Raw genomic sequence first — 275,235 nt, 5'->3', positions numbered from 1 at the left:
CGTCAGCCTCGGCGCCACCGGCGCCCACGTTGCGCGGCCGCGCCAGCCTGTGAAGCATTTTCCGGTAGGGCCGCGGCTCTGGCGACAGCTCCCACGCCCGAAGAGCCAGGAGGGAAAGCCGTGCCTCGTTGGAAAGCTCTTTGGCAGCCGCTCGCATGGCCCCACAGCCCGTGGGGCTGCGGGCTTTGCGGCGGCCGTCAGCCTCGGCAACACTGCGACCCACGTGGCGCCGCCGCGCCAGCCTGCGAAGCATTTTCCGGTAGGGCCGCGGCTCTGGCCACAGCTCCCACGCTCGAAGAGCCAGGAGGGAAAGCCGTGCCTCGTTGGAAAGCTCTTTGGCCGCCGCTCGCGTGGCCCCACAGCCCGTGGGGCTGCGGGCTTTGCGGCGGCCGTCAGCCTCGGCGCCACCGGCGCCCACCTGGCGACGCCGCGCCCGCCTGCAAAGCATTTTCCGGTAGGGCCGCGGCTCTGGCCACAGCTCCCACGCTCGAAGAGCCAGGAGGGAAAGCCGTGCCTCGTTGGAAAGCTCTTTTGCCGCCGCTCGCGTGGCCCCACAGCCCGGGGGGCTGCGGGCTTTGCGGCGGCCGTCAGCCTCGGCGCCACCGGCGCCGACCTGGGGCCGCCGCGCCAGCCTGCGAAGCATTTTCCGGTAGGGTCGCGGCTCTGGCCACAGCTCCCACGCCCGAAGAGCCAGGAGGGAAAGCCGTGCCTCGTTGGAAAGCTCTTTGGCAGCCACTCGCGTGGCCCCACAGCCCGTGGGGCTGCGGGCATGGCGGCGGCCGTCAGCCTCGGTGCCATTGGCGCCCACGTTGCGCCGCCGCGCCAGCCTGCGAAGCATTTTCCGGTAGGGCCGCGGCTCTGGCCACAGCTCCCACGCCCGATGAGCCAGGAGGGAAAGCCGTGCCTCGTTGGAAAGCTCTTTGGCAGCCGCTCGTGTGGCCCCACAGCCCGTGGGGCTGCGGGCTTTGCGGCGGCCGTCAGCCTCGGCAACACCGGCACCCACGTGGCGCCGCCGCGCCAGCCTGCGAAGCATTTTCCGGTAGGGCCGCAGCTCTGGCCACAGCTCCCACGCCCGAAGAGCCAGGAGGGAAAGCCGTGCCTCATTGGAAAGCTCTTTGGCAGCCACTCGCGTGGCCCCACAGCCCGTGGGGCTGCGGGCTTTGCGGCGGCCGTCAGCCTTGGTGCCATTGGCACCCACGTGGCGCCGCCGCGCCAGCCTGCGAAGCATTTTCTGGTAGGGCCGCGGCTCTGGCCACAGCTCCCACGCCCGAAGAGCCAGGAGGGAAAGCCGTGCCTCGTTGGAAAGCTCTTTGGCCGCCGCTCGCGGGGCCCCACAGCCCGTGGGGCTGCGGGCTTTGCGGCGGCCGTCAGCCTCGGTGCCATTGGCGCCCACGTTGCGCCGCTGCGCCAGCCTGCGAAGCATTTTCCGGTAGGGCCGCGACTCTGGCCACAGGTCCCACGCCCGAAGAGCCAGGAGGGAAAGCCGTGCCTCGTTGGAAAGCTCTTTGGCAGCCGCTCGCGTTGCCCCACAGCCCGTGGGGCTGCGGGCTTTGCGGCGGCCGTCAGCCTCGGCTACACTGGGACCCACGTGGCGCTGCTGCGCCAGCCTGCGAAGCATTTTCCGGTAGGGCCGCGGCTCTGGCCACAGCTCCCACGCCCGAAGAGCCAGGAGGGAAAGCCGTGCCTCGTTGGAAAGCTCTTTGGCAGCCGCTCGCGTGGCCCCACAGCCCGTGGGGCTGCGGGCTTTGCGGCGGCCGTCAGCCTCGGCGCAACCGGCGCCCACCTGGCGCCGCCGCGCCAGCCTGCGAAGCATTTTCCGGTAGGGCCGCGGCTCTGGCCACAGCTCCCACGCCCGAAGAGCCAGGAGGGAAAGCCGTGCCTCGTTGGAAAGCTCTTTGGCAGCCGCTCGCGTGGCCCCACAGCCCGTGGGGCTGCGGGCTTTGCGGCGGCCGTCAGCCTCGGCGCCACCGGCGCCCACGTTGCGCGGCCGCGCCAGCCTGTGAAGCATTTTCCGGTAGGGCCGCGGCTCTGGCGACAGCTCCCACGCCCGAAGAGCCAGGAGGGAAAGCCGTGCCTCGTTGGAAAGCTCTTTGGCAGCCGCTCGCATGGCCCCACAGCCCGTGGGGCTGCGGGCTTTGCGGCGGCCGTCAGCCTCGGCGCCACCGGCGCCCACCTGGCGCCGCCGAGCCAGCCTGCGAAGCATTATACGGTAGGGCCGCGGCTCTGGCGACAGCTCCCACGCCTGAAGAGCCAGGAGGGAAAGCCGTGCCTCGTTGGAAAGCTCTTTGGCAGCCGCTCGCGTGGCCCCACAGCCCGTGGGGCTGCGGGATTTGCGGCGGCCGTCAGCCTCGGCGCCACTGGCGCCCAGGCTGGCGCCGCCGCGCCAGCCTGCGAAGCATTTTCCGGTAGGGCCGCGGCTCTGGCCACAGCTCCCACACCCGAAGAGCCAGGAGGGAAAGCCGTGCCTCGTTGGAAAGCTCTTTGGCAGCCGCTCGCATGGCCCCACAGCCTGTGGGGCTGCGGGCTTTGCGGCGGCCGTCAGCCTCGGTGCCACCGGCGCCCACGTGGCGCCGCTGCGCCAGCCTGCGAAGCATTTTCCGGTAGGGCCGCGGCTCTGGCCACAGCTCCCACGCCCGAAGAGCCAGGAGGGAAAGCCGTGCCTCGTTGGAAAGCTCTTTGGCAGCCGCTCGCGTGGCCCCACAGCCTGTGGGGCTGCGGGCTTTGCGGCGGCTGTCAGCCTCAGCATAACCGGCACCCACCTGGCGCCGCCGCGCCAGCCTGCGAAGCATTTTCCGGTAGGGCCGCGGCTCTGGCCACAGCTCCGACGCCCGAAGAGCCAGGAGGGAAAGCCGTGCCTCGTTGGAAAGCTCTTTGGCAGCCGCTCGCGTGGCCCCTCAGCCCGTGGGGCTGCGGGCTTTGCGGCGGCCGTCAGCCTCGGCGCCACCGGCGCCCACGTGGCGCCGCCGCGCCAGCCTGCGAAGCATTTTCTGGTAGGGCCGCGGCTCTGGCCACAGCTCCCACGCCCGAAGAGCCAGGAGGGAAAGCCGTGCCTCGTTGGAAAGCTCTTTGGCAGCCGCTCGCGTGGTCCCACAGCCCGTGGGGCTGCGGGCTTTGCGGCGGCCGTCAGCCTCGGCGCCACCGGCGCCCACGTGGCGCCTTCGCGCCAGCCTGCGAAGCATTTTCCGGTAGGGCCGCGGCTCTGGCCACAGCTCCCACGCCCGAAGAGCCAGGAGGGAAAGCCGTGCCTCGTTGGAAAGCACTTTGGCAGCCGCTCGCGTGGCCCCACAGCCCGTGGGGCTGCGGGCTTTGCGGCGGCCGTCAGCCTCGGCACCACCGGCGCCCACGTGGCGCCGCCGCACCAGCCTGCGAAGCATTTTCCGGTAGGGCCGCGGCTCTGGCCACAGCTCCCACGCCCGAAGAGCCAGGAGGGAAAGCCGTGCCCCGTTGGAAAGCTCTTTGGCCGATGCTCGCGTGGCCCCACAGCCCGTGGGGCTGCGGGCTTTGCGGCGGCCGTCAGCCTCGGCGCCACCGGCGCCCACCTGGCGCCGCCGCGCCAGCCTGCGAAGCATTTTCCGGTAGGGCCGCGGCTCTAGCCACAGCTCATACGCCCGAAGAGCCAGGAGGGAAAGCCGTGCCTCGTTGGAAAGCTCTTTGGCAGCCGCTCGCGTGGCCCCACAGCCCGTGGGGCTGCGGGCTTTGCGGCGGCCGTCAGCCTCGGCGCCACTGGCGCCCAGGCTGGCGCCGCCACGCCAGCCTGCGAAGCATTTTCCGGTAGGGCCGCGGCTCTGGCCACAGCTCCGACGCCCGAAGAGCCAGGAGGGAAAGCCGTGCCTCGTTGGAAAGCTCTTTGGCAGCCGCTCGCGTGGCCCCTCAGCCCGTGGGGCTGCGGGCTTTGCGGCGGCCGTCAGCCTCGGCGCCACCGGCGCCCACGTGGCGCCGCCGTGCCAGCCTGCGAAGCATTTTCCAGTACGTTATTTCCGGGTGGTCACGTGGGGAGCGGCGTCTGCCGGCCGCGTTTCTGTCGGGCGGGAGGATGGTAGTCGGCCCCCGCTCCCGGGACGGACCCCCCCCAGCTCCCGGGACGGTTCCCCCCCCCCCCGTCGTCCCCCCCCCCGCGTCCCCGGGCTCCCAGGCCGGCCCCGGCCCTGCCCCCCCCGTCCTCCGGCTCGGACCCCCCCGCTCTAGGGACGGTTCCCCCCCAGCGTCCCGTCCCTGGGCTCCCATGCCGGCCCCGGCCCCGGCCCCCCCTCCGCGTCCTCCGCCTCGGACCCCCCCTCCCTTCCCCCCTCGCGTCCCCCCCCATCGGGACGGTTCTGCCCCCGCGTCCCTGGGTTCCCGGGCCGGCCCCCCCCTGCTCCCGGGCCGGCATCCCCCCGCTCCCGGGCCGGCGTCCCCCCGCTCCCGGGCCCGCAGCCCCCCCGGTCCCTGTTCCTTTGCGAGGAGACGGGCCCCGGCCCTCCTCCCCAGCCAAGGCACTGCTGGCAGATGTCCTCCCCCCGTCTTGTTCCCGACAGCGGCGGCCGCCCGTGGCTGCGCTTGGTCGCCTCTCGATGCAGGTGCCAGGAGCATCCGGGTGGGGAAAGCAGCGTCTCCAGGAGCTCCTGCTGCAGGGGGGGCTCCCGCTGGGGCGAGTGGTCGGGGAACTGCTGCCCCTTCTCTTTCTCTCCCGGAGGCCGCGGTTGTCCGCTCCTCCTCGGGGTTGTCGTGGGCTGCCTTTGCCACAGACTTGCCTGGGCTGTCTCCGTTCAGCCCCGTTCTCCCTCCTGGTGTGGGCGACCTGGGACTGGTGGACGTTTACTGGCTTTGAACAGGAGCTGCTGTGGGTGAAGCTTAAGATGCTTGAAAAACGTGAAACAGCTAGAGAACAACATCAAGGTGATTGAGCCAGAAGGTGCTTCCTGCGGCAGGGAAGAGACAGCCAAGCATTTCTGGGTGAGGAAGGGTCCCCTCTGAGTTGTCCTCAGCAGACCAGATTGCTGATATGTACCGCAGGGTCCGTACGCGTATCCATAATCACGGTATGGCCATGGGGAAGGGTTGTGTGCGTGCAAGGCTGCACATCTGGGAAGCTTCATATCGCAAGAGCTGTAAGACACCGCTGTGTTCTCTTAGGTGGAGGATGGTCAAGTGACCAGCGCTGCAGAAGAGGAAGGGACAGAGAAAGAGAGAGGCACCTGAACTGGAAAATTCTGTGGGCAGCGCTGAAAGCAGGAGCTGCGGTGAGTCCCAGGCTTTGGGGCCGTGTCCCACTCGTCAGGAGCCTCCGTTGGCTGCAGTCTTCACAGACCTTCACAAAAGAAGGACGCTTTAGATTGCCACCTAGCTTTATGCCAGAAGTTTTCTTCCTGTCTTGGCAGAATGCCAGCTGCCAGCGTTTCTCCGTGGTCGCCCTTCCTTCTGCCGTGATGGTACAGGACAGACGGAAAGAATCCGGAGTGCTCTGCGAGTACGAGGTGCGTCTGCGATGCGCGTCTGCTTTTTTCCTGAGGTACTTGTAGTGTGGACTCTGAAGTTAACGGGAAGGATGTGCCAGCACTCCTCCTATAGTTTTTCTGTGAAATATTTTAACAAAATCCTTGTCGCTTCCCGCTGTCAGGAAAGAGGGGAGGGTAAGTGACTTCAGATTTGTAAATTCTCAGCGGCACGGACTAAGGTGAGATAAATCTCAAGGTCCATACAGAAACATTTATTAGCTTACCAAAATGGTTAGTATAGATCTTAACAAGCCCACGATAATTGGTTAGGTATATAAAAAATTATGGCAGGTGTTGGGGTGTACATTGTGTTAGTTAACACCAGGTGTAGGACAACTTACGGCAAGCGGTGCTTAAGGTCGTACTTAAGGTCATCACTTCACAGCTCTAACTGTTACTTAACAATTCCAAGAGAAAAGAGAAACTGAGGGACAGAGAGAGGAAAAGACAGAGAAAAAGACAGAGATAAAGAGATCGCGGGTCCTGGTTCCAGCGTCTTTTTCAGGGATTCTTCCCAGGCATAATCTTCTTCTTTCTTGGGAAGAATCTTCCCAGGCACTGTCTATTTCTTTTGTTTCTTTTTTGTTCCCTCGGGGCACTTATTTTCCCCTTTTACGTTTGCTGAATCAGCACGGTCCGCCCTCCTGGCTGAGGACGGGCTCAGCTCAGGTTTCTCCCTTCTCCCCGGTGACGTGTGCCATGATTTGGGTGGAGAGACGAGTGCCATGGTCACACATGTTTAGCGTGATCTCTGTAATCTTCATTAGCACATGCAGGGCGTGCGCTTTCACGTGCGTTTCGCGGATAATGAAGCAAAGGTCACTCATGGGACACAACGGCCTCGAGAACTGAGAACGAGCGAGCTCACGGCACGAGTGGCAGAACCGACCTGTCTTCACAAGACAGTTCTCCCACACTTTCAGCCGCCAGAAGTGTGAGCCTCATCAGCTGTTTGAAGGCCAGGCCTGCGTTATTTATTTCCTTGCGAGTGTTTGAGGCGTTCCACCGAAGGCTTGGAGGGGCTCCTGCCCCTCGGCAGGGAATTTACAGTCCGTCCCTCACAATCCTAAAACCAAAATAAAGTCTGTCCTGGAGCACGTTACGCCTCTGCAAAGCTTACTTCCCTCCATTTATTTTTCTCTTCCTGAAAGCATATTCTTCTCTTTCTGGGTGCTCACTGTCAAACGATACTGTGAAAATAATTCTGTACTAGAAGAGGGAAGGAACTGTTTGTAAGAGTTCGCATGTCCAGAAGAAGCAGGCTTTGCTTTCACGATAAAAACTTTATGCTTTCTCAGTCAATAAGTCTTTAAAATATTTCACAGCGGTACTCGAAAACCTCACTGAGATACTGGCATCTGTCCTAAAGGCGATCGAGGTCAAAGAGGAGACATGGACAAAACGGGACAAACGGGCATCGCCTCTCTGCGTTCTCCAGGCTTTGCCGTGAAGCATCAGCAGCGTTTAACTCGTGACGGCGAATCCTGTGGTTTTGGTTGTGGTTTTGGTGAGTTACGGCTTCAACAATGTCCTTTTTCTGTAACCTCGGGAGGAAGTTCATTTCCTTCCGCAGGCCCAAGTGCCGCGCGTCTCCCCCCAGTTGCTGGCATCGCCGGCCTTTGGGTTCTCGGTTGGAACAGTCGAGATACCATAAAAACGCGTTCCTCTGCGCCTTCAGCACAGCCAAAAGCATTCGCGAATCTGCCGGTCCTTTTTGGTAGCCCTACGGATCGCGGCGCCGGCGATTTGATTCCCCGCCCCCAAAAGTAAAACCATTTGGAGGAGTTTTTTCTCTCACTGATTTTTCTATGTTAAATGAAGCTAAAAAAAAAAAAGTGAGAGTTGTATAATCGACAAACTGACTTGCGTAGTTTAAACTGCAGCCGCCTAAATGGCTGTAGTGTACAATTTATGAGGTGTACCTGGGCAGTTAGGTATTTGTTCGAAATGTTTAAAAGGAGAGACAACTGAATGTTACGCGGTTTTCCCCCCGTTTTTTTGGCAGAGTGCTCTGAAGTACTTTACTTCTGTCTGGCTTTCAGTGCCGCCTTTTCCCGGCAGCCAGTAGTGTCTCTCTCGGGCAGCGCCGCTGCCCCGATGTCCCTCCTCCTTCTCGTGTAGCACACAAAAACCCCCCGTGGTCAAATCATAGCTGTGTATTTTGGAGACGGATAGTTTAATAGTATCAGTTCACAGCTGTGCAAGTTAAATTAGCGCCGAAGGAAAGCCAAGTACTTTCACAGGGTAAGTATTTTCACTGGGTGGATGTAAACTTCATGCACACCTTCTCAGTGAAAGGGAAAGGGCCAGGCGTTTCCCAGCACCAGCCGGAGGGTTCGCCCTTACGCTAAGAACGTGTTCAAAATGGCACTGATTAGTCTTAATCCTGACTTTTAAGAGTTCAGATGGCGCTGGCTTTTGAAGGCTGTGCTGTATTTCGAGCTGAGCTGTTTCCCCAGCTCCTGTCCCGTCCCTCCGTCTGACGGAATTCCTCTGCTCTCTTCTGTGCTGTTTTTTTGGGATGCTGAGCTATAATTGGGGATTTTTGTTTTCCAGGTGCCTCGTCGTAGGCGTCTCGTGCTGCTCGAGAGATGCCCCAGCCCAGGTTTGCAGCCGCTGGCGGAGCCCCCCTGAGGAGAAGGGGCCAGCCCTGGGTCTGGGCGTTTTGAGCCTTTTTTTGGGGTGAATAGAAGGGTGTCTGTGTGTGCGTGTCCTGGGGGGTGATGGTGTCATTTGGGGCACCCCGATGTCACTGGGGCAGCGATGATGCAGCAGAGGAGCAGGTGAGTGGAAGATGGGGGGAGGGGTTACGTGGAGTTGCCCCCCCAAAAGAAGTGGGTCGCGGCCCCAGAATGTCTGAAAATTCTTGGGATGCATTAAAAAATGTGAAAACCTGTAACTATGGGCAGGAGGCGTTGAAATAGGGAATGAGAAATATACATATATATAAATTATGTATGTAAAAGTTCAAAATAAAAACCTCTGTCTCTAAGGATTCTGTGATTCTGTGCTTCTGTGTTATATGAAAGATCCTAGAATATAAAAATACTTAGATGCGTTTATAAAAAGATATTAGTGTCAAACTAGGTGTGTAGGCAGACAGCCTAAATAGATATTCGGTATCAAAAGCGTTAATGTAGGAAACGGGCAACGGAAATTCCCTAAACGCACAGATGTGTGTCAATACCGGGGCGGGTGCTGCCGCCTGGCGGCTGAAGGCGCGTCCTGCAGGTGGGGGGCGGCGCATGCGCAGTGCCCGCGCCTCCCGGCCCCCCTCGGCCCCCGCCGCCGGCGCCGCGTGGGTTCCGCAGCTCGTGCGCAGGCGCGGCTTCGCGGAGGCCCGTCCGGCCGCAGTCTCAAGAGAGCGGCGGCCGGAGGGCGAACCAGGACCGCCGGGACTCTGGCGAGCTCCGCGCCACCTGGAGCGGCATCGGTGCCGCCCGCCCGGCCTCCAGAGCGGCCATCGGCCCCTCCGCATCGGCTCTTACGCATTACCGCGGCCCCGTCAGTGCCCGGCAGTTTTCCGGGTTTCCATCTACGAGACCCCGCGGTCCTCCAGGACCCCGGAAGTGTCCCCTCAGTCCTCCGACGCGCGTCTCCGTGGCACTTCGGTCCTCCAGGACCCCGGAAGTGCCCCCTCAGTCCTCCGACGCGCATCTCTATGGCACTTTAGTCCTCCAGGACCCCGGAAGTGCCCCCTCAGTCCTCCGACGCGCGTCTCTATGGCACTTTAGTCCTCCAGGAGCTCGTAAATGCTCATAAGTCTTCTGGAAATCATATGCTTCCAACACTCTTCCAAAACGATAAAACACGATTATCAGTTAACCACAAAAATATCTGAAGATCGCAAAAATAATGCAACCCCTGCAGAGCTCTCTTCTCCACAGCAACAACTGGACAGAAATCACACAAAAGCGGTAAGAGAATCACCAGAGGTTGGTCCCAAATGGAAATAAAAAGGGGAGGTGCTTCGCCTGCTGGGAACTTAAGGCAGGAGAAGCAAAGCTGCTGCTCCTGCTGCCGCCCGCCTTCACGTCTTCTGAGGGTTGGCCCTGCCCCTTTCCCAGGGGATTGTGGGAAGGGCGGTGGGCGGGGCCTGAGGGCGGTGGGCGGGGCCCGGGGTACATGAGCCCCAGCCCGGGCTCAGGAGCTCATTCTGCTGCTGGGCCCCGTGGGGTTTGGGCTCTGCTGGTCCCTCGCTTTGCTGCAGCTTTGGGACAGGCTCAGCTGTTTGGGCAGGCGTGTTTCGGCATTTAGGGAGGCAGAGGTGAGAAGGCTGAGCTGAGACCTTCGGGAGCAGTAAACATTCAGCTGCCTGTATGGTAGAAAGTTGACTGGTATGCTCCTTTTTTTTTCGGGTCATAACTTTGTGATGAGTGTTTAGGGGGTGCCCAGGTGGTTTAATAGTATGCTTTTCTTTGTTCTAGGAGCACTGCATTTTCCTAGAATTTCTGACTTTATTGAAGATAGAACTGTGGGTTTTTCACCAGTTTTGCAGTATGCTGTGTAAATTGCTGATATTGTTTCTCTTAATTGGGTTGATGATGAGATTATCTTATGGGGGTTAGGGTGAGCGTTTTGTATGCATCTGCATATATGGCACTAGCATTTCTCAAGAAAGCAGCAGGGATGTAAGGCATAGCGTCATTCAGGGTATGGCATGGCTCATCACCTTTCCCCGTTGCCCATGGAGTGCCACAGTGTCCCTAGAGTTTTTGCAGCGGGCAGCAGGCCCCTCATAGATTGTGTCAGGACATTATTTGTTTTGTGGGTCTGATGCAGAGCCCAGAGTCTGTGGGAAGACAGAAGATAGGAGGTGCCTGCCAAACGCAGGGCACAGCTCAGAAGAGCTGCTCCTGAGAAGCAGCCGGCGTAGGGGGTTCAGGGTTGCAAATACAGGATGGGAGCTGTCAGGAAGAAGTGAGGCTCCTTCCCTGACGGTTGAGGAGAAGAGAAGGGGTTTCTAAAGTTTTGGCGCTGGGGGCTGGCTAGGAAAAGGAGGTGGGTTCATCAGTCTCTGTCATATCGGTTTTGCATTTGGATTTGGGTGTCGACAGGGTCTGGTCTGTTCTAGTCTCTTGCATTTGAGGTGAGCTGGACAGTGTGGAGGAGGAGCACGGGACTGGTGATTTTGCAGAAATGCAATGGTAATTTTGTGTTTGTTGGTATCTTAGGTGCCATAAATAATTGTTGCTGCAGCCTCCGACTGGAATCGACGTGAAGCAGGTGAGTGGATTGCCATGGCACCTCTGAGGATGAGGGTGTTGTGGAAGAGGTTGGCATCTACTGTCATGGTGGTCGCTGCTGGAGCTGTGATTTCTTTTTGTTTTGCTGATGAAGAGGAACATGGTGACTGCAGGAACACATCAGTTAGCTGTTTGTTGTGGTTTTTTTTGTCAAGGATGAATTCAGACCACTGGCCCTCTGAAAGCGAAGTAGAGGGACAGGTGCTGGAGGGGGGCCAAGGTTGACAGTTTCAGGGAGGAGTTTTAAAGTCAGGCTAGAGCAGAGGGCTATGCGGGAGCAGTCTCCTCTGAGTAGGTAAAGGGAGTGGGTTACTTTTCAGCACAAAGCTAGTGTGTGCTGGGCAGGGCAGTTCTGGCCTGTGTCTTCGGTTGTGTAGTTTGTGTGCTCTGTCTTCTGTGTCTTGGACTTTCAGACGGCAGGACTTACAGACAGCAGTCTGTAGTGAATATGAGGATCTGTCTAGACCCAGGCAAAGGTTGCTCAGTCGTCTCGAATTGATTAGCTTTCGAGAGGCTGTGTGGACGGGTGTTTCATTAGTGGGCGCTGGCATAAGCGGAGACAAGTTGGAGAGGGTGTTCATGGCTAGTGAAGGGGACAGTATCTCAAAGATGGTAAACCTGCATTGTGTGGGGTGTAATGTTTGCAGGCGTCTCTTCTTTGGATGACAGGCTGTAGTTGGACTTATGTGAACAGGGTTCCTAAGTAGAAACAAGACCTTTGGAATTAAGCTACTGCTCTGCATTAGGGTAATGTTTGATGTTGGTGTGTTGCTTTTTTTTCAGATGCAGAGAGATGAGGTGGCCAGGGATACACAGGGGAGCTGATGGGGGCGCAGGACAAAGGTGGCTGAGCCCGAGGTCTTAAAGGGAAGATGTGACCGGCGGCTCCATGAATACATTTGGCCACTACTTCTTTTTTTCATGTGAATGTGAGGTTACGTAGCCATGTGTGGAAGTGCTGGTCTGAGGTACAACAGAACTGGTGTTGTTTGCAGTCACTTTACTTTTCAGGTAAGTCTCTTCCAATGAAGTGAACTCTCTGAAAATAATGACGTATTTTTCAGGTAGTATCTGCCTTCAGAGCACCAAGAACTTATATTTACAGTTAATGCGAAGGTATGCCGTGCAGAGAGGCTCTTGCTTATACTTATTCCTACAACAGCACAGCCCAGCTAACTTTTGTATATCTGCCCTGTTGGAGGGTTGGAAGCAGAAAAGCGTAGAGGGGTTGCACCCATAGTGAAGAGTAGACGGGACCGGTGACCCGAATCTGACTGATAGGGTATTCCATCCCATCCTCATCACGCTCAGTATAAAAGCGGAGGGATCAAAGGGGTCGGTACCTGTTGTCTGGCCTCTGAAGACTCCTCTGTCTGTTCATTGTCCTTTGACCTCGATCCGTGCATTTATGCAACCAGGTCCGGAGTCTGGTTCCAGTCTGTCACGGAGTCTGGTTCCAGTCTGTCACGGAGTCTGGTTCCGGACTTTGCCAGTGAAGCAGCGGTCATCCTGGGAGCTCTGTATCGGGTTGTGTATGTCCTGTATATATTTAATTGTTTTCTTGTTACTGTTGTCTTTTCTCAGTATTATTTTGCTGTTAAGATTTCATTACAGTTCAGTTTATCTTTCAGTCCCTAAGTCTCTCTCTCTTGTTCTTTTCTGCCTCAGGAGAGAAGTTAAAAGGGAGCACGTGTCACTTGTTTTACTGCATGGCCTAAGGCACAACAGCAATGATGACAGACAGGGCACCGGAGCAGACTCGGCCGAGGAGAGCGGCGGCCCCAAGCCTTGGTTCTTTCTCAGCCACTGCATTACGGGCGGCGCACAAGCCTCTGCTTGCACTCTGTCTGTCAGTCCGATCCAGAACACAGTTCTGGCAGAAGTCGGATAATATGCGTCGTCTTGCTAGAAATGCTGTATGACTCGTTGTGGGGTTTCTTTTACAAGGAAACTAAAGCACATTGAGTCTTGATAAAAATATTGTTATTGTGCTTCATGATCTTCTGGCCTATTTAGGTTAGGATGATGTCTTTCTCTTTATGTCTACGCCCTGCAAAAGTTTAATTAAGTTTACTTACCTACCGGGCCCTGTTGCTGACACAGTTGATGTAGTTGTAATAAAAGAGCACATATTGTCCGTTCCTCTAAGGGTCGCTTTCTCCGTTTTGGTGTTTTGCATGCTGTACTTCTCAGGCCTGTGAGGAAAGGAGCAGCTTTTCCTCTGGCAGGCTCTATGCCTTGTGGAGGTCAGCCAGGCCCTTTCCCAGGTGCTGGTGGGAAGGGCGTTGGGCGGGGCCCGGGGTATATAACCCACAGCCTCTGCTGGGGCAGCTCATTCTGCTGCTGGGCTTCTCCAGGGTCAGAGCTCTGCCTGTCCTTCAGTCGATTGCAGCTTTGGAGGCGGCTCAGCTCCTTGGGTGGAGATGTTATCCCATTTAGAGAATAGCAGGTAAGAAGCTGGAGGTGGCAAGACCTTCAGGACCAGGTGAGGTTTGGCAGCGTGTATAGTAGAGAGCGGCCTCATGTGCCGGTTCTCTTCCTTGTGGTTTTTCAGGTGAGTCGCGTGGTAATGAGTCTTAGGGGGCGGTGAGATAGTTTAAGGGTATGGTTTTCTCTCTTCCAGGCATGGCGCATTTTCCTGGAATCCCTGACTGTATTGAAGACGGAACTTTCTTGTTTGTGTGGTTTTTTTTTTTCCCACTAGCTTTGCTGTATCCCAGGTAAGATGCCAATAGAATTTGTCTCAATCGGGCAGATGATGAGATTACTTTGCAGGGACTGGGTGAGCACCTTGTCTGCAGCTGTAGATGGAGTTTCCACATTTCTCAGGAAAGCAGCAGGGCCATAAAGCATAATGTATTTCAGGATGTGGGGTGCCTTGTCACCTTCCCCCACCGTGCTCAGGGTTTTGCCGTGTCCCTGGAGCCTTTGCGGCTTGTGGCAGGCCCCTGGTATAGGTCAGATCAGGGCTTCACTGACTCTGTGGGTCTGCAGCAGAGCACAGAGTCTGTGGGAAGACAGAAGATAGGAGGTGGTGGTGGGACGCAGGGAGAGGCTGGGAAGAGTGGCTCTTGAGAAGCGTCCAACGCCGGGTGTTCGGGCTGGCAAATAAAGGGTGGGATCTATGGGGAAGAAGTGGGGCTCCTTCCCTGGCAGCTCAGGGAGAAGAGAAGGGGTTTCTAAAGTTTTGGCGCTGGGGGAGGGCTAGAAAAGGGAGCCGGGTTCATGAGTCCTTCTTGGACAGGTTTTGCAGATGGGTTCGGGTGTCGTCGGAGCCTGGTGTGCTCTAGGCTCTCGCATTTGAGGCGAGCCAGATAGTATCGAGGAGGAGCACGGGACTGGTGGTTTGGCAGTAGCGCAGTGGTAATGCTGTGTTTCTTGGTATCTTAGGTGCCGTGAATAACTGTTGCCGCAGCGTCAGACTCTGGAATTGGCGCTGAGCGGGCGAGCAGAATGCCTCGGCGTTCATGAGGCTGAGGGTGTTGTGGAAGAGGTTGGCATCTCCTCTCAGGATGCTTATTGCTGGTGCTGTGGCTGCTTTTGGGATAACTTTTTTTTTTTCTTTTCCTTTTGCAGAGGAAGAGGAGGAAGCTGGTGACCACAGGAACGTACTGGATGGCTGTTTTCTGTGGACTGCCTCAAGGATGGATTCGGACCCCTGGCCCTCCAAAAGCTAAGTTGAGAGACTGGCGCTCGAGAGGGGACGAGGTTGAGAATTGCAAAAAGGTGTCTTTGAAGTTGGCGTAGGGGAGAGGTTTGTCCTGGAGGGCAGTCTCCTTTTAGGCGCGTAAGGGATGCGGCTTACTGTTCGGCATTCCCGGGCAGGGTGGTTCCAGCCTGTGTGTGTTGTTGTCTTTCGTGTGGTCCGTGTTCTGTGTCTTAGACCTTTCTCGGGTCTCGAGGTCATCTTTAAGCTCCAGGAGCACGGCATGGCGCCTCAGGCACCATCCCTAGGGTCTCGAACACCTGCACCTATGGGCATAGCACCATTCGGCTGCTGGTCGTCTTGCGTTAGAAGCTTAAAGCTTGCATCGGTCTTGCGTCTTGGAAGTTTCCGGATGGCCCGCGTCTACAACTGGGACTTCTTCCCTATGTCATTACGTTCTTAGGTCTTGAAGCCAGGCTTCCCCCGCATACATCTTATCAGTCTTGACAGTCCCTTCTTATCACAGATGATGATGTCCTACACTCTGTTTCAGGGGCTTCCATAGAGCCTCTTCACATCACCACCACGGTCTCCAGGTCGTCTTGCCCGACGGTGACTTCCGTCTGGGTGTCATCCTTCTTGCTGAGAGTTTTCTCTCATCCTTGAGGTGCGTTGTTTTTAGCGTTTTGTGTAGTGTTGGTCTGTGCTTGTGTGTGTGTCTGGCTCGGAGCCCCCCTGCCCGGGTGTGTAGAGTCCAGGGCAGGCAGAATAGTGACGAGAGTCTACAGTTAATATGTGGATCTGTGGAGACCGAGGCAAAGGTTGGGTAGTCATCTGGAATTAATTTGCTCTCAGTAGGTTGGGTGCGTGGGTGTTTTATTAGTGGGTGTTGGCATAAGCAGAGCCAAGTCGGAGAGGCTGTTCACAGTCAGTGAAGGATGCAGTATCTCAAAGATGTTCAGGCTGCTTTGTGTGGGGTGTAATGTTTGTGGGCTTTTTCTGTGTTTTTTTTTTTTTTTGATGGCAGGCTGTAGTTGGATCTAATTGAACAGTGTTCCGAAGTAGAAACAAGACCTTTGGAATTAAGCTATCGCTCTGCATCGGGGTAATGTTGGATTTTTTTTTTTCTCTTTTTAGATGCCGAGAGATGAGATGTGCAGGGTGACGTAGGGGAGCCGAGAGGAGCGCTGTACGGAGGTGGCTCGGCATGTGGCATTAGAGGGAAGATGTGACTGGCGCCTCTATGAATACAATTGGGTACTTTTTTTTTCATGTGAATGAAGACAGAAGATAGGAGTTGATGGTGTGGCGGTTTGGCAGAAGCGCAGTGGTAATGTTGTGTTTCTTGGTCTCTTAGGTGCTGTGAATAACTATCACTGCAGCCTCGGACTCCGGAATCGGCGCGGAGCGGGCGAGCAGAACGCCACGGCATTCGGGAGGCTGAGGGTGTCGTCGAAGAGGTTGGCATCTCCTCTCAGGATGCTTATTGCTGGTGCTGTGGTGGCCTCTGGGATTATGTTTTATTTTCCTTTTGCAGAGGAAGAGGAGGAACCTGGTGACTGCGGAAATGTATCGGATGGCTGGTTTTTGCGGACCGCATCGAAGAAGGATTCAGATGCCTGGCCCTCCAAAAGCTAAGTTGACAGTCAGGCGCCAGAGAGGGGCCGAGGTGGACAATTGCAAAATGGGGTCTTTGACGTTAGCGTAGTGGCGAGGGCTGTCCCGGGGCACAGTCATATTTAGGAAGGTAAAGGATGTTGCTTACTGTTCAGTGTGACGCTAGCGTGTCCCGGGCAGGGCGGTTCCAGCCTGTGCGTGTTGTCATGTCGTTCATGTGGTCTGTGTTGTGTATCTTCGCCCCTTCTTGGGTCTCGAGGTCATCTTTGAGCTCCAGGAGCACGACGTGGGGCCCTGGGCGTCATCCTTAGGGTCTCGAATGCTTGGGCCTGTGGGCGTAGCACCATTCATCTGATGCTCTTCTTGCGTTAGCATCTTAAAGCGTGCATCAATCTTGCCTCTCGGAAGTTTCTGGACGGCCCGCTGCCATGTCTGGGAGTTCTTCCCTGCATCGTTACGTTCTTAGGTCTTGAAGCCAGACTTCCTGCATGTCCATCTTAGCGGGCTCAACAGTCCATTCTTATTACGTACCATCACGTTCTACAGTTTGCTTCAGGGGGTTCCGTAGAGCGTCTTCATGTTGACATCATCACGATCCCACAGATTTTCTTGCATGACGGTGACTTTGGTCCCCGTGTCATCTTTCTTGCTGAGAGTTTTCTCTCATCTTTGAGGCGTGTCGTTCGTAGTGTTCCGTGTAGTGTCTGTCCGTAACCGTGAGTGTTTGGCTCGGGGCTGCCCTGCCTGGGCACGTAGTGTCCAGGGTGGGCGGAATCCTGTGGAGAGTCTATATGTAGTACATGAGTCCCAGTAGATCGGGGCAAAGGTGTTAGAGTTATCTCAGGGTAGCCATTGGGAGGCTGTGTAGGCACCTCTTCTGTTTTGTTTGGGAAGAGCAGAGGCATGTTGGGAAGGCAATACAGCAGCAGTGAAGAAGAGTTCACGTGGAAGAGGGTACGGCTGGTTTTGGTGCGGATTTTTTTTTTGTAATTTTCTTTGTGTACGGTTGTATTTGGACCTTAGATGGTATTTGTAAAAAGGTGCAAGACTTTTTGTTGTTATGACTCTATTGCTCTGCCTCAGGGTGATTTCTCTGATGTCGTTCTTGCAGATGCAACAGGACAAGCTTGGCGGGGCAGCGTAGGAGAGGAGAGCAATGTAAGAAGGTGAGTCAGCACGTGGTATTAGAGAGAAGATGTGGCTCTGAGTACTGTATGTATTGGTTCTTTCCAATTTGAAGTTTTGAAGCAATGAATGACATGGGATGTGGGGATGGGGATGAGTCAGTCACTTCAGCCCACCCGCCGCTGCTGACCTTATCACATCTGCCTCAGAGGGAGCAACTTTCAAGTTTTAAAGCAACCCATGTCTGTTGGGTTTTATGGGTGGTTTGCGAGCCTTCAGGTTGCACGCCTCGGGGGAGGATGGGCGGGCAAGGTGAGGGAGTGGGAGATGGGGAATTTGGTAGGGTTTTGGGCAGTATCTCGGCGTGTGTTTCTTCGGTTGGTGTGACACGCAGGGTCAGAGGGGCGATGCTGCACGCCCACTGAGTAGTCCCAGCAAGTGAGGCGGTTGTGGACACGTTGGTGTCTAATAGCCCAGTGCTACATTGCAGCTCAGGGGAGTGTTTGTCTTTGGTTTTGCAGGCGCCGCAGGCATCCGGAGCCGGACGAGCGTTGGAGGTGAGCTGGGTAGCAGAGAGGTAGCGCATGGGGGTGGTGGTTTCCCGTAAGCTCAACAGTAATATTGTGTGTCTTAGGTGTTTTAGGTGCCAGAACCAGAGTGTGCCACAAAGTCCAAACCCGGAATCCATGCGGAGCAGGTGAGCAGAAGGGTACGGCGCGTGTGATGCGGGGGATATTGCAGTACAACTTAGTGTTGACGGACGCGATGGTGCCTGATGGCACCATTTTGTGCAAATTGGGATTACGTTGCTCAGTAACTTCCTTGACTGCCATTTGAGATGGTCTTGTGTCGTACGCTTAAGAATTTGGTTCCGTACTATGTTCTTGTATATTTGAAATAGTATTGCTCCGCCTCACTCAGTATCGGTTTCGCATCGTGTTGCCCCGTCACGCTCTTGCCTGCTCTGTGATCTATTCTGGCATCGTACCACACCGTGTTGCGTGTTTTTTTTTTTTAATCGGTTGTTCTTTGACTGTGTAATGCCTTGTACCGCCCTCTATTGCGTTATGTCTCGTGTTATATTGCCCCGTCGTAGCCTTGACTGCCTTCTGATCTGTTCGGGCCTCGTACCACGCTGTATTGCGGGTTTTTTAATCGGTTGTTCTTCATCTGGCTTTCTAATGCCTTGTACCGCCCTGTATTGTGTAACATCTCGCATTATATTGCCCCGTCGTAGTCTCGACTGCCTTCTGATCTACTCTGGCATCGCACTGCACTGTATTGTGTGGTTTTTAATGGGTTCTTCTTTATTTGACTGTGTAATGCCTTGTACTGCTGTGTATTGTGTTACTTCTCATGTTCTAGTGTGCTGTCGTTGTCTTGACTGCCTTCTGATCTTTTCTGGTATTACAGTTGAACGTATGCTGGGTTTCTTAATCGGATGTTCTTCGTTTGGCTGCATGTTGCCTTGTTACCACCTGGTATGGTGTTGTGTCTTGCATTGTATTGCCCTGTCACTGTCTCGATGGTCATTTTACACGTTCCGTCCTAGGACCGCGCTGTATTGTGAATTCTTTCATGGGTTGTTGTTTCCTTGACTGTGTCGCCTGGTAGGGCCCCGTATCGCGTTACGTCTTGCCTTGTATTGCTCTGTCATTGTGGTGACCGACATCTGATATACTCTACCATTGCGTGGCACTGTACCGTCAAATCTTCCATTGTCTGCTCTGCATTTGATTGCATGTTGCCTTGTACTGCCCTGTGTAAGGTTAGATCTTGCATGGTGTTGCCCTGTCGTTGTCTTGCCAGTTATTTTAGAGTCTCTGGCACTGTATTGTGCAATTTTTAACTGGTTGTTCTGTATTTGACCGCTGTTGCGATGTCACCCCCCCTTTTTCCTCCAGGCTGCTGCTCGAGCTATAACGACCAGCAGGAGTCGCTACGAGTGGCACTTGAACTTTGTGGGATGGCTGTCACCAGAGTCAAGACACTGTGAGTCAGTTAGCTTGCTATAGACCTAGCGGACAGACCAAGAGCCCTTGGAGCTTTCTTGCAAGGCAGTGGCCTGTTTGCCAGCATTTCCCGGGGACACTCGCTTAAGGTTCTGCTCCTGGAGGCTGAGAGAAGCCTTGCCGCAACAGATTCTGGGTAAGTGACTAACAGCATGCCAGACTTTGCCATCTTAGCTGAGCGATACAAAGGGTTTGATCACGCAGATATGATCCTTTAGAGGTGAACCGTTGCCCAAGTCCGGGGCTAGGAATTGGATCCAGCCGCACCTAGACTCCTCTTGGAGAAGGAGTTTAGAAAGCAAGGGGGCCCTTTCTGAGCCTCGTGACTCAAGGGAAGGGTCTCCCAGACAGCTCGTCTGACCCTGGCCCCTAGGCAGTAAATGACCCGGGGTGCGTGGCCGTGCAATCTGGTAAAGTGCCATCACGTGCGCTGCTACCTTTAGTGAATCACTGTTATGTTTGTTTATGTTTCTCTGCCTCTCTCTTAGGAGTGAATTTTATCACTGCACCCGCCACAACTGCATATGGCCTGTGTTACGTCTTGCGTTGTATTGCCCTGTCGTCTTGACGGTCACGTTAGAGAATCTGTCCTAGGTCTGGACTGTAGTGTGATGTGTCTCATGGGTTCTGATGTGGCTGCGTATTGCCTTGTCTGGCCCCGTGTGGTGTTACGTCTTCCGTTGTATTGCTCGGTTGTTGTCTTGATTGTCATCTGATCTATTCTGCCATTGTAGGCCACCATATTGTCACTTCCTTCATCAGCTGTTTTTTGAGCCACGTAAAGGGTTGACGGCACAGACATAATCCTTTAGAGGTGAACCGTTGCCCAAGTCCGGGGCTAGGAATTGGATCCAGCCGCACCTAGACTCCTCTCGGAGAAGGAGTTTAGAAAGCAAGGGGGTCCTTTCCGAGCCTCGTGACTCAAGGGGAGGGTCTCCCAGACAGCTTGTCTGACCCTGGCCCCTAGGCAGGAACTAATCCAGGGTACGTGGCCACGGAACCTGGTAAAGCGCCGTCACGTGCACTGCTGCCTTTGGAGAATCACTGTGTTGATGTTTCTGAATGTTTCTCTACTTTTCTCTTAGGACTGAAGTGAATCGCTCCACCCGCCACAACTGCATATTGCCTTGTCCGGCCCCGTATTGGGTTACGTCTTGCCTTGTATTGCCCTGTCGTTGTCATGATTGCCGCCTGACCCATGGTGTCATAGTAGTGCGCTGCACTGTGAATTTTTTGACTGTCTGTTATTTATTTGACTGATATTGGCTGGCAGTGGCCTGTATTGTGTTGTCTTGCACCGTATTGCCCTGTATTTGCCGTGACTGCCCTCTGAGACTTCCTGAGATTGTAGGGCGTTCTGTTGTGGGTTTTGTAACTGGCTGTTCTTTGTGTGACTGTGTATTGCCTTGTGCTGCCCCGTGTTGTGTTACGGCTCGTGTTGCCTTACTCTGTCGTTGTTTTGACTGTGTTTTGGGACAGTGTCATAGTGCTGCACTGGATTTTGGGTATTTTAACTGTTCTTGACTTGGCTGCGCGTTGCCTTTTACTGCTCTGTATGATGTTAGGTCTTGCACTGTATTGGTCTGTCATTGTCTTGGCTGTTACTTTGGACTGTCTGGGATTGTACTTATTTATTGTGAAAGTTCCATTGGTTGTCTGCTGGGGTGGTGTGGGTGCCCCTTCGTTTTGGCGCCCCAATCATCCATGGAGTTGTTCTGAGTGGTACTTGAAGTTGGGGGATGGTTGGCAACACAGTGGGGACCTAGATATCTTGTTCCTGTGCTGATGTGACTATAAGTCAATTGGCTTACCCCATAAAGAGTGGACAGCCCAAGAGCCTTTTGACTTCTGCATGGCAGGGGCCTCCGTGCCAGGATCTCCCCTTGAGCAGGGACGCTCGATTAAGGTTCTGCTCCTCGAGACTGAGATATGCCTTGCCGCAACAGATTCTCAGTAAGTCACTAATAGCATGCAAAAACCTTGTAGCCTTAGCTCAGTGATATAAAGGGTCGATGGCGCAGATACAATCCTTCAGAGGTGAACCGTTGCCTAAGTCCGGGGCTAGGAATTGGATCCAGCCGCACCTAGACTCCTCTCGGAGAAGGAGTTTAGAAAGCAAGGGGGTCCTTTCTGAGCCTCGTGACTCAAGGGGAGGGTCTCCCAGACAGCTCGTCTGACCCTGGCCCCGAGGCAGTAAATGACCCGGGGTGCGTGGCCGTGCAATCTGGTAAAGTGCCATCACGTGCGCTGCTGCCTTGGGTGAATCACTGTTATGTTTGTTAATGTTTCTCTACCTCTCTCTTAGGAGTGAATTTTGTCACTGCACCCGCCACAACTGCATATGGCCTGTGTTACGTCTTGCGTTGTATTGCCCCGTCGTCTTGACGGTCACGTTAGAGAATCTGTCCTAGGTCTGGACTGTAGTGTGATGTGTCTCATGGGTTCTGATGTGGCTGTGTATTGCCTTGTCCGGCCCCGTGTGGTGTTACGTCTTCCATTGTATTGCTCGGTTGTTGTCTTGATTGTCATCTGATCTGTTCTGCCGTTGTAGGCCACCATATTGTCACTTCCTTCATCAGCTGTTTTTTATGAGCCACGTAAAGGGTTGACGGCACAGACATAATCCTTTAGAGGTGAACCGTTGCCCAAGTCCGGGGCTAGGAATTGGATCCAGCCGCACCTAGACTCCTCTCGGAGAAGGAGTTTAGAAAGCAAGGGGGTCCTTTCCGAGCTAGGAATTGGATCCAGCCGCACCTAGACTCCTCTCTGAGAAGGAGTTTAGAAAGCAAGGGGGTCCTTTCCGAGCCTCGTGACTCAAGGGGAGGGTCTCCCAGACAGCTAGTCTGACCCTGGCCCCTAGGCAGTAAATAATCCGGGGTGCGTGGCCATATGGAATCTGGTAAAGCGCCGTCACGTGCACTGCGGCCTTTGGAGAATCACTGTGTTGATGTTTCTGAATGTTTCACTGCTTCTCTCTTAGAAGCGAAGTTAGCCGCTTGGCCTGCCACAACTGCGTATTGCCTTGTCCGGCCCCGTATGGCGTCACGTTTGGCATTGTGTTGCCCTCTATTTGCCCAGACTGCCATCTGATCTGTTCCGGCGTTGTACTGGTGTGTATTGTGGGTTTTTTAATCGGTTTTGCGTTATTTGAATGCGTATTGCCCTGTCTAGTGTTGTATCTTGCATTGTACTGCCCCGTCATTCCCTTCACTGTCACTTTAGACGTTCTGGGATTGCAGCGATCCGTATTGTGCAGGTTTTATTCGTTGTTCTGTGTTTGACCCATGTATTGCCTTGTTACCACCTTGTATTGTGTTGCGGCTTGCGTTGTATCGCCATGTTGTTGTTCTGAGTGCCACCTGATACGTTTCGGTGTTGTACAGCCCTGCGTTATGTCTTCCATTGTATAGCTCTGTCACTGCCTCGACTGCTGTCTCACACGTTTTGGCATTGCATCGCACGGTATTGTGGGATACTTAATCAGTTATTTATTTGACCGTGTATTTCACTGTACTGCCCTGTATTGCGTTATTTCTTGCCTTGTATTGCTCTGTCATTGTCTTGACTGGCATCTCCACTTATTTTTGTTTTCTCCTGCACTGTACTGCGGTTCTTCTAATCGGTTGGTATTTAGTTGACTGCGTCTTCCGTTCTGCTCTGTCGTGTAATGTTGCATCTTGGATCGTGTCGCCCTATAGTTGTCTTGACTGCCACCCGAGACCGTGTGGGATCGTACTGCACCGTATTGTGGGGTTTTGATCGGTTGTTTATTCTGTATTGCATTGTAGCAACGTGGATTGTGTTACATTGTGCGTTGTGTTGCCATGAAATAGTCTTAACTGTCCTTTTACACTCTCTGGGGTTGTACCGCACCGAACTGAGGGTGTTTTTGATCGGCTGTTCTATATTTGACTACGTGTTGCTTTGTACTGCCCTGTATTTTCCTAAGTCTTGCGTCGTATTGCCCTCTCACCGTGCCGCGAGCCATCTGATGTATTCTGGCGTTGACAGGCGCTGTATTGAGAGCTTCTTAGGCTGTTGTACTCTATTTGACCGTGCATCAATTTTGTGATCGGTTGTTCCCTATTTGACTGTGTATTGGCCTTGTACTGCCCTGTGTAAAGTTACGTCTTGCGTTGTATTGCCCTGTCATAGTATTGCCTGTCATAGTCTGTCACAGCACCAGGATGTGCCCTTGAGCGGGGATGCTTGCTTCAGGTTCTGCTCCTCAAGGCTGAGAGATCCCTTGCCGCAACAGAGTCTCGGTAAGTGACTAATACCACGCTAAACCTCGTAGCCTTAGCTCAGTGATATAAAGGGTTGATGGCGCGGATACAATCCTTTAGAGGTGAACCGTTGCCCAAGTCCAGGGCTAGGAATCGGATCCAGCCGCACTTAGACTGCTCGTCAAGAAGGAGTTTAGAAAGCAAGGGGGTTGTGGCTCAACGGGAGGGTCTCCCTAACAGCTCGTCTGACCCTGGCCCCTGTGCAATAAATTATCCGGGGGACGTGGCCACGGAACCTGGTAAAGGGATGTTACGTTCACTGCTGCCTTTGTCGAATCACTGTGGTGATGTTTCTAAATGTTTCTCTACTTCTCTCAGGACTGAAGTGAATCGCTCCACTCGCCACAACTGCATATTGCCTTGTCCAGCCCCGTGTTGGGTTACCTCTCGCCTTCTATTGCCCTGTCCTTCTTTTGGTTGCCATCTGACCCATGTGAATTCACTGCACTGTGAATTTTTTGACTGTCTGTTATTTATTTGACTGAGTGTTGCCTTGTACTGCCTTGTGTACTGCGACGTAGTGCTTTGTATTGCCCTGTAATTGCCTTGACTGCCCTCCGAGACGTTTTGAGATCGTACGGCAGCGTAGCGCGGGTTTTCTGGTCAGCTGTTCTTTATTTGACTGTGTACTGCCTTGTGCTGCCCTGCGCGGTGTTCTTTCTCGCATTGTCATTGTCTCGACCGACATGTGGGATGGTTTGCCATTGTACTGCAGTGTGGTTTGGGTATTGTAGTTCACTGTTCTTCATTTGACTGCGTATTGCCTTGTACTGACCTGTATAATGTTATGTCTTGCACTGCGTTGCCCTGGCATTGTCTTGACCGACATCTGAGACGGTCTGGCATTGTACTGTACTGTATTGGGAGTCTTGTAATTTGCGCTAATTTATTTGTCTGCGAATCGGGTTGTACTGCCCTGTATACTGTAACGTGTGACGTACCGCCTGTCACTGGCTTAAAGGTGGCTTTAGAGATTCTGTTGCAAGACTGCACTCCGTTGTTAATTTCTCTATTGGTGATTTTGTGAGGGCGTATTGCCTGGCACGGCCCAGTACTGTGCTACGCTTTACGTTGTATCGCTCTGTCATAGTCTTCAATGACATCTGACACTTTCAAACAGACGATGGCACTGTATTGCCAATATTTCCATTGGCTATGCTTAATTTCACCATGTATTGATGTGTAGCGCTCCGTATAATGTTAAGTCGTACACTGTCTTGACTTAATAATAGCAATGCTAGAGGCTGGCGTGGTGCCAAGTGGGAAAGGGGGGTTGTGAGACTCTGAAGGCAGCAGAAAAGCCTGCAGCGCCACGTGGCGCCGCCGTGCCAGCCTGCGAAGCATTTTCCGGTAGGGCCGCGGCTCTGGCCACAGCTCCCACGCCCAAAGAGCCAGGAGGGAAAGCCGTGCCTCGTTGGAAAGCACTTTGGCAGCCGCTCGCATGGCCCCACAGCCCGTGCGGCTGCGGGCTTTGCGGCGGCCGTCAGCCTCGGCGCCACCGGCGCCCACGTGGTGCCGCCGCGCCAGCCTGCGAAGCATTTTCCGGTAGGGCCGCGGCTCTGGCCACAGCTCCCACGCCCGAAGAGCCAGGAGGGAAAGCCGTGCCTCGTTGGAAAGCTCTTTGGCAGCCGCTCGCGTGGCCCCACAGCCCGTGGGGCTGCGGGCTTTGCGGCGGCCGTCAGCCTCGGTGCCATTGGCGCCCACGTTGCGCCGCCGCCGCGCCAGCCTGCGAAGCATTTTCCGGTAGGGCCGCGGCTCTGGCCACAGCTCCCACGCCCGAAGAGCCAGGAGGGAAAGCCGTGCCTCGTTGGAAAGCTCTTTGGCAGCCGCTCGCGTGGCCCCACAGCCCGTAGAGCTGCGGGCTTTGTGGCGTCCGTCAGCCTCGGCGCCACCAGCGCCCACGTGGCGCCGCCGCGCCAGCCTGCGAAGCATTTTCCGGTAGGGCCGCGGCTCTGGCCACAGCTCTCACGCTCGAAGAGCCAGGAGGGAAAGCCGTGCCTCGTTGGAAAGCTCTTTGGCAGCCGCTCGCGTGGCCCCACAGCCCGTAGAGCTGCGGGCTTTGTGGCGTCCGTCAGCCTCGGCGCCACCAGCGCCCACGTGGCGCCGCCGCGCCAGCCTGCGAAGCATTTTCCGGTAGGGCCGCGGCTCTGGCCACAGCTCTCACGCTCGAAGAGCCAGGAGGGAAAGCCGTGCCTCGTTGGAAAGCTCTTTGGCAGCCGCTCGCGTGGCCCCACAGCCCGTGGGGCTGCGGGCTTTGCGGCGGCCGTCAGCCCCAGCGCCACCGGCGCCCACCTGGCGCCGCCTCGCCAGCCTGCGAAGCATTTTCCGGTAGGGCCGCGGCTCTGGCCACAGCTCCCACGCCCGAAGAGCCAGGAGGGAAAGCCGTGCCTCGTTGGAAAGCTCTTCGGCAGCCGCTCGCGTGGCCCCACAGCCCGTGGGGCTGCGGGCTTTGCGGCGGCCGTCAGCCTCGGCGCCACCGGCGCCCACCTGGCGCTGCCGCGCCAGCCTGCAAAGCATTTTCCGGTAGGGCCGCGGCTCTGGTGACAGCTCCCACGCCTGAAGAGCCAGGAGGGAAAGCCATGCCTCGTGGGAAAGCTCTTTGGCAGCCGCTCGCGTGGCCCCACAGCCCGTGGGGCTGTGGGCTTTGCGGCCGCTATCAGCGTCAGCGCCACCGGCGCCCACGTGGCGACGCCGTGCCAGCCTGCGAAGCATTTTCCGGTAGGGCCGCGGCTCTGGCGACAGCTCCCATGCCCGAAGAGCCAGAAGGGAAAGCTGTGCCTTGTTGGAAAGCACTTCGGCAGCCGCTCGCGTGGCCCCACAGCCCGTGCGGCTGCGGGCTTTGCGGCGGCCGTCAGCCTCGGTGCCACCGGCGCCCAGCTGGCGCCGCCGCACCAGCCTGCGAAGCATTTTCCGATAGGGCCGCGGCTCTGGCCACAGCTCCCACGCCCGAAGAGCCAGGAGGGAAAGCCGTGCCTCGTTGGAAAGCTCTTTGGCAGCCGCTCGCGTGGCCCCACAGCCCGTGGGGCTGCGGGCTTTGTGGCGGCCGTCAGCCTCGGCGCCACCGGCGCCCACGTGGCGCCGCCGCGCCAGCCTGCGAAGCATTTTCCTGTAGGGCCGCGGCTCTGGCCACAGCTCCCACGCCCGAAGAGCCAGGAGGGAAAGCCGTGCCTCGTTGGAAAGCTCTTTGGTAGCCGCTCGCGTGGCCCCACAGCCCGTGGGGCTGCAGGCTTTGTGGCGGCCGTCAGCCTCGGCACCACCGGCGCGCAAGTGGCGCCGCCGCGCCAGCTTGCAAAGCATTTTCCGGTAGGGCCGCGGCTCTGGCGACAGCTCCCATGCCCGAAGAGCCAGAAGGGAAAGCCGTGCCTCGTTGGAAAGCTCTCTGGCAGCCGCTCGCGTGGCCCCACAGCCCGTGGGGCTGCGGGCTTTGCGGCGGCCGTCAGCCTCGGCGCCACCGGCGCCCACGTGGCGCCGCCGCGCCAGCCTGCGAAGCATTTTCCGGTAGGGCCGCGGTTCTGGCCACAGCTCTCACGCCCGAAGAGCCAGGAGGGAAAGCCGTGCCTCGTTGGAAAGCTCTTTGGCAGCCGCTCGCGTGGCCCCACAGCCCGTGCGGCTGCGGGCTTTGTGGCGGCCGTCAGCCTCGGCGCCACCGGCGCCCACGTGGCGCCGCCGCGCCAGCCTGCGAAGCATTTTCCTGTAGGGCCGCGGCTCTGGCCACAGCTCCCACGCCCGAAGAGCCAGGAGGGAAAGCCGTGCCTCGTTGGAAAGCTCTTTGGTAGCCGCTCGCGTGGCCCCACAGCCCGTGGGGCTGCAGGCTTTGTGGCGGCCGTCAGCCTCGGCGCCACCGGCGCCCAAGTGGCGCCGCCGCGCCAGCCTGGAAAGCATTTTCCGGTAGGGCCGCGGCTCTGGCGACAGCTCCCATGCCCGAAGAGCCAGAAGGGAAAGCCGTGCCTCGTTGGAAAGCTCTTTGGCAGCCGCTCGCGTGGCCCCACAGCCCGTGGGGCTGCGGGCTTTGCGGCGGCCGTCAGCGTCAGCGCCACCGGCGCCCACCTGGCGCCGCCTCGCTAGCCTGCGAAGCATTTTCCGGTAGGGCCGCTGCTCTGGCCACAGCTCCCACGCCCGAAGAGCCAGGAGGGAAAGCCGTGCCTCGTTGGAAAGCTCTTTGGCAGCCGCTCGCGTGGCCCCACAGCCCGTGGGGCTGCGGGCTTTGCAGCGGCCGTCAGCCTCGGCGCCACCGGCGCCCATGTGGCGCCGCCGCACCAGCCTGCGAAGCATTTTTGGGTACGGCCTCGGCTCTGGCGACAGCTCCCACGCCCGAAGAGCCAGGAGGGAAAGCCGTGCCTCGTTGGAAAGCTCTTTGGCAGCCGCTCGCATGGCCCCACAGCCCGTGGGGTTGCGGGCTTTGCAGCGGCCGTCAGCCTCGGCGCCACCGGCGCCAACGTGGCGCCGCCGCGCCAGCCTGCGAAGCATTTTCCGATAGGGCCGCGGCTCTGGCGACAGCTCTCACGCTCAAAGAGCCAGGAGGGAAAGCCGTGCCTCGTTGGAAAGCTCTTTGGCAGCCGCTCGCGTGGCCCCACAGCCCGTGGGGCTGCGGGCTTTGCGGCGGCCATCAGCCTCAGCGCCACCGGCGCCCACCTGGCGCCGCCTCGCCAGCCTGCGAAGCATTTTCCGGTAGGGCCGCGGCTCTGGCCACAGCTCCCACGCCCGAAGAGCCAGGAGGGAAAGCCGTGCCTCGTTGGAAAGCTCTTTGGCAGCCGCTCGCGTGGCCCCACAGCCCGTGGGGCTGCGGGCTTTGCGGCGGCCGTCAGCCTCGGCGCCACCGGCGCCCACCTGGCGCTGCCGCGCCAGCCTGCAAAGCATTTTCCGGTAGGGCCGCGGCTCTGGTGACAGCTCCCACGCCCGAAGAGCCAGGAGGGAAAGCCGTGCCTCGTTGGAAAGCTCTTTGGCAGCCGCTCGCGTGGCCCCACAGCCCGTGGGGCTGCGGGCTTTGCGGCGGCCGTCAGCCTCGGCGCCACCGGCGCCCACGTGGCGCCGCCGCGCCAGCCTGCGAAGCATTTTCCGGTAGGGCCGCGGCTCTGGCCACAGCTCTCACGCCAGAAGAGCCAGGAGGGAAAGCCGTGCCTCGTTGGAAAGCTCTTTGGCAGCCGCTCGCGTGGCCCCACAGCCCGTGGGGCTGCAGGCTTTGCGGCGGCCGTCAGCCTCGGCGCCACCGGCGCCCACGTGGCGCTGCCTCGCCAGCCTGTGAAGCATTTTCCGGTAGGGCCGCGGCTCTGGCCACAGCTCCCACGCACGAAGACCAAGGAGGGAAAGCCGTGCCTCGTTGGAAAGCTCTTTGGCAGCCGCTCGCGTGGCCCCACAGCCCGTAGAGCTGCGGGCTTTGCGGCGTCCGTCAGCCTCGGCGCCACCGGTGCCCAAATGGCGCCGCCGCGCCAGCCTGCGAAGCATTTTCCGGTAGGGCCGCGGCTCTGGCGACAGCTCCCACGCCCGAAGAGCCAGGAGGGAAAGCCGTGCCTCCTTGGAAAGCTCTTTGGCAGCCGCTCGCGTGGCCCCACAGCCTGTGGGGCTGCGGGGTTTGCAGCGGCCGTCAGCCTCGGCGCCACCGGCGCCCACGTGGCGCTGCCGCGCCAGCCTGCAAAGCATTTTCTGGTAGGGCCGCGGCTCTGGCTACAGCTCCCATACCCGAACAGCCAGGAGGGAAAGCCGTTCCCCGTTGGAAAGCTCTTTGGCAGCCGCTCGCGTGGCCCCACAGCCCGTGGGGCTGCAGGCTTTGTGGCGGCCGTCAGCCTCGGCACCACCGGCGCGCAAGTGGCGCCGCCGCGCCAGCTTGCAAAGCATTTTCCGGTAGGGCCGCGGCTCTGGCGACAGCTCCCATGCCCGAAGAGCCAGAAGGGAAAGCCGTGCCTCGTTGGAAAGCTCTTTGGCAGCCGCTCGCGTGGCCCCACAGCCCGTGGGGCTGCGGGCTTTGCGGCGGCCGTCAGCCTCGGCGCCACCGGCGCCCACGTGGCGCCGCCGCGCCAGCCTGCGAAGCATTTTCCGGTAGGGCCGCGGTTCTGGCCACAGCTCTCACGCCCGAAGAGCCAGGAGGGAAAGCCGTGCCTCGTTGGAAAGCTCTTTGGCAGCCGCTCGCGTGGCCCCACAGCCCGTGCGGCTGCGGGCTTTGTGGCGGCCGTCAGCCTCGGCGCCACCGGCGCCCACCTGGCGCCGCCGCGCCAGCCTGCGAAGCATTTTCCTGTAGGGCCGCGGCTCTGGCCACAGCTCCCACGCCCGAAGAGCCAGGAGGGAAAGCCGTGCCACGTTGGAAAGCTCTTTGTCAGCCGCTCGCGTGGCCCCACAGCCCGTGGGGCTGCAGGCTTTGTGGCGGCCGTCAGCCTCGGCGCCACCGGCGCCCAAGTGGCGCCGCCGCGCCAGCCTGGAAAGCATTTTCCGGTAGGGCCGCGGCTCTGGCGACAGCTCCCATGCCCGAAGAGCCAGAAGGGAAAGCCGTGCCTCGTTGGAAAGCTCTTTGGCAGCCGCTCGCGTGGCCCCACAGCCCGTGGGGCTGTGGGCTTTGCGGCGGCTGTCAGCGTCAGCGCCACCGGCGCCCACCTGGCGCCGCCTCGCCAGCCTGCGAAGCATTTTCGGGTAGGGCCGCTGCTCTGGCCACAGCTCCCACGCCCGAAGAGCCAGGAGGGAAAGCCGTGCCTCGTTGGAAAGCTCTTTGGCAGCCGCTCGCGTGGCCCCACAGCCCGTGGGGCTGCTAGCTTTGCAGCAGCCGTCAGCCTCGGCGCCACCGGCGCCCATGTGGCGCCGCCGCACCAGCCTGCGAAGCATTTTCCGGTAGGGCCTCGGCTCTGGCGACAGCTCGCACGCCCGAAGAGCCAGGAGGGAAAGCCGTGCCTCGTTGGAAAGCTCTTTGGCAGCCGCTCGCATGGCCCCACAGCCCGTGGGGTTGCGGGCTTTGCAGCGGCCGTCAGCCTCGGTGCCACCGGCGCCAACGTGGCGCCGCCGCGCCAGCCTGCGAAGCATTTTCCGATAGGGCCACGGCTCTGGCGACAGCTCTCACGCTCGAAGAGCCAGGAGGGAAAGCCGTGCCTCGTTGGAAAGCTCTTTGGCAGCCGCTCGCGTGGCCCCACAGCCCGTGGGGCTGCGGGCTTTGCGGCGGCCATCAGCCTCAGCGCCACCGGCGCCCACCTGGCGCCGCCTCGCCAGCCTGCGAAGCATTTTCCGGTAGGGCCGCGGCTCTGGCGACAGTTCCCACGCCCGAAGAGTCAGGAGGGAAAGCCGTGCCTCGTTGGAAAGCTCTTTGGCAGCCGCTCGCGTGGCCCCACAGCCCGTGGGGCTGCGGGCTTTGCGGCGGCCGTCAGCCTCGGCGCCACCGGCGCCCACCTGGCCCTGCCGCGCCAGCCTGCAAAGCATTTTCCGGTAGGGCCGCGGCTCTGGCGACAGCTCCCACGCCCGAAGAGCCAGGAGGGAAAGCCGTGCCTCGTTGGAAAGCTCTTTGGCAGCCGCTCGCGTGGCCCCATAGCCCGTGCGGCTGCGGGCTTTGTGGCGGCCGTCAGCCTCGGCGCCACCGGCGCCCACGTGGCGCCGCCGCGCCAGCCTGCGAAGCATTTTCCGGTAGGGCCGCGGCTCTGGCCACAGCTCCCACGCCCGAAGAGCCAGGAGGGAAAGCCGTGCCTCGTTGGAAAGCTCTTTGGTAGCCGCTCGCGTGGCCCCACAGCCCGTGGGGCTGCAGGCTTTGTGGCGGCCGTCAGCCTCGGCGCCACCGGCGCCCAGCTGGCGCCGCCGCGCCAGCCTGCAAAGCATTTTCCGGTAGGGCCGCGGCTCTGGCGACAGCTCCCATGCCCGAAGAGCCAGAAGGGAAAGCCGTGCCTCGTTGGAAAGCTCTTTGGCAGCCGCTCGCGTGGCCCCACAGCCCGTGGGGCTGCGGGCTTTGCGGCGGCCGTCAGCCTCGGCGCCACCGGCGCCCAGGCTGGCGCCGCCGCACCAGCCTGCGAAGCATTTTCCGGTAGGGCCGCGGCTCTGGCCACAGCTCTCACGCCAGAAGAGCCAGGAGGGAAAGCCGTGCCTCGTTGGAAAGCTCTTTGGCAGCCGCTCGCGTGGCCCCACAGCCCGTGGGGCTGCAGGCTTTGCGGCGGCCGTCAGCCTCGGCGCCACCGGCGCCCACGTGGCGCTGCCTCGCCAGCCTGTGAAGCATTTTCCGGTAGGGCCGCGGCTCTGGCCACAGCTCCCACGCACGAAGACCAAGGAGGGAAAGCCGTGCCTCGTTGGAAAGCTCTTTGGCAGCCGCACGCGTGGCCCCACAGCCCGTGGGGCTGCGGGCTTTGCGGCGTCCGTCAGCCTCGGCGCCACCGGTGCCCAAATGGCGCCGCCGCGCCAGCCTGCGAAGCATTTTCCGGTAGGGCCGCGGCTCTGGCGACAGCTCCCACGCCCGAAGAGCCAGGAGGGAAAGCCGTGCCTCGTTGGAAAGCTCTTTGGCAGCCGCTCGCGTGGCCCCACAGCCTGTGGGGCTGCGGGGTTTGCAGCGGCCGTCAGCCTCGGCGCCACCGGCGCCCACGTGGCGCTGCCGCGCCAGCCTGCAAAGCATTTTCTGGTAGGGCCGCGGCTCTGGCTACAGCTCCCACGCCCGAAGAGCCAGGAGGGAAAGCCGTTCCCCGTTGGAAAGCTCTTTGGCAGCCGCTCGCGTGGCCCCACAGCCCGTGGGGCTGCAGGCTTTGTGGCGGCCGTCAGCCTCGGCACCACCGGCGCGCAAGTGGCGCCGCCGCGCCAGCTTGCAAAGCATTTTCCGGTAGGGCCGCGGCTCTGGCGACAGCTCCCATGCCCGAAGAGCCAGAAGGGAAAGCCGTGCCTCGTTGGAAAGCTCTTTGGCAGCCGCTCGCGTGGCCCCACAGCCCGTGGGGCTGCGGGCTTTGCGGCGGCCGTCAGCCTCGGCGCCACCGGCGCCCACGTGGCGCCGCCGCGCCAGCCTGCGAAGCATTTTCCGGTAGGGCCGCGGTTCTGGCCACAGCTCTCACGCCCGAAGAGCCAGGAGGGAAAGCCGTGCCTCGTTGGAAAGCTCTTTGGCAGCCGCTCGCGTGGCCCCACAGCCCGTGCGGCTGCGGGCTTTGTGGCGGCCGTCAGCCTCGGCGCCACCGGCGCCCACCTGGCGCCGCCGCGCCAGCCTGCGAAGCATTTTCCTGTAGGGCCGCGGCTCTGGCCACAGCTCCCACGCCCGAAGAGCCAGGAGGGAAAGCCGTGCCTCGTTGGAAAGCTCTTTGTCAGCCGCTCGCGTGGCCCCACAGCCCGTGGGGCTGCAGGCTTTGTGGCGGCCGTCAGCCTCGGCGCCACCGGCGCCCAAGTGGCGCCGCCGCGCCAGCCTGGAAAGCATTTTCCGGTAGGGCCGCGGCTCTGGCGACAGCTCCCATGCCCGAAGAGCCAGAAGGGAAAGCCGTGCCTCGTTGGAAAGCTCTTTGGCAGCCGCTCGCGTGGCCCCACAGCCCGTGGGGCTGTGGGCTTTGCGGCGGCTGTCAGCGTCAGCGCCACCGGCGCCCACCTGGCGCCGCCTCGCCAGCCTGCGAAGCATTTTCGGGTAGGGCCGCTGCTCTGGCCACAGCTCCCACGCCCGAAGAGCCAGGAGGGAAAGCCGTGCCTCGTTGGAAAGCTCTTTGGCAGCCGCTCGCGTGGCCCCACAGCCCGTGGGGCTGCTAGCTTTGCAGCGGCCGTCAGCCTCGGCGCCACCGGCGCCCATGTGGCGCCGCCGCACCAGCCTGCGAAGCATTTTCCGGTAGGGCCTCGGCTCTGGCGACAGCTCGCACGCCCGAAGAGCCAGGAGGGAAAGCCGTGCCTCGTTGGAAAGCTCTTTGGCAGCCGCTCGCATGGCCCCACAGCCCGTGGGGTTGCGGGCTTTGCAGCGGCCGTCAGCCTCGGTGCCACCGGCGCCAACGTGGCGCCGCCGCGCCAGCCTGCGAAGCATTTTCCGATAGGGCCACGGCTCTGGCGACAGCTCTCACGCTCGAAGAGCCAGGAGGGAAAGCCGTGCCTCGTTGGAAAGCTCTTTGGCAGCCGCTCGCGTGGCCCCACAGCCCGTGGGGCTGCGGGCTTTGCGGCGGCCATCAGCCTCAGCGCCACCGGCGCCCACCTGGCGCCGCCTCGCCAGCCTGCGAAGCATTTTCCGGTAGGGCCGCGGCTCTGGCGACAGTTCCCACGCCCGAAGAGTCAGGAGGGAAAGCCGTGCCTCGTTGGAAAGCTCTTTGGCAGCCGCTCGCGTGGCCCCACAGCCCGTGGGGCTGCGGGCTTTGCGGCGGCCGTCAGCCTCGGCGCCACCGGCGCCCACCTGGCGCTGCCGCGCCAGCCTGCAAAGCATTTTCCGGTAGGGCCGCGGCTCTGGTGACAGCTCCCACGCCCGAAGAGCCAGGAGGGAAAGCCGTGCCTCGTTGGAAAGCTCTTTGGCAGCCGCTCGCGTGGCCCCATAGCCCATGCGGCTGCGGGCTTTGTGGCGGCCGTCAGCCTCGGCGCCACCGGCGCCCACGTGGCGCCGCCGTGCCAGCCTGCGAAGCATTTTCCTGTAGGGCCGCGGCTCTGGCCACAGCTCCCACGCCCGAAGAGCCAGGAGGGAAAGCCGTGCCTCGTTGGAAAGCTCTTTGGTAGCCGCTCGCGTGGCCCCACAGCCCGTGGGGCTGCAGGCTTTGTGGCGGCCGTCAGCCTCGGCGCCACCGGCGCCCAAGTGGCGCCGCCGCGCCAGCCTGCAAAGCATTTTCGGGTAGGGCCGCGGCTCTGGCGACAGCTCCCATGCCCGAAGAGCCAGAAGGGAAAGCCGTGCCTCGTTGGAAAGCTCTTTGGCAGCCGCTCGCGTGGCCCCACAGCCCGTGGGGCTGCGGGCTTTGCGGCGTCCGTCAGCCTCGGCGCCACCGGTGCCCAAATGGCGCCGCTGCGCCAGCCTGCGAAGCATTTTCCGGTAGGGCCGCGGCTCTGGCGACAGCTCCCACGCCCGAAGACCAAGGAGGGAAAGCCGTGCCTCGTTGGAAAGCTCTTTGGCAGCTGCTCGCGTGGCCCCACAGCCCGTGCGGCTGCGGGCTTTGCGGCGGCCGTCAGCCTCAGCGCCACCGGCGCCCACCTGGCGCCGCCTCGCCAGCCTGCGAAGCATTTTCCGGTAGGGCCGTGGCTCTGGCCATATCTCCCACGCCCGAAGAGCCAGGAGGGAAAGCCGTGCCTCGTTGGAAAGCTCTTTGGCAGCCGCTCGCGTGGCCTCACAGCCCGTGGGGCTGCGGGCTTTGCAGCGGCCGTCAGCCTCGGCTCCACTGGCGCCCACCTGGCGCCGCCGCGGCAGCCTGCAAAGCATTTACCGGTAGGGCCGCGGTTCTGGCTACAGCTCCCATACCCGAACAGCCAGGAGGGAAAGCCGTTCCCCGTTGGAAAGCTCTTTGGCAGCCGCTCGCGTGGCCCCACAGCCCGTGGGGCTGCGGGCTTTGCGGCGTCCGTCAGCCTCGGCGCCACCGGTGCCCAAATGGCGCCGCCGCGCCAGCCTGCGAAGCATTTTCTGGTTGGGCCGCAAATCTGGCGACAGCTCCCACGCCCAAAGAGTCAGGAGGGAAAGCCGTGCCTCGTTGGAAAGCTCTTTGGCAGCCGCTCGCGTGGCCCCACAGCCCGTGGGGCTGCGGGCTTTGCGGCGGCCGTCAGCCTCGGCGCCACCGGCGCCCACATGGCGCCGCCACGCCACTCTGCAAAGCATTTTCCGGTAGGGCCGCGGCTCTGGCCACAGTTCCCATACCCGAAGAGCCAGGAGGGAAAGCCGTGCCTCGTTGGAAAGCCCTTTGGCAGCCGCTCGCGTGGCCCCACAGCCCGTGCGGCTGCGGGCTTTGCGGCGGCCGTCAGCCTCGGCGCCACCGGCGCCCAGCTGGCGCCGCCGCGCCAGCCTGCGAAGCATTTTCCGATAGGGCCGCGGCTCTGGCCACAGCTCCCACGCCCGAAGAGCCAGGAGGGAAAGCCGTGCCTCGTTGGAAAGCTCTTTGGCAGCCGCTCGCGTGGCCCCACAGCCCGTGGGGCTGCGGGCTTTGCGGCGGCCGTCAGCCTCGGTGCCACCGGCGCCCAGCTGGCGCCGCCGCACCAGCCTGCGAAGCATTTTCCGATAGGGCCGCGTCTCTGGCCACAGCTCCCACGCCCGAAGACCCAGGAGGGAAAGCCGTGCCTCGTTGGAAAGCTCTTTGGCAGCCGCTCGCGTGGCCTCACAGCCCGTGGGGCTGCGGGCTTTGCAGCGGCCGTCAGCCTCGGCTCCACTGGCGCCCACCTGGCGCCGCCGCGGCAGCCTGCAAAGCATTTTCCGGTAGGGCCGCGGCTCTGGCCACAGCTCCCACGCCCGAAGAGCCAGGAGGGAAAGCCGTGCCTCGTTGGAAAGCTCTTTGGCAGCCGATCGCGTGGCCCCACAGCCCGTGGGGCTGCGGGCTTTCCAGTGGCCGTCAGCCTCGGCGCCACCGGCGCCAACGTGGCGCTGCCGCGCCAGCCTGCGAAGCATTTTCGGGTAGGGCCGCTGCTCTGGCCACAGCTCCCATTTCCGAAGAGCCAGGAGGGAAAGCCGTGCCTCGTTGGAAAGCTATTTGGCAGCCGCTCGCGTGGCCCCACAGCCCGTGGGGCTGCGGGCTTTGCGGCGGCCGTCAGCCTCGGCGCCACCGGCGCCCAGCTGGCGCCGCCGCACCAGCCTGCGAAGCATTTTCCTGTAGGGCCGCGGTTCTGGCCACAGCTCCCACGCCCGAAGAGCCAGGAGGGAAAGCCGTGCCTCGTTGGAAAGCTCTTTGGCAGCCGCTTGCGTGGCCCCACAGCCCGTGGGGCTGCGGGCTTTGCAGCGGCCGTCAGCCTCGGCGCCACCGGCCCCAACGTGGCGCCGCCTCGCCAGCCTGCGAAGCATTTTCCGGTAGGGCCGCGGCTCTGGCGACAACTCCCACGCCCGAAGAGCCAGGAGGGAAAGCCGTGCCTCGTTGGAAAGCTCTTTGGCAGCCGCTCGCGTGGCCCCACAGCCCGTGGGGTTGCGGGCTTTGTGGCGGCAATCAGCCTCGGCGTCACCGGCGCCCACCTGGCGCCGCCGCGCCAGCCTGCGAAGCATTTTCCGGTAGGGCCGCGGCTCTGGCCACAGCTCCCACGCCCGAAGAGCCAGGAAGGAAAGCCGTGCCTCGTTGGAAAGCTCTTTGGCCGCCGCTCGTGTGGCCCCACAGCCCGTGGGGCTGCGGGCTTTGCGGCGGCCGTCAGCCTCGGCGCTACAGGCGCCCACGTGGCGCCGCCGCGCCAGCCTGCGAAGCATTTTCCGGTAGGGCCGCGGCTCTGGCCACAGCTCCCACGCCCGAAGAGCCAGGAGGGAAAGCCGTGCCTCGTTGGAAAGCTCTTTGGCAGCCGCTCGCGTGGCCCCACAGCCCGTGCGGCTGCGGGCTTTGCGGCGGCCGTCAGCCTCGGCGCCACCGGCGCCCACCTGGCGCCGCCTCGCCAGCCTGCGAAGCATTTTCCGGTAGGGCCGCGGCTCTGGCCATATCTCCCACGCCCGAAGAGCCAGGAGGGTAAGCCGTGCCTCGTTGGAAAGTTCTTTGGCAGCCGCTCGCGTGGCCCCACAGCCCGTGGGGCTGCGGGCTTTGCGGCGTCCGTCAGCCTCGGCGCCACCGGTGCCCAAATGGCGCCGCCGCGCCAGCCTGCGAAGCATTTTCCGGTAGGGCCGCAAATCTGGCGACAGCTCCCACGCCCAAAGAGTCAGGAGGGAAAGCCGTGCCTCGTTGGAAAGCTCTTTGGCAGCCGCTCGCGTGGCCCCACAGCCCGTGGGGCTGCGGGCTTTGCGGCGGCCGTCAGCCTCGGCGCCACCGGCGCCCACATGGCGCCGCCGCGCCACTCTGCAAAGCATTTTCCGGTAGGGCCGCGGCTCTGGCCACAGTTCCCATTCCCGAAGAGCCAGGAGGGAAAGCCGTGCCTCGTTGGAAAGCCCTTTGGTAGCCGCTCGCGTGGCCCCACAGCCCGTGCGGCTGCGGGCTTTGCGGCGGCCGTCAGCCTCGGCGCCACCGGCGCCCACGTGGCGCCGCCGCGCCAGCCTGCGAAGCATTTTCCGCTAGGGCCGCAAATCTGGCGACAGCTCCCACGCCCGAAGAGCCAGGAGGGAAAGCCGTGCCTCGTTGGAAAGCTCTTTGGCAGCCGCTCGCGTGGCCCCACAGCCCGTGGGGCTGCGGGCTTTGCGGCGGCCGTCAGCCTCGGCGCCACCGGCGCCCAGCTGGCGCCGCCGCACCAGCCTGCGAAGCATTTTCCGATAGGGCCGCGGCTCTGGCCACAGCTCCCACGCCCGAAGAGCCAGGAGGGAAAGCCGTGCCTCGTTGGAAAGCTCTTTGGCAGCCGCTCACGTGGTCCCACAGCCGGTGGGGCTGCGGGCTTTCCAGCGGCCGTCAGCCTCGGCGTCACCGGCGCCCACCTGGCGCCGCCACGCCAGCCTGCGAAGCATTTTCCGGTAGGGCTGTAACTCTGGCGACAGCTCCCACGCCCGAACAGCGAGGAGGGAAAGCCGTGCCTCGTTGGAAAGCTCTTTGGCAGCCGCTCGCGTGGCCCCACAGCCCGTAGAGCTGCGGGCTTTGCGGCGGCCATCAGCCTGGGCGCCACCAGCGCCCACGTGGCGCCGCCGCGCCAGCCTGCGAAGCATTTTCCGGTAGGGCCGCGGCTCTGGCCACAGCTCCCACGCCCGAAGAGCCAGGAGGGAAAGCCGTGCCTCGTTGGAAAGCTCTTTGGCAGCCGCTCGCGTGGCCCCACAGCCCGTGGGGTTGCGGGCTTTGTGGCGGCAATCAGCCTCGGCGCCACCGGCGCCCACGTGGCGCCAACGCGCCAGGCTGCGAAGCATTTTCTGGTAGGGCCGCGGCTCTGGCTACAGCTCCCATACCCGAACAGCCAGGAGGGAAAGCCGTTCCCCGTTGGAAAGCTCTTTGGCAGCCGCTCGCGTGGCCCCACAGCCCGTGGGGCTGCTGGCTTTGCGGCGTCCGTCAGCCTCGGCGCCACCGGTGCCCAAATGGCGCCGCCGCGCCAGCCTGCGAAGCATTTTCCGGTAGGGCCGCAAATCTGGCGACAGCTCCCACGCCCAAAGAGTCAGGAGGGAAAGCCGTGCCTCGTTGGAAAGCTCTTTGGCAGCCGCTCGCGTGGCCCCACAGCCCGTGGGGCTGCGGGCTTTGCGGCGGCCGTCAGCCTCGGCGCCACCGGCGCCCACATGGCGCCGCCGCGCCACTCTGCAAAGCATTTTCCGGTAGGGCCGCGGCTCTGGCCACAGTTCCCATACTCGAAGAGCCAGGAGGGAAAGCCGTGCCTCGTTGGAAAGCCCTTTGGCAGCCGCTCGCGTGGCCCCACAGCCCGTGCGGCTGCGGGCTTTGCGGCGGCCGTCAGCCTCGGCGCCACCGGCGCCCAGCTGGCGCCGCCGCGCCAGCCTGCGAAGCATTTTCCGCTAGGGCCGCAAATCTGGCGACAGCTCCCACGCCCGAAGAGCCAGGAGGGAAAGCCGTGCCTCGTTGGAAAGCTCTTTGGCAGCCGCTCGCGTGGCCCCACAGCCCGTGGGGCTGCGGGCTTTGCGGCGGCCGTCAGCCTCGGCGCCACCGGCGCCCAGCTGGCGCCGCCGCACCAGCCTGCGAAGCATTTTCCGATAGGGCCGCGGCTCTGGCCACAGCTCCCACGCCCGAAGAGCCAGGAGGGAATACCGTGCCTCGTTGGCAAGCTCTTTGGCAGCCGCTCACGTGGCCCCACAGCCGGTGGGGCTGCGGGCTTTCCAGCGGCCGTCAGCCTCGGCGTCACCGGCGCCCACCTGGCGCCGCCGCGCCAGCCTGCGAAGCATTTTCCGCTAGGGCCGCAAATCTGGCGACAGCTCCCACGCCCGAAGAGCCAGGAGGGAAAGCCGTGCCTCGTTGGAAAGCTCTTTGGCAGCCGCTCGCGTGGCCCCACAGCCCGTAGAGCTGCGGGCTTTGCGGCGGCCGTCAGCCTCGGCGCCACAGGCGCCCACGTGGCGCCGCCGCGCCAGCCTGCGAAGCATTTTCCGGTAGGGCCGCGGCTCTGGTGACAGCTCCCACGCCCGAAGAGCCAGGAGGGAAAGCCGTGCCTCGTTGGAAAGCTCTTTGGCAGCCGCTCGCGTGGCCCCACAGCCCGTGCGGCTGCGGGCTTTGCGGCGGCCGTCAGCCTCAGCGCCACCGGCGCCCACCTGGCGCCGCCGCGCCAGCCTGCGAAGCATTTTCCGGTAGGGCCGCGGCTCTGGCCATATCTCCCACGCCCGAAGAGCCAGGAGGGAAAGCCGTGCCTCGTTGGAAAGCTCTTTGGCAGCCGCTCGCGTGGCCCCAAAGCCCGTGGGGCTGCGGGGTTTGCAGCGGCCGTCAGCCTCGGCGCCACCGGCGCCCACGTGGCGCTGCCGCGCCAGCCTGCGAAGCATTTTCCGGTAGGGCCGCGGCTCTGGCTACAGCTCCCATTTCCGAACAGCCAGGAGGGAAAGCCGTTCCCCGTTGGAAAGCTCTTTGGCAGCCGCTCGCGTGGCCCCACAGCCCGTGGGGCTGCGGGCTTTGCGGCGTCCGTCAGCCTCGGCGCCACCGGTGCCCAAATGGCGCCGCCGCGCCAGCCTGCGAAGCATTTTCCGGTAGGGCCGCAAATCTGTCGACAGCTCCCACGCCCAAAGAGTCAGGAGGGAAAGCCGTGCCTCGTTGGAAAGCTCTTTGGCAGCCGCTCGCGTGGCCCCACAGCCCGTGGGGCTGCGGGCTTTGCGGCGGCCGTCAGCCTCGGCGCCACCGGCGCCCAGCTGGCGCCGCCGCGCCAGCCTGCGAAGCATTTTCCGGTAGGGCCGCGGCTCTGGCCACAGTTCCCATACCCGAAGAGCCAGGAGGGAAAGCCGTGCCTCGTTGGAAAGCCCTTTGGCAGCTGCTCGCGTGGCCCCACAGCCCGTGCGGCTGCGGGCTTTGCGGCGGCCGTCAGCCTTGGCGCCACCGGCGCCCAGCTGGCGCCGCCGCGCCAGCCTGCGAAGCATTTTCCGCTAGGGTCGCAAATCTGGCGACAGCTCCCACGCCCGAAGAGCCAGGAGGGAAAGCCGTGCCTCGTTGGAAAGCTCTTTGGCAGCCGCTCGCGTGGCCCCACAGCCCGTGGGGCTGCGGGCTTTGCCGCGGCCGTCAGCCTCGGTGCCACCGGCGCCCACCTGGCGCCGCCGCACCAGCCTGCGAAGCATTTTCCGATAGGGCCGCGGCTCTGGCCACAGCTCCCACGCCCGAAGAGCCAGGAGGGAAAGCCGTGCCTCGTTGGAAAGCTCTTTGGCAGCCGCTCACGTGGCCCCACAGCCGGTGGGGCTGCGGGCTTTCCAGCGGCCGTCAGCCTCGGCGTCACCGGCGCCCACCTGGCGCCGCCACGCCAGCCTGCGAAGCATTTTCTGGTAGGGCTGTAACTCTGGCGACAGCTCCCACGCCCGAACAGCGAGGAGGGAAAGCCGTGCCTCGTTGGAAAGCTCTTTGGCAGCCGCTCGCGTGGCCCCACAGCCCGTGCGGCTGCGGGCTTTGCGGCGGCCGTCAGCCTCAGCGCCACCGGCGCCCACCTGGCGCCGCCTCGCCAGCCTGCGAAGCATTTTCCGGTAGGGCCGCGGCTCTGGCCATATCTCCCACGCCCGAAGAGCCAGGAGGGAAAGCCGTGCCTCGTTGGAAAGCTCTTTGGCAGCCGCTCGCGTGGCCCCAAAGCCCGTGGGGCTGCGGGGTTTGCAGCGGCCGTCAGCCTCGGCGCCACCGGCGCCCACGTGGCGCTGCCGCGCCAGCCTGCGAAGCATTTTCCGGTAGGGCCGCGGCTCTGGCTACAGCTCCCATACCCGAACAGCCAGGAGGGAAAGCCGTTCCCCGTTGGAAAGCTCTTTGGCAGCGGCTCGCGTGGCCCCACAGCCCGTGGGGCTGCGGGCTTTGCGGCGTCCGTCAGCCTCGGCGCCACCGGTGCCCAAATGGCGCCGCCGCGCCAGCCTGCGAAGCATTTTCCGGTAGGGCCGCAAATCTGGCGACAGCTCCCACGCCCAAAGAGTCAGGAGGGAAAGCCGTGCCTCGTTGGAAAGCTCTTTGGCAGCCGCTCGCGTGGCCCCACAGCCCGTGGGGCTGCGGGCTTTGCGGCGGCCGTCAGCCTCGGCGCCACCGGCGCCCACATGGCGCCGCCGCGCCACTCTGCAAAGCATTTTCCGGTAGGGCCGCGGCTCTGGCCACAGTTCCCATACCCGAAGAGCCAGGAGGGAAAGCCGTGCCTCGTTGGAAAGCTCTTTGGCAGCCGCTCGCGTGGCCCCACAGCCCGTGCGGCTGCGGGCTTTGCGGTGGCCGTCAGCCTCGGCGCCACCGGCGCCCAGCTGGCGCCGCCGCGCCAGCCTGCGAAGCATTTTCCGCTAGGGCCGCAAATCTTGCGACAGCTCCCACGCCCGAAGAGCCAGGAGGGAAAGCCGTGCCTCGTTGGAAAGCTCTTTGGCAGCCGCTCGCGTGGCCCCACAGCCCGTGGGGCTGCGGGCTTTGCGGCGGCCGTCAGCCTCGGCGCCACCGGCGCCCAGCTGGCGCCGCCGCACCAGCCTGCGAAGCATTTTCCGATAGGGCCGCGGCTCTGGCCACAGCTCCCACGCCCGAAGAGCCAGGAGGGAAAGCCGTGCCTCGTTGGAAAGCTCTTTGGCAGCCGCTCGCGTGGCCTCACAGCCCGTGGGGCTGCGGGCTTTGCAGCGGCCGTCAGCCTCGGCGCCACCGGCGCCCACGTGGCGCTGCGGCGCCAGCCTGCGAAGCATTTTCCGGTAGGGCCGCGGCTCTGGCTACAGCTCCCATACCCGAACAGCCAGGAGGGAAAGCCGTTCCCCGTTGGAAAGCTCTTTGGCAGCGGCTCGCGTGGCCCCACAGCCCGTGGGGCTGCGGGCTTTGCGGCGTCCGTCAGCCTCGGCGCCACCGGTGCCCAAATGGCGCCGCCGCGCCAGCCTGCGAAGCATTTTCCGGTAGGGCCGCAAATCTGGCGACAGCTCCCACGCCCAAAGAGTCAGGAGGGAAAGCCGTGCCTCGTTGGAAAGCTCTTTGGCAGCCGCTCGCGTGGCCCCACAGCCCGTGGGGCTGCGGGCTTTGCGGCGGCCGTCAGCCTCGGCGCCACCGGCGCCCACATGGCGCCGCCGCGCCACTCTGCAAAGCATTTTCCGGTAGGGCCGCGGCTCTGGCCACAGTTCCCATACCCGAAGAGCCAGGAGGGAAAGCCGTGCCTCGTTGGAAAGCTCTTTGGCAGCCGCTCGCGTGGCCCCACAGCCCGTGCGGCTGCGGGCTTTGCGGTGGCCGTCAGCCTCGGCGCCACCGGCGCCCAGCTGGCGCCGCCGCGCCAGCCTGCGAAGCATTTTCCGCTAGGGCCGCAAATCTTGCGACAGCTCCCACGCCCGAAGAGCCAGGAGGGAAAGCCGTGCCTCGTTGGAAAGCTCTTTGGCAGCCGCTCGCGTGGCCCCACAGCCCGTGGGGCTGCGGGCTTTGCGGCGGCCGTCAGCCTCGGCGCCACCGGCGCCCAGCTGGCGCCGCCGCACCAGCCTGCGAAGCATTTTCCGATAGGGCCGCGGCTCTGGCCACAGCTCCCACGCCCGAAGAGCCAGGAGGGAAAGCCGTGCCTCGTTGGAAAGCTCTTTGGCAGCCGCTCGCGTGGCCTCACAGCCCGTGGGGCTGCGGGCTTTGCAGCGGCCGTCAGCCTCGGCTCCACCGGCGCCCACCTGGCGCCGCCACGGCAGCCTGCAAAGCATTTTCCGGTAGGGCCGCGGCTCTGGCCACAGCTCCCACGCCCGAAGAGCTAGGAGGGAAAGCCGTGCCTCGTTGGAAAGCTCTTTGGCAGCCGCTCGCGTGGCCCCACAGCCCGTGGGGCTGCGGGCTTTCCAGTGGCCGTCAGCCTCGGCGCCACCGGTGCCCAGCTGGCGCCGCCGCACCAGCCTGCGAAGCATTTTCCGATAGGGCCGCGGCTCTGGCCACAGCTCCCACGCCCGAAGAGCCAGGAGGGAAAGCCGTGCCTCGTTGGAAAGCTCTTTTGTAGCCGCTCGCGTGGCCTCACAGCCCGTGGGGCTGCGGGCTTTGCAGCGGCCGTCAGCCTCGGCTCCACCGGCGCCCACCTGGCGCCGCCGCGCCAGCCTGCGAAGCATTTTCCGGTAGGGCCGCGGCTCTGGCCACAGCTCCCACGCCCGAAGAGCCAGGAGGGAAAGCCGTGCCTCGTTGGAAAGCTCTTTGGCAGCCGCTCGCGTGGCCCCACAGCCCGTGGGGCTGCGGGCTTTCCAGTGGCCGTCAGCCTCGGCGCCACCGGCGCCAACGTGGCGCTGCCGCGCCAGCCTGCGAAGCATTTTTGGGTAGGGCCGCTGCTCTGGCCACAGCTCCCATTTCCGAAGAGCCAGGAGGGAAAGCCGTGCCTCGTTGGAAAGCCCTTTGGCAGCCGCTCGCGTGGCCCCACAGCCCGTGCGGCTGCGGGCTTTGCGGTGGCCGTCAGCCTCGGCGCCACCGGCGCCCAGCTGGCGCCGCCGCGCCAGCCTGCGAAGCATTTTCCGCTAGGGCCGCAAATCTTGCGACAGCTCCCACGCCCGAAGAGCCAGGAGGGAAAGCCGTGCCTCGTTGGAAAGCTCTTTGGCAGCCGCTCGCGTGGCCCCACAGCCCGTGGGGCTGCGGGCTTTGCGGCGGCCGTCAGCCTCGGCGCCACCGGCGCCCAGCTGGCGCCGCCGCACCAGCCTGCGAAGCATTTTCCGATAGGGCCGCGGCTCTGGCCACAGCTCCCACGCCCGAAGAGCCAGGAGGGAAAGCCGTGCCTCGTTGGAAAGCTCTTTGGCAGCCGCTCGCGTGGCCTCACAGCCCGTGGGGCTGCGGGCTTTGCAGCGGCCGTCAGCCTCGGCTCCACCGGCGCCCACCTGGCGCCGCCGCGGCAGCCTGCAAAGCATTTTCCGGTAGGGCCGCGGCTCTGGCCACAGCTCCCACGCCCGAAGAGCTAGGAGGGAAAGCCGTGCCTCGTTGGAAAGCTCTTTGGCAGCCGCTCGCGTGGCCCCACAGCCCGTGGGGCTGCGGGCTTTCCAGTGGCCGTCAGCCTCGGCGCCACCGGCGCCCAGCTGGCGCCGCCGCACCAGCTTGCGAAGCATTTTCCGATAGGGCCGCGGCTCTGGCCACAGCTCCCACGCCCGAAGAGCCAGGAGGGAAAGCCGTGCCTCGTTGGAAAGCTCTTTGGTAGCCGCTCGCGTGGCCTCACAGCCCGTGGGGCTGCGGGCTTTGCAGCGGCCGTCAGCCTCGGCTCCACCGGCGCCCACCTGGCGCCGCCGCGCCAGCCTGCGAAGCATTTTCCGGTAGGGCCGCGGCTCTGGCCACAGCTCCCACGCCCGAAGAGCCAGGAGGGAAAGCCGTGCCTCGTTGGAAAGCTCTTTGGCAGCCGCTCGCGTGGCCCCACAGCCCGTGGGGCTGCGGGCTTTCCAGTGGCCGTCAGCCTCGGCGCCACCGGCGCCAACGTGGCGCTGCCGCGCCAGCCTGCGAAGCATTTTTGGGTAGGGCCGCTGCTCTGGCCACAGCTCCCATTTCCGAAGAGCCAGGAGGGAAAGCCGTGCCTCGTTGGAAAGCCCTTTGGCAGCCGCTCGCGTGGCCCCACAGCCCGTGCGGCTGCGGGCTTTGCGGTGGCCGTCAGCCTCGGCGCCACCGGCGCCCAGCTGGCGCTGCCGCGCCAGCCTGCGAAGCATTTTCCGCTAGGGCCGCAAATCTTGCGACAGCTCCCACGCCCGAAGAGCCAGGAGGGAAAGCCGTGCCTCGTTGGAAAGCTCTTTGGCAGCCGCTCGCGTGGCCCCACAGCCCGTGGGGCTGCGGGCTTTGCGGCGGCCGTCAGCCTCGGCGCCACCGGCGCCCAGCTGGCGCCGCCGCACCAGCCTGCGAAGCATTTTCCGATAGGGCCGCGGCTCTGGCCACAGCTCCCACGCCCGAAGAGCCAGGAGGGAAAGCCGTGCCTCGTTGGAAAGCTCTTTGGCAGCCGCTCGCGTGGCCTCACAGCCCGTGGGGCTGCGGGCTTTGCAGCGGCCGTCAGCCTCGGCTCCACCGGCGCCCACCTGGCGCCGCCGCGGCAGCCTGCAAAGCATTTTCCGGTAGGGCCGCGGCTCTGGCCACAGCTCCCACGCCCGAAGAGCTAGGAGGGAAAGCCGTGCCTCGTTGGAAAGCTCTTTGGCAGCCGCTCGCGTGGCCCCACAGCCCGTGGGGCTGCGGGCTTTCCAGTGGCCGTCAGCCTCGGCGCCACCGGCGCCCAGCTGGCGCCGCCGCACCAGCCTGCGAAGCATTTTCCGATAGGGCCGCGGCTCTGGCCACAGCTCCCATTTCCGAAGAGCCAGGAGGGAAAGCCGTGCCTCGTTGGAAAGCTATTTGGCAGCCGCTCGCGTGGCCCCACAGCCCGTGCGGCTGCGGGCTTTGCGGCGGCCGTCAGCCTCGGCGCCACCGGCGCCCAGCTGGCGCCGCCGCACCAGCCTGCGAAGCATTTTCGGTTAGGGCCGCGGCTCTGGCCACAGCTCCCACGCCCGAAGAGCCAGGAGGGAAAGCCGTGCCTCGTTGGAAAGCTCTTTGGCAGCCGCTCGCGTGGCCCCACAGCCCGTGGGGCTGCGGGCTTTGCAGCGGCCGTCAGCCTCGGCGCCACCGGCCCCAACGTGGCGCCGCCTCGCCAGCCTGCGAAGTATTTTCCGGTAGGGCCGCGGCTCTGGCCACAGCTCCCACGCCCGAAGAGCCAGGAGGGAAAGCCGTGCCTCGTTGGAAAGCTCTTTGGCAGCCGCTCACGTGGCCCCACAGCCGGTGGGGCTGCGGGCTTTCCAGCGGCCGTCAGCCTCGGCGTCACCGGCGCCCACCTGGCGCCGCCACGCCAGCCTGCGAAGCATTTTCCGGTAGGGCTGTAACTCTGGCGACAGCTCCCACGCCCGAACAGCGAGGAGGGAAAGCCGTGCCTCGTTGGAAAGCTCTTTGGCAGCCGCTCGCGTGGCCCCACAGCCCGTAGAGCTGCGGGCTTTGCGGCGGCCATCAGCCTTGGCGCCACCAGCGCCCACGTGGCGCCGCCGCGCCAGGCTGCGAAGCATTTTCCGGTAGGGCCGCGGCTCTAGCCACAGCTCCCACGCCCGAAGAGCCAGGAAGGAAAGCCGTGCCTCGTTGGAAAGCTCTTTGGCAGCCGCTCGCGTGGCCCCACAGCCCGTGGGGCTGCGGGCTTTGCGGCGGCCGTCAGCCTCGGCGCCACAGGCGCCCACGTGGCGCCGCCGCGCCAGCCTGCGAAGCATTTTCCGGTAGGGCCGCGGCTCTGGCGACAGCTCCCACGCCCGAAGAGCCAGGAGGGAAAGCCGTGCCTCGTTGGAAAGCTCTTTGGCAGCCGCTCGCGAGGCCCCACAGCCCGTGCGGCTGCGGGCTTTGCGGCGGCCGTCAGCCTCAGCGCCACCGGCGCCCACCTGGCGCCGCCTCGCCAGCCTGCGAAGCATTTTCCGGTAGGGCCGCGGCTCTGGCCATATCTCCCACGCCCGAAGAGCCAGGAGGGAAAGCCGTGCCTCGTTGGAAAGCTCTTTGGCAGCCGCTCGCGTGGCCCCAAAGCCCGTGGGGCTGCGGGGTTTGCAGCGGCCGTCAGCCTCGGCGCCACCGGCGCCCACGTGGCGCTGCCGCGCCAGCCTGCGAAGCATTTTCCGGTAGGGCCGCGGCTCTGGCTACAGCTCCCATACCCGAACAGCCAGGAGGGAAAGCCGTTCCCCGTTGGAAAGCTCTTTGGCAGCCGCTCGCGTGGCCCCACAGCCCGTGGGGCTGCGGGCTTTGCGGCGTCCGTCAGCCTCGGCGCCACCGGTGCCCAAATGGCGCCGCCGCGCCAGCCTGCGAAGCATTTTCCGGTAGGGCCGCAAATCTGGCGACAGCTCCCACGCCCAAAGAGTCAGGAGGGAAAGCCGTGCCTCGTTGGAAAGCTCTTTGGCAGCCGCTCGCGTGGCCCCACAGCCCGTGGGGCTGCGGGCTTTGCGGCGGCCGTCAGCCTCGGCGCCACCGGCGCCCACGTGGCGCCGCCGCGCCACTTTGCAAAGCATTTTCCGGTAGGGCCGCGGCTCTGGCCACAGTTCCCATACCCGAAGAGCCAGGAGGGAAAGCCGTGCCTCGTTGGAAAGCCCTTTGGCAGCCGCTCGCGTGGCCCCACAGCCCGTGCGGCTGCGGGCTTTGCGGCGGCCGTCAGCCTCGGCGCCACCGGCGCCCAGCTGGCGCCGCCGCGCCAGCCTGCGAAGCATTTTCCGCTAGGGCCGCAAATCTTGCGACAGCTCCCACGCCCGAAGAGCCAGGAGGGAAAGCCGTGCCTCGTTGGAAAGCTCTTTGGCAGCCGCTCGCGTGGCCCCACAGCCCGTGGGGCTGCGGGCTTTGCGGCGGCCGTCAGCCTCGGCGCCACCGGCGCCCAGCTGGCGCCGCCGCACCAGCCTGCGAAGCATTTTCCGATAGGGCCGCGGCTCTGGCCACAGCTCCCACGCCCGAAGAGCCAGGAGGGAAAGCCGTGCCTCGTTGGAAAGCTCTTTGGCAGCCGCTCGCGTGGCCTCACAGCCCGTGGGGCTGCGGGCTTTGCAGCGGCCGTCAGCCTCGGCTCCACCGGCGCCCACCTGGCGCCGCCGCGGCAGCCTGCAAAGCATTTTCCGGTAGGGCCGCGGCTCTGGCCACAGCTCCCACGCCCGAAGAGCTAGGAGGGAAAGCCGTGCCTCGTTGGAAAGCTCTTTGGCAGCCGCTCGCGTGGCCCCACAGCCCGTGGGGCTGCGGGCTTTCCAGTGGCCGTCAGCCTCGGCGCCACCGGCGCCCAGCTGGCGCCGCCGCACCAGCCTGCGAAGCATTTTCCGATAGGGCCGCGGCTCTGGCCACAGCTCCCACGCCCGAAGAGCCAGGAGGGAAAGCCGTGCCTCGTTGGAAAGCTCTTTGGCAGCCGCTCGCGTGGCCTCACAGCCCGTGGGGCTGCGGGCTTTGCAGCGGCCGTCAGCCTCGGCTCCACCGGCGCCCACCTGGCGCCGCCGCGGCAGCCTGCAAAGCATTTTCCGGTAGGGCCGCGGCTCTGGCCACAGCTCCCACGCCCGAAGAGCCAGGAGGGAAAGCCGTGCCTCGTTGGAAAGCTCTTTGGCAGCCGCTCGCGTGGCCCCACAGCCCGTGGGGCTGCGGGCTTTCCAGAGGCCGTCAGCCTCGGCGCCACCGGCGCCAACGTGGCGCTGCCGCGCCAGCCTGCGAAGCATTTTCGGGTAGGGCCGCGGCTCTGGCCACAGCTCCCACGCCCGAAGAGCCAGGAGGGAAAGCCGTGCCTCGTTGGAAAGCTCTTTGGCAGCCGCTCACGTGGCCCCACAGCCGGTGGGGCTGCGGGCTTTCCAGCGGCCGTCAGCCTCGGCGTCACCGGCGCCCACCTGGCGCCGCCACGCCAGCCTGCGAAGCATTTTCCGGTAGGGCTGTAACTCTGGCGACAGTTCCCACGCCCGAACAGCGAGGAGGGAAAGCCGTGCCTCGTTGGAAAGCTCTTTGGCAGCCGCTCGCGTGGCCCCACAGCCCGTGGGGCTGCGGGCTTTGCAGCGGCCGTCAGCCTCGGCGCCACCGGCCCCAACGTGGCGCCGCCTCGCCAGCCTGCGAAGTATTTTCCGGTAGGGCCGCGGCTCTGGCCACAGCTCCCACGCCCGAAGAGCCAGGAGGGAAAGCCGTGCCTCGTTGGAAAGCTCTTTGGCAGCCGCTCACGTGGCCCCACAGCCGGTGGGGCTGCGGGCTTTCCAGCGGCCGTCAGCCTCGGCGTCACCGGCGCCCACCTGGCGCCGCCACGCCAGCCTGCGAAGCATTTTCCGGTAGGGCTGTAACTCTGGCGACAGCTCCCACGCCCGAAGAGCCAGGAGGGAAAGCCGTGCCTCGTTGGAAAGCTCTTTGGCAGCCGCTCGCGTGGCCCCACAGCCCGTAGAGCTGCGGGCTTTGCGGCGGCCATCAGCCTTGGCGCCACCAGCGCCCACGTGGCGCCGCCGCGCCAGCCTGTGAAGCATTTTCCGGTAGGGCCGCGGCTCTGGCCACAGCTCCCACGCCCGAAGAGCCAGGAGGGAAAGCCGTGCCTCGTTGGAAAGCTCTTTGGCAGCCGCTCGCGTGGCCCCACAGCCCGTGGGGCTGCGGGGTTTGCAGCGGCCGTCAGCCTCGGCGCCACCGGCGCCCACGTGGCGCTGCCGCGCCAGCCTGCGAAGCATTTTCCGGTAGGGCCGCGGCTCTGGCTACAGCTCCCATACCCGAACAGCCAGGAGGGAAAGCCGTTCCCCGTTGGAAAGCTCTTTGGCAGCCGCTCGCGTGGCCCCACAGCCCGTGGGGCTGCGGGCTTTGCGGCGGCCGTCAGCCTCGGCGCCACCGGTGCCCAAATGGCGCCGCCGCGTCAGCCTGCGAAGCATTTTCCGGTAGGGCCGCAAATCTGGCGACAGCTCCCACGCCCAAAGAGTCAGGAGGGAAAGCCGTGCCTCGTTGGAAAGCTCTTTGGCAGCCGCTCGCGTGGCCCCACAGCCCGTGGGGCTGCGGGCTTTGCGGCGGCCGTCAGCCTCGGCGCCACCGGCGCCCACATGGCGCCGCCGCGCCACTCTGCAAAGCATTTTCCGGTAGGGCCGCGGCTCTGGCCACAGTTCCCATACCCGAAGAGCCAGGAGGGAAAGCCGTGCCTCGTTGGAAAGCCCTTTGGCAGCCGCTCGCGTGGCCCCACAGCCCGTGCGGCTGCGGGCTTTGCGGCGGCCGTCAGCCTCGGCGCCACCGGCGCCCAGCTGGCGCCGCCGCGCCAGCCTGCGAAGCATTTTCCGCTAGGGCCGCAAATCTGGCGACAGCTCCCACGCCCGAAGAGCCAGGAGGGAAAGCCGTGCCTCGTTGGAAAGCTCTTTGGCAGCCGCTCGCGTGGCCCCACAGCCCGTGGGGCTGCGGGCTTTGCGGCGGCCGTCAGCCTCGGCGCCACCGGCGCCCAGCTGGCGCCGCCGCACCAGCCTGCGAAGCATTTTCCGATAGGGCCGCGGCTCTGGCCACAGCTCCCATGCCCGAAGAGCCAGGAGGGAAAGCCGTGCCTCGTTGGAAAGCTCTTTGGCAGCCGCTCGCGTGGCCTCACAGCCCGTGGGGCTGCGGGCTTTGCAGCGGCCGTCAGCCTCGGCTCCACCGGCGCCCACCTGGCGCCGCCGCGGCAGCCTGCAAAGCATTTTCCGGTAGGGCCGCGGCTCTGGCCACAGCTCCCACGCCCGAAGAGCCAGGAGGGAAAGCCGTGCCTCGTTGGAAAGCTCTTTGGCAGCCGCTCGCGTGGCCCCACAGCCCGTGGGGCTGCGGGCTTTCCAGTGGCCGTCAGCCTCGGCGCCACCGGCGCCCAGCTGGCGCCGCCGCAGCAGCCTGCGAAGCATTTTCCGATAGGGCCGCGGCTCTGGCCACAGCTCCCACGCCCGAAGAGCCAGGAGGGAAAGCCGTGCCTCGTTGGAAAGCTCTTTGGCAGCCGCTCGCGTGGCCTCACAGCCCGTGGGGCTGCGGGCTTTGCAGCGGCCGTCAGCCTCGGCTCCACCGGCGCCCACCTGGCGCCGCCGCGGCAGCCTGCAAAGCATTTTCGGGTAGGGCCGCTGCTCTGGCCACAGCTCCCACGCCCGAAGAGCCAGGAGGGAAAGCCGTGCCTCGTTGGAAAGCTCTTTGGCAGCCGCTCGCGTGGCCCCACAGCCCGTGGGGCTGCGGGCTTTGTGGCGGCCGTCAGCCTCGGCGCCACCGGTGCCCACGTGGCGCCGCCGCGCCAGCCTGTGAAGCATTTTCCGGTACGTTACTTCCGGGTGGTCACGTGGGGAGCGGCGTCTGCCGGCCGCGTTTCCGTCGGGCGGCTGGATGGCAGGCGGCCCCCGCTCCCGGGACGGACCCCCCCCCCGCTCCCGGGACGGTTCCCCCCCGCCCCGCTTCCCCCTTCAGCGTCCCCGGGCTCTCAGGCCGGCCCCGGCCCCGCCCCCCCAGTCCTCCGGCTCGGACCCCCCCGCGTCCTCCGGCTCGGATCCCCCCTTGCTCCCCCCCTCGCGTCCCCCCACATATGGACGGTTCTCCCCCCGCGTCCCCGGGGTCCCGGGCCGGCCCCCCCTTGCTCCCGGGCCGGCGTCCCCCAGCTCCCGGTCCGGCGTCCCCCCGCTCCAGGGCCCGCAGCCCCCCCGCTCCCTGTTCCTTTGCGAGGAGACGGGCCCCGGCCCTCTTCCCCAGCCGAGGCACTGCCGGCAGATGTCCTCCCCCCGTCCTGTTCCCGACAGCGGCGGCCGCCCCTGGCTGCTCTTGGTCGCCTCTCGATGCAGGTGCCAGGAGCATCCGGGTGGGGAAAGCAGCGTCTCCAGGAGCTCCTGCTGCAGGGGGGGCTCCCGCTGGGGCGAGTGGTCGGGGAACTGCTGCCCCTTCTCTTTCTCTCCCGGAGGCCGCGGTTGTCCGCTCCTCCTCGGGGTTGTCGTGGGCTGCCTTTGCCACAGACTTGCCTGGGCTGTCTCCGTTCAGCCCCGTTCTCCCTCCTGGTGCGGGCGACCTGGGACTGGTGGACGTTTACTGGCTTTGAACAGGAGCTGCTGTGGGTGAAGCTTAAGATGCTTGAAAAACGTGAAACAGCCAGAGAACAACATCAAGGTGATTGAGCCAGAAGGTGCTTCCTGCGGCAGGGAAGAGACAGCCAAGCATTTCTGGGTGAGGAAGGGTCCCCTCTGAGTTGTCCTCAGCAGACCAGATTGCTGATATGTACCGCAGGGTCCGTACGCGTATCCATAATCACGGTATGGCCATGGGGAAGGGTTGTGTCCGTGCAAGGCTGCACATCTGGGAAGCTTCATATCGCAAGAGCTGTAAGACACCGCTGTGTTCTCTTAGGTGGAGGATGGTCAAGTGACCAGCGCTGCAGAAGAGGAAGGGACAGAGAAAGAGAGAGGCACCTGAACTGGAAAATTCTGTGGGCAGCGCTGAAAGCAGGAGCTGCGGTGAGTCCCAGGCTTTGGGGCCGTGTCCCACTCGTCAGGAGCCTCCGTTGGCTGCAGTCTTCACAGACCTTCACAAAAGAAGGACGCTTTAGATTGCCACCTAGCTTTATGCCAGAAGTTTTCTTCCTGTCTTGGCAGAATGCCAGCTGCCAGCGTTTCTCCGTGGTCGCCCTTCCTTCTGCCGTGATGGTACAGGACAGACGGAAAGAATCCGGAGTGCTCTGCGAGTACGAGGTGCGTCTGCGATGCGCGTCTGCTTTTTTCCTGAGGTACTTGTAGTGTGGACTCTGAAGTTAACGGGAAGGATGTGCCAGCACTCCTCCTATAGTTTTTCTGTGAAATATTTTAACAAAATCCTTGTCGCTTCCCGCTGTCAGGAAAGAGGGGAGGGTAAGTGACTTCAGATTTGTAAATTCTCAGCGGCACGGACTAAGGTGAGATAAATCTCAAGGTCCATACAGAAACATTTATTAGCTTACCAAAATGGTTAGTATAGATCTTAACAAGCCCACGATAATTGGTTAGGTATATAAAAAATTATGGCAGGTGTTGGGGTGTACATTGTGTTAGTTAACACCAGGTGTAGGACAACTTACGGCAAGCGGTGCTTAAGGTCGTACTTAAGGTCATCACTTCACAGCTCTGTTACTTAACAATTCCAAGAGAAAAGAGAAACTGAGGGACAGAGAGAGGAAAAGACAGAGAAAAAGACAGAGATAAAGAGATCGCGGGTCCTGGTTCCAGCGTCTTTTTCAGGGATTCTTCCCAGGCATAATCTTCTTCTTTCTTGGGAAGAATCTTCCCAGGCACTGTCTATTTCTTTTGTTTCTTTTTTGTTCCCTCGGGGCACTTATTTTCCCCTTTTACGTTTGCTGAATCAGCACGGTCCGCCCTCCTGGCTGAGGACGGGCTCAGCTCAGGTTTCTCCCTTCTCCCCGGTGACGTGTGCCATGATTTGGGTGGAGAGACGAGTGCCATGGTCACACATGTTTAGCGTGATCTCTGTAATCTTCATTAGCACATGCAGGGCGTGCGCTTTCACGTGCGTTTCGCAGATAATGAAGCAAAGGTCACTCATGGGACACAACGGCCTCGAGAACTGAGAACGAGCGAGCTCACGGCACGAGTGGCAGAACCGACCTGTCTTCACAAGACAGTTCTCCCACACTTTCAGCCACCAGAAGTGTGAGCCTCATCAGCTGTTTGAAGGCCAGGCCTGCGTTATTTATTTCCTTGTGAGTGTTTGAGGCGTTCCACTGAAGGCTTGGAGGGGCTCCTGCCCCTCGGCAGGGAATTTACAGTCCGTCCCTCACAATCCTAAAACCAAAATAAAGTCTGTCCTGGAGCACGTTACGCCTCTGCAAAGCTTACTTCCCTCCATTTATTTTTCTCTTCCTGAAAGCATATTCTTCTCTTTCTGGGTGCTCACTGTCAAACGATACTGTGAAAATAATTCTGTACTAGAAGAGGGAAGGAACTGTTTGTAAGAGTTCGCATGTCCAGAAGAAGCAGGCTTTGCTTTCACGATAAAAACTTTATGCTTTCTCAGTCAATAAGTCTTTAAAATATTTCACAGCGGTACTCGAAAACCTCACTGAGATACTGGCATCTGTCCTAAAGGCGATCGAGGTCAAAGAGGAGACATGGACAAAACGGGACAAACGGGCATCGCCTCTCTGCGTTCTCCAGGCTTTGCCGTGAAGCATCAGCAGCGTTTAACTCGTGACGGCGAATCCTGTGGTTTTGGTTGTGGTTTTGGTGAGTTACGGCTTCAACAATGTCCTTTTTCTGTAACCTCGGGAGGAAGTTCATTTCCTTCCGCAGGCCCAAGTGCCGCGCGTCTCCCCCGAGTTGCTGGCATCGCCGGCCTTTGGGTTCTCGGTTGGAACAGTCGAGATACCATAAAAACGCGTTCCTCCGCGCCTTCAGCACAGCCAAAAGCATTCGCGAATCTGCCGGTCCTTTTTGGTAGCCCTACGGATCGCGGCGCCGGCGATTTGATTCCCCGCCCCCAAAAGTAAAACCATTTGGAGGAGTTTTTTCTCTCACTGATTTTTCTATGTTAAATGAAGCTAAAAAAAAAAAAGTGAGAGTTGTATAATCGACAAACTGACTTGCGTAGTTTAAACTGCAGCCGCCTAAATGGCTGTAGTGTACAATTTATGAGGTGTACCTGGGCAGTTAGGTATTTGTTCGAAATGTTTAAAAGGAGAGACAACTGAATGTTACGCGGTTTTCCCCCCGTTTTTTTGGCAGAGTGCTCTGAAGTACTTTACTTCTGTCTGGCTTTCAGTGCCGCCTTTTCCCGGCAGCCAGTAGTGTCTCTCTCGGGCAGCGCCGCTGCCCCGATGTCCCTCCTCCTCCTCGTGTAGCACACAAAAAACCCCCCGTGGTCAAATCATAGCTGTGTATTTTGGAGACGGATAGTTTAATAGTATCCGTTCACAGCTGTGCAAGTTAAATTAGCGCCGAAGGAAAGCCAAGTACTTTCACAGGGTAAGTATTTTCACTGGGTGGATGTAAACTTCATGCATACCTTCTCAGTGAAAGGGAAAGGGCCAGGCGTTTCCCAGCACCAGCCGGAGGGTTCGCCCTTACGCTAAGAACGTGTTCAAAATGGCACTGATTAGTCTTAATCCTGACTTTTAAGAGTTCAGATGGCGCTGGCTTTTGAAGGCTGTGCTGTATTTCGAGCTGAGCTGTTTCCCCAGCTCCTGTCCCGTCCCTCCGTCTGACGGAATTCCTCTGCTCTCTTCTGTGCTGTTTTTTTGGGATGCTGAGCTATAATTGGGGATTTTTGTTTTCCAGGTGCCTCGTCGTAGGCGTCTCGTGCTGCTCGAGAGATGCCCCAGCCCAGGTTTGCAGCCGGTGGCGGAGCCCCCCTGAGGAGAAGGGGCCAGCCCTGGGTCTGGGCGTTTTGAGCCTTTTTTTGGGGTGAATAGAAGGGTGTCTGTGTGTGTGTGTCTTGGGGGGTGATGGTGTCATTTGGGGCACCCCGATGTCACTGGGGCAGCGATGATGCAGCAGAGGAGCAGGTGAGTGGGAGATGGGGGGAGGGGTTACGTGGAGTTGCCCCCCCAAAAGAAGTGGGTCGCGGCCCCAAAATGTCTGAAAATTCTTGGGATGCATTAAAAAATGTGAAAACCTGTAACTATGGGCAGGAGGCGTTGAAATAGGGAATGAGAAATATACATATATATAAATTATGTATGTAAAAGTTCAAAATAAAAACCTCTGTCTCTAAGGATTCTGTGATTCTGTGCTTCTGTGTTATATGAAAGATCCTAGAATATAAAAATACTTAGATGCGTTTATAAAAAGATATTAGTGTCAAACTAGGTGTGTAGGCAGACAGCCTAAATAGATATTCGGTATCAAAAGCGTTAATGTAGGAAACGGGCAACGGAAATTCCCTAAACGCACAGATGTGTGTCAATACCGGGGCGGGTGCTGCCGCCTGGCGGCTGAAGGCGCGTCCTGCAGGTGGGGGGCGGCGCATGCGCAGTGCCCGCGCCTCCCGGCCCCCCTCGGCCCCCGCCGCCGCGTGGGTTCCGCAGCTCGTGCGCAGGCGCGGCTTCGCGGAGGCCCATCCGGCCGCAGTCTCAAGAGAGCGGCGGCCGGAGGGCGAACCAGGACCGCCGGGACTCTGGCGAGCTCCGCGCCACCTGGAGCGGCATCGGTGCCGCCCGCCCGGCCTCCAGAGCGGCCATCGGCCCCTCCGCATCGGCTCTTACGCGTTACCGCGGCCCCGTCAGTGCCCGGCAGTTTTCCGGGTTTCCATCTACGAGACCCCGCGGTCCTCCAGGACCCCGGAAGTGTCCCCTCAGTCCTCCGACGCGCGTCTCCGTGGCACTTCGGTCCTCCAGGACCCCGGAAGTGCCCCCTCAGTCCTCCGACGCGCATCTCTATGGCACTTTAGTCCTCCAGGACCCCGGAAGTGCCCCCTCAGTCCTCCGACGCGCGTCTCTGTGGCACTTCGGTCCTCCAGGACCCCGGAAGTGTCCCCTCAGTCCTCCGACGCGCGTCTCTATGGCTCTTCGGTCCTCCAGGAGCCCGGAAGTGCCCCCTCAGTCCTCCGACGCGCGTCTCTATGGCACTTTAGTCCTCCAGGAGCCCGTAAATGCTCATAAGTCTTCTGGAAATCATATGCTTCCAACACTCTTCCAAAACGATAAAACACGATTATCAGTTAACCACAAAAATATCTGAAGATCGCAAAAATAATGCAACCCCTGCAGAGCTCTCTTCTCCACAGCAACAACTGGACAGAAATCACACAAAAGCGGTAAGAGAATCACCAGAGGTTGGTCCCAAATGGAAATAAAAAGGGGAGGTGCTTCGCCTGCTGGGAACTTAAGGCAGGAGAAGCGAAGCTGCTGCTCCCGCTGCCGCCCGCCTTCACGTCTTCTGGGGGTTGGCCCTGCCCCTTTCCCAGGGGATTGTGGGAAGGGCGGTGGGCGGGGCCTGAGGGCGGTGGGCGGGGCCCGGGGTACATGAGCCCCAGCCCGGGCTCAGGAGCTCATTCTGCTGCTGGGCCCCGTGGGGTTTGGGCTCTGCTGGTCCCTCGCTTTGCTGCAGCTTTGGGACAGGCTCAGCTGTTTGGGCAGGCGTGTTTCGGCATTTAGGGAGGCAGAGGTGAGAAGGCTGAGCTGAGACCTTCGGGAGCAGTAAACATTCAGCTGCCTGTATGGTAGAAAGTTGACTGGTATGCTCCTTTTTTTTTCGGGTCATAACTTTGTGATGAGTGTTTAGGGGGTGCCCAGATGGTTTAATAGTATGCTTTTCTTTGTTCTAGGAGCACTGCATTTTCCTAGAATTTCTGACTTTATTGAAGATAGAACTGTGGGTTTTTCACCAGTTTTGCAGTATGCTGTGTAAATTGCTGATATTGTTTCTCTTAATTGGGTTGATGATGAGATTATCTTATGGGGGTTAGGGTGAGCGTTTTGTATGCATCTGCATATATGGCACTAGCATTTCTCAAGAAAGCAGCAGGGATGTAAGGCATAGCGTCGTTCAGGGTATGGCATGGCTCATCGCCTTTCCCCGTTGCCCATGGAGTGCCACGGTGTCCCTAGAGTTTTTGCAGCGGGCAGCAGGCCCCTCATAGATTGTGTCAGGACATTATTTGTTTTGTGGGTCTGATGCAGAGCCCAGAGTCTGTGGGAAGACAGAAGATAGGAGGTGCCTGCCAAACGCAGGGCACAGCTCAGAAGAGCTGCTCCTGAGAAGCAGCCGGCGTAGGGGGTTCAGGGTTGCAAATACAGGATGGGAGCTGTCAGGAAGAAGTGAGGCTCCTTCCCTGACGGTTGAGGAGAAGAGAAGGGGTTTCTAAAGTTTTGGCGCTGGGGGCTGGCTAGGAAAAGGAGGTGGGTTCATCAGTCTCTGTCATATCGGTTTTGCATATGGATTTGGGTGTCGACAGGGTCTGGTCTGTTCTAGTCTCTTGCATTTGAGGTGAGCTGGACAGTGTGGAGGAGGAGCACGGGACTGGTGATTTTGCAGAAATGCAATGGTAATTTTGTGTTTGTTGGTATCTTAGGTGCCATAAATAATTGTTGCTGCAGCCTCTGACTGGAATCGACGTGAAGCAGGTGAGTGGATTGCCATGGCACCTCTGAGGATGAGGGTGTTGTGGAAGAGGTTGGCATCTACTGTCATGGTGGTCGCTGCTGGAGCTGTGATTTCTTTTTGTTTTGCTGATGAAGAGGAACATGGTGACTGCAGGAACACATCAGTTATCTGTTTGTTGTGGTTTTTTTTGTCAAGGATGAATTCAGACCACTGGCCCTCTGAAAGCGAAGTAGAGGGACAGGTGCTGGAGGGGGGCAAGGTTGACAGTTTCAGGGAGGAGTTTTAAAGTCAGGCTAGAGCAGAGGGCTATGCGGGAGCAGTCTCCTCTGAGTAGGTAAAGGGAGTGGGTTACTCTTCAGTACAAAGCTAGTGTGTGCTGGGCAGGGCAGTTCTGGCCTGTGTCTTCGGTTGTGTAGTTTGTGTGCTCTGTCTTCTGTGTCTTGGACTTTCAGACGGCAGGACTTACAGACGGCAGTCTGTAGTGAATATGAGGATCTGTCTAGACCCAGGCAAAGGTTGCTCAGTCGTCTCGAATTGATTAGCTTTCGAGAGGCTGTGTGGACGGGTGTTTCATTAGTGGGCGCTGGCATAAGCGGAGACAAGTTGGAGAGGGTGTTCATGGCTAGTGAAGGGGACAGTATCTCAAAGATGGTAAACCTGCATTGTGTGGGGTGTAATGTTTGCAGGCGTCTCTTCTTTGGATGACAGGCTGTGGTTGGACTTATGTGAACAGGGTTCCTAAGTAGAAACAAGACCTTTGGAATTAAGCTACTGCTCTGCATTAGGGTAATGTTTGATGTTGGTGTGTTGCTTTTTTTTCAGATGCAGAGAGATGAGGTGGCCAGGGATACACAGGGGAGCTGATGGGGGCGCAGGACAAAGGTGGCTGAGCCCGAGGTCTTAAAGGGAAGATGTGACCGGCAGCTCCATGAATACATTTGGCCACTTCTTCTTTTTTTCATGTGAATGTGAGGTTACGTAGCCATGTGTGGAAGTGCTGGTCTGAGGTACAACAGAACTGGTGTTGTTTGCAGTCACTTTACTTTTCAGGTAAGTCTCTTCCAATGAAGTGAACTCTCTGAAAATAATGACGTATTTTTCAGGTAGTATCTGCCTTCAGAGCACCAAGAACTTATATTTACACTTAATGCGAAGGTATGCCGTGCAGAGAGGCTCTTGCTTATACTTATTCCTACAACAGCACAGCCCAGCTAACTTTTATATATCTGCCCTGTTGGAGGGTTGGAAGCAGAAAAGCGTAGAGGGGTTGCACCCATAGTGAAGAGTAGACGGGACCGGTGACCCGAATCTGACTGATAGGGTATTCCATCCCATCCTCATCACGCTCAGTATAAAAGCGGAGGGATCAAAGGGGTCGGTACCTGTTGTCTGGCCTCTGAAGACTCCTCTGTCTGTTCATTGTCCTTTGACCTCGATCCGTGCATTTATGCAACCAGGTCCGGAGTCTGGTTCCAGTCTGTCACGGAGTCTGGTTCCAGTCTGTCACGGAGTCTGGTTCCGGACTTTGCCAGTGAAGCAGCGGTCATCCTGGGAGCTCTGTATCGGGTTGTGTATGTCCTGTATATATTTAATTGTTTTCTTGTTACTGTTGTCTTTTCTCAGTATTATTTTGCTGTTAAGATTTCATTACAGTTCAGTTTATCTTTCAGTCCCTAAGTCTCTCTCTCTTGTTCTTTTCTGCCTCAGGAGAGAAGTTAAAAGGGAGCACGTGTCACTTGTTTTACTGCATGGCCTAAGGCACAACAGCAATGATGACAGACAGGGCACCGGAGCAGACTCGGCTGAGGAGAGCGGCGGCCCCAAGCCTTGGTTCTTTCTCAGCCACTGCATTACGGGCGGCGCACAAGCCTCTGCTTGCACTCTGTCTGTCGGTCCGATCCAGAACACAGTTCTGGCAGAAGTCGGATAATATGCGTCGTCTTGCTAGAAATGCTGTATGACTCGTTGTGGGGTTTCTTTTACAAGGAAACTAAAGCACATTGAGTCTTGATAAAAATATTGTTATTGTGCTTCATGATCTTCTGGCCTATTTAGGTTAGGATGATGTCTTTCTCTTTATGTCTACGCCCTGCAAAAGTTTAATTAAGTTTACTTACCTACCGGGCCCTGTTGCTGACACAGTTGATGTAGTTGTAATAAAAGAGCACATATTGTCCGTTCCTCTAAGGGTCGCTTTCTCCGTTTTGGTGTTTTGCATGCTGTACTTCTCAGGCCTGTGAGGAAAGGAGCAGCTTTTCCTCTGGCAGGCTCTATGCCTTGTGGAGGTCAGCCAGGCCCTTTCCCAGGTGCTGGTGGGAAGGGCGTTGGGCGGGGCCCGGGGTATATAACCCACAGCCTCTGCTGGGGCAGCTCATTCTGCTGCTGGGCTTCTCCAGGGTCAGAGCTCTGCCTGTCCTTCAGTCGATTGCAGCTTTGGAGGCGGCTCAGCTCCTTGGGTGGAGATGTTATCCCATTTAGAGAATAGCAGGTAAGAAGCTGGAGGTGGCAAGACCTTCAGGACCAGGTGAGGTTTGGCAGCGTGTATAGTAGAGAGCGGCCTCATGTGCCGGTTCTCTTCCTTGTGGTTTTTCAGGTGAGTCGCGTGGTAATGAGTCTTAGGGGGCGGTGAGATAGTTTAAGGGTATGGTTTTCTCTCTTCCAGGCATGGCGCATTTTCCTGGAATCCCTGACTGTATTGAAGACGGAACTTTCTTGTTTGTGTGGTTTTTTTTTTTCCCACTAGCTTTGCTGTATCCCAGGTAAGATGCCAATAGAATTTGTCTCAATCGGGCAGATGATGAGATTACTTTGCAGGGACTGGGTGAGCACCTTGTCTGCAGCTGTAGATGGAGTTTCCACATTTCTCAGGAAAGCAGCAGGGCCATAAAGCATAATGTATTTCAGGATGTGGGGTGCCTTGTCACCTTCCCCCACCGTGCTCAGGGTTTTGCCGTGTCCCTGGAGCCTTTGCGGCTTGTGGCAGGCCCCTGGTATAGGTCAGATCAGGGCTTCACTGACTCTGTGGGTCTGCAGCAGAGCACAGAGTCTGTGGGAAGACAGAAGATAGGAGGTGGTGGTGGGACGCAGGGAGAGGCTGGGAAGAGTGGCTCTTGAGAAGCGTCCAACGCCGGGTGTTCGGGCTGGCAAATAAAGGGTGGGATCTATGGGGAAGAAGTGGGGCTCCTTCCCTGGCAGCTCAGGGAGAAGAGAAGGGGTTTCTAAAGTTTTGGCGCTGGGGGAGGGCTAGAAAAGGGAGCCGGGTTCATGAGTCCTTCTTGGACAGGTTTTGCAGATGGGTTCGGGTGTCGTCGGAGCCTGGTGTGCTCTAGGCTCTCGCATTTGAGGCGAGCCAGATAGTATCGAGGAGGAGCACGGGACTGGTGGTTTGGCAGTAGCGCAGTGGTAATGCTGTGTTTCTTGGTATCTTAGGTGCCGTGAATAACTGTTGCCGCAGCGTCAGACTCTGGAATTGGCGCTGAGCGGGCGAGCAGAATGCCTCGGCGTTCATGAGGCTGAGGGTGTTGTGGAAGAGGTTGGCATCTCCTCTCAGGATGCTTATTGCTGGTGCTGTGGCTGCTTTTGGGATAACTTTTTTTTTTTCTTTTCCTTTTGCAGAGGAAGAGGAGGAAGCTGGTGACCACAGGAACGTACTGGATGGCTGTTTTCTGTGGACTGCCTCAAGGATGGATTCGGACCCCTGGCCCTCCAAAAGCTAAGTTGAGAGACTGGCGCTCGAGAGGGGACGAGGTTGAGAATTGCAAAAAGGTGTCTTTGAAGTTGGCGTAGGGGAGAGGTTTGTCCTGGAGGGCAGTCTCCTTTTAGGCGCGTAAGGGATGCGGCTTACTGTTCGGCATTCCCGGGCAGGGTGGTTCCAGCCTGTGTGTGTTGTTGTCTTTCGTGTGGTCCGTGTTCTGTGTCTTAGACCTTTCTCGGGTCTCGAGGTCATCTTTAAGCTCCAGGAGCACGGCATGGCGCCTCAGGCACCATCCCTAGGGTCTCGAACACCTGCACCTATGGGCATAGCACCATTCGGCTGCTGGTCGTCTTGCGTTAGAAGCTTAAAGCTTGCATCGGTCTTGCGTCTTGGAAGTTTCCGGATGGCCCGCGTCTACAACTGGGACTTCTTCCCTATGTCATTACGTTCTTAGGTCTTGAAGCCAGGCTTCCCCCGCATACATCTTATCAGTCTTGACAGTCCCTTCTTATCACAGATGATGATGTCCTACACTCTGTTTCAGGGGCTTCCATAGAGCCTCTTCACATCACCACCACGGTCTCCAGGTCGTCTTGCCCGACGGTGACTTCCGTCTGGGTGTCATCCTTCTTGCTGAGAGTTTTCTCTCATCCTTGAGGTGCGTTGTTTTTAGCGTTTTGTGTAGTGTTGGTCTGTGCTTGTGTGTGTGTCTGGCTCGGAGCCCCCCTGCCCGGGTGTGTAGAGTCCAGGGCAGGCAGAATAGTGACGAGAGTCTACAGTTAATATGTGGATCTGTGGAGACCGAGGCAAAGGTTGGGTAGTCATCTGGAATTAATTTGCTCTCAGTAGGTTGGGTGCGTGGGTGTTTTATTAGTGGGTGTTGGCATAAGCAGAGCCAAGTCGGAGAGGCTGTTCACAGTCAGTGAAGGATGCAGTATCTCAAAGATGTTCAGGCTGCTTTGTGTGGGGTGTAATGTTTGTGGGCTTTTTCTGTGTTTTTTTTTTTTTTTGATGGCAGGCTGTAGTTGGATCTAATTGAACAGTGTTCCGAAGTAGAAACAAGACCTTTGGAATTAAGCTATCGCTCTGCATCGGGGTAATGTTGGATTTTTTTTTTTCTCTTTTTAGATGCCGAGAGATGAGATGTGCAGGGTGACGTAGGGGAGCCGAGAGGAGCGCTGTACGGAGGTGGCTCGGCATGTGGCATTAGAGGGAAGATGTGACTGGCGCCTCTATGAATACAATTGGGTACTTTTTTTTTCATGTGAATGAAGACAGAAGATAGGAGTTGATGGTGTGGCGGTTTGGCAGAAGCGCAGTGGTAATGTTGTGTTTCTTGGTCTCTTAGGTGCTGTGAATAACTATCACTGCAGCCTCGGACTCCGGAATCGGCGCGGAGCGGGCGAGCAGAACGCCACGGCATTCGGGAGGCTGAGGGTGTCGTCGAAGAGGTTGGCATCTCCTCTCAGGATGCTTATTGCTGGTGCTGTGGCGGCCTCTGGGATTATGTTTTATTTTCCTTTTGCAGAGGAAGAGGAGGAACCTGGTGACTGCGGAAATGTATCGGATGGCTGGTTTTTGCGGACCGCATCGAAGAAGGATTCAGATGCCTGGCCCTCCAAAAGCTAAGTTGACAGTCAGGCGCCAGAGAGGGGCCGAGGTGGACAATTGCAAAATGGGGTCTTTGACGTTAGCGTAGTGGCGAGGGCTGTCCCGGGGCACAGTCATATTTAGGAAGGTAAAGGATGTTGCTTACTGTTCAGTGTGACGCTAGCATGTCCCGGGCAGGGCGGTTCCAGCCTGTGCGTGTTGTCATGTCATTCATGTGGTCTGTGTTGTGTATCTTCGCCCCTTCTTGGGTCTCGAGGTCATCTTTGAGCTCCAGGAGCACGACGTGGGGCCCTGGGCGTCATCCTTAGGGTCTCGAATGCTTGGGCCTGTGGGCGTAGCACCATTCATCTGATGCTCTTCTTGCGTTAGCATCTTAAAGCGTGCATCAATCTTGCCTCTCGGAAGTTTCTGGACGGCCCGCTGCCATGTCTGGGAGTTCTTCCCTGCATCGTTACGTTCTTAGGTCTTGAAGCCAGACTTCCTGCATGTCCATCTTAGCGGGCTCAACAGTCCATTCTTATTACGTACCATCACGTTCTACAGTTTGCTTCAGGGGGTTCCGTAGAGCGTCTTCATGTTGACATCATCACGATCCCACAGATTTTCTTGCACGACGGTGACTTTGGTCCCCATGTCATCTTTCTTGCTGAGAGTTTTCTCTCATCTTTGAGGCGTGTCGTTCGTAGTGTTCCGTGTAGTGTCTGTCCGTAACAGTGAGTGTTTGGCTCGGGGCTGCCCTGCCTGGGCACGTAGTGTCCAGGGTGGGCGGAATCCTGTGGAGAGTCTATATGTAGTACATGAGTCCCAGTAGATCGGGGCAAAGGTGTTAGAGTTATCTCAGGGTAGCCATCGGGAGGCTGTGTAGACACCTCTTCTGTTTTGTTTGGGAAGAGCAGAGGCATGTTGGGAAGGCAATACAGCAGCAGTGAAGAAGAGTTCACGTGGAAGAGGGTACGGCTGGTTTTGGTGCGGATTTTTTTTTTGTAATTTTCTTTGTGTACGGTTGTATTTGGACCTTAGATGGTATTTGTAAAAAGGTGCAAGACTCTTTGTTGTTATGACTCTATTGCTCTGCCTCAGGGTGATTTCTCTGATGTCGTTCTTGCAGATGCAACAGGACAAGCTTGGCGGGGCAGCGTAGGAGAGGAGAGCAATGTAAGAAGGTGAGTCAGCACGTGGTGTTAGAGAGAAGATGTGGCTCTGAGTACTGTATGTATTGGTTCTTTCCAATTTGAAGTTTTGAAGCAATGAATGACATGGGATGTGGGGATGGGGATGAGTCAGTCACTTCAGCCCACCCGCCGCTGCTGACCTTATCACATCTGCCTCAGAGGGAGCAACTTTCAAGTTTTAAAGCAACCCATGTCTGTTGGGTTTTATGGGTGGTTTGCGAGCCTTCAGGTTGCACGCCTCGGGGGAGGATGGGCGGGCAAGGTGAGGGAGTGGGAGATGGGGAATTTGGTAGGGTTTTGGGCGGTATCTCGGCGTGTGTTTCTTCGGTTGGTGTGACACGCAGGGTCAGAGGGGTGATGCTGCACGCCCACTGAGTAGTCCCAGCAAGTGAGGCGGTTGTGGACACGTTGGTGTCTAATAGCCCAGTGCTACATTGCAGCTCAGGGGAGTGTTTGTCTTTGGTTTTGCAGGCGCCGCAGGCATCCGGAGCCGGACGAGCGTTGGAGGTGAGCTGGGTAGCAGAGAGGTAGCGCATGGGGGTGGTGGTTTCCCGTAAGCTCAACAGTAATATTGTGTGTCTTAGGTGTTTTAGGTGCCAGAACCAGAGTGTGCCACAAAGTCCAAACCCGGAATCCATGCGGAGCAGGTGAGCAGAAGGGTACGGCGCGTGTGATGCGGGGGATATTGCAGTACAACTTAGTGTTGACGGACGCGATGGTGCCTGATGGCACCATTTTGTGCAAATCGGGATTACGTTGCTCAGTAACTTCCTTGACTGCCATTTGAGATGGTCTTGTGTCGTACGCTTAAGAATTTGGTTCCGTACTATGTTCTTGTATATTTGAAATAGTATTGCTCCGCCTCACTCAGTATCGGTTTCGCATCGTGTTGCCCCGTCACGCTCTTGATTGCTCTGTGATCTATTCTGGCATCGTACCACACCGTGTTGCGTGTTTTTTTTTTTTTTTTTAATCGGTTGTTCTTTGACTGTGTAATGCCTTGTACCGCCCTCTATTGCGTTATGTCTCGTGTTATATTGCCCCGTCGTCGCCTTGACTGCCTTCTGATCTGTTCGGGCCTCGTACCACGCTGTATTGCGGGTTTTTTAATCGGTTGTTCTTCATCTGGCTTTCTAATGCCTTGTACCGCCCTGTATTGTGTAACATCTTGCATTATATTGCCCCGTCATAGTCTCGACTGCCTTCTGATCTACTCTGGCATCGCACTGCACTGTATTGTGTGGTTTTTAATGGGTTCTTCTTTATTTGACTGTGTAATGCCTTGTACTGCTGTGTATTGTGTTACTTCTCATGTTATAGTGTGCTGTCGTTGTCTTGACTGCCTTCTGATCTTTTCTGGTATTACAGTTGAACGTATGCTGGGTTTCTTAATCGGATGTTCTTCGTTTGGCTGCATGTTGCCTTGTTACCACCTGGTATGGTGTTGTGTCTTGCATTGTATTGCCCTGTCACTGTCTCGACGGTCATTTTACACCTTCCGTCCTAGGACCGCGCTGTATTGTGAATTCTTTCATGGGTTGTTGTTTCCTTGACTGTGTCGCCTGGTAGGGCCCCGTATCGCGTTACGTCTTGCCTTGTATTGCTCTGTCATTGTGGTGACCGACATTTGATATATTCTACCGTTGTATGGCACTGTACCGTCAAATCTTCCATTGTCTGCTCTGCATTTGATTGTATGTTGCCTTGTACTGCCCTGTGTAAGGTTAGATCTTGCATGGTGTTGCCCTGTCGTTGTTTTGCCAGTTATTTTAGAGTCTCTGGCACTGTATTGTGCAATTTTTAACTGGTTGTTCTGTATTTGACCGCTGTTGCGATGTCACCCCCCCTTTTTCCTCCAGGCTGCTGCTCGAGCTATAACGACCAGCAGGAGTCGCTACGAGTGGCACTTGAACTTTGTGGGATGGCTGTCACCAGAGTCAAGACACTGTGAGTCAGTTAGCTTGCTATAGACCTAGCGGACAGACCAAGAGCCCTTTGAGCTTTCTTGCAAGGCAGTGGCCTGTTCACCAGCATTTCCCGGGGACACTCACTTAAGGTTCTGCTCCTGGAGGCTGAGAGAAGCCTTGCCGCAACAGATTCTGGGTAAGTGACTAACAGCATGCCAGACTTTGCCATCTTAGCTGAGCGATACAAAGGGTTGATCACGCAGATATGATCCTTTAGAGGTGAACCGTTGCCCAAGTCCGGGGCAAGGATGGGATCCAGCCGCACCTAGACTCCTCTCGGAGAAGGAGTTTAGAAAGCAAGGGGGCCCTTTCCGAGCCTCGTGACTCAAGGGGAGGGTCTCCCAGACAGCTCGTCTGACCCTGGCCCCTAGGCAGTAAATGACCCGGGGTGCGTGGCCGTGCAATCTGGTAAAGTGCCATCACGTGCGCTGCTACCTTTAGTGAATCACTGTTATGTTTGTTAATGTTTCTCTGCCTCTCTCTTAGGAGTGAATTTTATCACTGCACCCGCCACAACTGCATATGGCCTGTGTTACGTCTTGCGTTGTATTGCCCTGTCGTCTTGACGGTCACGTTAGAGAATCTGTCCTAGGTCTGGACTGTAGTGTGATGTGTCTCATGGGTTCTGATGTGGCTGCGTATTGCCTTGTCTGGCCCCGTGTGGTGTTACATCTTCCGTTGTATTGCTCGGTTGTTGTCTTGATTGTCATCTGATCTATTCTGCCATTGTAGGCCACCATATTGTCACTTCCTTCATCAGCTGTTTTTTTATGAGCCACGTAAAGGGTTGACGGCACAGACATAATCCTTTAGAGGTGAACCGTTGCCCAAGTCCGGGGCTAGGAATTGGATCCAGCCGCACCTAGACTCCTCTCGGAGAAGGAGTTTAGAAAGCAAGGGGGTCCTTTCCGAGCCTCGTGACTCAAGGGGAGGGTCTCCCAGACAGCTTGTCTGACCCTGGCCCCTAGGCAGGAACTAATCCAGGGTACGTGGCCATGGAACCTGGTAAAGCGCCGTCACGTGCACTGCTGCCTTTGGAGAATCACTGTGTTGATGTTTCTGAATGTTTCTCTACTTTTCTCTTAGGACTGAAGTGAATCGCTCCACCCGCCACAACTGCATATTGCCTTGTCCGGCCCCGTATTGGGTTACGTCTTGCCTTGTATTGCCCTGTCGTTGTCATGATTGCCGCCTGACCCATGGTGTCATAGTAGTGCGCTGCACTGTGAATTTTTTGACTGTCTGTTATTTATTTGACTGATATTGGCTGGCAGTGGCCTGTATTGTGTTGTCTTGCACCGTATTGCCCTGTATTTGCCGTGACTGCCCTCTGAGACTTCCTGAGATTGTAGGGCGTTCTGTTGTGGGTTTTGTAACTGGCTGTTCTTTGTGTGACTGTGTATTGCCTTGTGCTGCCCCGTGTTGTGTTACGGCTCGTGTTGCCTTACTCTGTCGTTGTTTTGACTGTGTTTTGGGACAGTGTCATAGTGCTGCACTGGATTTTGGGTATTTTAACTGTTCTTGACTTGGCTGCGCGTTGCCTTTTACTGCTCTGTATGATGTTAGGTCTTGCACTGTATTGGTCTGTCATTGTCTTGGCTGTTACTTTGGACTGTCTGGGATTGTACTTATTTATTGTGAAAGTTCCATTGGTGGTTCCTTATTTGACTGCTGGGGTGGTGTGGGTGCCCCTTCGTTTTGGCACCCCAATCATCCATGGAGTTGTTCTGAGTGGTACTTGAAGTTGGGGGATGGTTGGCAACACAGTGGGGACCTAGATATCTTGTTCCTGTGCTGATGTGACTATAAGTCAATTGGCTTACCCCATAAAGAGTGGACAGCCCAAGAGCCTTTTGACTTCTGCATGGCAGGGGCCTCCGTGCCAGGATCTCCCCTTGAGCAGGGACGCTCGATTAAGGTTCTGCTCCTCGAGACTGAGATATGCCTTGCCGCAACAGATTCTCAGTAAGTCACTAATAGCATGCAAAAACCTTGTAGCCTTAGCTCAGTGATATAAAGGGTCGATGGCGCAGATACAATCCTTCAGAGGTGAACCGTTGCCTAAGTCCGGGGCTAGGAATTGGATCCAGCCGCACCTAGACTCCTCTCGGAGAAGGAGTTTAGAAAGCAAGGGGGTCCTTTCCGAGCCTCGTGACTCAAGGGGAGAGTCTCCCAGACAGCGTGTCAGACCCTGGCCCCGAGGCAGTAAATGACCCGGGGTGCGTGGCCGTGTAATCTGGAAAAGTGCCATCACGTGCGCTGCTACCTTGGGTGAATCACTGTTATGTTTGTTAATGTTTCTCTACCTCTCTCTTAGGAGTGAATTTTATCACTGCACCCGCCACAACTGCATATGGCCTGTGTTACGTCTTGCGTTGTATTACCCCGTCGTCTTGACGGTCATGTTAGAGAATCTGTCCTAGGTCTGGACTGTAGTGTGATGTGTCTCATGGGTTCTGATGTGGCTGTGTATTGCCTTGTCCGGCCCCGTGTGGTGTTACGTCTTCCATTGTATTGCTCGGTTGTTGTCTTGATTGTCATCTGATCTGTTCTGCCGTTGTAGGCCACCATATTGTCACTTCCTTCATCAGCTGTTTTTTTATGAGCCACGTAAAGGGTTGACGGCACAGACAAAATCCTTTAGAGGTGAACCGTTGCCCAAGTCCGGGGCTAGGAATTGGATCCAGCCGCACCTAGACTCCTCTCGGAGAAGGAGTTTAGAAAGCAAGGGGGTCCTTTCCGAGCTAGGAATTGGATCCAGCCGCACCTAGACTCCTCTCGGAGAAGGAGTTTAGAAAGCAAGGGGGTCCTTTCCGAGCCTCGTGACTCAAGGGGAGGGTCTCCCAGACAGCTAGTCTGACCCTGGCCCCTAGGCAGTAAATAATCCGGGGTGCGTGGCCATATGGAATCTGGTAAAGCGCCGTCACGTGCACTGCTGCCTTTGGAGAATCACTGTGTTGATGTTTCTGAATGTTTCACTGCTTCTCTCTTAGAAGCGAAGTTAGCCGCTTGGCCTGCCACAACTGCGTATTGCCTTGTCCGGCCCCGTATGGCGTCATGTTTGGCATTGTGTTGCCCTCTATTTGCCCGGACTGCCATCTGATCTGTTCTGGCGTTGTACTGGTGTGTATTGTGGGTTTTTTAATCGGTTTTGCGTTATTTGAATGCGTATTGCCCTGTCTAGTGTTGTATCTTGCATTGTACTGCCCCGTCATTCCCTTCACTGTCACTTTAGACGTTCTGGGATTGCAGCGATCCGTATTGTGCAGGTTTTATTCGTTGTTCTGTGTTTGACCCATGTATTGCCTTGTTACCACCTTGTATTGTGTTGCGGCTTGCGTTGTATCGCCATGTTGTTGTTCTGAGTGCCACCTGATACGTTTCGGTGTTGTACAGCCCTGCGTTATGTCTTCCATTGTATAGCTCTGTCACTGCCTCGACTGCTGTCTCACACGTTTTGGCATTGCATCGCACGGTATTGTGGGATACTTAATCAGTTATTTATTTGACCGTGTATTTCACTGTACTGCCCTGTATTGCGTTATTTCTTGCCTTGTATTGCTCTGTCATTGTCTTGACTGGCATCTCCACTTATTTTTGTTTTCTCCTGCACTGTACTGCGGTTCTTCTAATCGGTTGGTATTTAGTTGACTGCGTCTTCCGTTCTGCTCTGTCGTGTAATGTTGCATCTTGGATCGTGTCGCCCTATAGTTGTCTTGACTGCCACCTGAGACCGTGTGGGATCGTACTGCACCGTATTGTGGGGTTTTGATCGGTTGTTTATTCTGTATTGCATTGTAGCAACGTGGATTGTGTTACATTGTGCGTTGTGTTGCCATGAAATAGTCTTAACTGTCCTTTTACACTCTCTGGGGTTGTACCGCACCGAACTGAGGGTGTTTTTGATCGGCTGTTCTATATTTGACTACGTGTTGCTTTGTACTGCCCTGTATTTTCCTAAGTCTTGCGTCGTATTGCCCTCTCACCGTGCCGCGAGCCATCTGATGTATTCTGGCGTTGACAGGCACTGTATTGAGAGCTTCTTAGGCTGTTGTACTCTATTTGACCGTGCATCAATTTTGTGATCGGTTGTTCCCTATTTGACTGTGTATTGGCCTTGTACTGCCCTGTGTAAAGTTCCGTCTTGCGTTGTATTGCCCTGTCATAGTATCGCCTGTCATAGTCTGTCATAGCACCAGGATGTGCCCTTGAGCGGGGATGCTTGCTTCAGGTTCTGCTCCTCAAGGCTGAGAGATCCCTTGCCGCAACAGAGTCTCGGTAAGTGACTAATACCACGCTAAACCTCGTAGCCTTAGCTCAGTGATATAAAGGGTTGATGGCGCGGATACAATCCTTTAGAGGTGAACCGTTGCCCAAGTCCAGGGCTAGGAATCGGATCCAGCCGCACTTAGACTGCTCGTCAAGAAGGAGTTTAGAAAGCAAGGGGGTTGTGGCTCAACGGGAGGGTCTCCCTAACAGCTCGTCTGACCCTGGCCCCTGTGCAATAAATTATCCGGGGGACGTGGCCACGGAACCTGGTAAAGGGATGTTACGTTCACTGCTGCCTTTGTCGAATCACTGTGGTGATGTTTCTAAATGTTTCTCTACTTCTCTCGGGACTGAAGTGAATCGCTCCACTCGCCACAACTGCATATTGCCTTGTCCAGCCCCGTGTTGGGTTACCTCTCGCCTTGTATTGCCCTGTCCTTCTTTTGGTTGCCATCTGACCCATGTGAATTCACTGCAGTGTGAATTTTTTGACTGTCTGTTATTTATTTGACTGAGTGTTGCCTTGTACTGCCTTGTGTACTGCGACGTAGTGCTTTGTATTGCCCTGTAATTGCCTTGACTGCCCTCCGAGACGTTTTGAGATCGTACGGCAGCGTAGTGCGGGTTTTCTGGTCAGCTGTTCTTTATTTGACTGTGTACTGCCTTGTGCTGCCCTGCGCGGTGTTCTTTCTCGCATTGTCATTGTCTCGACCGACATGTGGGATGGTTTGCCATTGTACTGCAGTGTGGTTTGGGTATTGTAGTTCACTGTTCTTCATTTGACTGCGTATTGCCTTGTACTGACCTGTATAATGTTATGTCTTGCACTGCGTTGCCCTGGCATTGTCTTGACCGACATCTGAGACGGTCTGGCATTGTACTGTACTGTATTGGGAGTCTTGTAATTTGCGCTAATTTATTTGTCTGCGAATCGGGTTGTACTGCCCTGTATACTGTAACGTGTGACGTACCGCCTGTCACTGGCTTAAAGGTGGCTTTAGAGATTCTGTTGCAAGACTGCACTCCGTTGTTAATTTCTCTATTGGTGATTTTGTGAGGGCGTATTGCCTGGCACGGCCCAGTACTGTGCTACGCTTTACGTTGTATCGCTCTGTCATAGTCTTCAATGACATCTGACACTTTCAAACAGACGATGGCACTCTATTGCCAATATTTCCATTGGCTATGCTTAATTTCACCATGTATTGATGTGTAGCGCTCCGTATAATGTTAAGTCGTACACTGTCTTGACTTAATAATAGCAATGCTAGAGGCTGGCGTGGTGCCAAGTGGGAAAGGGGGGTTGTGAGACTCTGAAGGCAGCAGAAAAGCCTGCAGCGCCACGTGGCGCCGCCGTGCCAGCCTGCGAAGCATTTTCCGGTAGGACCGCGGCTCTGGCCACAGCTCCCACGCCCGAAGGGCCAGGAGGGAAAGCCATGCCTCGTTGGAAAGCTCTTTGGCAGCCGCTCGCGTGGCCCCACAGCCCGTGGGGCGGCGGGCTTTGCGGCGGCCGTCAGCCTCGGCGCCACCGGCGCCCACGTGGCGCCGCCGCGCCAACCTGCGAAGCATTTTCCGGTAGGGCCGCGGCTCTGGCGACAGCTCCCACGCCCGAAGAGCTAGGAGGGAAAGCCGTTCCTCGTTGGAAAGCTCTTTGGCAGCCGCTCGCGTGGCCCCACAGCCCGTGGGGCGGCGGGCTTTGCGGCGGCCGTCAGCCTCGGCGCCACCGGCGCCCACCTGGCGCCGCCGCGCCAGCCTGCGAAGCATTTTCCGGTAGGGCCGCGGCTCTGGCCACAGCTCCCACGCCCGAAGAGCCAGGAGGGAAAGCCGTGCCTCGTTGGAAAGCTCTTTGGCCGCCGCTGGCGTGGCCCCACAGCCCGTGGGGCTGCGGGCTTTGCGGCGGCCGTCAGCCTCGGCGCCACCGGCGCCCACCTGGCGCCACCGCGCCAGCCTGCGAAGCATTTTCCGGTAGGGCCGCGGCTCTGGCCACAGCTCCCACGCCCGAAGAGCCAGGAGGGAAAGCCGTGCCTCGTTGGAAAGCTCTTTGGCTGCCGCTGGCGTGGCCCCACAGCCCGTGGGGCTGCGGGCTTTGCGGCGGCCGTCAGCCTCGGCGCCACCGGCGCCCACCTGGCGCCACCGCGCCAGCCTGCGAAGCATTTTCCAGTTGGGCCGCGGCTCTGGCCACAGCTCCCACGCCCGAAGAGCCAGGAGGGAAAGCCGTGCCTCGTTGGAAAGCTCTTTGGCAGCTGCTCGCGTGGCCCCTCAGCCCGTGGGGCTGCGGGCTTTGCGGCGGCCGTCAGCCTCGGCGCCACCGGCGCCCACCTGGCGCCGCCGCGCCAGCCTGCGAAGCATTTTCCGGTAGGGCCGCGACTCTGGCCACAGCTCCCACGCCCGAAGAGCCAGGAGGGAAAGCCGTGCCTCGTTGGAAAGCTCTTTGGCCGCCGCTCGCGTGGCCCCACAGCCCGTGGGGCTGCGGGCTTTGCGGCGGCCGTCAGCCTCGGCGCCACCGGCGCCCACGTGGCGCTGCCGCGCCAGCCTGCGAAGCATTTTCCGGTAGGGCCGCGGCTCTGGCCACAGCTCCCACGCCCGAAGAGCCAGGAGGGAAAGCCGTGCCTCGTTGGAAAGCTCTTTGGCAGCCGCTCGCGTGGCCCCACAGCCCGTGGGGCTGCGGGCTTTGCGGCGGCCGTCAGCCTCGGCGCCACCGGCGCCCACGTGGCGCTGCCGCGCCAGCCTGCGAAGCATTTTCCGGTAGGGCCGCGGCTCTGGCCACAGCTCCCACGCCCGAAGAGCCAGGAGGGAAAGCCGTGCCTCGTTGGAAAGCTCTTTGGCCGCCGCTCGCGTGGCCCCACAGCCCGTGGGGCTGCGGGCTTTGCGGCGGCCGTCAGCCTCGGCGCCACCGGCGCCCACCTGGCGCCGCCGCGCCAGCCTGCGAAGCATTTTCCGGTAGGGCCTCGGCTCTGGCCACAGCTCCCACGCCCGAAGAGCCAGGAGGGAAAGCCGTGCCTCGTTGGAGAGCTCTTTGGCAGCCGCTCGCGTGGCCCCACAGCCCGTGGGGCGGCGGGCTTTGCGGCGGCCGTCAGCCTCGGCGCCACCGGCGCCCACGTGGGGCCGCCGCGCCAGCCTGCGAAGCATTTTCCGGTAGGGCCGCGGCTCTGGCCACAGCTCCCACGCCCGAAGAGCCAGGAGGGAAAGCCGTGCCTCGTTGGAAAGCTCTGTGGCCGCCGCTCGCGTGGCCCCACAGCTCGTGGGGCTGCGGGCTTTGCAGCGGCCGTCAGCCTCGGCGCCACCGGCGCCCACGTGGCGCCGCCGCGCCAGCCTGCGAAGCATTTTCCGGTAGGGCCTCGGCTCTGGCCACAGCTCCCACGCCCGAAGAGCCAGGAGGGAAAGCCGTGCCTCGTTGGAAAGCTCTTTGGCAGCCGCTCGCGTGGCCCCACAGCCCGTGGGGCTGCGGGCTTTCCCGCGGCCGTCAGCCTCGGTGCCATTGGCGCCCACGTTGCGCTGCTAGGCCAGCCTGCGAAGCATTTTCCGGTAGGGCCGCGACTCTGGCCACAGCTCCCACGCCCGAAGAGCCAGGAGGGAAAGCCGTGCCTTGTTGGAAAGCTCTTTGGCCGCCGCTCGCGTGGCCCCACAGCCCGTGGGGCTGCGGGCTTTGCGGCGGCCGTCAGCCTCCGCGCCACCGGCGCCCACCTGGCGCCGCCGCGCCAGCCTGCGAAGCATTTTCCGGTAGGGCCGCGGCTCTGGCCACAGCTCCCACGCCCGAAGAGCCAGGAGGGAAAGCCGTGCCTCGTTGGAAAGCTCTTTGGCAGCCGCTCGCGTGGCCCCACAGCCCGTGGGGCTGCGGGCTTTGCGGCGGCCGTCAGCCTCGGCGCCACCGGCGCCCACCTGGCGCCGCCGCGCCAGCCTGCGAAGCATTTTCCGGTAGGGCAGCGGCTCTGGCAACAGCTCCCACGCCCGAAGAGCCAGGAGGGAAAGCCGTGCCTCGTTGGAAAGCTCTTTGGCAGCCGCTCGCGTGGCCCCATAGCCCGTGGGACTGCGGGCTTTGCGGCGGCCGTCAGCCTCGGCGCTACTTGCGCCCACCTGGCGCTGCCCCGCCAGCCTGCGAAGAATTTTCCGGTAGGGCCGCGGCTCTGGCCACAGCTCCCACGCCCGAAGAGCCAGGAGGGAAAGCCGTGCCTCGTTGGAAAGCTCTTTGGCAGCCGCTCGCGTGGCCCCACAGCCCGTGGGGCTGCGGGCTTTGCGGCGGCCGTCAGCCTCGGCGCCACCGGCGCCCACGTGGCGCCGCCGCGCCAGCCTGCGAAGCATTTTCCGGTAGGGCAGCGGCTCTGGCAACAGCTCCCACGCCCGAAGAGCCAGGAGGGAAAGCCGTGCCTCGTTGGAAAGCTCTTTGGCAGCCGCTCGCGTGGCCCCACAGCCCGTGAAGCTGCGGGCTTTGCGGCGGCCGTCAGCCTTGGCGCCACCGCGCCAGCTTGCGAAGCATTTTCCGGTAGGGCCGCGGCTCTGGCGACAGCTCCCACGCCCGAAGAGTCAGGAGGGAAAGCCGTGCCTCGTTGGAAAGCTCTTTGGCAGCCGCTCACGAGGCCCCACGGCCCGTGGGGCTGCGGTCTTTGCGGCGGCCGTCAGCCTCGGCGCCACTGGCGCCCACCAGTCGCCACCGCGCCAGCCTGCGAAGCATTTTCCGGTAGGGCCGCGGCTCTGGCCACAGCTCCCACGCCCGAAGAGCCAGGAGGGAAAGCCGTGCCTCGTTGGAAAGCTCTTTGGCAGCCGCTCGCGTGGCCCCACAGCCCGTGGGGCTGCGGGCTTTGCGGCGGCCGTCAGCCTCGGTGCCATTGTCGCCCACGTGGCGCCGCCACGCCAGCCTGCGAAGCATTTTCCGGTAGGGCTGAGACTCTGGCCACAGTTCCCACGCCCGAAGAGCCAGGAGGGAAAGCCGTGCCTCGTTGGAAAGCTCTTTGGCCGCCGCTCGCGTGGCCCCACAGCCCGTGGGGCTGCGGGCTTTGCGGCGGCCGTCAGCCTCGGCCCCCCCGGCGCCCACCTGGCGACGCCGCGCCAGCCTGCGAAGCATTTTCCGGTAGGGCCGCGGCTCTGGCCACAGCTCCCACGCCCGAAGAGCCAGGAGGGAAAGCCGTGCCTCGTTGGAAAGGGCTTTGGCAGCTGCTCGCGTGGCCCCACAGCCCGTGAGGCTGAGGGCTTTGCCGCGGCCGTCAGCCTCGGCGCCACCGGCGCCCACCTGGCGCCGCCGCGCCCACCTGCAAAGCATTTTCCGGTAGGGCCGCGGCTCTGGCCACAGCTCCCACACCCGAAAAGCCAGGAGGGAAAGCCATGCCTCGTTGGAAAGCTCTTTGGCAAGCGCTCGCGTGGCCCCACAACCCGTGGGGCTGCGGGCTTTGCGGCGGCCGTCAGCCTCGGTCAACCGGCGCCCACGTGGCGCCGCCGCGCCAGCCTGCGAAGCATTTTCCGGTAGGGCCGCGGCTCTGGCCACAGCTCCCACGCCTGAAGAGCCAGGAGGGAAAGCCGTGCCTCGTTGGAAAGCTCTTTGGCAGCCGCTCGCGTGGCCCCACAGCCCGTGGGGCTGCGGGCTTTGCGGCGGCCGTCAGCCTCGGCACCACCGGTGCCCACGTGGCGCCGCCACGCCAGCCTGCGAAGCATTTTCCGGTAGGGCCGCGGCTCTGGCCACAGCTCCCACGCCCGAAGAGCCAGGAGGGAAAGACGTGCCTCCTTGGAAAGCTCTTTGGCAGCCGATCGCGTGGCCCCACAGCCCGTGGGGCTGCGGGCTTTCCCGCGGCCGTCAGCCTCGGCGCCACCGGCGCCCACGTGGCGCCGCCGCGCCAGCCTGCGAAGCATTTTCTGGTAGGGCCGCGGCTCTGGCCACAGCTCCCACACCCGAAGAGCCAGGAGGGAAAGCCGTGCCTCGTTGGAAAGCTCTTTGGCAGCCGCTCGCGTGGCCCCACAGCTCGTGGGGCTGCGGGCTTTCCCGCGGCCGTCAGCCTCGGCGCCACCGGCGCCCACCTGGCGCCGCCGCGCCAGCCTGCGAAGCATTTTCCGGTAGGGCCGCGGCTCTGGCCACAGCTCCCACGCCCGAAGAGCCAGGAGGGAAAGCCGTTCCTCCTTGGAAAGGTCTTTGGCAGCCGCTCACGAGGCCCCACGGCCCGTGGGGCTGCGGTCTTTGCGGCGGCCGTCAGCCTCGGCGCCACTGGCGCCCACCAGTCGCCACCGCGCCAGCCTGCGAAGCATTTTCCGGTAGGGCCGCGGCTGTGGCGACAGCTCCCACGCCCGAAGAGCCAGGAGGGAAAGCCGTGCCTCCTTGGAAAGCTCTTTGGCAGCCGCTCACGTGGCCCCACAGCCCGTGGGGCTGCGGTCTTTGCGGCGGCCGTCAGCCTCGGCGCCACCGGCGCCCACCTGGCGCCGCCGCGCCAGCCTGCGAAGCATTTTCCGGTAGGGCCGCGACTCTGGCCACAGCTCCCACGCCCGAAGAGCCAGGAGGGAAAGCCGTGCCTCGTTGGAAAGCTCTTTGGCAGCCGCTCGCGTGGCCCCACAGCCCGTGGGGCTGCGGGCTTTGCGGCGGCCGTCAGCCTCGGCGCCACCGGCGCCCACCTGGCGCCGCCGCGCCAGCCTGCGAAGCATTTTCCGGTACGGCCGCGGCTCTGGCCACAGCTCCCACGCCCGAAGGGCCAGGAGGGAAAGCCGTGCCTCGTTGGAAAGCACTTTGGCAGCCGCTCGCGTGGCCCCATAGCCCGTGGGGCTGCGGGCTTTGCGGCGGCCGTCAGCCTCGGCGCCACCGGCGCCAACGTGGCGCCGCCGCGCCAGCCTGCGAAGCATTTTCCGGTAGGGCCGCGGCTCTGGCCACAGCTAATGCCCGAAGAGCCAGGAGGGAAAGCCGTTCCTCCTTGGAAAGCTGTTTGGCAGCCGCTCACGAGGCCCCACGGCCCGTGGGGCTGCGGTCTTTGCGGCGGCCGTCAGCCTCGGCGCCACTGGCGCCCACCAGTCGCCACCGCGCCAGCCTGCGAAGCATTTTCCGGTAGGGCCGCGGCTGTGGCGACAGCTCCCACGCCCGAAGAGCCAGGAGGGAAAGCCGTGTCTCGTTGGAAAGCTCTTTGGCAGCCGCTCACGTGGCCCCACAGCCCGTGGGGCTGCGGTCTTTGCGGCGGCCGTCAGCCTCGGCGCCACCGGCGCCCACCTGGCGCCGCCGCGCCAGCCTGCGAAGCATTTTCCGGTAGGGCCGCGACTCTGGCCACAGCTCCCACGCCCGAAGAGCCAGGAGGGAAAGCCGTGCCTCGTTGGAAAGCTCTTTGGCAGCCGCTTGCGTGGCCCCACAGCCTGTGGGGCTGCGGGCTTTGCGGCGGCCGTCAGCCTCGGCGCTACTGGCGCCCACCTGGCGCCGCCGCGCCAGCGTGCGAAGCATTTTCCGGTAGGGCCGCGGCTCTGGCCACAGCTCCCACGCCCGAAGAGCCAGGAGGGAAAGCCGTTCCTCCTTGGAAAGCTGTTTGGCAGCCGCTCGCGTGGCCCCACAGCCCGTGGGGCTGTGGTCTTTGCGGCGGCCGTCAGCCTCGGCGCCACCGGCGCCCACGTGGCGCCGCCGCGCCAGCCTGTGAAGCATTTTCCGGTAGGGCCGCGGCTCTGGCGACAGCTAATGCCCGAAGAGCCAGGAGGGAAAGCCGTTCCTCCTTGGAAAGCTGTTTGGCAGCCGCTCACGAGGCCCCACGGCCCGTGGGGCTGCGGTCTTTGCGGCGGCCGTCAGCCTCGGCGCCACTGGCGCCCACCAGTCGCCACCGCGCCAGCCTGCGAAGCATTTTCCGGTAGGGCCGCGGCTCTGGCCACAGCTCCCACGCCCGAAGAGCCAGGAGGGAAAGCCGTGCCTCGTTGGAAAGCTCTTTGGCAGCCGCTCGCGTGGCCCCACAGCCCGTGGGGCTGCGGTCTTTGCGGCGGCCGTCAGCCTCGGCGCCACCAGCGCCCACCTGGCGCCGCCGCGCCAGCCTGCGAAGCATTTTCCGGTAGGGCCGCGACTCTGGCCACAGCTCCCACGCCCGAAGAGCCAGGAGGGAAAGCCGTGCCTCGTTGGAAAGCTCTTTGGCAGCCGCTCGCGTGGCCCCACAGCCCGTGGGGCTGCGGGCTTTGCGGCGGCCGTCAGCCTCGGCGCCACCGGCGCCCACCTGGCGCCGCCGCGCCAGCCTGCGAAGCATTTTCCGGTACGGCCGCGGCTCTGGCCACAGCTCCCACGCCCGAAGGGCCAGGAGGGAAAGCCGTGCCTCGTTGGAAAGCACTTTGGCAGCCGCTCGCGTGGCCCCATAGCCCGTGGGGCTGCGGGCTTTGCGGCGGCCGTCAGCCTCGGCGCCACCGGCGCCAACGTGGCGCCGCCGCGCCAGCCTGCGAAGCATTTTCCGGTAGGGCCGCGGCTCTGGCCACAGCTCCCACGCCCGAAGAGCCAGGAGGGAAAGCCGTGCCTCGTTGGAAAGCTCTTTGGCAGCCGCTCGCGTGGCCCCACAGCCCGTGGGGCTGCGGGCTTTGCGGCGGCCGTCAGCCTCGGCGCCACCGGCGCCCACGTGGCGCCGCCGCGCCAGCCTGCGAAGCATTTTCCGGTAGGGCCGCGGCTCTGGCGACAGCTCCCACGCCCGAAGAGCCAGGAGGGAAAGCCGTGCCTCGTTGGAAAGCTCTTTGGCAGCCGCTCGCGTGGCCCCACAGCCCGTGGGGCTGCGGGCTTTCCCGCGGCCGTCAGCCTCGGTGCCATTGGCGCCCACCTGGCGCCCCCGCGCCAGCCTGTGAAGCATTTTCCGGTAGGGCCGCGGCTCTGGCCACAGCTCCCACGCCCGAAGATCCAGGAGGGAAAGCCGTGCCTCGTTGGAAAGCTCTTTGGCCACCGCTTGCGTGGCCCCACAGCCTGTGGGGCTGCGGGCTTTGCGGCGGCCGTCAGCCTCGGCGCTACTGGCGCCCACCTGGCGCCGCCGCGCCAGCGTGCGAAGCATTTTCCGGTAGGGCCGCGGCTCTGGCCACAGCTCCCACGCCCGAAGAGCCAGGAGGGAAAGCCGTTCCTCCTTGGAAAGCTGTTTGGCAGCCGCTCGCGTGGCCCCACAGCCCGTGGGGCTGTGGTCTTTGCGGCGGCCGTCAGCCTCGGCGCCACCGGCGCCCACGTGGCGCCGCCGCGCCAGCCTGTGAAGCATTTTCCGGTAGGGCCGCGGCTCTGGCGACAGCTAATGCCCGAAGAGCCAGGAGGGAAAGCCGTTCCTCCTTGGAAAGCTGTTTGGCAGCCGCTCACGAGGCCCCACGGCCCGTGGGGCTGCGGTCTTTGCGGCGGCCGTCAGCCTCGGCGCCACTGGCGCCCACCAGTCGCCACCGCGCCAGCCTGCGAAGCATTTTCCGGTAGGGCCGCGGCTCTGGCCACAGCTCCCACGCCCGAAGAGCCAGGAGGGAAAGCCGTGTCTCGTTGGAAAGCTCTTTGGCAGCCGCTCGCGTGGCCCCACAGCCCGTGGGGCTGCGGGCTTTGCGGCGGCCGTCAGCCTCGGTGCCATTGTCGCCCACGTGGCGCCGCCACGCCAGCCTGCGAAGCATTTTCCGGTAGGGCTGAGACTCTGGCCACAGTTCCCACGCCCGAAGAGCCAGGAGGGAAAGCCGTGCCTCGTTGGAAAGCTCTTTGGCCGCCGCTCGCGTGGCCCCACAGCCCGTGGGGCTGCGGGCTTTGCGGCGGCCGTCAGCCTCGGCGCCACCGGCGCCCACCTGGCGCCGCCGCGCCCACCTGCAAAGCATTTTCCGGTAGGGCCGCGGCTCTGGCCACAGCTCCCACACCCGAAAAGCCAGGAGGGAAAGCCATGCCTCGTTGGAAAGCTCTTTGGCAAGCGCTCGCGTGGCCCCACAACCCGTGGGGCTGCGGGCTTTGCGGCGGCCGTCAGCCTCGGTCAACCGGCGCCCACGTGGCGCCGCCGCGCCAGCCTGCGAAGCATTTTCCGGTAGGGCCGCGGCTCTGGCCACAGCTCCCACGCCTGAAGAGCCAGGAGGGAAAGCCATGCCTCGTTGGAAAGCTCTTTGGCAGCCGCTCGCGTGGCCCCACAGCCCGTGGGGCTGCGGGCTTTGCGGCGGCCGTCAGCCTCGGCACCACCGGTGCCCACGTGGCGCCGCCACGCCAGCCTGCGAAGCATTTTCCGGTAGGGCCGCGGCTCTGGCCACAGCTCCCACGCCCGAAGAGCCAGGAGGGAAAGACGTGCCTCCTTGGAAAGCTCTTTGGCAGCCGCTCGCGTGGCCCCACAGCCCGTGGGCCTGCGGGCTTTCCCGCGGCCGTCAGCCTCGGCGCCACCGGCGCCCACGTGGCGCCGCCACGCCAGCCTGCGAAGCATTTTCTGGTAGGGCCGCGGCTCTGGCCACAGCTCCCACACCCGAAGAGCCAGGAGGGAAAGCCGTGCCTCGTTGGAAAGCTCTTTGGCAGCCGCTCGCGTGGCCCCACAGCCCGTGGGGCTGCGGGCTTTCCCGCGGCCGTCAGCCTCGGCGCCACCGGCGCCCACGTGGCGCCACCGCGCCAGCCTGCGAAGCATTTTGTGGTAGGGCCGCGGCTCTGGCCACAGCTCCCACGCCCGAAGGGCCAGGAGGGAAAGCCGTGCCTCGTTGGAAAGCTCTTTGGCAGCCGCTCACGAGGCCCCACGGCCCGTGGGGCTGCGGTCTTTGCGGCAGCCGTCAGCCTCGGCGCCACCAGCGCCCACCTGGCGCCGCCGCGCCAGCCTGCGAAGCATTTTCCGGTAGGGCCGCGACTCTGGCCACAGCTCCCATGACCGAAGAGCCAGGAGGGAAAGCCGTGCCTCGTTGGAAAGCTCTTTGGCAGCCGCTCGCGTGGCCCCACAGCTCGTGGGGCTGCGGGCTTTCCCGCGGCCGTCAGCCTCGGCGCCACCGGCGCCCACCTGGCGCCGCCGCGCCAGCCTGCGAAGCATTTTCCGGTAGGGCCGCGGCTGTGGCGACAGCTCCCACGCCCGAAGAGCCAGGAGGGAAAGCCGTGCCTCCTTGGAAAGCTCTTTGGCAGCCGCTCACGTGGCCCCACAGCCCGTGGGGCTGCGGTCTTTGCGGCGGCCGTCAGCCTCGGCGACACCGGCGCCCACCTGGCGCCGCCGCGCCAGCCTGCGAAGCATTTTCCGGTAGGGCCGCGACTCTGGCCACAGCTCCCACGCCCGAAGAGCCAGGAGGGAAAGCCGTGCCTCGTTGGAAAGCTCTTTGGCAGCCGCTCGCGTGGCCCCACAGCCCGTGGGGCTGCGGGCTTTGCGGCGGCCGTCAGCCTCGGCGCCACCGGCGCCCACCTGGCGCCGCCGCGCCAGCCTGCGAAGCATTTTCCGGTACGGCCGCGGCTCTGGCCACAGCTCCCACGCCCGAAGGGCCAGGAGGGAAAGCCGTGCCTCGTTGGAAAGCTGTTTGGCAGCCGCTCGCGTGGCCCCATAGCCCGTGGGGCTGCGGGCTTTGCGGCGGCCGTCAGCCTCGGCGCCACCGGCGCCAACGTGGCGCCGCTGCGCCAGCCTGCGAAGCATTTTCCGGTAGGGCCGCGGCTCTGGCCACAGCTCCCACGCCCGAAGAGCCAGGAGGGAAAGCCGTGCCTCGTTGGAAAGCTCTTTGGCAGCCGCTCGCGTGGCCCCACAGCCCGTGGGGCTGCGGGCTTTGCGGCGGCCGTCAGCCTCGGCGCCACCGGCGCCCACGTGGCGCCGCCGCGCCAGCCTGCGAAGCATTTTCCGGTAGGGCCGCGGCTCTGGCGACAGCTCCCACGCCCGAAGAGCCAGGAGGGAAAGCCGTGCCTCGTTGGAAAGCTCTTTGGCAGCCGCTCGCGTGGCCCCACAGCCCGTGGGGCTGCGGGCTTTCCCGCGGCCGTCAGCCTCGGTGCCATTGGCGCCCACCTGGCGCCCCCGCGCCAGCCTGTGAAGCATTTTCCGGTAGGGCCGCGGCTCTGGCCACAGCTCCCACGCCCGAAGATCCAGGAGGGAAAGCCGTGCCTCGTTGGAAAGCTCTTTGGCCACCGCTTGCGTGGCCCCACAGCCTGTGGGGCTGCGGGCTTTGCGGCGGCCGTCAGCCTCGGCGCTACTGGCGCCCACCTGGCGCCGCCGCGCCAGCGTGCGAAGCATTTTCCGGTAGGGCCGCGGCTCTGGCCACAGCTCCCACGCCCGAAGAGCCAGGAGGGAAAGCCGTTCCTCCTTGGAAAGCTGTTTGGCAGCCGCTCGCGTGGCCCCACAGCCCGTGGGGCTGTGGTCTTTGCGGCGGCCGTCAGCCTCGGCGCCACCGGCGCCCACGTGGCGCCGCCGCGCCAACCTGTGAAGCATTTTCCGGTAGGGCCGCGGCTCTGGCGACAGCTAATGCCCGAAGAGCCAGGAGGGAAAGCCGTGCCTCGTTGGAAAGCTCTTTGGCAGCCGCTCGCGTGGCCCCATAGCCCGTGGGGCTGCGGGCTTTGCGGTGGCCGTCAGCCTCGGCGCCACCGGCGCCCACGTGGCGCCGCCGCGCCAGCCTGCGAAGCATTTTCCGGTAGGGCAGCGGCTCTGGCCACAGCTCTCTTGCCTGAAGAGCCAGGAGGGAAAGCCGTGCCCCGTTGGAAAGCTCTTTGGCAGCCGCTCGCGTGGCCCTACAGCCCGTGGGGCTGCGGGCTTTCCCGCGGCCGTCAGCCTCGGCGCCACCGGCGCCCACCTGGCGCCGCCGCGCCAGCCTGCGAAGCATTTTCCGGTAGGGCCGCGGCTGTGGCGACAGCTCCCACGCCCGAAGAGCCAGGAGGGAAAGCCGTGCCTCCTTGGAAAGCTCTTTGGCAGCCGCTCACGTGGCCCCACAGCCCGTGGGGCTGCGGTCTTTGCGGCGGCCGTCAGCCTCGGCGACACCGGCGCCCACCTGGCGCCGCCGCGCCAGCCTGCGAAGCATTTTCCGGTAGGGCCGCGACTCTGGCCACAGCTCCCACGCCCGAAGAGCCAGGAGGGAAAGCCGTGCCTCGTTGGAAAGCTCTTTGGCAGCCGCTCGCGTGGCCCCACAGCCCGTGGGGCTGCGGGCTTTGCGGCGGCCGTCAGCCTCGGCGCCACCGGCGCCCACCTGGCGCCGCCGCGCCAGCCTGCGAAGCATTTTCCGGTAGGGCCGCGGCTCTGGCCACAGCTCCCACGCCCGAAGGGCCAGGAGGGAAAGCCGTGCCTCGTTGGAAAGCTGTTTGGCAGCCGCTCGCGTGGCCCCATAGCCCGTGGGGCTGCGGGCTTTGCGGCGGCCGTCAGCCTCGGCGCCACCGGCGCCAACGTGGCGCCGCTGCGCCAGCCTGCGAAGCATTTTCCGGTAGGGCCGCGGCTCTGGCCACAGCTCCCACGCCCGAAGAGCCAGGAGGGAAAGCCGTGCCTCGTTGGAAAGCTCTTTGGCAGCCGCTCGCGTGGCCCCACAGCCCGTGGGGCTGCGGGCTTTGCGGCGGCCGTCAGCCTCGGCGCCACCGGCGCCCACGTGGCGCCGCCGCGCCAGCCTGCGAAGCATTTTCCGGTAGGGCCGCGGCTCTGGCGACAGCTCCCACGCCCGAAGAGCCAGGAGGGAAAGCCGTGCCTCGTTGGAAAGCTCTTTGGCAGCCGCTCGCGTGGCCCCACAGCCCGTGGGGCTGCGGGCTTTCCCGCGGCCGTCAGCCTCGGTGCCATTGGCGCCCACCTGGCGCCCCCGCGCCAGCCTGTGAAGCATTTTCCGGTAGGGCCGCGGCTCTGGCCACAGCTCCCACGCCCGAAGATCCAGGAGGGAAAGCCGTGCCTCGTTGGAAAGCTCTTTGGCCACCGCTTGCGTGGCCCCACAGCCTGTGGGGCTGCGGGCTTTGCGGCGGCCGTCAGCCTCGGCGCTACTGGCGCCCACCTGGCGCCGCCGCGCCAGCGTGCGAAGCATTTTCCGGTAGGGCCGCGGCTCTGGCCACAGCTCCCACGCCCGAAGAGCCAGGAGGGAAAGCCGTTCCTCCTTGGAAAGCTGTTTGGCAGCCGCTCGCGTGGCCCCACAGCCCGTGGGGCTGTGGTCTTTGCGGCGGCCGTCAGCCTCGGCGCCACCGGCGCCCACGTGGCGCCGCCGCGCCAACCTGTGAAGCATTTTCCGGTAGGGCCGCGGCTCTGGCGACAGCTAATGCCCGAAGAGCCAGGAGGGAAAGCCGTGCCTCGTTGGAAAGCTCTTTGGCAGCCGCTCGCGTGGCCCCATAGCCCGTGGGGCTGCGGGCTTTGCGGTGGCCGTCAGCCTCGGCGCCACCGGCGCCCACGTGGCGCCGCCGCGCCAGCCTGCGAAGCATTTTCCGGTAGGGCAGCGGCTCTGGCCACAGCTCTCTTGCCTGAAGAGCCAGGAGGGAAAGCCGTGCCCCGTTGGAAAGCTCTTTGGCAGCCGCTCGCGTGGCCCTACAGCCCGTGGGGCTGCGGGCTTTGCGGCGACCGTCAGCCTCGGCGCCACCAAAGCCCACCTGTCGCCACCGCGCCAGCCTGCGAAGCATTTTCCTGTAGGGCCGCGGCTCTGGCCACAGCTCCCACGCCCGAAGAGCCAGGAGGGAAAGCCGTGCCTCGTTGGAAAGCTCTTTGGCAGCCGCTCGCTAGGCCCCACAGCCCGTGGGGCTGCGGGCTTTGCGGCGGCCGTCAGCCTCGGCGCCACCGGCGCCCACCTGGCGCCGCCGCGCCAGCCTGCGAGGCGTTTTCCGGTAGGGCCGCGGCTCTGGCCACAGCTCACACGCCCGAAGAGCCAGGAGGGAAAGCCGTGCCTCGTTGGAAAGCTCTTTGGCAGCCGCTCGCGTGGCCCAACAGCCCGTGGCGCTGCGGGCTTTGCGGCGGCCGTCAGCCTCGGCGCCACCGGCGCCCACCTGGCGCCGCCGCGCCAGCCTGCGAAGCATTTTCCGGTAAGGCCGCGGCTCTGGCGACAGCTCCCACGCCCGAAGAGCCAGGAGGGAAAGCCGTGCCTCGTTGGAAAGCTCTTTGGCAGCCGCTCGCGTGGCCCCACAGCCCGTGGGGCTGCGGGCTTTGCGGCAGCCGTCAGCCTCGGCGCCACAGGTGCCCACCTGGCGCCGCCGCGCCAGCATGCGAAGGATTTTCCGGTAGGGCCGCGGCTCTGGCCACAGCTCCCACGCCCGAAGAGCCAGGAGGGAAAGCCATGCCTCGTTGGAAAGCTCTTTGGCAGCCGCTCGCGTGGCCCCACAGCCCGTGGGGCTGCGGGCTTTGCGGCGGCCGTCAGCCTTGGCGCCACCGGCGCCGCCGCGCCAGCCTGCGAAGCATTTTCCGGTAGGGCCGCGGCTCTGGCCACAGCTCCCACGCTCGAAGAGCCAGGAGGGAAAGCCGTGCCTCGTTGGAAAGCTCTTTGGCAGCCGCTCGCGTGGCCCCAGAGCCCGTGGGGCTGCGGGCTTTCCGGCGGCCGTCAGCCTCGGCGCCACCGGCGCCCACGTGGCGCCGCCGCGCCAGCCTGCGAAGCATTTTCCGGTAGGGCCGCGGCTCTGGCCACAGCTCCCACGCCCGAAGAGCCAGGAGGGAAAGCCGTGCCTCGTTGGAAAGCTCTTTGGCAGCCGCTCGCGTGGCCCCACAGCCCGTGGGGCTGCGGGCTTTGCGGCAGCCGTCAGCCTCGGCGCCACCGGTGCCCACCTGACGCCGCCGCGCCAGCCTGCGAAGCATTTTCCGGTAGGGCCGCGGCTCTGGCCACAGCTCCCACACCCGAAGAGCCAGGAGGGAAAGCCGTGCCTCGTTGGAAAGCTCTTTGGCAGCCGCTCGCGTGGACCCACAGCCCGTGGGGTTGTGGGCTTTGCGGCGGCCGTCAGCCTCAGCATAACCGGCACCCACCTGGCGCGGCCGCGCCAGCCTCCGAAGCATTTTCCGGTAGGGCCGCGGCTCTGGCCACATCTCCCACGCCCGAAGAGCCAAGAAAAAAGCCATGCCTCGTTGGAAAGCTCTTTGGAAGCCGCTCGCGTGGCCCCCCAGGCCGTGGGGCTGCGGGCTTTGCGGCGGCCGACAGCCTCGGTGCCACCAGCGCCCACCTGGCGCCGCCGCGCTAGCCTGCGAAGCATTTTCCGGTAGGGCCGCGGCTCTGGCCACAGCTCCCAGGCCCGAAGAGCCAGGAGGGAAAGCCGTGCCTCGTTGGAAAGCTCTTTGGCAGCCGCTCGCGTGGCCCCACAGCTTGTGGGGCTGCGGGCTTTGCAGCAGCCGTCAGTCTCGGCGCCTCCGGCGCCCACGTGGCGCTGCCGCGCCAGCCTGCGAAGCATTTTCCGGTAGGGCCGCAACTCTGGCCACAGCTCCCACGCCCGAAGAGCCAGGAGGCAAAGCCGTGCCTCCTTGGAAAGCTCTTTGGCAGCCGCTTGCGTGGCCCCACAGCCCGTGGGGCTGCGGGCTTTGCGGCGGCCGTCAGCCTCGGCGCCACCGGCGCCCACCTGTCGCCACCGCGCCAGCCTGCGAAGCATTTTCCGGGAGGGCCGCGGCTCTGGCCACAGCTCCCACGCCCGAAGAGCCAGGAGGGAAAGCCGTGCCTCGTTGGAAAGCTCTTTGGCAGCCGCTCGCGTGGACCCACAGCCCGTGGGGTTGCGGGCTTTGCGGCGGCCGTCAGCCTCGGCATAACCGGCACCCACCTGGCGCGGCCGCGCCAGCCTGCGAAGCATTTTCCGGTAGGGCCGCGGCTCTGGCCACAGCTCCCACGCCCGAAGAGCCAAGAAAAAAGCCATGCCTCGTTGGAAAGCTCTTTGGAAGCCGATCACGTGGCCCCCCAGGCCGTGGGGCTGCGGGCTTTGCGGCGGCCGACAGCCTCGGTGCCACCAGCGCCCACCTGGCGCCGCCGCGCTAGCCTGCGAAGCATTTTCCGGTAGGGCCGCGGCTCTGGCCACAGCTCCCACGCCCGAAGAGCCAGGAGGGAAAGCCGTGCCTCGTTGGAAAGCTCTTTGGCAGCCGCTCGCGTGGCCCCACAGCTTGTGGGGCTGCGGGCTTTGCGGCAGCCGTCAGTCTCGGCGCCTCCGGCGCCCACGTGGCGCTGCCGCGCCAGCCTGCGAAGCATTTTCCGGTAGGGCCGCAACTCTGGCCACAGCTCCCACGCCCGAAGAGCCAGGAGGGAAAGCCGTGCCTCGTTGGAAAGCTCTTTGGCAGCCGCTCGCGTGGCCCCACAGCCCGTGGGGCTGCGGGCTTTGTGGCGGCCGTCAGCCTCGGTGCCAGTGGCGCCCACCTGGCGCGGCCGCGCCAGCCTGCGAAGCATTTTCCGGTAGGGCCGCGACTCTGGCCACAGCTCCCACACCCGAAGAGCCAGGAGGGAAAGCCGTGCCTCGTTGGAAAGCTCTTTGGCAGCCGCTCGCGTGGCCCCACAGCCCGTGGCGCTGCGGGCTTTGCGGCGGCCGTCAGCCTCGGCGCCACCGGCGCCCACGTGGCGCCTTCACGCCAGCGTTCGAAGCATTTTCCGGTAGGGCCGCGGCTCTGGCCACAGCTCCCACGCCCGAAGAGCCAAGAGGGAAAGCCGTGCCTCGTTGGAAAGCTCTTTGGCAGCCGCTCGCGTGGCCCCACAGCCCGTGGGGCTGCGGGCTTTGCGGCGGTCTTCAGCCTCGGCGCCACCGGTGCCCACCTGGCGCCGGCGCGCCCGCCTGCGAAGCATTTTCCGGTAGGGCCGCTGCTCTGGCGACAGCTCCCACGCCCGAAGAGCCAGGAGGGAAAGCCGTGCCTCGTTGGAAAGCTCTTTGGCAGCCGCTCGCGTGGCCCCACAGCCCGTGCGGCAGCGGGCTTTACGGCAGCCGTCAGCCTCGGTACGATTGGCGCCCACCTCGCGCCGCCGCGCCAGCCTGCGAAGCATTTTCCGGTAGGGCCGCGACTCTGGCCACAGCTCCCACGCCCGAAGAGCCAGGAGGGAAATCCATGCCTCGTTGGAAAGCTCTTTGGCAGCCGCTCGCGTGGCCCCAGAGCCCGTGGGGCTGCGGGCTTTCCGGCAGCCGTTAGCCTCGGCGCCACCGGCGCCCACCTGGCGCCGCCGCGCCAGCCTGCGAAGCATTTTCCGGTAGGGCCGCGGCTCTGGCCACAGCTCCCACGCCCGAAGAGCCAGGAGGGAAATCCATGCCTCGTTGGAAAGCTCTTTGGCAGCCGCTCGCGTGGCCCCCCAGCCCGTGGGGCTGCGGGCTTTCCAGCGGCCGTCAGCCTCGGCGCCACCGGCGCCCACCTGGCGCCGCCGCGCCAGCCTGCGAAGCATTTTCCGGTAGGGCCGCGGCTCTGGCCACAGCTCCCACGCCCGAAGAGCCAGGAGGGAAAGCCGTGCCTCGTTGGAAAGCTCTTTGGCAGCCGCTCGCGTGGACCCACAGCCCGTGGGGCTGCGGGCTTTCCAGCGGCCGTCAGCCTCGGCGCCACCGGCGCCCACCTGGCGCCGCCGCGCCAGCCTGCGAAGCATTTTCCGGTAGGGCCGCGACTCTGGCCACAGCTCCCACGCCTGAAGAGCCAGGATGGCAAGCCGTGCCTCGTTGGAAAGCTCTTTGGCAGCCGCTCGCGTGGCCCCACAGCCCGTGGGGCTGCGGGCTTTGCGGCGGCCGACAGCCTCGGTGCCACCGGCGCACACCTGGCGCCGCCGCGCTAGCCTGCGAAGCATTTTCCGGTAGGGCCGCGGCTCTGGCGACAGCTGCCACGACTGAAGAGCCAGGAGGGAAAGCCGTGCCTCGTTGGAAAGCTCTTTGGCAGCCGCTCGCGTGGCCCCACAGCTCGTGGGGCTGCGGGCTTTGCGCCTGCCGTCAGTCTCGGTGCCTCCGGTGCCCACGTGGCGCCGCCGCGCCAGCCTGCGAAGCATTTTCCGGTAGGGCCGCGGCTCTGGCCACAGCTCCCACGCCCGAAGAGCCAGGAGGGAAAGCCGTGCCTCGTTGGAAAGCTCTTTGGCAGCCGCTCGCGTGGCCCCTCAGCCCGTGGGGCTGCGGGCTTTGCGGCGGCCGTCAGCCTCGGCGCCACCGGCGCCCACGTGGCGCCGCCGCGCCAGCCTGCGAAGCATTTTCCGGTAGGGCCGCGGCTCTGGCCACAGCTCCCACGCCCGAAGAGCCAGGAGGGAAAGCCGTGCCTCGTTGGAAAGCTCTTTGGCAGCCGCTCGCGTGGCCCCACAGCCCGTGGGGCTGCGGGCTTTGCGGCGGCCGTCAGCCTCGGTGCCATTGGCGCCCACGTTGCGCCGCCATGCCAGCCTGCGAAGCATTTTCCGGTAGGGCCGCGACTCTGGCCACAGCTCCCACGCCCGAAGAGCCAGGAGGGAAAGCCGTGCCTCGTTGGAAAGCTCTTTGGCAGCCGCTCGCGTGGCCCCACAGCCCATGGGGCTGAGGGCTTTGCGGCGGCCGTCAGCCTCGGCGCCACCGGCGCCCACGTGGCGCCGCTGCGCCAGCCTGCGAAGCATTTTCCGGTAGGGCCGCGGCTCTGGCGACAGCTCCCACGCCCGAAGAGCCAGGAGGGAAAGCCGTGCCTCGTTGGAAAGCTCTTTGGCCGCCGCTCGCGTGGCCCCACAGCCCGTGGGGCTGCGGGCTTTGCGGCGGCCGTCAGCCTCGGCGCCACTGGCGCCCACCTGGCGACGCCGCGCCAGCCTGCGAAGCATTTTCTGGTAGGGCCGCGGCTCTGGGAACAGCTCCCACGGCCGAAGAGCCAGGAGGGAAAGCCGTGCCTCGTTGGAAAGCTCTTTGGCAGCCGCTCGCGTGGCCCCTCAGCCCGTGGGGCTGCGGGCTTTGCGGCGGCCGTCAGCCTCGGCGCCACCGGCGCCCACCTGGCACGGCCGCGCCAGCCTGCGAAGCATTTTCCGGTAGGGCCGCGGCTCTGGCCACAGCTCCCACGCCCGAAGAGCCAGGAGGGAAAGCCGTGCCTCGATGGAAAGCTCTTTGGAAGCCGCTCGCGTGGCCCCACAGCCCGTGGGGCTGCGGGCTTTCCCGCGGCTGTCAGCCTCGGTGCCATTGGCACCCACGTTGCGCCACCGCGCCAGCCTGCAAAGCATTTTCCGGTAGGGCCGCGGCTCTGGCCACAGCTCCCACGCCCGAAGAGCCAGGAGGGAAAGCCGTGCCTCGTTGGAAAGCTCTTTGGCAGCCGCTCGCGTGGCCCCACAGCCCTTGGGGCTGCAGGCTTTGCGGCGGCCGTCAGCCTCGGTGCCATTGGCGCCCACGTTGCGCCGCCGCGCCAGCCTGCGAAGCATTTTCCGGTAGGGCCGCTACTCTGGCCACAGCTCCCACGCCCGAAGAGCCAGGAGGGAAAGCCGTGCCTCGTTGGAAAGCTCTTTGGCAGCCGCTCGCGTGGCCCCACAGCCCGTGGGGCTGCGGGCTTTGCGGCGGCCGTCAGCCTCGGCGCCACCGGCGCCCACCTGGCGCCGCCGCGCCAGCCTGCGAAGCATTTTCCGGTAGGGCCTCGGTTCTGGCTACAGCTCCCACGCCCGAAGAGCCAGGAGGGAAAGCCGTGCCTCGTTGGAAAGCTCTTTGGCAGCCGCTCGCGTGGCCCCACAGCCCGTGGGGCTGCGGGCTTTGCGGCGGCCGTCAGCCTCGGCGCCACCGGCGCCCACCTGGCGCCGCCGCGCCAGCCTGTGAAGCATTTTCCGGTAGGGCCTCGGCTCTGGCCACAGCTCCCACGCCCGAAGAGCCAGGAGGGAAAGCCGTGCCTCGTTGGAAAGCTCTTTGGCAGCCGCTCGCGTGGCCCCACAGCCCGTGGGGCTGCGGGCTTTGCGGCGGCCGTCAGCCTCGGTGCCATTGGCGCCCACGTTGCGCCGCTATGCCAGCCTGCGAAGCATTTTCCGGTAGGGCCGCGGCTCTGGCCACAGCTCCCACGCCCGAAGAGCAAGGAGGGAAAGCCGTGCCTCGATGGAAAGCTCTTTGGAAGCCGCTCGCGTGGCCCCACAGCCCGTGGGGCTGCGGGCTTTCCCGCGGCTGTCAGCCTCGGTGCCATTGGCACCCACGTTGCGCCGCCGCGCCAGCCTGCAAAACATTTTCCGGTAGGGCCGCGGCTCTGGCCACAGCTCCCACGCCCGAAGAGCCAGGAGGGAAAGCCGTGCCTCGTTGGAAAGCTCTTTGGCAGCCGCTCGCGTGGCCCCACAGCCCATGGGGCTGCGGGCTTTCCCGCGGCCGTCAGCCTCGGTGCCATTGGCGCCCACGTGGCGCCGCCGCGCCAGCCTGCGAAGCATTTTCCGGTAGGGCCGCGACTCTGGCCACAGCTCCCATGCCCGAAGAGCCAGGAGGGAAAGCCGTGCCTCGTTGGAAAGCTCTTTGGCAGCCGCTCGCGTGGCCCCACAGCCCGTGGGGCTGCGGGCTTTGCGGCGGCCGTCAGCCTCGGCGCCACCGGCGCCCACGTGGCGCCGCCGCGCCAGCCTGCGAATCATTTTCCGGTAGGGCAGCGGTTCTGGCCACAGCTCCCACGCCTGAAGAGCAAGGAGGGAAAGCCATGCCTCGTTGGAAAGCTCTTTGGCAGCCGCTCGCGTGGCCCCACAGCCCGTGGGGCTGCGGGCTTTGCGGCGGCCGTCAGCCTCGGCGCCACCGGCGCCCACCTGGCGCCGCCGCGCCAGCCTGCGAAGCATTTTCCGGTAGGGCCGCGGCTCTGGCCACAGCTCCCACGCCCGAAGAGCAAGGAGGGAAAGCCGTGCCTCGTTGGAAAGCTCTTTGGCAGCCGCTCGCGTGGCCCCACAGCCCGTGGGGCTGCGGGCTTTGCGGCGGCCGTCAGCCTCGGCGCCACCGGCGCCCACCTGGCGCCGCCGCGCCAGCCTGCGAAGCATTTTCCGGTAGGGCCGCGGCTCTGGCCACAGCTCCCACGCCCGAAGAGCCAGGAGGGAAAGCCGTGCCTCGTTGGAAAGCTCTTTGGCAGCCGCTCGCGTGGCCCCACAGCCCGTGGGGCTGCGGGCTTTGCGGCGGCCGTCAGCCTCGGCGCCACCGGCGCCCACCTGGCGCCGCCGCGCCCGCCTGCGAAGCATTTTCCGGTAGGGCAGCGGCTCTGGCCACAGCTCCCACGCCCGAAGAGCCAGGAGGGAAAGCCGTGCCTCGTTGGAAAGCTCTTTGGCAGCCGCTCGCGTGGCCCCACAGCCTGTGGAGCTGCGGGCTTTGCGGCGGCTGTCAGCCTCGGCGGCACCGGCGCCCACCTGGCGCCGCCGCGCCAGCCTGCGAAGCATTTTCCGGTAGGGCCGCGGCTCTGGCCACAGGTCCCACACCCGAAGAGCCAGGAGGGAAAGCCATGCCTCGTTGGAAAGCTCTTTGGCAGCCGCTCGCGTGGCCCCACAGCCCGTGGGGCTGCGGGCTTTGCGGCGGCCGTCAGCCTCGGCGCCACCGGCGCCCACCTGGCGCCGCCGCGCCCCCCTGCAAAGCATTTTCCGGTAGGGCCGCGGCTCTGGCCACAGCTGCCACGCCCGAAGAGCCAGGAGGGAAAGCCGTGCCTCGTTGGAAAGCTCTTTGGCAGCCGCACGCGTGGCCCCACAGCCCGTGGGGCTGCGGGCTTTGCGGCGGCCGTCAGCCTCGGCGCCACCGGCGCCCACCTGGCGCCGCCGCGCCAGCCTGCGAAGCATTTTCCGGTAGGGCCGCGGCTCTGGCCACAGCTCCCACGCCCGAAGAGCCAGGAGGGAAAGCCGTGCCTCGTTGGAAAGCTCTTTGGCAGCCGCTCGCGTGGCCCCACAGCCCGTGGGGCTGCGGGCTTTGCGGCGGCCGTCAGCCTCGGCGCCACCGGCGCCCACCTGGCGCCGCCGCGCCAGCCTGTGAAGCATTTTCCGGTAGGGCCGCGACTCTGGCCACAGCTCCCACGCCCGAAGAGCCAGGAGGGAAAGCCGTGCCTCGTTGGAAAGCTCTTTGGCAGCCGCTCGCGTGGCCCCACAGCCCGTGGGGCTGCGGGCTTTGCGGCGGCCGTCAGCCTCGGCGCCACCGGCGCCCACGTGGCGCCGCCGCGCCAGCCTGCGAAGCATTTTCCGGTAGGGCCGCGGCTCTGGCGACAGCTCCCACGCCCGAAGAGCCAGGAGGGAAAGCCGTGCCTCGTTGGAAAGCTCTTTGGCCGCCGCTCGCGTGGCCCCACAGCCCGTGGGGCTGCGGGCTTTGCGGCGGCCGTCAGCCTCGGCGCAACCGGCGCCCAGCTGGCGCCACCGCGCCAGCCTGCGAAGCATTTTCCGGTAGGGCCGCAGCTCTGGCCACAGCTCCCACGCCCGAAGAGCCAGGAGGGAAAGCCGTGCCTCGTTGGAAAGCTCTTTGGCAGCCGCTCGCATGGCCCCACAGCCCGTGGGGCTGCGGGCTTTGCGGCGGCCGTCAGCCTCGGCGCCACCGGCGCCCACCTGGCGCCGCCGCGCCCCCCTGCAAAGCATTTTCCGGTAGGGCCGCGGCTCTGGCCACAGCTGCCACGCCCGAAGAGCCAGGAGGGAAAGCCGTGCCTCGTTGGAAAGCTCTTTGGCAGCCGCTAGCGTGGCCCCACAGCCCGTGGGGCTGCGGGCTTTGCGGCGGCCGTCAGCCTCGGCGCCATTGGCGCCCACCTGGCGCTGCCGCGCCCGCCTGCGAAGCATTTTCCGGTAGGGCCGCGGATCTGGCCACAGCTCCCACGCCCGAAGAGCCAGGAGGGAAAGCCGTGCCTCCTTGGAAAGCTCTTTGGCAGCCGCTCGCGTGGCCCCACAGCCCGTGGGGCTGCGGGCTTTGCGGCGGCCGTCAGCCTCGGCGCCACCGGCGCCCACCTGGCGCCGCCGCGCCCGCCTGCGAAGCATTTTCCGGTGGGGCCGCGGCTCTGGCCACAGCTCCCACGCCCGAAGAGCCAGGAGGGAAAGCCGTGCCTCGTTGGAAAGCTCTTTGGCAGCCGCTCGCGTGGCCCCACAGCCCGTGTGGCTGCGGGCTTTGCGCCAGCCGTCAGCCTCGGCGCCACCGGCGCCCACCTGGCGCCGCCGCGCCAGCCTGCGAAGCATTTTCCGGTAGGGCCGCGGCTCTGGCCACAGCTCCCACGCCCGAAGAGCCAGGAGGGAAAGCCATGCCTCGTTGGAAAGCTCTTTGGCAGCCGCTCGCGTGGCGCCACAGCCCGTGGGGCTGCGGGCTTTGCGGCGGCCGTCAGCCTCGGCGCCACCGGCGCCCACCTGGCGCCGCCGCGCCAGCCTGCGAAGCATTTTCCGGTAGGGCCGCGGCTCTGGCCACAGCTCCCACGCCCGAAGAGCCAGGAGGGAAAGCCGTGCCTCGTTGGAAAGCTCTTTGGCAGCCGCTCACGTGGCCCCACAGCCCGTGGGGCTGCGGTCTTTGCGGCGGCCGTCAGCCTCGGCGCCACCGGCGCCCACCTGGCGCCGCCACGCCAGCCTGCGAAGCATTTTCCGGTAGGGCCGCGACTCTGGCCACAGCTCCCACGCCCGAAGAGCCAGGAGAGAAAGCCGTGCCTCGTTGGAAAGCTCTTTGGCAGCCGCTCGCGTGGCCCCACAGCCCGTGGGGCTGCGGGCTTTGCGGCGTCCGTCAGCCTCGGTGCCATTGGCGCCCACCTGGCGCGGCCGCGCCAGCCTGCGAAGCATTTTCCGGGAGGGCCGCGACTCTGGCCGCAGCTCCCACGCCCGAAGAGCCAGGAGGGAAAGCCGTGCCTCGTTGGAAAGCTCTTTGGCAGCCGCTCGCGTTGCCCCACAGCCCGTGGGGCTGCGGGCTTTGCGGCGGCCGTCAGCCTCGGTGCCACCGGCGCCCACCTGGCGCCGCCGCGCCCGCCTGCGAAGCATTTTCTGGTAGGGCCACGGCTCTGGCCACAGCTCCCACGCCCGAAGAGCGAGGAGGGAAAGCCATGCCTCGTTGGAACGCTCTTTGGCAGCCGCTCGCGTGGCCCCACAGCCCGTGGGGCTGCGGGCTTTGGGGCGGCCGTCAGCCTCGGCGTCACCGGCGCCCACGTGGCGCCGCCGCGACAGCCTGCGAAGCATTTTCCGGTAGGGCCGCGGCTCTGGCCACAGCTCCCACGCCCGAAGAGCCAGGAGGGAAAGCCGTGCCTCCTATGAAAGCTCTTTGGCAGCCGATCGCGTGGCCCCACAGCCCGTTGGGCTGCGGGCTTTGCGGCGGCTGTCAGCCTCGGCGCCACCGGCGCTCACGTGGCGCCGCCGCGCCAGCCTGCGAAGCATTTTCCGGTAGGGCCGCGGCTCTGGCCACAGCTCCCACACCCGAAGAGCCAGGAGGGAAAGCCGTGCCTCGTTGGAAAGCTCTTTGGCAGCCGCTCGCGTGGCCCCACAGCCCGTGGGGCTGCGGGCTTTGCGGCGGCCGTCAACCTCGGCGCCACCGGCGCCCACCTGTCGCCACCGGCCAGCCTGCGAAGCATTTTCCGGTAGGGCCGCGGCTCTGGCCACAGCTCCCACGCCCGAAGAGCCAGGAGGGAAAGCCGTGCCTCGTTGGAAAGCTCTTTGGCAGCCGCTCGCGTGGCCCCATAGCCCGTGGGGCTGCGGGCTTTGCGGCGGCCGTCAGCCTTGTCGCCACCGGCGCCAACGTGGCGCCGCCGCGCCAGCCTGCGAAGCATTTTCCGGTAGGGCCGCGGCTCTGGCCACAGCTCCCACGCCCGAAGAGCCAGGAGGGAAAGCCGTGCCTCGTTGGAAAGCTCTTTGGCAGCCGCTCGCGTGGCCCCACAGCCCGTGGGGCTGCGGGCTTTGCGGCGGCCGTCAGCCTCCACAACACCGGCACCCACGTGGCGCCACCGCGCCAGCCTGCGAAGCATTTTCCGGTAGGGCCGCGGCTCTGGCCACAGCTCCCACGCCCGAAGAGCCAGGAGGGAAAGCCATGCCTCGTTGGAAAGCACTTTGGCAGCCGCTCGCGTGGACCCACAGCCCGTGGGGCTGCGGGCTTTGCTGCGGCCGTCAGCCTCGGCATAACCGGCACCCACGTGGCGACGCCGCGACAACCTACGAAGCATTTTCCGGTAGGGCCGCGGCTCTGGCCACAGCTCCCACACTCGAAGAGCCAGGAGGGAAAGCCATGCCTCGTTGGAAAGCTCTTTGGCAGCCGCTCGCGTGGCCCCACAGCCCGTGGGGTTGCGGGCTTTGCGGCGGCCGACACCGTCGGTGCCACCGGCGACCACCTGGCGCCGCCGTGCCAGCCTGCGAAGCATTTTCCGGTAGGGCCGCGGCTCTGGCCACAGCTCCCACGCCCGAAGAGCCAGGAGGGAAAGCCGTGCCTCGTTGGAAAGCTCTTTGGCAGCCGCTCGCGTGGCCCCACAGCCCGTGGGGCTGCGGGCTTTGCGGCGGCCGTCAGCCTCGGCGTCACCGGCGCCCACGTGGCGCCGCCGCGCTAGCCTACGAAGCATTTTCCGGTAGGGCCGCGGCTCTGGCCACAGCTCCCACGCCCGAAGAGCCAGGAGGGAAAGCCGTGCCTCGTTGGAAAGCTCTTTGGCAGCCGATCGCGTGGCCCCACAGCCCGTTGGGCTGCGGGCTTTGCGGCGGCTGTCAGCCTCGGCGCCACCGGCGCCCACGTGGCGCCGCCGCGCCAGCCTGCGAAGCATTTTCCGGTAGGGCCGCGGCTCTGGCCACAGCTCCCACACCCGAAGAGCCAGGAGGGAAAGCCGTGCCTCGTTGGAAAGCTCTTTGGCAGCCGCTCGCGTGGCCCCACAGCCCGTGGGGCTGCGGGCTTTGCGGCGGCCGTCAACCTCGGCGCCACCGGCGCCCACCTGTCGCCACCGCGCCAGCCTGCGAAGCATTTTCCGGTAGGGCCGCGGCTCTGGCCACAGCTCCCACGCCCGTAGAGCCAGGAGGGAAAGCCGTGCCTCGTTGGAAAGCTCTTTGGCAGCCGCTCGCGTGGCCCCATAGCCCGTGGGGCTGCGGGCTTTGCGGCGGCCGTCAGCCTTGTCGCCACCGGCGCCAACGTGGCGCCGCCGCGCCAGCCTGCGAAGCATTTTCCGGTAGGGCCGCGGCTCTGGCCACAGCTCCCACGCCCGAAGAGCCAGGAGGGAAAGCCGTGCCTCGTTGGAAAGCTCTTTGGCAGCCGCTCGCGTGGCCCCACAGCCCGTGGGGCTGCGGGCTTTGCGGCGGCCGTCAGCCTCGGTGCCATTGGTGCCCACCTGGCGCGGCCGCGCCAGCCTGCGAAGCATTTTCCGGTAGAGCCGCGACTCTGGCCACAGCTCCCACGCCCGAAGAGCCAGGAGGGAAAGCCGTGCCTCGTTGGAAAGCACTTTGGCAGCCGCTCGCGTGGACCCACAGCCCGTGGGGCTGCGGGCTTTGCTGCGGCCGTCAGCCTCGGCATAACCGGCACCCACGTGGCGACGCCGCGACAACCTACGAAGCATTTTTCGGTAGGGCCGCGGCTCTGGCCACAGCTCCCACGCTCGAAGAGCCAGGAGGGAAAGCCATGCCTCGTTGGAAAGCTCTTTGGCAGCCGCTCGCGTGGCCCCACAGCCCGTGGGGTTGCGGGCTTTGCGGCGGCCGACACCGTCGGTGCCACCGGCGACCACCTGGCGCCGCCGTGCCAGCCTGCGAAGCATTTTCCGGTAGGGCCGCGGCTCTGGCCACAGCTCCCACGCCCGAAGAGCCAGGAGGGAAAGCCGTGCCTCGTTGGAAAGCTCTTTGGCAGCCGCTCGCGTGGCCCCACAGCCCGTGGGGCTGCGGGCTTTGCGGCGGCCGTCAGCCTCGGCGTCACCGGCGCCCACGTGGCGCCGCCGCGCTAGCCTACGAAGCATTTTCCGGTAGGGCCGCGGCTCTGGCCACAGCTCCCACGCCCGAAGAGCCAGGAGGGAAAGCCGTGCCTCGTTGGAAAGCTCTTTGGCAGCCGCTCGCGTGGCCCCACAGCCCGTGGGGCTGCGGGCTTTGCGGCGGCCGTCAGCCTCGGTGCCATTGGCGCCCACCTGGCGCGGCCGCGCCAGCCTGCAAAGCATTTTCCGGTAGGGCCGCGGCTCTGGCCACAGCTCCCACGCCCGAAGAGCCAAGAGGGAAAGCCGTGCCTCGTTGGAAAGCTCTTTGGCAGCCGCTCGCGTGGCCCCACAGCCCGTGGGGCTGCGGGCTTTGCGTCGGCCGTCAGCCTTGGCGCCACCGGCGCCAACGTGGCGCCGCCGCGCCAGCCTGCGAAGCATTTTCCGGTAGGGCCGCGGCTCTGGCCACAGCTCCCACGCCCGAAGAGCCAGGAGGGAAAGCCGTGCCTCCTTGGAAAGCTCTTTGGCAGCCGCTCGCGTGGCCCCATAGCCCGTGGGGCTGCAGGCTTTGCGGCAGCCGTCAGCCTTGTCGCCACCGGCGCCAACGTGGCGCCGCCGCGCCAGCCTGCGAAGCATTTTCCGGTAGGGCCGCGGCTCTGGCCACAGCTCCCACGCCCGAAGAGCCAGGAGGGAAAGCCGTGCCTCGTTGGAAAGCTCTTTGGCAGCCGCTCGCGTGGCCCCACAGCCCGTGGGGCTGCGGGCTTTGCGGCGGCCGTCAGCCTCCACAACACCGGCACCCACGTGGCGCCACCGCGCCAGCCTGCGAAGCATTTTCCGGTAGGGCCGCGGCTCTGGCCACAGCTCCCACGCCCGAAGAGCCAGGAGGGAAAGCCATGCCTCGTTGGAAAGCTCTTTGGCAGCCGCTCGCGTGGCCCCACAGTCCGTGGGTCTGCAGGCTTTGCGGCGGCCGTCAGCCTCCACAACACCGGCACCCACGTGGCGCCACCGCGCCAGCCTGCCAAGCATTTTCCGGTAGGGCCGCGGATCTGGCCACAGCTCCCACGCCCGAAGAGCCAGGAGGGAAAGCCGTGCCTCGTTGGAAAGCTCTTTGGCAGCCGCTCGCGTGGCCCCACAGCTCGTGGGGCTGCGGGCTTTGCGGCGGCCGTCAGCCTCGGTGCCATTGGCGCCCACCTGGCGCGGCCGCGCCAGCCTGCGAAGCATTTTCCGGTAGGGCCGCGGCTCTGGCCACAGCTCCCACGCCCGAAGAGCCAGGAGGGAAAGCCGTGCCTCGTTGGAAAGCACTTTGGCAGCCGCTCGCGTGGCCCCACAGCCCGTGGGGCTGCGGGCTTTGCGGCGGCCGTCAGCCTCGGCATAACCGGCACCCACGTGGCGCCGCCGCGCCTGCCTGCGAAGCATTTTCCGGTAGGGCCGCGGCTCTGGCCACAGCTCCCACGCCCGAAGAGCCAGGAGGGAAAGCCATGCCTCGTTGGAAAGCTCTTTGGCAGCCGCTCGCGTGGCCCCACAGCCCGTGGGGCTGCGGGCTTTGCGGCGGCCGTCAGCCTCCACAACACCGGCACCCACGTGGCGCCACCGCGCCAGCCTGCGAAGCATTTTCCGGTAGGGCCGCGGCTCTGGCCACAGCTCCCACGCCCGAAGAGCCAGGAGGGAAAGCCATGCCTCGTTGGAAAGCTCTTTGGCAGCCGCTCGCGTGGCCCCACAGTCCGTGGGTCTGCAGGCTTTGCGGCGGCCGTCAGCCTCCACAACACCGGCACCCACGTGGCGCCACCGCGCCAGCCTGCCAAGCATTTTCCGGTAGGGCCGCGGATCTGGCCACAGCTCCCACGCCCGAAGAGCCAGGAGGGAAAGCCGTGCCTCGTTGGAAAGCTCTTTGGCAGCCGCTCGCGTGGCCCCACAGCTCGTGGGGCTGCGGGCTTTGCGGCGGCCGTCAGCCTCGGTGCCATTGGCGCCCACCTGGCGCGGCCGCGCCAGCCTGCGAAGCATTTTCCGGTAGGGCCGCGGCTCTGGCCACAGCTCCCACGCCCGAAGAGCCAGGAGGGAAAGCCGTGCCTCGTTGGAAAGCACTTTGGCAGCCGCTCGCGTGGCCCCACAGCCCGTGGGGCTGCGGGCTTTGCGGCGGCCGTCAGCCTCGGCATAACCGGCACCCACGTGGCGCCGCCGCGCCTGCCTGCGAAGCATTTTCCGGTAGGGCCGCGGCTCTGGCCACAGCTCCCACGCCCGAAGAGCCAGGAGGGAAAGCCATGCCTCGTTGGAAAGCTCTTTGGCAGCCGCTCGCGTGGCCCCACAGCCCGTGGGGCTGCGGGCTTTGCGGCGGCCGTCAGCCTCCACAACACCGGCACCCACGTGGCGCCACCGCGCCAGCCTGCGAAGCATTTTCCGGTAGGGCCGCGGCTCTGGCCACAGCTCCCATGACCGAAGAGCCAGGAGGGAAAGCCGTGCCTCGTTGGAAAGCTCTTTGGCAGCCGCTCGCGTGGCCCCACAGTCCGTGGGGCTGCGGGCTTTGCGGCGGCTGTCAGCCTCCACAACACCGGCACCCACGTGGCGCCACCGCGCCAGCCTGCGAAGCATTTTCCGGTAGGGCCGCGGCTCTGGCCACAGCTCCCACGCCCGAAGAGCCAGGAGGGAAAGCCGTGCCTCGTTGGAAAGCTCTTTGGCAGCCGCTCGCGTGGCCCCACAGCTCGTGGGGCTGCGGGCTTTGCGGCGGCCGTCAGCCTCGGTGCCATTGGCGCCCACCTGGCGCGGCCGCGCCAGCCTGCGAAGCATTTTCCGGTAGGGCCGCGGCTCTGGCCACAGCTCCCACGCCCGAAGAGCCAGGAGGGAAAGCCGTGCCTCGTTGGAAAGCACTTTGGCAGCCGCTCGCGTGGCCCCACAGCCCGTGGGGCTGCGGGCTTTGCGGCGGCCGTCAGCCTCGGCATAACCGTCACCCACGTGGCGACGCCGCGACAACCTATGAAGCATTTTTCGGTAGGGCCGCGGCTCTGGCCACAGCTCCCACGCTCGAAGAGCCAGGAGGGAAAGCCGTGCCTCGTTGGAAAGCTCTTTGGCAGCCGCTCGCGTGGCCCCACAGCCCGTGGGGCTGCGGGCTTTGCGGCGGCCGTCAGCCTCGGCACAATTGGCGCCCACGTGGCGCCGCCGCGCCCGCCTGCGAAGCATTTTCCGGTAGGGCCGCGGTTCTGGTCACCGCTCTCACGCCCGAAGAGCCAGGAGGGAAAGCCGTGCCTCGTTGGAAAACTCTTTGGCAGCCGCTCGCGTGGCCCCACAGCCCGTGGGGCTCCGGGGTTTGCGCCTGCCGTCAGTCTCGGTGCCTCCGGCGCCCACGTGGCGCCGCCGCGCCAGCCTGCGAAGCATTTTCCGGTAGGGCCGCGGCTCTGGCCACAGCTCCCACGCCCGAAGAGCCAGGAGGGAAAGCCGTGCCTCATTGGAAAGCTCTTGGGTAGCCGCTCGCGTGGCCCCACAGCCCGTGGGACTGCGGGCTTTGCGGGGGCCGTCAGCCTCGGCGCCACTGGAGCACACGTGGTGCCACCGCGCCAGCCTGCGAAGCATTTTCCGGTAGGGCCGCGGCTGTGGCCACAGCTCCCACTCCTGAAGAGCCAGGAGGGAAAGCCGTGCCTCGTTGGAAAGCTCTTTGGCAGCCGCTTGCGTGGCCCCACAGCCCGTGGGGCTGCGGGCTTTGCGGCGGCCGTCAGCCTCGGCACAATTGGCGCCCACGTGGCGCCGCCGCGCCCGCCTGCGAAGCATTTTCCGGTAGGGCCGCGGTTCTGGTCACCGCTCCCACGCCCGAAGAGCCAGGAGGGAAAGCCGTGCCTCGTTGGAAAGCTCTTTGGCAGCCGCTCGCGTGGCCCCACAGCCCGTGGGGCTGCGGGGTTTGCGCCTGCCGTCAGTCTCGGTGCCTCCGGCGCCCACGTGGCGCCGCCGCGCCAGCCTGCGAAGCATTTTCCGGTAGGGCCGCGGCTCTGGCCACAGCTCCCACGCCCGAAGAGCCAGGAGGGAAAGCCGTGCCTCGTTGGAAAGCTATTTGGCAGCCGCTCGCGTGGCCCCACAGCCCGTGCGGCTGCGGGCTTTGCGGCGGCCGTCAGCCTAGGCGCCACCGGCGCCCACCTGGCGCCGCCGCGCCAGCCTGTTAAGCATTTTCCGGTAGGGCCGCGGCTCTGGCCACAGCTCCCACGCCCGAAGAGCCAGGAGGCAAAGCCGTGCCTCGTTGGAAAGCTCTTTGGCAGCCGCTCGCGTGGCCCCACAGCCCGTGGGGCTGCGGGCTTTGCGGCAGCCGTCAGCCTCGGCGACACCGGCGCCCACGTGGCGCCGCCGCGCCAGCCTGCGAAGCATTTTCAGATAGGGCCGCTACTCTGGCCACAGCTCCCACTCCTGAAGAGCCAGGAGGGAAAGCCGTGCCTCGTTGGAAAGCTCTTTGGCAGCCGCTCGCGTGGCCCCACAGCCCGTGGGGCTGCGGGCTTTGCGCCGGCCGTCAGCCTCGGCGCCACCGGCGCCCACGTGGCGCCGCCGCGCCAGCCTGCGAAGCATTTTCCGGTAGGGCCGCGGCTCTGGCGACAGCTCCCACGCCCGAAGAGCCAGGAGGGAAAGCCGTGCCTCGTTGGAAAGCTCTTTGGCAGCCGCTCGCGTGGCCCCACAGCCCGTGGGGCTGCGGGCTTTGCGGCGGCCGTCAGCCTCGGCGCCACCGGCGCCCACCTGGCGCCGCCGCGCCAGCCTGCGAAGCATTTTCCGGTAGGGCCGCGGCTCTGGCCACAGCTCCCACGCCCGAAGAGCCAGGAGGGAAAGCCATGCCTCGTTGGAAAGCTCTTTGGCAGCCGCTTGCGTGGCCCCACAGCCCGTGCGGCTGCGGGCTTTGCGGCGGCCGTCAGCCTCGGCACCACCGGCGCCCACGTGGCGCCGCCGCGCCAGCCTGCGAAGCATTTTCCGGTAGGGCCGCGGCTCTGGCCACAGCTCCCACGCACGAAGAGCCAGGAGGGAAAGCCATGCCTCGTTGTAAAGCTTATTGGCAGCCGCTCGCGTGGCCCCACAGCCCGTGGGGCTGCGGCCTTTCCAGCGGCCGTCAGCCTCGGCGCCACCGGCGCCCACGTGGCGCTGCCGCGCCAGCCTGCGAAGCATTTTCCGGTAGGGCCGCGGCTCTGGCCACAGCTCCCACGCCCGAAGATCCAGGAGGGAAAGCCGTGCCTCGTTGGAAAGCTCTTTGGCAGCCACTCGCGTGGCACCACAGCCCGTGCGGCTGCGGGCTTTGCGGCGGCCGTCAGCCTCGGCGCCACTGGAGCACACGTGGTGCCACCGCGCCAGCCTGCGAAGCATTTTCCGGTAGGGCCGCGGCTCTGGCCACAGCTCCCACGCCCGAAGAGCCAGGAGGGAAAGCCGTGCCTCGTTGGAAAGCTCTTTGGCAGCCGCTCGCGTGGCCCCACAGCCCGTGGGGCTGCCGGCTTTGCGGCGGCCGTCAGCCTCGGCGACACCGGCGCCCACGTGGCGCCGCCGCGCCAGCCTGCGAAGCATTTTCCGGTACGTTATTTCCGGGTGGTCACGTGGGGAGAGGCGTCTGCCGGCCGCGTTTCTGTCGGGCGGGAGGATGGTAGTCGGCCCCCGCTCCCGGGACGGACCCCCCCCCGCTCCCGGGATGGTTCCCCCCCCCCGTCGTCCCCCCCCCCGCGTCCCCGGGCTCCCAGGCCGGCCCCGGCCCCGGCCCCCCCTCCGCGTCCTCCGCCTCGGACCCCCCCTCCCTTCCCCCCTCGCGTCCCCCCCCATCGGGACGGTTCTGCCCCCGCGTCCCTGGGTTCCCGGGCCGGCCCCCCCCCGCTCCCGGGCCGGCGTCCCCCCGCTCCCGGGCCCGCAGCCCCCCCGCTCCCTGTTCCTTTGCGAGGAGACGGGCCCCGGCCCTCCTCCCCAGCCGAGGCACTGCCGGCAGATGTCCTCTCCCCGTCTTGTTCCCGACAGCGGCGGCCGCCCCTGGCTGCGCTTGGTCGCCTCTCGATGCAGGTGCCAGGAGCATCCGGGTGGGGAAAGCAGCGTCTCCAGGAGCTCCTGCTGCAGGTGGGGCTCCTGCTGGGGCCAGTGGTCGGGGAACTGCTGCCCCTTCTCTTTCTCTCCCGGAGGCCGCGGTTGTCCGCTCCTCCTCGGGGTTGTCGTGGGCTGCCTTTGCCACAGACTTGCCTGGGCTGTCTCCGTTCAGCCCCGTTCTCCCTCCTGGTGTGGGCGACCTGGGACTGGTGGACGTTTACTGGCTTTGGACAGGAGCTGCTGTGGGTGAAGCTTAAGATGCTTGAAAAACGTGAAACAGCCAGAGAACAACATCAAGGTGATTGAGCCAGAAGGTGCTTCCTGCGGCAGGGAAGAGACAGCCAAGCATTTCTGGGTGAGGAAGGGTCCCCTCTGAGTTGTCCTCAGCAGACCAGATTGCTGATATGTACCGCAGGGTCCGTACGCGTATCCATAATCACGGTATGGCCATGGGGAAGGGTTGTGTGCGTGCAAGGCTGCACATCTGGGAAGCTTCATATCGCAAGAGCTGTAAGACACCGCTGTGTTCTCTTAGGTGGAGGATGGTCAAGTGACCAGCGCTGCAGAAGAGGAAGGGACAGAGAAAGAGAGAGGCACCTGAACTGGAAAATTCTGTGGGCAGCGCTGAAAGCAGGAGCTGCGGTGAGTCCCAGGCTTTGGGGCCGTGTCCCACTCGTCAGGAGCCTCCGTTGGCTGCAGTCTTCACAGACCTTCACAAAAGAAGGACGCTTTAGATTGCCACCTAGCTTTATGCCAGAAGTTTTTTTCCTGTCTTGGCAGAATGCCAGCTGCCAGCGTTTCTCCGTGGTCGCCCTTCCTTCTGCCGTGATGGTACAGGACAGACGGAAAGAATCCGGAGTGCTCTGCGAGTACGAGGTGCGTCTGCGATGCGCGTCTGCTTTTTTCCTGAGGTACTTGTAGTGTGGACTCTGAAGTTAACGGGAAGGATGTGCCAGCACTCCTCCTATAGTTTTTCTGTGAAATATTTTAACAAAATCCTTGTCGCTTCCCGCTGTCAGGAAAGAGGGGAGGGTAAGTGACTTCAGATTTGTAAATTCTCAGCGGCACGGACTAAGGTGAGATAAATCTCAAGGTCCATACAGAAACATTTATTAGCTTACCAAAATGGTTAGTATAGATCTTAACAAGCCCACGATAATTGGTTAGGTATATAAAAAATTATGGCAGGTGTTGGGGTGTACATTGTGTTAGTTAACACCAGGTGTAGGACAACTTACGGCAAGCGGTGCTTAAGGTCGTACTTAAGGTCATCACTTCACAGCTCTAACTGTTACTTAACAATTCCAAGAGAAAAGAGAAACTGAGGGACAGAGAGAGGAAAAGACAGAGAAAAAGACAGAGATAAAGAGATCGCGGGTCCTGGTTCCAGCGTCTTTTTCAGGGATTCTTCCCAGGCATAATCTTCTTCTTTCTTGGGAAGAATCTTCCCAGGCACTGTCTATTTCTTTTGTTTCTTTTTTGTTCCCTCGGGGCACTTATTTTCCCCTTTTACGTTTGCTGAATCAGCACGGTCCGCCCTCCTGGCTGAGGACGGGCTCAGCTCAGGTTTCTCCCTTCTCCCCGGTGACGTGTGCCATGATTTGGGTGGAGAGACGAGTGCCATGGTCACACATGTTTAGCGTGATCTCTGTAATCTTCATTAGCACATGCAGGGCGTGCGCTTTCACGTGCGTTTCGCGGATAATGAAGCAAAGGTCACTCATGGGACACAACGGCCTCGAGAACTGAGAACGAGCGAGCTCACGGCACGAGTGGCAGAACCGACCTGTCTTCACAAGACAGTTCTCCCACACTTTCAGCCGCCAGAAGTGTGAGCCTCATCAGCTGTTTGAAGGCCAGGCCTGCGTTATTTATTTCCTTGCGAGTGTTTGAGGCGTTCCACCGAAGGCTTGGAGGGGCTCCTGCCCCTCGGCAGGGAATTTACAGTCCATCCCTCACAATCCTAAAAACAAAATAAAGTCTGTCCTGGAGCACGTTACGCCTCTGCAAAGCTTACTTCCCTCCATTTATTTTTCTCTTCCTGAAAGCATATTCTTCTCTTTCTGGGTGCTCACTGTCAAACGATACTGTGAAAATAATTTTGTACTAGAAGAGGGAAGGAACTGTTTGTAAGAGTTCGCATGTCCAGAAGAAGCAGGCTTTGCTTTCACGATAAAAACTTTATGCTTTCTCAGTCAATAAGTCTTTAAAATATTTCACAGCGGTACTCGAAAACCTCACTGAGATACTGGCATCTGTCCTAAAGGCGATCGAGGTCAAAGAGGAGACATGGACAAAACGGGACAAACGGGCATCGCCTCTCTGCGTTCTCCAGGCTTTGCCGTGAAGCATCAGCAGCGTTTAACTCGTGACGGCGAATCCTGTGGTTTTGGTTGTGGTTTTGGTGAGTTACGGCTTCAACAATGTCCTTTTTCTGTAACCTCGGGAGGAAGTTCATTTCCTTCCGCAGGCCCAAGTGCCGCGCGTCTCCCCCCAGTTGCTGGCATCGCCGGCCTTTGGGTTCTCGGTTGGAACAGTCGAGATACCATAAAAACGCGTTCCTCTGCGCCTTCAGCACAGCCAAAAGCATTCGCGAATCTGCCGGTCCTTTTTGGTAGCCCTACGGATCGCGGCGCCGGCGGTTTGATTCCCCGCCCCCAAAAGTAAAACCATTTGGAGGAGTTTTTTCTCTCACTGATTTTTCTATGTTAAATGAAGCTAAAAAAAAAAAAGTGAGAGTTGTATAATCGACAAACTGACTTGCGTAGTTTAAACTGCAGCCGCCTAAATGGCTGTAGTGTACAATTTATGAGGTGTACCTGGGCAGTTAGGTATTTGTTCGAAATGTTTAAAAGGAGAGACAACTGAATGTTACGCGGTTTTCCCCCCGTTTTTTTGGCAGAGTGCTCTGAAGTACTTTACTTCTGTCTGGCTTTCAGTGCCGCCTTTTCCCGGCAGCCAGTAGTGTCTCTCTCGGGCAGCGCCGCTGCCCCGATGTCCCTCCTCCTCCTCGTGTAGCACACAAAAAACCCCCCGTGGTCAAATCATAGCTGTGTATTTTGGAGACGGATAGTTTAATAGTATCAGTTCACAGCTGTGCAAGTTAAATTAGCGCCGAAGGAAAGCCAAGTACTTTCACAGGGTAAGTATTTTCACTGGGTGGATGTAAACTTCATGCACACCTTCTCAGTGAAAGGGAAAGGGCCAGGCGTTTCCCAGCACCAGCCGGAGGGTTCGCCCTTACGCTAAGAACGTGTTCAAAATGGCACTGATTAGTCTTAATCCTGACTTTTAAGAGTTCAGATGGCGCTGGCTTTTGAAGGCTGTGCTGTATTTCGAGCTGAGCTGTTTCCCCAGCTCCTGTCCCGTCCCTCCGTCTGACGGAATTCCTCTGCTCTCTTCTGTGCTGTTTTTTTGGGATGCTGAGCTATAATTGGGGATTTTTGTTTTCCAGGTGCCTCGTCGTAGGCGTCTCGTGCTGCTCGAGAGATGCCCCAGCCCAGGTTTGCAGCCGGTGGCGGAGCCCCCCTGAGGAGAAGGGGCCAGCCCTGGGTCTGGGCGTTTTGAGCCTTTTTTTGGGGTGAATAGAAGGGTGTCTGTGTGTGTGTGTCTTGGGGGGTGATGGTGTCATTTGGGGCACCCCGATGTCACTGGGGCAGCGATGATGCAGCAGAGGAGCAGGTGAGTGGGAGATGGGGGGAGGGGTTACGTGGAGTTGCCCCCCCAAAAGAAGTGGGTCGCGGCCCCAGAATGTCTGAAAATTCTTGGGATGCATTAAAAAATGTGAAAACCTGTAACTATGGGCAGGAGGCGTTGAAATAGGGAATGAGAAATATACATATATATAAATTATGTATGTAAAAGTTCAAAATAAAAACCTCTGTCTCTAAGGATTCTGTGCTTCTGTGTTATATGAAAGATCCTAGAATATAAAAATACTTAGATGCGTTTATAAAAAGATATTAGTGTCAAACTAGGTGTGTAGGCAGACAGCCTAAATAGATATTCGGTATCAAAAGCGTTAATGTAGGAAACGGGCAACGGAAATTCCCTAAACGCACAGATGTGTGTCAATACCGGGGCGGGTGCTGCCGCCTGGCGACTGAAGGCGCGTCCTGCAGGTGGGGGGCGGCGCATGCGCAGTGCCCGCGCCTCCCGGCCCCCCTCGGCCCCCGCCGCCGCGTGGGTTCCGCAGCTCGTGCGCAGGCGCGGCTTCGCGGAGGCCCGTCCGGCCGCAGTCTCAAGAGAGCGGCGGCCGGAGGGCGAACCAGGACCGCCGGGACTCTGGCGAGCTCCGCGCCACCTAGAGCGGCATCGGTGCCGCCCGCCCGGCCTCCAGAGCGGCCATCGGCCCCTCCGCATCGGCTCTTACGCGTTACCGCGGCCCCGTCAGTGCCCGGCAGTTTTCCGGGTTTCCATCTACGAGACCCCGCGGTCCTCCAGGACCCCGGAAGTGTCCCCTCAGTCCTCCGACGCGCGTCTCCGTGGCACTTCGGTCCTCCAGGACCCCGGAAGTGCCCCCTCAGTCCTCCGACGCGCATCTCTATGGCACTTTAGTCCTCCAGGACCCCGGAAGTGCCCCCTCAGTCCTCCGACGCGCGTCTCCGTGGCACTTCGGTCCTCCAGGACCCCGGAAGTGTCCCCTCAGTCCTCCGACGCGCGTCTCTATGGCTCTTCGGTCCTCCAGGAGCCCGGAAGTGCCCCCTCAGTCCTCCGACGCGCGTCTCTATGGCACTTTAGTCCTCCAGGAGCCCGTAAATGCTCATAAGTCTTCTGGAAATCATATGCTTCCAACACTCTTCCAAAACGATAAAACACGATTATCAGTTAACCACAAAAATATCTGAAGATCGCAAAAATAATGCAACCCCTGCAGAGCTCTCTTCTCCACAGCAACAACTGGACAGAAATCACACAAAAGCGGTAAGAGAATCACCAGAGGTTGGTCCCAAATGGAAATAAAAAGGGGAGGTGCTTCGCCTGCTGGGAACTTAAGGCAGGAGAAGCGAAGCTGCTGCTCCCGCTGCCGCCCGCCTTCACGTCTTCTGGGGGTTGGCCCTGCCCCTTTCCCAGGGGATTGTGGGAAGGGCGGTGGGCGGGGCCTGAGGGCGGTGGGCGGGGCCCGGGGTACATGAGCCCCAGCCCGGGCTCAGGAGCTCATTCTGCTGCTGGGCCCCTTGGGGTGGGTGCTCTGCTGGTCCCTCGCTTTGCTGCAGCTTTGGGACAGGCTCAGCTGTTTGGGCAGGCGTGTTTTGGCATTTAGGGAGGCAGAGGTGAGAAGGCTGAGCTGAGACCTTCGGGAGCAGTAAACATTCAGCTGCCTGTATGGTAGAAAGTTGACTGGTATGCTCCTTTTTTTTTCGGGTCATAACTTTGTGATGAGTGTTTAGGGGGTGCCCAGATGGTTTAATAGTATGCTTTTCTTTGTTCTAGGAGCACTGCATTTTCCTAGAATTTCTGACTTTATTGAAGATAGAACTGTGGGTTTTTCACCAGTTTTGCAGTATGCTGTGTAAATTGCTGATATTGTTTCTCTTAATTGGGTTGATGATGAGATTATCTTATGGGGGTTAGGGTGAGCGTTTTGTATGCATCTGCATATATGGCACTAGCATTTCTCAAGAAAGCAGCAGGGATGTAAGGCATAGCGTCGTTCAGGGTATGGCATGGCTCATCGCCTTTCCCCGTTGCCCATGGAGTGCCACGGTGTCCCTAGAGTTTTTGCAGCGGGCAGCAGGCCCCTCATAGATTGTGTCAGGACATTATTTGTTTTGTGGGTCTGATGCAGAGCCCAGAGTCTGTGGGAAGACAGAAGATAGGAGGTGCCTGCCAAACGCAGGGCACAGCTCAGAAGAGCTGCTCCTGAGAAGCAGCCGGCGTAGGGGGTTCAGGGTTGCAAATACAGGATGGGAGCTGTCAGGAAGAAGTGAGGCTCCTTCCCTGACGGTTGAGGAGAAGAGAAGGGGTTTCTAAAGTTTTGGCGCTGGGGGCTGGCTAGGAAAAGGAGGTGGGTTCATCAGTCTCTGTCATATCGGTTTTGCATATGGATTTGGGTGTCGACAGGGTCTGGTCTGTTCTAGTCTCTTGCATTTGAGGTGAGCTGGACAGTGTGGAGGAGGAGCACGGGACTGGTGATTTTGCAGAAATGCAATGGTAATTTTGTGTTTGTTGGTATCTTAGGTGCCATAAATAATTGTTGCTGCAGCCTCTGACTGGAATCGACGTGAAGCAGGTGAGTGGATTGCCATGGCACCTCTGAGGATGAGGGTGTTGTGGAAGAGGTTGGCATCTACTGTCATGGTGGTCGCTGCTGGAGCTGTGATTTCTTTTTGTTTTGCTGATGAAGAGGAACATGGTGACTGCAGGAACACATCAGTTATCTGTTTGTTGTGGGTTTTTTTGTCAAGGATGAATTCAGACCACTGGCCCTCTGAAAGCGAAGTAGAGGGACAGGTGCTGGAGGGGGGCAAGGTTGACAGTTTCAGGGAGGAGTTTTAAAGTCAGGCTAGAGCAGAGGGCTATGCGGGAGCAGTCTCCTCTGAGTAGGTAAAGGGAGTGGGTTACTCTTCAGTACAAAGCTAGTGTGTGCTGGGCAGGGCAGTTCTGGCCTGTGTCTTCGGTTGTGTAGTTTGTGTGCTCTGTCTTCTGTGTCTTGGACTTTCAGACGGCAGGACTTACAGACGGCAGTCTGTAGTGAATATGAGGATCTGTCTAGACCCAGGCAAAGGTTGCTCAGTCGTCTCGAATTGATTAGCTTTCGAGAGGCTGTGTGGACGGGTGTTTCATTAGTGGGCGCTGGCATAAGCGGAGATAAGTTGGAGAGGGTGTTCATGGCTAGTGAAGGGGACAGTATCTCAAAGATGGTAAACCTGCATTGTGTGGGGTGTAATGTTTGCAGGCGTCTCTTCTTTGGATGACAGGCTGTGGTTGGACTTATGTGAACAGGGTTCCTAAGTAGAAACAAGACCTTTGGAATTAAGCTACTGCTCTGCATTAGGGTAATGTTTGATGTTGGTGTGTTGCTTTTTTTTCAGATGCAGAGAGATGAGGTGGCCAGGGATACACAGGGGAGCTGATGGGGGCGCAGGACAAAGGTGGCTGAGCCCGAGGTCTTAAAGGGAAGATGTGACCGGCGGCTCCATGAATACATTTGGCCACTTCTTCTTTTTTTCATGTGAATGTGAGGTTACGTAGCCATGTGTGGAAGTGCTGGTCTGAGGTACAACAGAACTGGTGTTGTTTGCAGTCACTTTACTTTTCAGGTAAGTCTCTTCCAATGAAGTGAACTCTCTGAAAATAATGACGTATTTTTCAGGTAGTATCTGCCTTCAGAGCACCAAGAACTTATATTTACACTTAATGCGAAGGTATGCCGTGCAGAGAGGCTCTTGCTTATACTTATTCCTACAACAGCACAGCCCAGCTAACTTTTGTATATCTGCCCTGTTGGAGGGTTGGAAGCAGAAAAGCGTAGAGGGGTTGCACCCATAGTGAAGAGTAGACGGGACCGGTGACCCGAATCTGACTGATAGGGTATTCCATCCCATCCTCATCACGCTCAGTATAAAAGCGGAGGGATCAAAGGGGTCGGTACCTGTTGTCTGGCCTCTGAAGACTCCTCTGTCTGTTCATTGTCCTTTGACCTCGATCCGTGCATTTATGCAACCAGGTCCGGAGTCTGGTTCCAGTCTGTCACGGAGTCTGGTTCCAGTCTGTCACGGAGTCTGGTTCCGGACTTTGCCAGTGAAGCAGCGGTCATCCTGGGAGCTCTGTATCGGGTTGTGTATGTCCTGTATATATTTAATTGTTTTCTTGTTACTGTTGTCTTTTCTCAGTATTATTTTGCTGTTAAGATTTCATTACAGTTCAGTTTATCTTTCAGTCCCTAAGTCTCTCTCTCTTGTTCTTTTCTGCCTCAGGAGAGAAGTTAAAAGGGAGCACGTGTCACTTGTTTTACTGCATGGCCTAAGGCACAACAGCAATGATGACAGACAGGGCACCGGAGCAGACTCGGCCGAGGAGAGCGGCGGCCCCAAGCCTTGGTTCTTTCTCAGCCACTGCATTACGGGCGGCGCACAAGCCTCTGCTTGCACTCTGTCTGTCGGTCCGATCCAGAACACAGTTCTGGCAGAAGTCGGATAATATGCGTCGTCTTGCTAGAAATGCTGTATGACTCGTTGTGGGGTTTCTTTTACAAGGAAACGAAAGCACATTGAGTCTTGATAAAAATATTGTTATTGTGCTTCATGATCTTCTGGCCTATTTAGGTTAGGATGATGTCTTTCTCTTTATGTCTACGCCCTGCAAAAGTTTAATTAAGTTTACTTACCTACCGGGCCCTGTTGCTGACACAGTTGATGTAGTTGTAATAAAAGAGCACATATTGTCCGTTCCTCTAAGGGTCGCTTTCTCCGTTTTGGTGTTTTGCATGCTGTACTTCTCAGGCCTGTGAGGAAAGGAGCAGCTTTTCCTCTGGCAGGCTCTATGCCTTGTGGAGGTCAGCCAGGCCCTTTCCCAGGTGCTGGTGGGAACGGGGGTGGGCGGGGCCCGGGGTATATAACCCACAGCCTCTGCTGGGGCAGCTCATTCTGCTGCTGGGCTTCTCCAGGGTCAGAGCTCTGCCTGTCCTTCAGTCGATTGCAGCTTTGGAGGCGGCTCAGCTCCTTGGGTGGAGATGTTATCCCATTTAGAGAATAGCAGGTAAGAAGCTGGAGGTGGCAAGACCTTCAGGACCAGGTGAGGTTTGGCAGCGTGTATAGTAGAGAGCGGCCTCATGTGCCGGTTCTCTTCCTTGTGGTTTTTCAGGTGAGTCGCGTGGTAATGAGTCTTAGGGGGCGGTGAGATAGTTTAAGGGTATGGTTTTCTCTCTTCCAGGCATGGCGCATTTTCCTGGAATCCCTGACTGTATTGAAGACGGAACTTTATTGTTTGTGTGGTTTTTTTTTTTCCCACTAGCTTTGCTGTATCCCAGGTAAGATGCCAATAGAATTTTCTCAATCGGGCAGATGATGAGATTACTTTGCAGGGACTGGGTGAGCACCTTGTCTGCAGCTGTAGATGGAGTTTCCACATTTCTCAGGAAAAGCAGCAGGGCCATAAAGCATAACGTATTTCAGGATGTGGGGTGCCTTGTCACCTTCCCCCACCGTGCTCAGGGTTTTGCCGTGTCCCTGGAGCCTTTGCGGCTTGTGGCAGGCCCCTGGTATAGGTCAGATCAGGGCTTCACTGACTCTGTGGGTCTGCAGCAGAGCACAGAGTCTGTGGGAAGACAGAAGATGGGAGGTGGTGGTGGGACGCAGGGAGAGGCTGGGAAGAGTGGCTCTTGAGAAGCGTCCAACGCCGGGTGTTCGGGCTGGCAAATAAAGGGTGGGATCTATGGGGAAGAAGTGGGGCTCCTTCTCTGGCAGCTCAGGGAGAAGAGAAGGGGTTTCTAAAGTTTTGGCACTAGGGGAGGGCTAGAAAAGGGAGCCGGGTTCATGAGTCGTCCTTGGACAGGTTTTGCAGATGGGTTCGGGTGTCGTCGGAGCCTGGTGTGCTCTAGGCTCTCGCATTTGAGGCGAGCCAGATTGTATCGAGGAGGAGCACGGGACTGGTGGTTTGGCAGTAGCGCAGTGGTAATGCTGTGTTTCTTGGTATCTTAGGTGCCGTGAATAACTGTTGCTGCAGCGTCAGACTCTGGAATTGGCGCTGAGCGGGCGAGCAGAATGCCTCGGCGTTCATGAGGCTGAGGGTGTTGTGGAAGAGGTTGGCATCTCCTCTCAGGATGCTTATTGCTGGTGCTGTGGCTGCTTTTGGGATAACTTTTTTCTTTTCCTTTTGCAGAGGAAGAGGAGGAAGCTGGTGACCACAGGAACGTACTGGATGGCTGTTTTCTGTGGACTGCCTCAAGGATGGATTCGGACCCCTGGCCCTCCAAAAGCTAAGTTGAGAGACTGGCGCTCGAGAGGGGACGAGGTTGAGAATTGCAAAAAGGTGTCTTTGACGTTGGCGTAGGGGAGAGGTTTGTCCTGGAGGGCAGTCTCCTTTAGGCACGTAAGGGATGCGGCTTACTGTTCGGCATTCCCGGGCAGGGTGGTTCCAGCCTGTGTGTGTTGTTGTCTTTCGTGTGGTCCGTGTTCTGTGTCTTAGACCTTTCTCGGGTCTCGAGGTCGTCTTTAAGCTCCAGGAGCACGGCATGGCGCCTCAGGCGCCATCCCTAGGGTCTGGAACACCTGCACCCATGGGCATAGCACCATTCGGCTGCTGGTCGTCTTGCGTTAGAAGCTTAAAGCTCGCATTGGTCTTGCGTCTTGGAAGTTTCCGGATGGCCCGCGTCTACAACTGGGACTTCTTCCCTATGTCATTACGTTCTTAGGTCTTGAAGCCAGGCTTCCCCCGCATACATCTTATCAGTCTTGACAGTCCCTTCTTATCACAGATGATGATGTCCTACTCTCTGTTTCAGGGGCTTCCATAGAGCCTCTTCACATCACCACCACGGTCTCCAGGTCGTCTTGCCCGACGGTGACTTCCGTCTGGGTGTCATCCTTCTTGCTGAGAGTTTTCTCTCATCCTTGAGGTGCGTTGTTTTTAGCGTTTTGTGTAGTGTTGGTCTGTGCTTGTGTGTGTGTCTGGCTCGGAGCCTCCCTGCCCGGGTGTGTAGAGTCCAGGGCAGGCAGAATAGTGACGAGAGTCTACAGTTAATATGTGGATCTGTGGAGACCGAGGCAAAGGTTGGGTAGTCATCTGGAATTAATTTGCTCTCAGTAGGTTGGGTGCGTGGGTGTTTTATTAGTGGGTGTTGGCATAAGCAGAGCCAAGTCGGAGAGGCTGTTCACAGTCAGTGAAGGACGCAGTATCTCAAAGATGTTCAGGCTGCTTTGTGTGGGGTGTAATGTTTGTGGGCTTTTTCTGTGGTTTTTTTTTTTGATGGCAGGCTGTAGTTGGATCTAATTGAACAGTGTTCCGAAGTAGAAACAAGACCTTTGGAATTAAGCTATCGCTCTGCATCGGGGTAATGTTGGATTTTTTTTTTCCTCTTTTTAGATGCCGAGAGATGAGATGTGCAGGGTGATGTAGGGGAGCCGAGAGGAGCGCTGTACGGAGGTGGCTCGGCATGTGGCATTAGAGGGAAGATGTGACTGGCGCCTCTATGAATACAATTGGGTACTTTTTTTTTCATGTGAATGAAGACAGAAGATAGGAGTTGATGGTGTGGCGGTTTGGCAGAAGCGCAGTGGTAATGTTGTGTTTCTTGGTCTCTTAGGTGCTGTGAATAACTATCACTGCAGCCTCGGACTCCGGAATCGGCGCGGAGCGGGCGAGCAGAACGCCACGGCATTCGGGAGGCTGAGGGTGTCGTCGAAGAGGTTGGCATCTCCTCTCAGGATGCTTATTGCTGGTGCTGTGGCGGCCTCTGGGATTATGTTTTATTTTCCTTTTGCAGAGGAAGAGGAGGAACCTGGTGACTGCGGAAATGTATCGGATGGCTGGTTTTTGCGGACCGCATCGAAGAAGGATTCAGATGCCTGGCCCTCCAAAAGCTAAGTTGACAGTCAGGCGCCAGAGAGGGGCCGAGGTGGACAATTGCAAAATGGGGTCTTTGACGTTAGCGTAGTGGCGAGGGCTGTCCCGGGGCACAGTCATATTTAGGAAGGTAAAGGATGTTGCTTACTGTTCAGTGTGACTCTAGCGTGTCCCGGGCAGGGCGGTTCCAGCCTGTGCGTGTTGTCATGTCGTTCATGTGGTCTGTGTTGTGTATCTTCGCCCCTTCTTGGGTCTCGAGGTCATCTTTGAGCTCCAGGAGCACGACGTGGGGCCCTGGGCGTCATCCTTAGGGTCTCGAATGCTTGGGCCTGTGGGCGTAGCACCATTCATCTGATGCTCTTCTTGCGTTAGCATCTTAAAGCGTGCATCAATCTTGCCTCTCGGAAGTTTCTGGACGGCCCGCTTCCATGTCTGGGAGTTCTTCCCTGCATCGTTACGTTCTTAGGTCTTGAAGCCAGACTTCCTGCATGTCCATCTTAGCGGGCTCAACAGTCCATTCTTATTACGTACCATCACGTTCTACAGTTTGCTTCAGGGGGTTCCGTAGAGCGTCTTCATGTTGACATCATCACGATCCCACAGATTTTCTTGCACGACGGTGACTTTGGTCCCCGTGTCATCTTTCTTGCTGAGAGTTTTCTCTCATCTTTGAGGCGTGTCGTTCGTAGTGTTCCGTGTAGTGTCTGTCCGTAACCGTGAGTGTTTGGCTCGGGGCTGCCCTGCCTGGGCACGTAGTGTCCAGGGTGGGCGGAATCCTGTGGAGAGTCTATATGTAGTACATGAATCCCAGTAGATCGGGGCAAAGGTGTTAGAGTTATCTCAGGGTAGCCATTGGGAGGCTGTGTAGACACCTCTTCTGTTTTGTTTGGGAAGAGCAGAGGCATGTTGGGAAGGCAATACAGCAGCAGTGAAGAAGAGTTCATGTGGAAGAGGGTACGGCTGGTTTTGGTGCGGATTTTTTTTTTGTAATTTTCTTTGTGTACGGTTGTATTTGGACCTTAGATGGTATTTGTAAAAAGGTGCAAGACTTTTTGTTGTTATGACTCTATTGCTCTGCCTCAGGGTGATTTCTCTGATGTCGTTCTTGCAGATGCAACAGGACAAGCTTGGCGGGGCAGCGTAGGAGAGGAGAGCAATGTAAGAAGGTGAGTCAGCACGTGGTATTAGAGAGAAGATGTGGCTCTGAGTACTGTATGTATTGGTTCTTTCCAATTTGAAGTTTTGAAGCAATGAATGACATGGGATGTGGGGATGGGGATGAGTCAGTCACTTCAGCCCACCCGCCGCTGCTGACCTTATCACATCTGCCTCAGAGGGAGCAACTTTCAAGTTTTAAAGCAACCCATGTCTGTTGGGTTTTATGGGTGGTTTGCGAGCCTTCAGGTTGCACGCCTCGGGGGAGGATGGGCGGGCAAGGTGAGGGAGTGGGAGATGGGGAATTTGGTAGGGTTTTGGGCAGTATCTCGGCGTGTGTTTCTTCGGTTGGTGTGACACGCAGGGTCAGAGGGGTGATGCTGCACGCCCACCGAGTAGTCCCAGCAAGTGAGGCGGTTGTGGACACGTTGGTGTCTAATAGCCCAGTGCTACATTGCAGCTCAGGGGAGTGTTTGTCTTTGGTTTTGCAGGCGCCGCAGGCATCCGGAGCAAGACGAGCGTTGGAGGTGAGCTGGGTAGCAGAGAGGTAGCGCATGGGGGTGGTGGTTTCCCGTAAGCTCAACAGTAATATTGTGTGTCTTAGGTGTTTTAGGTGCCAGAACCAGAGTGTGCCACAAAGTCCAAACCCGGAATCCATGCGGAGCAGGTGAGCAGAAGGGTACGGCGCGTGTGATGCGGGGGATATTGCAGTACAACTTAGTGTTGACGGACGCGATGGTGCCTGATGGCACCATTTTGTGCAAATTGGGATTACGTTGCTCAGTAACTTCCTTGACTGCCATTTGAGATGGTCTTGTGTCGTACGCTTAAGAATTTGGTTCCGTACTATGTTCTTGTATATTTGCAATAGTATTGCTCCGCCTCACTCAGTATCGGTTTCGCATCGTGTTGCCCCGTCACGCTCTTGATTGCTCTGTGATCTATTCTGGCATCGTACCACACCGTGTTGCGTGTTTTTTTTTTTTTTTAATCGGTTGTTCTTTGACTGTGTAATGCCTTGTACCGCCCTCTATTGCGTTATGTCTCATGTTATATTGCCCCGTCGTAGCCTTGACTGCCTTCTGATCTGTTCGGGCCTCGTACCACGCTGTATTGCGGGTTTTTTAATCGGTTGTTCTTCATCTGGCTTTCTAATGCCTTGTACCGCCCTGTATTGTGTAACATCTTGCATTATATTGCCCCGTCATAGTCTCGACTGCCTTCTGATCTACTCTGGCATCGCACTGCACTGTATTGTGTGGTTTTTAATGGGTTCTTCTTTATTTGACTGTGTAATGCCTTGTACTGCCGTGTATTGTGTTACTTCTCATGTTATAGTGTGCTGTCGTTGTCTTGACTGCCTTCTGATCTTTTCTGGTATTACAGTTGAACGTATGCTGGGTTTCTTAATCGGATGTTCTTCGTTTGGCTGCATGTTACCTTGTTACCACCTGGTATGGTGTTGTGTCTTGCATTGTATTGCCCTGTCACTGTCTCGACGGTCATTTTACACGTTCCGTCCTAGGACCGCGCTGTGTTGTGAGTTCTTTCATGGGTTGTTGTTTCCTTGACTGTGTCGCCTGGTAGGGCCCCGTATCGCGTTACGTCTTGCCTTGTATTGCTCTGTCATTGTGGTGACCGACATCTGATATACTCTACCGTTGTATGGCACTGTACCGTCAATTCTTTCATTGTCTGCTCTGCATTTGATTGTACGTTGCCTTGTACTGCCCTGTGTAAGGTTAGATCTTGCATGGTGTTGCCCTGTCGTTGTCTTGCCAGTTATTTTAGAGTCTCTGGCACTGTATTGTGCAATTTTTAACCGGTTGTTCTGTATTTGACCGCTGTTGCGATGTCACCCCCCTTTTTCCTCCAGGCTGCTGCTCGAGCTATAACGACCAGCAGGAGTCGCTACGAGTGGCACTTGAACTTTGTGGGATGGCTGGCACCAGAGTCAAGACACTGTGAGTCAGTTAGCTTGCTGTAGACCTAGCGGACAGACCAAGAGCCCTTTGAGCTTTCTTGCAAGGCAGCGGCCTGTTCACCAGCATTTCCCGGGGACACTCACTTAAGGTTCTGCTCCTGGAGGCTGAGAGAAGCCTTGCCGCAACAGATTCTGGGTCAGTGACTAACAGCATGCCAGACTTTGCCATCTTGGCTGAGCGATACAAAGGGTTTGATCACGCAGATATGATCCTTTAGAGGTGAACCGTTGCCCAAGTCTGGGGCGAGGATGGGATCCAGCCGCACCTAGACTCCTCTCGGAGAAGGAGTTTAGAAAGCAAGGGGGTCCTTTCCGAGCCTCGTGACTCAAGGGGAGAGTCTCCCAGACAGCGTGTCAGACCCTGGCCCCGAGGCAGTAAATGACCCGGGGTGCGTGGCCGTGCAATCTGGTAAAGTGCCATCACGTGCGCTGCTACCTTTAGTGAATCACTCTTATGTTTGTTAATGTTTCTCTACCTCTCTCTTAGGAGTGAATTTTATCATTGCGCCCGCCACAACTGCATATGGCCTGTGTTACGTCTTGCGTTGTATTACCCCGTCGTCTTGACGGTCACGTTAGAGAATCTGTCCTAGGTCTGGACTGTAGTGTGATGTCTCTCATGGGTTCTGATGTGGCTGTGTATTGCCTTGTCTGGCCCCGTGTGGTGTTACGTCTTCCATTGTATTGCTCTGTTGTTGTCTTGATTGTCATCTGATCTATTCTGCTGTTGTAGGCCACCATATTGTCACTTCCTTCAACAGCTGTTTTTTATGAGCCATGTAAAGGGTTGACGGCACAGACATAATCCTTTAGAGGTGAACCGTTGCCCAAGTCCGGGGCTAGGAATTGGATCCAGCCGCACCTAGACTCCTCTCGGAGAAGGAGTTTAGAAAGCAAGGGGGTCCTTTCCGAGCTAGGAATTGGATCCAGCCGCACCTAGACTCCTCTCTGAGAAGGAGTTTAGAAAGCAAGGGGGTCCTTTCCGAGCCTCGTGAATCAAGGGGAGGGTCTCCCTGACAGCTAGTCTGACCCTGGCCCCTAGGCAGTAAATAATCCGGGGTGCGTGGCCATATGGAATCTGGTAAAGCGCCGTCACGTGCGCTGCTGCCTTTGGAGAATCACTGTGTTGATGTTTCTGAATGTTTCACCGCTTCTCTCTTAGAAGCGAAGTTAGCCGCTCGGCCTGCCGCAACTGCGTATTGCCTTGTCCGGCCCCGTATGGTGTCACGTTTGGCATTGTATTGCCCTCTATTTGCCCGGTCTGCCATCTGATCTGTTCCGGCGTTGTACTGGTGTGTATTGTGGGTTTTTTAATCGGTTTTGTGTTATTTGAATGCGTATTGCCCTGTCTGGTGTTGTATCTTGCATTGTACTGCCCCGTCATTCCCTTCACTGTCACTTTAGACGTTCTGGGATTGCAGCGATCCGTATTGTGCAGGTTTTATTCGTTGTTCTGTGTTTGACCCACATATTGCCTTGTTACCAACTTGTATTGTGTTGCGGCTTGCGTTGTATCGCCGTGTTGTTGTTCTGAGTGCCACCTGATACGTTTCGGTGTTGTACAGCCCTGCGTTATGACTTCCATTGTATAGCTCTGTCACTGCCTCAACTGCTGTCTCACACGTTTTGGCATTGCATCGCACGGTATTGCGGGATACTTAATCAGTTATTTATTTGACCGTGTATTTCACTGTACTGCCCTGTATTGCGTTATTTCTTGCCTTGTATTGCTCTGTCATTGTCTTGACTGGCATCTCCACTTATTTTTGTTTTCTCCTGCACTGTACTGCGGTTCTTCTAATCGGTTGGTATTTAGTTGACTGCGTCTTCCGTTCTGCTCTGTCGTGTAATGTTGCATCTTGGATCGTGTCGCCCTATAGTTGTCTTGACTGCCACCCGAGACCGTGTGGGATCGTACTGCACCGTATTGTGGCGTTTTGATCGGTTGTTTATTATTATGTATTGCGTTGTAGCAACCTGTGTTGTGTTACATTGTGCGTTGTGTTGCCATGAAATAGTCTTAACTGTCCTTTTACACTCTCTGGGGTTGTACCGCACCGAACTGAGGGTGTTTTTGATCGGCTGTTCTATATTTGACTACGTGTTGCTTTGTACTGCCCTGTATTTTCCTAAGTCTTGCGTCGTATTGCCCTCTCACCGTGCCGCGAGCCATCTGATGTATTCTGGCGTTGACAGGCACTGTATTGAGAGCTTCTTAGGCTGTTGTACTCTATTTGACCGTGCATCAATTTTGTGATCGGTCATTCCCTATTTGACTGTGTATTGGCCTTGTACTGCCCTGTGTAAAGTTACGTCTTGCGTTGTATTGCCCTGTCATAGTATTGCCTGTCATAGTCTGTCATAGCACCAGGATGTGCCCTTGAGCGGGGACGCTTGCTTCAGGTTCTGCTCCTCAAGGCTGAGAGATCCCTTGCCGCAACAGAGTCTCGGTAAGTGACTAATACCATGCTAAACCTCGTAGCCTTAGCTCAGTGATATAAAGGGTTGATGGCGCGGATACAATCCTTTAGAGGTGAACCGTTGCCCAAGTCCAGGGCTAGGAATCGGATCCAGCCGCACTTAGACTGCTCGTCAAGAAGGAGTTTAGAAAGCAAGGGGGTTGTGGCTCAACGGGAGGGTCTCCCTAACAGCTCGTCTGACCCTGGCCCCTGTGCAATAAATTATCCGGGGGACGTGGCCACGGAACCTGGTAAAGGGATGTTACGTTCACTGCTGCCTTTGTCGAATCACTGTGTTGATGTTTCTAAATGTTTCTCTACTTCTCTCAGGACTGAAGTGAATCGCTCCACTCGCCACAACTGCATATTGCCTTGTCCAGCCCCGTGTTGGGTTACCTCTCGCCTTGTATTGCCCTGTCCTTCTTTTGGTTGCCATCTGACCCATGGTGTCAGAGTAGTGCACTGCACTGTGAATTTTTTGACTGTCTGTTATTTATTTGACTGAGTGCTGCCTTGTACTGCCTTGTGTACTGCGACGTAGTGCTTTGTATTGCCCTGTAATTGCCTTGACTGCCATCTGAGACGTTTTGAGATCGTACGGCAGCGTAGCGCGGGTTTTCTGGTCAGCTGTTCTTTATTTGACTGTGTACTGCCTTATGCTGCCCTGCGCGGTGTTCTTTCTCGCATTGTCATTGTCTCGACCGACATGTGGGATGGTTTGCCATTGTACTGCAGTGTGGTTTGGGTATTGTAGTTCACTGTTCTTCATTTGACTGCGTATTGCCTTGTACTGACCTGTATAACGTTATGTCTTGCACTGCGTTGCCCTGGCATTGTCTTGACCGACATCTGAGACTGTCTGGCATTGTACTGTACTGTATTGGGAGTCTTGTAATTTGCGCTAATTTATTTGTCTGCGAATGGGGTTGTACTGCCCTGTATACTGTAACGTGTGACGTTGTACCGCCTGTCACTGGCTTAACGGTGGCTTTAGAGATTCTGTCGTAAGACTGCACTCCGTTGTGAATTTCTCTATTGGTGATTCTGTGACGGCGTATTGCCTGGCACGGCCCAGTACTGTGTTACGTTTTACGTTGTATCGCTCTGTCATTGTCTTCAATGAGATGTGACGCTTGGTAACATACAATGGCACTGTATTGCCAATTTTTCCATTGGCTATGCTTAATTTGAGCATGTATTGATGTGTAGCGCTCTGTATAATGTTAAGTTGTACACTGTCTCAACTTAATAATAGAAATGCTAGAGGCTGGCGTGGTGCCAAGTGGGAAAGGGTGGCTGTGAGACTCTGAAGGCAGCAGGAAAGCCCGCAGCCAGAGGTGGCGCCGTCGCGCCAGCCTGCGAAGCATTTTCCGGTAGGGCCGCGGCTCTGGCCACAGCTCCCACGCCCAAAGAGCCAGGAGGGAAAGCCGTGCCTCGTTGGAAAGCTCTTTGGCAGCCGCTCGCGTGGCCCCACAGCCCGTGGGGCTGCGGGCTTTGCGGCGGCTGTCAGCCTCAGCGCCACCGGCGCCCATGTGGCGCCGCCGCGCCAGCCTGCTAAGCACTTTCTGGTAGGGCCGCGGCTCTGGCCACAGCTCCCACGCCCGAAGAGCCAGGAGGGAAAGCCGTGCCTCGTTGGAAAGCTGTTTGGCAGCCGCTCGCGTGGCCCCACAGCCCGTGGGGCTGCGGGCTTTGCGGCGGCCGTCAGCGTGGGCGCCACCGGCGCCCACCTGGCGCCGCCGCGCCCGCCTGCGAAGCATTTTCCGGTAGGGCAGTGGCTCTGGCCACAGCTCCCACGCCCGAAGAGCCAGGAGGGAAAGCCGTGCCTCGTTGGAAAGCTCTTTGGCAGCCGCTCGCGTGGCCCCACAGCCCGTGGGGCTGCGGGCTTTGCGGTGGCCGTCAGCCTCGGCGCCACCGGCGCCCACGTGGCGCCGCCGCGCCAGCCTGTGAAGCATTTTCCGGTAGGGCCGCGACTCTGGCGACAGCTCCCACGCCCAAAGAGCCAGGAGGGAAAGCCATGCCTCGTTGGAAAGCTCTTTGGCAGCCGCTCGCGTGGCCCCACAGCCCGTGGGGCTGCGGGCTTTGCGGCGGCCGTCAGCCTCGGCGCCACCGGCGCCCACGTGGCGCCGCCGCGCCAGCCTGTGAAGCATTTTCCGGTAGGGCCGCGGCTCTGGCGACAGCTCCCATGCCCGAAGAGCCAGGAGGGAAAGCCGTGCCTCGTTGGAAAGCTCTTTGGCAGCCGCTCGCGTGGCCCCACAGCCCGTGGGGCTGCGGGCTTTCCTGCGGCCGTCAGCCTCCGTGGCATTGGCGCCCACGTGGCGCCGCCGCGCCAGCCTGCGAAGCATTTTCAGGAAGGGCCACGGCTCTGGCCACAGCTCCCACGCCCGAAGAGCCAGGAGGGAAAGCCGTGCCTCGTTGGAAAGGTCTTTGGCAGCCGCTCGCGTGGCCCCACAGCCCGTGGGGCTGCGGGCTTTGCGGCGGCCGTCAGCCTCGGCGCCACCGGCGCCCACCTGGCGCCGCCGCGCCCGCCTGCAAAGCATTTTCCGGTAGGGCCACGGCTCTGGCCACAGTTCCCACGCCCGAAGAGCCAGGAGGGAAAGCCGTGCCTCGTTGGAAAGCTGTTTGGCAGCCGCTCGCGCGGCCCCACAGCCCGTGGGGCTGCGGGCTTTGCGGCGGCCGTCAGCGTGGGCGCCACCGGCGCCCACCTGGCGCCGCCGCGCCCGCCTGCGAAGCATTTTCCGGTAGGGCAGTGGCTCTGGCCACAGCTCCCACGCCCGAAGAGCCAGGAGGGAAAGCCGTGCCTCGTTGGAAAGCTCTTTGGCAGCCGCTCGCGTGGCCCCACAGCCCGTGGGGCTGCGGGCTTTGCGGTGGCCGTCAGCCTCGGCGCCACCGGCGCCCACGTGGCGCCGCCGCGCCAGCCTGTGAAGCATTTTCCGGTAGGGCCGCGACTCTGGCGACAGCTCCCACGCCCAAAGAGCCAGGAGGGAAAGCCATGCCTCGTTGGAAAGCTCTTTGGCAGCCGCTCGCGTGGCCCCACAGCCCGTGGGGCTGCGGGCTTTGCGGCGGCCGTCAGCCTCGGCGCCACCGGCGCCCACGTGGCGCCGCCGCGCCAGCCTGTGAAGCATTTTCCGGTAGGGCCGCGGCTCTGGCGACAGCTCCCATGCCCGAAGAGCCAGGAGGGAAAGCCGTGCCTCGTTGGAAAGCTCTTTGGCAGCCGCTCGCGTGGCCCCACAGCCCGTGGGGCTGCGGGCTTTCCTGCGGCCGTCAGCCTCCGTGGCATTGGCGCCCACGTGGCGCCGCCGCGCCAGCCTGCGAAGCATTTTCCGGTAGGGCCGCGGCTCTGGCCACAGCTCCCACGCCCGAAGAGCCAGGAGGGAAAGCCGTGCCTCGTTGGAAAGCTCTTTGGCTGCCGCTCGTGTGGCCCCACAGCCCGTGGGGCTGCGGGCTTTGCGGCGGCCGTCAGCCTCGGCGCCACCGGCGCCCACCTGGCGCCGCCGCGCCCGCCTGCAAAGCATTTTCCGGTAGGGCCACGGCTCTGGCCACAGTTCCCACGCCCGAAGAGCCAGGAGGGAAAGCCGTGCCTCGTTGGAAAGCTCTTTGGCAGCCGCTCGCGTGGCCCCACAGCCCGTGGGGCTGCGGGCTTTGCGGCGGCCGTCAGCCTCGGCGCCACCGGCGGCCACCTGGCGCCGCCGCGCCCGCCTGCGAAGCATTTTCCGGTATGGCCGTGGTTCTGGCCACAGCTCCCACGCCCGAAGAGCCAGGAGGGAAAGCCGTGCCTCGTTGGAAAGCTCTTTGGCAGCCGCTCGCGTGGCCCCACAGCCCGTGGGGCTGCGGGCTTTGCGGCGGCTGTCAGCCTCAGCGCCACCGGCGCCCATGTGGCGCCGCCGCGCCAGCCTGCTAAGCACTTTCTGGTAGGGCCGCGGCTCTGGCCACAGCTCCCACGCCCGAAGAGCCAGGAGGGAAAGCCGTGCCTCGTTGGAAAGCTGTTTGGCAGCCGCTCGCGTGGCCCCACAGCCCGTGGGGCTGCGGGCTTTGCGGCGGCCGTCAGCGTGGGCGCCACCGGCGCCCACCTGGCGCCGCCGCGCCCGCCTGCGAAGCATTTTCCGGTAGGGCAGTGGCTCTGGCCACAGCTCCCACGCCCGAAGAGCCAGGAGGGAAAGCCGTGCCTCGTTGGAAAGCTCTTTGGCCGCCGCTCGCGTGGCCCCACAGCCCGTGGGGCTGCGGGCTTTGCGGTGGCCGTCAGCCTCGGCGCCACCGGCGCCCACGTGGCGCCGCCGCGCCAGCCTGTGAAGCATTTTCCGGTAGGGCCGCGACTCTGGCCACAGCTCCCACGCCCGAAGAGCCAGGAGGGAAAGCCATGCCTCGTTGGAAAGCTCTTTGGCAGCCGCTCGCGTGGCCCCACAGCCCGTGGGGCTGCGGGCTTTGCGGCGGCCGTCAGCCTCGGCGCCACCGGCGCCCACGTGGCGCCGCCGCGCCAGCCTGTGAAGCATTTTCCGGTAGGGCCGCGGCTCTGGCGACAGTTCCCATGCCCGAAGAGCCAGGAGGGAAAGCCGTGCCTCGTTGGAAAGCTCTTTGGCAGCCGCTCGCGTGGCCCCACAGCCCGTGGGGCTGCGGGCTTTCCTGCGGCCGTCAGCCTCCGTGGCATTGGCGCCCACGTGGCGCCGCCGCGCCAGCCTGCGAAGCATTTTCCGGTAGGGCCGCGGCTCTGGCCACAGCTCCCACGCCCGAAGAGCCAGGAGGGAAAGCCGTGCCTCGTTGGAAAGCTCTTTGGCTGCCGCTCGTGTGGCCCCACAGCCCGTGGGGCTGCGGGCTTTGCGGCGGCCGTCAGCCTCGGCGCCACCGGCGCCCACCTGGCGCCGCCGCGCCCGCCTGCAAAGCATTTTCCGGTAGGGCCACGGCTCTGGCCACAGTTCCCACGCCCGAAGAGCCAGGAGGGAAAGCCGTGCCTCGTTGGAAAGCTCTTTGGCAGCCGCTCGCGTGGCCCCACAGCCCGTGGGGCTGCGGGCTTTGCGGCGGCCGTCAGCCTCGGCGCCACCGGCGGCCACCTGGCGCCGCCGCGCCCGCCTGCGAAGCATTTTCCGGTATGGCCGTGGTTCTGGCCACAGCTCCCACGCCCTAAGAGCCAGGAGGGAAAGCCGTGCCTCGTTGGAAAGCTCTTTGGCAGCCGCTCGCGTGGCCCCATAGCCCGTGGGCTGCGGGCTTTGCGGCGGCCGTCAGCCTCGGCGCCACCGGCGCCCACGTGGCGCCGCCGCGCCAGCCTGCTAAGCACTTTCTGGTAGGGCCGCGGCTCTGGCCACAGCTCCCACGCCCGAAGAGCCAGGAGGGAAAGCCGTGCCTCGTTGGAAAGCTGTTTGGCAGCCGCTCGCGTGGCCCCACAGCCCGTGGGGCTGCGGGCTTTGCGGCGGCCGTCAGCGTGGGCGCCACCGGCGCCCACCTGGCGCCGCCGCGCCCGCCTGCGAAGCATTTTCCGGTAGGGCAGTGGCTCTGGCCACAGCTCCCACGCCCGAAGAGCCAGGGGGGAAAGCCGTGCCTCGTTGGAAAGCTCTTTGGCAGCCGCTCGCGTGGCCCCACAGCCCGTGGGGCTGCGGGCTTTGCGGTGGCCGTCAGCCTCGGCGCCACCGGCGCCCACGTGGCGCCGCCGCGCCAGCCTGTGAAGCATTTTCCGGTAGGGCCGCGACTCTGGCCACAGCTCCCACGCCCGAAGAGCCAGGAGGGAAAGCCATGCCTCGTTGGAAAGCTCTTTGGCAGCCGCTCGCGTGGCCCCACAGCCCGTGGGGCTGCGGGCTTTGCGGCGGCCGTCAGCCTCGGCGCCACCGGCGCCCACGTGGCGCCGCCGCGCCAGCCTGTGAAGCATTTTCCGGTAGGGCCGCGGCTCTGGCGACAGCTCCCATGCCCGAAGAGCCAGGAGGGAAAGCCGTGCCTCGTTGGAAAGCTCTTTGGCAGCCGCTCGCGTGGCCCCACAGCCCGTGGGGCTGCGGGCTTTCCTGCGGCCGTCAGCCTCCGTGGCATTGGCGCCCATGTGGCGCCGCCGCGCCAGCCTGCGAAGCATTTTCCGGTAGGGCCGCGGCTCTGGCCACAGCTCCCACGCCCGAAGAGCCAGGAGGGAAAGCCGTGCCTCGTTGGAAAGCTCTTTGGCTGCCGCTCGTGTGGCCCCACAGCCCGTGGGGCTGCGGGCTTTGCGGCGGCCGTCAGCCTCGGCGCCACCGGCGCCCACCTGGCGCCGCCGCGCCCGCCTGCAAAGCATTTTCCGGTAGGGCCACGGCTCTGGCCACAGTTCCCACGCCCGAAGAGCCAGGAGGGAAAGCCGTGCCTCGTTGGAAAGCTCTTTGGCAGCCGCTCGCGTGGCCCCACAGCCCATGGGGCTGCGGGCTTTGCGGCGGCCGTCAGCCTCGGCGCCACCGGCGGCCACCTGGCGCCGCCGCGCCCGCCTGCGAAGCATTTTCCGGTATGGCCGTGGTTCTGGCCACAGCTCCCACGCCCGAAGAGCCAGGAGGGAAAGCCGTGCCTCGTTGGAAAGCTCTTTGGCAGCCGCTCGCGTGGCCCCATAGCCCGTGGGGCTGCGGGCTTTGCGGCGGCCGTCAGCCTCGGCGCCACCGGCGCCCACGTGGCGCCGCCGCGCCAGCCTGCGAAGCAGTTTCCGGTAGGGCCGCGGCTCTGGCCACAGCTCCCACGCCCGAAGAGCCAGGAGGGAAAGCCGTGCCTCGTTGGAAAGCTCTTTGGCAGCCGCTCACGTGGCCGCACAGCCCGTGGGGCTGCGGGCTTTGCGGCGGCTGTCAGCCTCGGCGCCACCGGCGCCCACGTTGCGCCGCTGCGCCAGCCTGCGAAGCATTTTCCGGTAGGGCCGCGGCTCTGGCCACAGCTCCCACGCCCGAAGAGCCAGGAGGGAAAGCCGTGCCTTGTTGGAAAGCTCTTTGGCCGCCGCTCGTGTGGCCCCACAGCCCGTGGGGCTGCGGGCTTTGCGGCGGCCGTCAGCCTCGGCGCCACTGGCGCCCACCTGTCGCCACCGCGCCAGCCTGCGAAGCATTTTCCGGTAGGGCCGCGGCTCTGGCCACAGCTCCCACGCCCGAAGAGCCAGGAGGGAAAGCCGTGCCTCTTTGGAAAGCTCTTTGGCAGCCGCTCGCGTGGCCCCACAGCCCGTGGGGCTGCGGGCTTTGCGGCGGCCGTCAGCCTTGGCGCCACCGGCGCCCACGTTGCGCCGCCACGCCAGCCTGCGAAGCATTTTCTGGTAAGGCCGCGGCTCTGGCCACAGCTCCCACGCTCGAAGAGCCAGGAGGGAAAGCCGTGCCTCGTTGGAAAGCTCTTTGGCAGCCGCTCGCGTGGCCCCACAGCCCGTGGGGCTGCGGGCTTTGCGGCGGCTGTCAGCCTCGGCGCCACCGGCGCCCACCTGTCGCCACCGGCCAGCCTGCGAAGCATTTTCCAGTAGGGCCGCGGCTCTGGCCACAGCTCCCACGCCCGAAGAGCCAGGAGGGAAAGCCGTGCCTCGTTGGAAAGCTCTTTGGCAGCCGCTCGCATGGCCCCACAGCCCGTGGGGCTGCGGGCTTTGCGGCGGCCGTCAGCCTCGGCGCCACCGGCGCCCACCTGGCGCCGCCGTGCCCGCCTGCAAAGAATTTTCCGGTAGGGCCGCGGCTCTGGCCACAGCTCCCACGCCCGAAGAGCCAGGAGGGAAAGCCATGCCTCGTTGGAAAGCTCTTTGGCAGCCGCTCGCGTGGCCCCACAGCCCGTGGGGCTGCGGGCTTTGCGGCGGCCGTAAGCCTCGGCGCCACCGGCGCCCACCTGGCGCCGCCGCGCCAGCCTGCGAAGCATTTTCCGCTAGGGCCGCGGCTCTGGCCACAGCTCCCACGCCCGAAGAGCCAGGACGGAAAGCCGTGCCTCGTTGGAAAGCTCTTTGGCAGCCGCTCGCGTGGCCCCACAGCTCCTGGGGCTGCGGGCCTTGCGGCGGCCGTCAACCTCGGCATAACCGGCACCCACGTGGCGCCGCCGCGACAACCTACGAAGCATTTTTCGGTAGGGCCACAGCTCTGGCCACAGCTCCCACGCCCGAAGAGCCAGGAGGGAAAGTCGTGCCTCCTTGGAAAGCTCTTTGGCAGCCGCTCGCGTGGCCCCACAGCCCGTGGGGCTGCGGGCTTTGCGGCGGCCGTCAGCGTGGGCGCCACCGGCGCCCACCTGGCGCCGCCGCGCCCGCCTGCGAAGCATTTTCCGGTAGGGCAGTGGCTCTGGCCACAGCTCCCACGCCCGAAGAGCCAGGAGGGAAAGCCGTGCCTCGTTGGAAAGCTCTTTGGCAGCCGCTCGCGTGGCCCCACAGCCCGTGGGGCTGCGGGCTTTGCGGCGGCCGTCAGCCTCGGCGCCACCGGCGCCCACGTGGCGCCGCCGCGCCAGCCTGTGAAGCATTTTCCGGTAGGGCCGCGACTCTGGCCACAGCTCCCACGCCCGAAGAGCCAGGAGGGAAAGCCATGCCTCGTTGGAAAGCTCTTTGGCAGCCGCTCGCGTGGCCCCACAGCCCGTGGGGCTGCGGGCTTTGCGGCGGCCGTCAGCCTCGGCGCCACCGGCGCCCACGTGGCGCCGCCGCGCCAGCCTGCGAAGCAGTTTCCGGTAGGGCCGCGGCTCTGGCCACAGCTCCCACGCCCGAAGAGCCAGGAGGGAAAGCCGTGCCTCGTTGGAAAGCTCTTTGGCAGCCGCTCACGTGGCCGCACAGCCCGTGGGGCTGCGGGCTTTGCGGCGGCTGTCAGCCTCGGCGCCACCGGCGCCCACGTTGCGCCGCTGCGCCAGCCTGCGAAGCATTTTCCGGTAGGGCCGCGGCTCTGGCCACAGCTCCCACGCCCGAAGAGCCAGGAGGGAAAGCCGTGCCTTGTTGGAAAGCTCTTTGGCCGCCGCTCGTGTGGCCCCACAGCCCGTGGGGCTGCGGGCTTTGCGGCGGCCGTCAGCCTCGGCGCCACTGGCGCCCACCTGTCGCCACCGCGCCAGCCTGCGAAGCATTTTCCGGTAGGGCCGCGGCTCTGGCCACAGCTCCCACGCCCGAAGAGCCAGGAGGGAAAGCCGTGCCTCTTTGGAAAGCTCTTTGGCAGCCGCTCGCGTGGCCCCACAGCCCGTGGGGCTGCGGGCTTTGCGGCGGCCGTCAGCCTTGGCGCCACCGGCGCCCACGTTGCGCCGCCACGCCAGCCTGCGAAGCATTTTCTGGTAAGGCCGCGGCTCTGGCCACAGCTCCCACGCTCGAAGAGCCAGGAGGGAAAGCCGTGCCTCGTTGGAAAGCTCTTTGGCAGCCGCTCGCGTGGCCCCACAGCCCGTGGGGCTGCGGGCTTTGCGGCGGCTGTCAGCCTCGGCGCCACCGGCGCCCACCTGTCGCCACCGGCCAGCCTGCGAAGCATTTTCCAGTAGGGCCGCGGCTCTGGCCACAGCTCCCACGCCCGAAGAGCCAGGAGGGAAAGCCGTGCCTCGTTGGAAAGCTCTTTGGCAGCCGCTCGCGTGGCCCCACAGCCCGTGGGGCTGCGGGCTTTGCGGCGGCCGTCAGCCTCGGCGCCACCGGCGCCCACCTGGCGCCGCCGTGCCCGCCTGCAAAGAATTTTCCGGTAGGGCCGCGGCTCTGGCCACAGCTCCCACGCCCGAAGAGCCAGGAGGGAAAGCCATGCCTCGTTGGAAAGCTCTTTGGCAGCCGCTCGCGTGGCCCCACAGCCCGTGGGGCTGCGGGCTTTGCGGCGGCCGTCAGCCTCGGCGCCGCCGCGCCAGCCTGCGAAGCATTTTCTGGTAGGGCCGCGGCTCTGGCCACAGCTCCCACGCCCGAAGAGCCAGGACGGAAAGCCGTGCCTCGTTGGAAAGCTCTTTGGCAGCCGCTCGCGTGGCCCCACAGCTCCTGGGGCTGCGGGCCTTGCGGCGGCCGTCAGCCTCGGCATAACCGGCACCCACGTGGCGCCGCCGCGACAACCTACGAAGCATTTTTCGGTAGGGCCACAGCTCTGGCCACAGCTCCCACGCCCGAAGAGCCAGGAGGGAAAGCCGTGCCTCATTGGAAAGCTCTTTGGCCGCCGCTCGCGTGGCCCCACAGCCCGGGGGGCTGCGGGCTTTGCGGCGGCCGTCAGCCTCGGCGCCACTGGCGCCCACCTGGCGCCGCCGCGCCAGCCTGCGAAGCATTTTCCGGTAGGGCCGCGGCTCTGGCCACAGCTCCCACGCCCGAAGAGCCAGGAGAGAAAGCCGTGCCTCGTTGGAAAGCTCTTTGGCCGCCGCTCGCGTGGCCCCACAGCCCATGGGGCTGCGGGCTTTCCTGCGGTCGTCAGCCTCGGTGCCATTGGCGCCCACGTTGCGCCGCCGCGCCAGCCTGCGAAGCATTTTCCGGTAGGGCCGCGACCCTGGCCATATCTCCCACGCCCGAAGAGCCAGGAGGGAAAGCCGTGCCTCGTTGGAAAGCTTATTGGCAGGCGCTCGCGTGGCCCCACAGCCCGTGGGGCTGCGGGCTTTGCGGCGGCCGTCAGCCTCGGCGCCACCGGCGCCCACCTGGCGCCGCCGCGCTAGCCTGCGAAGCATTTTCCGGTAGGGCAGCGGCTCTGGCGACAGCTCCCACGCCCGAAGAGCCAGGAGGGAAAGCCGTGCCTCGTTGGAAAGCTCTTTGGCAGCCGCTCGCGTGGCCCCACAGCCCGTGGGGCTGCGGGCTTTGCGGCGGCCGTCAGCCTCGGCGCCACCGGCGCCCACCTGGCGCCGCCGCGCCAGCCTGCGAAGCATTTTCCGGTAGGGCCGCGACCCTGGCCACATCTCCCACGCCCGAAGAGCCAGGAGGGAAAGCCGTGCCTCGTTGGAAAGCTCTTTGGCAGCCGCTCGCGTGGCCCCACAGCCCGTGGGGCTGCGGGCTTTGCGGCGGCCGTCAGCCTCGGCGCCACCGGCGCCCACCTGGCGCCGCCGCGCCAGCCTGCGAAGCATTTTCCGGTGGGGCCGCGGCTCTGGCCACAGCTCCCATGCCCGAAGAGCCAGGAGGGAAAGCCGTGCCTCGTTGGAAAGCTCTTTGGCAGCCGCTCGCGTGGCCCCACAGCCCGTGGGGCTGCGGGCTTTGCGGCGGCCGTCAGCCTCGGCGCCACCGGCGCCAGCCTGCGAAGCATTTTCCAGTAGGGCCGCGGCTCTGGCCACAGCTCCCACGCCCGAAGAGCCAGGAGGGAAAGCCGTGCCTCGTTGGAAAGCTCTTGGGCAGCCGCTCGCGTGGCCCCACAGCCCGTGGGGCTGCGGGCTTTGCGGCGGCCGTCAGCCTCGGCGCCACCGGCGGCCACCTGGCGCCGCCGCGCCCGCCTGCGAAGCATTTTCCGGTATGGCCGCGGCTCTGGCGACAGCTCCCACGCCCGAAGAGCCAGGAGGGAAAGCCGTGCCTCGTTGGAAAGCTCTTTGGCAGCCGCTCGCGTGGCCCCATAGCCCGTGGGGCTGCGGGCTTTGCGGCGGCCGTCAGCCTCGGCGCCACCGGCGCCCACGTGGCGCCGCCGCGCCAGCTTGCGAAGCAGTTTCCGGTAGGGCCGCGGCTCTGGCCACAGCTCCCACGCCCGAAGAGCCAGGAGGGAAAGCCGTGCCTCGTTGGAAAGCTCTTTGGCAGCCGCTCACGTGGCCGCACAGCCCGTGGGGCTGCGGGCTTTGCGGCGGCTGTCAGCCTCGGCGCCACCGGCGCCCACGTTGCGCCGCTGCGCCAGCCTGCGAAGCATTTTCCGGTAGGGCCGCGGCTCTGGCCACAGCTCCCACGCCCGAAGAGCCAGGAGGGAAAGCCGTGCCTTGTTGGAAAGCTCTTTGGCCGCCGCTCGTGTGGCCCCACAGCCCGTGGGGCTGCGGGCTTTGCGGCGGCCGTCAGCCTCGGCGCCACTGGCGCCTACCTGTCGCCACCGCGCCAGCCTGCGAAGCATTTTCCGGTAGGGCCGCGGCTCTGGCCACAGCTCCCACGCCCGAAGAGCCAGGAGGGAAAGCCGTGCCTCTTTGGAAAGCTCTTTGGCAGCCGCTCGCGTGGCCCCACAGCCCGTGGGGCTGCGGGCTTTGCGGCGGCCGTCAGCCTTGGCGCCACCGGCGCCCACGTTGCGCCGCCACGCCAGCCTGCGAAGCATTTTCTGGTAAGGCCGCGGCTCTGGCCACAGCTCCCACGCTCGAAGAGCCAGGAGGGAAAGCCGTGCCTCGTTGGAAAGCTCTTTGGCAGCCGCTCGCGTGGCCCCACAGCCCGTGGGGCTGCGGGCTTTGCGGCGGCTGTCAGCCTCGGCGCCACCGGCGCCCACCTGTCGCCACCGGCCAGCCTGCGAAGCATTTTCCAGTAGGGCCGCGGCTCTGGCCACAGCTCCCACGCCCGAAGAGCCAGGAGGGAAAGCCGTGCCTCGTTGGAAAGCTCTTTGGCAGCCGCTCGCGTGGCCCCACAGCCCGTGGGGCTGCGGGCTTTGCGGCGGCCGTCAGCCTCGGCGCCACCGGCGCCCACCTGGCGCCGCCGTGCCCGCCTGCAAAGAATTTTCCGGTAGGGCCGCGGCTCTGGCCACAGCTCCCACGCCCGAAGAGCCAGGAGGGAAAGCCATGCCTCGTTGGAAAGCTCTTTGGCAGCCGCTCGCGTGGCCCCACAGCCCGTGGGGCTGCGGGCTTTGCGGCGGCCGTCAGCCTCGGCGCCACCGGCGCCCACCTGGCGCCGCCGCGCCAGCCTGCGAAGCATTTTCCGGTAGGGCCGCGGCTCTGGCCACAGCTCCCACGCCCGAAGAGCCAGGACGGAAAGCCGTGCCTCGTTGGAAAGCTCTTTGGCAGCCGCTCGCGTGGCCCCACAGCTCCTGGGGCTGCGGGCCTTGCGGCGGCCGTCAGCCTCGGCATAACCGGCACCCACGTGGCGCCGCCGCGACAACCTACGAAGCATTTTTCGGTAGGGCCACAGCTCTGGCCACAGCTCCCACGCCCGAAGAGCCAAGAAGGAAAGCCGTGCCTCATTGGAAAGCTCTTTGGCCGCCGCTCGCGTGGCCCCACAGCCCGGGGGGCTGCGGGCTTTGCGGCGGCCGTCAGCCTCGGCGCCACTGGCGCCCACCTGGCGCCGCCGCGCCAGCCTGCGAAGCATTTTCCGGTAGGGCCGCGGCTCTGGCCACAGCTCCCACGCCCGAAGAGCCAGGAGAGAAAGCCGTGCCTCGTTGGAAAGCTCTTTGGCCGCCGCTCGCGTGGCCCCACAGCCCATGGGGCTGCGGGCTTTCCTGCGGTCGTCAGCCTCGGTGCCATTGGCGCCCACGTTGCGCCGCCGCGCCAGCCTGCGAAGCATTTTCCGGTAGGGCCGCGACCCTGGCCATATCTCCCACGCCCGAAGAGCCAGGAGGGAAAGCCGTGCCTCGTTGGAAAGCTTATTGGCAGGCGCTCGCGTGGCCCCACAGCCCGTGGGGCTGCGGGCTTTGCGGCGGCCGTCAGCCTCGGCGCCACCGGCGCCCACCTGGCGCCGCCGCGCTAGCCTGCGAAGCATTTTCCGGTAGGGCAGCGGCTCTGGCGACAGCTCCCACGCCCGAAGAGCCAGGAGGGAAAGCCGTGCCTCGTTGGAAAGCTCTTTGGCAGCCGCTCGCGTGGCCCCACAGCCCGTGGGGCTGCGGGCTTTGCGGCGGCCGTCAGCCTCGGCGCCACCGGCGCCCACCTGGCGCCGCCGCGCCAGCCTGCGAAGCATTTTCCGGTAGGGCCGCGGCTCTGGCCACAGCTCCCACGCCCGAAGAGCCAGGAGGGAAAGCCGTGCCTCGTTGGAAAGCTCTTTGGCAGCCGCTCGCGTGGCCCCACAGCCCGTGGGGCTGCGGGCTTTGCGGCGGCCGTCAGCCTCGGCGCCACCGGCGCCCACGTGGCGCCGCCGCGCCAGCCTGCGAAGCATTTTCCGGTAGGGCCGCGGCTCTGGCCACAGCTCCCACGCCCGAAGAGCCAGGAGAGAAAGCCGTGCCTCGTTGGAAAGCTCTTTGGCCGCCGCTCGCGTGGCCCCACAGCCCATGGGGCTGCGGGCTTTCCTGCGGTCGTCAGCCTCGGTGCCACCGGCGCCCACGTTGTGCCGCCGCGCCAGCCTACGAAGCATTTTCCGGTAGGGCCGCGACCCTGGCCACATCTCCCACGCCCGAAGAGCCAGGAGGGAAAGCCGTGCCTCGTTGGAAAGCTCTTTGGCAGCCGCTCGCGTGGCCCCACAGCCCGTGGGGCTGCGGGCTTTGCGGCGGCCGTCAGCCTCGGCGCCACCGGCGCCCACGTGGCGCCGCCGCGCCAGCCTGCGAAGCATTTTCCGTTAGGGCCGCGGCTCTGGCCACAGCTCCCACGCCCGAAGAGCCAGGAGAGAAAGCCGTGCCTCGTTGGAAAGCTCTTTGGCCGCCGCTCGCGTGGCCCCACAGCCCATGGGGCTGCGGGCTTTCCTGCGGTCGTCAGCCTCGGTGCCACCGGCGCCCACGTTGTGCCGCCGCGCCAGCCTACGAAGCATTTTCCGGTAGGGCCGCGACCCTGGCCACATCTCCCACGCCCGAAGAGCCAGGAGGGAAAGCCGTGCCTCGTTGGAAAGCTCTTTGGCAGCCGCTCGCGTGGCCCCACAGCCCGTGGGGCTGCGGGCTTTGCGGCGGCCGTCAGCCTCGGCGCCACCGGCGCCCACCTGGCGCCGCCGCGCCAGCCTGCGAAGCATTTTCCGGTGGGGCCGCGGCTCTGGCCACAGCTCCCACGCCCGAAGAGCCAGGAGGGAAAGCCGTGCCTCGTTGGAAAGCTCTTTGGCAGCCGCTCGCGTGGCCCCACAGCCCGTGGGGCTGCGGGCTTTCCAGCGGCCGTCAGCCTCGGTGCCATTGGCGCCCACGTTGCGCCGCCGCGCCAGCCTGCGAAGCATTTTCCGGTGGGGCCGCGACTCTGGCCACAGCTCCCACGCCCGAAGAGCCAAGAGGGAAAGCCGTGCCTCGTTGGAAAGCTCTTTGGCAGCCGCTCTCGTGGCCCCACAGCCCGTGGGGCTGCGGGCTTTGCGGCGGCCGTCAGCCTCGGCGCCACCGGCGCCAGCCTGCGAAGCATTTTCCGGTAGGGCCGCGGCTCTGGCCACAGCTCCCACGCCCGAAGAGCCAGGAGGGAAAGCCGTGCCTCGTTGGAAAGCTCTTGGGCCGCCGCTCGGGTGGCCCCACAGCTCGTGGGGCTGCGGGCTTTGCGGCGGCCGTCAGCCTCGGCGCCACCGGCGCCCACCTGGCGCCGCCGCGCCAGCCTGCGAAGCATTTTCCGGTAGGGCCGCGGCTCTGGCCACAGCTCCCACGCCCGAAGAGCCAGGATGGAAAGCCGTGCCTCGTTGGAAAGCTCTTTGGCAGCCGCTCGCGTGGCCCCACAGCCCATGGGGCTGCGGGCTTTGCGGCGGCCGTCAGCCTCGGCGCCACCGGCGCCCACGTGGCGCCGCCGCGCCAGCCTGCGAAGCATTTTCCGGTAGGGCAGCGGCTCTGGCCACAGCTCCCACGCCCGAAGAGCCAGGAGGGAAAGCCGTGCCTCGTTGGAAAGCTCTTTGGCAGCCGCTCGCGTGGCCCCACAGCCCGTGGGGCTGCGGGCTTTGCGGCGGCCGTCAGCCTCGGCGCCACTGGCGCCCACGTGGCGCCTTCGCGCCAGCCTGCGAAGGATTTTCCGGTAAGGCCGCGGCTCTGGCCACAGCTCCCACGCCCGAAGAGCCAGGAGGGAAAGCCATGCCTCGTTGGAAAGCTCTTTGGCAGCCGCTCGCGTGGCCCCATAGCCCGTGGGGCTGCGGGCTTTGCGGCGGCCGTCAGCCTTGGTGCCACCGGCGCCCACGTGGCACCTTCGCGCCAGCCTGCGAAGCATTTTCCGGTAGGGCCGCGGCTCTGGCCACAGCTCCCACGCCCGGAGAGCCAAGAGGGAAAGCCGTGCCTCGTTGGAAAGCTCTTTGGCAGCCGCTCGCGTGGCCCCACAGCCCGTGGGGCTGCGGGCTTTGCGGCGGCCGTCAGCCTCGGCGCCACCGGTGCCCACCTGGCGCCGGCGCGCCCGCCTGCGAAGCATTTTCCGGTAGGGCCGCGGCTCTGGCCACAGCTCCCACGCCCGAAGAGCCAGGAGGGAAAGCCATGCCTCGTTGGAAAGCTCTTTGGCAGCCGCTTGCGTGGCCCCACAGCCCGTGGGGCTGCGGGCTTTGCGGGGGCCGTCAGCCTCGGCGCCACCGGCGCCCACCTGGCGCCGCCGCGCCAGCCTGCGAAGCATTTTCCGGTAGGGCCGCGGCTCTGGCCACAGCTCCCACGCCCGAAGAGCCAGGAGGGAAAGCCGTGCCCCGTTGGAAAGCTCTTTGGCAGCCGCTCGCGTGGCCCCACAGCCCGTGGGGCTGCGGGCTTTGCGGCGGCCGTCAGCCTCGGCGCCACCGGCGCCCATGTGGCGCCGCCGCGCCAGCCTGTGAAGCATTTTCCGGTAGGGCCGCGGCTGTGGCGACAGCTCCCACGCCCGAAGAGCCAGGAGGGAAAGCCGTGCCTCGTTGGAAAGCTCTTTGGCCGCCGCGCGCGTGGCCCCACAGCCCGTGGGGCTGCGGGCTTTGCGGCGGCCGTCAGCCTCGGCGCCACCGGCGCCCACCTGGCGCCGCCGCGCCAGCCTGTGAAGCATTTTCCGGTAGGGCCGCGGCTCTGGCCACAGCTCCCATGCCCAAAGAGCCAGGAGGGAAAGCCGTGCCTCGTTGGAAAGCTCTTTGGCAGCCGCTCGCGTGGCCCCACAGCCCGTGCGGGCTGCGGGCTTTGCGGCGGCCGTCAGCCTCGGCGCCACCGGCGCCCACCTGGCGCCCCCGTGCCAGCCTGTGAAGCATTTTCCGGTAGGGCCGCGGCTCTGGCGACAGCTCCCACGCCTGAAGAGCCAGGAGGGAAAGCCGTGCCTCGTTGGAAAGCTCTTTGGCAGCCGCTCGCGTGGCCCCAGAGCCCGTGGGGCTGCGGGCTTTGCGGCGGCCGACAGCCTCGGCGCCACCGGCGCCCACGTGGCGCCGCCGCGCCAGCCTGCAAAGCATTTTCTGGTAGGGCCGCGGCTCTGGCTACAGCTCCCACGCCCGAAGAGCCAGGAGGGAAAGCTGTGCCTCGTTGGAAAGCTCTTTGGCAGCCGCTCGCGTGGCCCCACAGCCCGTGGGGCTGCGGGCTTTGCGGCGGCCGTCAGCCTCGGCGCCACCGGCGCCCACCTGTCGCCACCGCGCCAGCCTGCAAAGCATTTTCCGGTAGGGCCGCGGCTCTGGCCACAGCTCCCACGCCCGAAGAGCCAGGAGGGAAAGCCGTGCCTCGTTGGAAAGCTCTTTGGCCGCCGCTCGCTTGGCCCCACAGCCCGTGGGGCTGCGGGCTTTGCGGCGGCCGTCAGCCTCGGCGCCACCGGCGCCCACCTGGCGCCGCCGCGCCAGCCTGCGAAGCATTTTCCGGTACGGCCGCGGCTCTGGCCACAGCTCCCACGCCCGAAGAGCCAGGAGGGAAAGCCGTGCCTCGTTGGAAAGCTCTTTGGCAGCCGCTCGCGTGGCCCCACAGCCCGTGGGGCTGCGGGCTTTGCGGCGGCCGTCAGCCTTGGTGCCACCGGCACCCACGTGGCGCCTTCGCGCCAGCCTGCGAAGCATTTTCCGGTAGGGCCGCGGCTCTGGCGACAGCTCCCACGCCCGAAGAGCCAGGAGGGAAAGTCGTGCCTCGTTGGAAAGCTCTTTGGCAGCCGCTCGAGTAGCCCCACAGCCCGTGGGGCTGCGGGCTTTGCGGCGGCCGTCAGCCTCGGCGCCACCGGTGCCCACCTGGCGCCGGCGCGCCCGCCTGCGAAGCATTTTCCGGTAGGGCCGCGGCTCTGGCCACAGCTCCCACGCCCAAAGAGCCAGGAGGGAAAGCCATGCCTCGTTGGAAAGCTCTTTGGCAGCCGCTCGCGTGGCCCAACAGCCCGTGGGGCTGCGGGCTTTGCGGCGGCCGTCAGCCTCGGCGCCACCGGCGACCACCTGGCCCCGCCGCGCCAGCCTGCGAAGCATTTTCCGGTAGGGCCGCGGCTCTGGCCACAGCTCCCACGCCCGAAGAGCCAGGAGGGAAAGCCGTGCCTCGTTGGAAAGCTCTTTGGCAGCCGCTCGCGTGGCCCCACAGCCCGTGGGGCTGCGGGCTTTGCGGCGGCCGTCAGCCTCGGCGCCACCGGCGCCCACCTGGCGCCGCCGCGCCAGCCTGCGAAGCATTTTCCGGTAGGGCCGCGGCTCTGGCCACAGCTCCCACGCCCGAAGAGCCAGGAGGGAAAGCCGTGCCTCGTTGGAAAGCTCTTTGGCAGCCGCTCGCGTGGCTCCATAGCCCGTGGGGCTGCGGGCTTTGCAGCAGCCGTCAGCCTCGGCGCCACCGGCGCCCACGTGGCGCCTTCGCGCCAGCCTGCGAAGCATTTTCCGGTAGGGCCGCGGCTCTGGCCACAGCTCCCACGCCGGAAGAGCCAGGAGGGAAAGCCGTGCCTCGTTGGAAAGCTCTTTGGCAGCCGCTCGCGTGGCCCCACAGCCCGTGGGGCTGCGGGCTTTGCGTCGGCCGTCAGCCTCGGCGCCACCGGTGCCCACCTGGCGCCGGCGCGCCCGCCTGCGAAGCATTTTCCGGTAGGGCCGCGGCTCTGGCCACAGCTCCCACGCCCGAAGAGCCAGGAGGGAAAGCCATGCCTCGTTGGAGAGCTCTTTGGCAGCCGCTTGCGTGGCCCCACAGCCCGTGGGGCTGCGGGCTTTGCGGGGGCCATCAGCCTCGGCGCCACCGGCGCCCACCTGGCGCCGCCGCGCCAGCCTGCGAAGCATTTTCCGGTAGGGCCGCGGCTCTGGCCACAGCTCCCACGCCCGAAGAGCCAGGAGGGAAAGCCGTGCCTCGTTGGAAAGCTCTTTGGCAGCCGCTCGCGTGGCTCCATAGCCCGTGGGGCTGCGGGCTTTGCAGCGGCCGTCAGCCTCGGCGCCACCGGCGCCCACGTGGCGCCTTCGCGCCAGCCTGCGAAGCATTTTCCGGTAGGGCCGCGGCTCTGGCCACAGCTCCCACGCCGGAAGAGCCAGGAGGGAAAGCCGTGCCTCGTTGGAAAGCTCTTTGGCAGCCGCTCGCGTGGCCCCACAGCCCGTGGGGCTGCGGGCTTTGCGTCGGCCGTCAGCCTCGGCGCCACCGGTGCCCACCTGGCGCCGGCGCGCCCGCCTGCGAAGCATTTTCCGGTAGGGCCGCGGCTCTGGCCACAGCTCCCACGCCCGAAGAGCCAGGAGGGAAAGCCATGCCTCGTTGGAAAGCTCTTTGGCAGCCGCTTGCGTGGCCCCACAGCCCGTGGGGCTGCGGGCTTTGCGGGGGCCGTCAGCCTCGGCGCCACCGGCGCCCACCTGGCGCCGCCGCGCCAGCCTGCGAAGCATTTTCCGGTAGGGCCGCGGCTCTGGCCACAGCTCCCACGCCCGAAGAGCCAGGAGGGAAAGCCGTGCCCCGTTGGAAAGCTCTTTGGCAGCCGCTCGCGTGGCCCCACAGCCCGTGGGGCTGCGGGCTTTGCGGCGGCCGTCAGCCTCGGCGCCACCGGCGCCCATGTGGCGCCGCCGCGCCAGCCTGTGAAGCATTTTCCGGTAGGGCCGCGGCTGTGGCGACAGCTCCCACGCCCGAAGAGCCAGGAGGGAAAGCCGTGCCTCGTTGGAAAGCTCTTTGGCCGCCGCGCGCGTGGCCCCACAGCCCGTGGGGCTGCGGGCTTTGCGGCGGCCGTCAGCCTCGGCGCCACCGGCGCCCACCTGGCGCCGCCGCGCCAGCCTGTGAAGCATTTTCCGGTAGGGCCGCGGCTCTGGCCACAGCTCCCACGCCCAAAGAGCCAGGAGGGAAAGCCGTGCCTCGTTGGAAAGCTCTTTGGCAGCCGCTCGCGTGGCCCCACAGCCCGTGCGGGCTGCGGGCTTTGCGGCGGCCGTCAGCCTCGGCGCCACCGGCGCCCACCTGGCGCCCCCGTGCCAGCCTGTGAAGCATTTTCCGGTAGGGCCGCGGCTCTGGCGACAGCTCCCACGCCTGAAGAGCCAGGAGGGAAAGCCGTGCCTCGTTGGAAAGCTCTTTGGCAGCCGCTCGCGTGGCCCCAGAGCCCGTGGGGCTGCGGGCTTTGCGGCGGCCGACAGCCTCGGCGCCACCGGCGCCCACGTGGCGCCGCCGCGCCAGCCTGCAAAGCATTTTCTGGTAGGGCCGCGGCTCTGGCTACAGCTCCCACGCCCGAAGAGCCAGGAGGGAAAGCTGTGCCTCGTTGGAAAGCTCTTTGGCAGCCGCTCGCGTGGCCCCACAGCCCGTGGGGCTGCGGGCTTTGCGGCGGCCGTCAGCCTCGGCGCCACCGGCGCCCACCTGTCGCCACCGCGCCAGCCTGCAAAGCATTTTCCGGTAGGGCCGCGGCTCTGGCCACAGCTCCCACGCCCGAAGAGCCAGGAGGGAAAGCCGTGCCTCGTTGGAAAGCTCTTTGGCCGCCGCTCGCGTGGCCCCACAGCCCGTGGGGCTGCGGGCTTTGCGGCGGCCGTCAGCCTCGGCGCCACCGGCGCCCACCTGGCGCCGCCGCGCCAGCCTGCGAAGCATTTTCCGGTAGGGCCGCGGCTCTGGCCACAGCTCCCACGCCCGAAGAGCCAGGAGGGAAAGCCGTGCCTCGTTGGAAAGCTCTTTGGCAGCCGCTCGCGTGGCCCCACAGCCCGTGGGGCTGCGGGCTTTGCGGCGGCCGTCAGCCTTGGTGCCACCGGCGCCCACGTGGCGCCTTCGCGCCAGCCTGCGAAGCATTTTCCGGTAGGGCCGCGGCTCTGGCGACAGCTCCCACGCCCGAAGAGCCAGGAGGGAAAGTCGTGCCTCGTTGGAAAGCTCTTTGGCAGCCGCTCGAGTAGCCCCACAGCCCGTGGGGCTGCGGGCTTTGCGGCGGCCGTCAGCCTCGGCGCCACCGGTGCCCACCTGGCGCCGGCGCGCCCGCCTGCGAAGCATTTTCCGGTAGGGCTGCGGCTCTGGCCACAGCTCCCACGCCCGAAGAGCCAGGGGGGAAAGCCATGCCTCGTTGGAAAGCTCTTTGGCCGCCGCTCGTGTGGCCCCACAGCCCGTGGGGCTGCGGGCTTTGCGGCGGCCGTCAGCCTCGGCGCCACCGGCGCCCACCTGGCGCCGCCGCGCCAGCCTGCGAAGCATTTTCCGGTGGGGCCGCGGCTCTGGCCACAGCTCCCACGCCCGAAGAGCCAGGAGGGAAAGCCGTGCCTCGTTGGAAAGCTCTTTGGCAGCTGCTCGCGTGGCCCCACAGCCCGTGGGACTGCGGGCTTTGCGGCGGCCGTCAGCCTCGGCGCCACCGGCGCCGCTGCGCCAGCCTGCGAAGCATTTTCCGGTAGGGCCGCGACCCTGGCCACATCTCCCACGCCCGAAGAGCCAGGAGGGAAAGCCGTGCCTCGTTGGAAAGCTCTTTGGCAGCCGCTCGCGTGGCGCCACAGCCCGTGGGGCTGCGGGCTTTGCGGCGGCCGTCAGCCTCGGCGCCACCGGCGCCCACCTGGCGCCGCCGCGCCAGCCTGTGAAGCATTTTCCGGTAGGGCCGCGGCTGTGGCGACAGCTCCCACGCCCGAAGAGCCAGGAGGGAAAGCCGTGCCTCGTTGGAAAGCTCTTTGGCCGCCGCGCGCGTGGCCCCACAGCCCGTGGGGCTGCGGGCTTTGCGGCGGCCGTCAGCCTCGGCGCCACCGGCGCCCACCTGGCGCCGCCGCGCCAGCCTGTGAAGCATTTTCCGGTAGGGCCGCGGCTCTGGCCACAGCTCCCACGCCCAAAGAGCCAGGAGGGAAAGCCGTGCCTCGTTGGAAAGCTCTTTGGCAGCCGCTCGCGTGGCCCCACAGCCCGTGCGGGCTGCGGGCTTTGCGGCGGCCGTCAGCCTCGGCGCCACCGGCGCCCACCTGGCGCCCCCTTGCCAGCCTGTGAAGCATTTTCCGGTAGGGCCGCGGCTCTGGCGACAGCTCCCACGCCTGAAGAGCCAGGAGGGAAAGCCGTGCCTCGTTGGAAAGCTCTTTGGCAGCCGCTCGCGTGGCCCCAGAGCCCGTGGGGCTGCGGGCTTTGCGGCGGCCGACAGCCTCGGCGCCACCGGCGCCCACGTGGCGCCGCCGCGCCAGCCTGCAAAGCATTTTCTGGTAGGGCCGCGGCTCTGGCTACAGCTCCCACGCCCGAAGAGCCAGGAGGGAAAGCTGTGCCTCGTTGGAAAGCTCTTTGGCAGCCGCTCGCGTGGCCCCACAGCCCGTGGGGCTGCGGGCTTTGCGGCGGCCGTCAGCCTCGGCGCCACCGGCGCCCACCTGTCGCCACCGCGCCAGCCTGCAAAGCATTTTCCGGTAGGGCCGCGGCTCTGGCCACAGCTCCCACGCCCGAAGAGCCAGGAGGGAAAGCCGTGCCTCGTTGGAAAGCTCTTTGGCCGCCGCTCGCTTGGCCCCACAGCCCGTGGGGCTGCGGGCTTTGCGGCGGCCGTCAGCCTCGGCGCCACCGGCGCCCACCTGGCGCCGCCGCGCCAGCCTGCGAAGCATTTTCCGGTACGGCCGCGGCTCTGGCCACAGCTCCCACGCCCGAAGAGCCAGGAGGGAAAGCCGTGCCTCGTTGGAAAGCTCTTTGGCAGCCGCTCGCGTGGCCCCACAGCCCGTGGGGCTGCGGGCTTTGCGGCGGCCGTCAGCCTTGGTGCCACCGGCGCCCACGTGGCGCCTTCGCGCCAGCCTGCGAAGCATTTTCCGGTAGGGCCGCGGCTCTGGCGACAGCTCCCACGCCCGAAGAGCCAGGAGGGAAAGTCGTGCCTCGTTGGAAAGCTCTTTGGCAGCCGCTCGAGTAGCCCCACAGCCCGTGGGGCTGCGGGCTTTGCGGCGGCCGTCAGCCTCGGCGCCACCGGTGCCCACCTGGCGCCGGCGCGCCCGCCTGCGAAGCATTTTCCGGTAGGGCCGCGGCTCTGGCCACAGCTCCCACGCCCGAAGAGCCAGGAGGGAAAGCCATGCCTCGTTGGAAAGCTCTTTGGCCGCCGCTCGCGTGGCCCCACAGCCCGTGGGGCTGCGGGCTTCGCGGCGGCCGTCAGCCTCGGCGCCACCGGCGCCCACCTGGCGCCGCCGCGCCCGCCTGCGAAGCATTTTCCGGTAGGGCCGCGGCTCTGGCCACAGCTCCCACGCCCGAAGAGCCAGGAGGGAAAGCCGTGCCTCGTTGGAAAGCTCTTTGGCAGCCGCTCGTGTGGCCCCACAGCCCGTGGGGCTGCGGGCTTTGCGGCGGCCGTCAGCCTCGGCGCCACCGGCGCCCACCTGGCGCCGCCGCGCCAGCCTGCGAAGCATTTTCCGGTGGGGCCGCGGCTCTGGCCACAGCTCCCATGCCCGAAGAGCCAGGAGGGAAAGCCGTGCCTCGTTGGAAAGCTCTTTGGCAGCTGCTCGCGTGGCCCCACAGCCCGTGGGACTGCGGGCTTTGCGGCGGCCGTCAGCCTCGGCGCCACCGGCGCCGCTGCGCCAGCCTGCGAAGCATTTTCCGGTAGGGCCGCGACCCTGGCCACATCTCCCACGCCCGAAGAGCCAGGAGGGAAAGCCGTGCCTCGTTGGAAAGCTCTTTGGCAGCCGCTCGCGTGGCGCCACAGCCCGTGGGGCTGCGGGCTTTGCGGCGGCCGTCAGCCTCGGCGCCACCGGCGCCCACCTGGCGCCGCCGCGCCAGCCTGCGAAGCATTTTCCGGTAGGGCAGCGGCTCTGGCCACAGCTCCCACGCCCGAAGAGCCAGGAGGGAAAGCCGTGCCTCGTTGGAAAGCTCTTTGGCAGCCGCTCGCGTGGCCCCACAGCCCGTGGGGCTGCGGGCTTTGCGGCGGCCGTCAGCCTCGGCGCCACTGGCGCCCACCTGGCGCCGCCGCGCCAGCCTGTGAAGCATTTTCCGGTAGGGCCGCGGCTCTGGCCACAGCTCCCACGCCCGAAGAGCCAGGAGGGAAAGCCGTGCCTCGTTGGAAAGCTCTTTGGCAGCCACTCGCGTGGCCCCACAGCTCGTGGGTCTGCGGGCTTTGCGGCGGCCGTCAGCCTCGGCGCCACTGGCGCCCACCTGGCGCCGCCGCGCCAGCCTGCGAAGCATTTTCCGGTAGGGCCGCGGCTCTGGCCACAGCTCCCACGCCCGAAGAGCCAGGAGGGAAAGCCGTGCCTCGTTGGAAAGCTCTTTGGCAGCCGCTCGCGTGGCCCCACAGCCCGTGGGGCTGCGGGCTTTGCGGCGGCCGTCAGCCTCGGCGCCACCGGCGCCCACCTGGCGCTGCCGCGCCCGCCTGCAAAGCATATTCCGGCAGGGCTGCGGCTCTGGCCACAGCTCCCACGCCCGAAGAGCCAGGAGGGAAAGCCGTGCCTCGTTGGAAAACTCTTTGGCAGCTGCTCGCGTGGCCCCACAGCCCGTGGGGCTGCGGGCTTTGCGGCGGCCGTCAGCCTCGGCGCACCGGCGCCCACCTGGCGCCGCCGCGCCCCCCTGCAAAGCATTTTCCGGTAGGGCCGCGGCTCTGGCCACAGCTCCCACGCCCGAAGAGCCAGGAGGGAAAGCCATGCCTCGTTGGAAAGCTCTTTGGCAGCCGCTCGCGTGGCCCCACAGCCCGTGGGGCTGCGGGCTTTGCGGCGTCCGTCAGCCTCGGCGCCACCAGCGCCCACCTGGCGTCGCCGCGCCAGCCTGCGAAGCATTTTCCGGTAGGGCCGCGGCTCTGGCCACAGCTCCCACGCCCGAAGAGCCAGGACGGAAAGCCGTGCCTCGTTGGAAAGCTCTTTGGCTGCCGCTCGCGTGGCCCCACAGCCCGTGGGGCTGCGGGCTTTGCGGCGGCCGTCAGCCTCGGCATAACCGGCACCCACGTGGAGCCGCCGCGCCAACCTGCGAAGCATTTTCCGGTAGGGCCGCGGCTCTGGCCACAGCTCCCACGCCCGAAGAGCCAGGAGGGAAAGCTGTGCCTCGTTGGAAAGCTCTTTGGCAGCCGCTCGCGTGGCCCCACAGCCCGTGGGGCTGAGGGCTTTGCGGCGGCCGTCAGCCTCGGCGCCACCGGCGCCCACCTGGCGCTGCCGCGCCCGCCTGCAAAGCATTTTCCGGCAGGGCTGCGGCTCTGGCCACAGCTCCCACGCCCGAAGAGCCAGGAGGGAAAGCAGTGCCTCGTTGGAAAACTCTTTGGCAGCTGCTCGCGTGGCCCCACAGCCCGTGGGGCTGCGGGCTTTGCGACGGCCGTCAGCCTCGGCGCACCGGCGCCCACCTGGCGCCGCCGCGCCCCCCTGCAAAGCATTTTCCGGTAGGGCCGCGGCTCTGGCCACAGCTCCCACGCCCGAAGAGCCAGGAGGGAAAGCCATGCCTCGTTGGAAAGCTCTTTGGCAGCCGCTCGCGTGGCCCCACAGCCCGTGGGGCTGCGGGCTTTGCGGCGTCCGTCAGCCTCGGCGCCACCAGCGCCCACCTGGCGCCGCCGCGCCAGCCTGCGAAGCATTTTCCGGTAGGGCCGCGGCTCTGGCCACAGCTCCCACGCCCGAAGAGCCAGGAGGGAAAGCCGTGCCTCGTTGGAAAGCTCTTTGGCAGCCGCTCGCGTGGCCCCACAGCCCGTGGGGCTGCAGGCTTTGCGGCGGCCGTCAGCCTCGGCATAACCGGCACCCACCTGGCGCCGCCGCGCCAGCCTGCAAAGCATTTTCCGGTAGGGCCGCGGCTCTGGCCACAGCTCCCACGCCTGAAGAGCCAGGAGGGAAAGCCGTGCCTCGTTGGAAAGCTCTTTGGCAGCCGCTCGCGTGGCCCCACAGCCCGTGGGGTTGCGGGCTTTGCGGCGGCCGTCAGCCTCGGCATAACCGGCACCCACGTGGCGCCGCCGCGACAACCTACGAAGCATTTTCCGGTAGGGCCGCGGCTCTGGCCACAGCTCCCACGCTCGAAGAGCCAGGAGGGAAAGCCATGCCTCGTTGGAAAGCTCTTTGGCAGCCGCTCGCGTGGCCCCCCAGCCCGTGGGGCTGCGGGCTTTCCAGCGGCCGTCAGCCTCAATGCCATTGGCGCCCACCTCGCGCCGCCGCGCCAGCCTGCGAAGCATTTCCCGGTAGGGCCGCGACTCTGTCCACAGCTCCCACGCCCGAAGAGCCAGGAGGGAAAGCCGTGCCTCGTTGGAAAGCTCTTTGGCAGCCGCTCGCGTGGCCCCACAGCCCGTGCGGCTGCAGGCTTTCCAGCGGCTGTCAGCCTCGGCGCCACCGGCGCCCACCTGGCGCCGCCGCGCCAGCCTGCGAAGCATTTTCCGGTAGGGCCGCGGCTCTAGCCACAGCTCCCATGTCCGAACAGCCAGGAGGAAAAGCTGTGCCTCGTTGGAAAGCTCTTTGGCAGCCGCTCGCGTGGCCCCACAGCCCGTGCGGCTGCGGGCTTTGCGGCGGCCGTCAGCCTCGGCACCATTGGCGCCCACGTGGCGCCGCCGCGCCAGCCTGCGAAGCATTTTCCGGTAGGGCCGCGGCTCTGGCGACAGCTCCCATGCCCGAAGACCCAGGAGGGAAAGCCGTGCCTCGTTGGAAAGCTCTTTGGCAGCCGCTCGCGTGGCCCCACAGCCCGTGGGGCTGCAGGCTTTGCGCCGGCCGTCAGCCTCGGCGCCACCGGCGCCCACCTGGCGCCGCCGCGCCAGCCTGCGAAGCATTTTCTGGTAGGGCCGCGGCTCTGGCCACAGCTCCCACGCCCGAAGAGCCAGGAGGGAAAGCCATGCCTCGTTGGAAAGCTCTTTGGCAGCCGCTCGCGTGGCACCACAGCCCGTGCGGCTGCGGGCTTTGCGGCGGCCGTCAGCCTCGGCGCCACCGGCGCCCACGTGGCGCCGCCGCGCCAGCCTGCGAAGCATTTTCCGGTACGTTATTTCCGGGTGGTCACGTGGGGAGCGGCGTCTGCCGGCCGCGTTTCTGTCGGGCGGGAGGATGGTAGTCGGCCCCCGCTCCCGGGACGGACCCCCCCCCTCTCCCGGGACGGTTCCCCCCCCCCCGTCGTCCCCCCCCCGCGTCCCCGGGGTCCCAGGCCGGCCCCGGCCCTGCCCCCCCCGTCCTCCGGCTCGGACCCCCCCGCTCTAGGGACGGTTCCCCCCCCGCGTCCCGTCCCTGGGCTCCCAGGCCGGCCCCGGCCCCCCCTCCGCGTCCTCCGCCTCGGACCCTCCCTCCCTCCCCCCCTCGCGTCCCCCGCCATCGGGACGGTTCTCCCCCCGCGTCCCCGGGGTCCCGGGCCGGCCCCCCCTTGCTCCCGGGCCGGCGTCCCCCCGCTCTAGGGCCCGCAGCCCCCCTGCTCCCTGTTCCTTTGCGAGGAGACGGGCCCCGGCCCTCCTCCCCAGCCGAGGCACTGCCGGCAGATGTCCTCCCCCCGTCCTGTTCCCGACAGCGGCAGCCGCCTCTGGCTGCGCTTGGTCGCCTCTCGATGCAGGTGCCAGGAGCATCCGGGTGGGGAAAGCAGCGTCTGCAGGAGCTCCTGCTGCAGGGGGGGCTCCCGCTGGGGCGAGTGGTCGGGGAACTGCTGCCCCTTCTCTTTCTCTCCCGGAGGCCGCGGTTGTCCGCTCCTCCTCGGGGTTGTCGTGGGCTGCCTTTGCCACAGACTTGCCTGGGCTGTCTCCGTTCAGCCCCGTTCTCCCTCCTGGTGTGGGCGACCTGGGACTGGTGGACGTTTACTGGCTTTGAACAGGAGCTGCTGTGGGTGAAGCTTAAGATGCTTGAAAAACGTGAAACAGTCAGAGAACAACATCAAGGTGATTGAGCCAGAAGGTGCTTCCTGCGGCAGGGAAGAGACAGCCAAGCATTTCTGGGTGAGGAAGGGTCCCCTCTGAGTTGTCCTCAGCAGACCAGATTGCTGATATGTACCGCAGGGTCCGTACGCGTATCCATAATCACGGTATGGCCATGGGGAAGGGTTGTGTGCGTGCAAGGCTGCACATCTGGGAAGCTTCATATCGCAAGAGCTGTAAGACACCGCTGTGTTCTCTTAGGTGGAGGATGGTCAAGTGACCAGCGCTGCAGAAGAGGAAGGGACAGAGAAAGAGAGAGGCACCTGAACTGGAAAATTCTGTGGGCAGCGCTGAAAGCAGGAGCTGCGGTGAGTCCCAGGCTTTGGGGCCGTGTCCCACTCGTCAGGAGCCTCCGTTGGCTGCAGTCTTCACAGACCTTCACGAAAGAAGGACGCTTTAGATTGCCACCTAGCTTTATGCCAGAAGTTTTTTTCCTGTCTTGGCAGAATGCCAGCTGCCAGCGTTTCTCCGTGGTCGCCCTTCCTTCTGCCGTGATGGTACAGGACAGACGGAAAGAATCCGGAGTGCTCTGCGAGTACGAGGTGCGTCTGCGATGCGCGTCTGCTTTTTTCCTGAGGTACTTGTAGTGTGGACTCTGAAGTTAACGGGAAGGATGTGCCAGCACTCCTCCTATAGTTTTTCTGTGAAATATTTTAACAAAATCCTTGTCGCTTCCCGCTGTCAGGAAAGAGGGGAGGGTAAGTGACTTCAGATTTGTAAATTCTCAGCGGCACGGACTAAGGTGAGATAAATCTCAAGGTCCATACAGAAACATTTATTAGCTTACCAAAATGGTTAGTATAGATCTTAACAAGCCCACGATAATTGGTTAGGTATATAAAAAATTATGGCAGGTGTTGGGGTGTACATTGTGTTAGTTAACACCAGGTGTAGGACAACTTACGGCAAGCGGTGCTTAAGGTCGTACTTAAGGTCATCACTTCACAGCTCTAACTGTTACTTAACAATTCCAAGAGAAAAGAGAAACTGAGGGACAGAGAGAGGAAAAGACAGAGAAAAAGACAGAGATAAAGAGATCGCGGGTCCTGGTTCCAGCGTCTTTTTCAGGGATTCTTCCCAGGCATAATCTTCTTCTTTCTTGGGAAGAATCTTCCCAGGCACTGTCTATTTCTTTTGTTTCTTTTTTGTTCCCTCGGGGCACTTATTTTCCCCTTTTACGTTTGCTGAATCAGCACGGTCCGCCCTCCTGGCTGAGGACGGGCTCAGCTCAGGTTTCTCCCTTCTCCCCGGTGACGTGTGCCATGATTTGGGTGGAGAGACGAGTGCCATGGTCACACATGTTTAGCGTGATCTCTGTAATCTTCATTAGCACATGCAGGGCATGCGCTTTCACGTGCGTTTCGCGGATAATGAAGCAAAGGTCACTCATGGGACACAACGGCCTCGAGAACTGAGAACGAGCGAGCTCACGGCACGAGTGGCAGAACCGACCTGTCTTCACAAGACAGTTCTCCCACACTTTCAGCCGCCAGAAGTGTGAGCCTCATCAGCTGTTTGAAGGCCAGGCCTGCGTTATTTATTTCCTTGCGAGTGTTTGAGGCGTTCCACTGAAGGCTTGGAGGGGCTCCTGCCCCTCGGCAGGGAATTTACAGTCCGTCCCTCACAATCCTAAAAACAAAATAAAGTCTGTCCTGGAGCACGTTACGCCTCTGCAAAGCTTACTTCCCTCCATTTATTTTTCTCTTCCTGAAAGCATATTCTTCTCTTTCTGGGTGCTCACTGTCAAACGATACTGTGAAAATAATTTTGTACTAGAAGAGGGAAGGAACTGTTTGTAAGAGTTCGCATGTCCAGAAGAAGCAGGCTTTGCTTTCACGATAAAAACTTTATGCTTTCTCAGTCAATAAGTCTTTAAAATATTTCACAGCGGTACTCGAAAACCTCACTGAGATACTGGCATCTGTCCTAAAGGCGATCGAGGTCAAAGAGGAGACATGGACAAAACGGGACAAACGGGCATCGCCTCTCTGCGTTCTCCAGGCTTTGCCGTGAAGCATCAGCAGCGTTTAACTCGTGACGGCGAATCCTGTGGTTTTGGTTGTGGTTTTGGTGAGTTACGGCTTCAACAATGTCCTTTTTCTGTAACCTCGGGAGGAAGTTCATTTCCTTCCGCAGGCCCAAGTGCCGCGCATCTCCCCCCAGTTGCTGGCATCGCCGGCCTTTGGGTTCTCGGTTGGAACAGTCGAGATACCATAAAAACGCGTTCCTCTGCGCCTTCAGCACAGCCAAAAGCATTCGCGAATCTGCCGGTCCTTTTTGGTAGCCCTACGGATCGCGGCGCCGGCGATTTGATTCCCCGCCCCCAAAAGTAAAACCATTTGGAGGAGTTTTTTCTCTCACTGATTTTTCTATGTTAAATGAAGCTAAAAAAAAAAAAGTGAGAGTTGTATAATCGACAAACTGACTTGCGTAGTTTAAACTGCAGCCGCCTAAATGGCTGTAGTGTACAATTTATGAGGTGTACCTGGGCAGTTAGGTATTTGTTCGAAATGTTTAAAAGGAGAGACAACTGAATGTTACGCGGTTTTCCCCCCGTTTTTTTGGCAGAGTGCTCTGAAGTACTTTACTTCTGTCTGGCTTTCAGTGCCGCCTTTTCCCGGCAGCCAGTAGTGTCTCTCTCGGGCAGCGCCGCTGCCCCGATGTCCCTCCTCCTCCTCGTGTAGCACACAAAAAACCCCCCGTGGTCAAATCATAGCTGTGTATTTTGGAGACGGATAGTTTAATAGTATTTGTTCACAGCTGTGCAAGTTAAATTAGCGCCGAAGGAAAGCCAAGTACTTTCACAGGGTAAGTATTTTCACTGGGTGGATGTAAACTTCATGCACACCTTCTCAGTGAAAGGGAAAGGGCCAGGCGTTTCCCAGCACCAGCCGGAGGGTTCGCCCTTACGCTAAGAACGTGTTCAAAATGGCACTGATTAGTCTTAATCCTGACTTTTAAGAGTTCAGATGGCGCTGGCTTTTGAAGGCTGTGCTGTATTTCGAGCTGAGCTGTTTCCCCAGCTCCTGTCCCGTCCCTCCGTCTGACGGAATTCCTCTGCTCTCTTCTGTGCTGTTTTTTTGGGATGCTGAGCTATAATTGGGGATTTTTGTTTTCCAGGTGCCTCGTCGTAGGCGTCTCGTGCTGCTCGAGAGATGCCCCAGCCCAGGTTTGCAGCCGGTGGCGGAGCCCCCCTGAGGAGAAGGGGCCAGCCCTGGGTCTGGGCGTTTTGAGCCTTTTTTTGGGGTGAATAGAAGGGTGTCTGTGTGTGTGTGCGTGTCTTGGGGGGTGATGGTGTCATTTGGGGCACCCCGATGTCACTGGGGCAGCGATGATGCAGCAGAGGAGCAGGTGAGTGGGAGATGGGGGGGGTTACGTGGAGTTGCCCCCCCAAAAGAAGTGGGTCGCGGCCCCAAAATGTCTGAAAATTCTTGGGATGCATTAAAAAATGTGAAAACCTGTAACTATGGGCAGGAGGCGTTGAAATAGGGAATGAGAAATATACATATATATAAATTATGTATGTAAAAGTTCAAAATAAAAACCTCTGTCTCTAAGGATTCTGTGATTCTGTGCTTCTGTGTTATATGAAAGATCCTAGAATATAAAAATACTTAGATGCGTTTATAAAAAGATATTAGTGTCAAACTAGGTGTGTAGGCAGACAGCCTAAATAGATATTCGGTATCAAAAGCGTTAATGTAGGAAACGGGCAACGGAAATTCCCTAAACGCACAGATGTGTGTCAATACCGGGGCGGGTGCTGCCGCCTGGCGGCTGAAGGCGCGTCCTGCAGGTGGGGGGCGGCGCATGCGCAGTGCCCGCGCCTCCCGGCCCCCCTCGGCCCCCGCCGCCGGCGCCGCGTGGGTTCCGCAGCTCGTGCGCAGGCGCGGCTTCGCGGAGGCCCGTCCGGCCGCAGTCTCAAGAGAGCGGCGGCCGGAGGGCGAACCAGGACCGCCGGGACTCTGGCGAGCTCCGCGCCACCTGGAGCGGCATCGGTGCCGCCCGCCCGGCCTCCAGAGCGGCCATCGGCCCCTCCGCATCGGCTCTTACGCGTTACCGCGGCCCCGTCAGTGCCCGGCAGTTTTCCGGGTTTCCATCTACGAGACCCCGCGGTCCTCCAGGACCCCGGAAGTGTCCCCTCAGTCCTCCGACGCGCGTCTCCGTGGCACTTCGGTCCTCCAGGACCCCGGAAGTGCCCCCTCAGTCCTCCGACGCGCGTCTCCGTGGCACTTCGGTCCTCCAGGACCCCGGAAGTGCCCCCTCAGTCCTCCGACCTGCGTCTCCGTGGCACTTCAGTCCTCCAGGACCCCGGAAGTGTCCCCTCAGTCCTCCGACACGCGTCTCCGTGGCACTTCGGTCCTCCAGGAGCCCGGAAGTGCCCCCTCAGTCCTCCGACGCGCATCTCTATGGCACTTCGGTCCTCCAGGTCTCCGGAAGTGCCCCCTCAGTCCTCCGACGCGCGTCTCTATGGCACTTCGGTCCTCCAGGACCCCGGAAGTGCCCCCTCAGTCCTCCGACGCGCGTCTCTATGGCACTTCGGTCCTCCAGGACCCCGGAAGTGTCCCCTCAGTCCTCCGACACGCGTCTCCGTGGCACTTTAGTCCTCCAGGAGCCCGTAAATGCTCATAAGTCTTCTGGAAATCATATGCTTCCAACACTCTTCCAAAACGATAAAACACGATTATCAGTTAACCACAAAAATATCTGAAGATCGCAAAAATAATGCAACCCCTGCAGAGCTCTCTTCTCCACAGCAACAACTGGACAGAAATCACACAAAAGCGGTAAGAGAATCACCAGAGGTTGGTCCCAAATGGAAATAAAAAGGGGAGGTGCTTCGCCTGCTGGGAACTTAAGGCAGGAGAAGCAAAGCTGCTGCTCCCGCTGCCGCCCGCCTTCACGTCTTCTGGGGGTTGGCCCTGCCCCTTTCCCAGGGGATTGTGGGAAGGGCGGTGGGCGGGGCCTGAGGGCGGTGGGCGGGGCCCGGGGTACATGAGCCCCAGCCCGGGCTCAGGAGCTCATTCTGCTGCTGGGCCCCGTGGGGTGGGTGCTCTGCTGGTCCCTCGCTTTGCTGCAGCTTTGGGACAGGCTCAGCGGTTTGGGCAGGCGTGTTTCGGCATTTAGGGAGGCAGAGGTGAGAAGGCTGAGCTGAGACCTTCGGGAGCAGTAAACATTCAGCTGCCTGTATGGTAGAAAGTTGACTGCTATCCTCCTTTTTTTTTCGGGTCATAACTTTGTGATGAGTGTTTAGGGGGTGCCCAGATGGTTTAATAGTATGCTTTTCTTTGTTCTAGGAGCACTGCATTTTCCTAGAATTTCTGACTTTATTGAAGATAGGACTGTGGGTTTTTCACCAGTTTTGCAGTATGCTGTGTAAATTGCTGATATTGTTTCTCTTAATTGGGTTGATGATGAGATTATCTTATGGGGGTTAGGGTGAGCGTTTTGTATGCATCTGCATATATGGCACTAGCATTTCTCAAGAAAGCAGCAGGGATGTAAGGCATAGCGTCGTTCAGGGTATGGCATGGCTCATCACCTTTCCCCGTTGCCTATGGAGTGCCACGGTGTCCCTAGAGTTTTTGCAGCGGGCAGCAGGCCCCTCATAGATTGTGTCAGGACATTATTTGTTTTGTGGGTCTGATGCAGAGCCCAGAGTCTGTGGGAAGACAGAAGATAGGAGGTGCCTGCCAAACGCAGGGCACAGCTCAGAAGAGCTGCTCCTGAGAAGCAGCCGGCGTAGGGGGTTCAGGGTTGCAAATACAGGATGGGAGCTGTCAGGAAGAAGTGAGGCTCCTTCCCTGACGGTTGAGGAGAAGAGAAGGGGTTTCGAAAGTTTTGGCGCTGGGGGCTGGCTAGGAAAAGGAGGTGGGTTCATCAGTCTCTGTCATATCGGTTTTGCATATGGATTTGGGTGTCGACAGGGTCTGGTCTGTTCTAGTCTCTTGCATTTGAGGTGAGCTGGACAGTGTGGAGGAGGAGCACGGGACTGGTGATTTTGCAGAAATGCAATGGTAATTTTGTGTTTGTTGGTATCTTAGGTGCCATAAATAATTGTTGCTGCAGCCTCCGACTGGAATCGACGTGAAGCAGGTGAGTGGATTGCCATGGCACCTCTGAGGATGAGGGTGTTGTGGAAGAGGTTGGCATCTACTGTCATGGTGGTAGCTGCTGGAGCTGTGATTTCTTTTTGTTTTGCTGATGAAGAGGAACATGGTGACTGCAGGAACACATCAGTTATCTGTTTGTTGTGGTTTTTTTTGTCAAGGATGAATTCAGACCACTGGCCCTCTGAAAGCGAAGTAGAGGGACAGGTGCTGGAGGGGGGCCAAGGTTGACAGTTTCAGGGAGGAGTTTTAAAGTCAGGCTAGAGCAGAGGGCTATGCGGGAGCAGTCTCCTCTGAGTAGGTAAAGGGAGTGGGTTACTTTTCAGCACAAAGCTAGTGTGTGCTGGGCAGGGCAGTTCTGGCCTGTATCTTCGGTTGTGTAGTTTGTGTGCTGTCTTCTGTGTCTTGGACTTTCAGACGGCAGGACTTACAGATGGCAGTCTGTAGTGAATATGAGGATCTGTCTAGACCCAGGCAAAGGTTGCTCAGTCGTCTCGAATTGATTAGCTTTCGAGAGGCTGTGTGGACGGGTGTTTCATTAGTGGGCGCTGGCATAAGCGGAGACAAGTTGGAGAGGGTGTTCATGGCTAGTGAAGGGGACAGTATCTCAAAGATGGTAAACCTGCATTGTGTGGGGTGTAATGTTTGCAGGCGTCTCTTCTTTGGATGACAGGCTGTAGTTGGACTTATGTGAACAGGGTTCCTAAGTAGAAACAAGACCTTTGGAATTAAGCTACTGCTCTGCATTAGGGTAATGTTTGATGTTGGTGTGTTGCTTTTTTTTCAGATGCAGAGAGATGAGGTGGCCAGGGATACACAGGGGAGCTGATGGGGGCGCAGGACAAAGGTGGCTGAGCCCGAGGTCTTAAAGGGAAGATGTGACCGGCGGCTCCATGAATACATTTGGCCACTTCTTCTTTTTTTCATGTGAATGTGAGGTTACGTAGCCATGTGTGGAAGTGCTGGTCTGAGGTACAACAGAACTGGTGTTGTTTGCAGTCACTTTACTTTTCAGGTAAGTCTCTTCCAATGAAGTGAACTCTCTGAAAATAATGACGTATTTTTCAGGTAGTATCTGCCTTCAGAGCACCAAGAACTTATATTTACACTTAATGTGAAGGTATGCCGTGCAGAGAGGCTCTTGCTTATACTTATTCCTACAACAGCACAGCCCAGCTAACTTTTGTATATCTGCCCTGTTGGAGGGTTGGAAGCAGAAAAGCGTAGAGGGGTTGCACCCATAGTGAAGAGTAGACGGGACCGGTGACCCGAATCTGACTGATAGGGTATTCCATCCCATCCTCATCACGCTCAGTATAAAAGCGGAGGGATCAAAGGGGTCGGTACCTGTTGTCTGGCCTCTGAAGACTCCTCTGTCTGTTCATTGTCCTTTGACCTCGATCCGTGCATTTATGCAACCAGGTCCGGAGTCTGGTTCCAGTCTGTCACGGAGTCTGGTTCCGGACTTTGCCAGTGAAGCAGCGGTCATCCTGGGAGCTCTGTATCGGGTTGTGTATGTCCTGTATATATTTAATTGTTTTCTTGTTACTGTTGTCTTTTCTCAGTATTATTTTGCTGTTAAGATTTCATTACAGTTCAGTTTATCTTTCAGTCCCTAAGTCTCTCTCTCTTGTTCTTTTCTGCCTCAGGAGAGAAGTTAAAAGGGAGCACGTGTCACTTGTTTTACTGCATGGCCTAAGGCACAACAGCAATGATGACAGACAGGGCACCGGAGCAGACTCGGCCGAGGAGAGCGGCGGCCCCAAGCCTTGGTTCTTTCTCAGCCACTGCATTACGGGCGGCGCACAAGCCTCTGCTTGCACTCTGTCTGTCGGTCCGATCCAGAACACAGTTCTGGCAGAAGTCGGATAATATGCGTCGTCTTGCTAGAAATGCTGTATGACTCGTTGTGGGGTTTCTTTTACAAGGAAACTAAAGCACATTGAGTCTTGATAAAAATATTGTTATTGTGCTTCATGATCTTCTGGCCTATTTAGGTTAGGATGATGTCTTTCTCTTTATGTCTACGCCCTGCAAAAGTTTAATTAAGTTTACTTACCTACCGGGCCCTGTTGCTGACACAGTTGATGTAGTTGTAATAAAAGAGCACATATTGTCCGTTCCTCTAAGGGTCGCTTTCTCCGTTTTGGTGTTTTGCATGCTGTACTTCTCAGGCCTGTGAGGAAAGGAGCAGCTTTTCCTCTGGCAGGCTCTATGCCTTGTGGAGGTCAGCCAGGCCCTTTCCCAGGTGCTGGTGGGAACGGGGGTGGGCGGGGCCCGGGGTATATAACCCACAGCCTCTGCTGGGGCAGCTCATTCTGCTGCTGGGCTTCTCCAGGGTCAGAGCTCTGCCTGTCCTTCAGTCGATTGCAGCTTTGGAGGCGGCTCAGCTCCTTGGGGGGAGATGTTATCCCATTTAGAGAATAGCAGGTAAGAAGCTGGAGGTGGCAAGACCTTCAGGACCAGGTGAGGTTTGGCAGCGTGTATAGTAGAGAGCGGCCTCATGTGCCGGTTCTCTTCCTTGTGGTTTTTCAGGTGAGTCGCGTGGTAATGAGTCTTAGGGGGCAGTGAGATAGTTTAAGGGTATGGTTTTCTCTCTTCCAGGCATGGCGCATTTTCCTGGAATCCCTGACTGTATTGAAGACGGAACTTTCTTGTTTGTGTGGTTTTTTTTTTTCCCACTAGCTTTGCTGTATCCCAGGTAAGATGCCAATAGAATTTTCTCAATCGGGCAGATGATGAGATTACTTTGCAGGGACTGGGTGAGCACCTTGTCTGCAGCTGTAGATGGAGTTTCCACATTTCTCAGGAAAAGCAGCAGGGCCATAAAGCATAACGTATTTCAGGATGTGGGGTGCCTTGTCACCTTCCCCCACCGTGCTCAGGGTTTTGCCGTGTCCCTGGAGCCTTTGCGGCTTGTGGCAGGCCCCTGGTATAGGTCAGATCAGGGCTTCACTGACTCTGTGGGTCTGCAGCAGAGCCCAGAGTCTGTGGGAAGACAGAAGATGGGAGGTGGTGGTGGGACGCAGGGAGAGGCTGGGAAGAGTGGCTCTTGAGAAGCGTCCAACGCCGGGTGTTTGGGCTGGCAAATAAAGGGTGGGATCTATGGGGAAGAAGTGGGGCTCCTTCTCTGGCAGCTCAGGGAGAAGAGAAGGGGTTTCTAAAGTTTTGGCACTGGGGGAGGGCTAGAAAAGGGAGCCGGGTTCATGAGTCGTCCTTGGACAGGTTTTGCAGATGGGTTCGGGTGTCGTCGGAGCCTGGTGTGCTCTAGGCTCTCGCATTTGAGGCGAGCCAGATAGTATCGAGGAGGAGCACGGGACTGGTGGTTTGGCAGTAGCGCAGTGGTAATGCTGTGTTTCTTGGTATCTTAGGTGCCGTGAATAACTGTTGCTGCAGCGTCAGACTCTGGAATTGGCACTGAGCGGGCGAGCAGAATGCCTCGGCGTTCATGAGGCTGAGGGTGTTGTGGAAGAGGTTGGCATCTCCTCTCAGGATGCTTATTGCTGGTGCTGTGGCTGCTTTTGGGATAACTTTTTTCTTTTCCTTTTGCAGAGGAAGAGGAGGAAGCTGGTGACCACAGGAACGTACTGGATGGCTGTTTTCTGTGGACTGCCTCAAGGATGGATTGGGACCCCTGGCCCTCCAAAAGCTAAGTTGAGAGACTGGCGCTCGAGAGGGGACGAGGTTGAGAATTGCAAAAAGGTGTCTTTGACGTTGGCGTAGGGGAGAGGTTTGTCCTGGAGGGCAGTCTCCTTTAGGCACGTAAGGGATGCGGCTTACTGTTCGGCATTCCCGGGCAGGGTGGTTCCAGCCTGTGTGTGTTGTTGTCTTTCGTGTGGTCCGTGTTCTGTGTCTTAGACCTTTCTCGGGTCTCGAGGTCGTCTTTAAGCTCCAGGAGCACGGCATGGCGCCTCAGGCGCCATCCCTAGGGTCTGGAACACCTGCACCCATGGGCATAGCACCATTCGGCTGCTGGTCGTCTTGCGTTAGAAGCTTAAAGCTCGCATCGGTCTTGCGTCTTGGAAGTTTCCGGATGGCCCGCGTCTACAACTGGGACTTCTTCCCTATGTCATTACGTTCTTAGGTCTTGAAGCCAGGCTTCCCCCGCATACATCTTATCAGTCTTGACAGTCCCTTCTTATCACAGATGATGATGTCCTACTCTCTGTTTCAGGGGCTTCCATAGAGCCTCTTCACATCACCACCACGGTCTCCAGGTCGTCTTGCCCAACGGTGACTTCCGTCTGGGTGTCATCCTTCTTGCTGAGAGTTTTCTCTCATCCTTGAGGTGCGTTGTTTTTAGCGTTTTGTGTAGTGTTGGTCTGTGCTTGTGTGTGTGTCTGGCTCGGAGCCTCCCTGCCCGGGTGTGTAGAGTCCAGGGCAGGCAGAATAGTGACGAGAGTCTACAGTTAATATGTGGATCTGTGGAGACCGAGGCAAAGGTTGGGTAGTCATCTGGAATTAATTTGCTCTCAGTAGGTTGGGTGCGTGGGTGTTTTATTAGTGGGTGTTGGCATAAGCAGAGCCAAGTCGGAGAGGCTGTTCACAGTCAGTGAAGGACGCAGTATCTCAAAGATGTTCAGGCTGCTTTGTGTGGGGTGTAATGTTTGTGGGCTTTTTCTGTGGTTTTTTTTTTTGATGGCAGGCTGTAGTTGGATCTAATTGAACAGTGTTCCGAAGTAGAAACAAGACCTTTGGAATTAAGCTATCGCTCTGCATCGGGGTAATGTTGGATTTTATTTTTTTCTCTTTTTAGATGCCGAGAGATGAGATGTGCAGGGTGACGTAGGGGAGCCGAGAGGAGCGCTGTACGGAGGTGGCTCGGCATGTGGCATTAGAGGGAAGATGTGACTGGCGCCTCTATGAATACAATTGGGTACTTTTTTTTTCATGTGAATGAAGACAGAAGATAGGAGTTGATGGTGTGGTGGTTTGGCAGAAGCGCAGTGGTAATGTTGTGTTTCTTGGTCTCTTAGGTGCTGTGAATAACTATCACTGCAGCCTCGGACTCCGGAATCGGCGCGGAGCGGGCGAGCAGAACGCCACGGCATTCGGGAGGCTGAGGGTGTCGTCGAAGAGGTTGGCATCTCCTCTCAGGATGCTTATTGCTGGTGCTGTGGCGGCCTCTGGGATTATGTTTTATTTTCCTTTTGCAGAGGAAGAGGAGGAACCTGGTGACTGCGGAAATGTATCGGATGGCTGGTTTTTGCGGACCGCATCGAAGAAGGATTCAGATGCCTGGCCCTCCAAAAGCTAAGTTGACAGTCAGGCGCCAGAGAGGGGCCGAGGTGGACAATTGCAAAATGGGGTCTTTGACGTTAGCGTAGTGGCGAGGGCTGTCCCGGGGCACAGTCATATTTAGGAAGGTAAAGGATGTTGCTTACTGTTCAGTGTGACGCTAGCGTGTCCCGGGCAGGGCGGTTCCAGCCTGTGCGTGTTGTCATGTCGTTCATGTGGTCTGTGTTGTGTATCTTCGCCCCTTCTTGGGTCTCGAGGTCATCTTTGAGCTCCAGGAGCACGACGTGGGGCCCTGGGCGTCATCCTTAGGGTCTCGAATGCTTGGGCCTGTGGGCGTAGCACCATTCATCTGATGCTCTTCTTGCGTTAGCATCTTAAAGCGTGCATCAATCTTGCCTCTCGGAAGTTTCTGGACGGCCCGCTTCCATGTCTGGGAGTTCTTCCCTGCATCGTTACGTTCTTAGGTCTTGAAGCCAGACTTCCTGCATGTCCATCTTAGCGGGCTCAACAGTCCATTCTTATTACGTACCATCACGTTCTACAGTTTGCTTCAGGGGGTTCCGTAGAGCGTCTTCATGTTGACATCATCACGATCCCACAGATTTTCTTGCACGACGGTGACTTTGGTCCCCGTGTCATCTTTCTTGCTGAGAGTTTTCTCTCATCTTTGAGGCGTGTCGTTCGTAGTGTTCCGTGTAGTGTCTGTCCGTAACCGTGAGTGTTTGGCTCGGGGCTGCCCTGCCTGGGCACGTAGTGTCCAGGGTGGGCGGAATCCTGTGGAGAGTCTATATGTAGTACATGAATCCCAGTAGATCGGGGCAAAGGTGTTAGAGTTATCTCAGGGTAGCCATTGGGAGGCTGTGTAGACACCTCTTCTGTTTTGTTTGGGAAGAGCAGAGGCATGTTGGGAAGGCAATACAGCAGCAGTGAAGAAGAGTTCATGTGGAAGAGGGTACGGCTGGTTTTGGTGCGGATTTTTTTTTTGTAATTTTCTTTGTGTACGGTTGTATTTGGACCTTAGATGGTATTTGTAAAAAGGTGCAAGACTTTTTGTTGTTATGACTCTATTGCTCTGCCTCAGGGTGATTTCTCTGATGTCGTTCTTGCAGATGCAACAGGACAAGCTTGGCGGGGCAGCGTAGGAGAGGAGAGCAATGTAAGAAGGTGAGTCAGCACGTGGTATTAGAGAGAAGATGTGGCTCTGAGTACTGTATGTATTGGTTCTTTCCAATTTGAAGTTTTGAAGCAATGAATGACATGGGATGTGGGGATGGGGATGAGTCAGTCACTTCAGCCCACCCGCCGCTGCTGACCTTATCACATCTGCCTCAGAGGGAGCAACTTTCAAGTTTTAAAGCAACCCATGTCTGTTGGGTTTTATGGGTGGTTTGCGAGCCTTCAGGTTGCACGCCTCGGGGGAGGATGGGCGGGCAAGGTGAGGGAGTGGGAGATGGGGAATTTGGTAGGGTTTTGGGCAGTATCTCGGCGTGTGTTTCTTCGGTTGGTGTGACACGCAGGGTCAGAGGGGTGATGCTGCACGCCCACCGAGTAGTCCCAGCAAGTGAGGCGGTTGTGGACACGTTGGTGTCTAATAGCCCAGTGCTACATTGCAGCTCAGGGGAGTGTTTGTCTTTGGTTTTGCAGGCGCCGCAGGCATCCGGAGCAAGACGAGCGTTGGAGGTGAGCTGGGTAGCAGAGAGGTAGCGCATGGGGGTGGTGGTTTCCCGTAAGCTCAACAGTAATATTGTGTGTCTTAGGTGTTTTAGGTGCCAGAACCAGAGTGTGCCACAAAGTCCAAACCCGGAATCCATGCGGAGCAGGTGAGCAGAAGGGTACGGCGCGTGTGATGCGGGGGATATTGCAGTACAACTTAGTGTTGACGGACGCGATGGTGCCTGATGGCACCATTTTGTGCAAATTGGGATTACGTTGCTCAGTAACTTCCTTGACTGCCATTTGAGATGGTCTTGTGTCGTACGCTTAAGAATTTGGTTCCGTACTATGTTCTTGTATATTTGCAATAGTATTGCTCCGCCTCACTCAGTATCGGTTTCGCATCGTGTTGCCCCGTCACGCTCTTGATTGCTCTGTGATCTATTCTGGCATCGTACCACACCGTGTTGCGTGTTTTTTTTTTTTTAATCGGTTGTTCTTTGACTGTGTAATGCCTTGTACCGCCCTCTATTGCGTTATGTCTCATGTTATATTGCCCCGTCGTAGCCTTGACTGCCTTCTGATCTGTTCGGGCCTCGTACCACGCTGTATTGCGGGTTTTTTAATCGGTTGTTCTTCATCTGGCTTTCTAATGCCTTGTACCGCCCTGTATTGTGTAACATCTTGCATTATATTGCCCCGTCGTAGTCTCGACTGCCTTCTGATCTACTCTGGCATCGCACTGCACTGTATTGTGTGGTTTTTAATGGGTTCTTCTTTATTTGACTGTGTAATGCCTTGTACTGCCGTGTATTGTGTTACTTCTCATGTTATAGTGTGCTGTCGTTGTCTTGACTGCCTTCTGATCTTTTCTGGTATTACAGTTGAACGTATGCTGGGTTTCTTAATCGGATGTTCTTCGTTTGGCTGCATGTTGCCTTGTTACCACCTGGTATGGTGTTGTGTCTTGCATTGTATTGCCCTGTCACTGTCTCGACGGTCATTTTACACGTTCCGTCCTAGGACCGCGCTGTATTGTGAATTCTTTCATGGGTTGTTGTTTCCTTGACTGTGTCGCCTGGTAGGGCCCCGTATCGCGTTACGTCTTGCCTTGTATTGCTCTGTCATTGTGGTGACCGACATCTGATATATTCTACCGTTGTATGGCACTGTACCGTCAAATCTTCCATTGTCTGCTCTGCATTTGATTGTACGTTGCCTTGTACTGCCCTGTGTAAGGTTAGATCTTGCATGGTGTTGCCCTGTCGTTGTCTTGCCAGTTATTTTAGAGTCTCTGGCACTGTATTGTACAATTTTTAACCGGTTGTTCTGTATTTGACCGCTGTTGCGATGTCACCCCCCTTTTTCCTCCAGGCTGCTGCTCGAGCTATAACGACCAGCAGGAGTCGCTACGAGTGGCACTTGAACTTTGTGGGATGGCTGTCACCAGAGTCAAGACACTGTGAGTCAGTTAGCTTGCTATAGACCTAGCGGACAGACCAAGAGCCCTTGGAGCTTTCTTGCAAGGCAGCGGCCTGTTCACCAGCATTTCCCGGGGACACTCACTTAAGGTTCTGCTCCTGGAGGCTGAGAGAAGCCTTGCCGCAACAGATTCTGGGTAAGTGACTAACAGCATGCCAGACTTTGCCATCTTAGCTGAGCGATACAAAGGGTTTGATCACGCAGATGTGATCCTTTAGAGGTGAACCGTTGCCCAAGTCCGGGGCTAGGAATTGGATCCAGCCGCACCTAGACTCCTCTTGGAGAAGGAGTTTAGAAAGCAAGGGGGCCCTTTCCGAGCCTCGTGACTCAAGCGGAGGGTCTCCCAGACAGCTCGTCTGACCCTGGCCCCTAGGCAGTAAATGACCCGGGGTGCGTGGCCGTGCAATCTGGTAAAGTGCCATCACGTGCGCTGCTACCTTTCGTGAATCACTGTTATGTTTGTTAATGTTTCTCTGCCTCTCTCTTAGGAGTGAATTTTATCACTGCACCCGCCACAACTGCATATGGCCTGTGTTACGTCTTGCGTTGTATTGCCCTGTCGTCTTGACGGTCACGTTAGAGAATCTGTCCTAGGTCTGGACTGTAGTGTGATGTGTCTCATGGGTTCTGATGTGGCTGCGTATTGCCTTGTCTGGCCCCGTGTGGTGTTACATCTTCCATTGTATTGCTCGGTTGTTGTCTTGATTGTCATCTGATCTGTTCTGCCGTTGTAGGCCACCATATTGTCACTTCCTTCATCAGCTGTTTTTTTATGAGCCACGTAAAGGGTTGACGGCACAGACATAATCCTTTAGAGGTGAACCGTTGCCCAAGTCCGGGGCTAGGAATTGGATCCAGCCGCACCTAGACTCCTCTCGGAGAAGGAGTTTAGAAAGCAAGGGGGTCCTTTCCGAGCTAGGAATTGGATCCAGCCGCACCTAGACTCCTCTCGGAGAAGGAGTTTAGAAAGCAAGGGGGTCCTTTCCGAGCCTCGTGACTCAAGGGGAGGGTCTCCCAGACAGCTAGTCTGACCCTGGCCCCTAGGCAGGAACTAATCCAGGGTACGTGGCCATGGAACCTGGTAAAGCGCCGTCACGTGCACTGCTGCCTTTGGAGAATCACTGTGTTGATGTTTCTGAATGTTTCTCTACTTTTCTCTTAGGACTGAAGTGAATCGCTCCACCCGCCACAACTGCATATTGCCTTGTCCGGCCCCGTATTGGGTTACGTCTTGCCTTGTATTGCCCTGTCGTTGTCATGATTGCCGCCTGACCCATGGTGTCATAGTAGTGCGCTGCACTGTGAATTTTTTGACTGTCTGTTATTTATTTGACTGATATTGGCTGGCAGTGGCCTGTATTGTGTTGTCTTGCACCGTATTGCCCTGTATTTGCCGTGACTGCCCTCTGAGACTTCCTGAGATTGTAGGGCGTTCTGTTGTGGGTTTTGTAACTGGCTGTTCTTTGTGTGACTGTGTATTGCCTTGTGCTGCCCCGTGTTGTGTTACGGCTCGTGTTGCCTTACTCTGTCGTTGTTTTGACTGTGTTTTGGGACAGTGTCATAGTGCTGCACTGGATTTTGGGTATTTTAACTGTTCTTGACTTGGCTGCGCGTTGCCTTTTACTGCTCTGTATGATGTTAGGTCTTGCACTGTATTGGTCTGTCATTGTCTTGGCTGTTACTTTGGACTGTCTGGGATTGTACTTATTTATTGTGAAAGTTCCATTGGTGGTTCCTTATTTGACTGCTGGGGTGGTGTGGGTGCCCCTTCGTTTTGGCGCCCCAATCATCCATGGAGTTGTTCTGAGTGGTACTTGAAGTTGGGGGATGGTTGGCAACACAGTGGGGACCTAGATATCTTGTTCCTGTGCTGATGTGACTATAAGTCAATTGGCTTACCCCATAAAGAGTGGACAGCCCAAGAGCCTTTTGACTTCTGCATGGCAGGGGCCTCCGTGCCAGGATCTCCCCTTGAGCAGGGACGCTCGATTAAGGTTCTGCTCCTCGAGACTGAGATATGCCTTGCCGCAACAGATTCTCAGTAAGTCACTAATAGCATGCAAAAACCTTGTAGCCTTAGCTCAGTGATATAAAGGGTCGATGGCGCAGATACAATCCTTCAGAGGTGAACCGTTGCCTAAGTCCGGGGCTAGGAATTGGATCCAGCCGCACCTAGACTCCTCTCGGAGAAGGAGTTTAGAAAGCAAGGGGGTCCTTTCCGAGCCTCGTGACTCAAGGGGAGGGTCTCCCAGACAGCGTGTCAGACCCTGGCCCCGAGGCAGTAAATGACCCGGGGTGCGTGGCCGTGCAGTCTGGTAAAGTGCCATCACGTGCGCTGCTACCTTGGGTGAATCACTGTTATGTTTGTTAATGTTTCTCTACCTCTCTCTTAGGAGTGAATTTTATCACTGCACCCGCCACAACTGCATATGGCCTGTGTTACGTCTTGCGTTGTATTGCCCTGTCGTCTTGACGGTCACGTTAGAGAATCTGTCCTAGGTCTGGACTGTAGTGTGATGTGTCTCATGGGTTCTGATGTGGCTGCGTATTGCCTTGTCTGGCCCCGTGTGGTGTTACATCTTCCTTTGTATTGCTCGGTTGTTGTCTTGATTGTCATCTGATCTATTCTGCCATTGTAGGCCACCATATTGTCACTTCCTTCATCAGCTGTTTTTTTATGAGCCACGTAAAGGGTTGACGGCACAGACATAATCCTTTAGAGGTGAACCGTTGCCCAAGTCCGGGGCTAGGAATTGGATCCAGCCGCACCTAGACTCCTCTTGGAGAAGGAGTTTAGAAAGCAAGGGGGTCCTTTCCGAGCTAGGAATTGGATCCAGCCGCACCTAGACTCCTCTCGGAGAAGGAGTTTAGAAAGCAAGGGGGTCCTTTCCGAGCCTCGTGACTCAAGGGGAGGGTCTCCCAGACAGCTAGTCTGACCCTGGCCCCTAGGCAGTAAATAATCCGGGGTGCGTGGCCATATGGAATCTGGTAAAGCGCTGTCATGTGCACTGCTGCCTTTGGAGAATCACTGTGTTGATGTTTCTGAATGTTTCACTGCTTCTCTCTTAGAAGCGAAGTTAGCCGCTTGGCCTGCCACAACTGCGTATTGCCTTGTCCGGCCCCGTATGGCGTCATGTTTGGCATTGTGTTGCCCTCTATTTGCCCGGACTGCCATCTGATCTGTTCTGGCGTTGTACTGGTGTGTATTGTGGGTTTTTTAATCGGTTTTGCGTTATTTGAATGCGTATTGCCCTGTCTAGTGTTGTATCTTGCATTGTACTGCCCCGTCATTCCCTTCACTGTCACTTTAGACGTTCTGGGATTGCAGCGATCCGTATTGTGCAGGTTTTATTCGTTGTTCTGTGTTTGACCCATGTATTGCCTTGTTTTTTTTTTTTTTTTTTTTTTTTTTTTTTTTTTTTATAGGGTTGGAAGGGACCTCTGGAGATCATCTAGTCCAACCCCCCTGCCAGAGCAGGGTCACCTAGAGCAGGTTACACAGGAACACGTCCAGGTGGGTTTTGAATGTCTCCAGAGATGGAGACTCCACCACCTCTCTGGGCAGCCTGTTCCAGTGCTCTGCCACCCTCAGGGTAAAGAAGTTCCTCCTCATGTTTAGGTGGAACTTCCTATGTTCCAGTTTGTGCCCATTGCCTCTTGTCCTGTCCCCGGGCACCACTGAAAAGAGCCTCGCCCCATCGTCCTGACACCCACCCTTTAAGTATTTATAAGCGTTGATAAGGTCACCCCTCAGACGTCTTTTTTCCAGACTGAAGAGACCCAAATCCCTCAGCCTTTCCTCATAAGAGAGGTGTTCCAGTCCCCTAATCATCCTCGTAGCCCTCCGCTGCACCCTTTCCAGCAGTTCCCTGTCCCTCTTGAACCGGGGAGCCCAGAACTGGACACAGTACTCCAGGTGCGGTCTCACCAAGGCAGAGTAGAGGGGGAGGATGACCTCCCTTGACCTGCTGGCCACGCTCCTCTTGATGCACCCCAGGATGCCATTGGCCTTCTTGGCCACAAGGGCACATTGCTGACTCATGGTCATCCTGTTGTCCACCAGGACTCCCAGGTCTCTTTCCACAGAGCTGCTCTCCAGCAGGTCAGCACCCAACCTGTACTGGTGCATGGGGTTGTTCCTCCCCAGGTGCAGCACCCTACACTTGCCCTTGTTGAACTTCATAAGGTTTCTCTCTGCCCAGATCTCCAACCTGTCCAGGTCTCTCTGTATGGCGGCACAGCCTTCCGGTGTGTCAGCCACCCCACCCAGCTTGGTGTCATCAGCAAACTTGCTGAGGGTGCACTCTATCCCCTCATCCAGGTCATTGATGAATATGTTGAACAGGACTGGACCCAGTACTGACCCCTGGGGAACACCACTCGTCACTGGTCTCCAACTAGACTCTGTGCCCCTAATCACAACCCTCTGAGCTCTATCTTTCAACCAGTTTTCTATCCACCCCACTGTCCATTCATCTAACCCACACTTCCTAAGCTTCCCTATGAGGATGCTGTGGGAGACCGTGTCAAACGCCTTGCTTAAGTCAAGGTAGACCACATCTACCGCCCTCCCCTCATCTATCCATCTAGTCATGCCATCGTAGAAGGCTATCAGGTTAGTCAGACATGATTTCCCCCTGGTGAATCCATGCTGAGTACTTCTGATAGCTTTCCTTTCCTCCACGCGCCTTGAGATGACACCCAGAACGAGCTGTTCCATCATCTTTCCAGGGATGGAGGTGAGGCTGACCGGCCTGTAGTTCCCCGGCTCCTCCTTCTTGCCTTTCTTGAAGACTGGAGTGACATTGGCTTTCCTCCAGTCCGCAGGCACCTCGCCTGTTCTCCAGGACTTTTCAAAGATGATGGAGAGCGGCCCAGCAATGACTTCCGCCAGCTCCCTCAGCACTCTCGGGTGCATCCCGTCAGGGCCCATGGACTTGTGAATATCTAGATGATCTAATTGGTCCCTCACTCGCTCCTCCTCAACCCAAGGGAAGTCGTCTTCTTTCCCTGTTACTTTATTCAATGCCTGGGACTCCTGAGGGCTGGGCCGAGCAGAAAAGACCGAAGCAAAGAAGGCATTCAGTAACTCTGCCTTCTCCACATCCTCCGTCACCATGACTCCTGCCTCATTCAGCAGTGGGCCTACAACTTCCCTGGTCTTCCTTTTGCTTCCAATATACTTGTAGAAGCTCTTTTTGTTTTGCTTGATGTCCCTAGCCAGGTCTAATTCCAAGGCAGCCTTGGCTTTCCTTGTTTCATCCCTGCACGCTCTGGTGGCATTCTTGTAATCCTCCCAAGGGGTCAGTCCCTTCTTCCACTTATTATAAACTTCCTTCTTCCACTTGAGCTTTTTCTGAAGCTCCCTGCTCAACCATGCAGGTCTCCTGCGTCCCTTGGCCGATTTCTTTCTCTTAGGGATGCATCGATCCTGAGCTTGGAGGAAGTGGTCTTTGAATATCAACCAGCTTTCTTGAGCCCCTTTGCCTTCCAGAGCCCTAGCCCACGGGATAGGTTAAGTTACCACCTTAGATTGTGTTGCGGCTTGCGTTGTATCGCCATGTTGTTGTTCTGAGTGCCACCTGATACGTTTCGGTGTTGTACAGCCCTGCGTTATGTCTTCCATTGTATAGCTCTGTCACTGCCTCGACTGCTGTCTCACACGTTTTGGCATTGCATCGCACGGTATTGTGGGATACTTAATCAGTTATTTATTTGACCGTGTATTTCACTGTACTGCCCTGTATTGCGTTATTTCTTGCCTTGTATTGCTCTGTCATTGTCTTGACTGGCATCTCCACTTATTTTTGTTTTCTCCTGCACTGTACTGCGGTTCTTCTAATCGGTTGGTATTTAGTTGACTGCGTCTTCCGTTCTGCTCTGTCGTGTAATGTTGCATCTTGGATCGTGTCGCCCTATAGTTGTCTTGACTGCCACCCGAGACCGTGTGGGATTGTACTGCACCGTATTGTGGGGTTTTGATCGGTTGTTTATTCTGTATTGCATTGTAGCAACGTGGATTGTGTTACATTGTGCGTTGTGTTGCCATGAAATAGTCTTAACTGTCCTTTTACACTCTCTGGGGTTGTACCGCACCGAACTGAGGGTGTTTTTGATCGGCTGTTCTATATTTGACTACGTGTTGCTTTGTACTGCCCTGTATTTTCCTAAGTCTTGCGTCGTATTGCCCTCTCACCGTGCCGCGAGCCATCTGATGTATTCTGGCGTTGACAGGCACTGTATTGAGAGCTTCTTAGGCTGTTGTACTCTATTTGACCGTGCATCAATTTTGTGATCGGTTGTTCCCTATTTGACTGTGTATTGGCCTTGTACTGCCCTGTGTAAAGTTCCGTCTTGCGTTGTATTGCCCTGTCATAGTATCGCCTGTCATAGTCTGTCATAGCACCAGGATGTGCCCTTGAGCGGGGATGCTTGCTTCAGGTTCTGCTCCTCAAGGCTGAGAGATCCCTTGCCGCAAGAGAGTCTCGGTAAGTGACTAATACCACGCTAAACCTCGTAGCCTTAGCTCAGTGATATAAAGGGTTGATGGCGCGGATACAATCCTTTAGAGGTGAACCGTTGCCCAAGTCCAGGGCTAGGAATCGGATCCAGCCGCACTTAGACTGCTCGTCAAGAAGGAGTTTAGAAAGCAAGGGGGTTGTGGCTCAACGGGAGGGTCTCCCTAACAGCTCGTCTGACCCTGGCCCCTGTGCAATAAATTATCCGGGGGACGTGGCCACGGAACCTGGTAAAGGGATGTTACGTTCACTGCTGCCTTTGTCGAATCACTGTGGTGATGTTTCTAAATGTTTCTCTACTTCTCTCAGGACTGAAGTGAATCGCTCCACTCGCCACAACTGCATATTGCCTTGTCCAGCCCCGTGTTGGGTTACCTCTCGCCTTGTATTGCCCTGTCCTTCTTTTGGTTGCCATCTGACCCATGTGAATTCACTGCACTGTGAATTTTTTGACTGTCTGTTATTTATTTGACTGAGTGTTGCCTTGTACTGCCTTGTGTACTGCGACGTAGTGCTTTGTATTGCCCTGTAATTGCCTTGACTGCCCTCCGAGACGTTTTGAGATCGTACGGCAGCGTAGTGCGGGTTTTCTGGTCAGCTGTTCTTTATTTGACTGTGTACTGCCTTGTGCTGCCCTGCGCGGTGTTCTTTCTCGCATTGTCATTGTCTCGACCGACATGTGGGATGGTTTGCCATTGTACTGCAGTGTGGTTTGGGTATTGTAGTTCACTGTTCTTCATTGGACTGCGTATTGCCTTGTACTGACCTGTATAATGTTATGTCTTGCACTGCGTTGCCCTGGCATTGTCTTGACCGACATCTGAGACGGTCTGGCATTGTACTGTACTGTATTGGGAGTCTTGTAATTTGCGCTAATTTATTTGTCTGCGAATCGGGTTGTACTGCCCTGTATACTGTAACGTGTGACGTTGTACCGCCTGTCACTGGCTTAAAGGTGGCTTTAGAGATTCTGTTGCAAGACTGCACTCCGTTGTTAATTTCTCTATTGGTGATTTTGTGAGGGCGTATTGCCTGGCACGGCCCAGTACTGTGCTACGCTTTACGTTGTATCGCTCTGTCATAGTCTTCAATGACATCTGACACTTTCAAACAGACGATGGCATTGTATTGCCAATATTTCCATTGGCTATGCTTAATTTGACCATGTATTGATGTGTAGCGCTCCGTATAATGTTAAGTCGTAGACTGTCTTGACTTAATAATAGCAATGCTAGAGGCTGGCGTGGTGCCAAGTGGGAAAGGGGGGTTGTGAGACTCTGAAGGCAGCAGAAAAGCCTGCAGCGCCACGTGGGGCCGCCGTGCCAGCCTGCGAAGCATTTTCCGGTAGGGCCGCGGCTCTGGCCACAGCTCCCACGCCCGAAGAGCCAGGAGGGAAAGCCGTGCCTCGTTGGAAAGCTCTTTGGCCGCCGCTCGCGTGGCCCCACAGCCCGTGGGGATGCGGGCTTTCCGGCGGCCGTCAGGCTCGGTGCCATTGGCGCCCACCTCGCACCGCCGCGCAAGCCTGCGAAGCATTTTCCGGTAGGGCCGCGACTCTGGCCACAGCTCCCACGCCCGAAGAGCCCACAGCCCGTGGGGCTGCGGGCTTTGCGGCAGCCGTCAGCCTCGGCATAACCGGCAGCCACGTGGCGCCGCCGCGCCAACCTACGAAGCATTTTTCGGTAGGGCCGCAGCTCTGGCCACAGCTCCCATGCTCGAAGAGCCAGGAGGGAAAGCCATGCCTCGTTGGAAAGCTCTTTGGCAGCCGCTCGCGTGGCCCCACAGCCCGTGCGGCTGCGGGCTTTCCAGCGGCCGTCAGCCTCGGTGCCATTGGCGTCCACCTCGCGCCGCCGCGCCAGCCTGCGAAGCATTTTCCGGTAGGGCCGCGACTCTGGCCACAGCTCCCACGCCCGAAGAGCCAGGAGGGAAAGCCGTGCCTCATTGGAAAGCTCTTTGGCCGCCGCTCGCGTGGCCCCACAGCCCGTGGGGCTGCGGGCTTTGCAGCGGCCGTCAGCCTCGGCGGCACCGGCGCCCACCTGGTGCCGCCGCGCCAGCCTGCGAAGCATTTTCCGGTAGGGCCGCGGCTCTGGCCACAGCTCCCACGCCCGAAGAGCCAGGAGGGAAAGCCGTGCCTCGTTGGAAAGCTCTTTGGCAGCCTCTCACGTAGCCCCACAGCCCGTGGGGTTGCGGGCTTTGCGGCGGCCGACAGCGTCGGTGCCACCGGCGCCCACCTGGCCCCGCCGTGCCAGCCTGCGAAGCATTTTCCGGTAGGGCCGCGGCTCTGGCCACAGCTCCCACGCCCGAAGAGCCAGGAGGGAAAGCCGTGCCTCGTTGGAAAGCTCTTTGGCAGCCGCTCGCGTGGCCCCACAGCGCGTGGGGCTGCGGGCTTTGCGGCGGCCGACAGCCTCGGTGCCACCGGCGCCCACCTGGCGCCGCCGCGCTAGCCTGCGAAGCATTTTCCGGTAGGGCCGCGGCTCTGGCCACAGCTCCCACGCCCGAAGAGCCAGGAGGGAAAGCCGTGCCTCGTTGGAAAGCTCTTCGGCAGCTGCTCGCGTGGCCCCGCAGCCCGTGCGGCTGCGGGCTTTCCAGCAGCCGTCAGCCTCGGCATAACCGGCACCCACGTGGCGCCGCTGCGACAACCTGCGAAGCATTTTCCGGTAGGGCCGCGGCTCTGGCCACAGCTCCCACGCCTGAAGCGCCAGGAGGGAAAGCCGTGCCTTGTTGGAAAGCTCTTTGGCAGACGCTCGCGTGGCCCCAGAGCCCGTGGGGCTGCGGGCTTTCCGGCGGCCGTCAGCCTCGGTGCCATTGTCGCCCACGTTGCGCCGCCGCGCCAGCCTGCGAAGCATTTTCCGGTAGGGCCGCGGCTCTGGCCACAGCTCCCACGCCCGAAGAGCCAGGAGGGAAAGCCGTGCCTTGTTGGAAAGCTCTTTGGCAGCCGCTCGCGTGGCCCCACAGCCCGTGGTGCTGCGGGCTTTGCGGCAGCCGTCAGCCTCGGCGCCACCGGCGCCCACCTGGCGCCGCCGCGCCAGCCTGCGAAGCATTTTCCGGTAGGGCCGCGGCTCTGGCCACAGCTCCCACGCCCGAAGAGCCAGGAGGGAAAGCCTTGCCTCGTTGGAAAGCCCTTTGGCAGCCGCTCGTGTGGCCCCACAGCCCGTGTGGTTGCGGGCTTTGCGGCGGCCGACAGCGTCGGTGCCACCGGCGCACACCTGGCGCTGCTGTGACAGCCTGCGAAGTATTTTCCGGTAGGGCCGCGACTCTGGCCACAGCTCCCATGTCCGAAGAGCCAGGAGGGCAAGCCGTGTCTCGTTGGAAAGCTCTTTGGCAGACGCTCGCGTGGCCCCACAGCCCGTGGGGCTGCGGGCTTTGCGGCGGCCGTCAGCCTCGGCACCACCGGCGTATATGTGGCGCCGCCGCGCCAGCCTGCGAAGCATTTTCCGGTACGTTACTTCCGGGTGGTCACGTGGGGAGCGGTGTCTGCCGGCCGCGTTTCCGTCGGGCGGGTGGATGGCAGGCGGCCCCCGCTCCCGGGACGGACCCCCCCCCGCTCCCGGGACGGTTCCCCCCCCCCCCCGCTTCCCCCTTCAGCGTCCTCGGGCTCCCAGACCGGCCCCGGCCCCGCCCCCCCCGTCCTCTGGCTCGGACCCCCCCGCGTCCTCCGGCTCGGACCCCCCCTCCCTCCCCCCCTCGCGTCCCCCCCCATCGGGACGGTTCTCCCCCCGCGTCCCCGGGGTCCCGGGCCGGCGTCCCCCCGCTCCCGGGCCCGCAGCCCCCCCGCTCCCTGTTCCTTTGCGAGGAGACGGGCCCCGGCCCTCCTCCCCAGCCGAGGCACTGCCGGCAGATGTCCTCCCCCCGTCCTGTTCCCGACAGCGGCGGCCGCCCCTGGCTGCGCTTGGTCGCCTCTCGATGCAGGTGCCAGGAGCATCCGGGTGGGGAAATCAGCGTCTCCAGGAGCTCCTGCTGCAGGGGGGGCTCCCGCTGGGGCGAGTGGTCGGGGAACTGCTGCCCCTTCTCTTTCTCTCCCGGAGGCCGCGGTTGTCCGCTCCTCCTCGGGGTTGTCGTGGGCTGCCTTTGCCACAGACTTGCCTGGGCTGTCTCCGTTCAGCCCCGTTCTCCCTCCTGGTGTGGGCGACCTGGGACTGGTGGACGTTTACTGGCTTTGAACAGGAGCTGCTGTGGGTGAAGCTTAAGATGCTTGAAAAACGTGAAACAGCCAGAGAACAACATCAAGGTGATTGAGCCAGAAGGTGCTTCCTGCGGCAGGGAAGAGACAGCCAAGCATTTCTGGGTGAGGAAGGGTCCCCTCTGAGTTGTCCTCAGCAGACCAGATTGCTGATATGTACCGCAGGGTCCGTACGCGTATCCATAATCACGGTATGGCCATGGGGAAGGGTTGTGTCCGTGCAAGGCTGCACATCTGGGAAGCTTCATATCGCAAGAGCTGTAAGACACCGCTGTGTTCTCTTAGGTGGAGGATGGTCAAGTGACCAGCGCTGCAGAAGAGGAAGGGACAGAGAAAGAGAGAGGCACCTGAACTGGAAAATTCTGTGGGCAGCGCTGAAAGCAGGAGCTGCGGTGAGTCCCAGGCTTTGGGGCCGTGTCCCACTCGTCAGGAGCCTCCGTTGGCTGCAGTCTTCACAGACTTTCACAAAAGAAGGACGCTTTAGATTGCCACCTAGCTTTATGCCAGAAGTTTTTTTCCTGTCTTGGCAGAATGCCAGCTGCCAGTGTTTCTCCGTGGTCGCCCTTCCTTCTGCCGTGATGGTACAGGACAGACGGAAAGAATCCGGAGTGCTCTGCGAGTACGAGGTGCGTCTGCGATGCGCGTCTGCTTTTTTCCTGAGGTACTTGTAGTGTGGACTCTGAAGTTAACGGGAAGGATGTGCCAGCACTCCTCCTATAGTTTTTCTGTGAAATATTTTAACAAAATCCTTGTCGCTTCCCGCTGTCAGGAAAGAGGGGAGGGTAAGTGACTTCAGATTTGTAAATTCTCAGCGGCACGGACTAAGGTGAGATAAATCTCAAGGTCCATACAGAAACATTTATTAGCTTACCAAAATGGTTAGTATAGATCTTAACAAGCCCACGATAATTGGTTAGGTATATAAAAAATTATGGCAGGTGTTGGGGTGTACATTGTGTTAGTTAACACCAGGTGTAGGACAACTTACGGCAAGCGGTGCTTAAGGTCGTACTTAAGGTCATCACTTCACAGCTCTAACTGTTACTTAACAATTCCAAGAGAAAAGAGAAACTGAGGGACAGAGAGAGGAAAAGACAGAGAAAAAGACAGAGATAAAGAGATCGCGGGTCCTGGTTCCAGCGTCTTTTTCAGGGATTCTTCCCAGGCATAATCTTCTTCTTTCTTGGGAAGAATCTTCCCAGGCACTGTCTATTTCTTTTGTTTCTTTTTTGTTCCCTCGGGGCACTTATTTTCCCCTTTTACGTTTGCTGAATCAGCACGGTCCGCCCTCCTGGCTGAGGACGGGCTCAGCTCAGGTTTCTCCCTTCTCCCCGGTGACGTGTGCCATGATTTGGGTGGAGAGACGAGTGCCATGGTCACACATGTTTAGCGTGATCTCTGTAATCTTCATTAGCACATGCAGGGCGTGCGCTTTCACGTGCGTTTCGCGGATAATGAAGCAAAGGTCACTCATGGGACACAACGGCCTCGAGAACTGAGAACGAGCGAGCTCACGGCACGAGTGGCAGAACCGACCTGTCTTCACAAGACAGTTCTCCCACACTTTCAGCCGCCAGAAGTGTGAGCCTCATCAGCTGTTTGAAGGCCAGGCCTGCGTTATTTATTTCCTTGCGAGTGTTTGAGGCGTTCCACTGAAGGCTTGGAGGGGCTCCTGCCCCTCGGCAGGGAATTTACAGTCCGTCCCTCACAATCCTAAAAACAAAATAAAGTCTGTCCTGGAGCACGTTACGCCTCTGCAAAGCTTACTTCCCTCCATTTATTTTTCTCTTCCTGAAAGCATATTCTTCTCTTTCTGGGTGCTCACTGTCAAACGATACTGTGAAAATAATTTTGTACTAGAAGAGGGAAGGAACTGTTTGTAAGAGTTCGCATGTCCAGAAGAAGCAGGCTTTGCTTTCACGATAAAAACTTTATGCTTTCTCAGTCAATAAGTCTTTAAAATATTTCACAGCGGTACTCGAAAACCTCACTGAGATACTGGCATCTGTCCTAAAGGCGATCGAGGTCAAAGAGGAGACATGGACAAAACGGGACAAACGGGCATCGCCTCTCTGCGTTCTCCAGGCTTTGCCGTGAAGCATCAGCAGCGTTTAACTCGTGACGGCGAATCCTGTGGTTTTGGTTGTGGTTTTGGTGAGTTACGGCTTCAACAATGTCCTTTTTCTGTAACCTCGGGAGGAAGTTCATTTCCTTCCGCAGGCCCAAGTGCTGCGCGTCTCCCCCCAGTTGCTGGCATCGCCGGCCTTTGGGTTCTCGGTTGGAACAGTCGAGATACCATAAAAACGCGTTCCTCTGCGCCTTCAGCACAGCCAAAAGCATTCGCGAATCTGCCGGTCCTTTTTGGTAGCCCTACGGATCGCGGCGCCGGCGATTTGATTCCCCGCCCCCAAAAGTAAAACCATTTGGAGGAGTTTTTTCTCTCACTGATTTTTCTATGTTAAATGAAGCTAAAAAAAAAAAAGTGAGAGTTGTATAATCGACAAACTGACTTGCGTAGTTTAAACTGCAGCCGCCTAAATGGCTGTAGTGTACAATTTATGAGGTGTACCTGGGCAGTTAGGTATTTGTTCGAAATGTTTAAAAGGAGAGACAACTGAATGTTACGCGGTTTTCCCCCCGTTTTTTTGGCAGAGTGCTCTGAAGTACTTTACTTCTGTCTGGCTTTCAGTGCCGCCTTTTCCCGGCAGCCAGTAGTGTCTCTCTCGGGCAGCGCCGCTGCCCCGATGTCCCTCCTCCTCCTCGTGTAGCACACAAAACCCCCCCCCGTGGTCAAATCATAGCTGTGTATTTTGGAGACGGATAGTTTAATAGTATCCGTTCACAGCTGTGCAAGTTAAATTAGCGCCGAAGGAAAGCCAAGTACTTTCACAGGGTAAGTATTTTCACTGGGTGGATGTAAACTTCATGCACACCTTCTCAGGGAAAGGGAAAGGGCCAGGCGTTTCCCAGCACCAGCCGGAGGGTTCGCCCTTACGCTAAGAACGTGTTCAAAATGGCACTGATTAGTCTTAATCCTGACTTTTAAGAGTTCAGATGGCGCTGGCTTTTGAAGGCTGTGCTGTATTTCGAGCTGAGCTGTTTCCCCAGCTCCTGTCCCGTCCCTCCGTCTGACGGAATTCCTCTGCTCTCTTCTGTGCTGTTTTTTTGGGATGCTGAGCTATAATTGGGGATTTTTGTTTTCCAGGTGCCTCGTCGTAGGCGTCTCGTGCTGCTCGAGAGATGCCCCAGCCCAGGTTTGCAGCCGGTGGCGGAGCCCCCCTGAGGAGAAGGGGCCAGCCCTGGGTCTGGGCGTTTTGAGCCTTTTTTTGGGGTGAATAGAAGGGTGTCTGTGTGTGTGTGTCTTGGGGGGTGATGGTGTCATTTGGGGCACCCCGATGTCACTGGGGCAGCGATGATGCAGCAGAGGAGCAGGTGAGTGGGAGATGGGGGGGGGTTACGTGGAGTTGCCCCCCCAAAAGAAGTGGGTCGCGGCCCCAAAATGTCTGAAAATTCTTGGGATGCATTAAAAAATGTGAAAACCTGTAACTATGGGCAGGAGGCGTTGAAATAGGGAATGAGAAATATACATATATATAAATTATGTATGTAAAAGTTCAAAATAAAAACCTCTGTCTCTAAGGATTCTGTGATTCTGTGCTTCTGTGTTATATGAAAGATCCTAGAATATAAAAATACTTAGATGCGTTTATAAAAAGATATTAGTGTCAAACTAGGTGTGTAGGCAGACAGCCTAAATAGATATTCGGTATCAAAAGCGTTAACGTAGGAAACGGGCAACGGAAATTCCCTAAACGCACAGATGTGTGTCAATACCGGGGCGGGTGCTGCCGCCTGGCGGCTGAAGGCGCGTCCTGCAGGTGGGGGGCGGCGCATGCGCAGTGCCCGCGCCTCCCGGCCCCCCTCGGCCCCCGCCGCCGGCGCCGCGTGGGTTCCGCAGCTCGTGCGCAGGCGCGGCTTCGCGGAGGCCCGTCCGGCCGCAGTCTCAAGAGAGCGGCGGCCGGAGGGCGAACCAGGACCGCCGGGACTCTGGCGAGCTCCGCGCCACCTGGAGCGGCATCGGTGCCGCCCGCCCGGCCTCCAGAGCGGCCATCGGCCCCTCCGCATCGGCTCTTACGCGTTACCGCGGCCCCGTCAGTGCCCGGCAGTTTTCCGGGTTTCCATCTACGAGACCCCGCGGTCCTCCAGGACCCCGGAAGTGTCCCCTCAGTCCTCCGACGCGCGTCTCCGTGGCACTTCGGTCCTCCAGGACCCCGGAAGTGCCCCCTCAGTCCTCCGACGCGCATCTCTATGGCACTTTAGTCCTCCAGGACCCCGGAAGTGCCCCCTCAGTCCTCCGACGCGCGTCTCCGTGGCACTTCGGTCCTCCAGGACCCCGGAAGTGTCCCCTCAGTCCTCCGACGCGCGTCTCTATGGCACTTCGGTCCTCCAGGAGCCCGGAAGTGCCCCCTCAGTCCTCCGACGCGCGTCTCTATGGCACTTTAGTCCTCCAGGAGCCCGTAAATGCTCATAAGTCTTCTGGAAATCATATGCTTCCAACACTCTTCCAAAACGATAAAACACGATTATCAGTTAACCACAAAAATATCTGAAGATCGCAAAAATAATGCAACCCCTGCAGAGCTCTCTTCTCCACAGCAACAACTGGACAGAAATCACACAAAAGCGGTAAGAGAATCACCAGAGGTTGGTCCCAAATGGAAATAAAAAGGGGAGGTGCTTCGCCTGCTGGGAACTTAAGGCAGGAGAAGCGAAGCTGCTGCTCCCGCTGCCGCCTGCCTTCACGTCTTCTGGGGGTTGGCCCTGCCCCTTTCCCAGGGGATTGTGGGAAGGGCGGTGGGCGGGGCCTGAGGGCGGTGGGCGGGGCCCGGGGTACATGAGCCCCAGCCCGGGCTCAGGAGCTCATTCTGCTGCTGGGCCCCGTGGGGTGGGTGCTCTGCTGGTCCCTCGCTTTGCTGCAGCTTTGGGACAGGCTCAGCTGTTTGGGCAGGCGTGTTTCGGCATTTAGGGAGGCAGAGGTGAGAAGGCTGAGCTGAGACCTTCGGGAGCAGTAAACATTCAGCTGCCTGTATGGTAGAAAGTTGACTGGTATGCTCCTTTTTTTTTCGGGTCATAACTTTGTGATGAGTGTTTAGGGGGTGCCCAGATGGTTTAATAGTATGCTTTTCTTTGTTCTAGGAGCACTGCATTTTCCTAGAATTTCTGACTTTATTGAAGATAGAACTGTGGGTTTTTCACCAGTTTTGCAGTATGCTGTGTAAATTGCTGATATTGTTTCTCTTAATTGGGTTGATGATGAGATTATCTTATGGGGGTTAGGGTGAGCGTTTTGTATGCATCTGCATATATGGCACTAGCATTTCTCAAGAAAGCAGCAGGGATGTAAGGCATAGCGTCGTTCAGGGTATGGCATGGCTCATCGCCTTTCCCCGTTGCCCATGGAGTGCCACGGTGTCCCTAGAGTTTTTGCAGCGGGCAGCAGGCCCCTCATAGATTGTGTCAGGACATTATTTGTTTTGTGGGTCTGATGCAGAGCCCAGAGTCTGTGGGAAGACAGAAGATAGGAGGTGCCTGCCAAACGCAGGGCACAGCTCAGAAGAGCTGCTCCTGAGAAGCAGCCGGCGTAGGGGGTTCAGGGTTGCAAATACAGGATGGGAGCTGTCAGGAAGAAGTGAGGCTCCTTCCCTGACGGTTGAGGAGAAGAGAAGGGGTTTCTAAAGTTTTGGCGCTGGGGGCTGGCTAGGAAAAGGAGGTGGGTTCATCAGTCTCTGTCATATCGGTTTTGCATTTGGATTTGGGTGTCGACAGGGTCTGGTCTGTTCTAGTCTCTTGCATTTGAGGTGAGCTGGACAGTGTGGAGGAGGAGCACGGGACTGGTGATTTTGCAGAAATGCAATGGTAATTTTGTGTTTGTTGGTATCTTAGGTGCCATAAATAATTGTTGCTGCAGCCTCTGACTGGAATCGACGTGAAGCAGGTGAGTGGATTGCCATGGCACCTCTGAGGATGAGGGTGTTGTGGAAGAGGTTGGCATCTACTGTCATGGTGGTCGCTGCTGGAGCTGTGATTTCTTTTTGTTTTGCTGATGAAGAGGAACATGGTGACTGCAGGAACACATCAGTTAGCTGTTTGTTGTGGTTTTTTTTGTCAAGGATGAATTCAGACCACTGGCCCTCTGAAAGCGAAGTAGAGGGACAGGTGCTGGAGGGGGGCCAAGGTTGACAGTTTCAGGGAGGAGTTTTAAAGTCAGGCTAGAGCAGAGGGCTATGCGGGAGCAGTCTCCTCTGAGTAGGTAAAGGGAGTGGGTTACTTTTCAGCACAAAGCTAGTGTGTGCTGGGCAGGGCAGTTCTGGCCTGTGTCTTCGGTTGTGTAGTTTGTGTGCTCTGTCTTCTGTGTCTTGGACTTTCAGACGGCAGGACTTACAGACGGCAGTCTGTAGTGAATATGAGGATCTGTCTAGACCCAGGCAAAGGTTGCTCAGTCGTCTCGAATTGATTAGCTTTCGAGAGGCTGTGTGGACGGGTGTTTCATTAGTGGGCGCTGGCATAAGCGGAGACAAGTTGGAGAGGGTGTTCATGGCTAGTGAAGGGGACAGTATCTCAAAGATGGTAAACCTGCATTGTGTGGGGTGTAATGTTTGCAGGCGTCTCTTCTTTGGATGACAGGCTGTGGTTGGACTTATGTGAACAGGGTTCCTAAGTAGAAACAAGACCTTTGGAATTAAGCTACTGCTCTGCATTAGGGTAATGTTTGATGTTGGTGTGTTGCTTTTTTTTCAGATGCAGAGAGATGAGGTGGCCAGGGATACACAGGGGAGCTGATGGGGGCGCAGGACAAAGGTGGCTGAGCCCGAGGTCTTAAAGGGAAGATGTGACCGGCGGCTCCATGAATACATTTGGCCACTTCTTCTTTTTTTCATGTGAATGTGAGGTTACGTAGCCATGTGTGGAAGTGCTGGTCTGAGGTACAACAGAACTGGTGTTGTTTGCAGTCACTTTACTTTTCAGGTAAGTCTCTTCCAATGAAGTGAACTCTCTGAAAATAATGACGTATTTTTCAGGTAGTATCTGCCTTCAGAGCACCAAGAACTTATATTTACACTTAATGCGAAGGTATGCCGTGCAGAGAGGCTCTTGCTTATACTTATTCCTACAACAGCACAGCCCAGCTAACTTTTATATATCTGCCCTGTTGGAGGGTTGGAAGCAGAAAAGCGTAGAGGGGTTGCACCCATAGTGAAGAGTAGACGGGACCGGTGACCCGAATCTGACTGATAGGGTATTCCATCCCATCCTCATCATGCTCAGTATAAAAGCGGAGGGATCAAAGGGGTCGGTACCTGTTGTCTGGCCTCTGAAGACTCCTCTGTCTGTTCATTGTCCTTTGACCTCGATCCGTGCATTTATGCAACCAGGTCCGGAGTCTGGTTCCAGTCTGTCACGGAGTCTGGTTCCAGTCTGTCACGGAGTCTGGTTCCAGTCTGTCACGGAGTCTGGTTCCGGACTTTGCCAGTGAAGCAGCGGTCATCCTGGGAGCTCTGTATCGGGTTGTGTATGTCCTGTATATATTTAATTGTTTTCTTGTTACTGTTGTCTTTTCTCAGTATTATTTTGCTGTTAAGATTTCATTACAGTTCAGTTTATCTTTCAGTCCCTAAGTCTCTCTCTCTTGTTCTTTTCTGCCTCAGGAGAGAAGTTAAAAGGGAGCACGTGTCACTTGTTTTACTGCATGGCCTAAGGCACAACAGCAATGATGACAGACAGGGCACCGGAGCAGACTCGGCCGAGGAGAGCGGCGGCCCCAAGCCTTGGTTCTTTCTCAGCCACTGCATTACGGGCGGCGCACAAGCCTCTGCTTGCACTCTGTCTGTCGGTCCGATCCAGAACACAGTTCTGGCAGAAGTCGGATAATATGCGTCGTCTTGCTAGAAATGCTGTATGACTCGTTGTGGGGTTTCTTTTACAAGGAAACTAAAGCACATTGAGTCTTGATAAAAATATTGTTATTGTGCTTCATGATCTTCTGGCCTATTTAGGTTAGGATGATGTCTTTCTCTTTATGTCTACGCCCTGCAAAAGTTTAATTAAGTTTACTTACCTACCGGGCCCTGTTGCTGACACAGTTGATGTAGTTGTAATAAAAGAGCACATATTGTCCGTTCCTCTAAGGGTCGCTTTCTCCGTTTTGGTGTTTTGCATGCTGTACTTCTCAGGCCTGTGAGGAAAGGAGCAGCTTTTCCTCTGGCAGGCTCTATGCCTTGTGGAGGTCAGCCAGGCCCTTTCCCAGGTGCTGGTGGGAACGGGGGTGGGCGGGGCCCGGGGTATATAACCCACAGCCTCTGCTGGGGCAGCTCATTCTGCTGCTGGGCTTCTCCAGGGTCAGAGCTCTGCCTGTCCTTCAGTCGATTGCAGCTTTGGAGGCGGCTCAGCTCCTTGGGTGGAGATGTTATCCCATTTAGAGAATAGCAGGTAAGAAGCTGGAGGTGACAAGACCTTCAGGACCAGGTGAGGTTTGGCAGCGTGTATAGTAGAGAGCGGCCTCATGTGCCGGTTCTCTTCCTTGTGGTTTTTCAGGTGAGTCGCATGGTAATGAGTCTTAGGGGGCGGTGAGATAGTTTAAGGGTATGGTTTTCTCTCTTCCAGGCATGGCGCGTTTTCCTGGAATCCCTGACTGTATTGAAGACGGAACTTTCTTGTTTGTGGGTTTTTTTTTTTTCCCACTAGCTTTGCTGTATCCCAGGTAAGATGCCAATAGAATTTGTCTCAATCGGGCAGATGATGAGATTTCTTTGCAGGGACTGGGTGAGCACCTTGTCTGCAGCTGTAGATGGAGTTTCCACATTTCTCAGGAAAGCAGCAGGGCCATAAAGCATAACGTATTTCAGGATGTGGGGTGCCTTGTCACCTTCCCCCACCGTGCTCAGGGTTTTGCCGTGTCCCTGGAGCCTTTGCGGCTTGTGGCAGGCCCCTGGTATAGGTCAGATCAGGGCTTCACTGACTCTGTGGGTCTGCAGCAGAGCACAGAGTCTATGGGAAGACAGAAGATAGGAGGTGGTGGTGGGATGCAGGGAGAGGCTGGGAAGAGTGGCTCTTGAGAAGCGTCCAACGCCGGGTGTTCGGGCTGGCAAATAAAGGGTGGGATCTATGGGGAAGAAGTGGGGCTCCTTCCCTGGCAGCTCAGGGAGAAGAGAAGGGGTTTCTAAAGTTTTGGCACTGGGGGAGGGCTAGGAAAGGGAGCCGGGTTCATGAGTCCTTCTTGGACAGGTTTTGCAGATGGGTTCGGGTGTCGTCGGAGCCTGGTGTGCTCTAGGCTCTCGCATTTGAGGCGAGCCAGATAGTATCGAGGAGGAGCACGGGACTGGTGGTTTGGCAGTAGCGCAGTGGTAATGCTGTGTTTCTTGGTATCTTAGGTGCCGTGAATAACTGTTGCCGCAGCGTCAGACTCTGGAATTGGCGCTGAGCGGGCGAGCAGAATGCCTCGGCGTTCATGAGGCTGAGGGTGTTGTGGAAGAGGTTGGCATCTCCTCTCAGGATGCTTATTGCTGGTGCTGTGGCTGCTTTTGGGATAACTTTTTTTTTTTCTTTTCCTTTTGCAGAGGAAGAGGAGGAAGCTGGTGACCACAGGAACGTACTGGATGGCTGTTTTCTGTGGACTGCCTCAAGGATGGATTCGGACCCCTGGCCCTCCAAAAGCTAAGTTGAGAGACTGGCGCTCGAGAGGGGACGAGGTTGAGAATTGCAAAAAGGTGTCTTTGACGTTGGCGTAGGGGAGAGGTTTGTCCTGGAGGGCAGTCTCCTTTTAGGCGCGTAAGGGATGCGGCTTACTGTTCGGCATTCCCGGGCAGGGTGGTTCCAGCCTGTGTGTGTTGTTGTCTTTCGTGTGGTCCGTGTTCTGTGTCTTAGACCTTTCTCGGGTCTCGAGGTCATCTTTAAGCTCCAGGAGCACGGCATGGCGCCTCAGGCACCATCCCTAGGGTCTCGAGCACCTGCACCTATGGGCATAGCACCATTCGGCTGCTGGTCGTCTTGCGTTAGAAGCTTAAAGCTTGCATCGGTCTTGCGTCTTGGAAGTTTCCGGATGGCCCGCGTCTACAACTGGGACTTCTTCCCTATGTCATTATGTTCTTAGGTCTTGAAGCCAGGCTTCCCCCGCATACATCTTATCAGTCTTGACAGTCCCTTCTTATCACAGATGATGATGTCCTACACTCTGTTTCAGGGGCTTCCATAGAGCCTCTTCACATCACCACCACGGTCTCCAGGTCGTCTTGCCCGACGGTGACTTCCGTCTGGGTGTCATCCTCCTTGCTGAGAGTTTTCTCTCATCCTTGAGGTGCGTTGTTTTTAGCGTTTTGTGTAGTGTTGGTCTGTGCTTGTGTGTGTGTCTGGCTCGGAGCCCCCCTGCCCGGGTGTGTAGAGTCCAGGGCAGGCAGAATAGTGACGAGAGTCTACAGTTAATATGTGGATCTGTGGAGACCGAGGCAAAGGTTGGGTAGTCATCTGGAATTAATTTGCTCTCAGTAGGTTGGGTGCGTGGGTGTTTTATTAGTGGGTGTTGGCATAAGCAGAGCCAAGTCGGAGAGGCTGTTCACAGTCAGTGAAGGACGCAGTATCTCAAAGATGTTCAGGCTGCTTTGTGTGGGGTGTAATGTTTGTGGGCTTTTTCTGTGTTTTTTTTTTTTTTGATGGCAGGCTGTAGTTGGATCTAATTGAACAGTGTTCCGAAGTAGAAACAAGACCTTTGGAATTAAGCTATCGCTCTGCATCGGGGTAATGTTGGATTTTTTTTTTCTCTTTTTAGATGCCGAGAGATGAGATGTGCAGGGTGACGTAGGGGAGCCGAGAGGAGCGCTGTACGGAGGTGGCTCGGCATGTGGCATTAGAGGGAAGATGTGACTGGTGCCTCTATGAATACAATTGGGTACTTTTTTTTTCATGTGAATGAAGACAGAAGATAGGAGTTGATGGTGTGGCGGTTTGGCAGAAGCGCAGTGGTAATGTTGTGTTTCTTGGTCTCTTAGGTGCTGTGAATAACTATCACTGCAGCCTCGGACTCCGGAATCGGCGCAGAGCGGGCGAGCAGAACGCCACGGCATTCGGGAGGCTGAGGGTGTCGTCGAAGAGGTTGGCATCTCCTCTCAGGATGCTTATTGCTGGTGCTGTGGCGGCCTCTGGGATTATGTTTTATTTTCCTTTTGCAGAGGAAGAGGAGGAACCTGGTGACTGCGGAAATGTATTGGATGGCTGGTTTTTGCGGACCGCATCGAAGAAGGATTCAGATGCCTGGCCCTCCAAAAGCTAAGTTGACAGTCAGGCGCCAGAGAGGGGCCGAGGTGGACAATTGCAAAATGGGGTCTTTGACGTTAGCGTAGTGGCGAGGGCTGTCCCGGGGCACAGTCATGTTTAGGAAGGTAAAGGATGTTGCTTACTGTTCAGTGTGACGCTAGCGTGTCCCGGGCAGGGCGGTTCCAGCCTGTGCGTGTTGTCATGTCATTCATGTGGTCTGTGTTGTGTATCTTCGCCCCTTCTTGGGTCTCGAGGTCATCTTTGAGCTCCAGGAGCACGACGTGGGGCCCTGGGCGTCATCCTTAGGGTCTCGAATGCTTGGGCCTGTGGGCGTAGCACCATTCATCTGATGCTCTTCTTGCGTTAGCATCTTAAAGCGTGCATCAATCTTGCCTCTCGGAAGTTTCTGGACGGCCCGCTGCCATGTCTGGGAGTTCTTCCCTGCATCGTTACGTTCTTAGGTCTTGAAGCCAGACTTCCTGCATGTCCATCTTAGCGGGCTCAACAGTCCATTCTTATTACGTACCATCACGTTCTACAGTTTGCTTCAGGGGGTTCCGTAGGGCGTCTTCATGTTGACATCATCACGATCCCACAGATTTTCTTGCACGACGGTGACTTTGGTCCCCATGTCATCTTTCTTGCTGAGAGTTTTCTCTCATCTTTGAGGCGTGTCGTTCGTAGCGTTCCGTGTAGTGTCTGTCCGTAACCGTGAGTGTTTGGCTCGGGGCTGCCCTGCCTGGGCACGTAGTGTCCAGGGTGGGCGGAATCCTGTGGAGAGTCTATATGTAGTACATGAGTCCCAGTAGATCGGGGCAAAGGTGTTAGAGTTATCTCAGGGTAGCCATCGGGAGGCTGTGTAGGCACCTCTTCTGTTTTGTTTGGGAAGAGCAGAGGCATGTTGGAAAGGCAATACAGCAGCAGTGAAGAAGAGTTCACGTGGAAGAGGGTACGGCTGGTTTTGGTGCGGATTTTTTTTTTGTAATTTTCTTTGTGTACGGTTGTATTTGGACCTTAGATGGTATTTGTAAAAAGGTGCAAGACTTTTTGTTGTTATGACTCTATTGCTCTGCCTCAGGGTGATTTCTCTGATGTCGTTCTTGCAGATGCAACAGGACAAGCTTGGCGGGGCAGCGTAGGAGAGGAGAGCAATGTAAGAAGGTGAGTCAGCACGTGGTATTAGAGAGAAGATGTGGCTCTGAGTACTGTATGTATTGGTTCTTTCCAATTTGAAGTTTTGAAGCAATGAATGACATGGGATGTGGGGATGGGGATGAGTCAGTCACTTCAGCCCACCCGCCGCTGCTGACCTTATCACATCTGCCTCAGAGGGAGCAACTTTCAAGTTTTAAAGCAACCCATGTCTGTTGGGTTTTATGGGTGGTTTGCGAGCCTTCAGGTTGCACGCCTCGGGGGAGGATGGGCGGGCAAGGTGAGGGAGTGGGAGATGGGGAATTTGGTAGGGTTTTGGGCAGTATCTCGGCGTGTGTTTCTTCGGTTGGTGTGACACGCAGGGTCAGAGGGGTGATGCTGCACGCCCACTGAGTAGTCCCAGCAAGTGAGGCGGTTGTGGACACGTTGGTGTCTAATAGCCCAGTGCTACATTGCAGCTCAGGGGAGTGTTTGTCTTTGGTTTTGCAGGCGCCGCAGGCATCTGGAGCCGGACGAGCGTTGGAGGTGAGCTGGGTAGCAGAGAGGTAGCGCATGGGGGTGGTGGTTTCCCGTAAGCTCAACAGTAATATTGTGTGTCTTAGGTGTTTTAGGTGCCAGAACCAGAGTGTGCCACAAAGTCCAAACCCGGAATCCATGCGGAGCAGGTGAGCAGAAGGGTACGGCGCGTGTGATGCGGGGGATATTGCAGTACAACTTAGTGTTGACGGACGCGATGGTGCCTGATGGCACCATTTTGTGCAAATTGGGATTACGTTGCTCAGTAACTTCCTTGACTGCCATTTGAGATGGTCTTGTGTCGTACGCTTAAGAATTTGGTTCCGTACTATGTTCTTGTATATTTGCAATAGTATTGCTCCGCCTCACTCAGTATCGGTTTCGCATCGTGTTGCCCCGTCACGCTCTTGATTGCTCTGTGATCTATTCTGGCATCGTACCACACCGTGTTGCGTGTTTTTTTTTTTTTTTAATCGGTTGTTCTTTGACTGTGTAATGCCTTGTACCGCCCTCTATTGCGTTATGTCTCGTGTTATATTGCCCCGTCGTCGCCTTGACTGCCTTCTGATCTGTTCAGGCCTCGTACCACGCTGTATTGCGGGTTTTTTAATCGGTTGTTCTTCATCTGGCTTTCTAATGCCTTGTACCGCCCTGTATTGTGTAACATCTTGCATTATATTGCCCCGTCATAGTCTCGACTGCCTTCTGATCTACTCTGGCATCGCACTGCACTGTATTGTGTGGTTTTTAATGGGTTCTTCTTTATTTGACTGTGTAATGCCTTGTACTGCTGTGTATTGTGTTACTTCTCATGTTATAGTGTGCTGTCGTTGTCTTGACTGCCTTCTGATCTTTTCTGGTATTACAGTTGAACGTATGCTGGGTTTCTTAATCGGATGTTCTTCGTTTGGCTGCATGTTGCCTTGTTACCACCTGGTATGGTGTTGTGTCTTGCATTGTATTGCCCTGTCACTGTCTCGACGGTCATTTTACACGTTCCATCCTAGGACCGCACTGTATTGTGAATTCTTTCATGGGTTGTTGTTTCCTTGACTGTGTCGCCTGGTAGGGCCCCGTATCGCGTTACGTCTTGCCTTGTATTGCTCTGTCATTGTGGTGACCGACATCTGATATATTCTACCGTTGTATGGCACTGTACCGTCAAATCTTCCATTGTCTGCTCTGCATTTGATTGTATGTTGCCTTGTACTGCCCTGTGTAAGGTTAGATCTTGCATGGTGTTGCCCTGTCGTTGTCTTGCCAGTTATTTTAGAGTCTCTGGCACTGTATTGTGCAACTTTTAACCGGTTGTTCTGTATTTGACCGCTGTTGCGATGTCACCCCCCCTTTTTCCTCCAGGCTGCTGCTCGAGCTATAACGACCAGCAGGAGTCGCTACGAGTGGCACTTGAACTTTGTGGGATGGCTGTCACCAGAGTCAAGACACTGTGAGTCAGTTAGCTTGCTATAGACCTAGCGGACAGACCAAGAGCCCTTGGAGCTTTCTTGCAAGGCAGCGGCCTGTTCACCAGCATTTCCCGGGGACACTCACTTAAGGTTCTGCTCCTGGAGGCTGAGAGAAGCCTTGCCGCAACAGATTCTGGGTAAGTGACTAACAGCATGCCAGACTTTGCCATCTTAGCTGAGCGATACAAAGGGTTTGATCACGCAGATATGATCCTTTAGAGGTGAACCGTTGCCCAAGTCCGGGGCAAGGATGGGATCCAGCCGCACCTAGACTCCTCTTGGAGAAGGAGTTTAGAAAGCAAGGGGGCCCTTTCCGAGCCTCGTGACTCAAGGGGAGGGTCTCCCAGACAGCTCGTCTGACCCTGGCCCCTAGGCAGTAAATGACCCGGGGTGCGTGGCCGTGCAATCTGGTAAAGTGCCATCACGTGCGCTGCTACCTTTCGTGAATCACTGTTATGTTTGTTAATGTTTCTCTGCCTCTCTCTTAGGAGTGAATTTTATCACTGCACCCGCCACAACTGCATATGGCCTGTGTTACGTCTTGCGTTGTATTGCCCCGTCGTCTTGACGGTCACGTTAGAGAATCTGTCCTAGGTCTGGACTGTAGTGTGATGTGTCTCATGGGTTCTGATGTGGCTGTGTATTGCCTTGTCCGGCCCCGTGTGGTGTTACGTCTTCCATTGTATTGCTCGGTTGTTGTCTTGATTGTCATCTGATCTGTTCTGCCGTTGTAGGCCACCATATTGTCACTTCCTTCATCAGCTGTTTTTTTATGAGCCACGTAAAGGGTTGACGGCACAGACATAATCCTTTAGAGGTGAACCGTTGCCCAAGTCCGGGGCTAGGAATTGGATCCAGCCGCACCTAGACTCCTCTCGGAGAAGGAGTTTAGAAAGCAAGGGGGTCCTTTCCGAGCTAGGAATTGGATCCAGCCGCACCTAGACTCCTCTCGGAGAAGGAGTTTAGAAAGCAAGGGGGTCCTTTCCGAGCCTTGTGACTCAAGGGGAGGGTCTCCCAGACAGCTTGTCTGACCCTGGCCCCTAGGCAGGAACTAATCCAGGGTACGTGGCCATGGAACCTGGTAAAGCGCCGTCACGTGCACTGCTGCCTTTGGAGAATCACTGTGTTGATGTTTCTGAATGTTTCTCTACTTTTCTCTTAGGACTGAAGTGAATCGCTCCACCCGCCACAACTGCATATTGCCTTGTCCGGCCCCGTATTGGGTTACGTCTTGCCTTGTATTGCCCTGTCGTTGTCATGATTGCCGCCTGACCCATGGTGTCATAGTAGTGCGCTGCACTGTGAATTTTTTGACTGTCTGTTATTTATTTGACTGATATTGGCTGGCAGTGGCCTGTATTGTGTTGTCTTGCACCGTATTGCCCTGTATTTGCCGTGACTGCCCTCTGAGACTTCCTGAGATTGTAGGGCGTTCTGTTGTGGGTTTTGTAACTGGCTGTTCTTTGTGTGACTGTGTATTGCCTTGTGCTGCCCCGTGTTGTGTTACGGCTCGTGTTGCCTTACTCTGTCGTTGTTTTGACTGTGTTTTGGGACAGTGTCATAGTGCTGCACTGGATTTTGGGTATTTTAACTGTTCTTGACTTGGCTGCGCGTTGCCTTTTACTGCTCTGTATGATGTTAGGTCTTGCACTGTATTGGTCTGTCATTGTCTTGGCTGTTACTTTGGACTGTCTGGGATTGTACTTATTTATTGTGAAAGTTCCATTGGTGGTTCCTTATTTGACTGCTGGGGTGGTGTGGGTGCCCCTTCGTTTTGGCGCCCCAATCATCCATGGAGTTGTTCTGAGTGGTACTTGAAGTTGGGGGATGGTTGGCAACACAGTGGGGACCTAGATATCTTGTTCCTGTGCTGATGTGACTATAAGTCAATTGGCTTACCCCATAAAGAGTGGACAGCCCAAGAGCCTTTTGACTTCTGCATGGCAGGGGCCTCCGTGCCAGGATCTCCCCTTGAGCAGGGACGCTCGATTAAGGTTCTGCTCCTCGAGACTGAGATATGCCTTGCTGCAACAGATTCTCAGTAAGTCACTAATAGCATGCAAAAACCTTGTAGCCTTAGCTCAGTGATATAAAGGGTCGATGGCGCAGATACAATCCTTCAGAGGTGAACCGTTGCCTAAGTCCGGGGCTAGGAATTGGATCCAGCCGCACCTAGACTCCTCTTGGAGAAGGAGTTTAGAAAGCAAGGGGGTCCTTTCCGAGCCTCGTGACTCAAGGGGAGAGTCTCCCAGACAGCGTGTCAGACCCTGGCCCCGAGGCAGTAAATGACCCGGGGTGCGTGGCCGTGCAATCTGGTAAAGTGCCATCACGTGCGCTGCTACCTTGGGTGAATCACTGTTATGTTTGTTAATGTTTCTCTACGTCTCTCTTAGGAGTGAATTTTATCACTGCACCCGCCACAACTGCATATGGCCTGTGTTACGTCTTGCGTTGTATTACCCCGTCGTCTTGACGGTCATGTTAGAGAATCTGTCCTAGGTCTGGACTGTAGTGTGATGTGTCTCATGGGTTCTGATGTGGCTGTGTATTGCCTTGTCCGGCCCCGTGTGGTGTTACGTCTTCCATTGTATTGCTCGGTTGTTGTCTTGATTGTCATCTGATCTGTTCTGCCGTTGTAGGCCACCATATTGTCACTTCCTTCATCAGCTGTTTTTTTATGAGCCACGTAAAGGGTTGACGGCACAGACAAAATCCTTTAGAGGTGAACCGTTGCCCAAGTCCGGGGCTAGGAATTGGATCCAGCCGCACCTAGACTCCTCTCGGAGAAGGAGTTTAGAAAGCAAGGGGGTCCTTTCCGAGCTAGGAATTGGATCCAGCCGCACCTAGACTCCTCTCGGAGAAGGAGTTTAGAAAGCAAGGGGGTCCTTTCCGAGCCTCGTGACTCAAGGGGAGGGTCTCCCTGACAGCTAGTCTGACCCTGGCCCCTAGGCAGTAAATAATCCGGGGTGCGTGGCCATATGGAATCTGGTAAAGCGCCGTCACGTGCACTGCTGCCTTTGGAGAATCACTGTGTTGATGTTTCTGAATGTTTCTCTACTTTTCTCTTAGGACTGAAGTGAATCGCTCCACCCGCCACAACTGCATATTGCCTTGTCCGGCCCCGTATTGGGTTACGTCTTGCCTTGTATTGCCCTGTCGTTGTCATGATTGCCGCCTGACCCATGGTGTCATAGTAGTGCGCTGCACTGTGAATTTTTTGACTGTCTGTTATTTATTTGACTGATATTGGCTGGCAGTGGCCTGTATTGTGTTGTCTTGCACCGTATTGCCCTGTATTTGCCGTGACTGCCCTCTGAGACTTCCTGAGATTGTAGGGCGTTCTGTTGTGGGTTTTGTAACTGGCTGTTCTTTGTGTGACTGTGTATTGCCTTGTGCTGCCCCGTGTTGTGTTACGGCTCGTGTTGCCTTACTCTGTCGTTGTTTTGACTGTGTTTTGGGACAGTGTCATAGTGCTGCACTGGATTTTGGGTATTTTAACTGTTCTTGACTTGGCTGCGCGTTGCCTTTTACTGCTCTGTATGATGTTAGGTCTTGCACTGTATTGGTCTGTCATTGTCTTGGCTGTTACTTTGGACTGTCTGGGATTGTACTTATTTATTGTGAAAGTTCCATTGGTGGTTCCTTATTTGACTGCTGGGGTGGTGTGGGTGCCCCTTCGTTTTGGCGCCCCAATCATCCATGGAGTTGTTCTGAGTGGTACTTGAAGTTGGGGGATGGTTGGCAACACAGTGGGGACCTAGATATCTTGTTCCTGTGCTGATGTGACTATAAGTCAATTGGCTTACCCCATAAAGAGTGGACAGCCCAAGAGCCTTTTGACTTCTGCATGGCAGGGGCCTCCGTGCCAGGATCTCCCCTTGAGCAGGGACGCTCGATTAAGGTTCTGCTCCTCGAGACTGAGATATGCCTTGCTGCAACAGATTCTCAGTAAGTCACTAATAGCATGCAAAAACCTTGTAGCCTTAGCTCAGTGATATAAAGGGTCGATGGCGCAGATACAATCCTTCAGAGGTGAACCGTTGCCTAAGTCCGGGGCTAGGAATTGGATCCAGCCGCACCTAGACTCCTCTCGGAGAAGGAGTTTAGAAAGCAAGGGGGTCCTTTCCGAGCCTCGTGACTCAAGGGGAGAGTCTCCCAGACAGCGTGTCAGACCCTGGCCCCGAGGCAGTAAATGACCCGGGGTGCGTGGCCGTGCAATCTGGTAAAGTGCCATCACGTGCGCTGCTACCTTGGGTGAATCACTGTTATGTTTGTTAATGTTTCTCTACCTCTCTCTTAGGAGTGAATTTTATCACTGCACCCGCCACAACTGCATATGGCCTGTGTTACGTCTTGCGTTGTATTACCCCGTCGTCTTGACGGTCATGTTAGAGAATCTGTCCTAGGTCTGGACTGTAGTGTGATGTGTCTCATGGGTTCTGATGTGGCTGTGTATTGCCTTGTCCGGCCCCGTGTGGTGTTACGTCTTCCATTGTATTGCTCGGTTGTTGTCTTGATTGTCATCTGATCTGTTCTGCCGTTGTAGGCCACCATATTGTCACTTCCTTCATCAGCTGTTTTTTTATGAGCCACGTAAAGGGTTGACGGCACAGACAAAATCCTTTAGAGGTGAACCGTTGCCCAAGTCCGGGGCTAGGAATTGGATCCAGCCGCACCTAGACTCCTCTCGGAGAAGGAGTTTAGAAAGCAAGGGGGTCCTTTCCGAGCTAGGAATTGGATCCAGCCGCACCTAGACTCCTCTCGGAGAAGGAGTTTAGAAAGCAAGGGGGTCCTTTCCGAGCCTCGTGACTCAAGGGGAGGGTCTCCCTGACAGCTAGTCTGACCCTGGCCCCTAGGCAGTAAATAATCCGGGGTGCGTGGCCATATGGAATCTGGTAAAGCGCCGTCACGTGCACTGCTGCCTTTGGAGAATCACTGTGTTGATGTTTCTGAATGTTTCACTGCTTCTCTCTTAGAAGCGAAGTTAGCCGCTTGGCCTGCCACAACTGCGTATTGCCTTGTCCGGCCCCGTATGGCGTCATGTTTGGCATTGTGTTGCCCTCTATTTGCCCGGACTGCCATCTGATCTGTTCTGGCGTTGTACTGGTGTGTATTGTGGGTTTTTTAATCGGTTTTGCGTTATTTGAATGCGTATTGCCCTGTCTAGTGTTGTATCTTGCATTGTACTGCCCCGTCATTCCCTTCACTGTCACTTTAGACGTTCTGGGATTGCAGCGATCCGTATTGTGCAGGTTTTATTCGTTGTTCTGTGTTTGACCCATGTATTGCCTTGTTACCACCTTGTATTGTGTTGCGGCTTGCGTTGTATCGCCATGTTGTTGTTCTGAGTGCCACCTGATACGTTTCGGTGTTGTACAGCCCTGCGTTATGTCTTCCATTGTATAGCTCTGTCACTGCCTCGACTGCTGTCTCACACGTTTTGGCATTGCATCGCACGGTATTGTGGGATACTTAATCAGTTATTTATTTGACCGTGTATTTCACTGTACTGCCCTGTATTGCGTTATTTCTTGCCTTGTATTGCTCTGTCATTGTCTTGACTGGCATCTCCACTTATTTTTGTTTTCTCCTGCACTGTACTGCGGTTCTTCTAATCGGTTGGTATTTAGTTGACTGCGTCTTCCGTTCTGCTCTGTCGTGTAATGTTGCATCTTGGATCGTGTCGCCCTATAGTTGTCTTGACTGCCACCCGAGACCGTGTGGGATCGTACTGCACCGTATTGTGGGGTTTTGATCGGTTGTTTATTCTGTATTGCATTGTAGCAACGTGGATTGTGTTACATTGTGCGTTGTGTTGCCATGAAATAGTCTTAACTGTCCTTTTACACTCTCTGGGGTTGTACCGCACCGAACTGAGGGTGTTTTTGATCGGCTGTTCTATATTTGACTACGTGTTGCTTTGTACTGCCCTGTATTTTCCTAAGTCTTGCGTCGTATTGCCCTCTCACCGTGCCGCGAGCCATCTGATGTATTCTGGCGTTGACAGGCACTGTATTGAGAGCTTCTTAGGCTGTTGTACTCTATTTGACCGTGCATCAATTTTGTGATCGGTTGTTCCCTATTTGACTGTGTATTGGCCTTGTACTGCCCTGTGTAAAGTTCCGTCTTGCGTTGTATTGCCCTGTCATAGTATCGCCTGTCATAGTCTGTCATAGCACCAGGATGTGCCCTTGAGCGGGGATGCTTGCTTCAGGTTCTGCTCCTCAAGGCTGAGAGATCCCTTGCCGCAACAGAGTCTCGGTAAGTGACTAATACCACGCTAAACCTCGTAGCCTTAGCTCAGTGATATAAAGGGTTGATGGCGCGGATACAATCCTTTAGAGGTGAACCGTTGCCCAAGTCCAGGGCTAGGAATCGGATCCAGCCGCACTTAGACTGCTCGTCAAGAAGGAGTTTAGAAAGCAAGGGGGTTGTGGCTCAACGGGAGGGTCTCCCTAACAGCTCGTCTGACCCTGGCCCCTGTGCAATAAATTATCCGGGGGACGTGGCCACGGAACCTGGTAAAGGGATGTTACGTTCACTGCTGCCTTTGTCGAATCACTGTGGTGATGTTTCTAAATGTTTCTCTACTTCTCTCAGGACTGAAGTGAATCGCTCCACTCGCCACAACTGCATATTGCCTTGTCCAGCCCCGTGTTGGGTTACCTCTCGCCTTGTATTGCCCTGTCCTTCTTTTGGTTGCCATCTGACCCATGTGAATTCACTGCACTGTGAATTTTTTGACTGTCTGTTATTTATTTGACTGAGTGTTGCCTTGTACTGCCTTGTGTACTGCGACGTAGTGCTTTGTATTGCCCTGTAATTGCCTTGACTGCCCTCCGAGACGTTTTGAGATCGTACGGCAGCGTAGCGCGGGTTTTCTGGTCAGCTGTTCTTTATTTGACTGTGTACTGCCTTGTGCTGCCCTGCGCGGTGTTCTTTCTCGCATTGTCATTGTCTCGACCGACATGTGGGATGGTTTGCCATTGTACTGCAGTGTGGTTTGGGTATTGTAGTTCACTGTTCTTCATTGGACTGCGTATTGCCTTGTACTGACCTGTATAATGTTATGTCTTGCACTGCGTTGCCCTGGCATTGTCTTGACCGACATCTGAGACGGTCTGGCATTGTACTGTACTGTATTGGGAGTCTTGTAATTTGCGCTAATTTATTTGTCTGCGAATCGGGTTGTACTGCCCTGTATACTGTAACGTGTGACGTTGTACCGCCTGTCACTGGCTTAAAGGTGGCTTTAGAGATTCTGTTGCAAGACTGCACTCCGTTGTTAATTTCCCTATTGGTGACTTTGTGAGGGCGTATTGCCTGGCACGGCCCAGTACTGTGCTACGCTTTACGTTGTATCGCTCTGTCATAGTCTTCAATGACATCTGACACTTTCAAACAGACGATGGCATTGTATTGCCAATATTTCCATTGGCTATGCTTAATTTGACCATGTATTGATGTGTAGCGCTCCGTATAATGTTAAGTCGTACACTGTCTTGACTTAATAATAGCAATGCTAGAGGCTGGCGTGGTGCCAAGTGGGAAAGGGGGGTTGTGAGACTCTGAAGGCAGCAGAAAAGCCTGCAGCGCCACGTGAGGCCGCCGTGCCAGCCTGCGAAGCATTTTCCGGTAGGGCCGCGGCTCTGGCCACAGCTCCCACGCCCGAAGAGCCAGGAGGGAAAGCCGTGCCTCGTTGTAAAGCTCTTTGGCAGCCGCTCGCGTGGCCCCACAGCCCGTGGGACTGCGGGCTTTGCGGCGGCCGTCAGCCTCGGCGCCACCGGCGCCCACCTGGCGCCGCCGCGCCAGCCTGCGAAGCATTTTCCGGTAGGGCCGCGCCTCTGGCCACAGCTCCCACGCCCGAAGAGCCAGGAGGGAAAGCCGTGCCTCGTTGGAAAGCTCTTTGGCAGCCGCTCGCGTGGCCCCACAGCCCGTGGGGCTGTGGGCTTTGCGGCGGCCGTCAGCCTCGGCGCCACCGGCGCCCACCTGGCGCCGCCGCGCCAGCCTGCGAAGCATTTTCCGGTAGGGCCGCGGCTCTGGCGACAGCTCGCACGCTCGAAGAGCCAGGAGGGACAGCCGTGCCTCGTTGGAAAGCTCTTTGGCAGCCGCTCGCGTGGCCCCACAGCTCGTGGGGCTGCGGGCTTTGCGGCGGCCGTCAGCCTCGGTGCCACCGGTGCCAACCTTGCGCGGCCGCGCCAGCCTGCGAAGCATTTTCCGGTAGGGCCGCGGCTCTGGCGACAGCTCCCATGCCCGAAGAGCCAGGAGGGAAAGCCGTGCCTCCTTCGAAAGCTCTTTGGCAGCCGCTCGCGTGGCCCCACAGCCCGTGGGGCTGCGGGCTTTGCGGCGGCCGTCAGCCTCGGCGCTACCAGCGCCCACCTGGCGCGGCCGCGCCAGCCTGCGAAGCATTTTCTGGTAGGGCCGCGGCTCTGGCCACAGCTCCCACGCCCGAAGAGCCAGGAGGGAAAGCCGTGCCTCCTTGGAAAGCTCTTTGGCACCCGCTTGCGTGGCCCCACAGCCCGTGGGGCTGCGGGCTTTGCGGCGGCCGTCAGCCTCGGCGCCACCGTCGCCCACCTGGCACCGCCTCGCCAGCCTGCGAAGCATTTTCCGGTAGGGCCGCGGCTCTGGCGACAGCTCCCACGCCCGAAGAGCCAGGAGGGAAAGCCATGCCTCGTTGGAAAGCTCTTTGGCAGCCGCTCGTGTGGCCCCACAGCCCGTGGGGCTGCGGGCTTTGCAGCGGCCGTCAGCCTCGGCGCCACCGGCGCCCAGCTGGCGCCGCCGCGCCAGCCTGCGAAGCATTTTCCGGTAGGGCAGCGGCTCTGGCCACAGCTCTCATGCCCGAAGAGCCAGGAGGGAAAGCCGTGCCTCGTTGGAAAGCTCTTTGGCAGCCGCTCGCGTGGCCCCACAGCCCGTGGGGTTGCGGGCTTTGCGGCGGCCGTCAGCCTTGGCGCCACCAGCGCCCACCTGGCGCCGCCGCGCCAGCGTGCGAAGCATTTTCCGGTAGGGCCGCGGCTCTGGCTACAGCTCCCACGCCCAAAGAGCCAGGAAGGAAAGCCGTGCCTCGTTGGAAAGCTCTTTGGCAGCCGCTCGCGTGGCCCCACAGCCTGTGGGGCTGCGGGCTTTGCGGCGGCCGTCAGCCTTGGCGCCACCAGCGCCCACCTGGCGCCACCGCGCCAGCCTGCGAAGCATTTTCTGGTAGGGCCGCGGCTCTGGCCACAGCTCCCACGCCCGAAGAGCCAGGAGGGAAAGCCGTGCCTCGTTGGAAAGCTCTTTGGCAGCCGCTCGCGTGGCCCCACAGCCCGTGGGGCTGCGGGCTTTGCGGCGGCCGTCAGCCTCGGCGCCACCGGCGCCCAAGTGGCGCCGCCGCGCCAGCCTGCGAAGCATTTTCTGGTAGGGCCGCAGCTCTGGCCACAGCTCCCACGCCCGAAGAGCCAGGAGGGAAAGCCGTGCCTCGTTGGAAAGCTCTTTGGCAGCCGCTCGCGTGGCCCCACAGCCCGTGGGGCTGCGGGCTTTCCAGCGGCTGTCAGCCTCGGCGCCACCGGCGCCCACCTGGCGGCGCCATGCCAGCCTGCGAAGCATTTTCCGGTAGGGCCGCGGCTCTGGCGACAGCTCCCACGCCCGAAGAGCCAGGAGGGAAAGCCGTGCCTCGTTGGAAAGCTCTTTGGCAGCCGCTTGCGTGGCCCCACAGCCCGTGGGGCTGCGGGCTTTCCAGCGGCTGTCAGCCTCGGCGCCACCGGCGCCCACCTGGCGGCGCCATGCCAGCCTGCGAAGCATTTTCCGGTAGGGCCGCGGCTCTGGCGACAGCTCCCACGCCCGAAGAGCCAGGAGGGAAAGCCGTGCCTCGTTGGAAAGCTCTTTGGCAGCCGCTTGCGTGGCCCCACAGCCCGTGGGGCTGCGGGCTTTGCGGTAGCCGCCAGCCTCGGCGCCACCGGCGCCCACGTGGCGCTGCCGCACCAGCCTGCGAAGCATTTTCCGGTAGGGCCGCGGCTCTGGCCACAGCTCCCAGGCCCGAAGAGCCAGGAGGGAAAGCCGTGCCTCGTTGGAAAGCTCTTTGGCAGCCGCTCGCGTGGCCCCACAGCCCGTGGGGCTGCAGGCTTTGCGGCGGCCGTCAGCCTCGGTGCCACCGGCGCCAACCTTGCGCGGCCGCGCCAGCCTGCGAAGCATTTTCCGGTAGGGCCGCGGCTCTGGCTACAGCTCCCACGCCCGAAGAGCCAGGAGGGAAAGCTGTGCCTCCTTCGAAAGCTCTTTGGCAGCCGCTCGCGTGGCCCCACAGCCCGTGGGGCTGCGGGGTTTGCGGCGGCCGTCAGCCTCGGTGCCACCGGCGCCCACGTGGCGCCGCCGCGCCAGCCTGCGAAGCATTTTCTGGTAGGGCCGCGGCTCTGGCGACAGCTCGCACGCCCGAAGAGCCAGGAGGGAAAGCCGTGCCTCATTGGAAAGCTCTTTGGCAGCCGCTCGCGTGGCCCCACAGCCCGTGGGGCTGCGGGCTTTGCGGCGGCCATCAGCCTCGGCGCTACTGGCGCCCACCTGGCGCGGCCGCGCCAGCCTGCGAAGCATTTTCTGGTAGGGCCGCGGCTCTGGCCACAGCTCCCACGCCCGAAGGGCCAGGAGGGAAAGCCGTGCCTCGTTGGAAAGCTCTTTGGCAGCCGCTTGCGTTGCCCCACAGCCCGTGGGGCTGCGGGCTTTGCGGCGGCCGTCAGCCTCGGCGCCACTGGCGCCCACGTGGTGCCGCCGCGCCAGCCTGCGAAGCATTTTCCGGTAGGGCCGCGGCTCTGGTGACAGCTCCCATGCCCGAAGACCCAGGAGGGAAAGCCGTGCCTCGTTGGAAAGCTCTTTGGCAGCCGCTCGCGTGGCCCCACAGCCCGTAGAGCTGCGGGCTTTGCGGCGTACGTCAGCCTCGGCGCCACCGGTGCCCACCTGGCGCCGCCGCGCCAGCCTGCGAAGCATTGTCCGGTAGGGCCGCGGCTCTGGCGACAGCTCCCACGCCCAAAGAGCCAGGAGGGAAAGCCATGCTTCGTTGGAAAGCTCTTTGGCAGCCGCTCGCGTGGCCCCACAGCCCGTGGGGCTGCAGTCTTTGCGGCGGCCGTCAGCCTCGGCGCCACCGGCGCCCACGTGGCGCCGCCGCGCCAGCCTGCGAAGCATTTTCCGGTAGGGCCGCGGCTCTGGCCACAGCTCCCACGCCCGAAGAGCCAGGAGGGAAAGTCGTGCCCCGTTGGAAAGCTCTTTGGCAGCCGCTCGCGTGGCCCCACAGCCCGTGGGGCTGCGGGCTTTGCGGCGGCCGTCAGCCTCGGCGCCACCGGCGCCCACGTGGCGCCGCCGCGCCACCCTGCGCAGCATTTTCCGGTAGGGCAGCGGTTCTGGTCACAGCTCCCACGCCCGAAGAGCCAGGAGGGAAAGCCATGCCTCGTTGGAAAGCTCTTTGGCAGCCGCTCGCGTGGCCCCACAGCCCGTGGGGCTGCGGGCTTTGCGGCGGCCGTCAGCCTCGGCGCCACCGGCGCACACGTGGCGCTGTCGCGCCAGCCTGCGAAGCATTTTCCGGTAGGGCTGTGGCTCTGGCGACAGCTCCCACGCCCGAAGAGCCAGGAGGGAAAGCCGTGCCTCGTTGGAAAGCTCTTTGGCAGCCGCTCGCGTGGCCCCACAGCCCGTGGGGCTGCGGGCTTTGCGGCGGCCGTCAGCCTCGGCGCCACCGGCGCCCACGTGGCGCCGCCGCGTCAGCCTGCGCAGCATTTTCCGGTAGGGCCGCGGCTCTGGCCACAGCTCCCACGCCCGAAGAGCCAGGAGGGAAAGCCGTGCCTCGTTGGAAAGCTCTTTGGCAGCCGCTCGCGTGGCCCCACAGCCCGTGGGGCTGCGGGCTTTGCGGCGGCTGTCAGCCTCGGCGCCAGCGGCGCCCACGTGGCGCCGCCGCACAAGCCTGCAAAGCATTTTCCGGTAGGGCCGTGGCTCTGGCCACAGCTCCCACGCCCGAAGAGCCAGGAGGGAAAGCCGTGCCCCGTTGGAAAGCTCTTTGGCAGCCGCTCGCGTGGCCCCACAGCCCGTGGGGCTGCGGGCTTTGCGGCGGCCGTCAGCCTTGGTGCCACCGGCGCCCACCTGGCGCCACCGCGCCAGCCTGCGAAGCATTTTCTGGTAGGGCTGTGGCTCTGGCGACAGCTCCCACGCCCGAAGAGCCAGGAGGGAATGCCGTGCCTCGTTGGAAAGCTCTTTGGCAGCCGCTCGCGTGGCCCCACAGCCCGTGGGGCTGCGGGCTTTGCGGCGGCCGTCAGCCTCGGCGCTACCGGCGCCCACCTGGCGCGGCCGCGCCAGCCTGCGAAGCATTTTCTGGTAGGGCCGCGGCTCTGGCCACAGCTCCCACGCCCGAAGGGCCAGGAGGGAAAGCCGTGCCTCGTTGGAAAGCTCTTTGGCAGCCGCTTGCGTTGCCCCACAGCCCGTGGGGCTGCGGGCTTTGCGGCGGCCGTCAGCCTCGGCGCCACTGGCGCCCACGTGGTGCCGCCGCGCCAGCCTGCGAAGCATTTTCCGGTAGGGCCGCGGCTCTGGCCACAGCTCCCATGCCCGAAGACCCAGGAGGGAAAGCCGTGCCTCGTTGGAAAGCTCTTTGGCAGCCGCTCGCGTGGCCCCACAGCCCGTAGAGCTGCGGGCTTTGCGGCGGCCGTCAGCCTCGGCGCCACCGGTGCCCACCTGGCGCCGCCGCGCCAGCCTGCGAAGCATTGTCCGGTAGGGCCGCGGCTCTGGCGACAGCTCCCACGCCCAAAGAGCCAGGAGGGAAAGCCATGCTTCGTTGGAAAGCTCTTTGGCAGCCGCTCGCGTGGCCCCACAGCCCGTGGGGCTGCAGTCTTTGCGGCGGCCGTCAGCCTCGGCGCCACCGGCGCCCACGTGGCGCCGCCGCGCCAGCCTGCGAAGCATTTTCCGGTAGGGCCGCGGCTCTGGCCACAGCTCCCACGCCCGAAGAGCCAGGAGGGAAAGCCGTGCCCCGTTGGAAAGCTCTTTGGCAGCCGCTCGCGTGGCCCCACAGCCCGTGGGGCTGCGGGCTTTGCGGCGGCCGTCAGCCTCGGCGCCACCGGCGCCCACGTGGCGCCGCCGCGCCACCCTGCGCAGCATTTTCCGGTAGGGCAGCGGTTCTGGTCACAGCTCCCACGCCCGAAGAGCCAGGAGGGAAAGCCATGCCTCGTTGGAAAGCTCTTTGGCAGCCGCTCGCGTGGCCCCACAGCCCGTGGGGCTGCGGGCTTTGCGGCGGCCGTCAGCCTCGGCGCCACCGGCGCACACGTGGCGCTGTCGCGCCAGCCTGCGAAGCATTTTCCGGTAGGGCTGTGGCTCTGGCGACAGCTCCCACGCCCGAAGAGCCAGGAGGGAAAGCCGTGCCTCGTTGGAAAGCTCTTTGGCAGCCGCTCGCGTGGCCCCACAGCCCGTGGGGCTGCGGGCTTTGCGGCGGCCGTCAGCCTCGGCGCCACCGGCGCCCACGTGGCGCCGCCGCGTCAGCCTGCGCAGCATTTTCCGGTAGGGCCGCGGCTCTGGCCACAGCTCCCACGCCCGAAGAGCCAGGAGGGAAAGCCGTGCCTCGTTGGAAAGCTCTTTGGCAGCCGCTCACGTGGCCCCACAGCCCGTGGGGCTGCGGGCTTTGCGGCGGCCGTCAGCCTCGGCGTCGTCGGCGCCCACGTGGCGCCGCCGCGCCAGCCTGCGAAGCATTTTCTGGTAGGGCCGCGGCTCTGGCGACAGCTCCCACGCCGGAAGAGCCAGGAGGGAAAGCCGTGCCTCGTTGGAAAGCTCTTTGGCAGCCGCTCGCGTGGCCCCACAGCCCGTGGGGCTGCGGGCTTTGCGGCGGCTGTCAGCCTCGGCGCCAGCGGCGCCCACGTGGCGCCGCCGCACCAGCCTGCGAAGCATTTTCCGGTAGGGCCGTGGCTCTGGCCACAGCTCCCACGCCCGAAGAGCCAGGAGGGAAAGCCGTGCCCCGTTGGAAAGCTCTTTGGCAGCCGCTCGCGTGGCCCCACAGCCCGTGGGGCTGCGGGCTTTGCGGCGGCCGTCAGCCTTGGTGCCACCGGCGCCCACCTGGCGCCACCGCGCCAGCCTGCGAAGCATTTTCTGGTAGGGCTGTGGCTCTGGCGACAGCTCCCACGCCCGAAGAGCCAGGAGGGAATGCCGTGCCTCGTTGGAAAGCTCTTTGGCAGCCGCTCGCGTGGCCCCACAGCCCATGGGGCTGTGGGCTTTTCGGCGGCCATGAGCTTCGGCGCCACCGGCGCATATGTGGAGCCGCTGCGCCAGCCTGCAAAGCATTTTCCAGTAGGGCCGCGGCTCTGGCGACAACTCCCACGCCCGAAGAGCCAGGAGGGAAAGCCATGCCTCGTTGGAAAGCTCTTTGGCAGCCGCTCGCGTGGCCCCACAGCCCGTGGGGCTGCGGGCTTTGCGGCGGCCGTCAGACTCGGCGCCACCGGCGCCCACGTGGCGCCGCCACGCCAGCCTGCGAAGCATTTTCCGGTAGGGCCGCGTCTCTGGCGACAGCTCGCACGCTCGAAGACCCAGGAGGGAAAGCCGTGCCTCGTTGGAAAGCTCTTTGGCAGCCGCTCGCGTGGCCCCACAGCTAGTGGGGCTGCGGGCTTTGCGGCGGCCGTCAGCCTCAGCGCCACCGGTGACCAAATGGCGCCGGCGCGCCAGCCTGCGAAGCATTTTCCGGTAGGGCCGCGGCTCTGGCTACAGCTCCCACGCCCAAAGAGCCAGGAGGGAAAGCCGTGCCTCCCTCGAAAGCACTTTGGCAGCCGCTCGCGTGGCGCCACAGCCCGTGGGGCTCCGGGCTTTGTGGCGGCCGTCAGCCTCGGCGCCACCGGCGCCCACGTGGCGCCGCCGCGCCAGCCTGCGAAGCATTTTCCGGTAGGGCCGCGCCTCTGGCCACAGCTCCCACGCCCGAAGAGCCAGGAGGGAAAGCCGTGCCTCGTTGGAAAGCTCTTTGGCAGCCGCTCGCGTGGCCCCACAGCCCGTGGGGCTGCGGGCTTTGCGGCGGCCGTCAGCCTGCGAAGCATTTTCCGGTAGGGCCGCGTCTCTGGCGACAGCTCGCACGCTCGAAGAGCCAGGAGGGAAAGCCGTGCCTCGTTGGAAAGCTCTTTGGCAGCCGCTCGCGTGGCCCCACAGCTAGTGGGGCTGCGGGCTTTGCGGCGGCCGTCAGCCTCAGCGCCACCGGTGACCAAATGGCGCCGGCGCGCCAGCCTGCGAAGCATTTTCCGGTAGGGCCGCGGCTCTGGCTACAGCTCCCACGCCCAAAGAGCCAGGAGGGAAATCCGTGCCTCCCTCGAAAGCACTTTGGCAGCCGCTCGCGTGGCGCCACAGCCCGTGCAGCTGCGGGCTTTGTGGCGGCCGTCAGCCTCGGCGCCACCGGCGCCCACGTGGCGCCGCCGCGCCAGCCTGCGAAGCATTTTCCGGTAGGGCCGCGCCTCTGGCCACAGCTCCCACGCCCGAAGAGCCAGGAGGGAAAGCCGTGCCTCGTTGGAAAGCTCTTTGGCAGCCGCTCGCGTGGCCCCACAGCCCGTGGGGCTGCGGGCTTTGCGGCGGCCGTCAGACTCGGCGCCACCGGCGCCCACGTGGCGCCGCCACGCCAGCCTGCGAAGCATTTTCCGGTAGGGCCGCGTCTCTGGCGACAGCTCGCACGCTCGAAGAGCCAGGAGGGAAAGCCGTGCCTCGTTGGAAAGCTCTTTGGCAGCTGCTCGCGTGGCCCCACAGCTAGTGGGGCTGCGGGCTTTGCGGCGGCCGTCAGCCTCAGCGCCACCGGTGACCAAATGGCGCCGGCGCGCCAGCCTGCGAAGCATTTTCCGGTAGGGCCGCGGCTCTGGCTACAGCTCCCACGCCCAAAGAGCCAGGAGGGAAAGCCGTGCCTCCCTCGAAAGCACTTTGGCAGCCGCTCGCGTGGCGCCACAGCCCGTGCAGCTGCGGGCTTTGTGGCGGCCGTCAGCCTCGGCGCCACCGGCGCCCACGTGGCGCCGCCGCGCCAGCCTGCGAAGCATTTTCCGGTAGGGCCGCGCCTCTGGCCACAGCTCCCATGCCCGAAGAGCCAGGAGGGAAAGCCGTGCCTCGTTGGAAAGCTCTTTGGCAGCCGCTCGCGTGGCCCCACAGCCCCTGGGGCGGCGGGCTTTGCGGCGGCCGTCAGCCTGCGAAGCATTTTCCGGTAGGGCCGCGTCTCTGGCGACAGCTCGCACGCTCGAAGAGCCAGGAGGGAAAGCCGTGCCTCGTTGGAAAGCTCTTTGGCAGCCGCTCGCGTGGCCCCACAGCTAGTGGGGCTGCGGGCTTTGCGGCGGCCGTCAGCCTCAGCGCCACCGGTGACCAAGTGGCGCCGGCGCGCCAGCCTGGGAAGCATTTTCCGGTAGGGCCGCGGCTCTGGCTACAGCTCCCACGCCCAAAGAGCCAGGAGGGAAAGCCGTGCCTCCCTCGAAAGCACTTTGGCAGCCGCTCGCGTGGCGCCACAGCCCGTGCAGCTGCGGGCTTTGTGGCGGCCGTCAGCCTCGGCGCCCCCGGCGCCCACGTGGCGCCGCCGCGCCAGCCTGCGAAGCATTTTCCGGTAGGGCCGCGCCTCTGGCCACAGCTCCCACGCCCGAAGAGCCAGGAGGGAAAGCCGTGCCTCGTTGGAAAGCTCTTTGGCAGCCGCTCGCGTGGCCCCACAGCCCCTGGGGCGGCGGGCTTTGCGGCGGCCGTCAGCCTCGGCGCCACCGGCGCCAACGTGGCGCCGCCGCGCCAACCTGCGAAGCATTTTCTGGTAGGGCCGCGGCTCTGGCCACAGCTCCCACGCCCGAAGAGCCAGGAGGGAAAGCCGTGCCTCGTTGGAAAGCTCTTTGGCAGCCGCTCGCGTGGCCCCACAGCCCGTGGGGCTGAGGGCTTTCCCGCGGCCGTCAGCCTCGGTGCCATTGGCGCCCACGTTGCGCCGCCACGCCAGCCTGCGAAGCATTTTCCGGTAGGGCCGCGGCTCTGGCCACAGCTCCCACGCCCGAAGAGCCAGGAGGGAAAGCCGTGCCTCGTTGGAAAGCTCTTTGGCAGCCGCTCGCGTGGCCCCACAGCCCGTGGGGCTGCGGGCTTTGCGGCGGCCGTCAGCCTCGGCGCCACCGGCGCCCACCTGGCGCCGCCGCGCCAGCCTGCGAAGCATTTTCCGGTAGGGCCGCGGCTCTGGCCACAGCTCCCACGCCCGAAGAGCCAGGAGGGAAAGCCGTGCCTCGTTGGAAAGCTCTTTGGCAGCCGCTCGCGTGGCCCCACAGCCCGTGGGGCTGCGGGCTTTGCGGCGGCCGTCAGCCTCGGCGCCACCGGTGCCCAAATGGCGCCGCTGCGCCAGCCTGCGAAGCATTTTCCGGTAGGGCCGCGGCTCTGGCCACAGCTCCCACGCCCGAAGAGCCAGGAGGGAAAGCCGTGCCTCGTTGGAAAGCTCTTTGGCCGCCGCTCGTGTGGCCCCACAGCCCGTGGGGCTGCGGGCTTTGCGGCGGCCGTCAGCATCCGCGCCACCGGCGCCCACCTGGCGCCGCCGCGCCACCCTGCGAGGCATTTTCCGGTAGGGCCGCGGCTCTGGCCACAGCTCCCACGCCCGAAGAGCCAGGAGGGAAAGCCATGCCTCGTTGGAAAGCTCTTTGGCAGCCGCTCGCGTGGCCCCACAGCCCGTGGGGCTGCGGGCTTTGCGGCGGCCGTCAGCCTCAGCAACACCGGCACCCACGTGGCGCCACCGCGCCAGCCTGCGAAGAAGTTTCCGGTAGGGCCGCGGCTCTGGCGACAGCTCCCACGCCCGAAGAGCCAGGAGGGAAAGCCGTGCCTCGTTGGAAAGCTCTTTGTCAGCCGCTCGCGTGGCCCCATAGCCCGTGGGGCTGTGGGCTTTGCCGCAGCCGTCAGCCTCGGCGCCACCGGCGCCCACCTGGCGCCGCCGCGCCAGCCTGCGAAGCATTTTCCGGTAGAGCAGCGGCTCTGGCCACAGCTCCCACGCCCGAAGAGCCAGGAGGGAAAGCCATGCCTCGTTGGAAAGCTCTTTGGCAGCCGCTCGCGTGGCCCCACAGCCCGTGGGGCTGCGGGCTTTGCGGCGGCCGTCAGCCTTGGCGCCACCGGCGCCAACGTGGCGCCGCCGCGCCAGCCTGCGAAGCATTTTCCGGTAGGGCAGCGGCTCTGGCGACAGCTCCCACGCCCGAAGAGCCAGGAGGGAAAGCCGTGCCTCCTTGGAAAGCTCTTTGGCAGCCGCTCGCGTGGCCCCACAGCCCGTGGGGCTGCGGGCTTTGCGGCGGCTGTCAGCCTCGGCGCCACCGGCGCCCACGTGGCGCCGCCGCGCCAGCCTGCGAAGCATTTTCCGGTAGGGCCGCGGCTCTGGCCACAGCTCCCACGCCCGAAGAGCCAGGAGGGAAAGCCGTGCCTCGTTGGAAAGCTCTTTGGCAGCCGCTCGCGTGGCCCCACAGCCCGTGGGGCTGCGGCCTTTGCGGCGGCCGTCAGCCTCGGCGCCACCGGCGCCCACGTGGCGCCGCCGCGCCAGCCTGCGAAGCATTTTCCGGTAGGGCCGCGACTCTGGCCGCAGCTCCCACGCCCGAAGAGCCAGGAGGGAAAGCCGTGCCTCGTTGGAAAGCTCTTTGTCAGCCGCTCGCGTGGCCCCATAGCCCGTGGGGCTGTGGGCTTTGCGGCGGCTGTCAGCCTTGGCGCCGCCGGTGCCAACCTGGCGCCGCCGCGCCAGCCTGCGAAGCATTTTCCGGTAGGGCCTCGGCTCTGGCCACAGCTCCCACGCCCGAAGAGCCAGGAGGGAAAGCCGTGCCTCGTTGGAAAGCTCTTTGGCAGCCGCTCGCGTGGCCCCACAGCCCGTGGGGCTGCGGGCTTTGCGGCGGCCGTCAGCCTCGGCGCCACCGGCGCCCACCTGGCGCCGCCGCGCCAACCTGCGAAGCATTTTCCGGTAGGGCCGCGGCTCTGGCGACAGCTCCCACGCCCGAAGAGCCAGGAGGGAAAGCCGTGCCTCGTTGGAAAGCTCTTTGGCAGCCGCTCGCGTGGCCCCACAGCCCGTGGGGCGGCGGGCTTTGCGGCGGCCGTCAGCCTCGGTGCCACCGGCGCCCGCGTTGGGCCGCCCCGCCAGCCTGCGAAGCATTTTCCGGTAGGGCCGCGGCTCTGGCCACAGCTCCCACGCCCGAAGAGCCAGGAGGGAAAGCCGTGCCTCATTGGAAAGCTCTTTGGCAGCCGCTCGCGTGGCCCCACAGCCCGTGGGGCTGCGGGATTTGCGGCGGCCGTCAGCCTCGGCGCCACCGGCGCCCACCTGGTGCCGCCGCGCCAGCCTGCGAAGCATTTTCCGGTAGGGCCGCGGCTCTGGCCACAGCTCCCACGCCCGAAGAGCCAGGAGGGAAAGCCGTGCCTCGTTGGAAAGCTCTTTGGCCGCCGCTCGCGTGGCCCCACAGCCCGTGGGGCTGCGAGCTTTGCGGCGGCCGTCAGCCTCGGCAACACCGGCACCCACGTGGCGCCACCGCGCCAACCTGCAAAGCATTTTCCGGTAGGGCCGCGGCTCTGGCCACAGCTCCCACACCCGAAGAGCCAGGAGGGAAAGCCGTGCCTCGTTGGAAAGCTCTTTGGCAGCCGCTCGCGTGGCCCCACAGCCCGTGGGGCTGCGGGCTTTGCGGCGGCCGTCAGCCTCGGCGCAACCGGCGCCCACCTGTCGCCACCGCGCCAGCCTGCGAAGCATTTTCCGGTAGGGCCGCGGCTCTGGCCACAGCTCCCACGCCCGAAGAGCCAGGAGGGAAAGCCGTGCCTCGTTGGAAAGCTCTTTGGCAGCCGCTCGCGTGGCCCCACAGCCCGTGGGGCTGCGGGCTTTGCGGCGGCCGTCAGCCTCCGCGCCACCGGCGCCCACCTGGCGCTGCCGCGCCAGCCTGCGAAGCATTTTCCGGTAGGGCCGCGGCTCTGGCCACAGCCCCCACGCCCGAAGAGCCAGGAGGGAAAGCCGTGCCTCGTTGGAAAGCTCTTTGGCAGCTGCTCGCGTGGCCCCTCAGCCCGTGGGGCTGCGGGCTTTGCGGCGGCCGTCAGCCTCGGCGCCACCGGCGCCCACCTGGCGCCGCCGCGCCAGCCTGCGAAGCATTTTCCGGTAGGGCCGCGACTCTGGCCACAGCTCCCACGCCCGAAGAGCCAGGAGGGAAAGCCGTGCCTCGTTGGAAAGCTCTTTGGCCGCCGCTCGCGTGGCCCCACAGCCCGTGGGGCTGCGGGCTTTGCGGCGGCCGTCAGCCTCGGCGCCACCGGCGCCGCCGCGCCAGCCTGCGAAGCATTTTCCGGTAGGGCCGCGGCTCTGGCCACAGCTCCCACGCCCGAAGAGCCAGGAGGGAAAGCCGTGCCTCGTTGGAAAGCTCTTTGGCAGCCGCTCGCGTGGCCCCACAGCCCGTGGGGCTGTGGGCTTTGCGGCGGCCGTTAGCCTCGGCACCACCGGCGCCCACCTGGCGCCGCCGCGCCAACCTGCGAAGCATTTTCCGGTAGGGCCGCGGCTCTGGCCACAGCTCCCACGCCCGAAGAGCCAGGAGGGAAAGCCGTGCCTCGTTGGAAAGCTCTTTGGCAGCCGCTCGCGTGGCCCCACAGCCCGTGGGGCTGCGGGCTTTGTGGCGGCCGTCAGCCTCGGCGCCACCGGCGCCCACGTGGCGCCGCCGCGCCAACCTGCGAAGCATTTTCTGGTAGGGCCGCGCCTCTGGCCACAGCTCCCACGCCCGAAGAGCCAGGAGGGAAAGCCGTGCCTTGTTGGAAAGCTCTTTGGCAGCCGCTCGCGTGGCCCCACAGCCCGTGGGGCTGAGGGCTTTCCCGCGGCCGTCAGCCTCGGTGCCATTGGCGCCCACGTTGCGCCGCCACGCCAGCCTGCGAAGCATTTTCCGGTAGGGCCGCGGCTCTGGCCACAGCTCCCACGCCCGAAGAGCCAGGAGGGAAAGCCGTGCCTCGTTGGAAAGCTCTTTGGCAGCCGCTCGCGTGGCCCCACAGCCCGTGGGGCTGCGGGCTTTGCGGCGGCCGTCAGCCTCGGCGCCACCGGCGCCCACCTGGCGCCGCCGCGCCAGCCTGCGAAGCATTTTCCGGTAGGGCCGCGGCTCTGGCCACAGCTCCCACGCCCGAAGAGCCAGGAGGGAAAGCCGTGCCTCGTTGGAAAGCTCTTTGGCAGCCGCTCGCGTGGCCCCACAGCCCGTGGGGCTGCGGGCTTTGCGGCGGCCGTCAGCCTCGGCGCCACCGGTGCCCAAATGGCGCCGCTGCGCCAGCCTGCAAAGCATTTTCCGGTAGGGCCGCGGCTCTGGCCACAGCTCCCACGCCCGAAGAGCCAGGAGGGAAAGCCGTGCCTCGTTGGAAAGCTCTTTGGCCGCCGCTCGTGTGGCCCCACAGCCCGTGGGGCTGCGGGCTTTGCGGCGGCCGTCAGCCTCGGCGCCACCGGCGCCCACGTGGCGCCGCCGCGCCAGCCTGCGAAGCATTTTCCGGTAGGGCCGCGGCTCTGGCCACAGCTCCCACGCCCGAAGAGCCAGGAGGGAAAGCCGTGCCTCGTTGGAAAGCTCTTTGGCAGCCGCTCGCGTGGCCCCACAGTCCGTGGGGCTGCGGGCTTTGCGGCGGCCGTCAGCCTCGGCGCCACCGGCGCCCACCTGGCGCCGCCGCGCCCGCCTGCGAAGCATTTTCCGGTAGGGCTGCGGCTCTGGCCACAGCTCCCATGCCCGAAGAGCCAGGAGGGAAAGCCGTGCCTCGTTGGAAAGCTCTTTGGCAGCCGCTCGCGTGGCCCCACATCCTGTGGGGCTGCGGGCTTTGCGGCGGCCGTCAGCATCCGCGCCACCGGCGCCCACCTGGCGCCGCCGCGCCGCCCTGCGAGGCATTTTCCGGTAGGGCCGCGGCTCTGGCCACAGCTCCCACGCCCGAAGAGCCAGGAGGGAAAGCCGTGCCTCCTTAGAAAGCTCTTTGGCAGCCGCTCGCGTGGCCCCACAGCCCGTGGGGCTGCGGGCTTTGCGGCGGCTGTCAGCCTCGGCGCCACCGGCGCCCACGTGGCGCCGCCTCGCCAGCCTGCGAAGCATTTTCCGGTAGGGCCGCGGCTCTGGCCACAGCTCCCACGCCCGAAGAGCCAGGAGGGAAAGCCGTGCCTCGTTGGAAAGCTCTTTGGCAGCCGCTCGCGTGGCCCCACAGCCCGTGGGGCTGCGGGCTTTGCGGCGGCCGTCAGCCTCGGCGCCACCGGTGCCCACGTGGCGCCGCCGCGCCAGCCTGCGAAGCATTTTCCGGTAGGGCCGCGGCTCTGGCCGCAGCTCCCACGCCCGAAGAGCCAGGAGGGAAAGCCGTGCCTCGTTGGAAAGCTCTTTGGCAGCCGCTCGCGTGGCCCCACAGCCCGTGGGGCTGCGGGCTTTGCGGCGGCCGTCAGCCTCGGCGCCACCGGCGCCCACCTGGCGCCGCCGCGCCAACCTGCGAAGCATTTTCCGGTAGGGCCGCGGCTCTGGCGACAGCTCCCACGCCCGAAGAGCCAGGAGGGAAAGCCGTGCCTCCTTAGAAAGCTCTTTGGCAGCCGCTCGCGTGGCCCCACAGCCCGTGGGGCTGCGGGCTTTGCGGCGGCTGTCAGCCTCGGCGCCACCGGCGCCCACGTGGCGCCGCCTCGCCAGCCTGCGAAGCATTTTCCGGTAGGGCCGCGGCTCTGGCCACAGCTCCCACGCCCGAAGAGCCAGGAGGGAAAGCCGTGCCTCGTTGGAAAGCTCTTTGGCAGCCGCTCGCGTGGCCCCATAGCCCGTGGGGCTGTGGGCTTTGCGGCGGCTGTCAGCCTCGGCGCCGCCGGTGCCAACCTGGCGCCGCCGCGCCAGCCTGCGAAGCATTTTCCGGTAGGGCCTCGGCTCTGGCCACAGCTCCCACGCCCGAAGAGCCAGGAGGGAAAGCCGTGCCTCGTTGGAAAGCTCTTTGGCAGCCGCTCGCGTGGCCCCACAGCCCGTGGGGCTGCGGGCTTTGCGGCGGCCGTCAGCCTCGGCGCCACCGGCGCCCACCTGGCGCCGCCGCGCCAACCTGCGAAGCATTTTCCGGTAGGGCCGCGGCTCTGGCGACAGCTCCCACGCCCGAAGAGCCAGGAGGGAAAGCCGTGCCTCGTTGGAAAGCTCTTTGGCAGCCGCTCGCGTGGCCCCACAGCCCGTGGGGCTGCGGGCTTTGCGGCGGCCGTCAGCCTCGGTGCCACCGGCGCCCGCGTTGGGCCGCCCCGCCAGCCTGCGAAGCATTTTCCGGTAGGGCCGCGGCTCTGGCCACAGCTCCCACGCCCGAAGAGCCAGGAGGGAAAGCCGTGCCTCATTGGAAAGCTCTTTGGCAGCCGCTCGCGTGGCCCCACAGCCCGTGGGGCTGCGGGCTTTGCGGCGGCCGTCAGCCTCGGCGCCACCGGCGCCGCCGCGCCAGCCTGCGAAGCATTTTCCGGTAGGGCCGCGGCTCTGGCCACAGCTCCCACGCCCGAAGAGCCAGGAGGGAAAGCCGTGCCTCGTTGGAAAGCTCTTTGGCAGCCGCTCGCGTGGCCCCACAGCCCGTGGGGCTGTGGGCTTTGCGGCGGCCGTTAGCCTCGGCACCACCGGCGCCCACCTGGCGCCGCCGCGCCAACCTGCGAAGCATTTTCCGGTAGGGCCGCGGCTCTGGCCACAGCTCCCACGCCCGAAGAGCCAGGAGGGAAAGCCGTGCCTCGTTGGAAAGCTCTTTGGCAGCCGCTCGCGTGGCCCCACAGCCCGTGGGGCTGCGGGCTTTGCGGCGGCCGTCAGCCTCGGCGCCACCGGCGCCCACGTGGCGCCGCCGCGCCAGCCTGCGAAGCATTTTCCGGTAGGGCCGCGGCTCTGGCCACAGCTCCCACGCCCGAAGAGCCAGGAGGGAAAGCCGTGCCTCGTTGGAAAGCTCTTTGGCAGCCGCTCGCGTGGCCCCACAGTCCGTGGGGCTGCGGGCTTTGCGGCGGCCGTCAGCCTCGGCGCCACCGGCGCCCACCTGGCGCCGCCGCGCCCGCCTGCGAAGCATTTTCCGGTAGGGCTGCGGCTCTGGCCACAGCTCCCATGCCCGAAGAGCCAGGAGGGAAAGCCGTGCCTCGTTGGAAAGCTCTTTGGCAGCCGCTCGCGTGGCCCCACATCCTGTGGGGCTGCGGGCTTTGCGGCGGCCGTCAGCATCCGCGCCACCGGCGCCCACCTGGCGCCGCCGCGCCACCGTGCGAGGCATTTTCCGGTAGGGCCGCGGCTCTGGCCACAGCTCCCACGCCCGAAGAGCCAGGAGGGAAAGCCATGCCTCGTTGGAAAGCTCTTTGGCAGCCGCTCGCGTGGCCCCACAGCCCGTGGGGCTGCGGGCTTTGCGGCGGCCGTCAGCCTCAGCAACACCGGCACCCACGTGGCGCCACCGCGCCAGCCTGCGAAGAAGTTTCCGGTAGGGCCGCGACTCTGGCGACAGCTCCCACGCCCGAAGAGCCAGGAGGGAAAGCCGTGCCTCGTTGGAAAGCTCTTTGTCAGCCGCTCGCGTGGCCCCATAGCCCGTGGGGCTGTGGGCTTTGCCGCAGCCGTCAGCCTCGGCGCCACCGGCGCCCACCTGGCGCCGCCGCGCCAGCCTGCGAAGCATTTTCCGGTAGAGCAGCGGCTCTGGCCACAGCTCCCACGCCCGAAGAGCCAGGAGGGAAAGCCATGCCTCGTTGGAAAGCTCTTTGGCAGCCGCTCGCGTGGCCCCACAGCCCGTGGGGCTGCGGGCTTTGCGGCGGCCGTCAGCCTTGGCGCCACCGGCGCCAACGTGGCGCCGCCGCGCCAGCCTGCGAAGCATTTTCCGGTAGGGCAGCGGCTCTGGCGACAGCTCCCACGCCCGAAGAGCCAGGAGGGAAAGCCGTGCCTCCTTAGAAAGCTCTTTGGCAGCCGCTCGCGTGGCCCCACAGCCCGTGGGGCTGCGGGCTTTGCGGCGGCTGTCAGCCTCGGCGCCACCGGCGCCCACGTGGCGCCGCCTCGCCAGCCTGCGAAGCATTTTCCGGTAGGGCCGCGGCTCTGGCCACAGCTCCCACGCCCGAAGAGCCAGGAGGGAAAGCCGTGCCTCGTTGGAAAGCTCTTTGGCAGCCGCTCGCGTGGCCCCACAGCCCGTGGGGCTGCGGGCTTTGCGGCGGCCGTCAGCCTCGGCGCCACCGGTGCCCACGTGGCGCCGCCGCGCCAGCCTGCGAAGCATTTTCCGGTAGGGCCGCGGCTCTGGCCGCAGCTCCCACGCCCGAAGAGCCAGGAGGGAAAGCCGTGCCTCGTTGGAAAGCTCTTTGTCAGCCGCTCGCGTGGCCCCATAGCCCGTGGGGCTGTGGGCTTTGCGGCGGCTGTCAGCCTCGGCGCCGCCGGTGCCAACCTGGCGCCGCCGCGCCAGCCTGCGAAGCATTTTCCGGTAGGGCCTCGGCTCTGGCCACAGCTCCCACGCCCGAAGAGCCAGGAGGGAAAGCCGTGCCTCGTTGGAAAGCTCTTTGGCAGCCGCTCGCGTGGCCCCACAGCCCGTGGGGCTGCGGGCTTTGCGGCGGCCGTCAGCCTCGGCGCCACCGGCGCCCACCTGGCGCCGCCGCGCCAACCTGCGAAGCATTTTCCGGTAGGGCCGCGGCTCTGGCGACAGCTCCCACGCCCGAAGAGCCAGGAGGGAAAGCCGTGCCTCGTTGGAAAGCTCTTTGGCAGCCGCTCGCGTGGCCCCACAGCCCGTGGGGCTGCGGGCTTTGCGGCGGCCGTCAGCCTCGGTGCCACCGGCGCCCGCGTTGGGCCGCCCCGCCAGCCTGCGAAGCATTTTCCGGTAGGGCCGCGGCTCTGGCCACAGCTCCCACGCCCGAAGAGCCAGGAGGGAAAGCCGTGCCTCATTGGAAAGCTCTTTGGCAGCCGCTCGCGTGGCCCCACAGCCCGTGGGGCTGCGGGCTTTGCGGCGGCCGTCAGCCTCGGCGCCACCGGCGCCGCCGCGCCAGCCTGCGAAGCATTTTCCGGTAGGGCCGCGGCTCTGGCCACAGCTCCCACGCCCGAAGAGCCAGGAGGGAAAGCCGTGCCTCGTTGGAAAGCTCTTTGGCAGCCGCTCGCGTGGCCCCACAGCCCGTGGGGCTGTGGGCTTTGCGGCGGCCGTTAGCCTCGGCACCACCGGCGCCCACCTGGCGCCGCCGCGCCAACCTGCGAAGCATTTTCCGGTAGGGCCGCGGCTCTGGCCACAGCTCCCACGCCCGAAGAGCCAGGAGGGAAAGCCGTGCCTCGTTGGAAAGCTCTTTGGCAGCCGCTCGCGTGGCCCCACAGCCCGTGGGGCTGCGGGCTTTGCGGCGGCCGTCAGCCTCGGCGCCACCGGCGCCCACGTGGCGCCGCCGCGCCAGCCTGCGAAGCATTTTCCGGGAGGGCCGCGGCTCTGGCCACAGCTCCCACGCCCGAAGAGCCAGGAGGGAAAGCCGTGCCTCGTTGGAAAGCTCTTTGGCCGCCGCTCGTGTGGCCCCACAGCCCGTGGGGCTGCGGGCTTTGCGGCGGCCGTCAGCCTCGGCGCTACTGGCGCCCACGTTGCGCCGCCGCGCCAGCGTGCGAAGCATTTTCCGGGAGGGCCGCGACTCTGGCCACAGCTCCCATGCCCGAAGAGCAAGGAGGGAAAGCCGTGCCTCGTTGGAAAGCTCTTTGGCAGCCGCTCGCGTGGCCCCACAGCCCGTGGGGCTGCGGGCTTTGCGGCGGCCGTCAGCCTCGGTGCCATTGGCGCCCACATTGCGCCGCCGCGCCAGCGTGCGAAGCATTTTCCGGTAGGGCCGCGGCTCTGGCCACAGCTCCCACGCCCGAAGAGCCAGGAGGGAAAGCCGTTCCTCCTTGGAAAGCTGTTTGGCAGCCGCTCGCGTGGCCCCACAGCCCGTGGGGCTGTGGTCTTTGCGGCGGCCGTCAGCCTCAACGCCACCGGCGCCCACGTGGCGCTGCCGCGCCAGCCTGTGAAGCATTTTCCGGTAGGGCCGCGGCTCTGGCGACAGCTAATGCCCGAAGAGCCAGGAGGGAAAGCCGTGCCTCGTTGGAAAGCTCTTTGGCAGCCGCTCGCGTGGCCCCACAGCCCGTGGGGCTGCGGGCTTTGCGGCGGCCGTCAGCCTCGGCGCCACCGGCGCCCACGTGGCGCCACCGCGCCAGCCTGCGAAGCATTTTCCGGTAGGGCAGCGGCTCTGGCCACAGCTCCCACGTCCGAAGAGCCAGGAGGGAAAGCCGTGCCTCGTTGGAAAGCTCTTTGGCAGCCGCTCGCTAGGCCCCACAGCCCGTGGGGCTGAGGGCTTTGCGGCGGCCGTCAGCCTCGGCGCCACCGGCGCCCACCTGGCGCCGCCGCGCCAGCCTGCGAAGCGTTTTCCGGTAGGGCCGCGGCTCTGGCCACAGCTCCCACGCCCGAAGAGCCAGGAGGGAAAGCCGTGCCTCGTTGGAAAGCTCTTTGGCAGCCGCTCGCGTGGCCCCACAGCCCGTGGGGCTGCGGGCTTTGCGGCAGCCGTCAGCCTCGGCGCCACAGGTGCCCACCTGGCGCCGCCGCGCCAGCATGCGAAGGATTTTCCGGTAGGGCCGCGGCTCTGGCCACAGCTCCCACGCCCGAAGAGCCAGGAGGGAAAGCCATGCCTCGTTGGAAAGCTCTTTGGCAGCTGCTCGCGTGGCCCCACAGCCCGTGGGGCTGCGGGCTTTTCGGCGGCCGTCAGCCTCGGCATAACCGGCACCCACGTGGCGCTGCCGCGCCAACCTGCGAAGCATTTTTCGGTAGGGCCGCAGCTCTGGCCACAGCCCCCACGCCCGAAGAGCCAGGAGGGAAAGCCATGCCTCGTTGGAAAGCTCTTTGGCAGCCGCTCGCGTGGCCCCACAGCCCGTGCGGCAGCGGGCTTTACGGCAGCCGTCAGCCTCGGTACGATTGGCGCCCACCTCGCGCCGCCGCGCCAGCCTGCGAAGCATTTTCCGGTAGGGCCGCGACTCTGGCCACAGCTCCCACGCCCGAAAAGCCAGGAGGGAAATCCATGCCTCGTTGGAAAGCTCTTTGGCAGCCGCTCGCGTGGCCCCAGAGCCCGTGGGGCTGTGGGCTTTCCGGCGGCCGTCAGCCTCGGCGCCACCGGCGCCCACCTGGCGCCGCCGCGCCAGCCTGCGAAGCACTTTCCGGTAGGGCCGCGGCTCTGGCCACAGCTCCCACGCCCGAAGAGCCAGGAGGGAAATCCATGCCTCGTTGGAAAGCTCTTTGGCAGCCGCTCGCGTGGACCCACAGCCCGTGGGGCTGCGGGCTTTCCGGCGGCCGTCAGCCTCGGCGCCACCGGCGCCCACCTGGCGCCGCCGCGCCAGCCTGCGAAGCATTTTCCGGTAGGGCCGCGGCTCTGGCCACAGCTCCCACGCCCGAAGAGCCAGGAGGGAAAGCCGTGCCTCGTTGGAAAGCTCTTTGGCAGCCGCTCGCGTGGCCCCACAGCCCGTGGGGCTGCGGGCTTTGCGGCGGCCGTCAGCCTCGGTGCCATTGGCGCCCACATTGCGCCGCCGCGCCAGCGTGCGAAGCATTTTCCGGTAGGGCCGCGGCTCTGGCCACAGCTCCCACGCCCGAAGAGCCAGGAGGGAAAGCCGTTCCTCCTTGGAAAGCTGTTTGGCAGCCGCTCGCGTGGCCCCACAGCCCGTGGGGCTGTGGTCTTTGCGGCGGCCGTCAGCCTCGGCGCCACCGGCGCCCACCTGGCGCCGCCGCGCCAGCCTGCGAAGCGTTTTCCGGTAGGGCCGCGGCTCTGGCCACAGCTCCCACGCCCGAAGAGCCAGGAGGGAAAGCCGTGCCTCGTTGGAAAGCTCTTTGGCAGCCGCTCGCGTGGCCCCACAGCCCGTGGGGCTGCGGGCTTTGCGGCAGCCGTCAGCCTCGGCGCCATTGGCGCCCACATTGCGCCGCCGCGCCAGCGTGCGAAGCATTTTCCGGTAGGGCCGCGGCTCTGGCCACAGCTCCCACGCCCGAAGAGCCAGGAGGGAAAGCCGTGCCTCGTTGGAAAGCTCTTTGGCAGCCGCTCGCGTGGCCCCACAGCCCGTGGGGCTGCGGGCTTTGCGGCGGCCGTCAGCCTCGGCGCCACCGGCGCCCACCTGGCGCCGCCGCGCCAGCCTGCGAAGCATTTTCCGGTAGGGCCGCGGCTCTGGCGACAGCTCCCACGCCCGAAGAGCCAGGAGGGAAAGCCGTGCCTCGTTGGAAAGCTCTTTGGCAGCCGCTCGCGTGGCCCCACAGCCCGTGGGGCGGCGGGCTTTGCGGCGGCCGTCAGCCTCGGTGCCACCGGCGCCCGCGTTGGGCCGCCCCGCCAGCCTGCGAAGCATTTTCCGGTAGGGCCGCGGCTCTGGCCACAGCTCCCACGCCCGAAGAGCCAGGAGGGAAAGCCGTGCCTCGTTGGAAAGCTCTTTGGCAGCCGCTCGCGTGGCCCCACAGCCCGTGGGGCTGCGGGATTTGCGGCGGCCGTCAGCCTCGGCATAACCGGCACCCACGTGGCGCTGCCGCGCCAACCTGCAAAGCATTTTTCGGTAGGGCCGCAGCTCTGGCCACAGCCCCCACGCCCGAAGAGCCAGGAGGGAAAGCCATGCCTCGTTGGAAAGCTCTTTGGCAGCCGCTCGCGTGGCCCCACAGCCCGTGCGGCAGCGGGCTTTACGGCAGCCGTCAGCCTCGGTACGATTGGCGCCCACCTCGCGCCGCCGCGCCAGCCTGCGAAGCATTTTCCGGTAGGGCCGCGACTCTGGCCACAGCTCCCACGCCCGAAAAGCCAGGAGGGAAATCCATGCCTCGTTGGAAAGCTCTTTGGCAGCCGCTCGCGTGGCCCCAGAGCCCGTGGGGCTGCGGGCTTTCCGGCGGCCGTCAGCCTCGGCGCCACCGGCGCCTACCTGGCGCCGCCGCGCCAGCCTGCGAAGCACTTTCCGGTAGGGCCGCGGCTCTGGCCACAGCTCCCACGCCCGAAGAGCCAGGAGGGAAATCCATGCCTCGTTGGAAAGCTCTTTGGCAGCCGCTCGCGTGGACCCACAGCCCGTGGGGCTGCGGGCTTTCCGGCGGCCGTCAGCCTCGGCGCCACCGGCGCCCACCTGGCGCCGCCGCGCCAGCCTGCGAAGCATTTTCCGGTAGGGCCGCGGCTCTGGCCACAGCTCCCACGCCCGAAGAGCCAGGAGGGAAAGCCGTGCCTCGTTGGAAAGCTCTTTGGCAGCCGCTCGCGTGGACCCACAGCCCGTGGGGTTGCGGGCTTTGCGGCGGCCGTCAGCCTCGGTGCCATTGGCGCCCACCTCGCGCAGCCGCGCCAGCCTGCGAAGCATTTTCCGGTAGGACCGCGATTCTGGCCACAGCTCCCACGCCCGAAGAGCCAGGAGGGAAAGCCGTGCCTCGTTGGAAAGCTCTTTGGCAGCCGCTCGCGTGGACCCACAGCCCGTGGGGCTGCGGGCTTTGCGGCAGCCGTCAGCCTCGGCGCCACCGGCGCCCACCTGGCGCCGCTGCGCCAGCGTGCGAAGCATTTTCCGGTAGGGCCGCGGCTCTGGCCACAGCTCCCACGCCCGAAGAGCCAGGAGGGAAAGCCGTGCCTCGTTGGAAAGCTCTTTGGCAGCCGCTCGCGTGGCCCCACAGCCCGTGGGGTTGCGGGCTTAGCGGCGGTCGACAGCGTCGGTGCCACCGGCGCCCACCTGGCGCCGCCGTGCCAGCCTGCGAAGCATTTTCCGGTAGGGCCGCGACTCTGGCCACAGCTCCCACGCCTGAAGAGCCAGGAGGGCAAGCCGTGCCTCGTTGGAAAGCTCTTTGGCAGCCGCTCGCGTGGCCCCACAGCTCGTGGGGCTGCGGGCTTTGCGCCTGCCGTCAGTCTCGGTGCCTCCGGTGCCCACGTGGCGCCGCCGCGCCAGCCTGCGAAGCATTTTCCGGTAGGGCCGCGGCTCTGGCCACAGCTCCCACGCCCGAAGAGCCAGGAGGGAAAGCCGTGCCTCGTTGGAAAGCTCTTTGGCAGCCGCTCGCGTGGCCCCTCAGCCCGTGGGGCTGCGGGCTTTGCGGCGGCCGTCAGCCTCGGCGCCACCGGCACCCACCTGGCGCCGCCGCTCCAGCCTGCGAAGCATTTTCCGGGAGGGCCGCGGCTCTGGCCACAGCTCCCACGCCCGAAGAGCCAGGAGGGAAAGCCGTGCCTCGTTGGAAAGCTCTTTGGCAGCCGCTCGCGTGGCCCCTCAGCCCGTGGGGCTGCGGGCTTTGCGGCGGCCGTCAGCCTCGGCGCCACCGGCGCCCACCTGGCGCCGCCGCTCCAGCCTGCGAAGCATTTTCCGGGAGAGCCGCGGCTCTGGCCACAGCTCCCACGCCCGAAGAGCCAGGAGGGAAAGCCGTGCCTCGTTGGAAAGGTCTTTGGCAGCCGCTCGCGTGGCCCCACAGCCCGTGGGGTTGCGGGCTTTGCGGCGGCCGTCAGCCTCGGCGTCACCGGCGCCCATGTGGCACCGCCGCGCCAGCCTGCGAAGCATTTTCCGGTAGGGCTGTGGCTCTGGCCACAGCTCCCACGCCCGAAGAGCCAGGAGGGAAAGCCGTGCCTCGTTGGAAAGCTCTTTGGCAGCCGCTCGCGTGGCCCCACAGCCCGTGGGGCTGCGGGCTTTGCGGCGGCCGTCAGCCTCGGCACCACCGGCGTATATGTGGCGCGGCCGCGCCAGCCTGCGAAGCATTTTCCGGTACGTTACTTCCGGGTGGTCACGTGGGGAGCGGTGTCTGCCGGACGCGTTTCCGTCGGGCGGGTGGATGGCAGGCGGCCCCCGCTCCCGGGACGGACTCCCCCCGGCTCCCAGGACGGTTCCCCCCCCCCCGCTTCCCCCTTCAGCGTCCCCGGGCTCTCAGGCCGGCCCCGGCCCCGCCCCCCCCGTCCTCCGGCTCGGACCCCCCCTCCCTCCCCCCCTCGCGTCCCCCCCCATCGGGACGGTTCTCCCCCCGCGTCCCCGGGGTCCCGGGCCGGCCCCCCCCTGCTCCCGGGCCGGCGTCCCCCCGCTCCTGGTCCGGCGTCCCCCCGCTCCCGGGCCCGCAGCCCCCCCGCTCCCTGTTCCTTTGCGAGGAGACGGGCCCCGGCCCTCCTCCCCAGCCGAGGCACTGCCGGCAGATGTCCTCCCCCCGTCCTGTTCCCGACAGCGGCGGCCGCCCCTGGCTGCGCTTGGTCGCCTCTCGATGCAGGTGCCAGGAGCATCCGGGTGGGGAAAGCAGCGTCTCCAGGAGCTCCTGCTGCAGGGGGGGCTCCCGCTGGGGCGAGTGGTCGGGGAACTGCTGCCCCTTCTCTTTCTCTCCCGGAGGCCGCGGTTGTCCGCTCCTCCTCGGGGTTGTCGTGGGCTGCCTTTGCCACAGACTTGCCTGGGCTGTCTCCGTTCAGCCCCGTTCTCCCTCCTGGTGTGGGCGACCTGGGACTGGTGGACGTTTACTGGCTTTGAACAGGAGCTGCTGTGGGTGAAGCTTAAGATGCTTGAAAAACGTGAAACAGCTAGAGAACAACATCAAGGTGATTGAGCCAGAAGGTGCTTCCTGCGGCAGGGAAGAGACAGCCAAGCATTTCTGGGTGAGGAAGGGTCCCCTCTGAGTTGTCCTCAGCAGACCAGATTGCTGATATGTACCGCAGGGTCCGTACGCGTATCCATAATCACGGTATGGCCATGGGGAAGGGTTGTGTGCGTGCAAGGCTGCACATCTGGGAAGCTTCATATCGCAAGAGCTGTAAGACACCGCTGTGTTCTCTTAGGTGGAGGATGGTCAAGTGACCAGCGCTGCAGAAGAGGAAGGGACAGAGAAAGAGAGAGGCACCTGAACTGGAAAATTCTGTGGGCAGCGCTGAAAGCAGGAGCTGCGGTGAGTCCCAGGCTTTGGGGCCGTGTCCTACTCGTCAGGAGCCTCCGTTGGCTGCAGTCTTCACAGACCTTCACAAAAGAAGGACGCTTTAGATTGCCACCTAGCTTTATGCCAGAAGTTTTTTTCCTGTCTTGGCAGAATGCCAGCTGCCAGCGTTTCTCCGTGGTCGCCCTTCCTTCTGCCGTGATGGTACAGGACAGACGGAAAGAATCCGGAGTGCTCTGCGAGTACGAGGTGCGTCTGCGATGCGCGTCTGCTTTTTTCCTGAGGTACTTGTAGTGTGGACTCTGAAGTTAACGGGAAGGATGTGCCAGCACTCCTCCTATAGTTTTTCTGTGAAATATTTTAACAAAATCCTTGTCGCTTCCCGCTGTCAGGAAAGAGGGGAGGGTAAGTGACTTCAGATTTGTAAATTCTCAGCGGCACGGACTAAGGTGAGATAAATCTCAAGGTCCATACAGAAACATTTATTAGCTTACCAAAATGGTTAGTATAGATCTTAACAAGCCCACGATAATTGGTTAGGTATATAAAAAATTATGGCAGGTGTTGGGGTGTACATTGTGTTAGTTAACACCAGGTGTAGGACAACTTACGGCAAGCGGTGCTTAAGGTCGTACTTAAGGTCATCACTTCACAGCTCTAACTGTTACTTAACAATTCCAAGAGAAAAGAGAAACTGAGGGACAGAGAGAGGAAAAGACAGAGAAAAAGACAGAGATAAAGAGATCGCGGGTCCTGGTTCCAGCATCTTTTTCAGGGATTCTTCCCAGGCATAATCTTCTTCTTTCTTGGGAAGAATCTTCCCAGGCACTGTCTATTTCTTTTGTTTCTTTTTTGTTCCCTCGGGGCACTTATTTTCCCCTTTTACGTTTGCTGAATCAGCACGGTCCGCCCTCCTGGCTGAGGACGGGCTCAGCTCAGGTTTCTCCCTTCTCCCCGGTGACGTGTGCCATGATTTGGGTGGAGAGACGAGTGCCATGGTCACACATGTTTAGCGTGATCTCTGTAATCTTCATTAGCACATGCAGGGCGTGCACTTTCACGTGCGTTTCGCGGATAATGAAGCAAAGGTCACTCATGGGACACAACGGCCTCGAGAACTGAGAACGAGCGAGCTCACGGCACGAGTGGCAGAACCGACCTGTCTTCACAAGACAGTTCTCCCACACTTTCAGCCGCCAGAAGTGTGAGCCTCATCAGCTGTTTGAAGGCCAGGCCTGCGTTATTTATTTCCTTGCGAGTGTTTGAGGCGTTCCACCGAAGGCTTGGAGGGGCTCCTGCCCCTCGGCAGGGAATTTACAGTCCGTCCCTCACAATCCTAAAAACAAAATAAAGTCTGTCCTGGAGCACGTTACGCCTCTGCAAAGCTTACTTCCCTCCATTTATTTTTCTCTTCCTGAAAGCATATTCTTCTCTTTCTGGGTGCTCACTGTCAAACGATACTGTGAAAATAATTTTGTACTAGAAGAGGGAAGGAACTGTTTGTAAGAGTTCGCATGTCCAGAAGAAGCAGGCTTTGCTTTCACGATAAAAACTTTATGCTTTCTCAGTCAATAAGTCTTTAAAATATTTCACAGCGGTACTCGAAAACCTCACTGAGATACTGGCATCTGTCCTAAAGGCGATCGAGGTCAAAGAGGAGACATGGACAAAACGGGACAAACGGGCATCGCCTCTCTGCGTTCTCCAGGCTTTGCCGTGAAGCATCAGCAGCGTTTAACTCGTGACGGCGAATCCTGTGGTTTTGGTTGTGGTTTTGGTGAGTTACGGCTTCAACAATGTCCTTTTTCTGTAACCTCGGGAGGAAGTTCATTTCCTTCCGCAGGCCCAAGTGCCGCGCGTCTCCCCCCAGTTGCTGGCATCGCCGGCCTTTGGGTTCTCGGTTGGAACAGTCGAGATACCATAAAAACGCGTTCCTCTGCGCCTTCAGCACAGCCAAAAGCATTCGCGAATCTGCCGGTCCTTTTTGGTAGCCCTACGGATCGCGGCGCCGGCGGTTTGATTCCCCGCCCCCAAAAGTAAAACCATTTGGAGGAGTTTTTTCTCTCACTGATTTTTCTATGTTAAATGAAGCTAAAAAAAAAAAAGTGAGAGTTGTATAATCGACAAACTGACTTGCGTAGTTTAAACTGCAGCCGCCTAAATGGCTGTAGTGTACAATTTATGAGGTGTACCTGGGCAGTTAGGTATTTGTTCGAAATGTTTAAAAGGAGAGACAACTGAATGTTACGCGGTTTTCCCCCCGTTTTTTTGGCAGAGTGCTCTGAAGTACTTTACTTCTGTCTGGCTTTCAGTGCCGCCTTTTCCCGGCAGCCAGTAGTGTCTCTCTCGGGCAGCGCCGCTGCCCCGATGTCCCTCCTCCTCCTCGTGTAGCACACAAAAAACCCCCCGTGGTCAAATCATAGCTGTGTATTTTGGAGACGGATAGTTTAATAGTATCAGTTCACAGCTGTGCAAGTTAAATTAGCGCCGAAGGAAAGCCAAGTACTTTCACAGGGTAAGTATTTTCACTGGGTGGATGTAAACTTCATGCACACCTTCTCAGTGAAAGGGAAAGGGCCAGGCGTTTCCCAGCACCAGCCGGAGGGTTCGCCCTTACGCTAAGAACGTGTTCAAAATGGCACTGATTAGTCTTAATCCTGACTTTTAAGAGTTCAGATGGCGCTGGCTTTTGAAGGCTGTGCTGTATTTCGAGCTGAGCTGTTTCCCCAGCTCCTGTCCCGTCCCTCCGTCTGACGGAATTCCTCTGCTCTCTTCTGTGCTGTTTTTTTGGGATGCTGAGCTATAATTGGGGATTTTTGTTTTCCAGGTGCCTCGTCGTAGGCGTCTCGTGCTGCTCGAGAGATGCCCCAGCCCAGGTTTGCAGCCGGTGGCGGAGCCCCCCTGAGGAGAAGGGGCCAGCCCTGGGTCTGGGCGTTTTGAGCCTTTTTTTGGGGTGAATAGAAGGGTGTCTGTGTGTGTGTGTCTTGGGGGGTGATGGTGTCATTTGGGGCACCCCGATGTCACTGGGGCAGCGATGATGCAGCAGAGGAGCAGGTGAGTGGGAGATGGGGGGAGGGGTTACGTGGAGTTGCCCCCCCAAAAGAAGTGGGTCGCGGCCCCAAAATGTCTGAAAATTCTTGGGATGCATTAAAAAATGTGAAAACCTGTAACTATGGGCAGGAGGCGTTGAAATAGGGAATGAGAAATATACATATATATAAATTATGTATGTAAAAGTTCAAAATAAAAACCTCTGTCTCTAAGGATTCTGTGATTCTGTGCTTCTGTGTTATATGAAAGATCCTAGAATATAAAAATACTTAGATGCGTTTATAAAAAGATATTAGTGTCAAACTAGGTGTGTAGGCAGACAGCCTAAATAGATATTCGGTATCAAAAGCGTTAATGTAGGAAACGGGCAACGGAAATTCCCTAAACGCACAGATGTGTGTCAATACCGGGGCGGGTGCTGCCGCCTGGCGGCTGAAGGCGCGTCCTGCAGGTGGGGGGCGGCGCATGCGCAGTGCCCGCGCCTCCCGGCCCCCCTCGGCCCCCGCCGCCGGCGCCGCGTGGGTTCCGCAGCTCGTGCGCAGGCGCGGCTTCGCGGAGGCCCGTCCGGCCGCAGTCTCAAGAGAGCGGCGGCCGGAGGGCGAACCAGGACCGCCGGGACTCTGGCGAGCTCCGCGCCACCTGGAGCGGCATCGGTGCCGCCCGCCCGGCCTCCAGAGCGGCCATCGGCCCCTCCGCATCGGCTCTTACGCGTTACCGCGGCCCCGTCAGTGCCCGGCAGTTTTCCGGGTTTCCATCTACGAGACCCCGCGGTCCTCCAGGACCCCGGAAGTGTCCCCTCAGTCCTCCGACGCGCGTCTCCGTGGCACTTCGGTCCTCCAGGACCCCGGAAGTGCCCCCTCAGTCCTCCGACGCGCATCTCTATGGCACTTTAGTCCTCCAGGACCCCGGAAGTGCCCCCTCAGTCCTCCGACGCGCGTCTCCGTGGCACTTCGGTCCTCCAGGACCCCGGAAGTGTCCCCTCAGTCCTCCGACGCGCGTCTCTATGGCACTTTAGTCCTCCAGGAGCCCGTAAATGCTCATAAGTCTTCTGGAAATCATATGCTTCCAACACTCTTCCAAAACGATAAAACACGATTATCAGTTAACCACAAAAATATCTGAAGATCGCAAAAATAATTCAACCCCTGCAGAGCTCTCTTCTCCACAGCAACAACTGGACAGAAATCACACAAAAGCGGTAAGAGAATCACCAGAGGTTGGTCCCAAATGGAAATAAAAAGGGGAGGTGCTTCGCCTGCTGGGAACTTAAGGCAGGAGAAGCGAAGCTGCTGCTCCCGCTGCCGCCCGCCTTCACGTCTTCTGGGGGTTGGCCCTGCCCCTTTCCCAGGGGATTGTGGGAAGGGCGGTGGGCGGGGCCTGAGGGTGGTGGGCGGGGCCCGGGGTACATGAGCCCCAGCCCGGGCTCAGGAGCTCATTCTGCTGCTGGGCCCCGTGGGGTTTGGGCTCTGCTGGTCCCTCGCTTTGCTGCAGCTTTGGGACAGGCTCAGCTGTTTGGGCAGGCATGTTTCGGCATTTAGGGAGGCAGAGGTGAGAAGGCTGAGCTGAGACCTTCGGGAGCAGTAAACATTCAGCTGCCTGTATGGTAGAAAGTTGACTGGTATGCTCCTTTTTTTTTCGGGTCATAACTTTGTGATGAGTGTTTAGGGGGTGCCCAGATGGTTTAATAGTATGCTTTTCTTTGTTCTAGGAGCACTGCATTTTCCTAGAATTTCTGACTTTATTGAAGATAGAACTGTGGTGTTTTCACCAGTTTTGCAGTATGCTGTGTAAATTGCTGATATTGTTTCTCTTAATTGGGTTGATGATGAGATTATCTTATGGGGGTTAGGGTGAGCGTTTTGTATGCATCTGCATATATGGCACTAGCATTTCTCAAGAAAGCAGCAGGGATGTAAGGCATAGCGTCGTTCAGGGTATGGCATGGCTCATCGCCTTTCCCCGTTGCCCATGGAGTGCCACGGTGTCCCTAGAGTTTTTGCAGCGGGTAGCAGGCCCCTCATAGATTGTGTCAGGACATTATTTGTTTTGTGGGTCTGATGCAGAGCCCAGAGTCTGTGGGAAGACAGAAGATAGGAGGTGCCTGCCAAACGCAGGGCACAGCTCAGAAGAGCTGCTCCTGAGAAGCAGCCGGCGTAGGGGGTTCAGGGTTGCAAATACAGGATGGGAGCTGTCAGGAAGAAGTGAGGCTCCTTCCCTGACGGTTGAGGAGAAGAGAAGGGGTTTCTAAAGTTTTGGCGCTGGGGGCTGGCTAGGAAAAGGAGGTGGGTTCATCAGTCTCTGTCATATCGGTTTTGCATTTGGATTTGGGTGTCGACAGGGTCTGGTCTGTTCTAGTCTCTTGCATTTGAGGTGAGCTGGACAGTGTGGAGGAGGAGCACGGGACTGGTGATTTTGCAGAAATGCAATGGTAATTTTGTGTTTGTTGGTATCTTAGGTGCCATAAATAATTGTTGCTGCAGCCTCTGACTGGAATCGACGTGAAGCAGGTGAGTGGATTGCCATGGCACCTCTGAGGATGAGGGTGTTGTGGAAGAGGTTGGCATCTACTGTCATGGTGGTCGCTGCTGGAGCTGTGATTTCTTTTTGTTTTGCTGATGAAGAGGAACATGGTGACTGCAGGAACACATCAGTTATCTGTTTGTTGTGGTTTTTTTTGTCAAGGATGAATTCAGACCACTGGCCCTCTGAAAGCGAAGTAGAGGGACAGGTGCTGGAGGGGGGCAAGGTTGACAGTTTCAGGGAGGAGTTTTAAAGTCAGGCTAGAGCAGAGGGCTATGCGGGAGCAGTCTCCTCTGAGTAGGTAAAGGGAGTGGGTTACTCTTCAGCACAAAGCTAGTGTGTGCTGGGCAGGGCAGTTCTGGCCTGTGTCTTCGGTTGTGTAGTTTGTGTGCTCTGTCTTCTGTGTCTTGGACTTTCAGACGGCAGGACTTACAGACGGCAGTCTGTAGTGAATATGAGGATCTGTCTAGACCCAGGCAAAGGTTGCTCAGTCGTCTCGAATTGATTAGCTTTCGAGAGGCTGTGTGGACGGGTGTTTCATTAGTGGGCGCTGGCATAAGCGGAGACAAGTTGGAGAGGGTGTTCATGGCTAGTGAAGGGGACAGTATCTCAAAGATGGTAAACCTGCATTGTGTGGGGTGTAATGTTTGCAGGCGTCTCTTCTTTGGATGACAGGCTGTGGTTGGACTTATGTGAACAGGGTTCCTAAGTAGAAACAAGACCTTTGGAATTAAGCTACTGCTCTGCATTAGGGTAATGTTTGATGTTGGTGTGTTGCTTTTTTTTCAGATGCAGAGAGATGAGGTGGCCAGGGATACACAGGGGAGCTGATGGGGGCGCAGGACAAAGGTGGCTGAGCCCGAGGTCTTAAAGGGAAGATGTGACCGGCAGCTCCATGAATACATTTGGCCACTTCTTCTTTTTTTCATGTGAATGTGAGGTTACGTAGCCATGTGTGGAAGTGCTGGTCTGAGGTACAACAGAACTGGTGTTGTTTGCAGTCACTTTACTTTTCAGGTAAGTCTCTTCCAATGAAGTGAACTCTCTGAAAATAATGACGTATTTTTCAGGTAGTATCTGCCTTCAGAGCACCAAGAACTTATATTTACACTTAATGTGAAGGTATGCCGTGCAGAGAGGCTCTTGCTTATACTTATTCCTACAACAGCACAGCCCAGCTAACTTTTATATATCTGCCCTGTTGGAGGGTTGGAAGCAGAAAAGCGTAGAGGGGTTGCACCCATAGTGAAGAGTAGACGGGACCGGTGACCCGAATCTGACTGATAGGGTATTCCATCCCATCCTCATCACGCTCAGTATAAAAGCGGAGGGATCAAAGGGGTCGGTACCTGTTGTCTGGCCTCTGAAGACTCCTCTGTCTGTTCATTGTCCTTTGACCTCGATCCGTGCATTTATGCAACCAGGTCCGGAGTCTGGTTCCAGTCTGTCACGGAGTCTGGTTCCAGTCTGTCACGGAGTCTGGTTCCGGACTTTGCCAGTGAAGCAGCGGTCATCCTGGGAGCTCTGTATCGGGTTGTGTATGTCCTGTATATATTTAATTGTTTTCTTGTTACTGTTGTCTTTTCTCAGTATTATTTTGCTGTTAAGATTTCATTACAGTTCAGTTTATCTTTCAGTCCCTAAGTCTCTCTCTCTTGTTCTTTTCTGCCTCAGGAGAGAAGTTAAAAGGGAGCACGTGTCACTTGTTTTACTGCATGGCCTAAGGCACAACAGCAATGATGACAGACAGGGCACCGGAGCAGACTCGGCCGAGGAGAGCGGCGGCCCCAAGCCTTGGTTCTTTCTCAGCCACTGCATTACGGGCGGCGCACAAGCCTCTGCTTGCACTCTGTCTGTCGGTCCGATCCAGAACACAGTTCTGGCAGAAGTCGGATAATATGCGTCGTCTTGCTAGAAATGCTGTATGACTCGTTGTGGGGTTTCTTTTACAAGGAAACTAAAGCACATTGAGTCTTGATAAAAATATTGTTATTGTGCTTCATGATCTTCTGGCCTATTTAGGTTAGGATGATGTCTTTCTCTTTATGTCTACGCCCTGCAAAAGTTTAATTAAGTTTACTTACCTACCGGGCCCTGTTGCTGACACAGTTGATGTAGTTGTAATAAAAGAGCACATATTGTCCGTTCCTCTAAGGGTCGCTTTCTCCGTTTTGGTGTTTTGCATGCTGTACTTCTCAGGCCTGTGAGGAAAGGAGCAGCTTTTCCTCTGGCAGGCTCTATGCCTTGTGGAGGTCAGCCAGGCCCTTTCCCAGGTGCTGGTGGGAACGGGGGTGGGCGGGGCCCGGGGTATATAACCCACAGCCTCTGCTGGGGCAGCTCATTCTGCTGCTGGGCTTCTCCAGGGTCAGAGCTCTGCCTGTCCTTCAGTCGATTGCAGCTTTGGAGGCGGCTCAGCTCCTTGGGTGGAGATGTTATCCCATTTAGAGAATAGCAGGTAAGAAGCTGGAGGTGGCAAGACCTTCAGGACCAGGTGAGGTTTGGCAGCGTGTATAGTAGAGAGCGGCCTCATGTGCCGGTTCTCTTCCTTGTGGTTTTTCAGGTGAGTCGCATGGTAATGAGTCTTAGGGGGCGGTGAGATAGTTTAAGGGTATGGTTTTCTCTCTTCCAGGCATGGCGCATTTTCCTGGAATCCCTGACTGTATTGAAGACGGAACTTTCTTGTTTGTGGGTTTTTTTTTTTTCCCACTAGCTTTGCTGTATCCCAGGTAAGATGCCAATAGAATTTGTCTCAATCGGGCAGATGATGAGATTACTTTGCAGGGACTGGGTGAGCACCTTGTCTGCAGCTGTAGATGGAGTTTCCACATTTCTCAGGAAAGCAGCAGGGCCATAAAGCATAACGTATTTCAGGATGTGGGGTGCCTTGTCACCTTCCCCCACCGTGCTCAGGGTTTTGCCGTGTCCCTGGAGCCTTTGCGGCTTGTGGCAGGCCCCTGGTATAGGTCAGATCAGGGCTTCACTGACTCTGTGGGTCTGCAGCAGAGCACAGAGTCTGTGGGAAGACAGAAGATAGGAGGTGGTGGTGGGATGCAGGGAGAGGCTGGGAAGAGTGGCTCTTGAGAAGCGTCCAACGCCGGGTGTTCGGGCTGGCAAATAAAGGGTGGGATCTATGGGGAAGAAGTGGGGCTCCTTCCCTGGCAGCTCAGGGAGAAGAGAAGGGGTTTCTAAAGTTTTGGCACTGGGGGAGGGCTAGAAAAGGGAGCCGGGTTCACGAGTCCTTCTTGGACAGGTTTTGCAGATGGGTTCGGGTGTCGTCGGAGCCTGGTGTGCTCTAGGCTCTCGCATTTGAGGCGAGCCAGATTGTATCGAGGAGGAGCACGGGACTGGTGGTTTGGCAGTAGCGCAGTGGTAATGCTGTGTTTCTTGGTATCTTAGGTGCCGTGAATAACTGTTGCCGCAGCGTCAGACTCTGGAATTGGCGCTGAGCGGGCGAGCAGAATGCCTCGGCGTTCATGAGGCTGAGGGTGTTGTGGAAGAGGTTGGCATCTCCTCTCAGGATGCTTATTGCTGGTGCTGTGGCTGCTTTTGGGATAACTTTTTTTTTTCTTTTCCTTTTGCAGAGGAAGAGGAGGAAGCTGGTGACCACAGGAACGTACTGGATGGCTGTTTTCTGTGGACTGCCTCAAGGATGGATTCGGACCCCTGGCCCTCCAAAAGCTAAGTTGAGAGACTGGCGCTCGAGAGGGGACGAGGTTGAGAATTGCAAAAAGGTGTCTTTGAAGTTGGCGTAGGGGAGAGGTTTGTCCTGGAGGGCAGTCTCCTTTTAGGCGCGTAAGGGATGCGGCTTACTGTTCGGCATTCCCGGGCAGGGTGGTTCCAGCCTGTGTGTGTTGTTGTCTTTCGTGTGGTCCGTGTTCTGTGTCTTAGACCTTTCTCGGGTCTCGAGGTCATCTTTAAGCTCCAGGAGCACGGCATGGCGCCTCAGGCGCCATCCCTAGGGTCTCGAACACCTGCACCTATGGGCATAGCACCATTCGGCTGCTGGTCGTCTTGCGTTAGAAGCTTAAAGCTTGCATCGGTCTTGCGTCTTGGAAGTTTCCGGATGGCCCGCGTCTACAACTGGGACTTCTTCCCTATGTCATTACGTTCTTAGGTCTTGAAGCCAGGCTTCCCCCGCATACATCTTATCAGTCTTGACAGTCCCTTCTTATCACAGATGATGATGTCCTACACTCTGTTTCAGGGGCTTCCATAGAGCCTCTTCACATCACCACCACGGTCTCCAGGTCGTCTTGCCCGACGGTGACTTCCGTCTGGGTGTCATCCTTCTTGCTGAGAGTTTTCTCTCATCCTTGAGGTGCGTTGTTTTTAGCGTTTTGTGTAGTGTTGGTCTGTGCTTGTGTGTGTGTCTGGCTCGGAGCCCCCCTGCCCGGGTGTGTAGAGTCCAGGGCAGGCAGAATAGTGACGAGAGTCTACAGTTAATATGTGGATCTGTGGAGACCGAGGCAAAGGTTGGGTAGTCATCTGGAATTAATTTGCTCTCAGTAGGTTGGGTGCGTGGGTGTTTTATTAGTGGGTGTTGGCATAAGCAGAGCCAAGTCGGAGAGGCTGTTCACAGTCAGTGAAGGACGCAGTATCTCAAAGATGTTCAGGCTGCTTTGTGTGGGGTGTAATGTTTGTGGGCTTTTTCTGTGGTTTTTTTTTTTTTTTGATGGCAGGCTGTAGTTGGATCTAATTGAACAGTGTTCCGAAGTAGAAACAAGACCTTTGGAATTAAGCTATCGCTCTGCATCGGGGTAATGTTGGATTTTTTTTTTTCTCTTTTTAGATGCCGAGAGATGAGATGTGCAGGGTGACGTAGGGGAGCCGAGAGGAGCGCTGTACGGAGGTGGCTCGGCATGTGGCATTAGAGGGAAGATGTGACTGGCGCCTCTATGAATACAATTGGGTACTTTTTTTTTCATGTGAATGAAGACAGAAGATAGGAGTTGATGGTGTGGCGGTTTGGCAGAACCAGTTGTGTTTCTTGGTCTCTTAGGTGCTGTGAATAACTATCATTGCAGCCTCGGACTCCGGAATCGGCGCGGAGCGGGCGAGCAGAACGCCACGGCATTTGGGAGGCTGAGGGTGTCGTCGAAGAGGTTGGCATCTCCTCTCAGGATTCTTATTGCTGGTGCTGTGGCGGCCTCTGGGATTATGTTTTATTTTCCTTTTGCAGAGGAAGAGGAGGAACCTGGTGACTGCGGAAATGTATCGGATGGCTGGTTTTTGCGGACCGCATCGAAGAAGGATTCAGATGCCTGGCCCTCCAAAAGCTAAGTTGACAGTCAGGCGCCAGAGAGGGGCCGAGGTGGACAATTGCAAAATGGGGTCTTTGACGTTAGCGTAGTGGCGAGGGCTGTCCCGGGGCACAGTCATATTTAGGAAGGTAAAGGATGTTGCTTACTGTTCAGTGTGACGCTAGCGTGTCCCGGGCAGGGCGGTTCCAGCCTGTGCGTGTTGTCATGTCGTTCATGTGGTCTGTGTTGTGTATCTTCGCCCCTTCTTGGGTCTCGAGGTCATCTTTGAGCTCCAGGAGCACGACGTGGGGCCCTGGGCGTCATCCTTAGGGTCTCGAATGCTTGGGCCTGTGGGCGTAGCACCATTCATCTGATGCTCTTCTTGCGTTAGCATCTTAAAGCGTGCATCAATCTTGCCTCTCGGAAGTTTCTGGACGGCCCGCTGCCATGTCTGGGAGTTCTTCCCTGCATCGTTACGTTCTTAGGTCTTGAAGCCAGACTTCCTGCATGTCCATCTTAGCGGGCTCAACAGTCCATTCTTATTACGTACCATCACGTTCTACAGTTTGCTTCAGGGGGTTCCGTAGGGCGTCTTCATGTTGACATCATCACGATCCCACAGATTTTCTTGCACGACGGTGACTTTGGTCCCCATGTCATCTTTCTTGCTGAGAGTTTTCTCTCATCTTTGAGGCGTGTCGTTCGTAGCGTTCCGTGTAGTGTCTGTCTGTAACCGTGAGTGTTTGGCTCGGGGCTGCCCTGCCTGGGCACGTAGTGTCCAGGGTGGGTGGAATCCTGTGGAGAGTCTATATGTAGTACATGAGTCCCAGTAGATCGGGGCAAAGGTGTTAGAGTTATCTCAGGGTAGCCATCGGGAGGCTGTGTAGACACCTCTTCTGTTTTGTTTGGGAAGAGCAGAGGCATGTTGGGAAGGCAATACAGCAGCAGTGAAGAAGAGTTCACGTGGAAGAGGGTACGGCTGGTTTTGGTGCGGATTTTTTTTTTGTAATTTTCTTTGTGTACGGTTGTATCTGGACCTTAGATGGTATTTGTAAAAAGGTGCAAGACTTTTTGTTGTTATGACTCTATTGCTCTGCCTCAGGGTGATTTCTCTGATGTCGTTCTTGCAGATGCAACAGGACAAGCTTGGCGGGGCAGCGTAGGAGAGGAGAGCAATGTAAGAAGGTGAGTCAGCACGTGGTATTAGAGAGAAGATGTGGCTCTGAGTACTGTATGTATTGGTTCTTTCCAATTTGAAGTTTTGAAGCAATGAATGACATGGGATGTGGGGATGGGGATGAGTCAGTCACTTCAGCCCACCCGCCGCTGCTGACCTTATCACATCTGCCTCAGAGGGAGCAACTTTCAAGTTTTAAAGCAACCCATGTCTGTTGGGTTTTATGGGTGGTTTGTGAGCCTTCAGGTTGCACGCCTCGGGGGAGGATGGGCGGGCAAGGTGAGGGAGTGGGAGATGGGGAATTTGGTAGGGTTTTGGGCAGTATCTCGGCGTGTGTTTCTTCGGTTGGTGTGACACGCAGGGTCAGAGGGGTGATGCTGCACGCCCACTGAGTAGTCCCAGCAAGTGAGGCGGTTGTGGACACGTTGGTGTCTAATAGCCCAGTGCTACATTGCAGCTCAGGGGAGTTTTTGTCTTTGGTTTTGCAGGCGCCGCAGGCATCCGGAGCCGGACGAGCGTTGGAGGTGAGCTGGGTAGCAGAGAGGTAGCGCATGGGGGTGGTGGTTTCCCGTAAGCTCAACAGTAATATTGTGTGTCTTAGGTGTTTTAGGTGCCAGAACCAGAGTGTGCCACAAAGTCCAAACCCGGAATCCATGCGGAGCAGGTGAGCAGAAGGGTACGGCGCGTGTGATGCGGGGGATATTGCAGTACAACTTAGTGTTGACGGACGCGATGGTGCCTGATGGCACCATTTTGTGCAAATTGGGATTACGTTGCTCAGTAACTTCCTTGACTGCCATTTGAGATGGTCTTGTGTCGTACGCTTAAGAATTTGGTTCCGTACTATGTTCTTGTATATTTGCAATAGTATTGCTCCGCCTCACTCAGTATCGGTTTCGCATCGTGTTGCCCCGTCACGCTCTTGATTGCTCTGTGATCTATTCTGGCATCGTACCACACCGTGTTGCGTGTTTTTTTTTTTAATCGGTTGTTCTTTGACTGTGTAATGCCTTGTACCGCCCTCTATTGCGTTATGTCTCGTGTTATATTGCCCCGTCGTAGCCTTGACTGCCTTCTGCTCTGTTCGGGCCTCGTACCACGCTGTATTGCGGGTTTTTTAATCGGTTGTTCTTCATCTGGCTTTCTAATGCCTTGTACCGCCCTGTATTGTGTAACATCTTGCATTATATTGCCCCGTCATAGTCTCGACTGCCTTCTGATCTACTCTGGCATCGCACTGCACTGTATTGTGTGGTTTTTAATGGGTTCTTCTTTATTTGACTGTGTAATGCCTTGTACTGCTGTGTATTGTGTTACTTCTCATGTTATAGTGTGCTGTCGTTGTCTTGACTGCCTTCTGATCTTTTCTGGTATTACAGTTGAACGTATGCTGGGTTTCTTAATCGGATGTTCTTCGTTTGGCTGCATGTTGCCTTGTTACCACCTGGTATGGTGTTGTGTCTTGCATTGTATTGCCCTGTCACTGTCTCGACGGTCATTTTACACGTTCCGTCCTAGGACCGCGCTGTATTGTGAATTCTTTCATGGGTTGTTGTTTCCTTGACTGTGTCGCCTGGTAGGGCCCCGTATCGCGTTACGTCTTGCCTTGTATTGCTCTGTCATTGTGGTGACCGACATCTGATATATTCTACCGTTGTATGGCACTGTACCGTCAAATCTTCCATTGTCTGCTCTGCATTTGATTGTATGTTGCCTTGTACTGCCCTGTGTAAGGTTAGATCTTGCATGGTGTTGCCCTGTCGTTGTCTTGCCAGTTATTTTAGAGTCTCTGGCACTGTATTGTGCAATTTTTAACTGGTTGTTCTGTATTTGACCGCTGTTGCGATGTCACCCCCCCTTTTTCCTCCAGGCTGCTGCTCGAGCTATAACGACCAGCAGGAGTCGCTACGAGTGGCACTTGAACTTTGTGGGATGGCTGTCACCAGAGTCAAGACACTGTGAGTCAGTTAGCTTGCTATAGACCTAGCGGACAGACCAAGAGCCCTTGGAGCTTTCTTGCAAGGCAGTGGCCTGTTCACCAGCATTTCCCGGGGACACTCACTTAAGGTTCTGCTCCTGGAGGCTGAGAGAAGCCTTGCCGCAACAGATTCTGGGTAAGTGACTAACAGCATGCCAGACTTTGCCATCTTAGCTGAGCGATACAAAGGGTTTGATCACGCAGATATGATCCTTTAGAGGTGAACCGTTGCCCAAGTCCGGGGCTAGGAATTGGATCCAGCCGCACCTAGACTCCTCTTGGAGAAGGAGTTTAGAAAGCAAGGGGGCCCTTTCCGAGCCTCGTGACTCAAGGGGCGGGTCTCCCAGACAGCTCGTCTGACCCTGGCCCCGAGGCAGTAAATGACCCGGGGTGCGTGGCCGTGCAATCTGGTAAAGTGCCATCACGTGCGCTGCTACCTTTCGTGAATCACTGTTATGTTTGTTAATGTTTCTCTGCCTCTCTCTTAGGAGTGAATTTTATCACTGCACCCGCCACAACTGCATATGGCCTGTGTTACGTCTTGCGTTGTATTGCCCTGTCGTCTTGACGGTCACGTTAGAGAATCTGTCCTAGGTCTGGACTGTAGTGTGATGTGTCTCATGGGTTCTGATGTGGCTGCGTATTGCCTTGTCTGGCCCCGTGTGGTGTTACATCTTCCGTTGTATTGCTCGGTTGTTGTCTTGATTGTCATCTGATCTATTCTGCCATTGTAGGCCACCATATTGTCACTTCCTTCATCAGCTGTTTTTTTATGAGCCACGTAAAGGGTTGACGGCACAGACATAATCCTTTAGAGGTGAACCGTTGCCCAAGTCCGGGGCTAGGAATTGGATCCAGCCGCACCTAGACTCCTCTCGGAGAAGGAGTTTAGAAAGCAAGGGGGTCCTTTCCGAGCTAGGAATTGGATCCAGCCGCACCTAGACTCCTCTCGGAGAAGGAGTTTAGAAAGCAAGGGGGTCCTTTCCGAGCCTCGTGACTCAAGGGGAGGGTCTCCCAGACAGCTTGTCTGACCCTGGCCCCTAGGCAGGAACTAATCCAGGGTACGTGGCCATGGAACCTGGTAAAGCGCCGTCACGTGCACTGCTGCCTTTGGAGAATCACTGTGTTGATGTTTCTGAATGTTTCTCTACTTTTCTCTTAGGACTGAAGTGAATCGCTCCACCCGCCACAACTGCATATTGCCTTGTCCGGCCCCGTATTGGGTTACGTCTTGCCTTGTATTGCCCTGTCGTTGTCATGATTGCCGCCTGACCCATGGTGTCATAGTAGTGCGCTGCACTGTGAATTTTTTGACTGTCTGTTATTTATTTGACTGATATTGGCTGGCAGTGGCCTGTATTGTGTTGTCTTGCACCGTATTGCCCTGTATTTGCCGTGACTGCCCTCTGAGACTTCCTGAGATTGTAGGGCGTTCTGTTGTGGGTTTTGTAACTGGCTGTTCTTTGTGTGACTGTGTATTGCCTTGTGCTGCCCCGTGTTGTGTTACGGCTCGTGTTGCCTTACTCTGTCGTTGTTTTGACTGTGTTTTGGGACAGTGTCATAGTGCTGCACTGGATTTTGGGTATTTTAACTGTTCTTGACTTGGCTGCGCGTTGCCTTTTACTGCTCTGTATGATGTTAGGTCTTGCACTGTATTGGTCTGTCATTGTCTTGGCTGTTACTTTGGACTGTCTGGGATTGTACTTATTTATTGTGAAAGTTCCATTGGTGGTTCCTTATTTGACTGCTGGGGTGGTGTGGGTGCCCCTTCGTTTTGGCGCCCCAATCATCCATGGAGTTGTTCTGAGTGGTACTTGAAGTTGGGGGATGGTTGGCAACACAGTGGGGACCTAGATATCTTGTTCCTGTGCTGATGTGACTATAAGTCAATTGGCTTACCCCATAAAGAGTGGACAGCCCAAGAGCCTTTTGACTTCTGCATGGCAGGGGCCTCCGTGCCAGGATCTCCCCTTGAGCAGGGACGCTCGATTAAGGTTCTGCTCCTCGAGACTGAGATATGCCTTGCCGCAACAGATTCTCAGTAAGTCACTAATAGCATGCAAAAACCTTGTAGCCTTAGCTCAGTGATATAAAGGGTCGATGGCGCAGATACAATCCTTCAGAGGTGAACCGTTGCCTAAGTCCGGGGCTAGGAATTGGATCCAGCCGCACCTAGACTCCTCTCGGAGAAGGAGTTTAGAAAGCAAGGGGGTCCTTTCCGAGCCTCGTGACTCAAGGGGAGGATCTCCCAGACAGCTCGTCTGACCCTGGCCCCTAGGCAGTAAATGACCCGGGGTGCGTGGCCGTGCAATCTGGTAAAGTGCCAGCACGTGCGCTGCTGCCTTGGGTGAATCACTGTTATGTTTGTTAATGTTTCTCTACGTCTCTCTTAGGAGTGAATTTTGTCACTGCACCCGCCACAACTGCATATGGCCTGTGTTATGTCTTGCGTTGTATTGCCCCGTCGTCTTGACGGTCACGTTAGAGAATCTGTCCTAGGTCTGGACTGTAGTGTGATGTGTCTCATGGGTTCTGATGTGGCTGTGTATTGCCTTGTCCGGCCCCGTGTGGTGTTACGTCTTCCATTGTATTGCTCGGTTGTTGTCTTGATTGTCATCTGATCTGTTCTGCCGTTGTAGGCCACCATATTGTCACTTCCTTCATCAGCTGTTTTTTTATGAGCCACGTAAAGGGTTGACGGCACAGACATAATCCTTTAGAGGTGAACCGTTGCCCAAGTCCGGGGCTAGGAATTGGATCCAGCCGCACCTAGACTCCTCTCGGAGAAGGAGTTTAGAAAGCAAGGGGGTCCTTTCCGAGCTAGGAATTGGATCCAGCCGCACCTAGACTCCTCTCTGAGAAGGAGTTTAGAAAGCAAGGGGGTCCTTTCCGAGCCTCGTGACTCAAGGGGAGGGTCTCCCTGACAGCTAGTCTGACCCTGGCCCCTAGGCAGTAAATAATCCGGGGTGCGTGGCCATATGGAATCTGGTAAAGCGCCGTCACGTGCACTGCGGCCTTTGGAGAATCACTGTGTTGATGTTTCTGAATGTTTCACTGCTTCTCTCTTAGAAGCGAAGTTAGCCGCTTGGCCTGCCACAACTGCGTATTGCCTTGTCCGGCCCCGTATGGCGTCATGTTTGGCATTGTGTTGCCCTCTATTTGCCCGGACTGCCATCTGATCTGTTCTGGCGTTGTACTGGTGTGTATTGTGGGGTTTTTAATCGGTTTTGCGTTATTTGAATGCGTATTGCCCTGTCTAGTGTTGTATCTTGCATTGTACTGCCCCGTCATTCCCTTCACTGTCACTTTAGACGTTCTGGGATTGCAGCGATCCGTATTGTGCAGGTTTTATTCGTTGTTCTGTGTTTGACCCATGTATTGCCTTGTTACCACCTTGTATTGTGTTGCGGCTTGCGTTGTATCGCCATGTTGTTGTTCTGAGTGCCACCTGATACGTTTCGGTGTTGTACAGCCCTGCGTTATGTCTTCCATTGTATAGCTCTGTCACTGCCTCGACTGCTGTCTCACACGTTTTGGCATTGCATCGCACGGTATTGTGGGATACTTAATCAGTTATTTATTTGACCGTGTATTTCACTGTACTGCCCTGTATTGCGTTATTTCTTGCCTTGTATTGCTCTGTCATTGTCTTGACTGGCATCTCCACTTATTTTTGTTTTCTCCTGCACTGTACTGCGGTTCTTCTAATCGGTTGGTATTTAGTTGACTGCGTCTTCCGTTCTGCTCTGTCGTGTAATGTTGCATCTTGGATCGTGTCGCCCTATAGTTGTCTTGACTGCCACCCGAGACCGTGTGGGATCGTACTGCACCGTATTGTGGGGTTTTGATCGGTTGTTTATTCTGTATTGCATTGTAGCAACGTGGATTGTGTTACATTGTGCGTTGTGTTGCCATGAAATAGTCTTAACTGTCCTTTTACACTCTCTGGGGTTGTACCGCACCGAACTGAGGGTGTTTTTGATCGGCTGTTCTATATTTGACTACGTGTTGCTTTGTACTGCCCTGTATTTTCCTAAGTCTTGCGTCGTATTGCCCTCTCACCGTGCCGCGAGCCATCTGATGTATTCTGGCGTTGACAGGCGCTGTATTGAGAGCTTCTTAGGCTGTTGTACTCTATTTGACCGTGCATCAATTTTGTGATCGGTTGTTCCCTATTTGACTGTGTATTGGCCTTGTACTGCCCTGTGTAAAGTTCCGTCTTGCGTTGTATTGCCCTGTCATAGTATCGCCTGTCATAGTCTGTCATAGCACCAGGATGTGCCCTTGAGCGGGGATGCTTGCTTCAGGTTCTGCTCCTCAAGGCTGAGAGATCCCTTGCCGCAACAGAGTCTCGGTAAGTGACTAATACCACGCTAAACCTCGTAGCCTTAGCTCAGTGATATAAAGGGTTGATGGCGCGGATACAATCCTTTAGAGGTGAACCGTTGCCCAAGTCCAGGGCTAGGAATCGGATCCAGCCGCACTTAGACTGCTCGTCAAGAAGGAGTTTAGAAAGCAAGGGGGTTGTGGCTCAACGGGAGGGTCTCCCTAACAGCTCGTCTGACCCTGGCCCCTGTGCAATAAATTATCCGGGGGACGTGGCCACGGAACCTGGTAAAGGGATGTTACGTTCACTGCTGCCTTTGTCGAATCACTGTGGTGATGTTTCTAAATGTTTCTCTACTTCTCTCAGGACTGAAGTGAATCGCTCCACTCGCCACAACTGCATATTGCCTTGTCCAGCCCCGTGTTGGGTTACCTCTCGCCTTCTATTGCCCTGTCCTTCTTTTGGTTGCCATCTGACCCATGTGAATTCACTGCACTGTGAATTTTTTGACTGTCTGTTATTTATTTGACTGAGTGTTGCCTTGTACTGCCTTGTGTACTGCGACGTAGTGCTTTGTATTGCCCTGTAATTGCCTTGACTGCCCTCCGAGACGTTTTGAGATCGTACGGCAGCGTAGTGCGGGTTTTCTGGTCAGCTGTTCTTTATTTGACTGTGTACTGCCTTGTGCTGCCCTGCGCGGTGTTCTTTCTCGCATTGTCATTGTCTCGACCGACATGTGGGATGGTTTGCCATTGTACTGCAGTGTGGTTTGGGTATTGTAGTTCACTGTTCTTCATTGGACTGCGTATTGCCTTGTACTGACCTGTATAATGTTATGTCTTGCACTGCGTTGCCCTGGCATTGTCTTGACCGACATCTGAGACGGTCTGGCATTGTACTGTACTGTATTGGGAGTCTTGTAATTTGCGCTAATTTATTTGTCTGCGAATCGGGTTGTACTGCCCTGTATACAGTAACATGTGACGTTGTACCGCCTGTCACTGGCTTAAAGGTGGCTTTAGAGATTCTGTTGCAAGACTGCACTCCGTTGTTAATTTCTCTATTGGTGATTTTGTGAGGGCGTATTGCCTGGCACGGCCCAGTACTGTCCTACGCTTTACGTTGTATCGCTCTGTCATAGTCTTCAATGACATCTGACACTTTCAAACATACGATGGCATTGTATTGCCAATATTTCCATTGGCTATGCTTAATTTCACCATGTATTGATGTGTAGCGCTCCGTATAATGTTAAGTCGTACACTGTCTTGACTTAATAATAGCAATGCTAGAGGCTGGCGTGGTGCGAAGTGGGAAAGGGGGGTTGTGAGACTCTGAAGGCAGCAGAAAAGCCTGCAGCGCCACGTGGCGCCGCCTCGCCAGCCTGCGAAGCATTTTCCGGTAGGGCTGCGGCTCTGGCGACAGGTGCCACGCCCGAAGAGCCAGGAGGGAAAGCCGTGCCTCGTTGGAAAGCTCTTTGGCAGCCGCTCGCGTGGCCCCACAGCCCATGCAGCTGCGGGCTTTGCGGCGGCCGTCAGCCTCGGCGCCACCGGCGCCCACGTGGTGCTGCCGCGCCAGCCTGCGAAGCATTTTCCGGTAGGGCCGCGGCTCTGGCCACAGCTCCCACGCCCGAAGAGCCAGGAGGGAAAGCCATTCCTCATTGGAAAGCTCTTTGGCAGCCGCTCGCGTGGCCCCACAGCCCGTGGGGCTGCAGGCTTTGCGGCGGCCGTCAGCCTCGGTGCCACCGGCGCCCACGTGGCGCCGCCGCGCCAGCCCCCGAAGCATTTTCTGGTAAGGCTGCGGCTCTGGCCACAGCTCCCACGCCCGAAGAGCCAGGAGGGAAAGCCATGCCTCGTTGGAAAGCTCTTTGGCAGCCGCTCGCGTGGCCCCACAGCCTGTGCTGCTGCGGGCTTTGCGGCGGCCGTCAGCCTCGGCGCCACCGGCGCCCACCTGGCGCCGCCGCGCCAGCCTGCGAAGCATTTTCCGGTAGGGCCGCGGCTCTGGCCACAGCTCCCATGCTCGAAGAGCCAGGAGGGAAAGCCGTGCCTCGTTGGAAAGCTCTTTGGCAGCCGCTCGCGTGGCCCCACAGCCCTTGGGGCTGCGGGCTTTGCGGCGGCCGTCAGCCTCGGCGCCACCGGCGCCCACGTGGCGCCGCCGCGCCAGCCTGCGAAGCATTTTCCGGTAGGGCCGCGGCTCTGGCGACAGCTCCCACGCCCGAAGAGCCAGGAGGGAAAGCCGTGCCTCGTTGGAAAGCTCTTTGGCAGCCGCTCGCGTGGCCCCACAGCCCGTGGGGCTGCGGGCTTTGCGGCGGCCGTCAGCCTCGGCGCCACCGGCGCCCACGTGGCGCCGCCGCGCCAGCCTGCGAAGCATTTTCCGGTAGGGCCGCGGCTCTGGCCACAGCTCCCACGCCCGAAGAGCCAGGAGGGAAAGCCGTGCCTCGTTGGAAAGCTCTTTGGCAGCCGCTCGCGTGGCCCCACAGCCCGTGGGGCTGTGGGCTTTGCGGCGGCCGTCAGCCTCGGCGCCACCGGCGCCCAGCTGGCGCCGCCGCGCCAGCCTGCGAAGCATTTTCCGGTAGGGCCGCGGCTCTGGCCACAGCTCCCACGCCCGAAGAGCCAGGAGGGAAAGCCGTGCCTCGTTGGAAAGCTCTTTGGCAGCCGCTCGCGTGGCCCCACAGCCTGTGGGGCTGTGGGCTTTGCGGCGGCCGTCAGCCTCGGCGCCGCCGCGCCAGTCCCCGAAGCATTTTCCGGTAGGGCCGCGGCTCTGGCCACAGCTCCTACGCCCGAAGAGCCAGGAGGGAAAGCTGTGCCTTGTTGGAAAGCTCTTTGGCAGCCGCTCGCGTGGCCCCACAGCCCGTGGGGCTGCCGGCTTTGCGGCGGCCGTCAGCTTCGGTGCCACCGGCGCCCAAGTGGCGCCGCCACGCCAGCCTGCGAAGCATTTTCCGGTAGGGCCGTGGCTCTGGCCACAGCTCCCACGCCCGAAGAGCCAGGAGGGAAAGCTGTGCCTTGTTGGAAAGCTCTTTGGCAGCCGCTCGCGTGGCCCCACAGCCCGTGGGGCTGTGGGCTTTGCGGCGGCCGTCAGCCTCGGCGCCACTGGCGCCCACCTGGCGCCGCCGCGCCAGCCTGCGAAGCATTTTCCGGTAGGGCCGCGGCTCTGGCGACAGCTCCCACGCCCGAAGAGCCAGGAGGGAAAGCCGTGCCTCGTTGGAAAGCTCTTTGGCAGCCGCTCGCGTGGCCCCACAGCCTGTGGGGCTGTGGGCTTTGCGGCGGCCGTCAGCCTCGGCGCCGCCGCGCCAGTCCCCGAAGCATTTTCCGGTAGGGCCGCGGCTCTGGCCACAGCTCCCACGCCCGAAGAGCCAGGAGGGAAAGCTGTGCCTCGTTGGAAAGCTCTTTGGCAGCCGCTCGCGTGGCCCCACAGCCCGTGGGGTTGCGGGCTTTGCGGTGGCCGTCAGCCTCGGTGCCACCGGCGCCCAAGTGGCGCCGCCGCGCCAGCCTGCGAAGCATTTTCCGGTAGGGCCGCGGCTCTGGCCACAGCTCCCACGCCCGAAGAGCCAGGAGGGAAAGCCGTGCCTCGTTGGAAAGCTCTTTGGCAGCCGCTCGCGTGGCCCCACAGCCCGTGGGGCTGCGGGCTTTGCGGTGGCAATCAGCCTCGGCGCCACCGGCGCCCACCTGCCGCCGCCGCGCCAGCCTGCGAAGCATTTTCCGGTAGGGCCGCGGCTCTGGCCACAGCTCCCACGCCCGAAGAGCCAGGAGGGAAAGCCGTGCCTCGTTGGAAAGCTCTTTGGCAGCCGCTCGCGTGGCCCCACAGGCTGTGGGGCTGCGGGCTTTGCGGCGGCAATCAGCCTCGGCGCCACCGGCGCCCACGTGGCGCCGCCGCGCCAGCCTGCGAAGCATTTTCCGGTAGGGCCGCGGCTCTGGCCACAGCTCCCACGCCCGAAGAGCCAGGAGGGAAAGCCGTGCCTCGTTGGAAAGCTCTTTGGCAGCCGCTCGCGTGGCCCCACAGCCTGTGGGGCTGCGGGCTTTCCAGCGACCGTCAGCCTCGGCGCCACCGGCGCCCACGTGGCGCCGCCACGCCAGCCTGCGAAGCATTTTCCGGTAGGGCCGCGGCTCTGGCGACAGCTCCGACGCCCGAAGAGCCAGGAGGGAAAGCCGTGCCTCGTTGGAAAGGTCTTTGGCAGCCGCTCGCGTGGCCCCACAGCCCGTGGGGTTGCGGGCTTTGCGGCGGCCGTCAGCCTCGGCGTCACCGGCGCCCATGTGGCACCGCCGCGCCAGCCTGCGAAGCATTTTCCGGTAGGGCTGTGGCTCTGGCCACAGCTCCCACGCCCGAAGAGCCAGGAGGGAAAGCCGTGCCTCGTTGGAAAGCTCTTTGGCAGCCGCTCGCGTGGCCCCACAGCCCGTGGGGCTGCGGGCTTTGCGGCGGCCGTCAGCCTCGGCACCACCGGCGTATATGTGGCGCGGCCGCGCCAGCCTGCGAAGCATTTTCCGGTACGTTACTTCCGGGTGGTCACGTGGGGAGCGGTGTCTGCCGGACGCGTTTCCGTCGGGCGGGTGGATGGCAGGCGGCCCCCGCTCCCGGGACGGACTCCCCCCGGCTCCCAGGACGGTTCCCCCCCCCCCGCTTCCCCCTTCAGCGTCCCCGGGCTCTCAGGCCGGCCCCGGCCCCGCCCCCCCCGTCCTCCGGCTCGGACCCCCCCTCCCTCCCCCCCTCGCGTCCCCCCCCATCGGGACGGTTCTCCCCCCGCGTCCCCGGGGTCCCGGGCCGGCCCCCCCCTGCTCCCGGGCCGGCGTCCCCCCGCTCCTGGTCCGGCGTCCCCCCGCTCCCGGGCCCGCAGCCCCCCCGCTCCCTGTTCCTTTGCGAGGAGACGGGCCCCGGCCCTCCTCCCCAGCCGAGGCACTGCCGGCAGATGTCCTCCCCCCGTCCTGTTCCCGACAGCGGCGGCCGCCCCTGGCTGCGCTTGGTCGCCTCTCGATGCAGGTGCCAGGAGCATCCGGGTGGGGAAAGCAGCGTCTCCAGGAGCTCCTGCTGCAGGGGGGGCTCCCGCTGGGGCGAGTGGTCGGGGAACTGCTGCCCCTTCTCTTTCTCTCCCGGAGGCCGCGGTTGTCCGCTCCTCCTCGGGGTTGTCGTGGGCTGCCTTTGCCACAGACTTGCCTGGGCTGTCTCCGTTCAGCCCCGTTCTCCCTCCTGGTGTGGGCGACCTGGGACTGGTGGACGTTTACTGGCTTTGAACAGGAGCTGCTGTGGGTGAAGCTTAAGATGCTTGAAAAACGTGAAACAGCTAGAGAACAACATCAAGGTGATTGAGCCAGAAGGTGCTTCCTGCGGCAGGGAAGAGACAGCCAAGCATTTCTGGGTGAGGAAGGGTCCCCTCTGAGTTGTCCTCAGCAGACCAGATTGCTGATATGTACCGCAGGGTCCGTACGCGTATCCATAATCACGGTATGGCCATGGGGAAGGGTTGTGTGCGTGCAAGGCTGCACATCTGGGAAGCTTCATATCGCAAGAGCTGTAAGACACCGCTGTGTTCTCTTAGGTGGAGGATGGTCAAGTGACCAGCGCTGCAGAAGAGGAAGGGACAGAGAAAGAGAGAGGCACCTGAACTGGAAAATTCTGTGGGCAGCGCTGAAAGCAGGAGCTGCGGTGAGTCCCAGGCTTTGGGGCCGTGTCCTACTCGTCAGGAGCCTCCGTTGGCTGCAGTCTTCACAGACCTTCACAAAAGAAGGACGCTTTAGATTGCCACCTAGCTTTATGCCAGAAGTTTTTTTCCTGTCTTGGCAGAATGCCAGCTGCCAGCGTTTCTCCGTGGTCGCCCTTCCTTCTGCCGTGATGGTACAGGACAGACGGAAAGAATCCGGAGTGCTCTGCGAGTACGAGGTGCGTCTGCGATGCGCGTCTGCTTTTTTCCTGAGGTACTTGTAGTGTGGACTCTGAAGTTAACGGGAAGGATGTGCCAGCACTCCTCCTATAGTTTTTCTGTGAAATATTTTAACAAAATCCTTGTCGCTTCCCGCTGTCAGGAAAGAGGGGAGGGTAAGTGACTTCAGATTTGTAAATTCTCAGCGGCACGGACTAAGGTGAGATAAATCTCAAGGTCCATACAGAAACATTTATTAGCTTACCAAAATGGTTAGTATAGATCTTAACAAGCCCACGATAATTGGTTAGGTATATAAAAAATTATGGCAGGTGTTGGGGTGTACATTGTGTTAGTTAACACCAGGTGTAGGACAACTTACGGCAAGCGGTGCTTAAGGTCGTACTTAAGGTCATCACTTCACAGCTCTAACTGTTACTTAACAATTCCAAGAGAAAAGAGAAACTGAGGGACAGAGAGAGGAAAAGACAGAGAAAAAGACAGAGATAAAGAGATCGCGGGTCCTGGTTCCAGCATCTTTTTCAGGGATTCTTCCCAGGCATAATCTTCTTCTTTCTTGGGAAGAATCTTCCCAGGCACTGTCTATTTCTTTTGTTTCTTTTTTGTTCCCTCGGGGCACTTATTTTCCCCTTTTACGTTTGCTGAATCAGCACGGTCCGCCCTCCTGGCTGAGGACGGGCTCAGCTCAGGTTTCTCCCTTCTCCCCGGTGACGTGTGCCATGATTTGGGTGGAGAGACGAGTGCCATGGTCACACATGTTTAGCGTGATCTCTGTAATCTTCATTAGCACATGCAGGGCGTGCGCTTTCACGTGCGTTTCGCGGATAATGAAGCAAAGGTCACTCATGGGACACAACGGCCTCGAGAACTGAGAACGAGCGAGCTCACGGCACGAGTGGCAGAACCGACCTGTCTTCACAAGACAGTTCTCCCACACTTTCAGCCGCCAGAAGTGTGAGCCTCATCAGCTGTTTGAAGGCCAGGCCTGCGTTATTTATTTCCTTGCGAGTGTTTGAGGCGTTCCACCGAAGGCTTGGAGGGGCTCCTGCCCCTCGGCAGGGAATTTACAGTCCGTCCCTCACAATCCTAAAAACAAAATAAAGTCTGTCCTGGAGCACGTTACGCCTCTGCAAAGCTTACTTCCCTCCATTTATTTTTCTCTTCCTGAAAGCATATTCTTCTCTTTCTGGGTGCTCACTGTCAAACGATACTGTGAAAATAATTTTGTACTAGAAGAGGGAAGGAACTGTTTGTAAGAGTTCGCATGTCCAGAAGAAGCAGGCTTTGCTTTCACGATAAAAACTTTATGCTTTCTCAGTCAATAAGTCTTTAAAATATTTCACAGCGGTACTCGAAAACCTCACTGAGATACTGGCATCTGTCCTAAAGGCGATCGAGGTCAAAGAGGAGACATGGACAAAACGGGACAAACGGGCATCGCCTCTCTGCGTTCTCCAGGCTTTGCCGTGAAGCATCAGCAGCGTTTAACTCGTGACGGCGAATCCTGTGGTTTTGGTTGTGGTTTTGGTGAGTTACGGCTTCAACAATGTCCTTTTTCTGTAACCTCGGGAGGAAGTTCATTTCCTTCCGCAGGCCCAAGTGCCGCGCGTCTCCCCCCAGTTGCTGGCATCGCCGGCCTTTGGGTTCTCGGTTGGAACAGTCGAGATACCATAAAAACGCGTTCCTCTGCGCCTTCAGCACAGCCAAAAGCATTCGCGAATCTGCCGGTCCTTTTTGGTAGCCCTACGGATCGCGGCGCCGGCGGTTTGATTCCCCGCCCCCAAAAGTAAAACCATTTGGAGGAGTTTTTTCTCTCACTGATTTTTCTATGTTAAATGAAGCTAAAAAAAAAAAAGTGAGAGTTGTATAATCGACAAACTGACTTGCGTAGTTTAAACTGCAGCCGCCTAAATGGCTGTAGTGTACAATTTATGAGGTGTACCTGGGCAGTTAGGTATTTGTTCGAAATGTTTAAAAGGAGAGACAACTGAATGTTACGCGGTTTTCCCCCCGTTTTTTTGGCAGAGTGCTCTGAAGTACTTTACTTCTGTCTGGCTTTCAGTGCCGCCTTTTCCCGGCAGCCAGTAGTGTCTCTCTCGGGCAGCGCCGCTGCCCCGATGTCCCTCCTCCTCCTCGTGTAGCACACAAAAAACCCCCCGTGGTCAAATCATAGCTGTGTATTTTGGAGACGGATAGTTTAATAGTATCAGTTCACAGCTGTGCAAGTTAAATTAGCGCCGAAGGAAAGCCAAGTACTTTCACAGGGTAAGTATTTTCACTGGGTGGATGTAAACTTCATGCACACCTTCTCAGTGAAAGGGAAAGGGCCAGGCGTTTCCCAGCACCAGCCGGAGGGTTCGCCCTTACGCTAAGAACGTGTTCAAAATGGCACTGATTAGTCTTAATCCTGACTTTTAAGAGTTCAGATGGCGCTGGCTTTTGAAGGCTGTGCTGTATTTCGAGCTGAGCTGTTTCCCCAGCTCCTGTCCCGTCCCTCCGTCTGACGGAATTCCTCTGCTCTCTTCTGTGCTGTTTTTTTGGGATGCTGAGCTATAATTGGGGATTTTTGTTTTCCAGGTGCCTCGTCGTAGGCGTCTCGTGCTGCTCGAGAGATGCCCCAGCCCAGGTTTGCAGCCGCTGGCGGAGCCCCCCTGAGGAGAAGGGGCCAGCCCTGGGTCTGGGCGTTTTGAGCCTTTTTTTGGGGTGAATAGAAGGGTGTCTGTGTGTGTGTGTCTTGGGGGGTGATGGTGTCATTTGGGGCACCCCGATGTCACTGGGGCAGCGATGATGCAGCAGAGGAGCAGGTGAGTGGGAGATGGGGGGAGGGGTTACGTGGAGTTGCCCCCCCAAAAGAAGTGGGTCGCAGCCCCAAAATGTCTGAAAATTCTTGGGATGCATTAAAAAATGTGAAAACCTGTAACTATGGGCAGGAGGCGTTGAAATAGGGAATGAGAAATATACATATATATAAATTATGTATGTAAAAGTTCAAAATAAAAACCTCTGTCTCTAAGGATTCTGTGATTCTGTGCTTCTGTGTTATATGAAAGATCCTAGAATATAAAAATACTTAGATGCGTTTATAAAAAGATATTAGTGTCAAACTAGGTGTGTAGGCAGACAGCCTAAATAGATATTCGGTATCAAAAGCGTTAATGTAGGAAACGGGCAACGGAAATTCCCTAAACGCACAGATGTGTGTCAATACCGGGGCGGGTGCTGCCGCCTGGCGGCTGAAGGCGCGTCCTGCAGGTGGGGGGCGGCGCATGCGCAGTGCCCGCGCCTCCCGGCCCCCCTCGGCCCCCGCCGCCGGCGCCGCGTGGGTTCCGCAGCTCGTGCGCAGGCGCGGCTTCGCGGAGGCCCGTCCGGCCGCAGTCTCAAGAGAGCGGCGGCCGGAGGGCGAACCAGGACCGCCGGGACTCTGGCGAGCTCCGCGCCACCTGGAGCGGCATCGGTGCCGCCCGCCCGGCCTCCAGAGCGGCCATCGGCCCCTCCGCATCGGCTCTTACGCGTTACCGCGGCCCCGTCAGTGCCCGGCAGTTTTCCGGGTTTCCATCTACGAGACCCCGCGGTCCTCCAGGACCCCGGAAGTGTCCCCTCAGTCCTCCGACGCGCGTCTCCGTGGCACTTCGGTCCTCCAGGACCCCGGAAGTGCCCCCTCAGTCCTCCGACGCGCATCTCTATGGCACTTTAGTCCTCCAGGACCCCGGAAGTGCCCCCTCAGTCCTCCGACGCGCGTCTCCGTGGCACTTCGGTCCTCCAGGACCCCGGAAGTGTCCCCTCAGTCCTCCGACGCGCGTCTCTATGGCACTTCGGTCCTCCAGGAGCCCGGAAGTGTCCCCTCAGTCCTCCGACGCGCGTCTCTATGGCACTTTAGTCCTCCAGGAGCCCGTAAATGCTCATAAGTCTTCTGGAAATCATATGCTTCCAACACTCTTCCAAAACGATAAAACACGATTATCAGTTAACCACAAAAATATCTGAAGATCGCAAAAATAATGCAACCCCTGCAGAGCTCTCTTCTCCACAGCAACAACTGGACAGAAATCACACAAAAGCGGTAAGAGAATCACCAGAGGTTGGTCCCAAATGGAAATAAAAAGGGGAGGTGCTTCGCCTGCTGGGAACTTAAGGCAGGAGAAGCGAAGCTGCTGCTCCCGCTGCCGCCCGCCTTCACGTCTTCTGAGGGTTGGCCCTGCCCCTTTCCCAGGGGATTGTGGGAAGGGCGGTGGGCGGGGCCTGAGGGCGGTGGGCGGGGCCCGGGGTACATGAGCCCCAGCCCGGGCTCAGGAGCTCGTTCTGCTGCTGGGCCCCGTGGGGTTTGGGCTCTGCTGGTCCCTCGCTTTGCTGCAGCTTTGGGACAGGCTCTGCTGTTTGGGCAGGCGTGTTTCGGCATTTAGGGAGGCAGAGGTGAGAAGGCTGAGCTGAGACCTTCGGGAGCAGTAAACATTCAGCTGCCTGTATGGTAGAAAGTTGACTGCTATCCTCCTTTTTTTTTCGGGTCATAACTTTGTGATGAGTGTTTAGGGGGTGCCCAGATGGTTTAATAGTATGCTTTTCTTTGTTCTAGGAGCACTGCATTTTCCTAGAATTTCTGACTTTATTGAAGATAGAACTGTGGGTTTTTCACCAGTTTTGCAGTATGCTGTGTAAATTGCTGATATTGTTTCTCTTAATTGGGTTGATGATGAGATTATCTTATGGGGGTTAGGGTGAGCGTTTTGTATGCATCTGCATATATGGCACTAGCATTTCTCAAGAAAGCAGCAGGGATGTAAGGCATAGCGTCGTTCAGGGTATGGCATGGCTCATCACCTTTCCCCGTTGCCCATGGAGTGCCACGGTGTCCCTAGAGTTTTTGCAGCGGGCAGCAGGCCCCTCATAGATTGTGTCAGGACATTATTTGTTTTGTGGGTCTGATGCAGAGCCCAGAGTCTGTGGGAAGACAGAAGATAGGAGGTGCCTGCCAAACGCAGGGCACAGCTCAGAAGAGCTGCTCCTGAGAAGCAGCCGGCGTAGGGGGTTCAGGGTTGCAAATACAGGATGGGAGCTGTCAGGAAGAAGTGAGGCTCCTTCCCTGACGGTTGAGGAGAAGAGAAGGGGTTTCTAAAGTTTTGGCGCTGGGGGCTGGCTAGGAAAAGGAGGTGGGTTCATCAGTCTCTGTCATATCGGTTTTGCATTTGGATTTGGGTGTCGACAGGGTCTGGTCTGTTCTAGTCTCTTGCATTTGAGGTGAGCTGGACAGTGTGGAGGAGGAGCACGGGACTGGTGATTTTGCAGAAATGCAATGGTAATTTTGTGTTTGTTGGTATCTTAGGTGCCATAAATAATTGTTGCTGCAGCCTCCGACTGGAATCGACGTGAAGCAGGTGAGTGGATTGCCATGGCACCTCTGAGGATGAGGGTGTTGTGGAAGAGGTTGGCATCTACTGTCATGGTGGTCGCTGCTGGAGCTGTGATTTCTTTTTGTTTTGCTGATGAAGAGGAACATGGTGACTGCAGGAACACATCAGTTAGCTGTTTGTTGTGGTTTTTTTTGTCAAGGATGAATTCAGACCACTGGCCCTCTGAAAGCGAAGTAGAGGGACAGGTGCTGGAGGGGGGCCAAGGTTGACAGTTTCAGGGAGGAGTTTTAAAGTCAGGCTAGAGCAGAGGGCTATGCGGGAGCAGTCTCCTCTGAGTAGGTAAAGGGAGTGGGTTACTTTTCAGCACAAAGCTAGTGTGTGCTGGGCAGGGCAGTTCTGGCCTGTGTCTTCGGTTGTGTAGTTTGTGTGCTCTGTCTTCTGTGTCTTGGACTTTCAGACGGCAGGACTTACAGACGGCAGTCTGTAGTGAATATGAGGATCTGTCTAGACCCAGGCAAAGGTTGCTCAGTCGTCTCGAATTGATTAGCTTTCGAGAGGCTGTGTGGACGGGTGTTTCATTAGTGGGCGCTGGCATAAGCGGAGACAAGTTGGAGAGGGTGTTCATGGCTAGTGAAGGGGACAGTATCTCAAAGATGGTAAACCTGCATTGTGTGGGGTGTAATGTTTGCAGGCGTCTCTTCTTTGGATGACAGGCTGTAGTTGGACTTATGTGAACAGGGTTCCTAAGTAGAAACAAGACCTTTGGAATTAAGCTACTGCTCTGCATTAGGGTAATGTTTGATGTTGGTGTGTTGCTTTTTTTTCAGATGCAGAGAGATGAGGTGGCCAGGGATACACAGGGGAGCTGATGGGGGCGCAGGACAAAGGTGGCTGAGCCCGAGGTCTTAAAGGGAAGATGTGACCGGCGGCTCCATGAATACATTTGGCCACTTCTTCTTTTTTTCATGTGAATGTGAGGTTACGTAGCCATGTGTGGAAGTGCTGGTCTGAGGTACAACAGAACTGGTGTTGTTTGCAGTCACTTTACTTTTCAGGTAAGTCTCTTCCAATGAAGTGAACTCTCTGAAAATAATGACGTATTTTTCAGGTAGTATCTGCCTTCAGAGCACCAAGAACTTATATTTACACTTAATGTGAAGGTATGCCGTGCAGAGAGGCTCTTGCTTATACTTATTCCTACAACAGCACAGCCCAGCTAACTTTTATATATCTGCCCTGTTGGAGGGTTGGAAGCAGAAAAGCGTAGAGGGGTTGCACCCATAGTGAAGAGTAGACGGGACCGGTGACCCGAATCTGACTGATAGGGTATTCCATCCCATCCTCATCACGCTCAGTATAAAAGCGGAGGGATCAAAGGGGTCGGTACCTGTTGTCTGGCCTCTGAAGACTCCTCTGTCTGTTCATTGTCCTTTGACCTCGATCCGTGCATTTATGCAACCAGGTCCGGAGTCTGGTTCCAGTCTGTCACGGAGTCTGGTTCCAGTCTGTCACGGAGTCTGGTTCCGGACTTTGCCAGTGAAGCAGCGGTCATCCTGGGAGCTCTGTATCGGGTTGTGTATGTCCTGTATATATTTAATTGTTTTCTTGTTACTGTTGTCTTTTCTCAGTATTATTTTGCTGTTAAGATTTCATTACAGTTCAGTTTATCTTTCAGTCCCTAAGTCTCTCGCTCTTGTTCTTTTCTGCCTCAGGAGAGAAGTTAAAAGGGAGCACGTGTCACTTGTTTTACTGCATGGCCTAAGGCACAACAGCAATGATGACAGACAGGGCACCGGAGCAGACTCGGCCGAGGAGAGCGGCGGCCCCAAGCCTTGGTTCTTTCTCAGCCACTGCATTACGGGCGGCGCACAAGCCTCTGCTTGCACTCTGTCTGTCGGTCCGATCCAGAACACGGTTCTGGCAGAAGTCGGATAATATGCGTCGTCTTGCTAGAAATGCTGTATGACTCGTTGTGGGGTTTCTTTTACAAGGAAACTAAAGCACATTGAGTCTTGATAAAAATATTGTTATTGTGCTTCATGATCTTCTGGCCTATTTAGGTTAGGATGATGTCTTTCTCTTTATGTCTACGCCCTGCAAAAGTTTAATTAAGTTTACTTACCTACCGGGCCCTGTTGCTGACACAGTTGATGTAGTTGTAATAAAAGAGCACATATTGTCCGTTCCTCTAAGGGTCGCTTTCTCCGTTTTGGTGTTTTGCATGCTGTACTTCTCAGGCCTGTGAGGAAAGGAGCAGCTTTTCCTCTGGCAGGCTCTATGCCTTGTGGAGGTCAGCCAGGCCCTTTCCCAGGTGCTGGTGGGAACGGGGGTGGGCGGGGCCCGGGATATATAACCCACAGCCTCTGCTGGGGCAGCTCATTCTGCTGCTGGGCTTCTCCAGGGTCAGAGCTCTGCCTGTCCTTCAGTCGATTGCAGCTTTGGAGGCGGCTCAGCTCCTTGGGTGGAGATGTTATCCCATTTAGAGAATAGCAGGTAAGAAGCTGGAGGTGGCAAGACCTTCAGGACCAGGTGAGGTTTGGCAGCGTGTATAGTAGAGAGCGGCCTCATGTGCCGGTTCTCTTCCTTGTGGTTTTTCAGGTGAGTCGCGTGGTAATGAGTCTTAGGGGGCGGTGAGATAGTTTAAGGGTATGGTTTTCTCTCTTCCAGGCATGGCGCATTTTCCTGGAATCCCTGACTGTATTGAAGACGGAACTTTCTTGTTTGTGTGTTTTTTTTTTTTTCCCACTAGCTTTGCTGTATCCCAGGTAAGATGCCAATAGAATTTGTCTCAATCGGGCAGATGATGAGATTACTTTGCAGGGACTGGGTGAGCACCTTGTCTGCAGCTGTAGATGGAGTTTCCACATTTCTCAGGAAAGCAGCAGGGCCATAAAGCATAACGTATTTCAGGATGTGGGGTGCCTTGTCACCTTCCCCCACCGTGCTCAGGGTTTTGCCGTGTCCCTGGAGCCTTTGCGGCTTGTGGCAGGCCCCTGGTATAGGTCAGATCAGGGCTTCACTGACTCTGTGGGTCTGCAGCAGAGCCCAGAGTCCGTGGGAAGACAGAAGATAGGAGGTGGTGGTGGGACGCAGGGAGAGGCTGGGAAGAGTGGCTCTTTAGAAGCGTCCAACGCCGGGTGTTCGGGCTGGCAAATAAAGGGTGGGATCTATGGGGAAGAAGTGGGGCTCCTTCCCTGGCAGCTCAGGGAGAAGAGAAGGGGTTTCTAAAGTTTTGGCACTGGGGGAGGGCTAGAAAAGGGAGCCGGGTTCATGAGTCCTTCTTGGACAGGTTTTGCAGATGGGTTCGGGTGTCGTCGGAGCCTGGTGTGCTCTAGGCTCTCGCATTTGAGGCGAGCCAGATAGTATCGAGGAGGAGCACGGGACTGGTGGTTTGGCAGTAGCGCAGTGGTAATGCTGTGTTTCTTGGTATCTTAGGTGCCGTGAATAACTGTTGCCGCAGCGTCAGACTCTGGAATTGGCGCTGAGCGGGCGAGCAGAATGCCTCGGCGTTCATGAGGCTGAGGGTGTTGTGGAAGAGGTTGGCATCTCCTCTCAGGATGCTTATTGCTGGTGCTGTGGCTGCTTTTGGGATAACTTTTTTTTTTCTTTTCCTTTTGCAGAGGAAGAGGAGGAAGCTGGTGACCACAGGAACGTACTGGATGGCTGTTTTCTGTGGACTGCCTCAAGGATGGATTCGGACCCCTGGCCCTCCAAAAGCTAAGTTGAGAGACTGGCGCTCGAGAGGGGATGAGGTTGAGAATTGCAAAAAGGTGTCTTTGAAGTTGGCGTAGGGGAGAGGTTTGTCCTGGAGGGCAGTCTCCTTTTAGGCGCGTAAGGGATGCGGCTTACTGTTCGGCATTCCCGGGCAGGGTGGTTCCAGCCTGTGTGTGTTGTTGTCTTTCGTGTGGTCCGTGTTCTGTGTCTTAGACCTTTCTCGGGTCTCGAGGTCATCTTTAAGCTCCAGGAGCACGGCATGGCGCCTCAGGCACCATCCCTAGGGTCTCGAACACCTGCACCTATGGGCATAGCACCATTCGGCTGCTGGTCGTCTTGCGTTAGAAGCTTAAAGCTTGCATTGGTCTTGCGTCTTGGAAGTTTCCGGATGGCCCGCGTCTACAACTGGGACTTCTTCCCTATGTCATTACGTTCTTAGGTCTTGAAGCCAGGCTTCCCCCGCATACATCTTATCAGTCTTGACAGTCCCTTCTTATCACAGATGATGATGTCCTACACTCTGTTTCAGGGGCTTCCATAGAGCCTCTTCACATCACCACCACGGTCTCCAGGTCGTCTTGCCCGACGGTGACTTCCGTCTGGGTGTCATCCTTCTTGCTGAGAGTTTTCTCTCATCCTTGAGGTGCGTTGTTTTTAGCGTTTTGTGTAGTGTTGGTCTGTGCTTGTGTGTGTGTCTGGCTCGGAGCCCCCCTGCCCGGGTGTGTAGAGTCCAGGGCAGGCAGAATAGTGACGAGAGTCTACAGTTAATATGTGGATCTGTGGAGACCGAGGCAAAGGTTGGGTAGTCATCTGGAATTAATTTGCTCTCAGTAGGTTGGGTGCGTGGGTGTTTTATTAGTGGGTGTTGGCATAAGCAGAGCCAAGTCGGAGAGGCTGTTCACAGTCAGTGAAGGACGCAGTATCTCAAAGATGTTCAGGCTGCTTTGTGTGGGGTGTAATGTTTGTGGGCTTTATCTGTGGTTTTTTTTTTTTTTTTTGATGGCAGGCTGTAGTTGGATCTAATTGAACAGTGTTCCGAAGTAGAAACAAGACCTTTGGAATTAAGCTATCGCTCTGCATCGGGGTAATGTTGGATTTTTTTTTTTCTCTTTTTAGATGCCGAGAGATGAGATGTGCAGGGTGACGTAGGGGAGCCGAGAGGAGCGCTGTACGGAGGTGGCTCGGCATGTGGCATTAGAGGGAAGATGTGACTGGCGCCTCTATGAATACAATTGGGTACTTTTTTTTTCATGTGAATGAAGACAGAAGATAGGAGTTGATGGTGTGGCGGTTTGGCAGAACCAGTTGTGTTTCTTGGTCTCTTAGGTGCTGTGAATAACTATCATTGCAGCCTCGGACTCCGGAATCGGCGCGGAGCGGGCGAGCAGAACGCCACGGCATTTGGGAGGCTGAGGGTGTCGTCGAAGAGGTTGGCATCTCCTCTCAGGATTCTTATTGCTGGTGCTGTGGCGGCCTCTGGGATTGTTTTATTTTCCTTTTGCAGAGGAAGAGGAGGAACCTGGTGACTGCGGAAATGTATCGGATGGCTGGTTTTTGCGGACCGCATCGAAGAAGGATTCAGATGCCTGGCCCTCCAAAAGCTAAGTTGACAGTCAGGCGCCAGAGAGGGGCCGAGGTGGACAATTGCAAAATGGGGTCTTTGACGTTAGCGTAGTGGCGAGGGCTGTCCCGGGGCACAGTCATATTTAGGAAGGTAAAGGATGTTGCTTACTGTTCAGTGTGACGCTAGCGTGTCCCGGGCAGGGCGGTTCCAGCCTGTGCGTGTTGTCATGTCGTTCATGTGGTCTGTGTTGTGTATCTTCGCCCCTTCTTGGGTCTCGAGGTCATCTTTGAGCTCCAGGAGCACGACGTGGGGCCCTGGGCGTCATCCTTAGGGTCTCGAATGCTTGGGCCTGTGGGCGTAGCACCATTCATCTGATGCTCTTCTTGCGTTAGCATCTTAAAGCGTGCATCAATCTTGCCTCTCGGAAGTTTCTGGACGGCCCGCTGCCATGTCTGGGAGTTCTTCCCTGCATCGTTACGTTCTTAGGTCTTGAAGCCAGACTTCCTGCATGTCCATCTTAGCGGGCTCAACAGTCCATTCTTATTACGTACCATCACGTTCTACAGTTTGCTTCAGGGGGTTCCGTAGGGCGTCTTCATGTTGACATCATCACGATCCCACAGATTTTCTTGCACGACGGTGACTTTGGTCCCCATGTCATCTTTCTTGCTGAGAGTTTTCTCTCATCTTTGAGGCGTGTCGTTCGTAGCGTTCCGTGTAGTGTCTGTCCGTAACCGTGAGTGTTTGGCTCGGGGCTGCCCTGCCTGGGCACGTAGTGTCCAGGGTGGGCGGAATCCTGTGGAGAGTCTATATGTAGTACATGAGTCCCAGTAGATCGGGGCAAAGGTGTTAGAGTTATCTCAGGGTAGCCATCGGGAGGCTGTGTAGACACCTCTTCTGTTTTGTTTGGGAAGAGCAGAGGCATGTTGGGAAGGCAATACAGCAGCAGTGAAGAAGAGTTCACGTGGAAGAGGGTACGGCTGGTTTTGGTGCGGAATTTTTTTTTGTAATTTTCTTTGTGTACGGTTGTATTTGGACCTTAGATGGTATTTGTAAAAAGGTGCAAGACTTTTTGTTGTTATGACTCTATTGCTCTGCCTCAGGGTGATTTCTCTGATGTCGTTCTTGCAGATGCAACAGGACAAGCTTGGCGGGGCAGCGTAGGAGAGGAGAGCAATGTAAGAAGGTGAGTCAGCACGTGGTATTAGAGAGAAGATGTGGCTCTGAGTACTGTATGTATTGGTTCTTTCCAATTTGAAGTTTTGAAGCAATGAATGACATGGGATGTGGGGATGGGGATGAGTCAGTCACTTCAGCCCACCCGCCGCTGCTGACCTTATCACATCTGCCTCAGAGGGAGCAACTTTCAAGTTTTAAAGCAACCCATGTCTGTTGGGTTTTATGGGTGGTTTGCGAGCCTTCAGGTTGCACGCCTCGGGGGAGGATGGGCGGGCAAGGTGAGGGAGTGGGAGATGGGGAATTTGGTAGGGTTTTGGGCAGTATCTCGGCGTGTGTTTCTTCGGTTGGTGTGACACGCAGGGTCAGAGGGGTGATGCTGCACGCCCACTGAGTAGTCCCAGCAAGTGAGGCGGTTGTGGACACGTTGGTGTCTAATAGCCCAGTGCTACATTGCAGCTCAGGGGAGTGTTTGTCTTTGGTTTTGCAGGCGCCGCAGGCATCTGGAGCCGGACGAGCGTTGGAGGTGAGCTGGGTAGCAGAGAGGTAGCGCATGGGGGTGGTGGTTTCCCGTAAGCTCAACAGTAATATTGTGTGTCTTAGGTGTTTTAGGTGCCAGAACCAGAGTGTGCCACAAAGTCCAAACCCGGAATCCATGCGGAGCAGGTGAGCAGAAGGGTACGGCGCGTGTGATGCGGGGGATATTGCAGTACAACTTAGTGTTGACGGACGCGATGGTGCCTGATGGCACCATTTTGTGCAAATTGGGATTACGTTGCTCAGTAACTTCCTTGACTGCCATTTGAGATGGTCTTGTGTCGTACGCTTAAGAATTTGGTTCCGTACTATGTTCTTGTATATTTGCAATAGTATTGCTCCGCCTCACTCAGTATCGGTTTCGCATCGTGTTGCCCCGTCACGCTCTTGATTGCTCTGTGATCTATTCTGGCATCGTACCACACCGTGTTGCGTGTTTTTTTTTTTTTTTTAATCGGTTGTTCTTTGACTGTGTAATGCCTTGTACCGCCCTCTATTGCGTTATGTCTCGTGTTATATTGCCCCGTCGTCGCCTTGACTGCCTTCTGATCTGTTCAGGCCTCGTACCACGCTGTATTGCGGGTTTTTTAATCGGTTGTTCTTCATCTGGCTTTCTAATGCCTTGTACCGCCCTGTATTGTGTAACATCTTGCATTATATTGCCCCGTCATAGTCTCGACTGCCTTCTGATCTACTCTGGCATCGCACTGCACTGTATTGTGTGGTTTTTAATGGGTTCTTCTTTATTTGACTGTGTAATGCCTTGTACTGCTGTGTATTGTGTTACTTCTCATGTTATAGTGTGCTGTCGTTGTCTTGACTGCCTTCTGATCTTTTCTGGTATTACAGTTGAACGTATGCTGGGTTTCTTAATCGGATGTTCTTCGTTTGGCTGCATGTTGCCTTGTTACCACCTGGTATGGTGTTGTGTCTTGCATTGTATTGCCCTGTCACTGTCTCGACGGTCATTTTACACGTTCCATCCTAGGACCGCACTGTATTGTGAATTCTTTCATGGGTTGTTGTTTCCTTGACTGTGTCGCCTGGTAGGGCCCCGTATCGCGTTACGTCTTGCCTTGTATTGCTCTGTCATTGTGGTGACCGACATCTGATATATTCTACCGTTGTATGGCACTGTACCGTCAAATCTTCCATTGTCTGCTCTGCATTTGATTGTATGTTGCCTTGTACTGCCCTGTGTAAGGTTAGATCTTGCATGGTGTTGCCCTGTCGTTGTCTTGCCAGTTATTTTAGAGTCTCTGGCACTGTATTGTGCAATTTTTAACTGGTTGTTCTGTATTTGACCGCTGTTGCGATGTCACCCCCCCTTTTTCCTCCAGGCTGCTGCTCGAGCTATAACGACCAGCAGGAGTCGCTACGAGTGGCACTTGAACTTTGTGGGATGGCTGTCACCAGAGTCAAGACACTGTGAGTCAGTTAGCTTGCTATAGACCTAGCGGACAGACCAAGAGCCCTTGGAGCTTTCTTGCAAGGCAGCGGCCTGTTCACCAGCATTTCCCGGGGACACTCACTTAAGGTTCTGCTCCTGGAGGCTGAGAGAAGCCTTGCCGCAACAGATTCTGGGTAAGTGACTAACAGCATGCCAGACTTTGCCATCTTAGCTGAGCGATACAAAGGGTTTGATCACGCAGATATGATCCTTTAGAGGTGAACCGTTGCCCAAGTCCGGGGCGAGGATGGGATCCAGCCGCACCTAGACTCCTCTTGGAGAAGGAGTTTAGAAAGCAAGGGGGCCCTTTCCGAGCCTCGTGACTCAAGGGGCGGGTCTCCCAGACAGCTCGTCTGACCCTGGCCCCTAGGCAGTAAATGACCCGGGGTGCGTGGCCATGCAATCTGGTAAAGTGCCATCACGTGCGCTGCTACCTTTAGTGAATCACTGTTATGTTTGTTAATGTTTCTCTGCCTCTCTCTTAGGAGTGAATTTTATCACTGCACCCGCCACAACTGCATATGGCCTGTGTTACGTCTTGCGTTGTATTACCCCGTCGTCTTGACGGTCACGTTAGAGAATCTGTCCTAGGTCTGGACTGTAGTGTGATGTGTCTCATGGGTTCTGATGTGGCTGCGTATTGCCTTGTCTGGCCCCGTGTGGTGTTACATCTTCCATTGTATTGCTCGGTTGTTGTCTTGATTGTCATCTGATCTATTCTGCCATTGTAGGCCACCATATTGTCACTTCCTTCATCAGCTGTTTTTTTATGAGCCACGTAAAGGGTTGACGGCACAGACATAATCCTTTAGAGGTGAACCGTTGCCCAAGTCCGGGGCTAGGAATTGGATCCAGCCGCACCTAGACTCCTCTCGGAGAAGGAGTTTAGAAAGCAAGGGGGTCCTTTCCGAGCTAGGAATTGGATCCAGCCGCACCTAGACTCCTCTCGGAGAAGGAGTTTAGAAAGCAAGGGGGTCCTTTCCGAGCCTCGTGACTCAAGGGGAGGGTCTCCCAGACAGCTTGTCTGACCCTGGCCCCTAGGCAGGAACTAATCCAGGGTACGTGGCCATGGAACCTGGTAAAGCGCCGTCACGTGCACTGCTGCCTTTGGAGAATCACTGTGTTGATGTTTCTGAATGTTTCTCTACTTTTCTCTTAGGACTGAAGTGAATCGCTCCACCCGCCACAACTGCATATTGCCTTGTCCGGCCCCGTATTGGGTTACGTCTTGCCTTGTATTGCCCTGTCGTTGTCATGATTGCCGCCTGACCCATGGTGTCATAGTAGTGCGCTGCACTGTGAATTTTTTGACTGTCTGTTATTTATTTGACTGATATTGGCTGGCAGTGGCCTGTATTGTGTTGTCTTGCACCGTATTGCCCTGTATTTGCCGTGACTGCCCTCTGAGACTTCCTGAGATTGTAGGGCGTTCTGTTGTGGGTTTTGTAACTGGCTGTTCTTTGTGTGACTGTGTATTGCCTTGTGCTGCCCCGTGTTGTGTTACGGCTCGTGTTGCCTTACTCTGTCGTTGTTTTGACTGTGTTTTGGGACAGTGTCATAGTGCTGCACTGGATTTTGGGTATTTTAACTGTTCTTGACTTGGCTGCGCGTTGCCTTTTACTGCTCTGTATGATGTTAGGTCTTGCACTGTATTGGTCTGTCATTGTCTTGGCTGTTACTTTGGACTGTCTGGGATTGTACTTATTTATTGTGAAAGTTCCATTGGTGGTTCCTTATTTGACTGCTGGGGTGGTGTGGGTGCCCCTTCGTTTTGGCGCCCCAATCATCCATGGAGTTGTTCTGAGTGGTACTTGAAGTTGGGGGATGGTTGGCAACACAATGGGGACCTAGATATCTTGTTCCTGTGCTGATGTGACTATAAGTCAATTGGCTTACCCCATAAAGAGTGGACAGCCCAAGAGCCTTTTGACTTCTGCATGGCAGGGGCCTCCGTGCCAGGATCTCCCCTTGAGCAGGGACGCTCGATTAAGGTTCTGCTCCTCGAGACTGAGATATGCCTTGCCGCAACAGATTCTCAGTAAGTCACTAATAGCATGCAAAAACCTTGTAGCCTTAGCTCAGTGATATAAAGGGTCGATGGCGCAGATACAATCCTTCAGAGGTGAACCGTTGCCTAAGTCCGGGGCTAGGAATTGGATCCAGCCGCACCTAGACTCCTCTCGGAGAAGGAGTTTAGAAAGCAAGGGGGTCCTTTCCGAGCCTCGTGACTCAAGGGGAGAGTCTCCCAGACAGCTCGTCTGACCCTGGCCCCTAGGCAGTAAATGACCCGGGGTGCGTGGCCGTGCAATCTGGTAAAGTGCCATCACGTGCGCTGCTACCTTTAGTGAATCACTGTTATGTTTGTTAATGTTTCTCTACCTCTCTCTTAGGAGTGAATTTTATCACTGCACCCGCCACAACTGCATATGGCCTGTGTTACGTCTTGCGTTGTATTACCCCGTCGTCTTGACGGTCATGTTAGAGAATCTGTCCTAGGTCTGGACTGTAGTGTGATGTGTCTCATGGGTTCTGATGTGGCTGTGTATTGCCTTGTCCGGCCCCGTGTGGTGTTACGTCTTCCATTGTATTGCTCGGTTGTTGTCTTGATTGTCATCTGATCTGTTCTGCCGTTGTAGGCCACCATATTGTCACTTCCTTCATCAGCTGTTTTTTTATGAGCCACGTAAAGGGTTGACGGCACAGACATAATCCTTTAGAGGTGAACCGTTGCCCAAGTCCGGGGCTAGGAATTGGATCCAGCCGCACCTAGACTCCTCTCGGAGAAGGAGTTTAGAAAGCAAGGGGGTCCTTTCCGAGCTAGGAATTGGATCCAGCCGCACCTAGACTCCTCTCTGAGAAGGAGTTTAGAAAGCAAGGGGGTCCTTTCCGAGCCTCGTGACTCAAGGGGAGGGTCTCCCAGACAGCTTGTCTGACCCTGGCCCCTAGGCAGGAACTAATCCAGGGTACGTGGCCATGGAACCTGGTAAAGGGATGTTACGTTCACTGCTGCCTTTGTCGAATCACTGTGGTGATGTTTCTAAATGTTTCTCTACTTTTCTCTTAGGACTGAAGTGAATCGCTCCACCCGCCACAACTGCATATTGCCTTGTCTGGCCCCGTATTGGGTTACGTCTTGCCTTGTATTGCCCTGTCGTTGTCATGATTGCCGCCTGACCCATGGTGTCATAGTAGTGCGCTGCACTGTGAATTTTTTGACTGTCTGTTATTTATTTGACTGATATTGGCTGGCAGTGGCCTGTATTGTGTTGTCTTGCACCGTATTGCCCTGTATTTGCCGTGACTGCCCTCTGAGACTTCCTGAGATTGTAGGGCGTTCTGTTGTGGGTTTTGTAACTGGCTGTTCTTTGTGTGACTGTGTATTGCCTTGTGCTGCCCCGTGTTGTGTTACGGCTCGTGTTGCCTTACTCTGTCGTTGTTTTGACTGTGTTTTGGGACAGTGTCATAGTGCTGCACTGGATTTTGGGTATTTTAACTGTTCTTGACTTGGCTGCGCGTTGCCTTTTACTGCTCTGTATGATGTTAGGTCTTGCACTGTATTGGTCTGTCATTGTCTTGGCTGTTACTTTGGACTGTCTGGGATTGTACTTATTTATTGTGAAAGTTCCATTGGTGGTTCCTTATTTGACTGCTGGGGTGGTGTGGGTGCCCCTTCGTTTTGGCGCCCCAATCATCCATGGAGTTGTTCTGAGTGGTACTTGAAGTTGGGGGATGGTTGGCAACACAATGGGGACCTAGATATCTTGTTCCTGTGCTGATGTGACTATAAGTCAATTGGCTTACCCCATAAAGAGTGGACAGCCCAAGAGCCTTTTGACTTCTGCATGGCAGGGGCCTCCGTGCCAGGATCTCCCCTTGAGCAGGGACGCTCGATTAAGGTTCTGCTCCTCGAGACTGAGATATGCCTTGCCGCAACAGATTCTCAGTAAGTCACTAATAGCATGCAAAAACCTTGTAGCCTTAGCTCAGTGATATAAAGGGTCGATGGCGCAGATACAATCCTTCAGAGGTGAACCGTTGCCTAAGTCCGGGGCTAGGAATTGGATCCAGCCGCACCTAGACTCCTCTCGGAGAAGGAGTTTAGAAAGCAAGGGGGTCCTTTCCGAGCCTCGTGACTCAAGGGGAGGGTCTCCCAGACAGCGTGTCAGACCCTGGCCCCGAGGCAGTAAATGACCCGGGGTGCGTGGCCGTGCAATCTGGTAAAGTGCCATCACGTGCGCTGCTACCTTGGGTGAATCACTGTTATGTTTGTTAATGTTTCTCTACCTCTCTCTTAGGAGTGAATTTTATCACTGCACCCGCCACAACTGCATATGGCCTGTGTTACGTCTTGCGTTGTATTACCCCGTCGTCTTGACGGTCATGTTAGAGAATCTGTCCTAGGTCTGGACTGTAGTGTGATGTGTCTCATGGGTTCTGATGTGGCTGTGTATTGCCTTGTCCGGCCCCGTGTGGTGTTACGTCTTCCATTGTATTGCTCGGTTGTTGTCTTGATTGTCATCTGATCTGTTCTGCCGTTGTAGGCCACCATATTGTCACTTCCTTCATCAGCTGTTTTTTTATGAGCCACGTAAAGGGTTGACGGCACAGACAAAATCCTTTAGAGGTGAACCGTTGCCCAAGTCCGGGGCTAGGAATTGGATCCAGCCGCACCTAGACTCCTCTCGGAGAAGGAGTTTAGAAAGCAAGGGGGTCCTTTCCGAGCTAGGAATTGGATCCAGCCGCACCTAGACTCCTCTCTGAGAAGGAGTTTAGAAAGCAAGGGGGTCCTTTCCGAGCCTCGTGACTCAAGGGGAGGGTCTCCCAGACAGCTAGTCTGACCCTGGCCCCTAGGCAGTAAATAATCCGGGGTGCGTGGCCATATGGAACCTGGTAAAGCGCCGTCACGTGCACTGCTGCCTTTGGAGAATCACTGTGTTGATGTTTCTGAATGTTTCGCTGCTTCTCTCTTAGAAGCGAAGTTAGCCGCTTGGCCTGCCACAACTGCGTATTGCCTTGTCCGGCCCCGTATGGCGTCATGTTTGGCATTGTGTTGCCCTCTATTTGCCCGGACTGCCATCTGATCTGTTCTGGCGTTGTACTGGTGTGTATTGTGGGTTTTTTAATCGGTTTTGCGTTATTTGAATGCGTATTGCCCTGTCTAGTGTTGTATCTTGCATTGTACTGCCCCGTCATTCCCTTCACTGTCACTTTAGACGTTCTGGGATTGCAGCGATCCGTATTGTGCAGGTTTTATTTGTTGTTCTGTGTTTGACCCATGTATTGCCTTGTTACCACCTTGTATTGTGTTGCGGCTTGCGTTGTATCGCCATGTTGTTGTTCTGAGTGCCACCTGATACGTTTCGGTGTTGTACAGCCCTGCGTTATGTCTTCCATTGTATAGCTCTGTCACTGCCTCGACTGCTGTCTCACACGTTTTGGCATTGCATCGCACGGTATTGTGGGATACTTAATCAGTTATTTATTTGACCGTGTATTTCACTGTACTGCCCTGTATTGCGTTATTTCTTGCCTTGTATTGCTCTGTCATTGTCTTGACTGGCATCTCCACTTATTTTTGTTTTCTCCCGCACTGTACTGCGGTTCTTCTAATCGGTTGGTATTTAGTTGACTGCGTCTTCCGTTCTGCTCTGTCGTGTAATGTTGCATCTTGGATCGTGTCGCCCTATAGTTGTCTTGACTGCCACCCGAGACCGTGTGGGATCGTACTGCACCGTATTGTGGGGTTTTGATCGGTTGTTTATTATTCTGTATTGCATTGTAGCAACGTGGATTGTGTTACATTGTGCGTTGTGTTGCCATGAAATAGTCTTAACTGTCCTTTTACACTCTCTGGGGTTGTACCGCACCGAACTGAGGGTGTTTTTGATCGGCTGTTCTATATTTGACTACGTGTTGCTTTGTACTGCCCTGTATTTTCCTAAGTCTTGCGTCGTATTGCCCTCTCACCGTGCCGCGAGCCATCTGATGTATTCTGGCGTTGACAGGCGCTGTATTGAGAGCTTCTTAGGCTGTTGTACTCTATTTGACCGTGCATCAATTTTGTGATCGGTTGTTCCCTATTTGACTGTGTATTGGCCTTGTACTGCCCTGTGTAAAGTTCCGTCTTGCGTTGTATTGCCCTGTCATAGTATCGCCTGTCATAGTCTGTCATAGCACCAGGATGTGCCCTTGAGCGGGGATGCTTGCTTCAGGTTCTGCTCCTCAAAGCTGAGAGATCCCTTGCCGCAACAGAGTCTCGGTAAGTGACTAATACCACGCTAAACCTCGTAGCCTTAGCTCAGTGATATAAAGGGTTGATGGCGCGGATACAATCCTTTAGAGGTGAACCGTTGCCCAAGTCCAGGGCTAGGAATCGGATCCAGCCGCACTTAGACTGCTCGTCAAGAAGGAGTTTAGAAAGCAAGGGGGTTGTGGCTCAACGGGAGGGTCTCCCTAACAGCTCGTCTGACCCTGGCCCCTGTGCAATAAATTATCCGGGGGACGTGGCCACGGAACCTGGTAAAGGGATGTTACGTTCACTGCTGCCTTTGTCGAATCACTGTGGTGATGTTTCTAAATGTTTCTCTACTTCTCTCAGGACTGAAGTGAATCGCTCCACTCGCCACAACTGCATATTGCCTTGTCCAGCCCCGTGTTGGGTTACCTCTCGCCTTCTATTGCCCTGTCCTTCTTTTGGTTGCCATCTGACCCATGTGAATTCACTGCACTGTGAATTTTTTGACTGTCTGTTATTTATTTGACTGAGTGTTGCCTTGTACTGCCTTGTGTACTGCGACGTAGTGCTTTGTATTGCCCTGTAATTGCCTTGACTGCCCTCCGAGACGTTTTGAGATCGTACGGCAGCGTAGTGCGGGTTTTCTGGTCAGCTGTTCTTTATTTGACTGTGTACTGCCTTGTGCTGCCCTGCGCGGTGTTCTTTCTCGCATTGTCATTGTCTCGACCGACATGTGGGATGGTTTGCCATTGTACTGCAGTGTGGTTTGGGTATTGTAGTTCACTGTTCTTCATTGGACTGCGTATTGCCTTGTACTGACCTGTATAATGTTATGTCTTGCACTGCGTTGCCCTGGCATTGTCTTGACCGACATCTGAGACGGTCTGGCATTGTACTGTACTGTATTGGGAGTCTTGTAATTTGCGCTAATTTATTTGTCTGCGAATCGGGTTGTACTGCCCTGTATACAGTAACATGTGACGTTGTACCGCCTGTCACTGGCTTAAAGGTGGCTTTAGAGATTCTGTTGCAAGACTGCACTCCGTTGTTAATTTCTCTATTGGTGATTTTGTGAGGGCGTATTGCCTGGCACGGCCCAGTACTGTCCTACGCTTTACGTTGTATCGCTCTGTCATAGTCTTCAATGACATCTGACACTTTCAAACATACGATGGCATTGTATTGCCAATATTTCCATTGGCTATGCTTAATTTCACCATGTATTGATGTGTAGCGCTCCGTATAATGTTAAGTCGTACACTGTCTTGACTTAATAATAGCAATGCTAGAGGCTGGCGTGGTGCGAAGTGGGAAAGGGGGGTTGTGAGACTCTGAAGGCAGCAGAAAAGCCTGCAGCGCCACGTGGCGCCGCCTCGCCAGCCTGCGAAGCATTTTCCGGTAGGGCTGCGGCTCTGGCGACAGGTGCCACGCCCGAAGAGCCAGGAGGGAAAGCCGTGCCTCGTTGGAAAGCTCTTTGGCAGCCGCTCGCGTGGCCCCACAGCCCATGCAGCTGCGGGCTTTGCGGCGGCCGTCAGCCTCGGCGCCACCGGCGCCCACGTGGTGCTGCCGCGCCAGCCTGCGAAGCATTTTCCGGTAGGGCCGCGGCTCTGGCCACAGCTCCCACGCCCGAAGAGCCAGGAGGGAAAGCCGTGCCTCATTGGAAAGCTCTTTGGCAGCCGCTCGCGTGGCCCCACAGCCCGTGGTGCTGCGGGCTTTGCGGCGGCCGTCAGCCTCGGCGCCACCGGCGCCCACCTGGCGCGGCCACGCCAGCCTGCGAAGCATTTGCCGGTAGGGCCGCGGCTCTGGCGACAGCTCCCACGCCCGAAGAGCCAGGAGGGAAAGCCGTGACTCGTTGGAAAGCTCTTTGGCAGCCGCTCACGTGGCCCCACAGCCCGTGGGGCTGCGGGCTTTCGAGCGGCCGTCAGCCTCGGCGTCACCGGCGCCTACCTGGCGCCGCCGCGCCAGCCTGCGAAGCATTTTCCGGTAGGGCCGCGGCTCTGGCGACAGCTGCCACGCCCGAAGAGCCAGGAGGGAAAGCCGTGCCTTGTTGGAAAGCTCTTTGGCAGCCGCTCGCGTGGCCCCACAGCCCGTGGGGCTGCGGGCTTTGCGGCGGCCGTCAGCCTCGGCGCCACCAGCGCCCACCTGGCGCCTCCGCGCCAGCCTGCGAAGCATTTTCCGGTAGGGCCGTGGCTCTGGCCACAGCTCCCACGCCCGAAGAGCCAGGAGGGAATGCCGTGCCTCGTTGGAAAGCTCTTTGGCAGACGCTCGCGTGGCCCCACAGCCCGTGGGGCTGCGGGCTTTGCGGCGGCCGTCAGCCTCGGCGCCACCGGCGCCCACCTGGCGCCGCCACGCCAGCCTGCGAAGCATTTTCCGGTAGGGCCGCGGCTCTGGCCACAGCTCCCACGCCCGAAGAGCCAGGAGGCAAAGCCGTGCCTCGTTGGAAAGCTCTTTGGCAGCCGCTCGCGTGGCCCCACAGCCCGTGGGGCTGCGGGCTTTGCAGCGGCCGTCAGCCTCGGCGCCACCGGTGCCCACGTGGCGCCGCCTCGCCAGCCTGCGAAGCATTTTCCGGTAGGGCCGCGGCTCTGGCGACAGCTCCCACGCCCGAAGAGCCAGGAGGGAAAGCCGTGCCTCGTTGGAAAGCTCTTTGGCAGCCGCTCGCGTGGCCCCACAGCCTGTGGGGCTGCGGGCTTTGCGGCGGCCGTCAGCCTTGGCGCCACCGGCGCCCACCTAGCGCCGCCGCGCCAGCCTGCGAAGCATTTTCCGGTAGGGCCACGGCTCTGGCCACAGCTCCCACGCCCGAAGAGACAGGAGGGAAAGCCGTTCCTCGTTGGAAAGCTCTTTGGCAGCCACTCGCGTGGCCCCACAGCCCGTGGGGCTGCGGGCTTTGCAGCGACCGTCAGCCTTGGCGCCACTGGCACCCACGTGCCGCCCCCGCGCCAGCGTGCGAAGCATTTTCCGGTAGGGCCGCGGCTCTGGCCACAGGTCCCATACCCGAAGAGCCAGGAGGGAAAGCCGTGCCTCGTTGGAAAGCTCTTTGGCAGCCGCTCGCGTGGCCCCACAGCCCGTGGGGCTGCGGGCTTTGCGGCGGCCGTCAGCCTCGGCGCCACCGGCGCCCACGTGGCGCCGCCGCGCCAGCCTGCAAAGCATTTTCCGGTAGGGCCGCGGCTCTGGCGACAGCTCCCACGCCCGAAGAGCCAGGAGGGAAAGCCGTGCCTCGTTGGAAAGCTCTTTGGCAGCCGCTCGCGTGGCCCCACAGCCCGTGCGGCTGCGGGCTTTGCGGCGGCCGTCAGCCTCAGCATAACCGGCACCCACCTGGCGCCGCCTCGCCAGCCTGCGAAGCATTTTCCGGTAGGGCCGTGGCTCTGGCGACAGGTGCCACGCCCGAAGAGCCAGGAGGGAAAGCCGTGCCTCGTTGGAAAGCTCTTTGGCAGCCGCTCGCGTGGCCCCACAGCCCGTGGGGCTGCGGGCTTTGCAGCGGCTGTCAGCCTCGGCGCCCACCTGGCGCCGCCGCGCCAGCCTGGAAAGCATTTTCCGGTAGGGCCACGGCTCTGGCGACAGCTCCCATACCCAAAGAGCCAGGAGGGAAAGCCGTGCCTTGTTGGAAAGCTCTTTGGCAGCCACTCGCGTGGCCCCACAGCCCGTGGGGCTGCGGGCTTTGCGGCGGCCGTCAGCCTCGGCGCCACCGGCGCCCAGCTGGCACCGCCGAACCAGCCTGCGAAGCATTTTCCGGTAGGGCCGCGGCTCTGGTCACAGCTCCCACGCCCGAAGAGCCAGGAGGGAAAGCCGTGCCTCGTTGGAAAGCTCTTTGGCAGCCGCTCGCGTGGCCCCACAGCCGTGGGGCTGCGAGCTTTGCGGCGGCCGTCAGCCTCGGCGTCTCTGGCGCCCACGTGGCGCTGCCGCGCCAGCCTGCGAAGCATTTTCCGGTAGGGCCGCTGCTCTGGCCACAGCTCCCATGCCCGAAGAGCCAGAAGGGAAAGCCGTGCCCCGTTGGAAAGCTCTTTGGCAGCCGCTCGCGTGGCCCCACAGCCTGTGGGGCTGCGGGCTTTGTGGCGGCCGTCAGCCTCGGCGCCACCGGCGCCAACCTGGCGCCGCCGTGCCAGCCTGCGAAGTATTTTCCGGTAGGGCCGCGGCTCTGGCCACAGCTCCCACGCCCGAAGAGCCAGGAGGGAAAGCCGTGCCTCGTTGGAAAGCTCTTTGGCAGCCGCTCGCGTGGCCCCACAGCCCGTGGGGCGGCGGGCTTTGCGGCGGCCGTCAGCCTCGGCGCCACCGGCGCCCAGCTGGCGCCGCCGCACCAGCCTGCGAAGCATTTTCCGGTAGGGCCGCGGCTCTGGCCACAGCTCCCACGCCCGAAGAGCCAGGAGGGAAAGCCGTGCCTCGTTGGAAAGCTCTTTGGCAGCCGCTCGCGTGGCCCCACAGCCCGTGGAGCTGCGGGCTTTGCGGCGGCCGTCAGCTTCGGCGCCACCAGCGCCCACGTGGCGCCTTCGCGCCAGCCTGCGAAGCATTTTCCGGTAGGGCCGCGGCTCTGGCCACAGCTCCCACGCCCGAAGAGCCAGGAGGGAAAGCCGTGCCTTGTTGGAAAGCTCTTTGGCAGCCACTCGCGTGGCCCCACAGCCCGTGAGGCTGCGGGCTTTGCGGCGGCCGTCAGCCTCGGCGCCACCGGCGCCCAGCTGGCACCGCCGCGCCAGCCTGCGAAGCATTTTCCGGTAGGGCTGCGGCTCTGGCCACAGCTCCCACGCCCAAAGAGCCAGGAGGGAAAGCCATGCCTCGTTGGAAAGCTCTTTGGCAGCCGCTCGCGTGGCCCCACAGCCCGTGGGGCTGCGGGCTTTGCGGCGGCCGTCAGCCTCGGCGCCACCGGCGCCCACCTGGCGCCGCCGCGCCAGCCTGCGAAGCATTTTCCGGTAGGGCCGCGGCTCTGGCGACAGCTCCCACGGCCGAAGAGCCAGGAGGGAAAGCCGTGCCTCGTTGGAAAGCTCTTGGGCAGCCGCTCGCGTGGCCCCACAGCCCGTGCAACTGCGGGCTTTGCGGCGGCCATCAGCCTCGGCGCCACCGGCGCTCACCTGGCGCTGCCGCGCCAGCCTGCGAAGCATTTTCCGGTAGGGCCGCGGCTCTGGCCACAGCTCCCACGCCCGAAGAGCCAGGAGGGAAAGCCGTGCCTCGTTGGAAAGCTCTTTGGCAGCCGCTCGCGTGGCCCCACAGCCCGTGGGGCTGCGGGCTTTGCGGCGGCCGTCAGCCTCGGCGCCACCGGCGCCCACGTGGCGCCGCCGCGCCAGCCTGCGAAGCATTTTCCGGTAGGGCCGCGGCTCTGGCGACAGCTCCCACGCCCGAAGAGCCAGGAGGGAAAGCCGTGCCTCGTTGGAAAGTTCTTTGGCAGCCGCTCGGGTGGCCCCACAGCCCATGGGGCTGCGGGCTTTGCGGCGGCCGTCAGCCTCGGCGCCACCGGCGCCCACATGGCGCCGCCGCGCCAGCCTGCGAAGCATTTTCCGGTAGGGCAGCGGCTCTGGCGACAGCTCCCACGCCCGAAGAGCCAGGAGGGAAAGCCGTGCCTCATTGGAAAGCTCTTTGGCAGCCGCTCGCGTGGCCCCACAGCCCGTGGGGCTGCGGGCTTTGCAGCGGCCGTCAGCCTTGGCGCCACCGGCGCCCACCTAGCGCTGCCGCGCCAGCCTGGAAAGCATTTTCCGGTAGGGCCACGGCTCTGGCCACAGCTCCCACACCCGAAGAGCCAGGAGGGAAAGCCGTGCCTTGTTGGAAAGCTCTTTGGCAGCCGCTCGCGTGGCCCCACAGCCCGTGGGGCTGCGGGCTTTGCGGCGGCCGTCAGCCTCGGCGCCGCCGCGCCAGCCTGCGAAGCATTTTCCGGTAGGGCTGTGGCTCTGGCGACAGCTCCCACGCCCGAAGAGCCAGGAGGGAAAGCCGTGCCTCGTTGGAAAGCTCTTTGGCAGCTGCTCGCGTGGCCCCACAGCCCGTAGAGCTGCGGGCTTTGCAGCGGCCGTCAGCCTTGGCGCCACCGTCGCCCAGCTGGCGCCGCCGCGCCAGCCTGCGAAGCATTTTCCGGTACGGCCGCGGCTCTGGCCACAGCTCCCACGCCCGAAGAGCCAGGAGGGAAAGCCGTGCCTCGTTGGAAAGCTCTTTGGCAGCCGCTCGCGTGGCCCCACAGCCTGTGGGGCTGCGGGCTTTGCTGCGGCCGTCAGCCTCAGCGCCACCGGCGCCCACCTGGCGCCGCCTCGCCAGCCTGCGAAGCATTTTCCGGTAGGGCTGCGGCTCTGGCGACAGGTGCCACGCCCGAAGAGCCAGGAGGGAAAGCCGTGCCTCGTTGGAAAGCTCTTTGGCAGCCGCTCGCGTGGCCCCACAGCCCATGCGGCTGCGGGCTTTGCGGCGGCCGTCAGCCTCGGCGCCACCGGCGCCCAGCTGGCGCCGCCGCGCCAGCCTGCGAAGCATTTTCCGGTAGGGCCGCGGCTCTGGCCAAAGCTCCCACGCCCGAAGAGCCAGGAGGGAAAGCCGTGCCTCGTTGGAAAGCTCTTTGGCAGCCGCTCGCGTGGCCCCACAGCCCGTGGGGCTGCGGGCTTTGCGGCGGCCGTCAGCCTCGGCGCCACCGGCGCCCACCTGGCGCTGCCGCGCCAGCCTGCGAAGCATTTTCCGGTAGGGCCGCGGCTCTGGCCACAACTCCCACGCCAGAAGAGCCAGGAGGGAAAGCTGTGCCCCGTTGGAAAGCTCTTTGGCAGCCGCTCGCGTGGCCCCACAGCCTGTGGGGCTGCGGGCTTTGCGGCGGCCGTCAGCCTCGGCGCCACCGGCGCCCACCTGGCGCTGCCGTGCCAGCCTGCGAAGCATTTTCCGGTAGGGCCGCGGCTCTGGCGACAGCTGCCACGCCCGAAGAGCCAGGAGGGAAAGCCGTGCCTCGTTGGAAAGCTCTTTGGCAGCCGCTCGCGTGGCCCCACAGCCCGTGGGGCTGCGGGCTTTGCGGCGGCCGTCAGCCTCGGCGCCACCGGCGCCCAAGTGGCGCCGCCGCGCCAGCCTGCGAAGCATTTTCCGGTAGGGCCACGGCTCTGGCCACAGCTCGCACGCTCGAAGAGCCAGGAGGGAAAGCCGTGCCTCGTTGGAAAGCTCTTTGGCAGCCGCTCGCGTGGCCCCACAGCCCGTGGGGCTGCGGGCTTTGCGGTGGCCGTCATCCTTGGCGCCACCGCGCCAGCCTGCGAAGCATTTTCCGGTAGGGCCGCGGCTCTGGCCACAGCTCCCACGCCCGAAGAGCCAGGAGGCAAAGCCGTGCCTCGTTGGAAAGCTCTTTGGCAGCCGCTCGCGTGGCCCCACAGCCCGTGGGGCTGCGGGCTTTGCGGCGGCCGTCAGCCTCGGCGCCACCAGCGCCCACGTGGCGCCGCTGCGCCAGCCTGCGAAGCATTTTCCGGTAGGGCCGCGGCTCTGGCGACAGCTCCCACGCCCGAAGAGCCAGGAGGGAAAGCCGTTCCTCGTTGGAAAGCTCTTTGGCAGCCACTCGCGTGGCCCCACAGCCCGTGGGGCTGCGGGCTTTGTAGCGACCGTCAGCCTCGGCGCCACCGGCAGCCACGTGGCGCCCCCGCGCCAGCGTGCGAAGCATTTTCCGGTAGGGCCGCGGCTCTGGCCACAGGTCCCATACCCGAAGAGCCAGGAGGGAAAGCCGTGCCTCGTTGGAAAGCTCTTTGGCAGCCGCTCGCGTGGCCCCACAGCCCGTGGGGCTGCGGGCTTTGTAGCGACCGTCAGCCTCGGCGCCACCGGCACCCACGTGGCGCCCCCGCGCCAGCCTGCAAAGCATTTTCCGGTAGGGCCGCGGCTCTGGCGACAGCTCGCACGCTCGAAGAGCCAGGAGGGAAAGCCGTGCCTCGTTGGAAAGCTCTTTGGCAGCCGCTCTCGTGGCCCCACAGCCCGTGCGGCTGCGGGCTTTGCGGCGGCCGTCAGCCTCAGCGCCACCGGCGCCCACCTGGCGCCGCCTCGCCAGCCTGCGAAGCATTTTCCGGTAGGGCCGTGGCTCTGGCGACAGGTGCCACGCCCGAAGAGACAGGAGGGAAAGCCGTGCCTCGTTGGAAAGCTCTTTGGCAGCCGCTCGCGTGGCCCCACAGCCCGTGGGGCTGCGGGCTTTGCAGCGGCTGTCAGCCTCGGCGCCAGCGGCGCCCACCTGGCGCCGCCGCGCCAGCCTGGAAAGCATTTTCCAGTAGGGCCACGGCTCTGGCGACAGCTCCCATACCCAAAGAGCCAGGAGGGAAAGCCGTGCCTTGTTGGAAAGCTCTTTGGCAGCCACTCGCGTGGCCCCACAGCCCGTGGGGCTGCGGGCTTTGTGGCGGCCGTCAGCCTCGGCGCCACCGGCGCCAACCTGGCGCCGCCGTGCCAGCCTGCGAAGTATTTTCCGGTAGGGCCGCGGCTCTGGCCACAGCTCCCACGCCCGAAGAGCCAGGAGGGAAAGCCGTGCCTCGTTGGAAAGCTCTTTGGCATCCGCTCGCGTGGCCCCACAGCCCGTGGGGCGGCGGGCTTTGCGGCGGCCGTCACCCTCGGCGCCACCGGCGCCCAGCTGGCGCCGCCGCACCAGCCTGCGAAGCATTTTCCGGTAGGGCCGCGGCTCTGGCCACAGCTCCCACGCCCGAAGAGCCAGGAGGGAAAGCCGTGCCTCGTTGGAAAGCTCTTTGGCAGCCGCTCGCGTGGCCCCACAGCCCGTGGGGCTGCGGGCTTTGCGGCGGCCGTCAGCTTCGGCGCCACCAGCGCCCACGTGGCGCCTTCGCGCCAGCCTGCGAAGCATTTTCCGGTAGGGCCGCGGCTCTGGCCACAGCTCCCACGCCCGAAGAGCCAGGAGGGAAAGCCGTGCCTCGTTGGAAAGCTCTTTGGCAGCTGCTCACGTGGCCCCACAGCCCGTGGGGCTGCGGGCTTTGCAGCGGCCGTCAGCCTCGGTGCCACCGGCACCCACGTGGCGCCGCTGCGCCAGCCTGCGAAGCATTTTCCGGTAGGGCCGCGGCTCTGGCCACAGCTCCCATACCCAAAGAGCCAGGAGGGAAAGCTGTGCCTTGTTGGAAAGCTCTTTGGCAGCCACTCGCGTGGCCCCACAGCCCGTGAGGCTGCGGCCTTTGCGGCGGCCGTCAGCCTCGGCGCCACCGGCGCCCAGCTGGCACCGCCGAACCAGCCTGCGAAGCATTTTCCGGTAGGGCCGCGGCTCTGGCGACAGCTTCCACGCCCGAAGAGCCAGGAGGGAAAGCCGTGCCTCGTTGGTAAGCTCTTTGGCCGCCGCTCGCGTGGCCCCACAGCCGTGGGGCTGCGGGCTTTGCGGCGGCCGTCAGCCTCGGCGTCTCTGGCGCCCACCTGGCGCCGCCGCGCCAGCCTGCGAAGCATTTTCCGGTAGGGCTGTGGCTCTGGCCACAGCTCCCACGCCCGAAGAGCCAGGAGGGAAAGCCGTGCCTCGTTGGAAAGCTCTTTGGCAGCCGCTCGCGTGGCCCCACAGCCCGTGGGGCTGCGGGCTTTGCGGCGGCCGTCAGCCTCGGCGCTACCGGCGCCCACGTGGCGCCGCCGCGCCAGCCTGCGAAGCATTTTCCGGTAGGGCTGCGGCTCTGGCGACAGCTCCCACGCCCAAAGAGCCAGGAGGGAAAGCCGTGCCTCGTTGGAAAGCTCTTTGGCAGCCGCTCGCGTGGCCCCACAGCCCGTGGGGCTGCGGGCTTTGCGGCGGCCGTCACCATCGGCGCCACCGGCGCCCAGCTGGCGCCGCCGCGCCAGCCTGCGAAGCATTTTCCGGTAGGGCCGCGGCTCTGGCGACAGTTGCCACGCCCGAAGAGCCAGGAGGGAAAGCCGTGCCTCGTTGGAAAGCTCTTTGGCAGCCGCTCGCGTGGCCCCACAGCCCGTGGGGCTGCGGGCTTTGCGGCGGCCGTCAGCCTCGGCGCCACCGGCGCATATGTGAGGCCGCCGCGCCAGCCTGCGAAGCATTTTCCGGTAGGGCCGCAGCTCTGGCGACAGCTCCCACGCCCGAAGAGCCAGGAGGGAAAGCCGTGCCTCGTTGGAAAGCTCTTTGGCAGCCGCTCGCGTGGCCCCACAGCCCGTGGGGCTGCGGGCTTTGCGGCAGCCGTCAGCCTCGGCGCCACCGGCGCCCACGTGGCGCCGCCGCGCCAGCCTGCGAAGCGTTTTCCGGTAGGGCCGCGGCTCTGGCGACAGCTCCCACGCCCGAAGAGCC

This window comes from Chroicocephalus ridibundus, unplaced genomic scaffold (assembly GCF_963924245.1).
Source record: "Chroicocephalus ridibundus unplaced genomic scaffold, bChrRid1.1 SCAFFOLD_81, whole genome shotgun sequence".
Classification (NCBI taxonomy): domain Eukaryota; kingdom Metazoa; phylum Chordata; class Aves; order Charadriiformes; family Laridae; genus Chroicocephalus; species Chroicocephalus ridibundus.
This window is presented reverse-complemented; position numbering follows the sequence as displayed.